The following is a 205,829-nucleotide window of genomic DNA, read 5'->3' as shown; positions in this document are numbered from 1 at the left end:
AAGTATGACATAACAGATGCTTTAAGCAGTCATGGACACTAACGTCGGGTTATGAAAACTAACCTAACAAAACCATAACTTGATATGTACAACCATTCAATTTGCCATCATGACTACTTTGAAATGGTATCTCTTATGTATGTTTTTATTTTTTACATTTTAGTCATTTAGCAGACGCTCTTATCCAGAGCGACTTACAGTTAGTGAGTGCATACATTTTCATACTGGCCCCCCGTAGGAAACGAACCCACAACCCTGGCGTTGCACATCCATGCTCTACCAACTGAGCTACAGGAGACTGTTGTGATCACACCTGCATAAAGTAGCCCAAACTGGCCCGATTCCAAACCAACCCCTACGCCCTTGTTGACAATCAGCCTATCTAAACCTTTCTGATCCGGGAGGTGTAGTCAACAAACAAGGACTTAGTACTCCAATGAATTCTAAGGGACCGGTTTAAATCTTAAATAAGGCCCACAACCTGACTGTGGAAGATTCAAATGTCACAAGAAAAAGAACAGTAAGACCCGTCCATATACAGAACCGGTTCAGTTCAGAAGGCCTTTTTCTCCAGCCGGTCCAGTATGGCCTGGATCCTCTGCACAGCTTCCTTTCGGGCCTGCCTTACCACTTCCTGTCCCTGAGTCTCCACTGAATCCAGCACCAATAGCTCCTTGGTCAGTAGTTCCTCTAGGTACCTGTAACTCTTGTCTGATTTTTTACCCACAAACTCATCCACATCCTCATGGAGCAAAAGCACCCGGGCAATGACCTGCTGGACTTTGGCCAGGCTAGGGTTGTCGCTCAGGCACTGAGGCCCGATCGGTCCCTGGGGTTGGGCTGGAGCTGGGACTGGGGGTGGAGGCTCACCCTGGGAAGGCTTTGGCTCCTGCGCCCCCCCCCGCCCTGGTTTATTGTACATCTGGGGAGGTGAGCTGAAGTCAACAGGCTTGCCATTAGTGGGGTTAGGGGAGTGGGCCGGTCTGGGTTTGGGTCCCACCTGTGGGGCACGCTGGTGCTGATGGGGTCCTGGGTAGTGCTGGTCCTGAGGAGGTATAAAAGATTATCTTAGATCAAGGGTGGGCAAACAAACTTGTTGTCAACAGAGGGCCGCACAGATTTTATTTGGGCCAATTTGTTCCTCAAAATACATTTGAAGGCTAGAAAAAAAAAGATACACTGCATGACCAAAAGTATGTGGACACCTGCTTGTCGAACATCTCATTCCAAAATCATGGGCATTAATATGGAGTTGGTCCCCCCTTTGCTGCTATAACAGCCTCCACTCTTCTGGGAAGTATTTCCACTAGATGTTGGAACATTGCTGCAGGGACTTGCTTCCATTCAGCCACAAGAGCATTAGTGAGGTCGTCACTGGTGTTGGGCGATTAGGCCTGGCTCGCTGTCGGCATTCCAATTCATCCCAAAGGTGTTCGATGGGGTTAAGGTCAGGGCTCTGTGCAGACCAGTCAAGTCCTTCCACAACGATCTTGACAAACCATTTCTGTATGGACCTCACTTTGAGCACGGGGGCATTGTCATGCTGAAAACAGGAAAGGGCCTTCCCCAAACTGTTGCCACAAAGTTGGAAGCACATAACCGTCTAGAATGTCATTGTATGCTGTAGCATTAAGATTTCCCTTCACTGGAGCAAAGGGGCCTAGCCCGAACGATGACAAAACAGCCCCAGACCATTATTCCTCCTCCACCAAACTTTACAATTGGCACTATGCATTGGGGCAGGTAGCGTTCTCCTGGCATCCGCTAAACTCAGATTCCGTCGGACTGCCAGATGGTGAAGCGTGATTCATCACTCCAAAGAATGCGTTTCCACTCCTGCAGAGTCCAATGGCGGCGAGCTTTACACCACTCCAGCCGACACTTGGCATTGCGCATGGTGAGCTTAGGCTTGTGTGCGGCTGCTCAGCCATGGAAACTCATTTAATGTAGCTCCCGACGAACAGTTCTTGTGCTGACGTTGCTTCCAGAGGCAGTTTGGAACTTGGTAGTGTTGCAACCGAGGACAGACGATTTTTACGCGCAACGCACTTCAACACTCTGCGGTCCCGTTCTGTGAGCTTGTGTGGCCTACCACTTTGCAGCTGAGCAGTTGTTGCTCCTAGACGTTTCCACTTTACAATAACAGCACATACAGTTGACCGGGGCAGCTCTTGCAGGGTAGACATTTGACGAACTGACTTGTTGGAAAGGTGGCATTCTATGACGGTGCCATGTTGAAAGTCACTGAGCTCTTCAGTAAGGCCATTCTACTGCCAATGTTTGTCCATGGAGGTTGCATGGCTTTGTGCTCGATTTTATACACCTGTCAGCAATGGGTGTGGCTGAAATAGCCGAATCCACTCATTTGAAGGGGTGTCCACATACTTATGAATATATAGTATATATAGGTCCATTATCATTTCTACATTCTATCTACGCTGAACAAAAATATAAAACAAAACATGTAAAGTGTTGGTCCCATGTTTCATGAGCTGAAATAAAAGATCCCAGAAATTTTCCATTCGCAAAAAAAAACACGTATTCTCCCAAATTGAGCACTAATTTGTTTACATCCCTGTTAGTAAGCATTTCTCCTTTGCAAAAATAATCCATCCACATGACAGATGTGAAATATCAAGAATCAAATTAAACAGCATGATCATGACACAGGTGCACCTTGTGCTGTGGACAATTAAAGGCCACTAAAATGTGCAGTTGTCATACAATGCCACAGATGTCTCAAGTTGAGGGAGTGTGCAATTGGCATGCTGACTGCAGGAAAGTCCACCACAGCTGTTGCCAGAGAATTGAAATTTCATTTCTCTAGCATAAGCGGCTTCCAACGTCGTTTTAGAGAATTTGGCAGTACGTCCAACCGGCCTCACAACCACAGACCACGTGTATGGTGTCTTGTGGGCGAGCGGTTTGCTGATGTCAACGTTGTGAACAGAGTGCCCCATGGTGGCGGTGGGGTTATGGTATTGGCAGGCATAAGCTACGGACAACGAACACAATTGCATTTTATCGACTGCAATTTCAAATGGACAAAAATACTGTTACGAGATCCTGAGGGCCATTGTGAGGCCCATTTTTATTTAATGCATCTGTTTTCACAGTCATGTGCAATCCATAGATTAGGGCCTAATGATTTTATTTCAAATTGGCTGATTTCCTCATATGAACTCAGTAAAATAAATGAAATTGTTACATGTTGCGTTTATATTTTTGTTCAGTATAGTTTTTAGACAATCAAATGTGTCCTGGAGCGTTTTTTTTTACCCAAAATAATAATTGTAAAATCGGCTGGCGGGTCTGATGCGGCCTGCGGGCCGTAGTTTGCCCACCCGTCTTAGACGACTAGTGTATAATGAGTAAGTTATTAAATTCAGACCCAAAACAGCTACGGTACCAGAGGAAGGATTGAGCTTTTATCGGACATATCCCCTTTCTTCCAAGAAGTAAATGAGGTCCACTTGGAGGTTATTTTAGAAACAATATGTGCAAATAAAGGAGATGAGACAAAAAGGCACTTTAGGTCATTGAGATGCATCCCTTGTGTTCCACATGTACCTTGGCTTCATAGGGGGGTGGTGCTCCAGTGCCAGTCCCTGGCCAGGCTGGGGGTTGTTGGGGGCAGACAGGGGTCCCATAGTGGCTGTGTGGAGGTTGGGTGCCTGGCCGCCACTGCGAGCCTGGCTGCCCCCCATACCCACCCGAGTGGGCCCAAGCCTCAGCCTGTGGCCTATGGTGAATGGCTTGTCCAGTGGGGTATGGGGGCAACGCAGGACCACCTTCCCCATAGTGCGGGTAAGACCCAGGAAGATAGCTAGAGGCCTAAAGAAGACGATTAAGGTAGAAAATAGACAAGCTCCATTATACCCAACTGCCTGTACATCAGACACCATTAAACACTGCCCTGCACTGGTTGAATGAACTTACCCCTTGACAGTGTGGTCCAGGATAGTGGTGGTGCGGATGTTGGTGCTGGGCGTGTGGTTGTCCTGACCCCCCTGTGCTCTGCTCTGGTCCTGGGCAGCCCTGGCTAGGGTACTGGCCTGGGGCCTGCCTGGGAGACATCTGGTCTGCACAGTAAAATGGATTGGATGGGTGGAAAGAACTTGCCGGATACTGGCCTGGACCAGGGTTATAGACACCGTGGCCATTTGGATATGCTTGCATTGCCTGGATAGGGAGAGAGAGAGAGCGTGTGCGTACATCAGTAAGTGTGTGAAAGTGCGTGCCAGACTGCCGGTCTGTGAAATTATGTGTGCGTGATTGTGTGAGTGACAAAGTGTCATGGAAGGCTGAGAGCAATTGAGTCTAGAGATAAGGAATTGATTACCATATATAGCCTTGGATTTAGAGGGCCTTTGCTATGATATAACATAAGACAGTACCTGTGGGTTGTAAGGTGGCTGCATGTCAGATCCTGAAGAATAGGCATTTGCATAGTGCCCTGCTGTGGAATGTGACTGGGGGTACCAGTAGTTTGAGGAATAACCAGGGTATTGGGAAGCGTCCTGTAGGAATATGAGGAGAGATTTATTTACCTAGCCTCAAAATCTGCACGGTTTGAACTAGCTATATTGACCTGATATACTCCACTGAGCTAGCCTGCAATGTCACTTCCTTCAGTAGCTCAAACTGCACATGCAATGTTTCCAAAAACTCCTCCATGTAGCAAGATGGCGACATGCTGAAATGAAACTTCCTCATCAAACGCATAGAGCTCGCCAGCTTGTAGTCCTAAAAAACGGAAATGATTTACCTCTGGTTCGGTCACCCATTCCTATAAGCAACATTAATGGGGAAAGAATAGGGTTTTGGAATAAACGCCGGAAATAAGGTCTGAGGTTAACACAGGCTTATGAAAGTGTTGTTCTATGAGATAATATCTGTCAGTTAACATGACCTTTATGAATTATGAAGCCTTTATGTGCTTTGTGGGTATTTTTTATTACATAAATGCTTCAAAATTCACAAAAGTGAGGTTAGCTGATTAAGATTCTCAAAGTACAAAACGTATATGATCTCCTAAGTCTGTGTTTACTACACACCTTATTTTTGGCCTTTATCCCAAAACCCTACAAAAACTCAATTTTCCCATAGGCTTTGTTCAAAACCATGGCAGAGTTAGTGCCTACAAAAAGAAGCCATTACTATTGCTTCCTATTCTCATACGAAACAAATGCGGTGACGTCACGTCATCGATGGTCTATTGCTGTGTTCAAAACAACTGGGAACTAGACAAAAAAACGAGCTCTGACTGGGAAAAATATTTTGAACCGTCATCAATCTCGGAATTCCAAATAGGAATCTCGGGCTTCTTTCACTGACGTCATGATTTTGACCTCGTTTTTTCCCTCTAGTTCCCAGTTGCCTTGAATGCACCATAAAAAGTAACGTTAGGCTCCTTTAGTCCATCATTGGGCTATTAGTTATAGTTACCAGTTAGTTAGCTATGTATTGTAGTCTCAACCGTCTGTCTAGCTAGGCTATTTAACGTCATATAATACAAACGAGATAGCTAGCTAGAAAATCTGCATGTCAAATATAGCAAAGCAAGCTAGCAATATAGGAAATCTTACTGTCAGAAGACGGCTAGCTAGATAACGTTAACTGGCTAGAACGTAGGCTAGCTAACTAGCTTGAGCTAAATGTACACAGTACAAAAAGACAATGCTTGTTTACTGATATTAAATCGTGTGAGTAACATAAGTACGTGTTGATATGAATTAGCTATACAATGTGACTTACCATAGCTTTACTCCAGTTCACGTTATTATTTTCTGAGTTGTAATTTGAAGGCCAGGCGGATTTGGGATTCGACGGCATTTGATGATGCATAATCCAAGCTGCGTCCCCAGCACTTCTGTCGTTTGCCATACAAATAATCGTGATACAATTCCCCGTCAAATAGGATATGGGGGACAAAATTGCTTTATTGAAATTATCCTGTTAATGCATTGATCATGGACAGCAAAGTAGGGAAATGTTTGAATGACAATATTTTATAATTTGCCCCTCCTTCTACCCTTTTCGCCACGTGCGTCAGTAAAATAGGTCGTTATCAATAAAACGTCACGATAAGGTGCAGAGCGTTCGATTTGCCTGCTGGGGGGCAAGTCGACCTTTGCTCCGCTAAAAAAAAACTGCTTGCCCTTTTCAAAGGATTGTTAAATCAATTTTAACTATTTGGTTGTAATATCATCACCCCTTGAAGAGCATAGTCAGAACAAAACATTTCCGATTATTTCATGCAAAGCAATTGTGCATATTTAGCTCTATCAGAGAATACCACAGAGTTTCTAAACACAGAGGCACAACATCGCGACTTTCGGGAACGCTTGCAAAACATACCAAACAGACCATGCGGGGGTTTGATAAGGCAATGAGAGAAGTGAAACGTATTCCTTTAATAGTTGTTAATTTTCTCGAAATCTAAAGACACAACCTAGATTCGAGACCATTTCTTAAGTAGTTGAACATGTTGTTACTCCAACCTCGTGAAAGTGAGAAACTGACAGGTTTTTATTTTCCTCAAAAACAACTTTATATTGAAGGAGTGCCTTTTGATTTTGACGGCCTGCACATGCGCAGTTCGGCGCAAGGCGACCTTTAGACCCGATGAAGTGTTTCTACGCATGAGTTTAGTTAGCCAACGTCGCCTACAAGTGTGATTGGGGATTTCTATTGGAGAAGCAGTTTTAGCCTATCTTAATACTGTACTGTCTTTGGTTATACATCAAGTAGCTTTTCATGATCAGTAAACATACATTGATCATCTCATTTGAGATACGTGAGGGTAACCAGTACCACCATTAATTGGATATTTGAGTGATATAAAATAAAAGTGAACTATACCTCAACTATATAGTATGAGTGGTTTAGGTTAATTTCCCATCCGCCTTTGTGGGCGCTGCCTGTCAAGCATCAGAAGGGTGCATTTGTGTACTGTTAGATGATAGCTAGTGTTTACTTTGTGGTAAGTAGACCTAATGTACTTTTTTCTCCAACCAACGTAAGCCTACCTAGCGAAGTTAGCAAACATTATCTCCTGTTCAACATTGTTTTTAAGTTTAATCACGATTGCTGCTGACAGACATGATAGCTAGGCTACACTGATTGATGGACCACGTCAAATTGGCTAGAAAATAACAGATCACGTCAATATGGCTAGTTAACAAGCTAACTTTCAGGGGATAAACTAGATGGTTATATATCCTAATATTGTTTGATTTGCTTGCCATCTATGGTGGTGATGTCAGAAGTCCGATTGTCAACTTTACCAGGACGAGGATTTGCCGATGTCAAGTCTAATCTGGGATGAAGCATGCTAAATGACACATTTCGTTTGCTTAGCTAGCTAGCTACATGCCGGCTACCATCACGTATCTGAAATTACATGATCGATGTTTACTGTACTGATCATGAAACGCATACAGTTACTTGCTCTATTACTCTGATGATAGTTTCCACCTTTTAATGGGGTGATTGTTGTCTAATCGGGTGGATGATAGAGATAAATGTGGAATATTTGGAAATGTGTAGTTCTGACTGCTCTTCAAGAGGTGATGATATTAAATACAAATAGTTATAACATTTATTTCAAGATCCCTTGAAAACAACACGTAGTAGCGGAGCTGGGGGGTCTCCTTGTCCCTCAGCAGCCAAATCGAATGCTTTGAATCAAATACTGTGACGCTTCTTCTTTTTCTTCTTCATAGGTATCACGGCGTTTGCACATTTTGTTTGTACATGCGCTACCTTTACTGTGCGGTCAATGACGTTAAAATGTGATACAAAAATAAACAAGGACACAATTGCACCACTAACCCTACACCTATATAATACTATTTCATCAAAATAAAATATCACCACCCCATTCCACTACTTCGACCCTAACTGATCCTACACCATGCCAACGGCCTGGGATGACAGGACTCTTTCATTCAACACACATTGTATACCCACATACTTCTGCGCTGCTGCCACCACAACATCTATTTTCTGTGATTTACGTTCCATTTCTGCGGTAGAGTTGTTAACCATGGCAATGAATGCTGAGTAGCGTATGTGTGTGTGTGTCTGTATTATATATATATATATACATACAGTGCCTTCGGAAATTATTCAGTCCCCTTGACTTTTTCCACATTTTATGTTACAGCCTTATTCTAAAATGGATTAAATAAATAATCCTCAGCAATCTACACACAATACCCCATAATGACAAAGCGAAAACAGGTTTCATGCATTTTTGCAAATTTATAAAAAAAATATAAAAAAAACGTATTTACATAAGTATTCAGACCCTTTGCTATGATACTAGAAATTGAGCTCAGGTGCATCCTGTTTCCATTCATCATCCTTGAGATGTTTCTACAATTTGATTGGTGTCCACCTGTGGTAAATTAAATTGATTGGACAAGATTTGGAAAGGCACACACCTTTCTATATAAGGTCCCACAGTTGACAGTGCATGTCAGAGCAAAAACCAAGCCATGAAGTCGAAGGAATTGTCCGTAGAGCTCAGAGAGGCACAGATCTGGGGAAGGGTACCAAAAAATGTCTGCAGCATTGAAGGTCCACAAGAACACAGTGGCCTCCATCATTCTTAAATGGAAGAAGTTTGGAACCAAAGACTCTTCCCAGAGCTGGCCGCCCGGCCAAATTGAGCAATCGGGGGAGAAGGGCCTTGGTCAGAGAGGTGACCAAGAACCCGATGGTCACTCTGACAGAGCTCCAGAGTTCCTCTGTGGAGATGGGAGAACCTTCTAGAAGGACAACCATCTCTGCAGCACTCCACCAATCAGGCCTTTATTGTAGTGTGGCCAGATGGAAGACACTCTTCAGTAAAAGGCACATGACAGCCCACTTGGAGTTTGCCAAACGGCACCGAAAGACTCTCTGGTCTGATGAAACCAAGATTGAACTCTTTGGCCTGAATGCCAATATTCACGCCTGGAGGAAACCTGGCACCGTCCCTACGGTGAAGCATGGTGGTGGCAGCATCATGCTGTGGGGATGTTTTTCAGCGGCAGGGACTGGGAGACTAGTCAGGATCGAGGGAAAGATGAACGGAGTAAAGTACTGCAAGATCCTTGATGAAAACCTGCTCCAGAGCACTCAGGACCTCAGACTGGGGCGAAGGTTCACCTTCCAACAGGACAACGACCCTAAGCATACAGCCAAGACAATGCAGGAGTGGCTTCGGGACAAGTCTCTGAATGTCCTTGAGTGGCCCAGCCAGAGCCCTGACTTGAACCCGATCTAACATCTCTGGAGAGACCTGAAAATAGCTGTGCAGCAACAATCCCCATCCAACCTGACAGAGCTTAAGAGGATCTGCAGAGAAGAATGGGAGAAACTCCACAAATATAGGAGTTCCAAGCTTGTAGCGTCATACCCAAGAATACTTGATGCTGTAATCACTGCCAAAGGTGCTTCAACAAAGTACTGAATAAAGGGTCTGAATACTTATGTAAATGTGATATTTCCGTTTTTAATTTTTAATAAATTAGCAATAATTTCTCAACCTGTTTTTCCTTTGTCATTATGAGCAATTTAGAATAAGGCTGTAACGTAACAACATTTTGTTGGCTGCTTTTCCTTCACTCTGCGGTCCAACTCATCCCAAACCATCTAAATTGGGTTGAGGTCGGGTGATTGTGGAGGCCAGGTCATCTGATGCAGCACTCCATCACTCTCCTTGGTCAAATAGCCCTTACACAGCCTGGAGGTGTGTTTTGGGTCATTGTCCTGTTGAAAAACAAATGATAGTCCCACTAAGCGCAAACCAGATGGGATGGCAATCGCTGCATAATGCTGTTGTAGCCATGCTGGTTAAGTGTGCCTTGATTTCTAAATAAATCACTGACAGTGTCACCAGCAAAGCACCATCACACCTCCTCCTCCATGCTTCACGGTGGGAACCACACATGCGGATATAGTCCCCTGTAGCTCAGTTGGTAGAGCATGGCGCTTGCAACGCCAGGGTTGTGGGTTCGTTTCCCACGGGGGGCCAGTATGAAAGTGTATGCACTCACTAACTGTAAGTTGCTCTGGATAAGAGCGTCTGCTCAATTACTAAAATGTAAAATATCATCCGTTCACCTACTCTGCATCTGACAAAGACACGGCGGTTGGACTCATCAGACCAAAGGACAGATTTCCACCGGTCTAATGTCCATTGCTTGTGTTTCTTGGCCCAAGCAAGTCTCTTCTTCTTATTGGTGTCCTTTAGTAGTGGTTTCTTTGCAGCAATTCGACCATGAAGGCCTGATTCACGCAGTCTCCTCTGAACAGTTGATGTTGGATGTGTCTGTTACTTGAACTCTGAAGCATTTATTTGGGCTGCAATCTGAGGTGCAGTTAACTCTAATTATCTTATCCTCTGCAGCAGAGGTAACTCTGGGTCTTCCTTTCCTGTGGCGGTCCTCATGAGAGCCAGTTTCATCATAGCGCTTGATGGTTTTTGCGACTGCACTTGAAGAAACGTTCAAAGTTCTTGAAATGTTCCGTATTGACTGACCTTCATGTCTTAAAGTAATGATGGACTGTCGTTTCTCTTTGCTTATTTGAGCTGTTCTTGCCATAATAATGACTTGGTCTTTTACCAAATAGGGCTATCTTCTGTATACCACCCCTACCTTGTCACAACACAACTGATTGGCTCAAACGCATTAAGAAGGAAATAAATTCCACAAATTAACTTTTAACAACGCACACCTGTTAAATAAAATGCATTCCAGGTGACTACCTCATGAAGCTGGTTGAGAGAATGCCAAGAGTGTGCAAAGCTGTCATTAAGGCAAAGGGTGTCTACTTTGAAGAAACTCAAATAACATATTTTGATTTGTTTAACACTTTTGGTTACTACGTGATTGCATATGTGTTATATCATAGTTTTGATGTCTTCACTATTATTCTACAATGTAGAAAATCTATTATCCTACAATGTAGAAAATAGTAAAAATAAAGAAAAACCCTGGAATGAGTAAGTGTGTGCAAACTTTTGACTGGTACTGTATATGATATACAGTTGAAGTCGTAAGTTTACATACACCTTAGCCAAATACATTTAAAATCAGTTTTTCACAATTCCTGACATTTAATCCTAGTAAAAATTCCCTATCGTAGGTCAGTTAGGATCACCACTCTATTTTAAGAATGTGAAATGTCAGAATAATAGTAGAGAGTGATTTATTTCAGCTTTTATTTCTTTCATCACATTCTCAGTGGGTCAGAAGTTTACATACACTCAATTAGTATTTGGTAGCATTGCCTTTAAATTGTTTAACTTGGGTCAAACGTTTTGGGTAGCCTTCCACAAGCTTCCCACAATAAGTTGGGTGAATTTTGGCCCATTCCTCCTGACAGAGCTGGTGTAACTGAGTCAGGTTTGTAGGCCTCCTTGCTCGCACACGCTTTTTCAGTTCTGCCCACACATTTGCTATAGGATTGAGGTCAGGGCTTTGTGATGGCCACTCCAATACCTTGACTTTGTTGTCCTTAAGCCAATTTGCCACAACTTTGGAAGTATGCTTGGGGTCATTGTCCAATTGAAAGACCCATTTGCGACCAAGCTTTAACTTCCTGACAATATGTCTTGAGATATTGCTTCAATATATCCACATAATTTTCCTTCCTCATGATGCCATCTATTTTGTGAAGTGCACCAGTCCCTCCTGCAACAAAGCACCCCCACAGCATGATGCTGCCACCCCCGTGCTTCACGGTTGGGATGGTGTTCTTCGGCTTACAAGCCTTCCCCTCTTTCCTCCAAACATAACGATGGTCATTATGGCCAAACAGTTCTATTTTTGTTTCATCAGACCAGAGGACATTTCTCCAAAAAGTACGATCTTTGTCCCCATGTGCAGTTGCAAAATGTAGTCTGGCTTTTTTATGGCGGTTTTGGAGCAGTGGCTTCTTCCTTGCTGAGCAGCCTTTCAGGTTATGTCGATATAGGACTCGTTTTACAGTGGATATAGATACTTTTGTACCTGTTTCCTCCAGCATCTTCACAAGGTCCTTTGCTGTTGTTCTGGGATTGATTTGCACTTTCCGCACCAAAGTATGTTAATCTCTAGGAGACAGAACATGTCTCCTTCCTGAGCGGTATGACGGCTGCGTGGTCCCATGGTGTTTATACTTGTGTACTATTGATTGTACAGATGAACGTGGTACCTTCAGCCGTTTTGAAATTGCTCCCAAGGATGAACCAGACTTGTGGAGGTCTACAAATTATTTTCTAAAGTCTTGGCTGATTTCTTTTGATTTTCCCATGATGTCAAGCAAAGAGGCACTGAGTTTGAAGGGAGGCATTGAAATACATCCACAGGTACACCTCCAATTGACTCAAATGATGTCAATTAGCCTATCAGAAGCTTCTAAAGCCATGACATCATTTTCTGGAATTTTCCAAGCTGTTTAAAGGCACAGTCAACTTAGTGTATGTAAACTTCTGACCCACTAGAATTGTGATACAGTGAATTATAAGTGAAATAATCTGTCTGTAAACAATTGTTGGAAAATTTACTTGTGTCATGCACAAAGTAGATGTCCTAACCAACTTGCCAAAACTATAGTTTGTTAACAAGAAATGTGTGGAGTGGTTGAAAAACGAGTTTTAATGACTCCAACCTAAGTGTATGTAAACTTCCGACTTCAACTGTATGTGTGTTTATATTTCTCTCTCTCTCATATATATATATATATATATATGTACACACACACGTACAGTGGGGAAAAAAAGTATTTAGTCAGCCACCAATTGTGCAAGTTCTCCCACTTAAAAAGATGAGAGAGGCCTGTCATTTATCATAGGTACACGTCAACTATGACAGACAAAATGAGAAAAAAAATTCCAGCAAATCACATTGTAGGATTTTTAATGAATTTATTTGCAAATTATGGTGGAAAATAAGTATTTGGTCAATAACAAAAGTTTCTCAATACTTTGTTATATACCCTTTATTGGCAATGACACAGGTCAAACGTTTTCTGTAAGTCTTCACAAGGTTTTCACACACTGTTGCTGGTATTTTGGCCCATTCCTCCATGCAGATCTCCTCTAGAGCAGTGATGTTTTGGGGCTTTCGCTGGGCAACACGGACTTTCAACTCCCTCCAAAGATTTTCTATGGGGTTGAGATCTGGAGACTGGCTAGGCCACTCCAGGACCTTGAAATTATTCTTACGAAGCCACTCCTTCATTGCCCGGGTGGTGTGTTTGGGATCATTGTCATGCTGAAAGACCCAGCCACGTTTCATCTTCAATGCCCTTGCTGATGGAAGGAGGTTTTCACTCAAAATCTCACGATACATGGCCCCATTCATTCTTTCCTTTACACAGATCAGTCGTCCTGGTCACTTTGCAGAAAAACAGCCCCAAAGCATGATGTTTCCACCTCCATGCTTCACAGTAGGTATGGTGTTCTTTGGATGCAACTCAGCATTCTTTGTCCTCCAAACACGACGAGTTGAGTTTTTACCAAAAAGTTCTATTTTGGTTTCATCTGACATTCTCCCAATCCTCTTCTGGATCATCCAAATGCACTCTAGCAAACTTCAGACGGGCCTGGACATGTACTGGCTTAAGCAGGGGGACACGTCTGGCACTGCAGGATTTGAGTCCCTGGCGGCGTAGTGTGTTACTGATGGTAGGCTTTGTTACTTTGGTCCCAGCTCTCTGCAGGTCATTCACTAGGTCCCCCCGTGTGGTTCTGGGATTTTTGCTCACTGTTCTTGTGATAATTTTGACCCCACGGGGGTGAGATCTTGCGTGGAGCCCCAGATCGAGGGAGATTATCAGTGGTCTTGTATGTCTTCCATTTCCTAATAATTGCTCCCACAGTTGATTTCTTCAAACCAAGCTGCTTACCTATTGCAGATTCAGTCTTCCCAGCCTGGTGCAGGTCTACAATTGTGTTTCTGGTGTCCTTTGACAGCTCTTTGGTCTTGGCCATAGTGGAGTTTGGAGTGTGACTGTTTGAGGTTGTGGACAGGTGTCTTTTATACTGATAACAAGTTCAAACAGGTGCCATTAATACAGGTAACGAGTGGAGGACAGAGGAGCCTCTTAAAGAAGAAGTTACAGGTCTGTGAGAGCCAGAAATCTTGCTTGTTTGTAGGTGACCAAATACTTATTTTCCACCATAATTTGCAAATAAATTCATAAAAAATCCTACAATGTGATTTTCTGGATTTTTTTCTTCTCATTTTGTCTGTCATAGTTGACGTGTACCTATGATGAAAATTACAGGCCTCTCTCATCTTTTTAAGTGGGAGAACTTGCACAATTGGTGGCTGACTAAATACTTTTTTCCCCCACTGTATGTGTGTGATGGGACGTATAGAAATTGACAGTATGTGGAAAGAATATATAGTACATCTGAAGAATACATGGATAGAATTGTATATGTACAGCAATGTATATGTACAGCAATAGTTGAATAGGATGGACTTGACTAGAATACAGTATATACAGTGGCTTGCGAAAGTATTCACCCCCCTTGGCATTTTTCCTATTTTGTTGCCTTACAACCTGGAATTAAAATGGATTTTTTCGGGTTTTGTATCATTTGATGTACACAACATGCCTACAACTTTGAAGATGCAAAATATTTGTTATTGTGAAACAAAGAAATAAGACAAAAAAACAGAACTTGAGTGTGCATAACTATTCACCCCCCAAAGTCAATACTTTTTAGAGACACCTTTTGCAGCAATTACAGCTGCAAGTATCTTGGGGTATGTCTCTATAAGCTTGGCACATCTAGCCACTTGGATTTTTCCCCATTCTTCAAGGCAAAACGGCTCCAGCTCCATCAAGTTGGATGGGTTCCGCTGGTGTACAGCAATCTTTAAGTCATACCACAGATTCTCAATTGGATTGGTCCCGGGTAGCTCAGTTGGTAGAGCATGTTGGTAGAGCATGGCGTTTGCAACGCCAGGGTTGTGGGTTCGATTCCCACGGGGGGCCAGTATGAAAATGTATGCACTCACTAACTGTAAGTCACTCTGGATAAGAGCGTCTGCTAAATGACTTAAATGTAAATGTAAAAATTGAGGTCTGGGCTTTGACAAGGCCATTTCAAGACATTTAAATGTTTCCCCTTAAACCACTCAAGTGTTGCTTTAGCAGTATGCTTAGGGTCATTGTCCTGCTGGAAGGTGAACCACCATCCCAGTCTCAAATCTCTGGAAGACAAACAGGTTTCCCTCAAGAACTTCCCTGTATTTAGCGCCATCCATCATTCCATCAATTCTGACCAGTTTCCCAGTCCCTGCCGATGGAAAAACATCCCCACAGCATAATGCTGCCACCACCATGCTTCACTGTGGGGATGGTGTTCTCGGGGTGATGAGAGGTGTTGGGTTTGCGCCAGACATAGCGTTTTCCTTGATGGCCAAAAAGCTCAATTTTAATCTCATCTGACCTTCTTCCATATGTTTGGAGTCTCTCACGTGTTTGCTTATTTTTTTGCTTAGTTGTGTTGCAGACTCTGGGGCCTTTCAGAACAGGCGTATATATACTGAGATCATGTGATAGATCATGTGACACTTAGATTGCACACAGGTGGACTTTATTTAACTAATTATGTGACTTCTGAAGGTAATTGGTTGCACCAGTGTTAGATTAATTTGGATTTTAAGAATAATGACTAAAGGATTTTACCCCAAATACAGTATAAATGTTAGAATTATCATGTAGTGTCAACCCACTAACAGAGGGGGTACTAAACATTCAAGGGTAAAGGAGGAGGCGGGAACTGTTTAAGAAAGCCACCTAAAGGTGGGAGGAGCATAGTGCCTTTGTTTGTCAAGAAGTATAAAAACAGTATGTATGTGTTTTTAGCGCCAGAGCGCTCTCCATGAATAAATATACCGATAACTGTAGGTCGCTCTTTACAACCTCTGGTAATGATTCGAGCTTAGGTTGAATTAGAGATAGAAATTCACGTGACAGATTGGTCCTCCTGAGCGGAGCTTAAATACATCTTTATCGTTCTGAAGACACTGAAAACTGTGCACGGGCGGGTGATAGCATCCGTGAATGAGTCCTGGCCTTCGACGTTAAGGTTATAAACAGGCCGGTGATTACTCTTTATGAACGATAAAGACGTTAACGAGTTTGAAAAATTATTTGAATCCAAACTACAAGGAAAAGGTCAGTAGTTTTATTCATGGATTTTGGTGAAATGATTTGAACTTGTATAAGAATAGGAATTCTTGTGAAGGGCAGACAGGTTACCAAAATCTCAAAGAAGGTAATAATTATTACGACAGGGAGGGTCCGCAATTGATCCTAGGTAAATAGCTATTACAAAAATAAACTAGTCCGAAATGACATGGAGTGAATTGCAATCACAAATGTAAACTAGTTAATATTGTCATTGTACGAATTGCAATGTTCAGTATAAACAGGGAAATAATTATCATCGTGTGAGATGGATGTGTCGGGAGTAGCATGTGCGACTGGGCATTTGCTAGAACTTTGCAAACAAGTTTGGCAAATGATAAGGTCGTATATGTGTGAGACTTAATCCATCGGGAGACGTGATCATTATTTCAAGGAAGGAGAAAAAAAATAAGTCGCGTGAGAAAAAATTGGGTAACTTACTCTTTTCATGAAACCGGAGTTTTAAATAGAAACTCTGGGTTAGCGGTTAAATAATTTTAAATGGTTAATTACAAAAGCAAGAGGCGCACTAAGATATTAGCTCCTACGAAAATAATTCGGGAGTGAATTATTTAAAAAACAAAAAGGGGGGGGGGATTTCTTATTGTTCCACCATGGGAAAGACATCTTCTAAACAAGTCCGAGAATTAACGGGAGATGAAAGATATATATTAGGAAGAGATCGAAGAAATATGTTTTATGGATCCATTTGGGAGAAGAGGTATGGATTTATTGGGCATCTCGATGTTGCAAAGTTAGAAAATATGATTACGCAAATGCATATCAACTGTGGAGTAAATTTTTAAAAAAAAACAGCGAGCGGAGGGGCTAGAGACAGCGAGTGTTTTTTTTAAGCGCGAAAATGCTTTAACGGGAACAAAGGAATATTTAACCATCGTGACTGCATGGGTAAAGAAAAGGAGGAGGACAGTCAATTTTTTTGGTTCAACGGGTAAAATGATTGAAAAAAATGATTCGTGTCAATTAAGAATTGGCTAAAAACACCACAAAGCGATTATTTGAGAGGTACCTATAAAGTCCAACGATGTGGTCCTCTGTAGCTCAGCTGGTAAAGCACGGCGCTTGTAACGCCAAGGTAGTGGGTTCGATCCCCGGGACCACCCATACACAAAAAAAATAAAAAATAAAAATGTATGCACGCATGACTGTAAGTCGCTTTGGATAAAAGCGTCTGCTAAATGGCATATTATTATTATTATTATGCATATGTATGAACTTTCGCACTCAAACGTAGACGTACGTAATGAGTGAGAAAGTAGAGAAATTTACATTTGCATTTTTGGTCATTTGGCAGACGCTCTGGTCCGGAGCGACTTGTAAGAACCAATAGAGGGAACTATTCTGTTGTGTTGGGCATTTGAATGGCATAAGGTGAAATATGTGTGTATGAGGGAATTCAACGGCGGGTATAAATGATAACCGGATACTACTTAGTATTTGGTTGGTTAAATGCTGAATAAAAGATTTGAGGCGTGGTTATGGGGTAACTAGGAAGACGCACTTATTCAATAAGGAATGGGTGGAGAGAGAGAGAGTTTTTTTACGTGTATTAAAAGTTGCATTAGATAGCTTTAGTAATATTCTAGATATGTCTATGAAAATATGTTATAAGTACGAATGACAATATTTCCTAAGAAGGAAGATTGTAGGGAAGTTTCCCGCGCCTCCCCCATAATGTAGGAAGGAGCAGGAGAGGGGGGAGGTGAGAGACAGTAAATAAGTTCAGATGGTAGGAATGTCATGTATGCTGATCAACGATATCAAGCATTTGTTTTATTGATTGGGGCCGAATCAGAGAGAACTGTTAAAGATATTGAATAGCGAACTGAAATGGGTTAGCGGGAAAATACAAATAGTTGGAAAATTTTTAAACGATAATTTATTTTCGTTACAGGGAAGCGAGTGGCATTGGCTGTTGTGCTGGGGGAATAGCGCCAGCCTGTGGTGGGTTCTGGATTTGTTATAAATAACTTTATATTTTAAACTAAAGTGATGGAATAGACTACAATTATAACATCAGAAAAAGGACAATATAATTCGTAATAGTTATTATAATTATTATTGATAGTTATTGCAGTTATTATTATCCTGAGTGGCGCAGTGGTCTAAGGCACTGCATCGCAGGCCTAACTGTGCCACTAGAGATCCTGGTTCGGATCCAGGCTCTGTCGCAGCCGGCAGCGACCGGGAGACTCATGGGCGGCGCACAATTGGCCCAGCGTCGTCCAGGGTAGGGGGGAAAATGGCCGGCAGGGATGTAGCTCAGTTGATAGAGCATGGTGTTTGCAACGCCAGGGTTATGGGTTCGATTCCCATGGGGGGAGGCCAGTAGAAAAAAAAAGAATAATATGTATTCACTAACTGTAGGTCGCTCTGGATAGGAGCGTCTGCTGGGTGACTAGAATGTAAATGTATTATCATTGATTCAGTAATGATAGAAGGGTAGAGAGGGAAGAGGCAGGAAAAGCTAGAGAGAGTAAACACAGAGAGTTTAAAAACAGGGAGTTAAAAAGATTAGAAAACTACAATAAGCCAGGTAGGCAGGTTAAGGGTAGAGTTAGATAGAGAGAAAGAGGTAGTAAGAGCTATAGAGGGTGTAGTGCACCCTAAGACAGGAACAGAGGGGTTCAGGAGGAATTTGGAGAGTTTAGCAGCAAGCTTTAAGCTAAACACAGGGGAAATTGAGAGGACAGTCAGAACCCTAGTTGGGAAAGATTGGGCAGCTGTTCGGGGGCAGTGGGTTTCAGGGGATGCCAATGGAGCAGTCCTACCATGGGCAAATGATGGGCAATATGTTGGGAAAATAACTGAGTTGTGTAATAATTTAAGGGAACCTTACCATCGACATGCTGACTTCTCCAAAGTACATGAATGTAAACAGGAAGACAGTGAGACCATCAGCCAAGTGGCATACCTGAGCCTCCCCAGGGACAGAGAAATGATACTCCGTACCATCAGCAGCTAAAAAATAGCATTCCTTAGTGGAATGAGACCAGAAATAAGCTGGAATATTAAGAGGACTTTAGTGGGATGGGGAACTACTTCGTTAGCCGAGGTCAAGAGATATGCAATCCATCATGAGCGGAATAGTAGACAGGATAGAGTAAGAAAAATAACATACGGGAGCTGAGTATTTAATGGCCAATAGGGGAAATAGCTGGTAGAGGTAGAACTCCAGAATAGAAGGGGAGAGAGATTTTACTAGGGGGTGGATCAAATAATTGATAATGGATCATTTGAATGAGATCACATGTAGCAGATTTAGAGTAATCAATTAAATAATCATTGTATACTCAAGGAATTTTGAGGGATTTTATGAAGTTAGGCAGTATTTAGGTCATAAGAGGGAGCTACCAAATTAAATTGAGCCTAACTATCTTTGATTGTTATTTTTCAATTGGGTTTTTCAAATAAATAAAAAAAACACACCCAGCATGATGTTTATAAAGGGTTGTTATGTTGAATTTAGGGGATTTTCAACAGTTCATAGGTGGTGTTTACTATGCTGTGGGATGGAACGGTTTATTGGGTGATATTTGAAACTAAATTAATGGAATAAGCTGCAGTAATCAGAGGAATGTACAATCTAAGGCGAGACAACTATTGCCTAGATCATTGATTTAGCAATAGGATCAGGTAGATAAGGACTAGGGAAAAAAAAAAAAAAAAAAATTAGATGAAGATTGATGAGCTTTTTGGTAAGGATAGACTGCTGTAAAGCTTGGGTACTCCATTATGTAATGCATACGGGTAAATTAAGTGATCTTATCTATGGGAAGGCAATGGCAGCCCATGATAAAATCATTTGGAACTCTGAGGAGGAAGAACAGTTTATGTTGTTGCTCTCTTCCCAAACAGTCTTAGCTTTTCATACATATATCAGGGATGTTACCCAAATGGTAGATGGAGGGATATGACATTGGTCGTGATTTAAAGATGAGGGTTTTTTTTGGTGGGCTATTAGAGATAACTGGGTTAATCACGAACATAGAGGTTTTTATTCTTTGTTGCTAGGCAGAATACTTAGGTGACCTAAAAATGGACTTATCATGTCCAACAATCAGTCTTCAGGTCAAGCCCGGGAGAGCCGGGGTAGAACAGAGGTTGAACTAAACATAAGTGTTTTTCAAGATAAGAGATTGTTTGTTGGATTACTAATTGATTCTGAACTGAATGAAAGTCGAATTTAGCCGCCATAAAGACAAAGGAAGTGGGAGGAGCAATAAAGAAGCAAAAGACAATCTCAAAAATGAAAGGCATGGCAATTGGTTGATAAATAACCTAAGGGAATGTTTAGGAAGGTGGAAAAAATTTACACATAAGCAGAACTATGTGTCAAGAGGGGGGAAGAGGCTAATTGTATTAAATAATATACGAAGGGGAGGACAAAATAGTTTTAAAAAAAAAACATTTTTTTAGATACAGTCTAAAATGAGAATGCAGTCAGAAATTGTTAGATTAATCTGAACATGTGTGAAGATAGTTTATTAACCACAACCGTATGTCAGAGGTTTTGTGCCCCACAGGTGAACTAAAGGAGAAGGTGACCCACTACCTAACCAGGTGACTGGTGAGCATCCAGTCACTAGAAGGAAAACTGGAAGCAGGCCTGTTGGGAAGGGCCCTATCAGGTTATGTTGGTCACCACCTTGGCCATTAGAATAGCAGAGAGAGGAACCTGGGTCCATGTTACCCACTGCAAGAAGGTAAGACCACATACAAGCACCGCTTAGCACACGCAGAGTTGACGAGCAGAACCGGACCGGGGGTCACCTCTGTCAACGAAGATCTCCTACCCAGACCTATCATCACTGTAGTGTGTTCCTAGGGTGTGAGTATGGGGTGGTACCGAGCAGAAGGACTCAAGACAGGAGAGGGTTGGCGGTTTTTGGGAATATGAGTGACCCTGAGCTGCATCATAGTCTCGGCAATAGTCGTGGTAGGTCAAAATCCACCACCACCTCGCACCAATTACGCTATGGCCTTACCATTATTAAGAAATAAAGGGAAAGCGACCCGACATACTGACCGTCAAGGGCGAGTGATCTACAAAATAGGAGTCAGAGAGGGGTGGGGAGTAAGATTCAAAATTAGGATTAGGGATTTTATCCGAGCGGATAAGCAAGCAACATGGGATTATAAGATCCCGTTGTATTTATGTTCAGCTCCCTCGGCAGATTGTTCCTGGGCTCAGGTATTTAGACATACTGGGGGACGGAGATATGAGACGGGGGGGCTGGACGTCCAGATGGAGGATAAGAAGGTATAACGACATCCCCACGGAAATGGTAGTAACAATAGTAAAAGTCACTAAAGAGGACATGAAAAGAACTTACTGGGCTTGCGCGGACGTATACGGACGGGATACTTGTCTAAGATTATATTTGATGGAGTCAAAAGATATAGAGGGAGCAGGTACTGTCATTAATCCACTAACAGCAATAGACCAAGTAAATCAGTCAAGGGATGACGGAGTCAATTCAACTAACCCGTCCACTATGAAAGATTTTCTCCTCCAAGAATGGAACAATGGGGAAGTGGAGGGGGTCCCTGATGAGAATCTCTGGTTAAAGTGGATGAAATACACCGCTAGGGCCTTGGGGGAGACCAATTGTTATGCATGCTCCATTGGGCGACCAACAATGTTGACCGCCCCAATGCCAAAGGCAATGTTTCCCTGTGTATTGGACCTGGGGTCCAATCAAAAAGAGCCAAATTGCACAGGGATTGGGCTGGCAAAATTGACATACTGGGCCAGCCCACCTAGATTCACTTTAACTCCTGGCGAATACCAGTGTTACAGACATAGAAATGGCACCCGTAACTTGGGTGATTTTGATGGCTGTAAGGAGATAATTAATGTGACTGATTTAGATAAGGAAGAATAATTAGGAGAAAAAGAAATAAGTCAGGAAGGAAATAGCCCAATTTGGATAGATGGTATAGGCATCCCCAGGGGTGTTCCAGACAAATACAAAGCTATAAATCAAATATGGGAGAGTTTTACTACAACATTTTTCTGGTGGGTGACAAACAAAAATATGGATTGGATAAATTATATCTATTACAACCAACAACGATTTATTGACCAGACTAGAGATGCAGTAAAGGGGATCTCTGAGTGATTATCTGCCATCCCGCTCATAACTTAGTAGAGGTTGGTTCTAGATCAGGCAGAAAGGGCCGGTGTCTATAGAAAGATAAGCCATTGTTGCACATTTATCCCTAACAACACCACACTGGATGGGACAGTCACCAGAGCTCTTACAGAATTAACTGCACTAAGTGATGGATGAACTGAACTCAGAAGTTAGTACATTGTGGATAGGGTGGTTTGATGAAATATTTGGTAAATGGAAAACCCTAGCAGCCACCATCTTAGGAGCGATCAGTGTTTGTATGGGTATTCTTGTATTATGTGGTTGTTGTCTTGTTCCCTGTGTCCGAGGATTGGTGAGTCAGGCGTTGGTGAAATGCAGTATCTAAACAATGATGAGAGATGGACTGACTCCGGACTCTGACCAGGGGAATGTGAAAAACGATCCTCCAGGCTTGGTGGATGACGAGGATTTGGACCCTGAAAGACCGCAATTGGATTAAATGTTTATTAGTTCTGATGTGATCTCTGAGATTAATCATGCTTGTAAAATACATTTATCCTGAATGTGGGAATATTTAGTCAAAGGGGTGGATTGTTAGATTAATTTGGATTTTAAGAATAATGACTAAAGGATTTTACCCCAAATACAGTATAAATGTTAGAATTATCATGTAGTGTCAACCCACTAACAGAGGGGGTACTAAACATTCAAGGGTAAAGGAGGAGGCGGGAACTGTTTAAGAAAGCCACCTAAAGGTGGGAGGAGCATAGTGCCTTTGTTTGTCAAGAAGTATAAAAACAGTATGTATGTGTTTTTAGCGCCAGAGCGCTCTCCATTAATAAATATACCGATAATTACTTGTGGATTGTGGACCTTGAATCATTGATGATTAAAACCAGAGCTTTACAACCTCTGGTAATGATTCGAGCTTAGGTTGAATTAGAGATAGAAATTCACGTGACAACCAGATCTTATTTAGTGGCTTCATAGCAAAGGTGATGGATACATATGCACGCACCACTTTTCCCTTATTTATTTGTTAGAATTTTTTGAAACAAGTTATTTTTTTCATTTCACTTCACAAATTTGGACTGTTTTGTGCATGTCCATTACATGAAATCCAAATAAAATTCTATTTAAATTATAGGTTGTAATTCAACAAAATAGGAAAAACACCAAGGGGGATGAATTTCTGGGTTTTTGTTTGTCCACCCGCCTCTTGAGGATCGACCACAAGTTTTCAATGGGATTAAGATCTGGGGAGTTTCCTGGCCATGGACCCAACATTTCTAAGTTTTGTTCCCCGAGCCACTTAGTTATCACTTTTGACTTATGGCAAGGTGCTCCATCATGCTGGAAAAGGCATTGGTCGTCACCAAACTGTTCTTGGATGGTTGGGAGAAGTAGCCTCGGAGGATGTGTTGGTACCTTTCTTTATTCATGGCTGTGTTCTTAGGCAAAATTGTGAGTGAGCCCACTCCCTTGGCTGAGAAGCAACCCCACACATGAATGGTCTCAGGATGCTTTACTGTTGGCATGACACAGGACTGATGGTAGCGCTCACCTTGTCTTCTCCGGACAAGGTGTTTTCCGGATGCCCCAAACAATCGGAAAGGGGATTCATCAGAGAAAATGACTTTACCCTAGTCCTCAGCAGTCCAATCCCTGTACCTTTTGCAGAATATCAGTCTGTCCTTGATGTTTTTCCTGGAGAGAAGTGGCTTCTTTGCTGCCCTTCTTGACACCAGGCCATCCTCAAAAGATGCACACACACCTGCCTGCTGCCATTCCTGAGCAAGCTCTGCACTGGTGGTGCCCCGATCCCGCAGCTGAATCAACTTTAGGAGACGGTCCTGGCGCTTGCTGGACTTTCTTGGGCGCCCTGATGCCTTCTTCACAACAATTGAACCTCTCTCCTTGAAGTTCTTGATGAGCCGATAAATGGTTGATTTAGGTGCAATCTTACTAGCAGCAATATCCTTGCCTGTGAAGCCCTTTTTGTGCAAAGCAATGATGACGGCACGTGTTTCCTTGCAGGTAACCATGGTTAACAGAGGAAGAACAATGATTTCAAGCACCACCCTCCTTTTTAAAGCTTCCAGTCTGTTATTCTACCTAAATCAGCATGACAGAGTGATCTCCAGCCTTGTCCTCGTCAACACTCTCACCTGTGTTAACGAGAGAATCACTGACATGATGGCAGCTGGTCCTTTTGTGGCAGGCCTGAAATGCAGTGGAAATGTTTTTGGGGGGTTAAGTTCATTTTCATGGCAAAGAGGGACGTTGCAATTTAATTGCAATTCATCTGATCACTCTTTATGACATTCTGGATTATATGCAAATTGCCATCATCAAAACTGAGGCAGCAGACTTTGTGAAAATTAGTATTTGTGTCATTCTCAAAACTTTTGACCACAACTGTACACATGAAATCAATAAGACAGTATGCAAAAATTATTAAAATGACCAGTGTTCCATGTCTATGTAGATATGGCAGCAGCCTCTAAGGTGCAGGTATGAGTAACTGGGTGGTAGCCGACAAGTGACAGTAGCAAAAAATATTCCACCGATACTACACATTGCTTTGACCCATGTCCTCCTGCACACTTTTCACATCTCGGAATCTCCCTCCTATACACTGCTGCAACATGACCATAAGCTTAGCATCTGAAACACTATAGTGGGTTCGGCACAAAAGCTCTCACTGGATAACTGGATAACTGACATATCCTAACAGGTAAAGACTCTGCTTCAAAAGGACAGATAATGTCTTTTCAGTTTCACCACGCTCGCCACCGGGTCTGCGTTTCACCAAGCGGCGTTATAAATCTATACAATTCGTGGTAGTTGTTTGCAGGGTCTAATCTTTTTTGTCTTGAAAATTAAAGGCCTGCTCATTTAAAAGTATTACATTATTAGAAACATGCAATGTCCTAAATCTAAATCTGTAACTTAAACTTAGATTTGCCTTAATTGTCACTCAATCAAAATTCAAAGAACATGGTCTGATGGAATAAATATTATACACTATATATACAAAAGTATGTGGACACCCCTTCAAATTAGTGGATTCGGCTATTTCCGCCACAACCGTTGCTGACAGGTGTATAAAATCGAGCAAACAGCCATGCAATCTCCATAGACAAACATTGGCAGTAGAATGGCCTTACTGAAGAGCTCAGTGACTTTCAACATGGCACAGTCATAGGATGCCACCTTTCCAACAAGTCAGTTCGTCACATTTCTGTCCTGCTAGAGCTTCCCCGGTCAACTGTCAGTGTTGTTATTTTTAAGTGGAAACGTCTAGGAGCAACAACGGCTCAGCCGTGACGTGGTAGGCCACACAAGCTCACAGAATGGGACCGCAGAGTGCTAATGCGCGTAGAAACATCTGTCCTTCCAGAGGAGTTCCAATAACTGTTAGTCGGGAGCTTCATGAATCGTCGGGAGCTTCACCTATCTGGCAGTCCGACGGATGAATCTGGGTTTGACAGATGCCAGGAGAATGCTACCTGCCCCAATGCATAGTGCCAATTGTAAAGTTTGGTGGAGTAGAAATAATGGTCTGGGGCTGTTTTTCATGGTTCGGGCTAGGCCCCTTAGTTTCAGTGAAGGAAATCTTAATGCTACAGCATACAATGACATTCTAGACGATTCTGTGCTTCCAACTTTGTGGCAACAGTTTGGGGAAGGCCGTTTTCTGTTTCAGCATGACAATGCCCCCGTGCACAAAGCGAGGTCCGTAAAGAAATGGTTTGTTGAGATTGGTGTGGAAGAATTTGACTGGCCTGCACAGAGCCCTGACCTCAACCCCATCGAACACCTTTGGGATGAATTGGAACGCTGACTGCGAGCCAGGCCTAATCGCCCAACATCTGTGCCCGACCTCACGAATGCAAGTCCTCGCAGCAATGTTCCAACATCTAGTGGAAAGCCTTCCCAGAAGAGTGGAGGCTATTATAGCAGCAAAGGGGGGACCAACTCCATATTAGTGCCCATTAGTGAGATGTTCGACGAGCAGGTGTCCACATACTTTTGGCCATGTAGTGTATCTTTCTTAGATCATTGGAATAAATAGAAAAATAACAATTCTAATGTTCCTTGCCATCAGCGCTTAAAGGGTTAACATTTTACAGGAAGTCTTTCTCTGGGCGTGCATTACTGCAATTGCGCTTCCTGTAGAGAGAATAACGGTTGTTGACACTTTTCTACTACTAAGTGGTGGACTTTTATTTTGAACATGTCCGGAATTCTGTGACCCGGAAGTGCTTTTTTAGTGTTGCTGAAGAGACGCGTATGACGCTGATCTTATTTTGAACGATTCATGGCTTAATACATTTTATACACAGCGATTAGCTACAATTAAACCACAGAGATACTTATACACGATCACAATGAACTACATGCCAGGGACCGCGAGTCTCATCGACGATATAGACAGTAAGTAGGGATAGAGAATGTTAGGATGAGTTGAGGCAGCAGTGTGTGTGAGCAAGTCCGCACTGTTTCCAACGTTCGGAAAACATTGATGATGATCATGATTAGCAGATACAGTTACCGTTATTATAAATCCCTTCTTGTAACTATTTATTATTCAGTCGTCAATCGTCACGGGGCGACCTTGCAACATTGTATCCTGAACTCAGTGTTGGGGACAACGATTGGCTACTTTGTATCCGTTTGCTGTGGCTGAACTATAAACATTCATTTTTCTCTTGCAGAAAAACATCTTGTACTTCTTCGTGATGGAAGAACGCTAATTGGGTTTCTTAGAAGCATTGACCAGTTTGGTATGGCAAATAAACCACCTAATAATCATATAGTAGTTTAAACACACTAGCCCACTTGGCATACTAAGTTAGCTCAAGTTTAGATCCCTGTACTATGGATATCTTCCATACATTGAGATGGAGTTGAGTTTACTAAGCTACCTACTATGTAAGCCTTGAAATAATGTAACATATTCAAAAGTAGCTACATTCAGGCAATCAAAGGGGAAATTATATCAACTTCACTATCTCTTAACCTCTCTTTCAGCCAACCTAGTTTTCCATCAAACAGTCGAGCGCATCCATGTGGGCAAGAAGTTTGGGGACATCCCCAGAGGAATCTTCATTGTGAGAGGAGAGAATGTTGTTTTGCTTGGTGAAATAGTAAGTGTTCATCCATGCCACCCTCTTGTTCTTTATCAGTAATTGTTTAGCCTTCCTCGTAGAGTAGGTCTACACATAGTAATGTGTTTGTGTTCAAGTAGCCTGTTGATTAGACACGTTACTTGAGTGTATAGCAGTTTTCCAATATGCTCACATGATTAATTTTGCCTGAAACTTTAGTTGTCACCTACTTAGCGTGGTTCACACACAGTTGATGATAATCAGTTGCTGGGGTTTACAAGTGTGTGCCACTGCGATTGTTCTCCAGCAGGATATGCGTGACATGTAGGTTTACAGTATGTTTAATATGGTGTTCCCCTCTTTAGGACATGGATAAGCCATGTGACACAGTCTTGCAGCAGGTTTCTATAGAGGAGATCCTAGAGGAGCAGCGATTGCAACAGCAAGCCAAGCAGGAGACAGAGAAAGCCAAGGTGACCGCACTGAAGGACAGAGGCCTATCCATCCCCAAGGCAGATAATCTTGATGAATACTGAAGGCACTTCTGTTCTATTTTCCTCTGTTATACTAGACTCCCCAGTTATTTTGGAGATGGGGAGAAGAATGTGTGTTTTGTAGATGACGCAGCGTCACACTAAATACTGTACTGATTTCATTTTGATAATGGCTCATTGGTTAGAAAGCAAGCAATGATTTAAGTGATGCATTTTTGTTATCTTTGATGGCTGGCGTAATGCAGGAATTGAGGGTAGACCACACACACTAGATTGTCTGCAAGACTACATTTGATGCGATAAATCAATTGAATACGATTTTCATACCACAGCACTTAAAACTTTGTCAATAGTACATAATGATGGACTCTTTATGTTTGTGTAAACGGACCATAACTGTAATGGTAAGATTTGTTTTCCAATAAAGTGTGTTTTATTTTAATACTGAAGTCCACTTTGTAGAAATTAAATTGGTTCTGGAAGTGTCATAGTTCAGGTGCAAGCTGTGCCACAGTAAACCTCTTCAGGTGAGTCTGTGGTAAAACAGTGTACAAACAGTAAGGGTTGCTTTTGTACTTGGGGGTGATATGAAAGTAGACTGTTTAAGGTTTCCACAATCAAGGTTCAACTGACATTGTGTGGACATATTGTTGTGGGTCAACCAAAAACACCCTAATTAATTGACAAAGAGCCGCCCACAATGCAGGCCATGGCTACATGGTGCAGTTGATATGTAAAGGGTACGGGCAAACTGAGACACGAACACGGATGAAATCATATGACATACATCATTGTCCATTTTTGTCCATCAAAAGTACAACTCATCTCCACTTTTTTTCGGACGTGTTAAGACTAGTTGCGTACATAACAATATGGACAATTTGTTATTTTTGTCAGGAACTCTGTCATTCATCCAGCAACAGAAGACTCCTATTGAAAAATAATTGCTTCCTCCTGGAATTTTCAGACACAAAATCGCAATGTGGCCATGGCCTAATGCAATAAACATTCAAAGTTGGTGATAGATGGCCACCGACTGCAGAGAACTTTCAAGCATGTGGCACATTGACTGAATTTGGATCATATTTGTCTCCTTTCTGTGTTAATAGGCCAACTGATGTTTTAGTTTTTTATACCATATTGCTCAATAGTTTCTCCAGTAATGAATGGAAGGGGAAAAGGTGTGGAAGTAATACAAACACTCCCCCCAGTGTCCCATGTGATGGAGCCAAATTCCCAACATAACTAATAACTACACTGAACAAAAATATAAACGCAACATGTAAAGTGTTGGTCCCATGTTTCATGAGCTGAAATAAAAGATCCAAGAAATGTTCCATACTCACAAAAAGCTTATTTCTCTGAAATGTTGTGCACAAATTTGTTTACATCCCTGTTAGTGAGAATTTCTTCATTGCCAAGATAGTCCATCCACCTGACAGGTGTGGCATATCAAGAAGCTGATTAAACAGCATGCTCATTACACAGGTGCACCTTGTGCTGTGAACAATAAAAGGTCACTCTAAAATGTGCAATTTTGTCACAACACAATGCCACAGATGTCTCAAGTTTTGAGGGAGCGTGCAATTGGCATGCTGACTGCAGGAATGTCCACCAGAGCTGTTGGCAGATAATTTAATGTTCATTTCTCTACCATAAGACACCTCCAATGTCGTTTTATAGAATTTGGCAGTACGTCCAACCAGCCTCACAACCGCAGACCACGTGTAACCATGCCAGCCCAGGACCTCAACATCCGGCTTCTTCATCTGCGGGATCGCCTGAAACCAGCCACCGGGACAGCTGATGAAACTGTGTGTTTGTGCAACCCAAGAATTTCTGCACAAACTGTTAGAAACCGTCTCAGGGAAGCTCATCTGCGTGCACGTCGTCCTCACCAGGGTCTTGACCTGACTGCAGTTCGGCTTTGTAACTGACTTCAGTGGGCAAATGCTCACCTTCAATGGCCACTGGCACACTGGAGAAGTGTGCTCTTCATGGATGAATCCCGGTTTCAACTGTACTGGGCAGATGGCAAACAGCGTGTATGGCGTCGTGTGGGAGAGCGGTTTGCTGATGTCAACGTTGTGAACAGACTGCCCCATGGTGGGGTTATGGTATGGGCAGGCATAAGCTATGGACAACAAACACAATTGCATTTTATGGATGGCAATTTGAATGCACCGTGACGAGATCCTGAGGCCCATTGTTGTGCCATTCATCTGCCGCCAGCACCTCATGTTTCAGCATGATAATGCACGGCCCCATGTCGCAAGGGGCCGTACACAATTCCTGGAAGCTGAAAATGTCCCAGTTCTTCCATGGTCTGCATACTCACCATAAATGTCACCCATTGAGCATGTTTTGGATGCTCTGGATCGAAGTGTACAACAGCTTGTTCCAGTTCCTGCCAATATCCAGCAACTTCGCACAGCCATTGAAGAGGAGTGGGACAACATTCCACAAGCCACAATCAACAGCCTGATCAACTCTATGTTGCGTTGTATGAGGCAAATGGTGGTCACACCAGATATTGACTGGTTTTCTGATCCATGCCCTTACTTTTTTGTAAAGGTATCTGTGACCAACAGATGCAGATCTGTATTCCCAGTCATGTGAAATCCATAGATTTGGGGCCTAATTCATGTATTTCAATTGACTGATTTCCATATATGAACTGTAATTCAGTAAAATCTTAGAAATTGTTGCATGTTGCATTTATATTTTTGTTCAGTGTATATTAACCTATTGTAGACAGGCAGAGCATCACCAATGGTATACATATAGTCTACTGGTAGGCCTATGAGATATTGAGAGCATACGATTTTGTATTTCATCAGTTTTTCATAATTATGTCAATGAAATAAATGCACCGCAGTTCTTAGGCTATCCAAACCATGTCAGATGAAAAACAGCATTTGAACGAAGGTCTTTCATCTTCAGTGATACCGCTTGGCATTGCATTGAGAGGGGATGGCAAGAATGTTCTGTTATCAGATGTCTATGACAGCCAGACACGCATACTCTATGGTAGTACCGTCTATACCAGAGAGGAATAGGCGAAGAGAGAGGGAAAACAGGGCCCAAAATCTGTCTTCTCCAGCAGGTGGCGTTTTTTCCCTTTCCTAATCAAGCGAGGAGTTTTTGTATGGAGGTCAATGAGAGAATATTGAATTTGGTCAACAAAAAATGTAATTGCTTATATGCTACGTGTGGCTTAATTGATCGAATAGAAGTTTCGTAATGCGTAGGTTGTTATGAGTGTCCTGATATACGTAGAACGTGACATCCGGGCAACTTTTAAAATAAAAACGCTATATATCGGAGTTATTCCTGTTGTTCAGCCGGTATCTGCCCTCTCATTGGCTAGAATGGTCCCACCTGATCTTGACTCCTCCCGACTGCCTTCCATTTTTAAAGAAATGTATTTCCATTGTTACATTTTAGTCATTTAGCAGACGCTCTTATCCAGAGCGATTTACAGTTAGTGCATACATTTTTTCATACTGGCCCCCTGTGGGAATAGAACCCACAACCCTGGCGTTGCAAGCGCCATGCTCTACCAACTGAGCTACACGGGGCCACGTTGTTAGAGCAGCCACTTGAGTATCTGGTCAATATAATGGATAATCAGTGTCTATAACCACAAAGTAATAAACCCTGCGCATTTCTACAATTTCTCTTCTTAAAATGTGATTTTGAATCAGCATTATCCACACTGCTAACCTTATGCCTAACCCTAACCTTAAATGAAGACCAAAAAGCATTTTTTTAAAGCAAATTTGACTTTGTGGCTGTGGAATCTGACTTTGTGGATATAGAAGTTAGTGGAAACCAATCCTCTATCAACATACATACGTCATTGGCCAGATCCCAATACGCCCCTTCCGACTGGATGTGTGTGCCACGGGCGGTGGAACTGAATATTGGAACCAATTTGGTGGATGAAGATTAGCGAACCCCTACTACAAATCACTCAACTTCCATTGGCTGTGCGTTTAGCCCCCTGCACGATATCCAAATGTAACCGAAATCTTGACCAGACACACGGGGGAAACAGCTTGGAGCTTCGCCAAACGTGGGGGATATTGATGGCCAAACCAAGAGAAAAAAACCAAGCCCATTTTTTGATTAGGCCTATGCACCGAGAGGGGGAGCACGTTGATGTTCTAGTACACTTCACCAACTCCCCCCAGTGCTACTGTGCTGTGCTTCAGCCGCTGTTAGGAATGCGTTACTAAATGATGTAGGTCTTGCGGTGGTCTCTGGCTGTATTGATAGCTCAACCGTGATCTATCCTTTGATGGGATTCCGCGCCAAATTACGCACGAAACACAACGGTCTTCGGAATTGGAATGGAAATGCCCTCCCAACGCTGGATTCGGAGCCCACGATATGAACCATGCCTAGTTAATTTTACAAGGATTTCTCCTATAGCCTGTGTATAGACCGTGAACGAGTTTGAAATTTATACATTTTATTCGGATTTGGAATAAAACGAACGGCAATTCATCCGTGAAGAGCGAGGTGTTGCTGTCGACTTGTTTTTAAATTTTTTATCTATTCAGCTAATATCAAAGGATTTTAGATGGAACTGGAGAATATTGTGGCCAATACGGTACTGCTAAAAGCAAGAGAAGGTAGGTCTTCAAACAGCCTAATACAATTACTGGACAATTTCTACGCATAGAAGTGATTTCGAATTCCATTTTGTGGTGAATGCTACAGTGATGTAATCTAAACTGGCTCAGAACATGATATTTATACAGATGCTATGCTCTTCAATCAAGCCTATACCATACATCATCAATATCAAACAACATGTTTTATTGGTTATACTAGGCTTTTAAAACCGTCCATTATCTCTCCTTATCTCCATTGATTTCCACAGCCTATGTATGTTCAGGCCTAATATCAGTTTGACAGCTCTTACGTTACGGTGTGGGCAAAGGTCCTCCAAATGTAACAAAAAATCTAAATCAAATTGGTGACTGCGTGATTTATGATTAGACTATTGAGCAGCGATGAAACTAACAATTCAGCATTGCTAGAACTGGGGTCAAACTGATCTGATGATCATTTGCTTCAGTTGGCATATTTATAATGAAAAATGACGTGATCTGAATCGAAGTGGCCATGGTCTCCGTGCTGCAAAATGCAGCCAGTTCAACTTCGAGACCCCAAATAACCCTGCGATTGGACACTTAGGTTCTGTCAATTTCATCTTTACCGACTGTTTGCACGTGTTCAGCAGGTGGACAGATTCAGAGACGGGCTGCTTTGTTGTTGACATTCTTTGATATTTTAGTAATTCTCCTTGCACAAACACATACGCCTATACCTTCACTTTAAACTCAAACACTGATCCGAACTGCTGAAATTAATGACACTGCCTTAGGTTACTAATGAGAATGTTTTGGCTCCTATGTCGTGTTAATGCTGCAAGCTTCCGTCTATCTGAATAAATATTACAGAAACTGAGAAGGCTGTGTTGCTCTTACTCAGAGAAACACACACTGTTGTGCGTGGTGTAATGTGGCTATGGGTTCTTTGGGCTGCATTGGGTCACAGACAGAGACTAATGTTTGCAGTCAGTGTACCACTTCTGTACAAGGGTCCTTTGTTGTTTTGAAATGCTGCTTGAAACCATCTTATTACTGTGTAAAGAAACACTAGATCACAGATGATTCCAAAGAAAATCACACCATCAAACAATCTCTATAGCATAGGTAGAGTATTTGGCAACCAGTCCTCAGGTGATCCAAGAAGATTCAAACCCAGTGGGGAACCGTGAGGGCCTTCAGTGAAGGCCTAAGGATTTATAAAAATTTATATAAATACAGTGCCTTTTGGAAAGTATTCAGACCACCTGACTTTTTCCACATTTTGTTACGTTACATACAGCCTTATTCTAAAATTGATTCAATAATTTTTTACCCCTAATCAATCTACACACAATACCCTATAATGACAAAGCAAAAACAGGTTTTTAGAAATGTTTGCTAATTTATTAAAAATGAAAAACTAAAATATCACATTTACATAAGTATTCAGACCCTTTACTCAGTACTTTATTGAAGCACCTTTGGCAGTGATTACAGCATCGAGTCTTCTTGGGTATGATGCTACAAGCTTGGGACACCTGAATTTGGGAAGTTTCTCCCATTCGTCTCTGCAGATCCTCTCAAGCTCTGTCAGGTTGGATGGGGAGCGTTGCTGCAGTTATTTTCAGGTCTCTCCAGAGATGTTCGATCGGGTTCAAGTCCGAGCTCTGGCTGGGCCACTCATGGACATTCAGAGACTTGTCCCAAAGCCACTGTGTTGTCTTGGCTGTGTGCTTAGGGTCGTTGTCCTGTTGGAAGGTGAACCTTCACCCCAGTCTGAGGTCCTGAGCACTCTGGAGCAGGTTTTCATCAAGGAGCTCTCTGTACTTTGCTCCGTTCATCTTTCCCTGGATCCTGACTAGTCTCCCAGTCCCTGCCACTGAGAAACATCCCCACAGCATGATGCTGCCACCACCATGCTTCACCATAGGGATGGTGCCAGGTTTCCTCCAGACGTGACACTTGGCATTCAGGCCAAAGAGTTCAATCTTTATTTAATCAGTTTCTCATGGTCTGAGAATCTTTAGGTGCCTTTTGGCAAACTCCAAGTGGGCTGTCATGTGCCTTTTACAGAGGAGTGTTTTCTGTCTGGCCACTCTACCATAAAGGCCTGATTGGTGGAGTGCTGAAAGTTCTCCCATCTACACAGAGGAACTCTAGAGCTCTGTCAGAGTCAGGTTCTTGGTCACCTCCCTGACCAAGGCCCTTCTCCCCCGATTGCTCAGTTTGGCCGGGCGGCCAGCTATAGGAAGAGTCTTGGTGGTTCCAAACATTTTCCATTTAAGAATGATGGAGTTCTTGGGGACCTTCAATGCTGCAGAAATGTTTTGGTACCCTTTCCCAGATCTGTGCCTCGACACAATCCTATCTCAGAGCTCTACAGACAATTCCTTCAACCTTTTCTCTGTCAACTGTGGGGCCTTATATAGACAGGTGTGTGCCTTTCCAAGTCATGTCCAATCAACATAATTAGCGACTTACATTATATATTTTTTCATACCTGTGGGAATCGAACCCACAACCCTGGCGTTGCAAACACCATGCTCTATCAACTGAGCTACATCCCTGCCGGTCATTCCCTCCCCTACCCTGGACGACGCTGGGCCAATTGCGTGCCGCCCCATGGGTCTCCCGGTCGCGACAGAGCCTGGATTCGAACCAGGATCTCTAGTGGCACAGCTAGCACTGCGATGCAGTGCCTTAGACCACTGCGCCACTCGGGAGACACTAAATGAGTAGGTGTTGTAGATGTTGTAGAAATATCTCAAGGATGATCAATGGAAACAGGATGCACCTGAGCTCAATTTCGAGTCTCATAGCAAAAGGGCTGAATACTGTAAATAATACTGTTTTTAATTTGTAATAAATTTGCAAACATTTCTAAAAACCTGTTTTCGATTGGTGATTATGGGGTATTGTGTGTAGATTGCTGAGGAAAATGTGTTATTTAATCCATTTTAGAATTAGGCTGGAACGTAACAAAGTGGAAAAAGTATATGTACAGTACCAGTCAAAAGTTTGGACACACCTACTCATTCAAGGTTTTTCTTTATTTTTACTATTTTCTACATTGTAGAATAATAGTGAAGACATCAAAACAATGAAATAACACACATGGAATCATGTAGTAACCAAAAAAAAGTGTTAAACAAATCAAAATAAATTTTCGATTTTCGATTCTACCCTTTGCCTTGATGACAGCTTTGCACACTCTTGGCATTCTCTCAACCAGCTTCACCTGGAATGCTTTTCCAACAGTCTTGAAGGAGTTCCCACATATGCTGAGCACTTGTTGGCTGCTTTTCCTTCACTCTGCGGTCCAACTCATCCCAAACCATCTCAATCGGAATGCTTCTTTGCACACTCTTGGCATTCTTTCAACTAGCTTCATGAGGTAGTCACCTGGAATGCATTTCAATTAAATTAAGGAATTTCTTTCCTTCTTAATGCGTTTGAGCCAATCAGTTGTGTTGTGACAAGGTAGGGGTGGTATACAGAAGATAGCCCTATTTGGTAAAAGACCAAGTCCATATTATGGCAAGAACAGCTCAAATAAGTAAAGAGAAACGACAGTCCATCATTACTTTAAGACATGAATGTCAGTCCATTTGTAAAATTTCAAGAACTTTGAAAATGTCTTCAAGTGCAGTCGCAAAAACCATCAAGCGCTATGATGAAACTGGCTCTCATGAGGACCGCCATGAGAGCGGTCCTCATGGCATGCCACAGGAGAGGAAGACCCAGAGTTACCTCTGCTGCAGAGGATAAGATAATTAGAGTTACCAGCCTCAGAAATTGCAGCCCAAATAAATGCTTCACAGAGTTCAAGTAACAGACACATCTCAACATCAACTGTTCAGAGGAGACTGTGTAAATCAGGCCTTCATGGTCGAATTGCTGCAAAGAAATCACTACTAAAGGACACTAATAATAAGAAGAGACTTGCTTGCGACAAGAAACACGAACAATGGAAATCTGTCCTTTGGTCTGAGTCCAAATTTGAGACTTTTGGTTCCAACCGCCGTGTCTTTGTGAGACGCAGAGTAGGTGAACGGATGATCTTTGCATGTGTGGTTCGCACCGTGAAGCATGGAGGAGGAGGTGTGGGGGTGCTTTGCCGGTGACACTGTCTGTGATTGATTTAGAATTCAAGGCACAATTAACCAGCATGGCTACCACAGCATTCTGCAGCGATACGCTACCCCATCCAGTTTGGGCTTAGTGGGACTATCATTTGTTTTTCAACAGGACAATGACCCAACACATCTCCAGGGTGTGTAAGGGCTATTTGACCAATAAGGAGAGTGATGGAGTGCTGCATCAGATGACCTGGTCTCCACAATCACCCGACTTCAACCCAATTGAGATGCTTTGGGATGAGTTGGACCGCAAAGTGAAGGAAAAGCAGCCAACAAGTGCTCAGCATATGTGGGAACTCGTTCAAGACTGTTCGAAAAGCATTCCAGGTGAAGCTGGTTGAGAGAATGCCAATAGTGTGCAAAGCTGTCATCAAGGCAAAGGGTAGCTACTTTGAAGAATTTAAAATCAAAAATATATTTTTATTTGTTTAACACTTTTTTGGTTACTACATGATTCCATGTGTGTTATTTCATAGTTTTGATGTCTTCACTATTATTCTACAATGTAGAAAATATTCAAAATAAAGAAAAACCCTTGAATGAGTAGGTGTGTCCAAACTTTTGACTAGTACTGTCTATTCTTTAATTAAATGTATATTTCATCTTTACAAGAATTGTAATGATGTTCTGATTTCATCTCTTCAGTTTTTGTTGGAAAGAGAAGGGTTAATACTGAAGAGAAAAAAAATATCCAATCAGGATTTTCTTTGTTGGTCCCTGGGTAGAAAAAAATATCTCAGCTAACCATTGGCTAGGCTTTCAGAAGCTGGATAGAAGGCCTCTGCCATTCAACTGTATTAGAGCAGAATTTGGAATGACAGTGGAATAAACCAATCACATTTTGATTTACAATAGGTGTGACCGTAAAATAAAATAAATAGTGATGTGTCTAGGCCAGGGCTCTCCAACCATGTTCCTAGAGAGCTACCTTCCTGTAGGTTTTCACTCCAACCCCAGTTGTAATTTACCTGATTCACTTTATCAACAAGCTAATGATTAGAATCAGGTGCGCTAGATTAGGGTTGGAGTGAAAACCTACAGGACGGTAGCTATCCAGGAACAGGGTCGGAGAGCCACGTTATGACTGAGAGCACAAGAGAAAATAATCAGTGGCGCAAGCAGTACAGTCGTGGTCAAAAGTTTTGAGAATGACACAAGTATTGGTCTTCACAAAGTTCGCTGCTTCGGTGTTATGAGATATTTTTTGTCAGATGTTACTATGGTATACTGAAGTATAATTACAAGCATTCCATGTCAAAGGCTTTTATTGACAATTACATTAAGTTTATGCAAAGCGTCTGCAATCCGCCCTGGCATGCTGTCAATTAACTTCTGGGCCACATCCTGACTGATGGCAGCCCATTCTTGCATAATCAATGCTTGGAGTTTGTCAGAATTTGTGGGTTTTTGTTTGTCCACCCGCCTCTTGATGATCGACCACAAGTTCTCAATGGGATTAAGGTCTGGGGAGTTTCCTGGCCATGGACCCAAAATGTTGATGTTTTGTTCCCCGAGCCACTTAGTTATCACTTTTGCCTTATGGCAAGGTGCTCCATCATGCTGGAAAAGGCATTGGTCGTCACCAAACTGTTCTTGGATGGTTGGGAGAAGTTGCTCTCGGAGGATGTGTTGGTACCATTCTTTATTCATGGCTGTGTTCTTAGGCAAAAATGTGAGTGAGCCAACTCCCTTGGCTGAGAAGCAACCCCACACATGAATGGTCTCAGGATGCTTTACTGTTGGCATGACACAGGACTGATGGTAGCGCTCACCTTGTCTTCTCTGGACAAGGTGTTTTCCGGATGGCCCAAACAATCGGAAAGGGGATTCATCAGAGAAAATGACTTTACCCTAGTCCTCAGCAGTCCAATCCCTGTACCTTTTGCAGAATATCAGTCTGTTTTTCCTGGAGAGAAGTGGCTTCTTTGCTGCCCTTCTTGACACCAGGCCATCCTCAAAAGTCTTCGCCTCACTGTGCGTGCAGATGCACTCACACCTGCCTGCTGCCATTCCTGAGCAAGCTCTGCACTGGTGGTGCCCCGATCCCGCAGCTGAATCAACTTTAGGAGACGGTCCTGGCGCTTGCTGGACTTTCTTGGGCGCCCTGACGCCTTCTTCACAACAATTGATCCTCTCTTCTTGAAGTTCTTGATGATTCGATAAATGGTTGATTTAGGTGCAATCTTACTAGCAACAATATCCTTGCCTGTGAAGCCCTTTTTGTGCAAAGCAATGATGACAGCACGTGTTTCCTTGCAGGTAACCATGGTTAACAGAGGAAGAACAATGATTTCAAGCACCACCCTCCTTTTTAAAGCTTCCAGTCTGTTATTCTAACTCAATCAGCATGACAGAGTGATCTCCAGCCTTGTCCTCGTCAACACTCTCACCTGTGTTAACGAGAGAATCACTGACATGATGGCAGCTGGTCCTTTAGTGGCAGGGCTGAAATGCAGTGGAAATGTTTTTTGGGGATTAAGTTCATTTTCATGGCAAAGAGGGACTTTGCAATTAATTGCAATTCATCTGATCACTCTTCATGACTTTCTGGAGTATATGCAAATTGCCATCATAAAAACTGAGGCAGCAGACTTTGTGAAAATTAGTATTTGTGTCATTCTCAAAACTTTTGACCACGACTGTAGTTTTCCCATGCTAACGCTAGTAAAGTTAGCTAGCTTGTGTTGTAGTAGAGTGACAATGAAAATGCAAGCGTGTTGTAGTAGTGTGACAATGGCCACGGCGCCTGCAGCAGCTGTTATCAACTTCAAGGTGGAATTAGCAACACCCTTTTCAAGATTAACTTTCAAACTTAATTTGTAAACTATCATCTGGTGTGTGGATCTGTTTTTTGTTGCAGCTCACTTGCTGTTAGATATCTCTTTGAAAAGAATGACTGTGAAACATTGTTGCATTTCAACTTTAGGTCACTGGTTAATGTGATGAACGTGATAAAATATATTTGCAATGGGAAGTAATAGCTGGTTTGTTAATTTCATTTTCGAAATGAAATGGTTGTGCTTTTGTATTGTTTTTATTTCATGGGGCCTACTGGAGTGAATGGGCTGCTTATTCGTTATAATTATTTCATGCTGTGTGAGACTGCTGTCGCCTGTATGTCAGCCGTGTCTCTGTGTTTGACCAAAACTGGCTCTCTTTCAGCGCCATGGAGTGCACAGGTATTACGGTCGCTGTCATTTCAGCACCATGAGCCTGTCACCGTCGGTGTGACGCTGTTGTTGTCACTATTGGTGATAGTGTGATAGTGGTGTTAGGCTACCATAGGTTGTGTAAACAGTGTGTTTTTGGTTTTGCTGGTCGCATTATTTTATGCTGTGTGTCCATGCCGGTTCTGTCTCTGTGTGTGCGGCAGCCTGAAGCACGGCCAGGCCTGTTTAATTCATAATGTCATCAAAAAGCATTGCTCCTCTTTCACTAGAATGGTTCCGACTACAGAATATATAACGTTGGGCGCATTAAGTGATGCTATGTTTACTGTTCTTTTCTATATTTTCTTTAGTGATACAACGTATTGGTAGATTTTTGGTCCCTCTGAAAGCCTAGGTCCAATAGTCAAGGTTTGCCACTGTTCAAACCCATGGTATGACAACCCATGACATTCTTGTTGTCCCAGCTGCTCTATACCCGAGCCAGCATACGGGTTTGCAAGTTGGCACAGTGTAAACCATGCTCTGATACACCCCAGGCAGACATGATCAACATAGATTTGCCCTGTGAAGAGCTGTTGTATAAGATATTGGTGAAGATGGCTCCATAACAAGTGATCAACTGTCAAGCTTTCTTTCACGATTCATTGCTGATTGGAGTGTGTTGTGTATTGAGTCCATTGAGTGCTTAGTTGCTTAGATTCTGCCTGGTAATGTTAGAATTACTAGGGACGTTATCTGACAGCGCCCATAGTGTCAAGGGTTGTGTGAATGCCTGTGAGAGTCTTTTGGAGTCTGGGATGTACAGGGACGCTCCTATCTTTGTGCGTACGCACGCTGTATGCCGAGGCTGGTTGAGAGGTCACAGACCAAGGACATAGCGAGAATGGGGAAGGGAGAACCATGTTTATTCCTGTTTGTTTATGCAAGTGTGTCTCAGCCAGAGCTGAGCGGAGAGACCCGCATTCCCTGTCCACATTTTTCCAGAGTAACAGAGACAACAGGAAGGCCCAGTTTACACTCCACTCCCAGTGTTTACACCAGTGTCCTCACACTTCCGAAATCACTGGAATAAAGTGAACCTAGCCAAGCAGAGAAATAAAAAGCCATCAATATCCCCTTCCTTCTGCAAAGCTGACTAGAGAGAAGGAGAGGCCCTCTTCCAGTACTTGGTAAATGCATATCTCTGTTCTGCCTTCTTCCTTTTGAAGTAAGTAATCATCACTAATCTGACATGACTGGTTTGGGCTAAGCGTAATATTTAGCCAATTCAGTTATGTTAGGTAAGTGATCACTCCAAAGGAGGATTTGTAAAAGAGGTCAGAGGATGGATTTGAACATATTCAGGCCTGCTGAAGAGGACATTTGATGACGTTACAGTTGAGATTCCAGTAAGTCTATCTCACCTGCTCTCTCTCAAATACTATGGAACAACGGAGTAGCTAGTAAGACCTGAGTATAATTCAGAATCAGAAAAGGCTAAACGCGCACACAAAACAGTCACATCGTTATTATACAGAGTATACCAAACATTAGGAATACCTTCCTAATATTGAGTTGCCCCTCCCCTTTCCCTGGAGTCACCTGGTCAGTCTGTCATGGAAAGAGCAGTTGTTCTTAATGTTTTGTATACTCAGTGTATATCATGAATATAGCCTACAGTGTTAGCTGAAGTGAAGGGTTGCATGCAGTTTTGATTACAGATTGACTGCGTTGTGGTCATCCAATCGCCATCCTTTTCTCCCTGGTGTCCAGTAATCGTGTCTTTGTGGAGGATGTTGAGGGGATGATGCAGTGAAATCCAAATGTCCATTCAGCCATTTCACCTCTGCTGTGGATCACCTAACAGGTCCTATTACCAGTCACAGCCCACAGCATTTCAGAGATGCTGACATGTTGAACATAGAAACATTAAAGGTACAATCCATAAGTTCTCTGTCTCTTGTGGCAATGAGGCAAAGCACAAACATTTACATTACATTTTAGTCATTTAGCAGACGCTCTTATCCAGAGCGACTTACAGAAGCAATTAGGGTTAAGTGCCTTGCTCAAGGGCACATCGACAGATTTTTCACCTAGTCGGCTCGGGGATTAGAACCAGCGACCTTCCGGTTACTGGCACAACGCTCTTAACCACTAAGCTATCTGCCGCCCATCAAACAGTTGATTTGAATGAAAACACACAATGAATTCGCTTGTTGTCCTGTTCCGCTGCGCTTTTGCTTTTGAACTCACAAAGACCTTTCCCGTCAGTCCTCCAAAACGTGTTGAGACAAATATTTTTTTTTTTACGTTGATCTTTAATGGTAGTTTGAACATTAGGAAAGCCTAAGTGTGTGAACCCAGTCAGTGTTTTACCTATCAGACTACCCTGAAAGGGTCATACACTGAGTGTAGAAAACATTAGGAACACCTTCCTAAAATTGAGGTGCACCTCCTTTTGCCCTCCGAACAGCCTCAATTCATCGAGGCATGGACTCTACAAGGTGTTGAAAGCTTTCCATAGGGATGCTGGCCCATGATGACTCCAAAGCTTCCCACAGTTGTGTCAAGTTGGCTGGATGTCATTTGGGTGGTGGACCATTTTTGATACACACAGGAAACAGTTGAGCGTGGAAAACCCAGCAGCGTTGCAGTTCTTGACACAAACCGGTGTGCTTAGCACCTACTACCATACACCGTTCAAAGCCACTTCAATCTTTTGTCTTGCTCATTCATGCTCTGAATGATACACATTCCATGTCTCAATTGTCTCAAGCCTTAAAAATCCTTATTAAACCTGTCGCTTCCCCCTCATCTACACTGATTGAAGTGGATTTAACAAGTGACATCAATTAGGGATCATAGCTTTCACCTGGATTCACCTGGTCAGTCTGTCATGGAAAGAGCAGGTGTCCTTAATGTTTTGTACACTCAATGTATAACAGCGAGAGCAGCAGTGTTTCTTCCTGTTAAAATACTAGGTGTCACGTTTACTTGATTTTTAGGAAGCATTTCCTCAGAAATGGCGTAGTGTGTTACCAATAGTTTTCTTGGTGACTATGGTCCCAGCTGCCTTGAGATCATTGACAAGATCCTCCCGTGTAGTTCTGGGCTGATTCCTCACCGTTCTGCTAAAACATGGAAATATCTAAAAGACAGCATATTAGTACGTAGTTTAATATGCAAAAATATTTATTTATTTAAATGAGCAATGAGCATCTGTGACCTTTGCTTGTACCTCCGTTACTGTTAACAGTTACAAATGTTCTCAACATACACTACCGGCCAAAAGTTTTAGAACACCTACTCATTCAAGGGTTTATTTTTATTTTTACTATTTTCTACAAAGTTCTTGAAATTTTCCGGATTGACTGACCTTCATGTCTTAAAGTAATGATGGACTGTCGTTTCTCTTTGCTTATTTGAGCTGTTCTTGCCATAATATGGACTTGGTCTTTTACCAAATAGGGCTATCTTCTGTATACCACCCCTACCTTGTCACAACACAACTGATTGGCTCAAACGCATTAAGAAGGAAAGGAATTCCACAAATTAACTTTTTAAGACGGCACACGTGTTAATTGAAATGCATTCATGAAGCTGGTTGAGAGAATGCCAAGAGTGTGCAAAGCTGTCATCAAGGCAAAGGGTGTTTAACACTTTTTTGGTTACTGTAGCTCAGTTGGTAGAGCATGGCGTTTACAACGCCAGGGTTGTGGGTTCGATTCCCACGGGGGGCCAAAGAAAAAAAATGTATGTATGGATAAGAGCGTCTGCTAAATGACTAAAATGTAAATGTAAAATGTACATGATTCCATATGTGTTAAGTCATAGTTTTGATGTCTTCACTATTATTCTACAATGGAGAAAATAGTAAAAATAAAGAAAAAACCTTGAATGAGTAGGTGTTCTAAAACTTTTGACCGGTAGTGTAAGAATCTGAGCAGTTTTAATATTTGAGATTTCTGCAAATGCTTTAAAATCAGGTAGGTCTACACAAGGTGAACTCAACACAAGATAATTAACATCAATCAATTACTAGCAGTTTAAAAGTTACATCAGATTCCATTTACTCGTTTGGATAGTTTGCAATTGTTGTTCAGTAGGGATCTGAGTACTGCTGAAAAAACGCGTCGGTATAGGGAAAGGAAGAAAGCTCCGATTTTATATAAAAGGCCTGGAAGATAAAAGATGCAGAGGGTCAAGGTCACGCTGTAACGGAGTCACACTCCCACTAAATAAAAACAGACATATCTTTTTATAAATTAGGGCCAAATCTTAATACTATATTTATTTGTTAGTGCTTGAATGCAATACTAACAAGGAATTGTTCAAATATATATTTCATGCAAAAAATGGATTAGTGCTTGGTGATGGCGTCACAGCTGCCCAGAAACCATACATCTTGCTTTACATAATTTTGATGCATTTTATGGTTCCATGAACCATATTAAATCTTGCAATCAGGAAATTGCCCTAGAAATATAGATCCAGAGTTCATTTTATTGCATTATGCTATTTTGCATGTTTGTACCGGACATCTCTTTTGGATTTCATGAAGTAATATTGCATCAAATTATACCACAATTGGTGTTGATATAGTCAACTAAGAACTTTATCAAATGATATGTTACATTAAGTGATTATCACTAAAGAACCACATGTTATGCAGGATGTTAAAGGTCCCATATTTTAAAATGGATGTTTAAGGTCCAATGCAGCCATTTTTATCTCAATATCAAGTCATTTCTTGGTTGTGTCAAATTAGTGGATGTCTTTTGGGTGGTGGACCATTCTAGATACACACGGGAAACTGTTGAGCGTGAAAAATCCAGCAGCGTTGCAGTTCTTGACACAAACTAGTGCGCCTGGCACCTACTACCATACCCCGTTCAAAGGCACTTAAATATTTTGTCTTGCCCATTCACCCTCTGAATGGCACACATAAACAATCCATGTCTCAATTGTCTCAAGGCTTAAAAATCCTTCTTTAACCTGTCTCAACCCCTGGATTTATTTTGCTTAACTTTTTTTATTTGTTTTACTTTGCATTGTTGGTTAAGGGGTTGTAAGTAAGCATTTCACTGTAATGTCTACACCTGTTGTATTCGGCGCATGTGGCAAATAGAATTTGATTTGATTTCATCTACACTGATTTGAAGTAGATTTAACAAGTGACATCAATAAGGGATCATAGCTTTCACCTGGATTCACCTGGTCAGTCTGTCATGGAAACAGCATGTTCTTATTGTTTTGTATACTCAGTGTATGTGGGGCCAGTATGAAAAAAATTAATAAAAAATTGTATGCACTAACTGTAAGTCGCTCTGGATAAGAGCATCTGCTAAATGACTAAAATGTAAAATGTAAATGTGGGTGTGTGGAATGGTGCATATCTGTTTGGGTGTGTGCGTGAGTGAGTGCATGTGTGCTAAGGTGCGGAAAGTCAGTGCAGGTGGTCAGTCCAGTTCAAATGTTCAGCAGGCTGATGGCTTGTAGATAGAAACGGTCTGTGAGCCTGTTGGTATCCGACTTCATGCTCCGATATCGTCTGCCTGACTGTAAGGGAGTGAACAGCTCGTGGCTGGTGTGTGTGGGGTCCTTGATGATGCTGCAGAACTTCCTCTGGCACAGTTTCGAGTAGATGTATTGGATGGGTGGCAGCACGGTCCCAGTCATATACTTGGCCATCTTCACCATACGCTGAAGGGCCTTGCGGTCGTGGACAGAGCAATCAGGATGCTTGGTCAGGATGCTCTCGATGGTGCAGCGGTAGGATTTGGAGAGAATTTCTTCAGCTGCCTTAGGGTCACTGTAGGGTCACTGTTGCGCCCTCTTGACAAGTGTGGTGGTGGTGTTGGTCCATGTCACGTCCTCAGTGATGTGGACGCCAAGGAACTTAACTGCTGATTCGCTCTACTGCAGTCCCGTTGATGTGGATCGGGGCATGTTCCTTCCTCTGCTTCCTGAAGTCAACAATCAACTTCTTTGTTCTGCTGACGTTGAGGAAGAGGTTGTTGTCCTGGCACCACAATTCCAGTTCACGTACCTCCTCCCTATAGGCTGACTCGTCGTTGTTGGTTATCAGGCCTACAACCGTGGTGTCGTCAGCAAACTTGATGATGGAGTTGGTGTCGTGCAAAGCCATGCAGTCGTGGGTGAACAGGGAGTACAGCACAGAGCTGAGGACACCCCCCTGGGGGGCCCCTGTGTTAAGAGTCAGTGTGGAGGAGGTGTTGTTGCCAATCCTCACAGCCAGTGGTCTGCCTGTCAGGAAGTCCAGGATCCAGTTGCAGAGGGTGGTGTCTAGACCCAGGGCTCTGAGCTTGGTGTCGAGCTTGGAGGGAACAATTAGTGTTGAACGCTGAATTGAAGTCAATTAACAGCATTCTCACATAGGTGTTGCTCTTGTCCAGATGTGTTACGGCCGTGTGAATACCGATGGAAATTGCATCTTCAGTGGATCTGTTGGAGAGGTAGGCAAATTGGAGTGGGTCCAGTGTGCCTGTGATACAGCTCATAGCGAGACTCAAACTCAGGACCTCTGCCTTACAAACACATGTGACTGCTCTCCTGAAGTGGTCCAACCCACCGCACTATTGAAAAAGGCCTTTTTCAATTGTGCAAGGAGCGACACTTCAGGCTGATGAGTGAGTTTCACAGATCCCCTTCTGCTACAGTCACCCCCTAAACTCACTCCACAGTGACCCCAGTGGTTGAACCAGCGCAACTGTAGATCTAAGTCCAGTTGCACCATTGTAAAGGATGTCATGCTGCCTGCTTAGCGGGTACCGCTTTCCCCTGATTCAGCTCATGTGGAGACACGAACTCAGGACTTCTGCCTCAAACACACGTGACCGCCCTTCTGAAACATTCCAACCTGTCGTGCTATTAAAAAAGTCCTTCTTTAAATTGTGCAAGGGGTGACACTTCAGGCTGAGGAGTGAGTTTCACAGATCCCTGCTACACTAATAGAAATCTTCAAGATCCAGCAAGGTTACTAATCAAAAGAGCATGGTTTTGGTGATCCATGCTTATGTGATGAGAACCTTGCCTGAGACCTGAATAACGTGTTAGTTTGACATGTGTTAGACGTGTTCAAGTCTCCGGCAAGGGTAGTCATTATAAGGTTAACATGTGACTGACTGGGTTAAGACTGTGTTAGCCTGTTGAGCTAAAGCCTAGGTATTTTTCCTGTTACTTGGATGGAGGTCAAAGGGGGGTGAAGTGTAACACAGGTGGTTCGGTGACCACGCTTGTGATGATTAACTTGTCTGAGACCTGAAAAGTTGTCTGACACACAGGATACCTGGGTTAGAACCCCATCAGTCAAACTAACACGTCTTCAGGTCTCAGGCAAGGTTGCTCATCACATGGATCACCAAACCACCTCTGTTGCAATCTCATTAAATGGGGTGGACAGATCATTCTGCTTCTGTTTGTCACAGAAAGTTTTGTTGTGGTGCATTAGGCCTGAATTCGAACCCAGTCATTTATATTGGTGCTGTGATCACTGAGTATGAGGTCAAAGGGGGGTGAAATGTAACTGAGGTGGTTCGATGAACCATGCTCTTTTGATGAGTAACCTTGCTGGAGACGAAGACTTGTGTTAGCTTCCTGAACTAATCCCTTTGGGCTTTAGATAAGTGGGCTAACACAGTCTTGTCACTTGCAGGAGACCTGGTTCGAACCCAGTCAGTCACAAGAGCAAGATTTAAATAGGGAGTGGAAAGGTTTTCCTTAGAAGGGCAATGCAAGGGTTATTGAAATGTATTCTTATGGGGGCCATTTTTTTGTTTGGGTGTGACACTCCCTTCTAACGTGGCATGTGATTATCATAGAGGGGAACAGAAGGCACATCCATGTTCCAGAGAGTCTTAGCTTTCAGGAATGGGGTCATTATAGCTTATAGCCAAAATGGCTAAAATGCTAAAGCCAAATTCATTGGAAGATAATAAATTCTACATGAAACATTGGCTTCAGAAACCGCCAGAAGCTTCTGTTTACCGGAGTGAGCATTTGATTCTATCTGTTCTCCTCTACCTTTCCTGTCTGGCAAAGTACCAGGATGTTGTCTCTGGTTTTGAATCTGAATATAGAGAACTGAATTGGAATGCACCTGAGACGTTGACTATATGAAACTTTGATCAACTTGAAATTATAGTTTGTAAACTTGATACACAGACAATTAATGCAATATCTACCATATTGAAGCTGAATATATAAATATTGAATTTGACTATTCAGTTAAATTGAAATTGAATTTTAAAACAATGCAATATTCACTCAATTCAATTTCAAATCATGAAAGAAGTTATATTTTTTTATTCAATTATTCAATTTGTGCATTACAAGTTCAAAAATATTCAATTCAAATTCAGTATCCTAATTCAAATGTAAAATTATAGAATTAAAATACAATTTCTGTAAGGCACTGAAATCGCTCCATAATAGCTAGCTGTAAAATAACCTAAACAAACTGCACTATCAATTTAGGAGTCTATCTCATGAATTCAACTTGCAGTTCTCTGCCCTGAACGAGTGTAGGTTATGTTGCTATGGCAACAACGGGCCTTTCCCACAGACACACAGGGTGCATTGCAAGATGGTAGGCCTACTTGAAGGAGAAACTGAATTGAATAATTTGGTACACTGTTTAGATTGAGCACATCTAAGCGCAATATATAGATTTTTCATGACGATATAAACAGATGGATGTGTTCTAGACAAGTATGCCCATACCATGTATTGGCTGATTTGGTGATCTGGAGTGCAGGTAATTGTTTTAAAAGTGGTATGAAATGTGACAGTGTGTTATCCTCTATCTCCAGTGTCGAGAACCATGTAGCCATGGTTCCTACATGATTTCCTGATTTCACAGACGGTCCACTTAGAAGTGAAATCATAGACATTTTAGATGTTACCCACTGATAGAACACAGGCTTTCAGTAAATGTTTCTGGGGGCGGATTATCCCTATAAGTACCTTACTGTGATTGTTTTCAATTATAATGGTATAATTTTTTTGTTTAGCAAAGAGCAATTTCTCAAGCAAGAATTTTGCTAGGACTGTCTGGGAGTGGTGTGAGTGGTCAGGGAGAAACGGAAAACTAGCTTTTATTTGCACAGAGGTTTGGAACTCTCTTTCTTATTGGTCTATTAACTAATTTAACGCCAAAACTCCAGCCCACCAAAACGGGCTGAAATTTCAGGCGGTCTTTTCAAACTAAAATGGCATTTTCATTTTCACAGTATTATTCCAACTTCATAGTGTGGAAATATATACAGTTGAAGTTGGAAGTTTACATACACTTAGGTTGGAGTCATTAAAACTCGTTTTTCAACCACTCCACAAATTTCTTGTTAACAAACTATAGTTTTGGCAAGTCGATTAGGACATCTAATTTGTGCATGACACAAGTAATTTTTCCAACAATTGTTTACAGACAGATTATTTCACTTATAATTCACTGTATCACAATTCCAGTGGGTCAGAAGTTTACATACACTAAGTTGACTGTGCCTTTAAACAGCTTGGAAAATGATGTCATGGCTTTAGAAGCTTCTGATAGGCTAATTGATATCATTTGAGTCAATTGGAGGTGTACCTGTGGATGTATTTCAAGGCCTACCTTCAAACTCTGTGCCTCTTTGCTTGACATCATGGGAAAATGAAAAGAAATCAGCCAAGATTGTAGACTTTCACAAGTTTGGTTCTTCCTTGGGAGCAATTTCCAAACGCCTGAAGGCACCACGTTCATCTGTACAAACAATAGTATGCAAGTATAAACACCATGGGACCACGCAGCAATCATACCGCTCAGGAAGGAGACACGTTCTGTCTCCTAGAGATGAACGTACTTTGGTGCGAAAAGTGCAAATCATTCCCAGAACAACAACAAAGGACCTTGTGAAGATGCTGGAGGAAACTGGTACGAAAGTATTTATATCCACAGTAAAACGAGTCCTATATCGACATAACCTGAAAGGCCGCTCAGCAAGGAAGAAGCCACTGCTCCAAAACCGCCATAAAAAAGCCAGACTACGGTTTGCAACTGCACATGGGGACAAAGATCGTACTTTTTGGAGAAATGTCCTCTGGTCTGATGAAACAAAAATAGAACTGTTTGTCCATAATGACCATTGTTGTGTTTGGAGTAAAAAGGGGGTGCTTGCAAGCTGAAGAACACCATCCCAACCGTGAAGCACGGGGGTGGCAGCATCATGCTGTGGGGGTGCTTTGCTGCAGGAGGGACTGGTGCACTTCACAAAATAGATGGCATCATGAGGTAGGAAAATTATGTGGATATATTGAAGCAACATCTCAAGACATCCAGTCAGGAAGTTAAAGCTTGGTCGCAAATGGGTCTGCCAAATAGACAATGACCCCAAGCATACTTCCAAAGTTGTGGCAAAATGGCTTAAGGACAACAAAGTCAAGGTATTAGAGTGGACATCACAAAGCACTGACCTCAATCCTATAGAAAATGTGTGGGCAGAACTGAAAAAGCGTGTGCGAGCAAGGAGGCCTACAAACCTGACTCAGTTACACCAGCTCTGTCAGGAGGAATGGGCCAAAATTCACCCAACTTATTGTGGGAAGCTTGTGGAAGGCTACCCGAAACATTTGACCCAAGTTAAGCAATTTAAAGGCAATGCTACCAAATACTAATTGATTGTATGTAAACTTCTGACCCACTGGGAATGTGATGAAAGAAATAAAAGCTGAAAGAAATCATTCTCTCTGCTATTATTCTGACATTTCACATTCTTAAAATAAAGTGGTGATCCTAACTGACCTAAGACAGGGAATTTTACTAGGATTAAATGTCAGGAATTGTGAAAAACTGAGTTTAAATGTATTTGGCTAAGGTGTATGTAAACTTCCGACTTCAACTGTGTGTATTTGATACACTGCCGATTTTGCAGGCTTTCCTACTTACAAAGCATGTAGAGGTCTGTAATTTTTATCATAAGTACACTTAAACTGTGAGAGACGGAATCTAAAACAAAAATCCAGAAAATCACATTGTATGATTTTTAAGTAATTAATTTGCATTTTATTGCATGACATAAGTATTTGATCACCTAACAACCAGTAAGAATTCCGGCTCTCACAGACCTGTTAGTTTTTCTTTAAGAAGCCCTCCTTTTCTCCACTCATTACCTGTATTAACTGCACCTGTTTGAACTCGTTACCTGTATAAAAGACACCTGTCCACACACTCAATCAAACAGACTCCAACCTCTCCACAATGGCCAATACCAGAGAGCTGTGTAAGGACATCAGGGATAAAATTGTAGACCTGCACAAGGCTGGGATGGGCTACAGGACAATAGGCAAGCAGCTTGGTGAGAAGGCAACAACTGTTGGCGCAATTATTAGAAAATGGAAGAAGTTCAAGATGACGGTCAATCACCCTCGGTCTGGGGCTCCATGCAAGATCTCACCTCGTGGTGCATCAATGATCATGAGGAAGGTGAGGGATCAGCCCAGAACTACATGGCAGGACCTGGTCAATGACCTGAAGAGAGCTGGGACCACAGTCTCAAAGAAAACCATTAGTAACACACTACGCCGTCATGGATTAAAATCCTGCAGCGCACGCAAGGTCCCCCTGCTCAAGCCAGCGCATGTCCAGGCCCGTCTGAAGTTTGCCAATGACTATCTGGATGATCCAGAGGAGGAATGGGAGAAGGTCATTTGGTCTGATGAGACAAAAATTGAGCTTTTTGGTCTAAACTCCACTTGCCGTGTTTGGAGGAAGAAGAAGGATGAGTACAACCCCAAGAACACCATCCCAACCGTGAAGCATGGAGGTGGAAACATCATTCTTTGGGGATGCTTTTCTGCAAAGGGGACAGGACGACTGCACCGTATTGAGGGGAGGATGGATGGGGCCATGTATCGCGAGATCTTGGCCAACAACCTCCTTCCCTCAGTAAGAGCATTGAAGATGGGTCGTGGCTGGGTCTTCCAGCATGACAACGACCCGAAACACACAGCCAGGGCAACTAAGGAGTGGCTCCGTAAGAAGCATCTCAAGGTCCTGGAGTGGCCTAGCCAGTCTCCAGACCTGAACCCAATAGAACATCTTTGGAGGGAGCTGAAAGTCTGTATTGCCCAGCGACCTGAAGGATCTGTAGAAGGTCTGTATGGAGGCGTGGGCCAAAATCCCTGCTGCAGTGTGTGCAAACCTGGTCAAGACCTACAGGAAACATATGATCTCTGTAATTGCAAACAAAGGTTTCTGTACCAAATATTAAGTTCTGCTTTTCTGATGTATCAAATACTTATGTCATGCAATAAAATGCAAATGAATTACTTAAAAATCATACAATGGGATTTTCTGGATTTTTGTTTTAGATTCCGTCTCTCACAGTTGAAGTGTACCTATGATAAAAATTACAGACCTCTACATGCTTTGTAAGTAGGAAAACCTGCAAAATCGGCAGTGTATCAAATACTTGTTCTCCCCACTGTATATATATAACACAGAAAAAACTAGTTTTTGACTGCACTGGGCCTTTAACTGGCTGTGATTCCTTTACCAAGCACTAATCAATTTTTTGAATGAAAGATTTATTTGAACAATTACTTGTTAGTATTGAATTAGAGCACTAACAAATACCTACAAAAACATACATAGCATTAAGACTTGGCCCTGATTGTAAAAAAAGATTGTGACTCCGTTACCACGTGACCTTGACAAAATGTAAATCCAGTATCTGTCTCATGCAGGAAACACAACTGTAGTGCTGCAAGCACCAACCATGCTCCAGGTAACAGCGGTTAGGTTGTGAACAATGCACTATCAAGCTACAGTTCATTTTCTCTACAGAGTATGTAGATGCATCTCACCTCAGGCCTAGTTTGTGAGGAGCCTTTGTGGTAAGGTGAGAAAAAAATGCTGCTTGATCCTATTACAGTCTCAGCAAACCAGAAGGGCAACAATATACGCTTTATGCTCCCTAAAGATTGAGTCAGGGGTCGGCCATAGGCTCTTGTGTGCTTATATCAAAGTACAGTTGAAGCTTGGCAACTTTCTCGGTTCTCCTTTTTGTGACATTGTATTTGGCAGTCCTCTCAGATCTTTAGAGGGTGAGTCAATGAGGGTGAAGTGAAGTGAGCAGGTTATTGAATTGAAATCCACCTCTGTGTCAGACATCATTGACTACTTTTTCAGTCGTTTTTTACTAACAAGCTTATTCGCTTCTAGTGTCCTGTCTTCCACGATCACTGATCTGGCAGGACATGTCAGGGAAAAGCGTGATGAACACATATCCACTATCCAGTGCATTTATGAGGGAAAGGAGATGAGGAGAGGATGCTATTAGACAGAATTTTGACACCGCTATCAAGTAGTGAGTCAATGGTGCTGTTCTCTCTCACTCACACACACACACACACACACACATACACACACAGAGCCTGGAGTGTGTTCCCTCAGGGCGTCTCTCAGAGGGCTGAGCCATGACATAATGCTGAGGAGTTTTATTGAGGAGACAACTGAGGAACATTAATGGGAGGAGAATCAAATCCATAAGAGGAGAGTTGAGGCCCATGCAGGCCAGCCAGTTTCCTCTTTGTGTGGTTATGTTTGTTTGCATGGGAATAAAAAGAAGACAAAGGGAAGAGTGTTTCACATACTTGCTGTCTCTCACGCATAGCTATAGAGCAATGACTCTCCGACTCTTGCTGTACAGCCCCCACCCTCCTAAAGTTGAAAGGTAGATAGAGTTTTCTACTTTGCTGTCATGTGTCGCCTTGTAGAATTGTCTCTTATGTGAGTGCCTGTCCATGCATCTCTGTTTAATTTCTTTAGACCTAATGAATATTTGATGTTTGTAAATTGTTAGACGATCAATATCTAGGACTGCTCAACTCTGACAAGAGTTTGGCTTGTGTACTTTCGCTGCACACACACACATCAGAAAAGGGAATTTATTAGTTATGGGGTAGATGTTGACCCACACTGGCCTTTTGGTGTTGTGAAATTTGGGCTATTTTCCCAGTTCACAGACCTTATCAGAGTTCTCTATTTAAAGGCTGTTTTTGGTATTCCTGAGTCCCTTGGTATGCCCCAGATCCATTGCTCATTTTAGAGCTTCCAGCACAACACAAGACATGGTAGAATAAGGGAGAAGAGAGAAGAGGAGGGTTGCAGGTCGGATACTTATGAGGGGAGGGTAGGAGAGTGAGTGAACAAAAGAGGATAAGAGGATGAGCTGATAGAAGAAAGAGGATGGATTAGATGAGCATTCAGAGGGAGGAAAGATGTGTGTGTGTTTTACAGAGGAAAGGAAATGGGGAACAGCTGGAAAGGAAGCAGAGAGCCTAGAGAAGGCCATCATAATCACTTTAACCCTGTTTCCGGGATTGCTGTGTGGCGAGCTGCTTTGATTTTGTCTTGTGTTGGTCTGTCTTTTTGTGTCTGAGTCCACGTTTGTGTGCTGTGCATTTGTTTGTGTGTTGTGCTTGTGTGGTTGTGTCTGTCTGTGTGTGTTGGAGACAGAGAAATAGAGTAGGCCTATCTGCTCAACAAAAACCTGTTGGACAGAATCAGTGCTAGCCTAAGATTGGATCAGGTCAAAGGTTTAGTCTGTACCATTGTTCCTATTGGAGGATTCAGAGCAGTAGGCCTAGTGCTGGATGACCCTTTGCACTGTTCTGTTCTGTTCTGTTCTGTTCCTCTCCTGTAGATGTATAGCATGTGTCACCTAGTGTGCCGTCAGCTGTGTGCTGTCACACGGTTGTTTAATATGTAACTTCAGCCCAGAGAGTGAAGCTCGGGTGATGAGCATGTTTTCTCACATTCCATGTGTGGTATATTTATAGAACAGGAAGCTTGTGGCACCTGACTCTTCCCATACAGGAAGTGTAATCCCCCCCATCTCCCCCCTCTTTGTTACTCTCACTCTGTCTTTCTCTCGCAAACACTCACCTCTCTCTCTCTCTCTCTCTCTCTTACTCACTCACATTCTCTCTCTCTCTCACTCACTCACACTCTCTCTCTCTCACTCACTCACTCACTCACTCACTCACTCACTCACTCACTCAATCACTCACTCACTCACTCACTCACTCACTCACTCACTCACTCACTCACTCACTCACTCACTCACTCACTCACTCACTCACTCACTCACTCACTCACTCTCACACTCACTCACTCACTCTCACACTCTATCTATCTCCCTCTCTCAAACACAAACACACCCACACACGCACGCACGCACACACAGAGAGAGTGTCTGAGACAAGCATCAGAACACAGTGTTTGTGAGGTCAGGGACCGGTCTGACCACCTCTGTCAGGGATCTCACTAGGAAGGCCTATTTATGCCGTTTTCTTTACAAGACTCCACGATACGCATGAAGAGAGAACCTGTTACACTCAGGCCATTGTGTACATAATCAATTCCTGGAGTTGGTAAATGTTTTCTTTTTGGTACATTGTACTTATAGTGCTCATGATTTGTATTCAGTATATTCTCACTACATGTCATGCTACAGAGTGTAAAGCCTGTTTTGTCTTTATTATTCCCCAGTATGTTTATGTATTATTCCACTGTATGATCTCAATTTGAAAAATGTTCACACAACTCAAAACAGAGGTCATTGTCAGTGTACCAAGCTCTGCTTTAAGTTTTAGCAGCATATACATTGCATTCGGAAAAGTATTCAGACTCCTTGACTTTTTCAACATTGTGTTACGTTACAGCCTAATTCTAAAATTGATTAAATTGTTTTTTTCTTCTCCTCATCAATCTACACAAAATACCCCATAATGACAAAGCAAAAACAGGTTTTAGAGATTTTTGCAAATGTATTACAAATAAAAACCTGAAATATCACATTTACATAAGTATTCAGACCCTTTACTTTGTTGAAGCACCTTTGGCAGCGATTACAGCCTCAAGGCTTCTTCGGTATGACGCTAGAAGCTTGGCACACCTGTATTTGGGGAATTTCTCCCATTCTTTCTGCATATCCTCTCAAGCTCTGTCAGGTTTGATGGGGAGTGTCGCTGCACAGCTATTTTCAGGTCTCTCCAGAGATGTTAGATCGGGTTCAAGTCCGGGCTCTGGCTGAGGACATTCAGATACTTGTCCCAAAGCCTCTCCTGCGTTGTCTTTGCTGTGTGCTTAGGGTTGTTGCCCTGTTGGAAGGTGAACGTTCATCTTTCCCTCGTTCCTGACTAGTCTCCCAGTCCCTGACGCGAAAAACATCCCCACAGCATGATGCTGCCACCACCACCTCCAGACGTGCTGCTTGGCAGTCAGGCCAAAGAGTTCAATCTTGGTTTCATCAGACCAGAGAATCTTGTTTCTCATGGTCTCAGTCCTTTAGGTGCCTTTTGGCAAACTCCAAGCGGGCTGTTGTGTCTATTACTGAAGAGTGGCTTCCGTCTGGCCACTCTACCATAAAGGCCTGATTGGTGGAGTGCTGCAGAGATGGTTGTCCTTCTGGAAGGTTCTCCCATCTCCACAGAGGAACTCCGGAGCTCTGTCAGAGTGACCATCGGGTTCTTGGTCACCTCCCTGACCAAGGCCCTTCTCCCCCGATTGCTCAGTTTGGCCGGGCGGCCAGCTCTAGGAGGAGTCTTGGTGGTTCCAAACTTCTTCCATTTAAGAATGATGGAGGCCACTGTGTTCTTGGGGACCTTCAATACTGCAAAAAAAAAAATGGGTACCCTTCCTCAGATCTGTGCCTCGAAACAAACCTGTCTCGGCGTGCTACGGACAAACCCTCGACCTCATGGCTTGGTTTTTGCTCTGACAACTGTGGGACCTTATATAGACAGGTGTGTCCCTTTCCAAATCATGTCCAATCAATTTAATTTACAACAGGTGGACTCCAATCAAGTTGTAGAAACATCTCAAGGATGATCAATGGAAACAGGATGCACCTGAGCTCAATTTCGAGTCTCATAGCAAAGGGTCTGAATACTTATTTAAATAAGGTATTTCTGTTTTTTATTTTTAATACATTTGCAAAAATCTCTAAAAACCTGTTTTTGCTTTGTTGTTATGGGGTAGTGTGTGTAGATTGATGCTTTTCTATTTATTTAATCCATTTTAGAATAAGGCTGTAATGTAACAAAATGTGGGAAAGGGGAAGGGGTCTGAATACTTTCCGAATGCACTGTATGTATTGCATTGAACATAAAAATGTCCTTTCTGTGTTCTTTATTCATCTATGAGCAGAGACGGGAGTTTTTCTTAGTCAGGTGAGGTCACATTCTCAGGCTATAACTTGATGGGACTAGTAAGCCCAGAGTTCTCATGAACAGAAAACTCCTGGCCCTATCTATGAAATATTTAGTTTGACCCCCACTAAGTAGTTTAGCATGTGCCACTGAGAAGAATAGTCCTGTGTGAATGCTACAGCCATACGTACGTCATTGATGTTTGCTTAAAGCACACTAATAGATGTTACAGCTGCTTGGAACATCCCATTATTATTGTGATGATATAAGACATTTAAACACCAGGTCCGTTTATACACCATAAAAGGACAAACAATGACATCACCATGGTGGAACTGGGTAGCAAAGAGCTCTTCCTCCCATAGTCCCCTTTCACTCCGATGGTTAGGCAGAGCATTTCTCAGTATCACACACACACACACACACACAGACCTGTTGAACACACAGCCTAAAAAGTATGTGTGCTGGAAACAGTCTGACATATTTCCAAGAACGCCTGTGTTAGCCCGAGGCACACTCAGTGTTCTCTTTGTTTGACTGGAAGGATAGAGATCTCTTATCACCGCCTAATGTCCTTCTGTGGATAAATATTTGTTTTGGCTAACCACTGGATCCCTCAGAGTCAACAACACTCTCTTGTTATCACGTTAATCCAATTTACTAACCTGGTAATTCACCCTGTTAGTTTTACATTGGCAGTGTGGGTAGATGAGACCTGAAAGAACACCTCTATATGCTCTGACCTCAATGCAAATGCTTTTTCAGGATCAGACAGGATGACATTGTTGAGAGCACTAGACTTTGTATTCCAACTGTATTGACATCCTGGTTGTAAGAAAGACTCGGGTCACACACGACTTCCTCACAGTGCTGAGGAAGGTGGTGGCTTCACCTAGCTCTGCTTATGGCCCTGCTGCCGGGCCTTAGGTTCAAATCAAAATCAAATCAAATTGTATTTGTTACATGTGAAATGCTTGCTTACAATACGAGCTCTTCCCAACGTTGCAGAGGTAATAAGTAAAAAATGAAATTGTCTCATCCGGCTCCGGTGGCATGCATTGAAATGCATAGTTTTATTTTTTGCCAAATTACTATGAATTAACGGACTTCTAAAATTAAGGTGTGGGATGAAGGTGTGGGACGTTCACTGTATGACAAGAAAAAACGAGCAGGTCTATTTCACTCCAGCAGATAGCATAATCAGTCCGTTCACAATTCACCTGTGGTAACATGGCGTCTCTCAACACAAGACAACAGAAAGAGCTAGCCGCTACCAACCGAGAGATTGTTCGTGAGGAGATTACCTCTGCTCTCGACTTGTAAATTAATCACTCGAGTGGCTCACTTCTAAAGTGGATGCCTATTCAACGGAGAAGACAGCCAATGTGAGAGAGGTGTGACTCCATGACCTGGAAACAGCGCAGGCTAAGTTCGAGGGGGAAATAAATGTCATAAAAGACTAAACGGAATCACTTGAAAATCATTCCCGTAAATTCAATGTGTGGGTCATAGGACTTGAAACTGGCATGGAAGCGGGCAACCCAACTTCTTTCATGAACAATCTTGTCTATGAACTGTTCGGGCAGGAGGAGCTTGGTCCCATGCCACTAATTAATATTGCGCACGCACGGGTCCTCACCGGAATCACTGTATGATTGTATGAATCCATAGTTTTAATGTCAAATGGCTAATTGTTCGCCTTGCAGCGGAATCGGGGGTTCTGACCTATGCGGATAAGAGTATCAGCCTCTACACAGACCTGAGTGCCAAACTGCTAAAACAGAGGGTGATTTACAATGAGGTGAAATCCCAGCTACTCAAGCTAAATCTCAGATGTGGCTTTATCCACCCGGAGCACAACACACGTTCTCCACTGCCACGTTCTCCACTGCCACGCTCTCCACTGCCACGCTCTCCACTGCCACGCTCTCCACTGCCACGTTCTCCACTGCCACGTTCTCCACTGCCAAGGAAGCTCAAGACTTCTTCAAGAATGACATCACACATACAAGGGGACGAGTCGACAGATGGAACCCCATTATGACTGGCTCAATATTCAGGTATGCTATCTATGCACAATCACGCAGCCTAGCCTATGGCTATGATACTGCCCTCAGCATAAGACAATGAGGACACCCCCTCAAGTGAGTACAAGGAACAGTATTACTATTATTACTGAGTATTGGATTTTGTTATTATACTGAACAAAAATATAAATGCAACATGCAACAATTTCAAAGATTTTACTTAGTTACAGTTCATGTAAGGAAATTAGTCAATTGAAATAAATTCATTAGGCCCTAATCTATGGATTTCACATGACTGGGAATGCATACCCCCCCCCCAAAAAAAAATTAAAATAAAATAAGGTCGTGGATCAGAAAACCAGTCAGTATCTGGTGTGACCACCATTTGCCTCATGCAGCGGCAAATTATGTCCCACTCCTCTTCAATGGCTGTGCGAAGTTGCTGGATATTGGCGGGAACTGGAACACGCTGTCGTACACGTTGTTCCAGAGCACTGTTTGCGAGGAGAGCGTTATTGTGAGTAGGCATTACATTGTATTGTGTAGCTTACATGCTGTGTAATAAATACACTTTGATTTGATTAGCTTGAACACATGGTTACAATATACCCTATTACAGAATAAAAGAGGTGATCTATCAATTCATAGTTTATTTCCATAGATTAAACATGCTATCAAATCAATTGACCAAGTAATAAACATAAATCATTACTACATAGAATTACAGGGAATTCATTTTAAAGCAGCCATAAAATCAAGCTTTTGGTATGGTGTATTCATGCATCTCAATAAACTACACTGCTCAAAAAAATAAAGGGAACACTAAAATAACACATCCTCGATTTGAATGAATGAAATAATCTTATTAAATACTTTTTTCTTTACATAGTTGAATGTGCTGACAACAAAATCACACAAAAATTATCAATGGAAATCAAATGTATCAACCCATGGAGGTCTGGATTTGGAGTCACCCTTAAAATTAAAGTGGAAAACCACACTACAGGCTGATCCAACTTTGATGTAATGTCCTTAAAACAAGTCAAAATTAGGCTCAGTAGTGTGTGTGGCCTCCACGTGCATGTATGACCTCCCTACAACGCCTGGGCATACTCCTGATGAGGTGGCGGATGGTCTCCTGTGGGATCTCCTCCCAGACCTGGACTAAAGCATCCGCCAACTCCTGGACAGTCTGTGGTGCAACGTGGCGTTGGTGGATGGAGCGAGACATGATGTCCCAGATGTGCTCAATTTGATTCAGGTCTGGGGAATGGGCGGGCCAGTCCATAGCATCAATGCCTTCCTCTTGCATGAACTGCTGACACACTCCAGCCACATGAGGTCTAGCATTGTCTTGCATTAGGAGGAACCCAGGGCCAACCGCACCAGCATATGGTCTCACAAGTGGTCTGAGGATCTCATCTCGGCAGTCAGGCTACCTCTGGCGAGCACATGGAGGGCTGTGCGGCCCCCCAAAGAAATACCACCCCACACATGACTGACCCACCGCCAAACCGGTCATGCTGGAGGATGTTGCAGGCAGCAGAACGTTCTCCACGGCGTCTCCAGACTCTGTCACGTGCTCAGTGTGAACCTGCTTTCATCTGTGAAGAGCACAGGGTGCCAGTGGCGAATTTGCCAATCTTGGTGTTCTCTGGCAAATGCCAAACGTCCTGCACGGTGTTGGGCTGTAAGCACAACCCCCACCTGTGGACGTCGGGCCCTCATACCACCCTCATGGAGTCTGTTTCTGACCGTTTGAGCAGACACATGCACATTTGTGGCCTGCTGGAGGTCATTTTGCAGGGCTCTGGCAGTGCTCCTCCTGCTCCTCCTTGCACAAAGGCGGAGGTAAAAGTCCTGCTGCTGGGTTGTTGCCCTCCTACGGTCTCCTGATGTACTGGCATATCTCCTGGTAGCGCCTCCATGCTCTGGACACTACGCTGACAGACACAGCAAACCTTCTTGCCACAGCTCGCATTGATGTGCCATCCTGGATGAGCTGCACTACCTGAGCCACTTGTGTGGGTTGTAGACTCCGTCTCATGCTACCACTAGAGTGAAAGCACCGCCAGCATTCAAAAGTGACCAAAACATCAGCCAGGAAGCATAGGAACTGAGAAGTGGTCTGTGGTCACCACCTGCAAAACCAGTCCTTTATTGGGGGTGTCTTGCTAATTGCCTATAATTTCCACCTGTTGTCTATTCCATTTGCACAACAGCATGTGACATTTATTGTCAATCAGTGTTGCTTCCTAAGTGGACAGTTTGATTTCACAGAAGTGTGATTGACTTGGAGTTACATTGTGTTGTTTAAGTGTTCCCTTTATTTTTTTGAGCAGTGTATAACCTAAATGCATTATTGCCTCCAATTCACATTTCCAATTGCCCACCTTGACATACCAAGCTAGAAAGTCTCAACCAATAGCCAATGTTGGCTAAATATCCCAAGCAGGGCTACAGAAACTTCCAGAGAGGGTCAGGCTCCTTGGGCTTTGCAGTGGCCACTGGTTTGGGTGTCCTCGGCAGAACGGTGTCACCATAACCAAGTGGTCACATATATCGTTCTGGGTTCCACTGCGCAAGACGGGGCTCGTGGAGTTTTATGAACATCAAGACAGACACACAGTGAATTTAGATTTTTTTTTTCCAATGCTCTAATTGGCCCAAGTGGTCAAGCCTCCGACAGGCCTCCAAAATGCGTAGCCTATAGTTCTTCATCATTCTCTCCACCGCCAGCGAGAAGAGGGCGAAGAAACCACAATTTACTGTACCTACCTCTAGGCTGCTATACATATTTATTTGGTTTGACATTCTATCATTTTTCATGGAATTTTAGTGGTAATTAAATATAATTTATTTAGAATTTATCAGAATACATTTTCCAGAAATATTTTTTGCCAGCTCTGTGCGTTCTCAAATTGAAAAAAGTATGGGAGCGCTGCTCTTCCGCGCTCCGGCACCACTACACTCCTGGGAAGGACCAAGGGAAGTGAAACAGAAATGGAACTGGACAATGAATGAACATTGGAGGAAGGTATTATTAGCCCACTGTCTTTCAACTCTCTTTTTGTATTAGACCAATGTCAACACACTGAGGAAAATAGGTGGGCCTTGGGTTCTGTCAGTCAGGACCTTACACATGGTTAGATGAGGATTCTCACACTATGTACTAACAAGTTTCATGCACAAATACATTAAAATGCCTTTCTTGCAAACTCAATTCTCTGACTATCAAGTTAACCTGCATTCATACAGTTTGCAGATGTGAGTTTTTACTTTTATTTTGTGTGCCATACAGTCTAGAATTCAGGATGTGGTTTTCTAGCTCTCACGTCCTCATTGTAAGATTGTGAGGTGTGTATTGTGATGACTGTGTGTGTTTCACAGAGGACAGAACTTTGAATCTACAGTGCCTTCGGAAAGGATTCACACCCCTTGACTTTTTCACATTTTGTTGTTACAGCCTGAATTTAAAATGGATTAAATTTAGCTTTTGTGTCACTGGCCTACACGCAATTCCCCATAATGTCAAAGTGGAACTATGTTCTTAGACATTTTTACAAATTAATTTTAAATGAAAAGCTGAAATGTTTTGAGTCAATAAGTATTCAACCCCTTTGTTACGGCAAGCCTAAATAAGTTCAGAAGTAAACATATGCTTAACAACATGATAAGTTGCATGGACTCTGTGTGCGACAATAGTGTTTTAACATGATTTTTTAACAACTACCTCATCTATGTACCTCACACATACAATTATCTGTAAGGTCCCTCAGTCGAGCAGTGAATTTCAAACAGATTCAACCACAAAGACCAGGGGGGTTTTCCAGTGCCTCGCAATGAAGTGCACCTATTGGTATTTGGGTAAAAAAGAAAAAAAAAGCAGACATTGAATATCCCTTTGAGCATGATGAAGTCATTAATTACACTGGATGGTGTATCAATACACCCAGTCACTACAAAGATACAGGGGTCCTACCTAACTCAGTTGCCGGAAAGGAATGAAACCGCTCAGGGATTTCACCATGAGGCCAATGGTGACTTTAAACAGTTAGAGTTTAATGGCTGTGAAAGGAGAAAACTGAGGATGGCACAACAACATTGTAGTTACTCCACAATACTAACCTAAATGACAGAGTGAAGAGAAGGAAGCCTGTACAGAATATATACAGTATATTTCAAAACATGCATCCTGTTTGCAATAAGGCACTAAAGAAAAATTGCAAAAAATGTGGCAAAGAAATGAACTTTATGTCCTGAATACAAAGCATTATGTTTGGGGCAAATTCAACACAACACGTCACTGAGTGCCACTCTTCATATTTTCAAGCACCAGGCTGCATCACGTTCTGGGTATGCTTTTCATCGGCAAGGACAAGGGAGTTTTTTTAGGATAAAAATAAACTGAATATAGCTAAGAACAGGCAAAATCCTAGAGGAAAACCTGGTTCAGTCTGCTTTCCAACAGACACTGGGAGACAAATTCACCTTTCAGCAGGACAATAACATAAAACACAAGGCCAAATCTACACTGGAGTTGCTTACCAAGACGACATTGAATGTTCCTGAGTGGCCTATTTACAGTTTTGACTTAAATCAACGTAAAAATCTTTGGCAAGACTTGAAAATGGCTGTCTAGCAATGAACAACAACCAACTTGACAGAGCTTGAAGATTTTTTAAAGAATCATGTGCAGATATTGTACAATCCAGGTGTGCAAAGCTCTTAAGAGATTTACCCAGAAAGACTCACAGCTGTGATCGCTGCCAAAGGTGATTCTAACATGTATAGACTTAGGGGTGTGAATACTTATGTAAATTAGATATTTCTGTATTTCATTTTCAATTCATTTTCAAAAAATATTCTAAAACCATGTTTTCACATTGTCATTATGGGGTATTGTGTGTAGATGGGTGAGAAAAGTAATCAATTTAATACATTTTACATTTTAGTCATTTAGCAGACGCTCTTATCCAGAGCGACTTACAGGAGCAATTAGGGTTAAGTGCCTTGCTTAAGGGCACATCGACAGATTTTTCACCTAGTCGGCTCGGGGATTAGAACCAGCGACCTTTCGGTTACTGGCACAACGCTCTTACCCACTAAGCTACCTGCCGCCCCCATCCATTTTGAATTCAGGTTGCAACACAACATTTGGAATAAGTCAAGGGGTATGAATATTTTCTGAAGGCACTATATGTTGTTTTTGGTAACATACACCATGCTCTCTCAAGTTACGCCACTGATGCTTGTGTTCCTTTGTTTAATCCTATTGCCAGTGAGTTCACACATTATTTCACCCAATGAAGTCTTTTTGCATAAGAATTGTGAGTAATGGACTTTCTTGGCAAGATCTCTGGATGTTTGCGCTGTTGAAGTGGTTCCCACATAGTCCCAAACAAGGACTGTCTGGTTGCATTGTGTGTGTGTGTGTGTGTGTGTGTGTGTGTGTGTGTGTGTGTGTGTGTGTGTGTGTGACATACAGTACTACTGTGCCATAGGCCTCTCCTGGCCTCTGTCTTAGCCTCAACTGAAGTTGTAGTCAGGATGACCTCATCGCCAGAGAAAGGCCACAGTGGTGCGCTCCGCACTCTTGATACTCCTCAAACTTTACTTTCTCTCTAACGCGCGCACACACTCTACAAAGTTCCCTTTCACTCAGGAGCAGTAAGAGGATGGTACACACGCCTCTTGAATACTGCACACACACACAGATGTTTAGGATGACGGTAACTCAAGGTCATTTTCGTAACCCCGGTTCTCTGATAATATGAGTGAGATTCCTCACTATGAGATTCAGTCGAATCACTAAGACTCTCAGAAGAAAACCAATGGCAAGCGTCTCTTGGAGACCGCCATGTCGAGTGGCGAATGAGGTGAGTCCCTCACCTAAAGAGACACTCGCCCGCCTTTTGGTCATTCTCAAGCATGCTTCTCTTGCAAGCAGGGAAATGCGGTGAGATATCTCACTCATATTATCAGAGAACCAGGGTTATGAAAGTAACCTTGTTCTCTTTCAAATATTCACTCTATCTCACTATGGGATATGGCCAACTCACGTATTGCAAACCTGCTCTCCGAAGCCAGGGTATCCCCAATATCAGCAACCATCAGAGGCTCTGAAACTGAGGAAGTACGCACCACGTAGGTGCAGAGACAACCCGCCTAGAAAAACCTCATAACAGAGTGAAGGGAGGCCCAATACATGTTGTCTCAAATCTCTAAGCAGAGATACCCCAAAACAGTGCCCAAGAGGAAGCCACTCCTCTATAGGCGAGGGCCCTCAGGCCCCTCCGAAGGCTGCCACCCTTGCTATTAGATGTATAATAGCCTCACTTATCCAACAGGATAGCCGTAGAAGAGAGAAGGGCCCATCCTCACAGATGGGTGTCCAGGGAGCAAAGAGCATTGCGCTCTTGCCTAAAGCTCTCTTTCTATCCAAGTAGATGTGCAATGCGCGTACTGGACGTAAACGTGTAGACACTTTTTCTGTAGAAGTGAAGGAGATAGGTGGAAAGCCATAAGCTCTACGGTGCTGCTACGGAGATAATTGCTGATCTTAGGCATAACATGCAGACTACACCGAGCATGCGCGTCATCTGCCATCGTGCGCATGTTGATTTTGTCCATCCACACCAGACGCGATCAGGACACGCAGGTTGAAATATCAAAACAAACTCAGAACTAACTAATATTAATTTGGGGACAGGTCGAAAGACTTGAAACATTCATGGACATTTAGCTAGCTAGCTTGCTGTTGCTAGCTAATTTGTCCTTGGATATAAACATTTGGTTGTTATTTTACCTGAAATACACAAGGTCCTTTTTTTCCTGGATCTTGGTAGAATTTTGACCCATTCTGAGTCACACAAAATCGTGTGTTCTCTACTTCGACAATTAATCCACAGATAAAAGGGTAAACCTAGTTAGTTTCTAGTAATCTCATTGTCCATTTGGAAGACCCATTTGCGAACAAGCTTTAACTTCCTGACTAAATCAAATCAAATCAAATTTTATTGGCCACATGCGCCGAATACAACAGGTGTAGACATTACAGTGAAATGCTTACTTACAGCCCTTAACCAACAATGCATTTATTTTTTAATAAAAAAGTAAAATAAAACAACAACAAAAAAGTGTTGAGAAAAAAAGAGCAGAAGTAAAGTAAAATAAAATAACAGTATATATACAGGGGGGTACCGGTGCAGAGTCAATGTGCGGGGGCACCAGCTAGTTGAGGTAGTTGAGGTAATATGTACATGTGGGTAGAATTAAAGTGACTATGCATAAATAATTAACAGAGTAGCAGCAGCATAAAGACATGGGGTGGGGGTGGGGGGCAGTGCAAATAGTCCGGGTAGCCATGTTTAGCTGTTCAGGAGTCTTATGGCTTGGGGGTAGAAGCTGTTGAGAAGTCTTTTGGACCTAGACTTGGCACTCCGGTACCGCTTGCCGTGCGGTAGCAGAGAGAACAGTCTATGACTAGGGTGGCTGGAGTCTTTGACAATTTTGAGGGCCTTCCTCTGACACCGCCTGGTATAGAGGTCCTGGATGGCAGGAAGCTTGGCCCAAGTGATGTACTGGGTCGTACGCACTACCCTCAGTAGTGCCTTGCGGTCGGAGGCCGAGCAGTTGCCATACCAGGCGGTGATGCAACCAGTCAGGATGCTCTCGATGGTGCAGCTGTAGAATATTTTGAGGATCTGAGGACCTATGCCAAATCTTTTCAGTCTCCTGAGGGGGAATAGGCTTTGTCGTGCCCTCTTCACGACTGTCTTGGTGTGTTTGGACCATGATAGTTTGTTGGTGATGTGGACACCAAGGAACTTGAAGCTCTCAACCTGTTCCACTACAGCCCCGTCGATGAGAATGGGGGCGTGCTCAGTCCTCTTTTTTTTCCTGTAGTCCACAATCATCTCCTTTGTCTTGGTCACGTTGAGGGAGAGGTTGTTATCCTGGCACCACACGGCCAGGTCTCTGACCTCCTCCCTATAGGCTGTCTCATCGTTGTCGGTGATCAGGCCTACCACTGTTGTGTCGTTGGCAAACGTAATGATGGTGTTGGAGTCGTGCCTGGCCATGCAGTCATGGGTGAACAGGGAGTACAGGAGGGGACTGAGCATGCACCCCTGAGGGGCCCCCGTGTTGAGGATCAGTGTGGCAGATGTGTTGTTACCTACCCTTACCACCTGGGGGCGGCCTGTCAGGATGTCTTGAGATGTTGCTTCAATATATCTACATAATTTTCCTTCCTCATGATGCCATCTATTTTGTGAAGTGCACCAGTCCCTGCTGCAGCAAAGCACCCCCACAGCATGATGCTGCCACCCCTGTGCTTCACGGTTGGGATGGTGTTCATTGGGTTGCAAGCCAACCCCTTTTTCCTCCAAACATAATGATGGTTAATATGGCCAAACCGTTCTATTTTTTGTTTCATCAGACCAGAGGACATTTCTCCAAAAAGTACCATCTTTGTCCCCATGTGCAGTTGCAAACCGTAGTCTGGTTTTTTATGGCGGTTTTGGAGCAGTGGCTTCTTCCTTGCTGAGCGGCCTTTCAGGTTATGTCAATATAGGACTCGATTTACTGTGGATATACATACTTTTGTACCTGTTTCCTCCAGCATCTTCACAAGGTCCTTTGCTGCTGTTCTGGGATTGATTTGCACTTTTCGCACCAAAGTACGTTCATCTCTAGGAGACAACACGTCTCCTTCCTGAGCGGTATGATGGCTGCGTGGTCCCATGGTGTTTATACTTGCGTACTATTGTTTGTACAGATGAATGTGGTACCTTCAGGCATTTGGAAATTGCTCCCAAGGATGAACCAGACTTGTGGAGGTCTACACATTTATTTTTGAGGTCTTGGCTGATTTCTTTTGATTTTCCCATGATGTCAAGCAAAGAGGCACTGAGTTATTCCACAGGAATACCTCCAATTGACTCAAAAAATGTCAATTAGCCTATCAGAAGCTTCTAAAGCCATGACATCATTTTCTGGAATTTTCCAAGCTGTTTAAAGGCACAGTCAACTTAGTATATGTAAACTTCTGACCCACTGGAATTGTGATACAGTGAATTATAAGTGAAATAATCTGTCTGTAAACAATTGTTGGAAAAATGACTTGTGTCATGCACAAAGTAGATGTCCTAACCGACTTGCCAAAACTATAGTTTTGTTAACAAGAAATTTGTGGAGTGGTTGAAAAACGAGTTTTAATGACTCCAACCTAAGTGTATGTAAACTTCCGACTTCAACTGTATGTCACTACTTCACAGGAGGCATTTGAACGTAAATATTTATTTTTGATCAAAAATAAGTTTTTTGGCAAATGGAGAGAGAGAGAGGGACACTGTCAACCGTTTACTGCTTTTCCCTCCTGAACTGCGCCCCAACCCGTGAGTGATGTGTCTGTTGTCGTTACCACCCTCCTTATTGACACTACTCCTAGGGGTGTGCCAGAAACAAAGATCGAGGGGCTCTTCCAGTAACGGAGAGAGACAAGTTGAGGTCACCCTTATCTTTCGATTGACTGTGGACAAGACCTAGGGCTGGATTGTGCGTGCGGGCCAGTTCCCTGCACTCGCGGGTAAGTGGGCTCCCTCCGTCTTCCTTGTGAGCAAACGCATAGAAATTAGTCGCTGCACAAAGTGAAGGGTTCTAGGAGCACACGAGAGGTGGCAGGCCAGGACAGAGAGTGAACTGTTGGCTGCTCCTCTCTGCCGATGGGGCGTACTTGCATGAAGCCTTTCGCTGCTCCTCGCTACATACGAGGGGCGTGGTGACGAGCATTGTTGTACAAAACAAAGTCAGAGATTGGATCGTCTAACCAATCAGAGTATCAAAGCCAATGCTGAATTTTGCCCAATCCATCGGTTTCTGGGACCAATCAGACAGTCTGAATGTGTCCGATTGTGTTTGCATTCTAGAAGGGTCGGGGAAGGAGTCAAATCCAGACTCATTGCTGAGAAGAAACAAGCGTTTGTGGGCGTGGCGTTTGGCCGGAGCAGTCTGCGTAGCCAGGCAATGGGCGTACCCCTAGGTCGGGACCTCGATGCGACTTGGACTGTGGATTTGCAGCCTGCTGCTTCGCTGGTCACTCTGTTAGTACTGGCACTAGCAAACTGCCCCTCTCCCTGATGCGGAGCCTTGGCTCGTACAGGGGGAGCGTGGAGACCAGGTTGCCACGATTTCCGGGTCTACCGGGCAGGTGGGGGCAAGGCTAGCCTTGACGCGTAGCTGACCTGTTTTTTTAGTCTCTTGGACCGGAGAACGTAGTAGGTGGGGCCGATAGAGTCGGTAAGTACAAAAAGGACAGAGCCTTATGTAAGCCATGCAAGATTCAAAAGAGCTTAGCTAGCGGTGGGCTATCTGAGGTAGGCCTCATTAGCGTTTTGCCCAGCATAGGTTAGTGATGGTACAGCCAGCCTTGCCGCGTTAGCTAGCCTGTTTCAGGCAGTCTCGTGGACCGGATCACCACGTGGTGGGACTGTTTCAGTTAGTAGGCACAAAGCAACTTAATGCTAGGCATACTAGATAGCATGGGCCGGTACAAAACTCGCAGGACTCATTAGAGAGCTGCCTGAACATGTTTGTTTCCCATGGGGTACGGGTCCCATTATAACTCCAGGAGAAAAGTATTGCTAATCGGGTTATGATGCTCATGGTTTGATGCTTAGCCATGAGGTGTTTTTGTTAGCTAGCTAGTGTTCACCCAGTGGGCTAACAGCCTAGCTAATGCTAACTATCACAGGGGGCAAAGCATGTAGCAATGCTAGTGTGGTTAGCACGCTTTCCAGAAAGCTAGCCAAGTTACCTTGTGCCTTGCGCCGTGGGCTAACCAAGTCTCAGTAGCTAGCTGTGTGACGCTAGATACCACAGGAGACTAAGCAAAATCTTTCCTTTTGGTAAGTTACTCCACACAAAAGACGAGCTAAAATACTGTCCTTGCGGCACACCTGTGAACAGTTAAGCTGAAAAACAGGGATCAAGTTGTACTGAGGAGAGCTTCCAGAGAGAGTGCTTTTCGTAAGGAAGAGAAGCAAGAATTTCCAGAGGGTGGGAAAGTGGTGCCTTATAATGTGAGGGGCTCCCCTCATTCGCCATTCGACCTGTCTGTCTCCATCAGACACTTGTCATTGGTTTCTTCCGAGAGTCTTACTGATTCAATTGAATCCCGTAGTGTGATATCGAGTGAATATTTGAAAGAGAACCCCCTGGTGTCTCGCCAGATGGATGTACAGGTAACTGCCAAAATAAAGGAAACACCAACATAGTGTTTTAATAGGGTGTTGGGCCACCACGAGCCAGAACAGCTTCAATGCACTTTGGCATAGATTCTACAAGTGTCTGGAACTCTATGATGCGACTCCATTCTTACACAAGAAATGCCATAAATTGTCAGACTCCAGGCCAAGCCACAGACTGTTCTCTCTGCTGCCGCACGGCAAGCGGTACCAAAGCACCACGTCTGGAACCAACAGGACCCTGAACAGCTTCTATCCCCAATACTTCTAAACAATACTGCTAAATAGTTAATCAAATGGCTACCCGGACTACCTGAATTGACCCTTTTTTGCACTAATTCTCTCTGTGCTCACACACTGGACTCTACCCACACACTCACACGTACAGCTGTGGAAAAAATTAAGAGACCACTGCACATTTTTCTTAAATCAGCATCTATACATGTATAACAGCCATTCTACATTCCATTCCAGTGTCTGTTGAATTCCAACACAGGCACACCTCATTCTACTGAATTAGGTACTGATTAGGTGATCACCTGAACCAAATCTTATTTAATGAGGAAAAGTATAAAAACCACTGCTGTGGTCATCACTATCCTCTTGCAATAGGACCAGCTAGATGGCAAAAACAGTGCTAATAGTACCTCAAAAGTAATATGAATCAAAAATAGCTATTGACCATGCCAAAAGTGTTGAAAAGGAAAGTTTTGAGTGAGGAAAAGAAGGGTTCAATTCTGGCTTTACTGGCAGAGGGATACAGTGAGCGTCAGGTTGCTTCCATCCTTAAAATTTCAAAGATAGCGGTTCATAAGAACAAGTTCAAGCAGCAGACATTGGGGACAACAAAGCTACAGACCGGCAGAGGGCGAAAACGACTCTCTACTGACCAGGATGACCGCCAACTCATTCGAATGTCACTCAACAACCGTAGGATGACATCAAGTGACCTACAAAAATAATGGCAAACGGCAGTTGGGGTGAAGTGCACGGCGAGGACGGTTCGAAACAGGCTCCTAGGGGCAGGGCTGAAGTCGTGCAAAGCTAGAAAAAAGCCCTTCATCAATGAGAAGCAAAGAAGAGCCAGGCTGAGGTTTGCAAAAGACCATAAGGATTGGACCGTAGAGGACTGGAGTAAGGTCATCTTCTCTGATGAGTCCAATTTTCAGCTTTGCCCAACACCTGGTCGTCTAATGGTTAGACGGAGACCTGGAGAGACCTACAAGCCACAGTGTCTCGCACCCACTGTGAAATTTGGTGGAGGATCAGTGATGATCTGGGGGTGCTTCAGCAAGGCTGGAATCGGGCAGATTTGTCTTTGTGAAGGACGCATGAATCAAGCCACGTACAAGGTTGTCCTGGAAGAACTTGCTTCCTTTTGCTCTGACATTGTTCCCCAACTCGGAGGATTGGTTTTTCCAGCAGGACAATGCGCCATGCCACACAGCCAGGTCAATCAAGGTGTGGATGGAGGACCACCAGATCAAGACCCTGTCATGGCCAGCCCAATCTCCAGACCTGAACCCCATTGAAAACTTCTGGAATGTGATCAAGAGGAAGATGGATGGTCACAAGCCATCAAACAAAGCCGAGCTGCTTGAATTTTTGCGCCAGGAGTGGCATAAAGTCACCCAACATCAATGTGAAAGACCGGTGGAGAGCATGCCAAGAAGCATGAAAGCTGTGATTGAAAATCAGGGTTATTCCACCAAATATTGATTTCTGAACTCTTCCTAAGTTAAAACATTAGTATTGTGTTGTTTAAAAACAATCATGAACTTATTTTCTTAGCATTATTCGAGGTCTGAAAACACTGCGTCTTTTTTGTTATTTTGACCAGTTGTCATTTTCTGCAAATAAATGCTTTAAATGTTTTTTGAATTTTGGGGGGGATTTTGGGGGGGAATTTGGGAGAAATGTTGTCAGTAGTTTATAGAATAAAACTAAAATGTTATATTTACCCAAACACATACCTAAAAATAGTGAAACCAGAGAAACTGATAACTTTGCAGTGGTCTCTTACTTTTTTCCAGAGCTGTATTTACACTGACACCCCAAAACACACATACACACACACTGACGCCACACACACACCATATACGCTGCTGCTATTGTCTATTATCTATCGTGTTGCCTAGTCACTTTAGCCCTACCTATATGTACAGTACATATCTACCTCAATTACCTTGTAACCCTTCACACCAAGTCAGTACTGGTACTCCCTGTATATAGCCATGTTATTTTCTACTCCCTATATATAGCTATGTTATTTTAACTTTTTATTTGTATTCGTTATTCACTGTGTATTTATTCCTCGTGTCACTATTTATATTTTTTATTTTAGTCGTTTTAGCAGACGCTCTTATCCAGAGCGACTTACAGTTAGTGAGTGCATACATTTTTCATACTGGCCCCCGTGGGAATCGAACCCACAACCCTGGCGTTGCAAGCGCCATGCTCTACCAACTGAGCTACAGGAGGCTCACCATTTTATTTATTATCTTTAACTCTGCATTGTTGGAAATGGACCTGCCTTTCACTTTTAGTCTACACCTGTGGTCTACGAATCATGTGACAAATAACATTTGATTTGATTTGTTCATGGTGGTGGAAAACACTGTCTCAGGCACCACTCCAGAATCTCCCATAAGTGTTCAGTTGGGTTGAGATCTGGTGACTGAGACAGCCATGGCATATGGGTTCATTGTTTTCATGCTCATCAAACCATTCAGTGATCACTCGTGCTCTGTGGATGGGGGCATTGTCATCGTATGGGGGCATATCCATGGTAGCCAAAATAATGGCCTGCCCAGCATTGTTATACATGACCCTAAGCATGATGGGATGTTAATTTCTTAATTAACTCAGGAACCACACCTGTGTGGAAACACCTACTTTAAATATACTTTATATCCCTCATTTACTCAATTGTTTCCATTATTTAGTTAGTTACCTGTAGTTCTCTCTGACATTTTTACTTTGCTTGGCTCACGTTGATGATGTCAGAGCTGTAAACCAGAAACATGAAACAAAGGGAGTAGTCCGCATGGAACAAATTAGACTGACGGGTTTCTGTACGCAATGAACTCTCACCGGAATGTTTGTGTGTGTGTGAGTGAGAGAGGGAGTGATACACTGTGATAGAAGGAGAGACAGAATGGGTTGACAGAGGAGGAAAGAGAGAAAGGGGAGAGGATAAAGAAAGTTTACACAATACTTTTATGACTTTATTCATACTTTTACAAGCCAACTTTGTCAAACAGAAAGCTACAGTAACAAACCCAGACACTGTGCTCGCCAAGGGTTCCTACTTCACTCCAGTCTCCTTCTCACCTCATTTAACACCTGATTTACTTAACAAAAGGCAGTAGGTGGTCCAGGTATGTCATGACATAGCACAAGTGGGGGGGGGCTTTCCTCTTTTGTTCTCTATTGCTTGTCTATTGTACCTCATGCAAGAAGGGAGGCCGATGACATCACGGATTCCCATCAGACTCACCTTGAATGCACTACTCCTTGAAGTTTGCAGTTGTCTAAAAAACACTATTTTGCTCAAAACTTATTTTATTACCGTTTAGTGTGTGTACTTTACTGTATTTATACTTGGGATATCGCTTTTCAACAAAAATCACTGGAGGAAGTCTTTAAACATTATACTAAGATTATAAATCTGAACATATTCATTTATTATAGTTTCACATATTTCCACAAAGGCTTAGCAGTATCACACAGTGCCAGATGCATTCCATTCCAGGCAGTCTTGGAATGTTCATGTCAATGTTTCCCCTTCATTAAGCAGCAATGGACGCCCGCCATGGAAGTAACATAGAATTATAAATAATGTGGAAGTAATGGCGTCATCTTTTATGCTCCTACTATGGCCCAGACAGCAGGAGAGGTTCAAACACACTCACAGACAGACAGGAAGTGATTTATCAGCAGGATTACGAATCCACTCTGCAGAGTTGATGGAATATTTCATAATGGGTACGGGTAAGCAGTCTTCCTGTCTACGGTAGGTAGCATTGACTGCTACATACCCCTGGCTAGGTTGTTATTGTAAAAGATCATATGTTCCCAGAAAGAGACCATTCTTTGGTTACACAGCTACCATGTAGTTACATATAGTTTAATTTCATGCTGTAATTGCATATACAGTACCTTCAGAAAGTGTCCAAACCCCTTGACTAATTCCACATTTTGTGTTACAACCTGAATTCAAAATGGATGAAATATGTTTTTCTTCACCCATCTACACACAATACCCCTTAATGACAAAGTGAATACGTTTTTTTGAAATTGTAGCTAATTTTTTGGAAATGAAATACAGAAATATCTAATTTACATAATTATTCACCACCCTTTGCTATGACACTCCAAATTGAGCTCAGGTGCATCCAATTTCCTTTGATAATCCTTGAGATGTCACAACAACTTGATTGGAGTCCACCTGTGGCCAATTCAATTGTTTGGACATGATTTAGAAAGAAACACACCTGTCTATATAAGGTCCCACAGTTGACAGTGCATGTCAGAGTAGAAACTATACCATGAAGTCCAAGGAACTGTCTGTAGATCTCCGAGATAGAATTGTGATGAGGCATACAGTATATCTGGGGAAGGGTATAAAACTGTTTCTAGAATGTTGAAAGTTTCCAAGAGCACAGTGGTCTCCATCATTGGGAGAGAAAAAAAAATTGCGTGACTACTTATGTAAATGAGATATTTCTGTATTTAATTTTCAATACATTTACAAACATTTCTAAAAACATATTTGTACTTTGTCATTATGGGGTTTTGTGTGTAGATGGGTGAGAAAAATATATGTAATCCATTTTGAATTCAGGCTGTAACACAACAAAATGTGGAATAAGTCAAGGGGTGTAAATACTTTTTGAAGGTGCTGTAACTACACTGTAATTATACTGGTAATGTCTTTAATGTGTCTTTGTCACACTTTAGTGTGTAATTTACAGTGGGACCCCCTAATATATTCCTGTCTGTGATAGTGCTGAGCGATTTCTTTTTTTAAACAACTAATTGACCAACGTCGGTTCAGTTGTTTGAATTCCATTTCGTTCTGGTTTTTTTCTGTGAGCTCAATGCGCAGTTTCGCTAGAGATAAATAAGATCAAGCCCGAACTGTTTGATGTAGTAAGGTGTTGTAGGTTCCAACAGGCCAATATTTGCAGAAAACATGGTCATTAAACTACAATGACCATAATCCATACCTTCTACTTGTCTGGTCTGTGTGGGGCAGACACGGAGAGGAAGAGAAGAGACAGAAGAACAAACGATATCGCTACCTGAAAATATATGATCTAAGTGATTTGATAGTTGGTATTCAGTCATAAAAGTATGCCTTATTTACTTTGAAGAACTACTAAAATAGTGATTTTGTCAGACAGCATAGGCAGCAGCTCTATAGAGATTAGATGATGACTTAGAATGAAATAATAGTCATCAAATAAAACAAATGTAAAATACACAACTGAAATATTTTATTAAAGTAATGTGAATAAATTACGGTTAATAAGTGATAAGCAGTAATGGGCAGTCACTACCATACAGCATTCAAAGCACGTAATGCATAGTGTATCTAATGTTTAAAAAAATTATTGAAATCAAAAAATGTTTTTTTATTTTTTATCGAACTGAAACCGAACCGACCTCAGAAAAGCACGTATCGCTCAGCACTAGTCTGTGAGGCTCTGTGTCTGACTTGTTTATTGTTTTAATGTTGTTTTTAATCTGTGAATTGAGTTCATGGAGCCCGCCCCTCAACCCAATATTTAGTTTGGGCTCTTTTCGCTGGCAGTACTTGCTTGCTTGTAATGTTCTAAAATTTTTGTCCCTGGTTCTGCTGTTTCTTAAGTCCTGTCAGCAAGTCTTATAGCACGACTGTATTCTTGGACGAGATTCTAAGACTGTCCGTTACTGCTAACAATTAACTGCACTGACATAGGTACTACTAGAGTTTGCCAAGCAGTTAAAATGCTTTAAAAACACACACACACACACACACATACACACACACACACACACACCTCTGTGGGAGCAGTCCTGAGCCTGTTTCTTCCTGTAGACTTTGTCCCTGTTTGTTTCAGTGGTGTGCAGCGCTGAACACCAAAGTAAAAGTCAATCAGATACATTTCAGGTTTAATGTGCCCACAGACACACTCTTGTTCATTGTGCTTTGATCAGTGTAGTAGTTTTCTCAAAGGGTACGTTTCTGGTTCTTTTGTATTGTCCTAACCATAGAATTAGACATCTATTTATATGGTCCCTAGACATGTTTTGCTAAAACAATGTGGCAGATATGGCGCTGCATTTGATACACTTGCGTAAACATGTATTCCAATTCTCTACAGGGGGAACAACTCATATGCAAAATAAAAACATAATTCATTTGACTCCTGACAAGTGCAGTTCAACAGCCCCAAATGCACCATCCTTTACTGCGTCCCAGATATGTGAATGCTGACCCAGAATGTATTTTCTCTACTAGGAAACAACATGAAGGTTGTTAGTCTTGTTAACAAAAGGTTATAAACCTGTGACCTTAAATGATCCTAGAAGGAGGTAATTGATTGGTCAGTAGCAGGGAAAGAGGTCACTGATTGGCCATGAAAGCAGAAGTGCAGTTCAGTCACTGACCTGAAGTCAGCATGTAATAGTGATGATTCCGTAGGGTCGAATCAGACGAGAGTGAGACTGAGAAAGAGGGAGAGATTAAGACAAAGAGAGGACAAGAGCGAAAGGTAGGGTAAGAGAGAGGCGATTGAAGAAAAGACAGACAGACTGAGAGCTAGAAAGAGTTGGAGGAAGGGAGAGAGAGATTGAGAGAGGAAGAGAGTAGGGTAGATTCAGAGGGAGGAAGAAGTAGTATTGTGGTCAAGTACATATTGTGTTGAATTGAAAGACAGGGTGGAGGGCCACTATTTAGACATAACATAGGCCTGAGATTGACCCTTCACAAGAAATAACCTCGCCTCTCCTCTCAATGTCTACATGTCTACTTGTTCATTGTTTTACCCATTGAATCATAAAGGGGTGTATTTCTGTTCTCTGAGAAGTTGTCTGAATGTAACTAGGGAAGTGCTCTGGGTTAAAATGTCACAGTTACTGTTGCTAATGCCCAATAGTTATTTTAATGTTTAAGGTCAGGGTTAATAATTCACTAATAGGTTTGACTTGTTGACTTGTTGGAGTTACATCTCCATTATATCCCATGGTTGGGGACCATGTGACCCAAGCAGGAAAATCTCTGGGCCCTAGTTATGCCTCTCAGAGTTGTTCCTGAAAGGCTTCCCTCCGCAAGTGTTCCACTACATAGCTTTCACCTATCCAGTCAATGTCAGATCAGTGAGATGGGAGGGGAGGAGGCATGGCCATTGTGTAACCCAGGCCAGACTGAGGACTGAGGAGAAGGTCTGTGGCAGCAGTCGGTGTGTGAGAAAGAGTTGGGGGTTAGTGAAGGGGAAAGGGATGTGAAAGCTGCTAAAGCATTCACACACACAGTGAGAGGCAAACACATGACGTACTTGTTGGAGCATTCCTGGATTATTGCTTAAAGATGTCTGTCTGTCTGTCTTTCACTGCCTCTCCCTCACTCTCTCCATCTCTCTCCATCTCCCTCATGTTAGACAACCTGAGTGTGAGAATGGGAAGGGGAAACCTATCGAACATTAGCAACGTTTCAGTATCAAACAAGGCTAATCATCTGATATTGATGAGTGTGTGTGTGCTGGAAACATATGCATGGTTATTCAGTATGATAGAATCTGCTTTGGCCAAGCTCTGTGTTCCGATGGGAATCTGATTGGTTGGGATGTATTCTCTGTTACACACACACTGTTCTGGTTCGGGATGGCCACATTCCCTGGAGCATTACACAGAGGAAGAAAAGAAAAGAGAAGGTGAGACGTAATGTAAAAATTATACATACACACATTCAGAGCTATGAGCTGAACTCATTTGTTAGTTGCAGAGCTCTCGCTCTCTTTCTCACATACTGAAACTAATAGTATGTGTTTGGGCCTCTCTGAAATGGCTTGTTCCTCTCATCCACTCATCCCTTCTTTTCTCTCTCTCTGTAGGTGGAGGAGGGAAGCGGAAAGGGAGGAGTAAGAAATGGAAGGAGATCCTTCGCTTCCCCCACATCAGCCAGTGCACTGAGCTGGGCAACAGCATCGGTACATCATTGTGTGTGTGTGTGTGTGTGTGTGTGTGTGTTTTTGGTTTTACTATCCTTGTCGGGATCAGAAGTCCTCACACAAGGATGGTAAAACAAGGAAAATTCTGACAAGTGGGGACATTTCGCCAGTCCCCACAAGGCAAAAGCAATTTTAGGTTTAGGGTTAGGTTAGGGGTTAGGGAAAATGGGATTTTGAATGTGACTCAATTGTTTGGTCCCCACAAGGATAGTAAAACAAACTTGTGGGTGCAAGTATTACATATGTGTCACGCTGCTGCAGTGCTGTTAATGTAAGTGATTGTAAACGTGCCTGGGTCTTTCCAAATGTGTGTTATTTCTACAGACCAGATACTAGTGTTTGTGTGTGTGTGTTTGTTTCTGGCAGATCGGGACTACATGAGCCTGTGTGAGAAACAGCCCATCGGCAGACTGCTTTTTCGCCTCTACTGTGAGACCAGACCTGAACTGCTGCGATGCATCCACCTACTGGACGCCATGGTAACACACACACAGACACACACACTTTTAAATGCATTCACTTGGATTAAACAGTCATCCAAAAAGCACTAGTCATGCTCAGTTGACTGAGAGAAGACAATCAAATTGAGTAGTGATTATAATAGCAGCCTCCTCCCCTTTACTCAGTGTCTAGACACAGTGTCCCAGATTACAGGTTTTAGATGTGAAAATGCCTCTAATCGTCAGAGAAGAAACAATCCGAATCAAATACCAATAGTAACCAGAAGCTAATAGTAACCAGAAGCCAATAGTAACCAGAAGCCAATGGTAACCAGAAGCCAATAGTAATCCCCTAACCTTCTCCCCTTGTTTTCTTGTGTCTAGACGGAATGCCTCGCACATGACACATTTCAGTTTTCGAGTAAAGCCCAAAATATCACTGTAGGCATGTGACTGGACAGAATGAGAGGATTGTTTCTGGTCAGACCCCCGTCCTGTTCTCACCCCTTCCCACCAACCTAAAAATGACCATCACACTCTGAGGGAAACTACCCTCGCCACACATGCACACACAAAAAATGCGCACATACGAGAATGGGTCAGCGGCAGATGCATTTTTGGAGAAAGAGAGAGAACCGGGAACCGGGAAAATAATGAAATAAGATATTGAGATTCCATCACCCAAATACTCTTGTTGGGTCATTTGAAAAGTTCCTAATTGATGGACAGGTACAGTGAGGGATAAAAGTATTTGATCCCCTGCTGATTTTGTACGTTTGCCCACTGACAAAGAAATGATCAGTCTATAATTTTAATGGTAGGTTTATTTGAACAGTGAGAGACAGAATAACAACAACAAAATCCAGAAAAACGCATGTCAAAAATGTTATAAATTGATTTCCATTTTAATGAGGGAAATAAGTATTTGACCCCCTCTCAATCAGATAGATTTCTGGCTCCCAGGTGTCTTTTATACAGGTAACGAGCTGAGATTAGGAGCACACTCTGAAAGGGAGTGCTCCTAATCTCAGCTTGTTACCTGTATAACAGACACCTGTCCACAGAAGCAATCAATCAATCAGATTCCAAACTCTCCACCATGGCCAAGACCAAAGAGCTCTCCAAGGATGTCAGGGACAAGATTGTAGACCTACACAAGGCTAGAATGGGCTACAAGACCATCGCCAAGCAGCTTGGTGAGAAGGTGACAACAGTTGGTGTGATTATTCGCAAATGGAAGAAACACAAAAGAACTGTCAATCTCCCTCGGCCCGGGGCTCCCTGCAAGAGTTGCAATGATCATGAGAACGGTGAGGAATCAGCCCAGAACTACACGGGAGGATCTTGTCAATAATCTCAAGGCAGCTGGGACCATAATCACCAAGAAAACAATTGGTAACACACTACGCCGTGAAGGACTGAAATCCTGCAGCGCCCGCAAGGTCCCCCTGCTCAAGAAAGCACATATACAGGCCCGTCTGAAGTTTGCCAATGAACATCTGAATGATTCAGAGGAGAACTGGGTGAAAATGTTGTGGTCAGATGAGACCAAAATCGAGCTCTTTGGCATCAACTCAACTCGCCGTGTTTGGAGGAGGAGGAATGCTGCCTATGACCCCAAGAACACCATCCCCACCGTCAAACATGGAGGTGGAAACATTATGCTTTGGGGTTGTTTTTCTGCTAAGGGGTCAGGACAACTTTACCGCATCAAAGGGACGATGGACGGGGCCATGTACCGTCAAATCTTGGGTGAGAACCTCCTTCCCTCAGCCAGGGCATTGAAAATGGGTCGTGGATGGGTATTCCAGCATGACAATGACCCAAAACACACAGCCAAGGCAACAAAGGAGTGGCTCAAGAAGAAGCACATTAAGGTCCTGGAGTGGCCTAGCCAGTCTCCAGACCTTAATCCCATAGAAAATCTGTGGAGGGAGATGAAGGTTAGAGTTGCCAAACGTCAGCCTCGAAACCTTCATGACTTAGAGAAGATCTGCAAAGAGGAGTGGGACAAAATCCCTCCTGAGATGTGTGCAACCTGGTGGCCAACTACAAGAAACGTCTGACCTCTGTGATTGCCAACAAGGGTTTTGCCACCAAGTACTAAGTCATGTTTTGCAGAGGAGTCAAATACTTATTTCCCTCATTAAAATGCAAATCAATTTATAACATTTTTGACATGCGTTTTTCTGGATTTTTTTGTTGTTATTCTGTCTCTCACTGTTCAAATAAACCTACCATTAAAATTATAGACTGATCATGTCTTTGTCAGTGGGCAAACGTACAAAATCAGCAGGGGATCAAATACTTTTTTCCCTCACTGTATGAACAATGTCCAAAGGAATGTTTGTGTGTTGTATTTTTTGTGTGTGTCCATGTGCTTCTAATGTATAAGCTAGGGTGTTAGTGAGGGAAAATAGCACAGTAGCTAGCGATAGAGAGAGAGAGATGTGTAACAGCAGAAGGAATGCGCCTGGGGGTCCCTGTGTTTCCTCTGACGTCAGTGCAGGAGGGAGGGGTGTATGTGTGAATGCTGCCGAATTATGATGGGCTATTGTTGGCAAGAGACTGCATTGTAAGACACAACACACACACACTCACACAGAATGAGCCACCCAATTGTTAGCCGAAGGGGTTAGCCGAAGAGAAATGGAAACGCCCCCTTGGCCTTTTGGCAGACTTACACACTCACACAGGACAGAGTAACAGCTCTAATGGCAGAAGTCTGTCCTTTTCACTCTATGCCTTTCTTTCTCTGTCTGTGTCTCAGAGCAGAGTAGACCAATATAGTGGGCCACAGCCAGGGTCAGGAGAGAAGCTCTAGGTGTGTGTGTGTTGGGGGGGACACACTGACACTAAAGGACCTCGCGGAATCCTGCCGTGTTGACTATGTGGTTGCCAGGCAACACAGGGTCACATATGGGGTCCCAGGCAGCGTGTGTGTCAGAGAGGGAGTGTGTCTGTTAATAACAGATTGTGGGTTAAAGAGGTGTTTGTGTGTGTTTCAGGGCAGGTGGGCTAGTGGAGAGTCTTGCATAAAGGCGCCTCGTAATAGGTTCGGTTTGCTTCTAGCAGAACTCAGTTAGGCGACACAGACGTCTGTATGCAAGGCATGCGACTGACAGACGTTCGCATCGCCTTCCTCAAAATAGTCAGAATGAATCTAAGATAAATCAAGAAATCTGTAATTAATTTAGACATTTTTAGTCGCACAATTTTACATTTAACTAAGATGTTTGGAGCAGTATTTCTCAAGTAAAAAAATAATCATGAAAACTAGTCGTCTCATTGAATGACAACAAACACTTCATCCACTAGTTACCCCAGCCACAAAGTCAAAATTGTCTATATCGTAAAAATCTGTTATGTCGAACAGCCTAAAAAAACCTGACGAACACCAAAACGAACAAAGACGTCACAAGATTTCATAATAATATATGCGCAAACTGTTTTGACTGGGAAGCATGCGACAGGCTTAATCAAATAAAATAAAATGTTATTGGTCACATACACATATTTAGCAGATGTTATTGCGGGTGTAGCGAAATGCTAATAGAATAGAGAGGCGAGAGAATGATCAGGGAGTGAAGGATTAACACCTACTCACCACGAGACTATGCCCCGGCCCCTAGCAATGCTGTACCACTCAGTGCTCTCGCACTCCTGGCTGATAAATACTGGAGGTGCTAAGGATATAGATCATGGCTGATCATTTCAACTCAAGGCAGTCCACACTGTTCTGGTCTAGTCGCATGCTGCATGTTTGCACAACACTGAAAGCCACACAATAATGTCATTCAAAACATGATCTCGTCCATACATTGCCCATGATTATGGAATATTATTGTATGTCCAGTCACACCTGGCTCGAAATAGTATGTTTTTTTCTTTCAAATACTATAGTTGCATACCCAGGATGCCAGTTGGATGCGGTTTGCAGTTTTGGGACTATTCCATTGGTTGAATTATGCTGGGCAAGATAAAACGATAGTGCATTAAGTTTTTCAAAGAAAACAAATACTATTTGGAGCTATTATTATATTATGAACTGTAAGTGTATAATGATGTTGTGTTCTTTCAGGACGACTATGAGCTGGCGCCTGATGAGAAACGGAAAAGCAGAGGAGGTGAAATCATTGGGAAGTTCCTCACTAAACAGGTGAGTGAGTCTTTGTAGGGGGATTGATGAATGTAGATAGGTGAACAACTGTTAGAGCTATATAACATGTTTGTTTGTCAAATCCAAATCAAATTGTATTTGTCACATGCTTCGTAAGCAACAGGTGTAGACTAACAGGGAAATGCTTACTTACGGGCCTTTCCCAACAATGCAGAGAGAACAATAGAAAAGTAATAGAAAAATAATAACACAAGGAATAAATACACAATGAGTAACGATAACTTGGCTATATACACAGGGTACCAGTACCGAATCGATGTGAAGGGGTCCGAAGTAATTGAGGTAGATATGTACATATAGGTAGGGATAAAGTGACTAGGCAACAGGATAGATAATAAACAGTAGCAGCAGCGTATGTGATGAGTCAAAAGAGTTAGTGAATAGGGGGGGTTAACTATTTAGCAGTCTTATGGCTTGGGGGTAGAAGCTGTTCAGGGTCCTGTTGGTTCCAGACTTGGTGCATTGGTACCGCTTGCATGCGGTAGCAGAGAGAACAGTGTATGACTTGGGTGGCTGGAGTCTTTGACACCGCCTGGTATAGAGGTCCTGGATGGCAGGAAGCTTGGCCCCAGGGATGTACTGGCACTACCCTCTGTAGCGCCTTGCGGTCGGATGCCAAGCAGTTGCCATACCAAGCGGTGATACAGCCAGTCAAGATGCTTTCAGTGGTGCAGCTGTAGAACCTTTTGAGGATCTGAGGGCCCATGCCAAATCTTTTCAGCCTCCTGAGGGGGAAGAGGCGTTGTCGTGCCCTCTTCACGACTGTGTTGGTGTGTGTGTGTACCATGTTAATTCCTTAGTGATGTGGATACAGAGGAACATGAAGCTCTCGACCCACTCCACTACAGTCCCATCGATATGGACGGGGGCGTGCTCGGCCTTCCGTTTCTTGTACTCCACGATCAGCTCCTTTGTCTTGCTGACGTTGAGGGAAAGGTTGTTGTCCTGGCACCACACTGCCAGGTCTCTGACCTCCTCCCTATAGGCTGTCTCATCGTCTTCGGTGATTAGGCCTACAACACTAATTCCCATTTGTGTGTGTGTGTGCGCGTGCGTGTGTCTGTGTAGTCGTCAGAGTGTGTGGAAGCAGCAGAGAGCCTTGCTGAGCAGTGTAGAGAGAACCTGGAGCTTCACCCCTGCAAGGAGATCTTCAGTGACTGTCGCAAGTAAGGGAATCTTTCTTTGGTCTCACTCCTTTTTGTCAACTATGATATTCTTATTAAGAAACAGCTTGTCCTTAGCTTATCCCTAGCCTCGTCCCATACTCTATATGCTGTAGCCAACTCTTATATCATTTCTATCAAGTTGCTGACATAACGAAGCTTCAAAGGTGACTTTGATTAACACACTAGTAACAGTGGGAGAAATTAAGTGGTTGTTGTACCAGGTGTATATGCAATGTGTGCAAGGGCCTGGGGATGAGGTTGCGTTTGACAATGAAGGAACACCGAGAGGAGTTGGCTAAAGCACAAACACACTGGACCACCAGCTGGCTTACCTCCTACTGTAACTGAAGCTGTTGTCTGTTGTCTCAGGGCTTTAACCTTTAACCTTTTGTTTGTTGTCTGTTCTTTAGGGCTCTCCATGACTACCTGAGAGGAGCTCCCTTCTCTGACTACCAGAACAGCATGTACTTTGACCGTTTCCTACAGTGGAAGATGCTGGAGAGGTGAGTGCTGCTTAAACTCCTACAAAATCTAATAGAAACTGATGTTTTCAGTGATTATTGAATAGCACGGAGCTAGCTTGGGGGCCATGGGTGCGACCGCCCTAGGGCCCAAGCACCTAATTTTTCAATGATGATGTAACCTACCAAAAACCAAAGTAAAAGCATTCTTTAAAGTTGAGATCCACAATAGGCACAACGGCGTCACTGGCCGCCAAAGCGCATTTGTTATTGTTTTTGTTATGAGGAAATGAGCATCCAGCATGGTGGTAAAAAAAAATCGTAGTACATACTCTGCTGTTCTATCGCGCATGCAATGATTTCTGAGGGGAAAAAAACTGTGAAGGTTGTTTAAAGTAACGTCTTTGTTGTTGTAATACCGCAATGGATTCCAGCTTTAACACCATAAAACATGGAAAAATGGACAGTACCAGTCAAAAGTTTGGACACACCTATTCATTCAAGGGTTTTTCTTAATTTTTACGATTTTCTACATTGTAATAGTAAAGACATCAAAACTATGAAATAACACATATGGAATCATGTAGTAACCAAAAAAGTGTTAAACAAATCAAAATATATTTATATTTGAGATTCTTCAAAGTAGCCACCCTTTGCCTTGATGACAGCTTTGCACACTCTTGGCATTCTCTCAACCAGCTTCATGAGGTAGTCACCTGGAATATTTTTTAATTAACAGGTGTGCCTTGTTAAAAGTTAATTTATGGAATTGCTTTTCTTCTTAATGTGTTTGACCCAATCAGTTGGGTTGTGACAAGGTAGGGTTGGTATACAGAAGATAGCCCTATTTGGTAAAAGACCAAGTCCATATTATGGCAAGAACAGCTCAAATAAGCAAAGAGAAACGACAGTCCATCATTACTTTAAGACATGAAGGTCAGTCAATCCGGAAAATGTCAAGAACTTCGAAAGTTTCTTCAAGTGCAGTCGAAAAACCATCAAGCGCTATGATGAAACTGGCTCTCATGAGGACCGCCACAGGAAAGGAAGACCCAGAGTTACCTCTGCTGCAGAGGATAAGTTAATTAGAGTTACCAGCCTCAGAAATTGCACCCCAAATAAATGCTTCATATAGTTCAATTAACAGACACATCTCAACATCAACTGTTCAGAGGAGACTGCGTGAATCAGGCCTTCATGGTTGAATTGCTGCAAAGAAACCACTGCTAAAGGACACCAATAAGAAGAAGAGACTTGCTTGGGCCAAGAAACATGAGCAATGGACATTAGACCAGTGGAAATCTGTCCTTTGGTCTGATGAGTCCAAATGTGAGATTTTTGGTTCCAACTGCCGTGTCTTTGTGAGACACAGTGTAGGTGAACAGATGAGCTCTGCATGTGAGGGTCCCACCGTGAAGCATGGAGGAGGAAGTGTGATGTTGTGGGGGTGCTTTGCTGGTGACACTGTCTGTGATTTATTTAGAATTCAAGGCACAATTAACCAGCATGGCTACCACAGCATTCTACAGCAATACGCCATCCCATCTGGTTTGCGCTTAGTGGGACTATCATTTGTTTTTCAACAGGACAATGACCCAAAACACACCTCCAGGCTGTATAAGGGCAATTTGACCAAGAAGGAGAGTGATGGAGTGCTACATCAGATGACCTGGCCTCCACAATCCCCCGACCCAATTGAGATGGTTTGGGATGAGTTAGACTGCAGAGTGAAGGAAAAGCAGCCAACAAGTGCTCAGCATATGTTGGAACTCCTTCAAGACTGTTGGAAAAGCATTCCTCATGAAGCTGGTTAAGAGAATGCCAAAAGTGTGCAAAGCTGTCATCAAGGTAAAGGGTGGCTACTTTGAAGCATCTCAAATATAACATATTTTGATTTGTTTAACACTGTTTTGGTTACTACATGATTCCATATGTGTTATTTCATAGTTTTGATGTCTTCACTATTATTCTACATTGTAGAAAATAGTAAAAATTAAGAAAAACCCTTGAATGAGTAGGTGTGTCCAAACTTTTGACTGGTACTCTATATATAATATGATATATTATATGATTTCATTAAACCCTGGAATTTGTCTGAGCTGGTGTTGCTTATTTTATAAAGCAATGTACAGCTTTCTGTCGCTATACCCCCTTGAGGGGCCCGCTGGCCTGGGACTGGCAACAATTCGAGGGAAAAACACATTCTAAAGTGCATCTGCTGCGAGCGGTTGCATGTGACAGAGGCAAAATCTAAAGATGCAACAACTAGGATGGTTGCTAATATGACTAGGATTGTGCATCTGGCTTCTGGACAACGAAAGAAAGTTGATGTGGAAACAAATAGAACAGGACATAAATGCTGGTTTCAATGGCATATGAGGAAGTCTTTATTAAATAATTCACATTTCTAAGTTTGGATTTTGGCAAGGCCACTTTGAATCAGTAGGCTATGAAGTAAAACTTCCAGATTACAAACAATTAAGTATATATTTTCAACATGCAGACTGCCTACAGCTCAGATTGCAAACCATGCCAGATAGGCTACTCTGGTTGTAGGCCTAATAAGTTGCAATTTGCTTAATATTAAGATGAGTTGAGAAATAAATATAGTAGCAATAGAAAGCTGGGATCCTCTTTTAGTGGACATCAAAACTCTATCACACTCGATTGCATGTAGAAATGTTGTGCATTGACTGGGCTTATAAGAACACGTTTGAGGAGCTGTCGCTGCACGCTCAAACTAGGCTCTGTTACCCGACCCGAGCCCGACGGCCCCGACATTATACATCGGGTTAGGGCCGGGTACGGTATCACTAAATTGATCACTAACATTTCATAGCTGAGCTATTTGCTCGTGCTCTGCTGCGCAGTTGAGTCATATCTGACTAAGATCATAACATGGTGTCAGAAGTGCTTCAACCTCATCAAATATAAAACAGGAGAGATTATTTCACAGAAAATAATAATGTTCCTTGAGTTTTGTCGGAGTTTAGTGATGAAAAGTAGCCAACAGCTAACTGCTGTCTGATGTCTCTTCTTTGAGCAGAGCAGCCCAACTGGAGCCATTGCCATGGATACTCACAGACTTAGAGCCGCCATGAGCAGAACGCATGCAGAGCGAGCAGGGAGCGAGTGATGGACAGAGAGAAGCAGCTAATGGATTTACTAATGGAGGAAGTTATTTCTCATTTCGGGCAGGGCCTTAAATTTAGCAGAAGCAGGGTAGGGCCTGGGTAGAGTAGGGCCTGAACGTTGTGGGCATGGGTAGGGTTCGGGCTTAAAATTGATGCCCATGCAGGGCTTTAGTATGCGGTGCGCATGTGATAAAATAAGATACATGACGAACTAATGAAAATACACGCGCAAATTTATTTGCACTCATTTATGCAAATCAACCTATAGCTAGACCGGTAACCACGACAGGTTAAAAAAAATCTGCGACTAACAGCTACGCCTTACTGTTAACATCCCTAGTGATGATGCCTGTTTGCATTTGCGTTTATGATAGGACATACCAGCTATTCATTTAATTGATTTGGTCAGAAGGGCCCCTCTAGAGCACCCCTCCCCTTCTGTGGTGAGACGCTCTAGCTCTGCGCCTGGTACTATGTTATCCAGCTGTACATTAATGACTGATGTGTTTTCAGGCAGCCAATAACTAAAGACACGTTTCGACAGTACCGAGTACTGGGGAAGGGAGGATTCGGAGAGGTGAGGCACAATTTTCCATTTAGAGAATTATTAGAGAATTGTGTGTGAGATGAACTGGCCTATGATATAATACTGTGTGTTCTCTCAGGTGTGTGCGTGCCAGGTGCGAGCCACAGGGAAGATGTATGCCTGCAAGAAGCTGGAGAAGAAGAGGATTAAGAAGAGGAAAGGAGAGTCCATGGCCCTTAACGAGAAACAAATACTAGAGAAGGTCAACAGCAGATTTGTTGTGAGTCTCTTCCTATTATTTGGACACATGACTATACAATACACGTAGACACTCTTTCACTTTATTCTCTCTCTCTCTCTCCATCTAGGTGAGTTTAGCATATGCCTATGAGACCAAAGATGCTCTGTGTCTGGTGTTGACCTTAATGAATGGAGGAGATCTGAAGTTCCACATCTATAGCATGGGGACTCCAGGCTTTGAGAAGGACAGGGTCCAGTTCTATGCTGCCCAGATCTGCTGCGGCCTGGACCACCTACACCAGGAATCCATTGTCTACAGGTGACAGCTTTTTATCATAGCACCTACACTCACCAGATTCCTCACAAGTTTCCCTTAACACAGATTTAGGTTCACATTGCAACAAATCTAGGATCAGATGGGGGCAACTAACTTCTACCTACTCCTACCTTTAGCAAAATTAGCAGTTGATTCTTCTGATTGTCATTCACTATACCAATGTCTCATGAGATCACGTGATGTCAACACATTGGTTTTAGTCCCAATGTCAAATGCCCCAAATAAACGTTGGTTTTTATTTTTTTTCAGGGATTTAAAACCAGAGAATATTCTATTAGATGATAACGGTGAGTTTCTCTTACTACTGTACAGTAGCCTAACTACTGGGATTATGTATTTGAACTCAGAGAGGCTCTCTGTTAAATAGGACTGTTCTTTGACCCCTGACCTCTCTGCCCCTGTGCTGTAGGACACATCCGGATCTCAGATCTGGGCCTGGCCATCAAAGTGCCTGAAGGGGACCCCATACGAGGCAGAGTGGGAACAGTGGGCTACATGGGTAAGACAGCTCACCTTCATATGTTATTACCACACATTATAATTCATTTATAATGCATCAGAATACAATACACATAGGATATACACATCGGACAAAAACCGGACACATTTTTTACCATACAAAGAAGATATTATCATCAAATCTGTTGTACTCTGCTGTGTGTGTAGCTCCGGAGGTGATCAACAATGAGCGCTATGGGATGAGTCCAGACTGGTGGGGGCTGGGATGTCTCATCTACGAGATGACCGCCGGACGCTCACCCTTCCGCGCACGCAAAGAACGAGTGAAGAGGGAAGAGGTAGAGAAGAGGGTGCAGGAGGAAGAGGAGGAGTACAGCGACAAGTTTACAGAGGACACCAAGGCCATCTGTAGGGTGGTGAGAGCCCATTGATTGATTGACAAGACGTAGGCCTAGTTAGTGTCATCAGAAACCTCACACTGTATTGGGTAGTTACCCTGAGTACCTGATCTCATGATATTTGAAAATGACCGACTGTACATTGCATAATCTCTCCCCTGTCTCGCTCTCTCTCCCCCGTCTTGCTCTCTCCCCCGGTCTCTCTCTCACTCTCCCCCGTCTCTCTCTCTCCCCCGTCTCGCTCTCTCTCCCCCCGTCTCGCTCTCTCTCTCCCCCCGTCTCGCTCTCTCTCCCCGTCTCGCTCTCTCTCCCCGTCTCGCTCTCTCTCCCCCGTCTCGCTCTCTCTCTCCCCCGTCTCGCTCTCTCTCTCCCCCCGTCTCGCTCTCTCCCCCCCGTCTCTCTCTCTCCCCCCGTCTCTCTCTCTCTCCCCCGTCTCTCTCTCTCTCCCCCCGTCTCGCTCTCTCTCTCTCTCCCCGTCTCGCTCTCTCTCCCCGTCTCGCTCTCTCTCCCCGTCTCGCTCTCTCTCCCCGTCTCGCTCTCTCTCTCCCCCCCGTCTCGCTCTCTCTCCCCGTCTCGCTCTCTCCCCCGTCTCGCTCTCTCTCCCCCCGTCTCGCTCTCTCTCCCCCCGTCTCGCTCTCTCTCCCCCCGTCTCGCTCTCTCTCTACCCCCCGTCTCGCTCTCTCTCTCTCCCCCGTCTCGCTCTCTCTCCCCCGTCTCGCTCTCTCCCCCCGGTTTTCTCTCTCTCTCTTTCCCCTGTTTTTCTCTCTCTCTCCCCCGTTTCGTTCTCCCCGTCCCGCTCTTCGCTCTCTCTCCCCCTCTCTCTCTCTCTCTCTCTCTCTCTCTCTCTCTCTCTCTCTCTCTCTCTCTCTCTCTCTCTCTCTCTCCAGCTGTTGACCAAAGATCCTAATCACAGGCTGGGCTGTACAGCAGAGGGGTCAGCGGGGGTGAAGGCTCACTGCTTCTTCAGGAACATCAACTTTAAGAGACTAGAGGCAGGCATCCAGGAGCCCTCCTTTGTACCTGATGTAAGTAGAGGAGGAGGAGGAGGAGGAGGAGGAGGATGGCAACTCTGGTCCCTCTTCAGCTCTGGAAACAACACCAGGAAGTGTTTAATATGGGAACCAACCAACTGTTCCAATTGTTTCAATCAGTTACATTCAGGACTGGGGGAATATGTTATTTACACCAGGGATGATTACCTCTACTCCAAATGAAGACTCTCAAACGTTTTACTCCTCCCTCCCTCTGTATCTTCTCCCTCTTTTCCTCTGTGCGTTTCTTCTCTCTCTCAGCCCCGGGCGGTGTACTGTAAGGACGTGTTGGACATTGAGCAGTTCTCTACAGTCAAGGGAGTAAATCTGGACCAAACTGACAACGACTTCTACTTCAAATTCTCTACAGGCTGCGTGTCCATCCCATGGCAGCACGAGGTGGGTGAACTAACTGGGACGTCTTTCCCTCTCCTCTGGCCTCTTCTGAGAGGTAGTCTGCAAGGTAACCTGAAAGACTGAATAATTGGTGGTCTTGTCTGTCAGTGGCAGTCATATACTGTCCTTACACCATCTCTCTCTGTCTCTGTCTCTGTCTGTCTCTCTGTGTGTGTGTGTGTGTGTGTGTGTGTGTGTGTGTGTGTGTGTGTGTGTGTGTGTGTGTATAGATGATAGACACAGAGTGTTTCAGTGATCTGAATGTGTTCGGGCCCCAGGGGACCAGACCCCCAGATCTGGACTGGAACACACTCCCCGAGCCTCCCCGACGCAGCCTGCTGGACAGGATCTTCAGAAGACATGTGAGGACACACACACACACCAACATACTCAGTCTCACACAGAGTTCACACTACACAGTTACATCCACACACTGATACTGAGACGACACAAACTCTCTTTCCCTCTCTCTCAACCCTCCAGCACCCCGAGGTGTCCATCACCAACAGTCGCGTGTCTTCCTGCAGTGTGAACTCAGTGGACTCCATGTCAAACTCTGCCCCCTAGTGGCCATGGCTCTGTGTGGCGCCACACACAGACAGAGGAGGAGGCTCTCCTCACTGCTGATTGGTTTACACCCGGCCTGACCAGCTGTCAGTCTTCCGGAGGCACCCAACCCAAGACCATGGTCAGTCTAGGGGAAATGCTGACCATGACCCGGGCCTGAGACCCATGGGGAATTATTGGAGGGACGTTCAATGACGCAAATACGTTTTGAGAACAATGCTCAGACACTTCACTTACCCTCAGGATCGCTGGAGTAGAGAAGAGCCACTAACTGTGTTGATGAATAAGAAAAAACTAGCTAATTCAGGGGATCCACTGTCTAAGAAAGACTACCACAGAAAATACAAGATGGGATCTTTGTTGTTGCTGTTTTTCTTTTCTTTTTTATTGAATCCTTGCATAAATTCACATTCACACTCAAATGCACTCTGTATCTGTTCATTTTCTTCCTCTCTCTTTACCCCCTCTCTCTTTTTGTCTCTTTCGCCTTTCTTTTCCCCTCCCACTCTTCTAATCACTTATAAACATACATGCAACCAACAACATCACCAACCTCAAGACACAATGTGCATATTGCCTTGTATACCCTCAGGCCAAAGATCTAGTTCAGTTGTGTATTTGTGTTATTGTTGCCATATTAGATTTGGAGGAGGAAGGGGGATTTGCCTGGTCTTTATTCAATCACATATTAAACTTGAGTCTGCAGCTATGCTACACCTAAGTCACAATCAAACAAATGTGTTTGCATACAACAGGCTCCCCCCCTACCCCCCCCACCACACACACACACACACACACACACACACACACACACACAACTGTGGAGTTAGAATTGTAACTACAATACTTATCTTGTTTTCTGCACTTTTCCCAAAGAGTGCACCACCGGCACCCTGTTGACCTTGAGCAAAAGGAGATTTGTCAAACCAGTAATGCACCATTTATATACCAATTAAGATGTTTTAACAGTAAATATGTTATTGTTTTACGTCAGACATTAAAGTAATATTACTGTGATGTAATATCCAATCAGCCGGTGCTGTTTTGTGTTTGTGTTGCCATCATGACCATGGGTGCATCTCGATAGTCTCAATGGGGAATTTTCTCTCCTCCTTTTCTTCATCTTCACTGATCCTAAAGGAAAGCTTAGGAATCCTGGCAGATATATGCCCTTTTTCTACAGGAAATAAGCTTTAACCAATCCAGTGCAGATGAAGGAAAGGAGACGAGGAGAGGAAGCCATGTTAGACTATTGAGGTGCATGGGCTCTGGTAGAGTAATTGGTAAAGGGACCACACATCACCACACAATGGGAAGCCTTCCTACACGCCCGAACAAAAGGGAAGAACAGCTTTGGCTTTGGAATTTGATATGTCTTATTTTAAGGAAGAATAAATCATTCATTACAGTAAACAATTGTCCTTACACATTTCGTCTTGGCCTGTTATTATTTTATTCGGAAATAATTGTACAAATTGAAAATCTGAAGTGCCTGATCCCCCAGACGACACGCACACAAATGTTTGCACTTTGTTCCTCTCATGATTGGTTTGTTTCTTTATGACATAGTGTGTGTATTTGGCTGGTGGTGGAGGGTGGGAAGTGAAGAGAGAGAGGATAAGAAGGAGATGAAAGGAGGATGGAAAGCGGAGAAGAGAAGGAGAGAACGAGGGATGATATCTTCCTGCTATTGTTGTACATTACAGTGCTGAGTGTACAGAATGTAAAGCCAAACCCACTGTGTCCTGCAGCTCCAAATAAATAAACCCTGTGCTTCCTTAGCACCTCTGTACCATCTGTGTCTGTCTGTCTGTCTGTCTCTGTAGCAAATACAAGAGTCAGGGCATTCTCAAACGGATGGATCGATACAAGAGTAATCAGTTTCGTAATAACATTTCCACAAGATTATTGATACCATTTTCACTTTCTGGGCCAGTTTCATAGACCCATATAATATGAATCCAAAAGCAGGCCAAATTCTGCCTCTGTTGATCAACAACTACAAAGTGATTTCATGAACATTTATTAACATTGGTCCCAGTCAATAGCAATAGCAATATTTTACACATGTCTATGAGACCAAATCAAAGTAATTGTATTCTCTGAGAAGACAATATTGGTCAGTGGAACAAGCCTGATGTGTTTGCCTGGTGAACACAGACCAAAGATTACAGGAATTGATAGGTTTCCAACCTACCTATTTCTTATTGGGTGAATGAGAAAAGGAAACAGCATATCATATGTTAATTCTATCATTGTTTAATCAAGCAGTAAGGCATGAGAAGCCATGATATATAACTAGTGATAATATTGGTCAGGTGTTTTGTTGTTGTATGTGCATGCATAGCCTACTTGGCTGCTGAGAAGGTCAGTGGGAAAAGGCCCCTAAAGCTGTTTGATGAAGACTTTTTGGTCTAAACGCTTTGCAGTATGAAACCTTCTGTAATGTTGTCGTACAAATGTTTTAACAATGTGGAGGACTCCGTATAGCTCCGCATTGACATGATTGGTTGACGGAAGGTGAGGGCGGGAGGTCCTGTATAATCACAAACTCACTTCCTTGACAACTTCCTTCACAACAGCTCTGCGCTGCTCCACGAAGCGCAAAAAGTATGTTTGCTCTGACTTCTGCAGAGGCAGCATAGCAGTAAATGCTGTTTGGCCAAGGCAGACGTCAGATTGACCATGCAACGCCTTTAAGGTTAATGTTGCCGAACGTAGAACCTCAACTCCTGTCGATAGTGTTGAGTACTGACCCTCTCTCTCTCTCTCCCTCTCTACCACACCTGCTGTCTCGACATCTGAATGCTCGGCTATGAAAAGCCAACTGACATTTACTCCTGAGGTGCTGACCTGTTGCACCCTCTACAACCACTGTGATTATTATTTGATCATGCTGGTCATCTATGAAAGTTTGAACATCTTGAAGAACAATCTGGCCTCAATGGCTATGTACTCCGATAATCTCCACCCGGCACAGAGAGAAGAGGACTGGCCACCCCTCAGAGCCTGGTTCCTCCCTTGCTTCTACATCTGCATTGCTTGCTCTTTGGGGTTTTAGGCTGGGTTTCTGAAAAAAGGGCTTTAAACACTGAACAAAAATATAAACTCAACATGTAAAGTGTTGGTCCCATGTTTCATGAACTGAAATAAAAGATAATAAATAAAATGTTCCATACGCACAAAAAGCTTACTTCTCTCAAATTCTGTGCACAAATGTGTTTACATCCCTGTTAGTGAGCATTTCTCCTTTGCCAAGATAATCCATCCACCTGACAGGTGTGGCATATCAAGAAGCTGATTGAACAGCATGATCATTACAAAGGTTCACCTTGTGCTGGGGACAATAAAAGGCCAATGTAAAATGTGCAGTTTTGTCACACACACAATGCCACAGATGTCTCAAGTTTTGAGGGAGCATTTGGCAGTACATCCAACCGGCCTCACAACCGCAGACCACGTGTATGACGTTGTTTGGGCGAGAGGTTTGCTGATGTCAACGTTGTGAACAGAGAGCCCCATGGTGGCAGTGGGGTTATAGTATGGGCAGACATAAGTTACGGACACAATTGCATTTTATCGATGCAATTTGAATGCACAGAGATACCGTGACGAGATCCTGAGGCCCATTGTAGTGCCATTCATCCGCCGCCATCAACTCATGTTTCAGCATGATAATGCATGGCCTCATGTCGCAAGGATCTGTACACAATTCCTGGAAGCTGAAAATGTCCCAGTTCTTCCATGGCCTGCATACTCACCAGACATGTCACCCATTGAGCATGTTTGGGATGCTCTGGATCGATGTGTACGACAGCGTGTTCCAGTTCCCGCCAATATCCAGCCATTTCTCACAGCCATTGAAGAGGAGTAGGACAACATTCCACAAGGCCACAATAAACAGCCTAATCAACTCAATGCAAAGGAGGTGTCACGCTGCATGAGGGAAATCTGTGACCAACAGATGCATACAGTGGGGGAAAAAAGTATTTAGTCAGCCACCAATTCTGCAAGTTCTCCCACTTAAAAAGATGAGAGAGGCCTGTAATTTTCATCATAGGTAAACGTCAACAACTTTTTTTTCCAGAAAATCACGTATGATTTTTTATGAATTCATTTGCAAATTATGGTGGAAAATAAGTATTTGGTCACCTACAAACAAGCAAGATTTCTGGCTCTCACAGACCTGTAACTTCTTCTTTAAGAGGCTCCTCTGTCCTCCACTTGTTACCTGTATTAATGGCACCTGTTTGAACTTGTTATCAGTATAAAAGACACCTGTCCACAACCTCAAACAGTCACACTCCAAACTCCACTATGGCCAAGACCAAAGAGCTGTCAAAGGACACCAGAAACAAAATTGTAGACCTGCACCAGGCTGGGAAGACTGAATCTGCAATAGGTAAGCAGCTTGGTTTGAAGAAATCAACTGTGGGAGCAATTATTAGGAAATGGAAGACATACAAGACCACTGATAATCTCCCCTCGATCTGGGGCTCCACGCAAGATCTCACCCCGTGAGGTCAAAATGATCACAAGAACGGTGAGCAAAAATCCCAGAACCACATGGGGGACCTAGTGAATGACCTGCAGAGAGCTGGGACCAAAGTAACAAAGCCTACCATCAGTAACACACTACGCCGCCAGGGACTCAAATCCTGCAGTGCCAGACGTGTCCCCCTGCTTAAGCCAGTACATGTCCAGGCCCGTCTGAAGTTTGCTAGAGTGCATTTGGATGATCCAGAAGAGGATTGGGAGAATGTCATATGGTCAGATGAAACCAAAATAGAACTTTTTGGTAAAAACTCAACTTGTCGTGTTTGGAGGACAAAGAATGCTGAGTTGCATCCAAAGAACACCATACCTACTGTGAAGCATGGGGGTGGAAACATCACGCTTTGGGGCTGTTTTTCTGCAAAGGGACCAGGACGACTGATCCGTGTAAAGGAAAGAATGAATGGGGCAATGTATCGTGAGATTTTGAGTGAAAACCTCCTTCCATCAGCAAGGGCATTGAAGATTAAACGTGGCTGGGTCTTTCAGCATGACAATGATCCCAAACACACCGCCCGGGCAACGAAGGAGTGGCTTCGTAAGAAGCATTTCAAGGTCCTGGAGTGGCCTAGCCAGTCTCCAGATCTCAACCCCATAGAAAATCTTTGTAGGGAGTTGAAAGTCTGTGTTGCCCAGCGACAGCCCCAAAACATCACTGCTCTAGAGGAGATCTGCATGGAGGAATGGGCCAAAATACCAGCAACAGTGTGTGAAAACCTTGTGAAGACTTACAGAAAATATTTCACCTGTGTCATTGCCAACAAAGGGTATATAACAAAATATTGAGAAACTTTTGTTATTGACCAAATACTTATTTTCCACCATAATTTGCAAATAAATTCATTACAAATCCTACAATGTGATTTTCTGGATTTTTTTTCTCTCATTTTGTCTGTCATAGTTGACGTGTACCTATGATGAAAATTACAGGCCTCTCTCATCTTTTTATGTGAGAGAACTTGCACAATTGGTGGCTGACTAAATACTTTTTCCCCCCACTGTATCTGTATTCCCAGTCATGTGAAATCCATAGATTAAAGCCTAATGAATTTATTTCAATTAACTGATTTCCGTATATAAATTGTAACAAATCTTTGAAATTGTTGCATGTTGTATTTTTTTTTTTTAGTTCAGTATAAATACATTTGATTGATTGATTGAAAGAAACGTTTTTGCTATGAGTTGAATTTGTCTAAAATTCTATCTTTTCAGTCTCCAGTGGTAGCTAGTGTCACAAGGCTAGCTATCGAGACCTAGTTAGCCCACGCTGCAAAGCTTAAGCTAACTTGGTTAGCTTGTTGGAAAGCAAGCTAACCATGATAGCTAGCAGTTCTACCTGCACATACGGTAGCATTGCTAGCTCTCTCCTCTCGTTTAGTTTAACCTACATTCACTCATTCGTATTAACTAAACCGACCAAGTTTAGGCTGACGGCGTTAAGGTCGTGGGAGGATAAGAGCCCGAAGTCTAACTAACCCAAGATAGACCACAGCCTGTCGTTTCCAATGGGAGCAAATTAATCATAGTGGGCAGAACAAGCAAGGGCGTAGGCAGAGCCAAGCATGAGCTAGCGAGAGCCTATTGGCGTGTTCTAGCATGTATTTGCATATTTCCGTTAGGGAACGCCTACTCTGTGAAGTGCATGTGTGCAATAACTCAATTCGCCCTTACACTCCTTCTAAACAACGCAACGCTAAAGTCTACAAAACTTACTCCACTCTGTTCGTAACAGATTTTAGTTTTGGAAATAGAAAACTGTATTGAGATCAAGTGTTTCATCGATGAGAAAATTAGCAGAATGTAGGCAAAAATCCATCTCGTTCCATCTTCTCGCACTGCCGTCCACTGAGCTTCCTCTCACCACCATATTTGGTAGTGAGTGGAAACGCCAACCGGATGCTTCACATTTATACATCCAGTGAAATATCTGTCTCATTGATCTGTGCCGTGCTCACTCTAGGTAGGTACCTGTTTTTTTTACAATGACCACTGCTGCCCCGTCACAGCAAACCTCACGTTCTTGCACTTGCGGCTCCATGATTGCGGGGAAGGATTCGGGCAAGTTTAAGGAGGCTCAAACATACCTCCGTCTCTGCCCCCCCTCTCGCCCCTGAGCCACCAGCCAAGGCTGAGGTTCAGTTCCCCACAACCGAGTCCAGCTGGGGAAAGATTCCTTTCCCTCACTATCTGACGAATTGATGACGGGATTAATCTCATGGGTCTCCTCGACTTCAAGCATGAGATCGAAGGTGGGACCACAGTCTCCCTCCCTCTCAAGTCCTGAGGGGGAGGGGGGTGATTCCTCAGTGTCACCCATGGAGTTGTTCGGGCCCACTGTCGCCACCACGCGGAAGAAGTGTGACATGCGCAAGAAAAACGGTGAATCCTTCAACTTCTGCCTGCCCCACAGACCTAGACCCTGTTGCAGCCTGTTGGTTCCTGCAGCTTCACAGCTGGAAAGGGGCAGCATGCTGGCTTTGGGGGTCTTAGATCCCCAGCGATGCAGCAGACTGCTGATACCCTGGCAAACACGGAAGCAAACAGTCCTTTGCTGCAGCCGCCCTCTACGAAACCCCTTCAGCCCACGGGGCCCCACCCTCTCAGGAACCCTATGAAAAAGGCCATTGAGGATGTGGAACGGCCAAGTGTGGGCCTGAGTGCCCACCACTATGGCCTTGTCTCTTACCCGAGATGTTTTTGAAATCCATCTCGTGGCTCCATCCTCTCTCTATCCTTGACTCTTAGTATATACGCCAGGTGGAGAAAAAGAGAGGAGAAATAGGTTTTTCTTCGTTACCACAAGGGTGGGGCACAGTCCGAGAAGTTCGAGCTTGTCTTGTTAAAGAAGGGCTCTGCTCAACATTTTTACTAGGTACCACAGTTACTGTGATACACTCTCTGCCCCTCTGCAGTGTCATTGGGTGCACTTGACGCACGTGCACTAGCGCATTCCGCCTGTTAGAAGCGACAACCCAGTGGGGTTCGGAGATTCCATCACCAAGTAGTGAAAACAAACCACTAGGGGTGAAAACACTGCCACATCCTTGGCAAGGGTGATGTTTTGTCCTCCTCTGTGCGTCTTTTCTACTCCCCACTTTAGTTGGAGTGAAGGAGCAAGGCCTCCTTGCTCGCAACACGCTTTTCAGTTCTGCCCACACATTTTCTATAGGATTGAGGTCAGGGCTTTGTGATGGCCACTCCAATACCTTGACTTTGTTGTCCTTAAGCCATTTTGCCACAACTTTGGAAGTATGCTTGGGGTCATTGTCCATTTGGAAGACCCATTTCCTGACTGATGTCTTGAGATGTTGCTTCAGTATATCCACCTAATTTTCCTTCCTCATGATGCCATCTAATTTGTGAAGTGCACCAGTCCCTCCTCCAGCAAAGCACCCCCACAGCATGATGCTGCCACCCCCGTGCTTCACGGTTGGGATGGTTATCTTCGGCTTGCAAGCCTTCCCCTTTTTCCTCCAAACATAATTATGGTCAGTATGGCCAAACAGTTCTAATTTTGTTTCATCAGACCAGATTACATTTCTCCAAAAAGTACGAATCTTTGTCCCCATGTGCAGTTGCAAACCGTAGTCTGGCTTTTTTATGGCGGTTTTGGAGCAGTGGCTTCTTCCTTGCTGAGAGGCCTTTCAGGTTATGTCGATATAGGACTTGTTTTACTGTGGATATAGATACTTTTGTACCTGTTTCCTCCAGCATCTTCACAAGGTCCTTTGCTGTTGTTCTGGGATTGATTTGCACTTTTCGCACCAAAGTACATTCATCTCTAGGAGACAGAACGCGTCTCCTTCCTGAGCAGTATGATGGCTGCGTGGTCCCATGGTGTTTATACTTGCGTACTATTGTTTGTACAGATAAATGTGGTACCTTCAGGCGTTTGGAAATTGCTCCCAAGGATGAACCAGACTTGTGGAGATCTACAAATAAAATTCTGAGGTCTTGGCTGATTTCTTTTTATTTTCCCATGATGTCAAGCAAAGAGGCACTGAGTTTGAAGGTATGCCTTGAAATACATCCACAGGTACACCTCCAATTGACTCAAATGATGTCAATTAGCCTATCAGAAGCTTCTAAAGCCATGACATCATTTTCTGGAATTTTCCAAGCTGTTTAAAGGCACAGTCAATTTAGTGTATGTAAACTTCTGACCCACTAGAATTGTGATACAGTGAATTATAAGTGAAATAATCTGTCTGTAAACAATTGTTGGAAAAATTACTTGTGTCATGCACAAAGTAGATGTCCTAACCGACTTGCCCAAACTATAGTTTGTTAACAAGAAATACGTGGAGTGGTTGAAAAACGAGTTTTAATGACTCCAACCTAAGTGTATGTAAACTTCCGACTTCAACTGTAGCTACCAAGAAGCCATTTCAGGCTATCAATCAAGTTAGAGTAACTAGCATGTCTAACTATCTTAGCTGGCATGCTTGCTGTCAAGGTTGGTAGACTTTAGAAAAGGAAGCAATAACAATTCCTTTCAATCTTTTACCCAGATTTTAGTAGAGATATGCAGTACAATACAATTAAGCATAATGATTATGGTTCTAGATTGTAGCAAAAAGCTGTTTCAGGTATTTGAAAAATACAAAATTCTCCAACCTCAGATTTTTGGGGTACATGACACTCCTGCCTCTATGGCCAGGGAAACTCTGAGTAGCCGAGATCCCTCTCTGGCTTTACGGCTAGTCCTTGTAGCTACACAGGGATCTGTATGACCCAAGCGAGCTAAGAGACTTCCCACTCTCACCCAGCAACCATAGCCCTCTAGGTCTGACCAGTAAGAGGATGGTTTTTTCTCCACTGCAAAGGTCTATTTAGATTTTTTGGCCTATCATATAGGCCTCGACAACCACACAGTAGGGTAGCACCCTTTGTCATATCGCTTTACGAAGTGTGAGTGTCGCTTACGTCCAGTCTCGAAGCCTTTAGTTCATCTTGGGACCTGTCTATTGTGCTTGAGGCTTTTTCACAGCAGCCGCTGGAAAGTGTGGAGATGAAATATCTCTCCTTTTTTCTAACCGCTTTACTAATTGCCCTTATGCTGCAAAGCGAGTGAGTGAGCTGCACACACTGTCAGTTCACCATTCGTGCCTACAGTTTGACCGGGGGTTATCAAGATATGTTATTATCTAACCCTGCCTTTATGCCTAAGGTCAGCGATCATTTTCTAATTGTCCCGCCTTAGAGCATATGGTTTTCCATCCGCCGCCCTTCACCGCTACGGTAGAAGTGCATCTCCACCGTTTGTATCCAGTACGCTTGTTGAGCTTTTACTTGGATAGAACGGGAGCTTTATGCAAGAGCGTCCAACTCTTCATTTCTCGGGCGTCCCCCTGCAATTACTATCCCATAGGATAGTGGAGGCTATTATATTGACCTATAATAGCAAGGGTTGAAGCCCTCGAGGGCCTGATGGCTCATATATTATATGAGATTTTTACCGACTGGATGTCACTGCACTTTTGTTGATGCATTCTGTCCTCAATGTCAGAGCCTCTGAGGGGTGGTACTGTCAGAAGACTACCTTGGCTTGGGAGAGCATGTCTGCGATACGGTAGTTGACCATATCCCATATGTGATACATCAAAACAAGTATTTGCAAGAGAACTCAAGGTTACTTTCATAACCCCTGTTCTCTGATAATATGAGTGAGATATCTCACCACTTTTCCCTCCTCACAGTACGCAAGGAAGAGAGACATGCTTGAGAATGACCAGTGGGCAGGCGAGTGGCACCTTATAGGGAGGGGCCCACCTCTTTCGCCACTCGACCTGTCTGTTTTCGGCAGACGCTGTGTGATTGGTTACTTCCTGTAGTGAAATGCGATTTCCCATATGTGATACATCTCACTCATATTATTACAGAACCGGGGTTACAAAAGTAACCTTGAGTTCTGTGTGTTCCCATTTTCTATGTCAGAACTCAGCCATGATAAGGCCCAAGATATAAATCAATGCAGCCAGAGGGACAAGGGGCTTCAGGTTAAGGCCACTCTCCCTTCATGATTTATGACCTGTTCTTTTTTTTCCCATGGCACTTTTTATTGACTTTTCAGTTCAGATGGCTTGTTATCTTATGCTCTAGTGATATGAATGCTGTTGCAATGGTATTGAACAATGTTGACTTTCTCTGCCTAGTTTGACACGCAAGTCATTGGAGCAATATTTTCGTAAGATAATTTGGGTTTTGGTTGGACTCAGAAAGCAAGGCTAAAAAAGTGTGTAAGACTCCTTGAGTAATAGTTTGTTACCACAGCATGGTGATTACAGTGACAGTCAGTGGTTTAGCAACCCACAGTCACATCTACAGTAAAAGGATGGACACCTTCCAGAGGGTGACACAACCCCACAGACATGGACATTAGACTGGTCCATTTTGTACCATGATACTGGAATTATTTGTACATTTGCATTGTGAGAAATGCTACACTGCAGCATATCTGGTAGGCTATAGGGCACATTTTCAGGATCAGGTCAGTTTGACACTTTACATGAGGTTGCCTGTGGGACATGTGCTTAGGTACCATAATTCAGCATTTTGACACGTCCCTCTGTGCATTTAACCCACTCAACCCCAACATTCATCATTGTAAAGTTATTTGGTTTTTAAATATATTTTCTTTTATTACGTTCCAACCCCACCACCCCTCCCCTAATTGGAGTAAACTAGTGAACAACAACGCTTATGCCTCTACTTCCAGCTTATAGATACTATATACATTTTATGGACACAGTCAATTTTACAATAGTTCTATTTTGTTTGTTTTTACTCCTGAACTTCCTCTATCCTCAACCTCTCAGATCATTTTCATGATGTCCATCCGGTTTGCTTCTGTATGCAATATCTTTCAAACTGTGCTCTTTCACAAAAGTTCTTAATATACAACCTATATACTTATCATGGACACAGTATGTTTTACATTAGTTATCTTGTTGTTATTAGTTGTTATTAGTCCCAACCTTCAGCTCCATTCAACCCCTCCCATCTATCTCTTAACACCATCCATATTGGATTTCTATTTGCCATATATTTTTCAACTGTACTGTGATGTTTCACAAAAGTTCTGAACGCTTCAATTCTCATTGTTTCTACAGATTGTAAATTGAAAATAAACATTTATGCTAAAATTATTATTATATTATTGATCGATTGACTATGTCTTTTCAGATCACCCAGTAGTGCTATCTCCAGGTAAATATTGCAATCCTGTGACCAAAAACAAGCTACAAATGGACAGTACCAAAACAAATGATCTAATGATTCTGTCTCTTCGCAGCAAAATATGCAGAGCTGGGAAGATTGTATCCCCCATATAAAAAACATTATATTGGTAGCAAGAATTTTGTATAATAACTGAGTTTTCAATCCGGCATCGTTTTGCGAATCAGTTCATAAACCATTTGCCATGGAATTGGTACGTCAAAAATCTCTTCCCAACTATTTTGCAATCTATATGGGACGGCTGTCAATCCTTTGGTCCTTAAATGAAACTGGTATACTTTTTTATTTATCACAATTTTCTTTAACCAATTATGGTCTTTAATGCAGGGCCGACAGACAAGTTCCATTTTTGCGGTAATGCTGCAATTATTTGGTTGTAATCTTGGGTAGAGCAGACATTTCCATATGTTTTTGTTAGCTGCATGTGCAACATGATGATATCATTTACGAAGATTATACCTTTTTTAAAATTTTTATTCAAAAATAATGTTTTCTTATCAATTTGTATATTTGAGTTTAACCACAATATTTGTTGCATTATTTGTTCTATCGTTTCTGGAGGATTAAATTGAAATTGCAACCAACTTTCTATGGCTTGTTTTAGAAATAGTGATATTTGGGAGATTATTTCCTTTTCAAATAGCTGTAAATTAGAGGTTGTAATCTGAATAAAGGGAAATAGGCCATTCTTGAACATGGGGTGAGACAATCTTACTACTTTGCTAGAGAACCAGTTTGGATTTAAGTATAACTTTTGTATGACTGAAGCTTTTAGGGATAGGTCTAATGCTTTAATATTTAATCATTTCTGTCCTCCGAATTGATATTCATTATAAAAATAGGCCCATTTAATTTTGTCTGGCTTGCCGTTCCAAATAAAATTGAATATTTTTTTCTCATATAATTTAAAAAACTGTTCGCTAGGCGTAGACAAGACCATAAGCAAATATGTAAACTGGGATAATACTAAAGAGTTAATCAGGGTGATTTTTCCACAAATAGACAGGTATTTACCTTTCCATGGTAGCAAGATCTTATCTATTTTTGCTAACTTTCTATTAAAAGGTATTGAAGTGAGATCATTTATTTCATTTGGGATATGTATACTGAGTATATCCACATCACCATCAGACCATTTCATTGGTAAACTACACTCTAATGTAAAAATTGTATTTTTTAGTGATCCAATACGTAATATAGTACATTAATCATAATATGGTTGTAATCCAGAGAGGTTAGAAAATGTATCTAGATGCTCTATGAGGCTGTGGAGGGATTCAAGGGATCAGCATTCAATGACACCTTTGTTTTTAAGCCCTGGATTTCTAATCCCTTGATATTATTGTTGGATCTGATTTTAACAGCTAACATTTCGATGGCCATAATAATTAGATATGCCGATAGTGGACAACCTTGTTTTACTCCTCTTGACAGTTTAAAACTTTCTGAGAAATAGCCATTATTTATTATTTTAAACCTAGGGTTACTATACATGATTTTAACCCATTTTATAAGAAATTCTCCAAAATTGAAATGCTCCAGGCATTTATATATAAACTCCAGTCGTACTTTATCAAAAGCCTTTTCAAAGTCAGCTATGAATAGGAGGCCTGGTTTCCCAGATTTTTCATAGTGTTCTATTGTTTCCAGTACTTGCCTTATATTATCTCCAATGTACCGTCCATGTAAAAAACCTGTCTGATTAGAATGAATAATGTCTGACAATACCTTTTTAATTCTATGCGCTATCCATTTTGCTAGAATCTTTGCATCACAACACTGAAGTGTAAGGGGCCTCCAATTTTTTTAATGGACTGTATCTTTATATTTACCACTTGTATCCTGTTTCAGTAATAATGAAATCAGACCTTCTTATTGAGCATCTGATAATCTACCATTTACATAGGAGTGGTTTAAACATGCTAATAACGGTCCTCTGAGTATATCAAAAAAGGTTTGGTATATCTCAACTAGTATGCCATCCAACCCTGGAGTTTTCCCAGACTTAAAGTCTTTAACTGCATCCAGAAGTTCCTCCTCTGTAATTTCACCTTCTTTCTGTATGGCTGTTTTTGACATTATCAATAGAAGAAAAAAATCCAGTTAGAGGAGATCGAGGCGACTGAAACTAAAACATATGCTTAAAGTACTTTGCTTCCTCCTTCTAAATATAATTTGGTGAATCATGGGTGACTCCATCATTTGTAACCAATTTCAGTAAATTATTTTTGGTAGCATTTCTATGTTGAAGATTAACAAATAATTTGGTGCATTTTTCCCCATATTCAAATAAAATAAAATAAAATAAAATTTTATTGGCCACATGCGCCGAATACAACAGGTGTAGACATTACAGTGAAATGCTTACTTACAGCCCTTAACCAACAGTGCATTTATTTTTAATAAAAAAGTAAAATAAAACAACAACAAAAAAAGTGTTGAGAAAAAAAGAGCAGAAGTAAAATAAAATAACAGTAGGGAGGCTATATATACAGGGGGGTACCGGTGCAGAGTCAATGTGCGGGGGCACCGGCTAGTTGAGGTAGTTGAAGTAATATGTACATGTGGGTAGAGTTTGCTTTATTTTTATAATATATTACACTTGATCTTTCTTGAATAAGTTCCTCCATTTCTTTTTGTTTCCCCTCTAACTTATTCTGAGCCTCTATGTTACAGTTTTTATTGCTATCTATCTGTTCTGTTAGACCTTCTATTTCCTTTGTTGGTATGGACTCTTTTGACCTAAATTGCTTTTGTTTTCGAGATGAGTACTGAATTGCATGGCCTCTAAAGGCACATTTAAAAGTGTCCCATACAATAAGGGGATTTGCTGTACCTATGTTATGTCGGAAAAATTCAGTTATGAATTCCTCTGTCCTAGTTAGAAACAAGTTATCATCCAATAGGATTTGATTACATTTCCAATATCCTCGCCCACGTGGAAATTCAGTAAGAGTAATGTATATGCCAATTATATGATGGTCATGTGATTAATTTTAAGAAATAAAAAAACTTTCCCTCACGTAACAGGTCAACCCTGTTACGTGAATTGAACTCTCGTTTTAATATGGTGAAACTTCCTTTTTTTTTTATTCAATGAACATCTAATCGTCAAATCATATTGTAAAAGCAGGTGAACTGGTTCTACTCTTTTTGGCAATCTTTTTGTGTTTGTGGTGGAAAACTGAGCAGGTCAAGCAAGTCAAACCTGCTACTCATAGCTAGACAGGCTAGGAATTATTTAACATTCAATTGCCCCTCCCTGTTGCACACAACAAGCTTCCATTCCAAGATTTATGGATGATTTAAGATGAAGTAGTCAACCCTATTACGGTCAACCCTGTTACTTTATTTGGTAGCTAATAGGTACTTACTATAGTCTTTCTATTTATTTAACCTCTTGAAATGGGAAAACATGGATTTTATTACAGTTTTTCTCAATTGCGTAAAGCATTTTTTGGAACTGTGGATAAATGTTCCTATAGCAGAACAACAATGATCAAATGCTTAAATACATCAGCAGAATGTTCTTGCCTTTGTACCTGGATTGCATATCTTAGACCCACTTTTGCAAAACTTTAAATACAATCGTCATCAATGAATACAACATTTATTGTAAAGTGTTTTGTTCACAGAATATCAACACGTGAAGAGAAAAGGTTGCAAACGTGTTCACTGTTTCTGGCAATCAGTAAATACTACTGCACATTGTAATTGTTTTTATCAGTAGTAAGGTACAATATAGGTACAGATCTAGGTAACGAGACTGTCTCATTTTTATGATCTTACACCATTGTGGACATGCAGAGATGCAGAGAATGAAATGAAATTAATTATGTAACCTTAGTTTACTTCTAAGTCATCATCTCCAACATTGTGACCTTCCATTACATAGCTTTGCTTTGGTGTGGATTGAGGCCTATAAATTCATATCAGTTGTGTTCCTCCACTGTATTCACCTTTGCTTATTTCTATTCGGGATTGTGTTTCTACTTGCCGATGGAAAACTACAAACCTGTAAGCAGACCAGCCTATGGACTGAATACATAGAATTGGATTGTGATGATACCAGTGAATGAATTCTGCACACAATGTGCTTATTTTCCATTTTCTTTTTGAACAGGAATAATATTTGATTTGATGTGTATGACATTGTTTAAGGAAAATATGCATAAAAGGAGAGTAATAGCCCAAAATTCTGCACCTTTTGATAGTGATTTGGTGACTGCAAAGAAAATGTATTGATCTACTGGGATTTTTTTAAAGACAGACGGTCTTTTTGTCAGCTTAGACTCAAAAGATATGTATGTTTGTGTTAGTATTTTTGCAGACAGTCGTGTTCTTTTGATGAATGTATTCGCAATTTTGACAGTATAATATTTAGTTTTGATGAATGTATATATACAACGTTTTTTACCACCAGGTTAAACTACTCAAAAGGCACATAATTGGTGGAATGACCACTGTATGAGGATAGAGTCAACTTCCACCAAGTTGAAGATGTCCAATATCTCTTAGTGTCAGAGCACCATGCGCTGCTTAGATCATATCATATTGTTAAAGATGGGATCATACTCACCATAAAGGTGGTTTCAACACATACTGTTGGCAGAATATTCTGTCCAGCAAACATCCAGTAAACACTGTTTATTTCATACATTCCTGTGATTTGGCTGTGAGGGACCTTGGGAGTGTGAGCGGATGTGACTGTTACTGGTCCTACTACACTGACTGGCATGTGTCTGTCTGTCTGTCAGTCTGTCTGTATGTCTGAGGGACTGTGTGTGTGTGTGTGTGTGTGTGTGTGTGTGTGTGTGTGTATGTGTGTGTGGTATAGTGGGCCTGAGCACTGGACGTTATCTGACACAATGTTTATAAGAGCTTGGAGACATTCTCAGCTTGTCCAAGAGGTATCCTTGGCCACAGGGTCGTTAGATCGGCGGGATGATGTGTGTGTTTATCTCCGAGGTGACAGCATCACGGCCTTGCTCCACGCTTATATAGACACACATACGGCAACTCCCACAGACAGAATCTCAAATCCTCTTGACAACACAACGATACTGGTGCTCTCTGTTTTACAGTTCTATGATTCTCTATTTCTCTCTTTGAAATACCAAGAACAAGATTGACAATCTAAACGGGTCCTCTGATTTATATCTTTTATATTTTAGCATTATCTATTTCACTCAGAAGCTAAACTTAACACTAAATTGATACAAAATGTTGCCTGCAACTTTCAAACTGTGCGCTGGCATCTCCTACAGACATATGAGGAACATGACAGGTTAGTGAGAGAGAGTTTGTGAATGATTCTCTAGTGTTTCATAGCCCTGTGGCCCTGTGGCCATGGTGTGTTCTGAAACTCTAATTTTCAGTTGTAAATCGTTAGCTCACAAAAACTGTATGTAATGGTTTGGTATAACAATAATATACAAATTGTTTTGATGGTACTAAAGATGTTTTAATTGTACTGACTTTTGTACTAACAATTTAATGTATTGTAGATTCCTCTACTGCTTTTTACAAACTGTTCTTATCTACTTTTTCTCCCATTCTTCTTGTCCCAGGTTTGAGGAAGAATGCGATGGTGGCCATTCACCATGAGTTGAACATGCTAGCAGGCCCCAACCCTAGCAGCTGGATCAGCCATGTCCGCCGCAGGAGCTCACTGCTCAGTAAGTCCACACCCTCCACTCAGAACACACTTCTTACTTGTTTTTCTTTCTTTCATTCACAAATACCCAAAAGGAAAGTCCTTTCTTCTAATTCTACTGATAATGTTGTTTTCTATCTGTGCTGTGCTCCAGGCTCGCGGATCGAGGAGGAGCAGGGCTACAATGAGGCGGAGGTGTCATATGTGAAGCAGGGAGAGGAGGCGCTGCAGAAGTCTATCATCATCCTCGGCGATCAGGATGGATGGACCACTGAGATCACTGCTGTGAGTATAGAGATAGAGTACCAAAGACAGGAGGGCTGGCACACTGAAATTCCCTTCATCACCTATTCAATGTAGTAATTACAGACCTTTATCTGTTTTGAATTGCAATATAACGGTTGTTGTTTAAGGTTGTTGTTTATTCTTGCAGAACTATGAGTTTTAATTATCTGGACCTATGATCTCAGGCGAATGGCGACAAGGTGCTGAGTAAGGTGTTACCTGACGTGGGGAAGGTGTTTAAGCTGGAGGTGCTGTTGGACCAGCGCTCTGATAACCTCTTTGTGGAGCTGGTGGGCAACATGGAGCAAATGGGAGACTGGAACCCTAACGTCAAAGAGGTCAAGGTGGGACAATCAACGTTTTCCAATCAACTTTATAAACAAGGCACGCACTACACTGTAAGTCGCTTTGGATAAAAGGGTCTGCTAAATGGCATGTAGAACGCAACAACAATACAAAACATTAAGAGGAATTGGCTCATGTGTACACTGATTGCATGGATTGACTAGAAGTCGCATACTGTGGGTTGTTTTGTTCCCATGTGCATTCTCGCATTGAAGAATATACAGAGGTTTCTGACTCTCTCCTCTCCTTTTCTCCTTCCTTTTCTCTCTATCTTTCCCTCTCTCTTCCTCCCTTTTTCTTCCTCTCCTCCCCCCTTTAGATCCTTCAGAAGATAGGTCAGGAGACCATGGTGACCCACGAGGTGTCGGGACCCACGCCTGGTAACGTGGTGGGGCCGCGGGACTTCGTTAGTGTTCGCTGTGCCAAGCGCCGGGGGTCCACGTGCTTCCTGGCTGGCATGTCCACTCAGCACCCCACCATGCCCGAACAGAGGGGAGTTGTTAGGTGGGCTAGTTTATACTCAAGGGATGGATGGAAAGATGGATGGAGATTATAAATCACTAACAATACATAATATAAAAAATAACATTTTGAATATTGTGTTGGACTCCAACATATGCTAACATGAATGTTCTACACCGTATTGTTGACTTTTTCAGGGCGGAGAACGGACCCACATGTATAGTAATGCGGCCCAGTGCTGATGACCCCAACAAGACCAAGTTCACCTGGTTGTTAAGCATAGATTTAAAGGTAAGGAGGCCATTAACCTGCCGTTTATCACTAGGGTCAGACAGATACAACTGTTGCTATCTGGTTTCATCATTTTACATTTTAGTAATTTAGCAGATGCTCTTATCCAGAGCGACTTACAGTTAGTGCATTAATCTTAAGATAGCTAGGTGGGACAACCACATATCACAGGCATAGAAAGTGTTTTTCCTCAATAAAGTAGCTATCAGTAGAGTGTGAGTGCTGGGGGTGGGGGTCGAGGTGAGGAGGAGGATTATTTAAGATACTGTTTGAAGAGGTAGGGTTTCAGATGTTTTCAGAAGATGGGCAGGGACTCTGCTGTCCTAGCTTCAGGGGGGAAGCTGGTTCCACCATTGGGGTGCCAGGACAGAGAAGAGCTTGGACTGGGCTGAGCGGGAGCTGCCCTCCCGTAGGGGTGGGAGGGCCAAGAGACCTGAGGTGGCAGAACAGAGTCCTCTGGTTGGGGTGTAGGGTTTGAGCATAGCCTGAAGGTAGGGAGGGGCAATTCCTTTTGCTGTTCCGTAGGTAAGCACCATGGTCTTGTATTGGAAGCGAGCTTCGACTGGAAGCTAGTAGAGTGTGCGGAGGAGCGGAGTGACATGAGAGAACTTGGGAAGGTTGAACACCAGGTGGGCTGCAGTGTTCTGGATAAGTTGCAGGGGTTTGATGGCACAAGTGGGGAGCCCAGCCAACAGCGAGTTGCAGTAGTCCAGAAGGGAGAAGACAAGTGCCTGGATTAGGACCTGCGCCACTTCCTGTGTGAGATAGGGTTGTACTCTACGGTTGTTGTAGAGCGTGTACCTGCAGGAGCAGGTCACTGCTTTGATGTTTGCAGAGAACAACAGGGTATTGTCCAGGGTCACGCCAAGGTTCTTTGCACTCTGGGAGGGCGACACTGTGGAGTGGTCAACCGTGATAGAGGGGTTGTTGAGCGGGCAGGACTTCCCCGGGAGGAAGAGCAGTTCCGTCTTGTCGAGGTAGAGCTTGAGGTGGTGGGCTAACATCCAAGTTGAGATATCTGCCAGGCACGCAGAGATGCGTGTTGCCACCTGGGTTTCAGAAGGGGGGAAGGAGAAAGGTAGTTGAGTGTCATCCGCAAAGCAATGATAGGAGAGACCATGTGAGGATATGACGTAGCCTAGTGACTTGGTGTATAGAGAGAAGAGGTGAGGGCCTAGAACCGAGCCCTGTGGGACACCAGTAGTGACCCAGACACAGATCCTCTCCACGTCACCTGGTAGGAGCGGCCTGCCAGGTAGGATGCAATACGAAAATGTGCAGAGTCTGAGATGCCCAGCCCTGAGAGGGTGGAGAGGAGGATCTGATGGTTCACGGTGTTGAATGCAACGGATAGATCTAGGAGGATGAGAACAGAGGAGAGAGAGACAGCTTTGGCAGTGCAGAGAGCCTCCATGACATAGAGAAGTGCAGTCTCGGTTGAGTGACCCGTCTTGAAGCCTAACTGGTTAGTGTCAAGAAGATCAGAAGATCCTTTCTGGAACTAATGGTCCCATAGATATTGTTTGGCCTTTAATCATAGTGAGGGATTTCTGTTCAATGTGACACACCTGTGTTGTTGTAATCAGATGCTATTGATCACTGCCTAAGGTTATGGTTGATGATGGTTGTATTGAGGACACTTAATTGTTGTTTCTCATCATGTTCTCTCTTCCTGTTTTACCCTGTCTCGCTCCCTCACAGGGTTGGATCCCAAAGACCATCATAAACAAAGTGCTCTCTCAGACGCAGGTGGACTTTGCCAACCACCTGAGGCAGAGGATGGCTGACAACAGTGTTTCCATGGAGATGGCACCAGCCTGCTGATACCATGCCCTTTGACCTTTCGATTAGTGAGTACACCAATGACAGGCCACCAAATGGACAGCTCCGCCCAGTCATCGTTGCCACTTCCTCCACCAAAGGCACTCCAAGAGAATCAGGACAAATGGGCCAAATTCTAACTACTCTTTTGAGTTATTAGGACAGAATTTCAGTACAATTGAGTGAAACCTTGGATGCAACTCTGGATGCATTAATAGTCTAAAGTGGCTTACTCTCCTCATGTCCTTTCCTTCTCTCATATACACCTAATCTGTTCACACACCAGTCCAGATGAAGTGGAGAGACTAGGGCTGCGTTTACACAGGCAGCCCAATTTTGATATTTTCCGCTCTAATTGGTCTTTGACCAATCACATCAGATCTTTTCACATCAGCTATTTTTTAGAGCTGATCTGATTGGTCGAAAGACCAATTTGTGAAAAGAAAGTTCAGAATTTGTCTGCCTGTGTAAACACAGCCCTAGGAGAGGATGCTTAAGACTAGATGCACCCGGTGAGCCCCCTTCACACAGCACACACCATCTTCTCAAAACATACAAACATTCCCACAAGTCTGTATAGTGTCTCTATGGCACAGTATCCACCCAAGTCACTTTTTATCCAGCCATAGCACTGGTAATTACATTGTCATTGCACCCTCAATGTGAAATTTGCACTTTTATTTCAATATTATATTTATTGTAAAACAATATCATTGCATTACACTTGGTTAGGATGACTGCCAAGTGAATAAATGATTTCAACATCATTAAAATGTACAAGGATCATTCTTCTATTACTATTATTTAAATACATCTTGAGAATTGTAAAATGTCTCACTTGACAAAATGTGGCAAAGCACTTACAAATCAAACATTTTTGGCATACCAATCAAACTTTATCAAGATTTATATATCGTCAGTCATAAAATCATTTAATATGCCTCAATTGGAAAATACCAAATTATTACACATCTGAACACATCTAACATAAAACTAATACAACCAAATATGACAATAACATCACAGAAAAACTCAAGCCAACTAAGCGAACCATCTCAAGTCCTCACAATCATTACGTAAATATTCCATTTCAACTGGGGGGAGGAATTCAAAAGGTATTTTTTAACCACAAAGTTTAGCTCATAAAAATGTTTTCCTGTCTAAGATGGATTTGGCTGTTGTGTTTGCCAAGGCAAGCAGGTGTTTGACCATTCACATGTGTGTGAAGGACTCTGCAGCACTGTGAGCCTTGGCCTGGGCCTGCAGTACATTCCCTGGGATGAAGTCAACAGCACAACTCACGCCAAAGGGGAAGTCTGCCCTCTGTTATTGTCCTTGTAACATTTTCCTATGATTTATAGTTGTAATTGTTCCAGAAGGTTTTGTACTTTTCTAGGATATGGTGTACGCTGTAAGGGAAAATGGGTTTCAGGGGGGAAAAGGGGGTGTCATATTTGTCAGAGAGACAGGTTTTTTCGTTAATACAAGTCAGCGTCTTCTAGGATTACAGATGCAGTCTTTTTAATTGCACACGTCACAGCACAGCATGCCGCACTTGCCTAAATCAAAATCTGTGAGAGTAAGGTAGACAAAATAATTTCATTTGGCTGAAGATATACATTTTATTGGTAAAATAAATTTTCTGAATTTGAGTAACAGCTAACATTGAAGTAATGAGCTAAATCGAACATGTGAATTACAGAGCAGTGACTGTCAGTGGAGGCTGCTGAGGGGAGGACGGCTCATAATAATTGCTGGAACTGAGTAAATGGAATGGCATCAAACACATGGAAACCATGTATTTGATACCATTCCACTAATTCCACTCCAGCCATTACCACTTGCCTGTCCTCCCCAATTAAGGTACCACCAACCTCCTGTGGTGACTGTCATACCTAACATTGGTATATTCTTGGCAGCTGTTTAAACTATAAATTGTAAACATTTTACCCTGCGCTTCTTAGGCAATTAAGCTCATAGCAACAATGTTGGCTGTTGCATACACAGATTTTCTGAGGATTGTGAATAGTTAAGAGGGTGGGTTTCTGTTATGCAGAAATAAATGTATTGGAACCGTGTTCTGAGGCATAATAATTGACGTTTGCATTAAATCCTTTACAGTAGAATAAGTGTTCAAGCCACTCCATGGCCTTGGTCTATACAGTTCACTTAATACATGGGAAGTGGATAAGAGACACGATCACAAACATATGTTAAGGGGGAAGGGAATTTATAACATTTACATTTTAGTCATTTAGCAGGCGCTCTTATCCAGAGCGACTTACAGTTAGTGAGTGCATACATTTTCTTACTGGCCCCCTGTGGGAATCGAACCCACAACCCTGGCGTTGCAAACGCCATGCTCTACCAACTTAGCTACACGGGGCCTCAAAACACAGCCATAAAGTGAAGATAAGTGAAGTAACCAAACAAAATAGACAAAACAAACAATCTGAATATCAAATACAATACTTGACTAAGATGACAACCATGGTTCAATTCCCTCTTTTGAAAATGCATACACCATGTCCTCGACTGTAATGTAGTCCCCATGCCCCAGTCTGTTTCTCTGTGGCCGCCAGGCCGGCTAACCCTGATGCTGGCTGGGATGGAGAGTCCCAGTCTAACTACCAACTGTACGTCACCCCAGCCCACCCATGTTCTACCACAATGATGTCAAAGGTTTACATAGGTGGTGTGCCCGGGGAGATCTGGTCAGAGAACTGTTATTTCTCAGAGTACATGTCCATGTCGAGCTCTCCGAGCTGACCACACAGCCAGGGACAGCCAGTCACCAGGAATAACTGCTTTCCTACCAGTGTTTCCCCTTCACCATTGGATAACTGTAAACACATTGGTGAACTAACCGCATGTAGAGCTAATCGTAATGTTTTGGCAAAATGTTTAACTTCTCATTTTAGGTATTTTTTCCCCCTCAAAATTTAAAAGCGGAAGAGCATGTGAATATGCAGTCAGCCAACGAATAAAATGTGCCCTGGTCCAGGTGCTGGACAGTTTTGTGATTGGGTGTGGTTAACCTGACTCTAGATCTGTGCCAATAGGAAACCAATGCAGAGTGGTGAAATATGTCAGTTTGTGTTAAATGCCAGATGTCTTTGGGGGTTTGAGGGATGGACCATGAAGATATGAAATTAGAGTCGTAAACATATTATTTTTCTACTTCACGTCAACAGAAGTATAGAGTACAGTGAGTAAGGTCACATCATTCTGACCTCCTCTGACCTGTACAGCATCCTATCACAACCATGGCCTCAGCGCACACGCACACACACACACCATTATATCAGGCCACTTTACAGGATAGGTGCATTATGGTTATATACGTTTTTATATTACCATAAACAGTTTACTATACCACCGATTTGCAGTGTCCAGTACAATCAAGATCCATTCTGGGAAATGTATCCCTGGTTTTGCTTTAGCCATGACGTAATCGAAAACGAACCGTCCAGCGCAGGCAAGTTAGGCAGGGCAGGAAACCACAATTCCCAGAATGCACTTGACGTTAACTGTGGAAAGGGGGAAGGGAAACTGAGATTGGAGGGAGAGAAACTGAGGTAAAATAAACTGCATTAAACGATTTTTAAATATTATATAGATAATTGCTGCTGTGAGATGAATATTTAAGAAACAGAGCGAAGTCAAAAAAATCCGAAAATGTTTTGATAGTCTCCAGTAGGCCAGTAGTTAACCTAGTGGTTGGCTTGTGAAAAAATATTTAGCTTGCTAGCTGGGCTAATTTAGCTAACATTTAGAGTTAGCTAGCTAATGTTAGCTTGCTGGATGACAGTTCTTCTGAGCCACTGGTGTTTACTGTCTTCTTCGCACAAATGTTATGCAAATAAAAAAATGCATTCATGATGTAGATAGCTAGCCACTAGCGAGCTAGAGGTGCTGCAGGGCTGGGTATGGACTAAATTGACCTGACGATAAAATCAATGTTAGCTGAATGTACAGTAAGTTAGACTAGCTAGCTAGCGGTAGCCTATCAGCTCACGTAGCTAGCTTGCTAACGTACCGGTAGTTAGCTAATGTTGTCAGTACCGGTAACATTAACCACGTTTCAGATTATACCTTGAAGTTTTTGTGTAGGCTGTGAGTGGGTCTTCGGCATCACGTTAGCGAACAGCTCATATGTTGGCCATTTGGTGAGCCTAGTAGTTTGACAGCTTGATAACGGTTCTAGCTATGTACTGTAGCTAGCTAACGTTAGTTAATAATTCAATGAGTTTGGTTTGGATACTTTTTCCAAAAATAATTGGAAATAGACCATTGATCAGTTTGGGTTCATGAATAATTATTATGCTTTTGACATTTTATTTGTGAGCAAGCTAGCTAGTTACCCACCTTATTTTTCTGCCCCAAATTGCAGATATCCATGACAACCAGTTTGACATAGCATGGCATGAGTGCCCCCTATTGGTTGGATCCTGTCAAGGAGAAGGCCCACTCCAACTCTGCAAGACTTCGACTCGCCCCACCTGGGCTTGAACATTGTTACATCGTGGATGTGAGGTGCCAACATTGAGTGTCAAAGCAATGAAGCGGCTGGGAAAGAGAGAGGCCATCCCAGACCAGCAGTGTCCTTACCCAGCCCTGCAGCCCCTCTAATGGGGCAGGATGCACAACAACTGAATTCAGTGAGATCAACCTGTTGACTCTAGTCTGGACCGAGAGAGAGAGGAAGGAAGGAAGGAAGGAAGGAAGGGGAAGTTTGACAAGCAGTAGTTGTGGAAAGGGACACAACAGACAACATGGGGGTCTTCCCAAAAGCACTTCTGACCGCCTCAGTCTGAGAAATTAAGCTTTAAAGAACAGGGATTACACACTCACACATACATAGACACACACACTCATGCCATGGAAGAGGACAGCGGTGTCACATCACACACAGAGGTAGGTGTTTTAACATTGAATAGCCTAACCTTTTAAAGTAGTTTAAACTGTGTGGAAACTATGTGATTGACAGTCGCATCAGCATGTAGCATTTCGCTACACCCGCTATAACATCTACAATGAAATGGAACAGTATCAGTCAACAGACATCAGTCAAGTTCCAAATCAACATTTTGACCTTATGGTCTGTTCTGTACACATTACCTGTATACTGTCTGTGTGATACCATCACAGGTGTAGACAATGTGGGTGTGGTGGTATTCAATCAGATTGCACAATGAAACTTGCTGCACTAACATATATATCTGCTTCAAGGTACAACCTTATGGTACTGTACACACATCCATTAGATTGTTTTTCTGACTATTGACCCTAAAATGTGTGGTTCTTAGCTGAATTTCCATCTCTCCCTTCTTTTTTTAATCCCCATTGTGTTAGTGAGTGGAGGAGGAAGTAATGAAGCATCTTCCCCTCTAAAGTGTTCACATGGGGAAATAAAAGGTTTTCACCACCATGTAGCCTAACAGTTCTCTTTCCCTGCAGTGTCTGCCTGTGTCTTCCCTGGCACTGTACCATCCTGCCAGGGGTGTATTCATTAGTTGGATTCCGTTGCAAAACGTTTGGTCTGTGGCAAAATGTTTTGCAACTGAAACCATTTACAGTTTACTATAGGAACCAAATGGACACAAACGGAACGAAACTGTGAGGGACCTACCTGAATTTGTCCAATAGAAACAATTTTCAGTCGCAAAACATTTTGCAACAGACCAAACATTTTGCAAGGAATCAGACTAATGAATACATTCCAGGTCAGGTGAGAGGACAACCACTTGATCCTCAGCTGCGTCTCATTCCACAGAGACGTTCCTGCCCTTCCATGCCACTCTGGCTGTGTTTGTGTGTGTCTGATGATGCCTCGTTCTGTCCCCCTCCTCCTCTCAGGGTCTGAATGGTGTGTTCCATGAATGTAAAGAGACAGAGGAGCTAACCAATGGCCACTCCAACCACAAACCTGTGAGTACAACAACCAACCAGAGTTCCCGTTCATAGATTTTATTAGCAGGAATTTCTGTATACCTCTCGTGTTATCATCGGTATGGACTGGTAGCTTGTTGGTCCTGCTGTTCTATGTTGCATTGTGTAACCTGTTGTGTTTCTGTATTCCCAGGTGATGAATGGACTGACACCAGGTCATAGTGTCAAAGAGCACGCCAACGGAAGTTCACTGCTCAAGTCTCTGCCAGTGAGTTGCTCTATACTGGCCCTCATGTCAAAGGCATTACAGGAAAGGGCACCGACCCGACTGTTGTTCTCTTTTCTTTTTTTATGTGTTTGGTGTGTTTACAGATACGCTGAGTATACCAAACATTAGGAACACCTTCCTAATATTGAGTTGCACCCCCCCCCCCCTTTTGCCCTCAGAACAGACTCAATTTGTCGGGGCATGGACTCTAAGGTGTCTAAAGCATTCCACAGGGATGCTGGCCCATGTTGACTCCAATGCTTCCCACAGTTGTGTCAAGTTGGCTGGATGTCCTTTGGGTGGTGGACCATTCTTGATACACACGGGAAACTGTTCAGAGTGAAAAACCCAGCAGCGTTGCAGTTCTTGACACAAACTGGTGCGCCTGGCACCTACTACCATATCCTGTTCAAAGGAACTTAAATATTTTGTCTTACCCATTCACCCTCCATGTCTCAAGGCTTAAAAATTCTTCTTTAACCTGTCTCCTCCCCTTCATCTACACTGATTTAAGTGGATTTAACAAGTCAATAAGGGATCATAGGGGATCAATAAGGGATCGTAGCTTTCACCAGGATTCACCTGCATTCACCTGGTGAGTCAATGTCATGGAAAGAGCAGGTGTCATTAATGTTTTGTACACTCAGTGTATTTTATTGTGATTTGTCTAGATTTCAGCTCTGAAGCAGAATGGCCTTCTGCGGTCCCTGGCTGCAGGAGGAGAGCAACCCAAGACTGAAGGTAAGACACACTACACACAGTGGCCCCTCTTCCCAAAGGAACAACCATGTATCCTAGCTACCAGGTAACCTTAGCAGGTCCCCCCCTCAGGGACTGAGGTAGCCGGCTGTGGGAGGGTGGGGAGATGAGGAGGGGCAGGGTATGAAATTATGGTGTCATGGCAAAGAAGGGGAGAAGGTGTGGTTCAGATTGAAAATGAACTGGAGAGGTGGTGGCACCATGGCTGAACGATTACTCCTCACCTGTGTATGTTGTTGCAGGTTAGCTGTGTGTGTGTGTTGATGGGTTTGTTTCTCAACTGTGTGTATGTCTGTGTTTGCAGAAGAGAGTGCGGAGGTGGAGCAGGCACGAGAGGAGTGGGAGGCTCTAGAGAGTATCCAACCAGGTGAGTTGTTGTTAGGGGTTGTTAGGGGCAACATCTACCTACTCCCTGGCTGCCTGAAAGCTGTGACGTATTACTCCTCCATTCTAGGTTGTATACGAGTCTGTTAAAGTGTGTTATTGTCCTGTGTGTCTCCAGTGGTCAGTGAGGAGTCCAGTCCCACTCCTCTCATCTCCTTTAATGAGGCGCTACAGCACTTCCAGACCACAGACCTTGGCGAGGTGCTGGTAAGAATGTGGGTCTCTCTGTGTCTGGGGGTTTTAGGACTGCATTGTAGAGTCTCATTGAGAAAAACAATTCAGTTTGCGTTTTGTCCCTTATCTCTCTCTCTGTAGAAGAACATCCAGCCCACCATCCGTAGGACGGGTCTGGCCGCTATCACACACTTCCTGTTCGGCCCGCCGCGACTTCACCGAGAACTACTGGAGGAGAGGGACCTGGTCTTCGCCATCGCACAGTGTAAGTGTGTGTGTGTTTGAATGAGAGAGCGGGAGAGCCGTTTTGCAGACGATAAGAGGCAGATTGTTTGTGTGTTCCTCTCTGTAGGTTCTCTGGATAACAGTCAGGCTGTACACATGCGTGTTCTACAGACCATCTATAAGAGGCTGACAGGCAGCAAGCAGGACTGTCCTCGGTTCGGCACACACTGGGAGAACGTGGGCTTTCAGGGTGAGAGACATCTTCTGCATCAATGCTTCATTAGATGCCACTCTCACACTGAGATGAAAAGTGTGATAAAATTATATTGCTATAAAGAAATTAACAAAACACTGAAATTATGAGTGTGTCTGTGTGTAGGTATGGACCCAGCCACAGACCTGCGTGGTACAGGTTTCCTTGGGCTGATGCACACCCTGTACCTGGTGATGGACCCTGAGACTCTGCCTCTAGCCAGAGACATCTACAAGCTGTCCCAACACCCCACACAGGTACATACACACACACACACACACACACTGGCCACAAACTGTTCAGGTGAAGGCAAGTGGGGAAATCTATTAAATGTGTGCTTGGCTACTTGAATAGTCTTTCTATTTACAAACCACATTTGGTTTCTACTCTTTCTGCCCAATCTTTCTCCAGAACTTCCCGTTCTGTGTGATGTCCATCAACATGACCCGTATCGCCCTGCATGCACTCAGAGAAGAGTCCCTCTCCAAGTAAGTGTCCGGCCCTACTCCTCTACGACAGACAGACAGAGAGACAGACCGACACATTGGCTTGACAGTTACTTACAAGAGCCTAGTCACTTGCTTACAAGATGTCCTCACTTTTGTGTGTGTGGTCCTCCAGGGAATGTAACCGTCGGCAGCAGGTAGTGGGGGTGTTGAATGAGTTCTATGTTGCCACGTTCCTGCACCTCTACCAGCTTTGGAAGAGCCAGCAGAAGACTATCTCTGACTCTGGCTTTGTCCTCAAAGGTAACTCTCTTGGTTTTTACCCCAGGCTTAACCAAGCCCAGTTGTTTCAGCAGAGTATCATGTCATTATTAACAACATCCCTTTGTAACACAATCACATCCTTGACATCCACTGTGTCTCTGCTCCCCTCTAGAAGTGGAACTGTTTGCCAAAAAGAACCCCAAGCAGATGCTGCGTCGGCTTGACGTCTTCCTGAGGGAGAGGAGGTCGGGTGGCGCCCCCCGGGCCTCCCCAGACCCCACGGCCCAGCAACCCTCACCCTACCTGGGGGAGAGAGGGGCCAGGTCTGAGGGAACCAGGGGCAAGGAGATGCACTTCACTGGAGTGTGTGAGCTGACACCAGACATGGAGGGAGAGGCCAGGCTCATCTGACACTCTGGGACAGAGGGAGAGCTAGAGAGAGACTGAGAGTGAGAGACTGTATGTGAGTACGGCTAGACTAGTCTGAGCTGGAAAGAGAGTGTGTGTGTGTTAGTGTGTGTGTGAGAGACAGAAAGAGAATGAGAACCCCACCAAGCCCTGACCCCACTACTTGTGGTACATACCCATTGATGCTGTAAAGCTGCTCTCAGATCAGTTTGTATGGGATCACTTTTCTCCCAACAGAAGTACATGACGGTGTGGCGGTCAGTTAACACTAAATCACAGACATGGGACTGATGGATGAATAGAAGATGTCATTAAAGAGAAAGTATTAGCGTTTTCTCTGGGTCTAGTGCAGGGACAGGCAATTTTACCCAACAAGGACTGTCAGTGCAGGCTTTTGCTCCAGCCAAGCAGTAACGCACCTGATTCTTCTACTAATCATCCAATCATAGTCTTTAATCAAGGCTTCGAAAAGTCGAATCAGGTGTGTTATAGCTTGGCCGGAGCCAAAGCCTGCAGAGTAAGACTGCCCACCCTTGGTTTATTGAGGCCAAATCAGTAGCTGCCAAACCCCAGGGCACTGATCTGTCTATACGGCCCCAGGAGAGTTCTGGAAAGCCATAGTGTGTATGTCTGTTTTCTACTGTCAGCAAAACCAAGCCTGGGTGTGTTTTTGTGTGTGTGTGTGTGCTGGGTATGAAGGTAAAGGTGTGTGTTGGCTTATAGGGAGTTGGAACAGTGAGCAATGTGTTTGTGTGTGTAGTCAGGCTATTGTGTGTGGTGGGTCTGTGGGCTCGGATGGTTATTGTCTCCATCTCCCAGTGCAGGTTGAATAGGCCCAGAGCCCCCCTATTGTATGGGGGATATATTTTTTAATAATTTAAAAACTATTTTAGTCCTTTCCAAAGGGATATCTGTCATGAAAATAGATGAAATTATACTGTATATGAAAATGATATTATATGGATATAGCAATTGATGATATTTATAAAAGTGAAAGGAACTTCTTCTGCTAAGAAACTCAGGATGAGGGTTAGAATTGTTAAGCCCAGTTCAGATACATAATATGAGACGCGACGCAACGCAACTGTCTTTAAGGTAAATTCTGCGAAATGACATTGCCACGAGCAGCAACGCAGATATTGAGATGCAAGACTAAGCTCTCTCACAGCCGCACACAGTATCTGCGCATGCGCACGGGTTTGCTTCAGGCTCTTGGCGCGTGGTAGCCACAGGACCAAAACAGCGGAGAAGTTGACCCTCATGCTTCAAGTTGTTGCGGAAATTTACCCACTATACTGTTTACTTTCTGCATCATAATGCTGAGCCTACCTTTAAGGGGTTTTATAACTAAGTTTGTTTGATATGAACGGAGTAGTTTTAGAACGTCTCATGTCGTTGGCTGGAGTTTCCAAGATTCAACATGTCAAATCTTTAGCTAAACTCTTTCGACGAGACTGATCCATTATAGCCAATCAGAGAAACGTGTGCTAACGTTCTGTGTTCAGCCAAGCAGCTAGCTAGCCAAGCAGACAATTAGCTAGCTATTTTGCTGCACATAGCTAGCCTTGCTTGCTGATACAGTATTTATCTGACAAGTCACAAAATGTACACTGTTTCTGGTGCTTGTATTTCATGACACTCGTTTGCTACAACAAGTGGCAACTTCGTTTCAAAGTTTCATCCCGTAATTGTAAAGAGGCACCGTTACTGTGGAAACGGTCTCAACTGCACTTCTCGTCTTGATCTGATTGCCCCTTCTTTAGTCAGCTGTTGTACAACATTCTAAAATTAGCTCGTTTTTATCTCGTCTCATGTCGGCTGTTGTATCTGAACTGGGCTTTAGCCTTTGTCTCAAATGATACCCTAGTAGTCCCTATATAAAGTTATACTTTCGATCATATGTCCTGTGTTGCTCTGGTCAAAAGTAGTGAATTATATAATAAAAAGGGTTTCATTTGAGATGAGCATTTAGACAGGTCAGTCAAGCCACCAGCTGACTAGCCATGGAGTAGCAGAGTATGTTGGTGGGGTGGTTTAGTCTGACTAGTGAAAGAAGTCTGCTGGAAGCTTTCTACATACATTCCGTTATAGAGCATCCAACTGGAGTTGTTTGACCAGTGCAAGATAAAAGCCAATTGTGTGTGGGTTATCTGACTAAATGGATAGTGCACACAAATTACACATTTAACTCATCTCATGGATATCTAGAATGAGCTAAAGCTTAGGGTGTCCATAGACAACGTGGTATTGTTATGATGAGGAACATTTGTGATTTGGGTGAATTTATTTCTTTTAAATGATAAGCTTATAGTGATGATAACAGTGAAGGGTGTCTCTCTAAGAAGGTGTACCGTATGCAATCCCAACTCTGTCATGGATAATCAGTAATAATAGTGTTGTATGATGAGGGAAATCCTTCCTCATTTCAGGGTGGGTGTGCGCGTGTCTGTGGGGAATGGTACAGTATGGCAGGGGAGCGTAGCTCTGCAGTCTCAATCAGTAGCATGTTCAGGTAGCACTAGTACTGTAGCATCTGATAGCATCCTTGTTGTTTTACCTTCCTTGTAGAACTTGTTGCTCTTGGTCATGTCTCATTTACAGTCTTTAGTGTCGGTGAGTGTGCAAGCTGTTACTATAGTACATTCACCCCCCCCCGCCCAGAGGATGTCATGTTGCCCTCTAAGGGCAGCCCATAAGGTTGGATGTATCATTGTGTCAGGGGTTATCTCTTTTGAGGCAACACAAACCCATTCAACTCATTCTAAAGTATACACATCTATACACATGATATAAACATCTATAAACGTGGACATTATCAGCTCCTATACATAGCCTACCTTGTTTTATTGGGTTATTTCCAAGCACATTACTCTCCACATATACCCCCTATTTAAAAAACAAAAAGGAATTTGTGCTCTTTATTTTGCCAAGCGTATGTGTTTTTGTTGATCAGCAAAATTTGCACTCTTATAGAATGTTGGAGGTGTGTACAGTGTGAGTGTTGCTAGGTGACTGAATATTATGCTTTGTCTGTGTTGTGTTTTCAACCCACCTTAAAGGAACAGGGCTCTACTCAATATCTCTTTGTAGCCATAATCTCACCACCCCTCTTTAATCTGAAATAATGGCCTAAAGTCAGTCATATAACTGAACCTGCATTTCAGATCGTGAAGATACACATAAAGTTGTTGTTTTTTGTTCTATTTTAGCAGAGGGGCTTGTTCCAGTTCAGTGTGTGAATCAGGAAGTTTGTACAAAAGATGATTGTAACTATATGATTGTCAGTAGGGCATTCTATTGAAACACATTGCTTACCTCAAGACTTGAGACACATCTTCTCTTTCTCTACTTTGAATGTCTGTTAAGAAGGACAATGGCTTCTCACTTCATATAATGGCAGGTTGTATCTTTTCTCTTTTCATTTGTTATACACATACTCCCTCATACACAGCTTGGACGTCAAATGTCATGTATATTCCACACCTGAAACACTAGTGAACTAACACTGAAGCTGGTAGGTCTATGTAATTTATTTCAAATGACACAGGCCCACTATTGGCCCACACACACACGCTTAGATCCACATAGCTTTATGTCAGCTTGACTGCAGATCCACTCTAATGGTATTTTGAACAATCATTACTGATGTTGACTGTGTTAATGATAAGCTAATTTACTTGTGGCTTCGACGGTATCCACTTTCGTGTGTGTATTGGTGATTGTTCCCACCTTCGACCATGTCCAGAAAAAAAACACGTAATAACACAATGATATTATGATATTAGTTTCTGATTGTACAGAACATTTGTGCTGCTTCTCCAAATTTGATTTGCAGTCCTAAATCAAGGTTTTGGGTTGAATTTTGCACAAGTTGGGTCATATTTTGTTTTCAACAGTTAGACCTCCTCAGTTCAGAACCAAGAGAAAACGGGTCTTAGGCAGGATGCAAGGTACTCTGAAATGAGTGGTCTGAATCTCTGCTTTGTGGACAACAAATCACTTCCTGAATCTCCTGCGCTTTATATGAAGGTGTTCTACTGTTGCTGTTGTCGTCTTTTGTCCCTGAAAGCATTTTATGACTGTACCTTGATTGTAGAAGCCCTATTTTATAATGAGAGTTATTTCAGAAATATGTGCCGTTGTACAGTAATGTATTGTATGGAGAAACCTAAATAAATGCAATTTAAAACAGTTATTTGCTTGTTCTTTTTCTTTGTGCTGTGGTTATTATTCTTGTATTTGTATTTATGAAGGATCCCCATTAGCTGCTGCCAAGGCAGCAGATACTCTTCCTGGGGTCCAGCAATATTAAGGCTGTTATATACAATTATAATATGACATTACATTTATAACACTTTTCACAACACATTAAGTGTGCTCCCTCAGGCCACTACTTTACTGTCACATATCTACAATATAAAATCCATGTGTACGTGTGTGTAAAGTGTGTGTCTTATCATGTGTATGTGTGCCTGTGTGTGTCTCTTCACAGTCCCCGCTGTTCCATAAGGTGTATTTCTATCTGTTTTCTAAATCTGATTCTACTGCTTGTATCAGTACCTGATGTGGAAAAGAGTTCCATGTAGCTATGGTTCTGTGCAGTACAGTGCGCCTCCCATAGTCTGTTCTTAATTTGGGGATCGTGAAGAGACCTTTGGTGGCATGTCTTCAGGAGTATGCATGGGTGTCCGAGCTGTGTGCTAGTAGTTTAAACAGACACCTCAGTGAATTCCACTTGTCAACACTTCTTACAAAAACAAGTAGTGATGAAGTCAATCTCTCCTCCACTTTGAGCCATGAGAGATTTACATGCATATTATTCATGTTAGCTCTCCGTGTACATTTAAGGGCCAGCCGTGCTGCCCTGTTCTGGGCCAATTGTAATTCCCTCTTTGTGGCACCTGACCACACTACTGAACAGTAGTCCAGGTGGGACAAAACTAGAGCCTATAGGACCTGCCTTCTTGATAGTGTTGTTAAAAAGGCAGAGCAGTGCTTTATTATGGACAGACTTTTCCCCATCTTAGCTACTGTTGTAGCAACATGTTTTGACCATGACAGTTTACAATCCAGGATTACTCCAAGCAGTTTAGTCACCTCAACTTGCTCAATTTCCACATTATTTATTACAAGATTTAGTTGAGGTTTAGGGTTTAGTGAAGGATTTGTCCCAAATACAATGCTTTTAGTTTTAGAAATATTTAGGACTAATCTATTCCTTGCCACCCATTCTGAAACTAACTGCAGCTCTTTCTTAAGTGTTGCAGTGATTTCACTCGCTGTTGTAGCTGACGTGTATAGTGTTGAGTCATCCACATACATAGACACACTGGCTTTACTCAAAGCCAGTGGCATGTCGTTAGTAAAGATGGAAAAAAGTAAGGTGCCTAGACAGCTGCCCTGGGGAATTCCTGATTCTACCTTGATTATGTTGGAGAGGCTTCCATTAAAGAACACCCTCTGTGTTCTGTTAGACAGGTAATTCTTTATCCACAATATAGCAGGGGGTGTAAAGCCATAACAAGTTTTTCCATCAGCAGACTATGATCGATAATGTCAAAAGCCGCACTGAAGTCTAACAAAACAGCTCCCACAATCTTTTTATCAACAATTAATCTCAGCCAATCATCAGTCATTTGTGTAAGTGCCGTGCTTGTTGAATGTCCTTCTCAATAAGGGTGCTGAAAGTCTGTTGTCAATTTGTTTACAGTAAAATAGCATTGTATCTGGTCAAACACAATTTTTTTCAAAAGTTTACTAAGGGTTGGTCGGCTATTTGAGCCAGTAAAGGGGGCTTTACTATTCTTGGGTAGCGGAATTACTTTTGCTTCCCTCCAGGCCTGAGGGCACACACTTTCTATTCCTTGCCACCCATTCTGAAACTACCATCCAATTTGTCAGACCCCGGTGGCTTGTCATTGTTGATAGACAACAATCATTTTTTCCCCTCTTCCACACTCACTTTACAGAATTCAAAGTTACAATGCTTGTCTTTCATAATTTGATCAGTTATACTTGGATGTGTAGTGTCAGCGTTTGTTGCTGCCATGTCATACCTACATTTTCTAATCTTGCCAATGAAAAAATCATTAAAGTAATTGGCAATATCAGTGGGTGTTGTGATGAATGAGTGAGTTTGACTTTTTGCCCAAAATTTAATTTAAGGTGCTCCAAAGCTTTTTACTATCATTCTTTATATAATTTATCTTTGTTTCATAGTATAGTTTCTTCTTCTTTTTATTCAGTTGAGTCACATGATTTCTCAATTTGCAGTACATTTGCCAATCGGTTGTGCAGCCAGACTTATTTGCCATTCCTTTTGCCTCATCCCTCTCAACCATATAATTTTTACATTCCTCATCAATCCACAGAGATTTAACAGCTGTTACAGTCATTTTCTTAATGGGGTGCATGCTTATTAGTAACTGGAATAAGCAATTTCATAAATGTGTCAAGTGCAGCGTCTGGTTGCTCCTCATTACACACCACAGACCAACAAATATTATTTACATCAACAACATAGGTATCACTACGAAACTTATTGTATGGCCTCCTATACTACTAGGGTTGCTGGAGTCTTTGACAATTTTTAGGGCCTTCCTCTGACACCGCCTGGTATAGAGGTCCTGGATGGCAGGAAGCTTGGCCCCAGTGATGTACTGGGCCGTACGCACTACCCTCTGTAGTGCCTTGTGGTCAGAGGCCGAGCAGTTGCCATACCAGGCATTGATGCAACCAGTCAGGATGCTCTCAATGTATAACTTTTTGAGGATCTGAGGACCCATGCCAAATCTTTTCAGTCTCCTAAGGGGGAATAGGCTTTGCCGTGTCCTCTTTTTTATTTTTATTTCACCTTTATTTAACCAGGTAAGCCAGTTGAGAACAAGTTCTCATTTACAACTGCGACCTGGCCAAGATAAAGCAAAGCAGTGCGATAAAAACAACAACAACACAGAGTTACATATGGAATAAACAAAACGTACATTCAATAACACAATAGAAAATCTATATACAGTGTGTGCAAATGTAGTAAGTTATGGAGGTAAGGCAATAAATAGGCCATAGTGGAAAATAATTACAATTTAGTATTAATATAACAATATAGGGATGAGGTAGTTGGGTGGGCTAATTACAGATGGGCTGTGTACAGGTGCAGTGATCGGTAAGCTGCTCTGACAACTGATGCTTAAAGTTAGTGAGGGAGATAAGTGTCTCCAGCGTCAGAGATTTTTGCAGTTCGTTCCAGTCATTTGCAGCAGAGAACTGGAAGGAATGGCGGCCAAAGGAGGTGTTGGCTTTGGGGATGACCAGTGAGATATACCTGCTGGAACGCATACTACGGGTGGGTGTTGCTATGGTGACCAATGAGCTAGTAGCAACACCCAATGGGCAAGTTGCAGCGGAGGGTGCAGAGCTGGTGGCTGGAGTAGGGGTAGCCAGGTGGAAAGCATGGCCAGCCATAGCAAAATGATTATTGATTTATTGGCGGTGACAGTGTTTCCTAGCCTCAGTGCAGTGGGTAGCTGAGAGGAGGTGCTCTTATTCTCCATGGACTTTACAGTGTCCCAAAACTTTTTGGAGTTAGTGCTACAGGATGCAAATTTCTGTTTGAAAAAGCTAGCCTTTGCTTTCCTAACTGCTTGTGTATATTGGTTCCTGACTTCCCTGAAAAGTTGCATATCGCGGGGGCTATTCGATGCTAATGCAGTACACCACAGGATGTTTTTGTGCTGGTCAAGGGCAGTAAAGTCTGGGGTGAACCAGGGGCTATATCTGTTCTTAGTTCTGAATTTTTTGAATGGGGCATGCTTATTTAAGATGGAGAGGAAAGCACTTTTGAAGAACATCCAGGCATCCTCTACTGACGGAATGAGGTCTGCTCGCTGAAGTGTTTTAGGGAGCGTTTGACAGTGATGAGGGGTGGTCGTTTGACCGTGGACCCATTACGGACGCAGGCAATGAGGCAGTGATCGCTGAGATCCTGGTTGAAGACAGCGGAGGTGTATTTAGAGGGTCAATTAGTCAGGATGATATCTATGAGGGTGCCCATGTTTACGGATTTAGGGTTGTACCTGGTAGGTTCCTTGATGATTTGTGTGAGATTGAGGGCATCTAGTTTAGATTGTAGGATGGCCGGGGTGTTAAGCATATCCCAGTTTAGGTCACCAAGCAGTACGAACTCTGAGGATAGATGGGGGGGCAAGCAATTCACATATGGTGTCCAGGGCACAACTTGGGGCTGAAGGGGGTCTGTAGCAAGCGGCAAGCGGCAGTGAGAGACTTATTTCTGGAAAGGTGGATTTTTAGAAGTAGAAGCTCAAACTGTTTGGGCACAGACCTGGATAGTATGATAGAGCTCTGCAGGCTATCTCTACAGTAGATTGCAACTCCGCCCCCTTTGGCAGTTCTATCTAGACGGAAAATGTTGTAGTTCGGAATGGACATTTCTGAATTTTTGGTGGCCTTCCTAAGCCAAGATTCAGACACTGCTAGATCATCAGGGTTGGCAGAGTGTGCTAACGCAGTGAATAACTCAAACTTGGGGAGGAGACTTCTGATGTTAACATGCAAGAAACCAAGGCTTTTACGGTTACAGAAGTCAACAAATGATAGCGCCTGGGGGGTAGGAGTGATACTGGAGGCTACAGGGCCTTGGTTAACCTCTACATCACCAGAGGAACAGAGGAGGAATAGAATAAGGATACGGCTAAAGGCTTTAAGAACTGGTCTTCTAGTGCGTTGGGTACAGAGAAGAGGGGCAGATTTCCGGGCGTTGTAGAACTGATTCAGGGCATTATGTACAGACAAGGATATGGAAGGATATGAGGACAGTGGAGGTACACCTAAGCATTGGGTAACTATGAAAGAGATAGCATCACTGGAGGTACCGATTGAGCCGGTCTCCACGTGTATGGGGGGTGGGACAAAGGAGCTCTCTGAGGCTGGTTGAGCTGAACTTAGGGCTCTACAGTGAAATTGTATAATAAGAACTAACCCAAACAGCAAATGGCTAGGCATATTGACATGGGAGAGAGCCATAACGCAATCACAGGTGTTATTCGAGAGGGCTAAGACAACAACTGGTAATGGCGACGAAAGTTTGGGCTGAGGCTAAACAGATAAACAGGATGGGGTACCGTGTAAAGGAACAGTCCAGCAGGCATTAGCTGTGTAGCTGAGTGATCAAAAGGTCCAGTGAACAGCACTAAGTAAGTCCGGGAGCAGATCGTAGGCTGCTAAATCACAGGCGAGCAGGAGGCACGGCTGTTGATTGCGCGTGCTAGCGGTCCGGGGCTAGCAGATGGATCTTCATGGTCGTTGCAACGGGAAGCCTGTTGAAACCACATCAGACGATTACGTTGGCAGACCAGTCGTGATGGATCGGTGGGGCTCCGTGTCAACACTAGGAGGTCCCGTCCGGTTGACAGAGAGGTAGATAGCCGGGAGATGGGCCTGGCTCGAGGCTAGCTCAAGGCTAACTGGGGCTAGCTTCGGACAGTGGTGATTAGCCAACAACAACAACAACAGCCACTCGGTTGCAGCTAGCTAGTTGCGATGATCCGGTGATAAGGTCCAGTGATTCCGGCAGAAAATCCGATATGCTCTGGCTCGATAGCGCGATGTGCAGACTGTGCAGACTGGCCGATAATTGTCCAGGCTAGAGCTGGCTGGTAGGTAGTGCAGGCCACGCACAATGGTGAAGACCGCTAACGGTGGCTAATAGCAAGTAGCTAGTTAGCTGGCTAGTTTCAGCCAGAGGTTCTGGATAAAAATAAATAATAGAATCCATTCCACATTGGGTGAGGCGGGTTGCAGGAAAGTATATTTAGTTAATGGATGGAAAGTGAGATTGAGAAATATATACGAAAATATATACGAAAAAGACACACACAAAAAAACAGGCTATTTACATGAGGACACTATAGAAAACACGAACGCACTGCTACGCCATCTTGGTGTTTTTGGACCACGATAGTTTGTTGGTGATGTGGACACCAAGGAACTTGAAGCTCTCAACCTGCACCACTACAGCCCCGTCGTTGAGAATGGGGGTGTGCTCGGTCCTCTTCTTTTTCCTGTAGTCCACAATAATCTCCTTTGTCTTGATCACGTTGAGGGAGAGGTTGTTATCCTGGCACCACACGGCCAGGTCTCTGACCTCCTCCCTATAGGCTTTCTCATTGTTGTCGGTGATCAGGTCTACCACTGTTGTGTTGTCGGCAAACTTAATGATGGTGTTGGAGTCGTGCCTGGCCATGCAGTCATGGGTGAACAGGGAGTACAGGAGGGGACTGAGCACGCACCCCTGAGGGGCCCCCGTGTTGAGGATCAGCGTGGCAGATGTGTTGTTACCTACCCTTACCACCTGGGGGCTGCCCGTCAGGAAGTCCAGGATCCAGTTGCAGAGGGAGGTCTTTAGTCCCAGGGTCCTTAGCTTAGTGATGAGCTTTGAGGGCACAATGGTGTTGAACGCTGAGCTGTAGTCAATGAATAGCATTCTCACGTAGGTGTTCCTTTTGTCCAGGTGGGCAAAGGGCAGTGTGGAGAGCAATAGAGATTGCATCATCTGTGGATCTGTTGGGGTGGTATGCAAATTGGAGTGGGTCTAGGCTTTCTGGGATAATGGTGTTGATGTGAGCCATGACCAGCCTTTCAAAGCACTTCATGGCTACAGACGTCAGTGCTACGGGTCGGTAGTCATTTAGGCAGGTTACCTTAGTGTTCTTGGGCACAGGGACTATGGTGGTCTGCTTGAAACATGTTGGTATTACAGACTCAGTCAGGGACAGGTTGAAAATGTCAGTGAAGACACTTGCCAGTTGGTCAGTGCATGCTCAGAGTACACGTCCTGTTAATTCGTCTGGCCCTGCGGCCTTGTGAATGTTGACCTGTTTAAAGGTCTTACTCACATCGGCTATGGAGAGTGTGATCACACAGTCGTCCGGAACAGCTGATGCTCTCATGCATGCTTCAGTGTTGCTTGCCTCGAAGCGAAGCTCGTCTGGTAGGCTCGTGTCACTGGGCAGCTCGCGGCTGTTCTTCCCTTTGTAGTCTGTAATAGTTTGCAAGCCCTGCCACGTGACGAGCGTCAGAGCCGGTGTGGTACGATTCAATCTTAGTCCTGTACAGTGCCTGGCAAAAGTATTCACCCCCCTTGGCGTTTTTTCCTATTTTGTTGCATTACAACCTGTAATTTAAATTTATTTTTATTTGGATTTCATGTCATGGACATACACAAAATAGTCCAAATTGGTGAAGTGAAATGAAAAAATAACTTGTTTCAAAAAATTCTAACAAATAAATAACGGAAAAGTGGTGGGTGCATATGTATTCACCCCCTTTGCTATGAAGCCCCTAAATAAGATCTAGTGCAGCCAATTACCTTCAGAAGTCACAGAATTAGTTAAATAAAGTCCACCTGTGTGCAATCTAAGTGTCACATGATCTGTCACATGATCTCAGTATATATACACCTGTTCTGAAAGGCCCCAGAGTCTGCAACACCACTAAGCAAGGGGCACCACCAAGCAAGCACCCACCAAATCTCACGGACCAAGCAAGGAGGGCATTAATCAGAGGCAACAAAGAGACCAAGGATAACCCTGAAGGAGCTGCAAAGCTCCACAGCAGAAATGGGAGTATCTGTCCATAGGACCACTTAAAGCCGTACACTCCACAGAGTTGGGCTTTACGGAAGAGTGGCCAGAAAAAAGCCATTGCTTAAAGAAAAAATTAAGCAAACACGTTTGGTGTTCGCCAAAAGGCATGTGGGAGACTCCCCAAACATATGGAAGCAGGTACACTGGTCAGATGAGACTAAAATTGAGCTTTTTGGCCATCAAGGAAAACGCTATGTCTGGCGCAAACCCAACACCTCTCATCACCCCGAGAACACCATCCCCACAGTGAAGCATGGTGTTGGCAGCATCATGCTGTGGGGATGTTTTTCATCGGCAGGGACTGGGAAACTGGTCAGAATTGAAGGAATGATGGATGGCGCTAAATACAGGGAAATTCTTGAGGGAAACCTGTTTCAGTCTTCCAGAGATTTGAGACTGGGATGGAGGTTCACCTTCCAGCAGGACAATGACCCTAAGCATACTGCTAAAGCAACACTTGAGTGGTTTAAGGGGAAACATTTAAATGTCTTGGAATGGCCTAGTCAAAGCCCAGACCTCAATCCAATTGAGAATCTGTGGTATGACTTAAAGATTGCTGTACACCAGCGGAACCCATCTAACTTGAAGGAGCTGGAGCAGTTTTGCCTTGAAGAATGGGCAAAAATCCCAGTGGCTAGATGTGCCAAGCTTGTATAAATATACCCCAAGAGACGTGCAGCTGTAATTGCTGCAAAAGGTGGCTCAACAAAGTATTGACTTTGGGGGGGTTAATAGTTATGCAAGCTCAAGTTTTCTGTTTTTTTGTCTTATTTCTTGTTTGTTTCAAAATAAAAAATATTTTATATCTTCAAAGTGGTAGGCATGTTGTGTAAATCAAATGATACAAATCCTCAAAAAAATTATTTTAATTCCAGGTTGTAAGGCAACAAAATAGGAAAAATGCCAAGGTGGTGAATACTTTCGCAAGCCACTGTATTGACGCTTTGCCTGTTCGTCGGAGGGCATAGCGGGATTTCTTATACGTATCCGGTTTAGAGTCCCGCTGCTTGAAAGCGGCAGCTCTACCCTTTAGCTCAGTGCGGATGTTGCCTGTAATCCATGGCTTCTGGTTGGGGTATGTACGTACGGTCACAGTTGGGACGACGTTATCGATGCACTTATTGATGAAGCAAGTGACTGATGTGGTGTACTCCTCAATGCCATCGGAAGAATCCCGGAACATATCCATGTTATTTATGTTAGTGCAGGGTGAGCTGCACACAGTTGACTTCCTACTAGGGCACACCGCCTCAGTGCTAACAGTATAACTCTGGTTCATAGGCACATAATTACTGCATACAATAGCTGTAGGATCAGCAGAGGCATTCAGGGCAGTTAGAGGGATATAAATTAGGTTACTTACATTGTGTCTTCCAACGCCCCTGGGATATTGTACATTTGCTGAAGCATTATGACAACTCAGCGAGACAATGGTAGGGATTAACTGAGCTGGGCTTGGGTCATTGATAAGTCAGTCTCAACGCAGCCTTATAATGCTGTGAAAGGATCCAGGAACCCAAATGATTTGGGTGGAGCAGCTTATTGATGTCTTGTACTCGTGCTCCTGGATAGCACAACGTTTTTGCTCCAGAGACTGAGGCATTTCTCACCGTTGAATTGCCCAATACAACGGATGGAGAAATCCGCCCATTCCTACCTCTCACAATTTGTGGAACCTTTCACAGGCCCACGAGAAGCAGGATGGTATACGCCCGCAGCTCCCGGCGATAGGTCCAGACCTACCACAGTAGGCAGTGCCCCGTCAGATCCAGAGAGAGGGAAAGGAGCCGAACTCGATGACGAAGCCGCTGCTGGAGTCAGCGTAGTTGGAGTCAGCACAGCCGTCGCAGACACAAGCAGTCCCAGCGATTGAAGGCGCAAGTAGATCAGGCACCAGGGCAGCGAAGCTATTCCTCATGTCAATCTGCTCCGGACATCTCGCAGACACTCCAGTCTGCTTAGCAGCATACCGCTGCCTTCGGTTTCCACGACTTGTGACATGGGACCAGCGCAAATTCGAACAATCCTCCTGCTGTTCTCCGTCTACTCCACTACAAGATGGAGGAGGAGAAGCAGATGGAGACGACTTCCTTGGTAGCCAAGTTCCAGGTAGCACAGGCCATTCGGATAGGGACAGCTGACAAGGCGGGGATACATCCATCAAGCCCGAGCGGTGTTCAGCCACAGGAGTTGAGAACGTTTTTCCCATAAGTTCGTGCATAATTAAAATGTGCTTGCTAAGGATAGCCACGTCATTCCTGTAATCCTCTGCAAGCAAACAATTGCCGCATTGGAACTCCGGATTATCAATATTGTCCTGGACAAGAGCATATTAAACACAGCTTCTACAGCGCTGGAAACGTTTGTTAGCTATTCCAGGCGAAGCGGGCACCATTGCAATCTAGCTAGCTGGCTAGTTGGTAGCAGGTTTTGACACAAACACAATGATGTATAGTAGGTGACAAGCATCTCAGTCCTTGAGGGGAAGCACACTGTCATTGACTGTGCACAGTATGACCTTTTCCAGGGATATTTTTTAGAAACACTCTAAACTGTCCCCCAGTTGTGTCGAGATTCTGATTGCCTATTCAGGCAAAAAGGTGATTGTTAGAGGTGATGGGGTTTCTTTCTTGTAATTTTGTAGCTTCACCACTTAAGGGCGCCCTTTGACAGGGAATTGTAGGCTTGTTCCAGGCTCAACTCAACTCTGTTAAATTGAAACATCTTCTCCACACTGGAACAGTGTAGTTCCTAAATTGACCCCAACCCTGCACTTTTTGTACAGTGGTTGTTGACATTTGAGACAGTTGAGACATTTAGTAATGGCCGATGGCATGTATATTTCCACCCCACATCCGTAACTCATGCATAGCTGATCTGTCCTGTCTCTCTGGCTGTCACACTTACTGTAGATACTCAACTTGTCTCCTAAACTGACTGCATTTAAATGGTTTGACCCTGATCCTGATTACTACACATAGCACTGTTGTCATATGTGACCGACCGCCTCGATTCGGTCTTATGTAGCAAAATTTGAAATTGTGTTTTTTACATTGGATAAAAGTAGAGACTCAGAGCTAGAAAATGGTATATCATACACTGCAGTTAAGGAACAATGGGAAAGTAATTCTGCTTTGAAAGTTGATAAACTTGTAACCCCACTTTTGAGAAAATGGCCCTTGAATGTTTTGGTACACCTACTGGAGTACTCTTCTTTGTCGACACCCATTCAGCATCATTCACACCCTCTTAAGCCTTAGCCCCACCCATCTCTTTAAGGATTCACATGTGAGGCCATGTGGTAAACACATGCTATATCAAATAAAATCTAAGTTTATTTGTCACATGCACAGGATACAGATGGTGTAAACGGTACAGTGAAGTGGTTACTTGCATAGTAGCAATATCAAAAACAGAAAGTGTCCAGATAAAAATATTTTATAAATATTTTATCATTATTAGATGATGCTTACCCGACACACTTGTCTAAATGGATGGGTCATGTGAAAGAAATGCTATAACCACCCCCCCCCAGCCACATCTAGCTAAGTGGATGGGTCACTATTGTCTAGACATGTACACATGTTCATGAAATACATTAGATGGCCGTAATCACCCCCAGACACATCTGGCTAATTTGATGGGTCATGTAATAATCCGGCCGAAGTGGAGTCTTTTGTTTAGACATGTAGCTAGCTAGGTTGCTAGCTAAACAATGAACCGGCATAATCCCAACTCATACTACTACCAATACAAACATTGTCATAGCTGTAGTATGAATCTGCAGGTAGCTAAAGCTAACAAACTAGGTTCAATGTTAGCTTGCTAACATTAGGCTATAACTAGCAATGCAAATTGATTTCTGATTCAAATAATATTACTACACAGATCATACCCATAACTTTAGCTAGCCAGCAAGCTAACGTTTGCTAGCTCACTGACAGTACACTTTAACTTGCAATAAAAACGACTTTCTGACAAAATTAGAAACTTCTATCTGAAAATGTAGCTAGACTCTTACCCATATACATGGATGAATACTTCACGGCAGACTGGAACCATTTAACTCAGTTTTGTTTGTAGCTACATCTTGTTTGGCCAGCGTTGTGTCAAGTCACTCCGGTTCACACTGACTGTGGCGTGTGCAGAAAGTAGCCTATCACTTTTTCCAACTGATCTGTTGATAGCGCCTGCTAAATTCAGGGCATCAATGTTGTTGAGAACATTGGCTAATGTTATATCTTTCAAAAACGGTGCGGTAGAAAGGACTGTCAACACATACTGAACAGCTCACATTATAGACAGAAGCATGCTACATGGCAGACCAATCCAAACTCATCTCCCGGCATTTCCAGCCCCATCGATTATCTCAGCCAATCATGGTTAGCGGGAAGGTTCCTGTCTTTTTCTGTGGCTAAACCAACTAGGCTCGTAATTTAAATGTTTTATTCATATTTATGGATGGAATACAAGTTTGTTATTAAGGCACATGAAAGTTCACATGTTCCAGAAGGCATTTCTGCCAAAAAACGCATTTTGATCAAAAAATTATGTTTACGTTCAAATGAAGTAGTGACGTGCGACATACGCCTAGTTTCCTGAAACGGTTCACATATTACTTTCCCCCCCATTATCCCTTCATGTGATTGATGGCTTCTATGTTTGCTGCCTGTGGGTTATCCAAAGTGTGATGATGAAATGGGTCGATGTCTCCTCCAGGTCTGTATATTTTAGCCAAATCAACAAAAGTGTCTGGAGCGTTTGAGTTTCACCCTCTGGAAGGGAGGCCGGGTTCTCTCATTCACTTCAGACTCACAACTGCAAATGAGCTCCTGCATGGCTAAATATGGACAGTGTATTAATACCAGGGCCCAGTTTTTCAAAAGTCATATATCCAGATTTCGCCTATCGGATAGGATTAAATGCAAAGAAATATAATGGATAGAATGGACTAATTATTGACTTGAATGGGAACTCTTGTTCTATTCATTCTATTTCTATGCATTTAATCCCGTCCGATAAGCCGAATCCGGATTGATAACTTTTGAAAAACGGGGCCCTGAGGATTGCTAGTTCTCTACTATTACCCGTTTGGCTCAGTTGGTAGAGCATGGCGCTTGCAATGCCAGGGTTGTGGGTTCCATTCCCATGGGGGACCAGTACAAAAATATATGCACTTACTACTGCTGTAAATCGCTCTGGATAAGAGAGTCTGCGATATCAGGGGTTCCTAAATGTTTTCATTCAGGCCCCCCTTCCAGCATTGGGGAACATCTCTGCACATGCTAGAGCTGACCCCAATTAGTCGATTGTTTGGTCTTTAGGCTGTTGGTCGACCGAGATTGTTTTAGTCGAGTAGTAACAAATACATATATATTTGCGCCCTTCTCAGTGAACTAATCCATTGTGGAGGCCTAGACTAAAAGCCAATTTTTGCTTGATCCGAAAATGTGATTGGAGGCTCCATATGGAGGGTGTGATGCAATTGCGGAGCCTCCAGAGGCATTTAGAGGCCAAATCGAGCTCTGTATTGCATCGCCATGCGCCTCCCAAATGTTGTAATGATGCGAAGGGCTCTGTATAGCTCCGCATTGACATGATTGGTTGAAGGTAGGTAGAGGCGGTAGAGACGGTAAATCCTGTATAAACACAAACTCACTTCCTTGACAACAGCTCTGCACTGCTCAGTGAAGTGCAAGAAGTATGAATGCCCTGACTTCTGCTGAGGCCATATCACCGTAAATGCTGCATGGCCAATGCAGACGTCAGATTGACCATGCACCTAGATGCAGAATGCACTTCTCTCTGCAGAATGCGCTCTCTCCTGCCAATTTGTGCACATTCATTGTTTTATAACTTCATTGTGTGAATTGTTTGCATTTGATTGTTAGTGTATATCAATTCCCCATTACATATTTCACCAGTAGTACATTTACCATTAATTCCTATAATTTCTAATCTACAATGTTTGTTACTTTGGTCACTGTAATTATTTTAATGCATTCAATATTATTCCAGTCTTCCCCTTTTCATTGTCTGAGTGGACACATTGTTTGCAGAGTGCACAACCTATGCTACACTTGTGAGAAACAAGTTTTGGTTTATTTCATTCCATTTATGAGTTTTGTCAATTTAGTCGTTGTCTTTTGTTTGGAGTGCTCCTGTCAATGTTGAGTAAGGACGTGCACGCATAGAAGTAGGCCTATAGGCTACCTAAAGTTTTTTATCCAGCTCTCTCCCTTTCGATAACCACTCAGCATGAAAGCGAAAAATGTCATGCTCTGATCCAGTAGAAACGTCATAAAATAAGCCTACCTGATTACTTATCAGTGCTTGACTTGGACTGAAATAGGTTCCGGTACTCATTTTGGGTGCTGGTACTGTATATATTTACAGTTGATGTCGGAAGTTTACATACACTTAGGTTGGAGTCATTAAAACTAGTTATTCAACCACTCTATACATTTCTTGTTAACAAACTATCGTTTTGGCAAGTTGTACTTTGTGCATGACACAAGTAATTTTTCCAACAATTGTTTACAGACAGATTATTTCACTCATAATTCAATGTATCACAATTCCAGTGGGTCAGAAGTTTACATACACTAAGTTGACTGTGCCTTTAAACAGCTTGGAAAATTCCAGAAAATGATGTCATGGCTTTAGAAGCTTCTGATAGGCTAATTGACATCATTTGAGTCAATTGGAGGTGTACCTGTGGATGTATTTCAAGGCCTACCTTCAAACTCAGTGCATCTTTGCTTGACATCATGGGAAAATCAAAAGAAATCAGCCAAGTCCTCAGAAAAAAAATTGTAGACCTCCACAAGTCTGGTTCATCCTTGGGAGCAATTTCAAAATGCCTGAAGGTACCACGTTCATCTGTACAAACAATAGTACGCAAGTATAAACACCATGGGACCACGCAGCCGTCATACCGCTCAGGAAGGAGACGCGTTCTGTCTCCTAGAGATTAACGTACTTTGGTGCGAAAAGTGCAAATCAATCCCAGAACAACAGCAAAGGACCTTGTGAAGATGCTGGAGGAAACAGGAACAAAGTATCTATAGCCACAGTAAAACAAGTCCTATATCGACATAACCTGAAAGGCCGCTCAGCAAGGAAGAAGCCACTGCTCCAAAACCACCATAAAAAAGCCAGACTACGGTTTGCAACTGCACATGGGGACAAAGATCTTACTTTTTGGAGAAATGTCCTCTGGTCTGATGAAACAAAAATATAACTGTTTGGCCATAATGACCATCATTATGTTTGGAGGAAAAAGGGGGCAGCTTGCAAGCCGAAGAACACCATCCCAACCGTGAAGCACGGGGGTGGCAGCATCTTGCTGTGGGGGTACTTTGCTGCAGGAGGGACTGGTGCACTTCACAAAATAGATGGCATCATGAGGAAGGAAAATGATGTAGATATATTGAAGCAACATCTCAAGACATCAGTCAGGAAGTTAAAGCTTGGTTGCAAATTGGTCTTCCAAATGGACAATGACCCCAAGCATACTTCCAAAGGGTTGGCAAAATGGCTTAAGGACAACAAAGTCAAGATATTGGAGTGGCCATCACAAAGCCCTGACCTCAATCCTATAGAAAATGTGTGGGCAGAACTGAAAAAGCGTGTGCGAGCAAGGAGGCCTACAGACTTGACTCAGTTACACCAGCTCTGTCAGGAGGAATGGGCCAAAATTCACCCAACTTATTGTGGGAAGCTTGTGGAAGGCTACCCAAAACATTTGACCCAAGTTAAACAATTTAAAGGCAATGCTACCAAATACTAATTGAGTGTATGTAAACTTCTGACTCACTGGGAATGTCATGAAATAAATGAATCATTCTCTTTACTATTATTCTGACATTTCACATTCTTAAAATAAAGTGGTGATCCTAACTGACCTAAGACGGAATCTTTACTAGGATTAAATGTCAGGAATTGTGAAAAACTTAGTTTAAATGTATTTGGCTAAGGTGTATGTAAACTTCCGACTTCAACTGTAGGTGCAGGAGCTCCACAATACCTTTGAGCTAAAATTCTATAAGAGAAACAGGAGCTCAAGCAGTAGAACATTTGAGGTGCCGGTACTCAGCTCCGGTGAGCTCCTGCCCAAGTCAAGCACTGCTTCTTATCCCTTGCGCAAATAGCCTACAGCTGTGTCTGTCCCGAGCTCATTGGCAGGGAAACTCTGTGGGACTCAACTTAATAGTTGAAACAATGTTTCTAGTTCGTTGCAGCCAGGCCATGTGTAGCCAATGTGATTTATAGGATATTTATTTTTATCAGGATATTTTCTACCTGCAGGCTGCAATGTTTTTATTTGTTGGCTTTATGTAGGCTATTTTTACATAGATGGCAATAGAAGTTACTTTTTAGGTTTGTATCATTTTCATTTAGATTTAGATAGAATTTTGATTAACCACATGACAATCATTTTGAGATATGAAGACGTTATTATAAAATGTGCATATGAAAACCATAACTGGCATGCAGATCGGTAGAAATGGTAAGATAAATTGGCATTCAACATGAGAAATGTTGCCGACTCCTCGTGCAGCCTATTTCCGGCAACTTCAGAAAAATAATGGCAGAATCTGCGAAATCCAGCAGGAGCGGGAGGAGAATAGTTGGGTCAGGTTAAGTTTTTTTCCTTCTGGTTATCTAGATCTCTGGCGCCCTCGAGGCATTTGTCTTATTTCATATAACCGTAAGCTTTAAGCATCAGACAAGCTCAGTGCATATAGTTGATTTTATTAAAACACATAGGGTGTGTCTATATATGGAAAAATACTAGTTACAATTTTTCGACCAATCGAAAGAACAGACGACTTTCGGTCAACCAAGATTTGTTTTTGTCTGGTGACAGCCCTAGCACATGCGCTATATCTAAACAGGACCCTGTCTTTCAAAGATAATTCGTAAAAATCCAAATAACTTCACAGATCTTCATTGTAAAGGGTTAAACACTGTTTCCCATGCTTGTTCAATTAACCATAAACAATTAATGAACATGCACTTGTGGAACGGTCGTTAAGACACTAACAGCTTACAGACGGTAGGCAATTAAGGTCACAGTTATGAAAACTTAGGACACTAAAGAGGCCTTTCTGCGGACTCTGGAAAAAAAACACAGGTAAGCCAGTTGAAAACAAGTTCTCATTTACAACTGTGACCTGGCCAAGATAAAGCAAAGCAGTGCAATAAAAACAACAACACAGAGTTACTTATGGGGTAAAACAAAACATAAAGTCAAAAATACAACAGAAAATATATATACAGTGTGTGCAAATGTAGCATGTTATGGAGGTAAGGCAATAAATAGGCCATAGTGCAAAATAATGACAATTAGTATTAACACTGGAATGATTGATGTGCAAATAGAGATACTGGGGTGCAAATGAGCAAAATAAATAACAATATGGGGATGAGGTAGTGGGGTGGGCTAATTTCAGATGGGCTGTGTACAGGTGCAGTGATCGGTAAGGTGCTCTGACAACTGATGCTTAAAGTTAGTGAGGGAGATAAGAGTCTCCAGCTTCAGAGATTTTTGCAATTCGTTCCAGTCATTGGCAGCAGAGAACTGGAAGGAATGGCGGCCAAAGGAGGTGTTGGCTTTGGGGATGACCAGTGAGATATACCTGCTGGAGCGCATACTATGGGTGGGTGTTGCTATGGTGACCAATGAGCTAAGATAAGGCGGGAATTTGCCTAGCAGTGATTTATAGATGGCCTGGAGCCAGTGGGTTTGGCGACGAATATGTAATGAGGACCAGCCAACAAGAGCGTACAGGTCACAGTGGTGGGTAGTATATGGGGCTTAGGTGACAAAACGGATGGCACTGTGATAGACTACATCCAATTTGCTGAGTAGAGTGTTGGAGGCTATTTTGTGAGGGTGAGGGCTAGGGTCCCTGCTCATCTGCGTGAACATGCCTTAGGCATGCTGCAAGGAGTCATGAGGACTGCAGATGTGGCCAGGGCAATAAATTGCAATGTCCGTGCTGTGAGACACCTAAGACAGCACTACAGGGAGACAGGACGGACAGCTGATCGTCCTCGCAGTGGCAGACCACGTGTAACAACACCTGCACAGGATCGGTACATTCGAACATCACACCTGCGGGACAGGTACAGGATGGCAACAACAACTGCCCGAGTTACACCAGGAACGCACAATCCCTCCATCAGTGCTCAGACTGTCCGCAATAGGCTGATAGAGGCTGGACTGAGGGCTTGTAGGCCTGTTGTAAGGCAGGTCCTCACCAGACATCACTGGCAACAACGTCGCCAATGGGCACAAACCCACCGTCGCTGGACCAGACAGGACTGGCAAAAAGTGCTCTTCACTGACGAGTTGCGGTTTTGTCTCACCAGGGGTGATAGTCGGATTCGCGTTTATGGTCGAAGGAATGAGCGTTACACCGAAGCTTGTACTCTGGAGCGGGATCGATTTGGAGGTGGAGGGTCCGTCATGGTCTGGGGCCGTGTGTCACAGCATCATCGGACTGAGCTTGTTGTCATTGCATGCAATCTCAACGCTGTGCGTTACAGGGAAGACATCCTCCTCCCTCATGTGGTACCCTTCCTGCAGGCTCATCCTGACATGACCCTCCAACATGACAATGCCACCAGCCATACTGCTTGTTCTGTGCGTGATTTCCTGCAAGACAGGAATGTCAGTGTTCTGCCATGGCCAGCGAAGAGCCCGGATCTCAATCCCATTGAGCATGTCTGGGACCTGTTGGATCGAAAGGGTGAGGGCTAGGGCCATTCCCCCCAGAAATGTCTGGGAACTTGCAGGTGCCTTGGTGGAAGAGTGGGGTAACATCTCACAGCAAGAACTGGCAAATCTGGTGCAGTCCATGAGGAGGAGATGCACTGCAATACTTAATGCAGCTGGTGGCCACACCAGATACTGACTGTTACTTTTGATTTTGACCCCCCCTTTGTTCAGGGACACATTATTCAATTTCTGTTAGTCACATGTATGTGGAACTTGTTCAGTTTATGTCTCAGTTGTTGAATCTTGTTATGTTCATACAAATATTTACACGTTAAGTTTGCTGAAAATAAACACATTTGACATTGAGAGGACATTTCTTTTTTTTGCTGAGTTTATTGCTATGGGCACAAGCACTGTTCATGACACCAACTGTTCACACCCCTCTTGTTGGCTGAGAGAAAATGTTGCAGGTTTAAAGCTTATTTCCTGCAATTTTACAAATTTTGTCATGGGGTGCAGAGAAAATGTTGCAGTTTTAAAGCTAATTTTCTTGCAAATCTATACATTTTGCCATGTGTATTCATGTGATATTTGAGTGTCTCGAAAATTACAAAAAAACCTATGGGCTCAAAAACCTAGCTAAAAAACGTTCGCTGACATGGGCTAGTTGATCTGGACATTTCTGACAAGTTATAAATAGCTCTCTAAGGTATGCAATGACTGACATGACAAGAGGAAAACTGATGATGCACTACCCAGTTTCGAAATTGCACCTTGTGCATTCTACTATTACAATTTACAAGAGTAAGTTGAAAGCCGGACTGAGTTCCAAACTGAGTTCCAGTTTGGGAACCACTCTGCTAAATTACTAAATTGTATTTACATCCCTTAGTACAACTCCAGTGTATGCCAAATATACCACCGCCGCTCTAGTTTATTGGCCAGTGCTAGGGTGTCTATCCCTCTGTCTAGGAATATGTGAATCAGTGATACACATGGGTAGACCAGACATGGGAAACTGTAACATGTGGCTCAAACCTCTCCTCTGCCAGAGAGGGAGAGCAAGAGAAGGAGGAATTGAGAGGAGAGCAGAGTCAGGTTAGAGACACTATAAAGTAGTTTAACAGACTGCTTAGGAGCCCCTTTACAACCATGACATCAGACCTGTTCACCTCCATTTAATTGAAGATGATCTGTGACACTGGTGCTGTATCAAATATAATAAACGACTTTGTCCTCCAGGAGGAAACATGCTTTGTGTTAGGCTACATAGACTGCTGTTTTCCTCATATTCTCCAGGTGTACAATGTCTCTCTCTCTAGGTAAAACCAGATCTGGCTGGAGTGTTTTGACGGAAAGTAAAGATGGCATGCTGAGATATAACCAACCCAACACAGTTCCATTCGTCATGGTCACTTGTGTTTTTCTAATAAAGAGGCTTTGGCGTCCTCTAAAAAAGCCAGAGTGGAGGACAGGACAGGACAGCCAGATCTGAGACCCATCCATCCAGCACCTGTTGCTCTCATATACAGAAGAGCCAGGCACAATTGTTTCTCATCTATATTTTTTACAGTGTTTTCTGCATATTCAAGCAATAAAACAGTATATTTTATGAATTTTACCGTATATGGTTTGATATGCCTTAATTTAATTCCACTGGTACTGTAACTAATTTAAATTCATTTCTGGGGAAAGAATTGGGCCTCCACCGGTTCTGTTTGGCTGTAGCCCTGAAATGAGACCTCATGTAGTGGGATATAAGTGGAGCAGACAGACACAGACACACAGGCACTATTAAAACCCTGAGGCCTCTGAGTGCATTACAGTTTGCCTTTCAAAGGGGTAGACAAATGACACTTAACAAGCAATTGAAGGTGCTTTTGCATCATAATAACATTTTTAACTTATCCTACTCCTTGTAAACTGTACAGCATAGCATACACCCTAAAGCTGTGCAGTTTTTGGATTGGGTTAGAGGGTGGTTCCAGTAGTCATTGGCCAACCAAAGCCAGATGGGTAACTCCATAGTTGCCAAATTCTATAATAGTCATTCTTCTATATTTCACAGGTTTGCTACCTTTAGATCAAACACTATTTCTTTAAAGCCCAAAGTCTATCACAGCCTATTGGCAGTCGGTGGTAGTGATATAATTCCCCAACCACGCACCACAGAGAGGTTAGCCTGCCCTGACAGAGTAAAGGCAGGAACCTGCCAAAGGAGCTTTAGCTCTGTTCAGCTCTACATCTGTGTGTAATCAGGCTGGGAGTCTTGGCTTGTGGTGGCCAGCAGCAGATGACTGGGCTTTGGAGTCGCTGCATCAGGGCATGATGTGGCATAAAGCGCTGCTATATTCTCAGTTGATCTTAAGACATGAACGCTACAGGTAACATCTCACAGGTAAACATCACAGAAGGATCACTGTTAGATCATCCAACAAAATTGAGATGATAAAAGTATGTTAAAGCATGCTAAAGTGATTTATTTTCCAGCAGCCAGACTGTAGTTTGTATGTTAGACATCTGAGAGGGTTTAGGAGGGTTTCAGAATGTTACAAGTCTAAAGGAAGATAAGGAGAATGAAGGCATAAGGCTGGGAGTAGTTTAAATAAATATCTGTTTCCATTTGTACCTAGAGAGCCTTCTGGAATACAGCAGCTCTCTCTCTCTCTCTCTCTCTCTCTCTCTGGGTTGCTTGCTGAGGGACTGTGGCAGCAAAAGGCCTGACATAGAAATAGACGTAGAGAATAGACATCAACAAAGCCATAGATATACAGTACATACCATAGAATTATAAGTGATATGTTCAAGGAGCAGGCCAGCTGGAAGGACGCCATTCCAACTCATATTATCCTGTGATAGACAACATGCATGAGCAATGATCAGACATGAGCAATGATCAACATAGTGTCATGAGAGGATAAGAGAATAAAGATGAATATGCTTTTCTAACTTGAGTTGGAATGTGACCATCTGCGTCCCATTCTCCGATTAGGTTTCAGAAAACTTGGAAGTTGAATAAAGAAGTGTATTACATTTGTGTGTGTGTCTGTGTTTCATTGAGTCATGAGACATCTGTATGGCATCTGTATGTGTGTGTACGGGCTAGTGTTCATGTGTGTGCATGTGCGTGTCAAAAATATATTGAAAACACACTCATCAGTCATCACACATCAGGGACTGGCTGTTCTACTCAATGTTGTCCCTTATTCCTTGTCATAGGGGTGAAAATGTACAACTGCAATCCAGCCCACAAACACTATTTCCTCATGTGCATGAACTATTCTCAGTACAAAATACATAGTGCCAACTATCTAATTTATATTTAATCACAAACTATGGAAAGTTTACTTAATACACTGCTTTTACAGGTTTAGCTCATGAGAATGAGTTTAATAATGGTGGAGTAGTTGTCTTTGGCTGGTGTCCTTTAAGCATCATGCCATGCAGTCCCACAATACTCCCACTAGGAGATAAATTCAAGAGAAACATGGAAACTACACTGAATCAGATACAGTAATGATCACATTTGCGAAGTTGGAAGAAATGTTTTGAGGGAAAATAAAATTCTGTGTGTAATGGTACTGTAGTCTAAGAACAGCTATTTTTAATGTGTTGAGAAACTTTTTAGCAATCCCACTTTGATTTACGTTTTTCCTTTCACTTTTCTTTTTAATCTCTGCATTGGGTCTCTAAAATCCTCCAGTGATGGGGTAGGGTCTCTAAAATCCTCCAGTGATGGGGTAGGATAGGAGAGCATGGGAAAACCACAGAAACGTACAAGGCTTTTGTCTCTTCTCTCTTGTGAAAATAGTAAAACGCCAGTCACTCCCCTCTGTGCCTGTAGCATTGCCAAATACGCTGGCCTCTCAGTTTGACCTTACTGTAGTCTGAATAGGAACCGTAATCTGCAGCATTCTTTGGCTGGAACGTCATCCCTGGACACAGTCTGAATCCCCATAGAGACAAACACAGTTAACAGAGCTCTTTCTGAAGTCTAACTCTGCATGACATCTTTATCTATTGTCTACCATATTTTCAGTATTTACATATTGGCCTATTTCTCTGCTCTTCTGTCCAGTGGCATACAAAGTGAATTACTTCACCACTCAGGGAGGTGTGTCTGTGGGCAATTGTGTGTGCGTGCGTCTGTGTGTTTGTCAATAAATGACAGAGATTATATGGTTTATTCAGACATGCTACAGTAGTGTCTGCAGAAGCAGGTTTCACAACTCATCGCCTACTCATCTATCAGGCATGGTGAAAAAACATAGTCATCTCCACACACACACACACACACGCACACACACACACACACACACACACACACACACACACACACACACACACACGGACGCGTAAAAACAGACCAGCTATGACCTCCGTAAGGCGTTTAAAGTGGCGTAACGACAGTACAGGGACAAAGTGGAAACGCAAATCAACGGCTCGGACACAAGATGTATTTGGCAGTGACTTCAGACAGTCACGGATTATAAAGGGAAAAGCAGCCACGTTGCTGACACGACGCCTCACTTCTAGATAAGCTGAACACCTTCTTCGGCCACTTTGAGGATAATAACACTGAGCCGCCGATGGGGCCCCCCGCTGCTCATGAGGACTGTGAGATCTCCGTGGCCGAAGTGAGTAAGACTTTCAAGCGTGTTAAAACTCCCTAGAAAGTCAGGAACCTAGGAAGAAACCTAGAGAGGAACAAGGCTCTGAGGGGTGGCCAGGCCTCTTCTGGCTGTGCTGGGTGGAGATTCTAAGAGTAAATGGCAATTAAGGCCAGATTGTTCTTCAAGATGTTCAAACGTTCATAGATGACCAGCAGAGGCAAATAATAATCAAAGTGGTTGTAGAGGGTGCAACAGGTCAGTACATCAGGAGTAAATGTCAGTTGGCTTTTCATAGCCGAGCATTCAGAGGTCGAGACAGCAGGTGAGAGAGAGAGAGAAAACTGCAGGTCTGGGACAAGGTAGCACGTCCGGTGAACAGGTCAGGGTTCCATAGCTGCAGGCAGAACAGTTGAAACTGGAGCAGCAGCACGACCAGGTGGACTGGGGACAGCCAGGAGTCATCAAGCCAGGTAGTCCTGAGGCATGATCCTAGGGCTCAGATCCTCCGGGAAGGGAGGGAGAGAGAGAGAATTAGAGGGAGCATACTTAAATTCACACAGGACACCAGATAAGACAGGATAATTACACAAGATATAACAGACTGACCCTAGCCCCCCGGCACATAGACTATTGCAGCATGGATACTGGAGGCTGAGACAGGGGTGGGTCGGGGGACACTGTGGCCCTGTCCGACGATACCCCTGGACAGGGCCAACCAGGCAGGATATAACCCCACCCACTTTGCCAAAGCACAGCCCCCACACCTCAGCCCTCGTAATAGGGTCAGAGGCAGAGAATCCCAGTGGAGAGAGGGGAGCTGGCCAGGCAGAGACAACAAGGGCGTTTCGTCGCTCCAGTGCTTTGCCGTTCACCTTCGCACCCCTGGGCCAGACTACGCTCAATAACAGGACCTACTGAAGAGATGAGTCTTCAGTAAAGACTTAATGGTCGAGACTGAGTCTGTGTCTCTCACATGGATCGGCAGACCATTCCATAAAAATGGAGCTCTATAGGAGAAAGCCCTGCCTCGAGCTGTTTGCTTCAAAATTTTAGGGACAATAAGGAGACCTGCATCTTGTGACCGTAGCATACGTGTAGGTATGTACGGCAGGACCAAATCGCAAAAATAGGTAGGAGCAAGCCCATGTAATGCTTTGTAGGTTAGCAGTAAAACCTTGAAATCAGCCCTAGCCTTAACAGGAAGCCAGGGTAGAGAGGCTAGCACTTGAGTAATATGATCAAATTTTTTGGTTCTAGTCAGGATTCTAGCAGCCATGTTTAGCACTAACTGAAGTTTATTTAGTGCTTTATCCGGGTAGCCGGAGAGTAGAGCATTGCGTACCATTGTTCCGGTACCCAAGCAAGCGAAAGGGAACTGAACTAAATGACTATCGCCCCGTAGCACTCACTTCTGTCATCATGAAGTGCTTTGAGAGGCTAATCAAGGACTATATTACCTCCACCGTACCCAACACCCTCGACCAACTACAATTTGCATACCGCCCCAACAGATCCACAGATGACGCAATAGCCACACATCACCCTATCACACCTGGACAAGAGGAATATCTATGTGAAAATGCTGTTCCATCGACTACATTTCGGCTTTCAACACCATAGTGCCCCCCAAACTCATCACTAAGCTCATGGCCCTGGGAATGAACCCCTCCCTGTGCAACTGGGTCCTAGACTTCTTGACGGGTCGCCCCCAGGTGGTGAGGGTAGGCAAAAACACCTCCGCCACGCTGATCCTCAACATGTGGGCCCCCCAGGGGTGTGTGCTCAGCCCCCTCCTGTACTCATGGCTGCGTGGCAATGCACGACTCCAACTCTATCATCAAGTTTGCTGACAACACAAAAGTGGGAGGCCTGATCACCCACAATGACGAGACAGCCTGCAGGGAGGAGGATAGTGCCCTGGGGATAGTGGTGCCAGGGAAATAACCTCTCCCTCAACGTCAACAAAACAGAGGAGAGCTGAACGTGGACAACAGGAGAAAGCAGAGAGAGCACCTGGCTCTCATGAGGACCACCACAGGAAAGGAAGACCCAGAGTTACCTCTGCTGCAGAGGATAAGTTCATTAGTGTTAACTGCACGTCAGATTGCAGCACAAATAAATGCTTCACAGAGTTCAAGTAACAGACACATCTTAACATCAATTGTTCATAGGAGACTGTGTGAATCAGGACTTCATGGTCGAATTGCTGCAAAGAAACCACTACTAAAGGAAACCAATAATAAGAAGAGACTTGCTTGGGCCAAGAAACACGAGCAATGGACATTAGACTGGTGGAAATCTGTCCTTTGGTCTGATGAGTCCAAATTAGAGATTTTTGGTTCCAACCGCTGTGTGTCTTTGTGAGACGCAGAGTAGGTGAACGGATGATCTCTGCATGTGTGCTTCCCACCGTGAAGCATGGAGGAGGAGGTGTGATGGTGTGGCGGTGCTTTGCTGATGACACTGTCTGTGATTTATTTAGAATTCAAGGCACACTGAACCATCATGGCTACCACAGCATTCTGCAGCGATACGCTATCCCATCTGGTTTGCGCTTAGTGGGACTATCATTTGTTTTTCAACAGGACAATGACCCAAAACACACCTCCAGGCTGTGTAAGGGCTATTTGACCAAGAAGGAGAGTGATGGAGTGCTGCATCAGATGACCTGGCATTCACAATCCCCCGACCTCAATCCAATTGAGATGGTTTGGGATGAGTTGGACCGCAGAGTGTAGGAAAAGCAGTTCTCAGTATATGTGGGAACTCCTTCAAGACTGTTGGAAAAGCATTCCTCATGAAGCTGGTTGAGAGAATGCCAAGAGTGTGCAAAGCTGTCATCAAGGCAAAGGGTGGTTATTTGAAGAATCTCACATATATCATATATTTTGATTTGTTTAACACTTTTTTGGTTATTACATGATTCCATATGTGTTATTTAATAGTTTTGATGTCTTCACTATTATTCTACAATGTAGAAAATAGTAAAAAATAAAGAAAAACCCTTGAATGAGTAGGTGTGTCCAAACTTTTGATATATATATATATATATACAGTACCAGTCAAAAGTTTGGACACACCTGCTCATTCTTATATATTTTTTTTACTGTTTGGATTATGTGTGTATTGTTATTGTATTGTTACATTTTACTGCACTGTTGGAGCTAGAAACATAAGCATTTCGCTGCACCTGCGTAACATCTGCATATCTGTGTACATTACCAATAAACTTTGATTTGATTTGACATGTGTTTATTGGGGTTGTGAAAAGAGTTTCGCATGAAGGTCACTGACATTTGGGATAATGTCTGATTTAGTTTTGTAATATGACACAATTTTTAAATGGTGTCATATGGTACCATTGCCTCTCTCGCTCTCTCTCCATGGGCCCAATTCCGACCTAGTTAATCTCACGTAAATGGAACGTAATATAATTTGTATGCACTTTTCTCTCTATGCGTATTCTGACCTTGAATTTAAGCATGCTATTCACCTGCTATTCGTTTGGGGTGGAGATCGAATAAATGAATGTGTGGTGGAGGTGTGTCTACATATACACTGTATTCTGACCATGACTTCCCTAATAATTCCACAATTTCTACTGGCGCAGAAACTATAAATAAGGTCTAGCGAATCTACCAGTTCCAAGTGGAAAAAGCATCTGCTTTATTTAATTCGATAGAAATAACACCATTCTCCATGCACTGTACTTTACAGCTTGATAAGAGCTATTGATAAGAGCTAGGTAAATTAGTAATCTGTTTGGAGAAGGGAATTGTAAATATAATGACACTTGTTTTAGATCTATTTTACCTTATAATTGCTGGAGGCAAATGTGAAACCAGTCATATGGCAGCAAACTGAAGCATATCAACATATCAACTTTCCCACAGTAAAGATCATGAAATGCTGTGCCATTATGCAGAATTTAAATTGTACAGCCTTTTAATTTGCAGAGATGGGCGCTCTCGAATGTCTTAATTATAGACTACCCCGACTTTCTCTTTTTCCTATTTCTATCATGTTAAATATGATCCACTATCAGTATCGATCTGTTTCCTATTTCTATCATGTTAAATATGATCCACTATCAGTATCGATATGTTTCCTATTTCTATCATGTTAAATATGATCCACTATCAGTATCGATCTGTTTCCTATTTCTATTATATTAAATATGATCCACTATCAGTATCGACTGTCAGTAGGCCTAATAACCACTCATATTTAACAGCCAATTTACTGTCAGTTCCCTTCAGCTGGTATAGCCTACATTATCATTTCATTGAATTACATTGTTTTGTTTACCTTCATTTGCTTCCACTGTAAACGTCATCATGGCTGTGTGGTTGTTGCTGAGGATCATTAGTAACAGTTGATAATATATAGTGAACAAAAATAAACGCAACATGTAAAGTGGTGGTCCCATGTTTCATGAGCTGAAATAAAAGATCCCAGAAATGTTCGATTTTCTCTCAACTTTTATGCACAAAGGTGTTTACATCCCTGTTAGTGAGCATTTCTCTACTTTGCCAAGATAATCCATCACCTTACAGGTGTGGCATATCAAGAAGATGATTAAACAGCATGATCATTACACAGGTGCAGCTTGTGCTGGGGACAATAAAAGGCCACTCTAAAATGTGCAGTTTTGTCACACAACACAATGCCACAGATGTCTCAAGTTTTGAGGGAGCATGCAATTGGCATGCTGACTGCAGGAATGCCCACCAGAGCTGTTGCCAGAGAATTGAATGTTCATTTCTCTACCATAAGCCACCTCCAACGTCGTTTTAGAGAATTTGGCAGTACGTCCAACCGGCCTCACAACCGCAGGCCATGTGTAACCACGTCAGCCCAGGACCCCCACATCTTCTTCACCTGCGGGATCATCTGAGACCAACCACCCAGACAGCTGATGAAACTGTGGGTTTGCACAACCGAATAATTTCTGCACAAACTGTCAGAAACAGTCTCAGGGAAGCTCATCTGCGTGCTCCTCGTCCTCACCAGTGTCTTGACCTGACTGCAGTTCGGCATCGTAACCGACTTCAGTGGGCAAATGCTTACCTTCAATGGCCACTGGCACGCTGGAGAAGTGTGCTCTTCACGGATGAATCCCAGTTTCAACTGTACCGGGCAGATGGCAGACAGCGTGTATGGCGTTGTGTGGGCTAATGGTTTGCTGATGTCAATGTTGTGAACAGAGTGCCTCATGATGGCGGTAGGGTTATGGTATGGACAGGCATAAGCTACGGACAATGAACACAATTGCATTTTATCGATGGCAATTTGAATGCACAGAGATACCGTGACGAGATCCTGAGGCCCATTGTCGTGCCATTCATCTGCCACCATCACCTCGTTTTACAGCATGATAATGCACAGCCCCATGTCGCAAGGATCTGTACACAATTCCTGGAAGCTGAAAATGTCCCAGTTCTTCCATGGCCTGCATACTCACCAGAAAGGTCACCACCCATTGAGCATGTTTGGGATGCTCTGGATCAACGTGTATGACAGCGTGTTCCAGTTCCCGCCAATATCCAGCAACTTTGCACAGCCATTGAAGAGGAGTGTGACAACATTCCACAGGCCACAATCAACAGCCTGATCAACTCTATGCGAAGGAGATGTGTCGCGCTGCATGAGGGAAATGATGGACACCAGATACTGACTGGTTTTCTGATCCACACCCTACTTTTAAAAAAAGTGTATGTGACAAACAGATGCACATCTCTATTCCCAGTCATGTGAAATCCATAGATTAGGGCCTATTGAATTTGTTTCAATTGACTGATTTCCTTATATGAACTGTAACTCCGTAAATCCTTTGAAATTGTTGCATGTTGCATTTATATTTTTGTTCAGTTTAGGGGAAAAAAACACATAGGCTAGTTCAATCGTTATGGGGCGGTACGCAGACCAAGCCAAGCCGTAACAGTTTGAACCCGACATATGGTGCAATACTTGGCCGTGTCATCACACAGTTCCATGGTTTGTGCAGGCAATAGACGAGGGTATAGCCTACTATTGTACACTATTCACCCTATTATAATTATATATACACTAATCTTCCAACATTACCATGGGTTGAAGAACTGAATGTGGCAATTTTCAGAATGAATCAAACCACCGTTTAGTTTCTTTCGTGTGTAAAGGCTATCCAAACCTGTTTTTTATGATTCATAAATACTTTCCTAAACCTAAATAATCCACAAGATAAGAGGATTTTTAAATCTGCCAATTGGTTCTGAAACGGAGATGAATATGCATATATTTAGATGGCTCGATATATTCTAGTGAGTCTGTTGACAAAATTCTAACTAAAAGGTACACCGTATTTAATGGGATGGCTTAAGATAAATGTCCTGAAAACTCTATTGAATGAAAACTCCACGAGAAAATCTGTTGGCCAGGAAGTGGGAGGGTGCGCGCAAGTGAGCCACACCTGCAGAGCGCGTTACGCGACTAAATAAGGTAAGTCTGAATACTAAATACTGAGAAGTGCATAGGAAAGGCGTGCGTAGGAAAGGTGTATTTCGGAATTCGGAATCGAGCCCTATGTGCATTTGTGGAAACTTATTGGGAATATGAAGAAGGGAATACCGGCCAAAATACTATAAATCCAGCTTGCTTTCATCAAGCAAACAGAGACAAAAACAAGATTGGTCAAAAACAACCCTGCTTACTCACTTTAAGTCATTTTCATCCAGATGCTTTTAACTTGATTTGTGGGCTATAACTTTAAACACATTTCATCAATAAGTCCTTTTGGCCAAATCTCAAGAGACACAGTACTACTCATCATCTAAACAATCCTGCTTAGAATCTGTTCGTTTTTTTGTTACTGTTTTTTTTCTTATGTAGCAGGTTGGTCCAGTCTGTGAGTCAGACGAATTGTAAACATATCAGTTTCTTTTTGCAGCACTACAATTTAGTGCTGAAAAACATGTTGTTTGTTTTACGATGAAGAACTTTCCATTCAGATTTCCTCCAGTGGCTGCATATCTTTTGCACATTTAGTTTGCTCTCCAATTCATCCATCTTGGTTAAATGGTGAAGGTACTGTAATAGGGGACTACTCCTCCCTCACACTGCTGACACACACAGGAGGATGGGGAGGCCATAGACAGGGCAGAGCAAAGAAAACACAAAGCCCGAAAAGAGCAAACTTCTGTCATCTTCTCAAATAGTTCTCCTCTGTGTGTGTGTATGTGTGTATGTGTGTGTGTGTATGCAACTGTGTGCATATATGTGTGTGTGTGTGTGTGTGTGCGTGTGTGTGTGCGTGTGCGTGCGTGCGTGCGTTCAGGCTTGGCTGTGAATGAGTTTTCCTTCAAACTAATAAGAAGGTTTGCTAAGCTACATTCTAAGGAAAGAATGCTGCAGTTCCACTGAAATCTGGATAGAAAGATGAGCAGGACATTGTTAATCAAAACAAACGTATCCAGTTTGAGCTGGAATATTAAAATCAAATCAAAGTTTATTGGTCGCGTACAAAGTCACATAATCCAAAAAGTAAAAAAAAAGAAATGAAGAAATGTCAGAACGAATCCAATTAACAACCCAAATAGCACTGTAACATTAATCCAAATGCAATCTATACGTATCTATCTACACCGGGTGAATTTACACAAGATATACTAGGAATGATACAGTGCCTTCAGAAAGTATTCACACACCTTGACTTTTTCCCAACCTTTCTCGTATTACAGCCTGAATTTAAAATTGATTACATTTGGATTTTTTGAGTCAGTGGCCTACACACAATACCCCATAATGTCGAAGTGGAATTTGTTTTTTGATGTTGAAACTTTTACAAATTAATTAAAAATGAAAAGCTCAAATGTCTTGAGTCAATAAGTATTCAACCACTTTGTTATGGCAAGCCTAAATACATTCTGGAGTAAACATTTGCCTAACAAGTCACATCATAAGTTGCATGGACTCTGTGTGCAATAATAGTGTTTAACATGATTTTTGAATGACTACCTCATCTCTGTACCCCACACATACAATTCTCTGTAAGGTCTCTCAGTCGAGCAGTGAATTACAAACACAGATTCAACCACAAAGACCAGGGAGGTTTTCCAATGGATAAAAAAACAAAAACAACAACAGACAGACAGACATTGAATATCACTTTGAGCATGGTGAAGTTATTAATTACACTTTTGATGGTGTATCAATATACCCAGTCACTTAAAAGATACAGGTGTCCTTCCTGACTCAGTTGCAGAAGAGGAAGGAAACCGCTCGGGGATTTCACCATGAGGCCAATGGTGACTTTAAAACAGTTACTGAGTTTAATGGCTGTGATAGGAGAAAACTGTGGATGGATCAATAACATTGTAGTTACTCCACAATACTAACCTAATTGACAGAGTGAAAAGAAGGAAGCCTGCAACAAGGCACTAAAGTAATACTGAAAAAGAATTGGCCAAGAAATTAACTTTTTGTCCTGAATACAAAGTGTTATATTTGTGGGAAATCCAATACAACACATTACTGAGTACCACTCTCCATATTTTCAAGCATAGTGGTGGATGCATCATTTTATGTGTATGCTTGTGATCATTAAGGGCTGTGGAGTTTTTCCGGCTAAAAAAGAAACGGAATGGGGCTAAGCACAGTCAAAATCCTAGAGGAAAACCTGGTTCAGTCTGCTTTCCACCAGACACTGGGAGATGAATTCACATTTCAGCAAGACAATAACCTAAAACACAAGGCCAAATCTACACTGAATTTGCTTACCAAGAAGACAGTGAATGTTCCTGAGTGGCTGAGTTACAGTTTTGACTTAAATCTACTTGAAAATCTATGGCAAGACCTGAAAATGGTTGTCTAGCTACAGTTGAAGTCGGAAGTTTACATACACCTTAGCCAAATACATTTAAACTCAGTTTTTCACAATTCCTGACATTTAATCCTAGTAAAAATTCACTGTCTTAGGTCAGTTAGGATCACCACTTTATTTTAAGAATGTGAAATGTCAGAATAATAGTAGAGAGAATTATTTATTTCAGCTTTTATTTCTTTCATCACATTCCCAGTGGGTCAGAAGTTTACATACACTCAATTAGTATTTGGTAGCATTGCCTTTAAATTGTTTCACTTGGGTCAAACGTTTCGGGTAGCCTTCCACAAGCTTCCCACAATAGGTTGGATGAATTTTGGCCCATTCCTCCTGACAGAGCTGGTGTAACTGAGTCAGGTTTGTAGGCCTCCTTGCTCGCACACGCTTTTTCAGTTCTGCCCACAAATTTTCTATAGGATTGAGGTCAGGGCTTTGTGATGGCCACTCCAATACCTGGATTTGTTGTCCTTAAGCCCTTTTGCCACAACGTTGGAAGTATGCTTGGGGTCATTGTCCATTTGGAAGATCCATTTATGACCAAGCTTTAACTTCCTGACTGATGTCTTGTGATGTTGCTTCAATATATCCACATAATTTTCCTTCCTCATGATGCCATCTATTTTGTGAAGTGCACTAGTCCCTCCTGCAGCAAAGCACCCCCACAGCATGATGCTGCCACCCCCGTGCTTCACGGTTGGGATGGTGTTCTTCGGCTTGCAAGCAACCCCCTTTTTCCTCCAAACATGACTTTGGTCATTATGGCCAAACAGTTATATTTTTGTTTCATCAGACCAGAGGACATTTCTCCAAAAAGTACGATCTTTGGAGATGTGCAGTTGCAAACCGTAGTCTGGCTTTTTTATGGCGGTTTTGGAGCAGTGGCTTCTTCCTTGCTGAGAGGCCTTTCAGATTATGTCGATATAGGACTCGTTTTACTGTGGATATAGATAGTTTTGTACCGGTTTCCTCCAGCATCTTCACAAGGTCCTTTGCTGTTGTTCTGGGATTGATTTGCACTATTCGCACCAAAGTACGTTCATCTCTAGGAGACAGAATGCGTCTCCTTCCTGAACGGTATGACGGCTGCGTGGTCCCATGGTGTTTATACTTGCGTACTATTGTTTGTACAGATGAACGTGGTAACTTCAGGCGTTTGGAAATTGCTCCCAAGGATGAACCAGACTTGTGGACGTCTACAATTTATTTTCTGAGGTCTTGGCTGATTTCTTTTGATTTTCCCATTATGTCAAGCAAAGAGGCACTGAGTTTGAAGGTAGGCCTTGAAATCCATTCACAGGTACACCTCCAATTGACTCAAATGATGTCAATTAGCCTCTCAGAAGCTTCTAAAGCCATGACATCATTTTCTGGAATTTTCCAAGCTGTTTAAAGGCACAGTCAACTTAGTGTATGTAAACTTCTGAACCACTGGAATTGTGATACAGTGAATTATAAGTGAAATAATCTGTCTGTAAACAATTGTTGGAAAAATGACTTGTGTCATGCACAAAGTAGATGTCCTAACCAACTTTCCAAAACTATAGTTTGTTAACAAGAAATTAGTGGAGTGGTTGAAAAACAAGTTTTTATGACTCCAACCTAAGTGTATGTAAACTTCCGACTTCAACTGTATGATCCACAACCAATCTGACAGAGCTTGAATAATTTTTAAAAGAATAATGGGCAAATGTTCCACAATCCAGGTGTGGAAAGGTCTTAGGTCATGTCTACACTTGACACTTACATGCGACATCTGCTATCAGAATACAAATCTCGCATTGAAAATACGGGTCTGTTTGACCACATGTTTGACCACATCCCTGACCACAGGAGGTGGTCAAGGAAGCATTGTGTGCGGAGTTCTCCTCAGTCTGGATGCAATCAGGCTACTGAAAGCGCATACAGTGGGCGACGTCATCAGCACTCCCCCCACAAGTCTCCAAGAAACGTATGTTTTCGGGACCGAGAGGTACCTTTTCATTATAACGCTGGAGGAAATACGGTTCTACCGTGTGAGGAACGTGTTTGCTGGCCTCATAAATGCTAGCCAGCTATCTAATATTTTGCAAAACGAGAGTTATGCTAACCCGTTTGCAATCCCTTTAGCGTTGCTTGCTATCTTGCTTTCTAGCTACAGAGGTTAGCTGGCTAGTTAGCTACAGTAGTTAGCTAGTGCCATCAGTTGTTGTGTTATTATGATATTTGGCCTATTCCACCATTTGAAGAATGCATAATGGCATTTGATTATAGCGTGGGAACGGACACAATATGGACATGGTGGACACATTTAAATGTAAATGTAGATGCATGATGTGTTCGGAATTCCATGATCAGAACTCCATTATCAGAATACAAAAGCTGCATGAACTGTCAAGTCTAGACACGGCCTTCAAGACTTAACCAGAAAGACTCATAGCTGTAATCGCTGCCAAAGGTGCTTCTACAAAGTATTGACTCAGGGTTGTGAATACTTGCGTAAATGAGATATTTCTGTATTTAATTTTCAATACATTTGCTAACTTTTAAAAACATTTCACTTTGTCATTATGGGGTATTGTGTGTAGATGGGTGAGGAAAAAATATATTGAATCCATTTTGAATTCAGGCTGTAACACAACAAAATGTGGAATAAGTCAAAGGGTATGAATACTTCCTGAAGGCACTGTATGTACAGCAGTAGGTATATTAGAGTGAGATATGTCAAGAATCCAGTATATAAAATAAAATAAATATTTGGTGTGTATAAACAGTGTAACTAAAATACAATGTATAGTAGTAGAAATATTAGAATAAGCTACACTACCGGTCAAATGTTTTAGAACACCTATTCATTCAAGGGTTTTTCTTTATTTTTACTATTTTCTACATTGTAGAATAATAGTGAAGACATCAAAACTATGAAATAACACATATGGAATCATGTAGTAACCAAAAAAGTGTTAAACAAATTAAAATATATTTTATATTAGAGATTCTTCAAATAGCCACCCTTTGCCTTGATGACAGATTTGCACACTCTTGGCATTCTCTCAACCAGCTTCATGAGGTAGTCACCTGGAATGCATTTCAATTAACGTTAATTTGTGGAATTTCTTTCCTTCTTAATGCGTTTGAGCCAATCAGTTGTGTTGTGACAAGGTAGGGGGGTATACAGAAGATAGCCCTATTTGGTAAAAGACCAAGTCCATATTATGGCAAGAACAGCTAAAATAAGCAAAGAGAAACGACAGTCCATCATTACTTTATGACATTAAGGTCAGTCAATACGGAACATTTCAAGAACTTTGAAAGTTTCTTCAAGTGCAGTCGCAAAAACCATCAAGCGCTATGATGAAACTGGCTCTCATGAGGACCGTCACAGGAATGGAAGAGCCAGAGTTACCTCTGCTGCAGAGGATAAGTTCATTAGAGTTACCAGCCTCAAAAATTGAAGCCCAAATAAATGCTTCACAGAGTTCAAGTAACAGATGCATCTCAACATCAACTGTTCAGAGGAGACTGTGTGAATCAGGCCTTCATGGTCGAATTGCTGCAAAGAAACCACTACTAAAGGACACCAATAATAATAAGAGACTTGCTTGAGCCAAAAAACACGAACAGTGGACATTAGACCGGTGGAAATGTGTCCTTTGGTCTGGAGTCCAAATTGGAGATTTTTGGTTCCAACCGCCGTGTCTTTGTGAGACACGGTGTGGGTGAACGGATGATCTCCGCATGTGTATTTCCCACCGTAAAGCATGGAGGAGGAGATGTTATGGTGTGGGGGTGCTTTGCTGGTGACACTGTCTGTGATTTATTTACAATTCAAGGCACACTTATTCATCATGGCTACCACAGCATTCTGCAGCGATACGCCATCCCATCTGGTTTGGGCTTAGTGTGACTATCATTTGTTTTTCAACAGGACAATGACCCAAAACACACCTCCAGCCTGTGTAAGGGCTATTTTACCATGAAGGACAGTGATGTAGTGCTGCATCAGATGACCTGGCCTCCACAATCCCCTGACCTCAACCAAATTGAGATAGTTTGGGATGAATCGGACCGCAGAGTGAAGGAAAAGCAGTCAACAAGTGCTCAGCATATGTGGGAACTCCTTCAACACTGTTTGAAAAGCATTCCAGGTGAAGCTGGTTGAGAGAATGCCAAGTGTGCAAAGCTGTCATCAAGGCAAAGGGTGGTTAGTTGAAGAATCTCAAATATAAAATATATTTTGATTTGTTTAACACTTTTTTGGTTACTACATGATTCCATATGTGTTATTTCATAGTTTTGATGTCTTCACAATTATTCTACAATGTAGAAAATAGTAAAAATAAAGAAAAACCCTTGAATGAGTAAGTGTTCTAAAACTTTTGACCGGTAGTGTATGTCGATAATACCGTATATAAAAACACAGTACAAAACCCTATAGAAAAATGGATAGGATTGCAGTAAATTTGCTTCTAGACCTGAGTCAGGAATATCAATTATATATATGTATGGACAGTATGTGAATAGATAAAGGTGTGTATAGCAGTAGTATTATGTTCTTCTGTTCCTTAAATATCTGTGGGGTTCAATATTGTTAGCACAAACACACTCTGTCCTCGACTCCTCCCCCACCTTCTCTCCCCCCCTTTCCATTCCTGTGGCAGTCTGCAAAGGGGAAAGCAGGCAGTGTGGAGGAAGAAGTGGAAGAAGTGCTTTGCTGCAGGACTAAGCTCTTTTCACCTCTCCAACCAGGAGTTACAGCCTCTATAGAGCCAACCTGGATTCTTCCTTCCATCTCCTGGCTTCTCCAGTGAGCTGCTCTGCTCAATCTATGCTGAGATCTCCTTTTGCTCTCTGCACCTGTTGCAACTCATCAGTTTAGTGAAGGGGATTATATCTCTCTCAATAATAATTTTTTCAGCTGTCGATCCAGGAGAAATGTGGATCTCGTTTTTCCTTTAGTTCAATTGCAGGACAATTGGACTGATCTCCCTCCCTCTTCCTTCCTCCCTCCCTCCCTCCCTCACTCTTTCCTTCTCTCTGTGTCCAGCCCTGCCTCATGCTCTGAGTGAGTCTGGTTCTGGCTGTGACTTGGAGCTCCAGAATCTTCCTCACCGGAGAGAAGGCATGGAACACTAGAGTAGAAAACTGAGACAAACTGAGGTGTTTTGGTGAGGTAGAATTCTGTGGTAGAATACAGATATAGAACACTTCGGTAGAATTTCTGAGTAGCGTTCTGAGCTGGAACTTTTAGCAAGAATTTGGGAAATCTGAACTAGAGTACTGAGGTGGGATACTTAATTGGAACACTGAGCTGGAACTCTTCAGTGGAACATTGAGGTAGAATCCTGAGGCAGGTAGAGTAGGGAGGATGGGAGGTCATACTGCAGTGGTGTGTTTGGTTCTGCTGGCCTTATGCTGTGTGCTACTGCCCAGAGCAGGCGAGAGTGCAGGAGGCATTGTCTCTTTAGGCCAGGCTGTGGAGGAGGGAGGGATGCAGGCCCTACATGGAGAGGAGTCCCAGGCTGAACCAGCTAAAGAAGAGGAACTCACAGAGACACAAAGCCAGACTAGCAAGGCAAAGAGAGCCACAGAGGAGGATGCCCTACCAGGTAAGAACAAAACCAACCCACTGGGCACAGACATCAGTTCAACATCTAGTTTTTATTTACATTTGGTCGAGTTGTCAACTAGCGTGAATTCAACTCAACCAAAAATGTCACCCTGTCATTGGAATTAGATTAAACAAAATTTAAAAAACAAAATTCCCTTACGTTGAAGACTTTTTGCAAATTCAGTTTTCCACGTTGATTCAAAGTCATCACATTGAATTTTTTGGTTGAAATGACGTGGAAACAAAGTTGATTCAACCAGTTTTTGCCTAGTGGGTACCTTCCTATTATAATGCTATATATGTTATTAAGTGGATAATTGGGTCCCAACTGAGTTGTGGCTAGAAACATGGATGGTTTTATCAGCAAACTGTTTTGGAACCCCTGGCTTATGTTGCATCAGTGTTCTTGGATCCTAGTCCTAGGACTCACCGGGTGTACAGGCCTTTGTTCCAGCCCAGCAGTAACACATCTTATCATCGTATGAACTAATTATCAAACCCTTAGTAGTAGAATAATCAACAGTGTCTGGTTGTTGGGCTGGAACAGATGCCTCCTTCCAGGATGAGGATTGGAGAACATTATATTACATCATCAGGCAGGCACAGGGGACAGGGCACAGGGCAGGTGGAGGAGGAGGATGAATGGAGAGTGTTGGTCTTGAAAGAAGCCAGCGGTTTCCTGAATTACCCACACACTGTTCAGTCAACAGTGTCCGCGCCCCACAAACACACACCACACCATACAGTACTCTTACCTTTCTGTCTCCAGCTCACACATATCTGGACTGTGTCTTTTGGCCCAAAGCAGAGTAGACCTGGGACTGGGGAAGATTCAGTCTGCTGCAGTAGCAGAACTGGCTGGGCTCTGAACTGAGCATCTTGCAGACAGATTCGTACAGTTAACTTTTATTTTCCAAGGTACTGTGCTGTACCACAGAACCCAGCTCCACAGTGGAAGGATTCACCCTCTGAGACGGACTGATGATATAGTGTTAGTTATAAAACATTTTGTTTCTGAGATTCACAGCTTAACATCGAGGAAACTTCAGCACACACATCTGTTAGTTTAATCAGTCCCATTTCCCAATTAAATTGCACTAAAACCTTGTATTTACATGGTAATTACATTAGCTAATAGGTACTGTATAACTATGTTGTGGGTACACATTGTTACATAATTTGTAGTGCACTATGTAAAACTTACTACTACTGTTATAGGCTACCTATTTGTGGCTTGCACAATTGAAAATATATTAGAAACACCAACTACACAGAATCAGATTTCTTAAGGACAGGGACAGGACAATGTTGATGATGCTCTGACAGCGTGCCATTACAGTTTGACTGGGTTTACAAAACGGAGAGGAATATTTTCCTTGAATACACAGCCTCTTTTCCACAGATGTCACTGGCACAGGTACTCAGAAAGCCACTAATAGAGAGAGGGAAATACCAATGAGACACTCCACTGACTTCTGTAGTTACACAACTTCTTGTTTCCCAATACAATACAATATAATACAATACAATACAATACAATACAATACAATACAATACAATACCCTCCGTGGCAATTTAGGCAGCACCATCAGTAAGTAGCACAAGAGCACAATTACATCCACATCCTATACAGAGCATGCAGAAAGAAGAAGATCTTTATATTTTATCCATTACACATCAGATAGAAACTGATTATGTGATTATGGAATGTTTTAATGTCATGTGACGTAATGTGGAAACATTTATAAAAACCCAGATGAGATCTCCTTGACCTTCGGTGTGATGATGCCTCTCCTTGATGTGTTTGTGTGTGTGTGTGTGTGTGTGTGTGTGTGTGTGTGTGTGTGTGTGTGTAGAGGACCCTGTTGTTTCACCATGCGAACAGAGGAGCCTTTCTTCTGCACAGGACACCGTCATCTCCTCTCCGTCACGCACACACACACACACACACACACACACACACACACACACACACACACACACACACACACACACACACACACACACACACACACACACACACACACACACACACACAGCCTGTCTGCCAGACGTTAGCTCAGCTGTGCCCCCTGCTAGAGTGATTCTGTCTAAGCAGATTCTCCTTCTCCGTTAGACCTGTCTGGACCGGGATTTCTGTCAGTCTGTCTGTATGTCTGTCTCTCTGTTTCGCACTCTCTGTCTCCATTTCTCTCCATCTCTCTCGGTCCCCTCTCACTCTATCACTCTATTTCTATTTGTTTATCTGTCTCTCTATCTCTCATCAGTCTGTTTCAGTAGCAGAGAGTTGGTTTTTGATTTATAACCTTTGTTTGAATGCCATCTTGTCATATCCTGGCATATCCGACTGCTATAGGAGTGTTATATGCTGTTAAACTTGACGTTGGACCCTCAGGGATCAACACGTCAAAATTACCAAGTTTATTCACTTTCCTTTCCTCTGCTCCGTTGTCCATCTCCAAGCCAGGGTCAGGAGAGCCTCAGAGGAAGAGGAGGGCAAAGGGAAGAAAAAGAAGGACAAGAAGGACAAGAAGGACAAGAAAGACAAGAAAAACAAGGAGCCCAAAGAGCCCAAGGCCACCAAGAAGCCTAAAGCAGACAAAAAGCCAAAAGAGAAGGGAGGCCGCCGGGGCAAAGACAAGGAGCCACAGAGAGAAGCACCTACAACTCCACCACCCACTACTACCACACCACCACCCACAACTACCACACCACCACCCACAACTACCACACCACCACCCACAACTACCACAGAGGTGTACAGAGAAGCAGGTAATGCAGTAGCACACCACTTTACTACTGTAATCAACGTTTTCAATAAAAACAGACTAGAATTGGTTGATTAGATTTTAAAGGCTTTGTATTGTGTGAGGAACTAAGTTGTTTGTAAGACTTTGATCTCTGTCCCATCTGAAGCTCCCACAGAACCTGACCCATACCCAGACTACCCCTACCCAGACAACGGTGAGATCATGTGTACAGATGACAAAGCATTATATAATTTATCTGAAGCCGGTGCCTCAGTGTTCTAATACCACTCAAAACTTTATAGCATAGCCACTTTGTTTATGGTTTTATTTGTACCTTGAAAAACCATGTGGATTTTGTTTAAAAAAAAATCTCCACACTAATAATTTTACCTCTACTGTCCATGTGTCCCTCTGATAGAGGATGACTACTGGAAGCCGGATGAGGAGGAGCCTGCAGGCCCAGTGGTCGACCCAGAAGATGACTATTGGAAGGGAGAGGACCCAACGGCCACGCCCCCCACTTCTGTGGTGGATGGAGAGGGGGACAAGGGAGACGAGGACTACTGGGACGCCAGATGTATGTTTCATCTCCCTCTGTGTTCTAAAATGACTGACTCATTGACCGAATGAATGAATGAATCAGGGGAGAACGACTTCCCCCTTTCATTGAAGCCATGAAGTTCAAGGTCGACCGGGGTACAAAAGGCTGTTATGGCCAGGAAGCAGGATCCCCCAATATAGGCAATGGCAAAATGGCAATCTTAATATTCATGTAAATAAAATAAAAATTAGAAGACAATCATGGTACCAATACTTGCTTCTATTACATCAGATGTAAGTCCTTGAATCGATTATTTCGAAATCACACACAGTATGCCTTTCTAGACAATCAGAAACGAGTATTCAACAGTGCTGTGGAATAAATAAGGAAAATAGAGGAATATAAGGATAATTTATTTGCTGCAGCCTGCAGTACTTGAAATACTCAATGAGAGGGGGCAGCACTGAGCTAGCTTGAAACGTCACTTCCTGGAGTAACTCAAACTGCGCATGTTATGTCTAGCAAGCTAAAACCGACTTCCTGAGCTTCAAATGTGCCATTGAGTCTTCACATTTAATTGAATGGTGTGACGTCATTGATGGTTGTCCATTTACACTGAGTGTACAAAACATTAAGAACACCTTTCCATGACATAGACTGACCAGGTGAATCCAGGTGAAAGCTATGATCCCTTATTGATCCACTTCAAATCAGTCTAGATGAACGGGAGGAGACAGGTTAAAGAAGGATTGAGACAATTGAGACATGGATTGTGTTTTTGTGCCATTCAGATGGTGAGTAGGCAAGACAAAATATTTAAGTGCCTTTGAATGGGGCATGGTAGTAGGTGCCAGGCGCACCAGTTTGTGTCAAGAACTGCAACGCTGCTGGGTTTTTCACGCTCAACTGTTTCCCGTGTGTATCAAGAATGGACAAAGGCACCAACTACAAAAAAATACCAGATTGAAATAACTTTGATTATACATTTCAAGTATTTAGTCAAGTATTTTTTTAAATACTAGCTATTAGTTTAAACGTGTATAGGGTTATAACCTACCAGCTCTCACAGTATCACGTCAGAATTAGATGTTCATCCATGTTTCTCAAACGTCAAATTGCGAAGTTGTTCCAAATGTCGAATTTCAAAGTCTTTAAGGTTAAGTTTAGCTATTAACTCAGAATTTTTAAGGTTAGGGTTAAGTTCAGGCATTAACTCCAAATTCTTAAGGTTAGGCATTAACTCCGAATGGTTAAGCTAAGGGTTAAGGTTTGGGATAGGGTTAAAACAAAAACATCAAAAATTACTTTCTATTGCTGGATTTGAACTTGCAGCTTCTGGAATCAGAGGTAGATGCTTACACCCATCAACCATCCCCGTTCACAATGCCCTAGTAAAACCGAAACCTACTTGAAGGTAACAGCGCTCACTGTTGCCCCTAGTAGCCAGTTTACACGTCATCTCCCGACGTCCTCAGACATGGATGGACGTCGAATACTGACTTGTATCACAGGTGACCTGGATGTTATAACAGCACATGTTGAACAGATTGGCCTTGTGCATTTCTCCTCCAGATCCTCTCTAAATCGAACCCTTTATGATATTTGCCAACTGGACTCTTTAACCAATGAGTCAGATTTTCCACCTTATATGATGGAAATCTCATCTCATGTGAAGGTTTGTCAGTGACATTCATTGCAAAGCTCAGCTCATCTGTACTTTATATGATGGCTGCAACAGGTTTACATTACGTTTACTGTGTCCATAATTCCACTACTGTTTCACTCTACCATTCCTCCAGATTTCCACTCCTACAGTAACTCACTCTCCTGTACCTCTCCATTTCTCTCTGTTCTCACTCCATCATCTCTCTCCGTTCTCATCCTCTCCTTTCTCTTCTTTCTCTACTCGTACTTCTCCATCTGTCTCCTTCCTTACTCTCATGTGCCTCTTTTATCACGCGCTCTTCCATCTTGCTCTCTCTTTTCTATTTTCTGCTCTCTTTATTCTCTGAGATCTCTCACTTTCTCATTTTCTCCATTCTCCAATAACAGACGAGGTGCCCGAGAATCTTCCTTTCCCTGACGGTAAAGAGGTCGTCCCCACAGAGAAAGATGACTGGAGCTACGCTGTCACAGGTGACTTACATCTCAATTAACCAATCAGACAGTCAGTCAGTCGGTCAATCAGTCAGTCGGTCAGTCAGTCAGTCAGTCACTGTTTAGAGGGCCATAGTGTATGCTGCTATTCCTCCTTTCTAAGAATGAAAAACAACCCCTGTTTTAGGGTTTATAGTGTGGGAGTAGATCCTATAAACCATACGCTTAGACCTAGATTTAATCAGATCAGCTGATGTTTTGCCGGTGTCATTGGAGCTGTCAAATCGGTGAGCAGCTGCTCTTGATCATTGTCACAAAGCCATACCCGTCCCACTGGCATTAGAATTTCAGAACAAGAAAGTGTAGGCTATATAGAAATAATGGCGCTCAAATAGAAAATCATTAAACTAAATAATGAGGATTTCTATCAGCCTAGTCGAGGTATAGATTACACTTCTCACATTCCTGTGTTTGAACTAAGCTGCACAGGATTTCTCTTAATGCAACTCAGTGCAGCCAATGCCAAAAACAACCGCTATGCGGATGTCAGCTAAAGCGGATCAGATTGAATAGAGCTCTTAGTCCAGGGAATGACATCAGAGTAGGAGGCTAGATCATCACTCTGCTTTTTAGATGAGAGTGTAGTGCTAAACAATCAAAGGCTTTTCATGGTTTTGTTTTTGAGCGAGAAGCCTTTCACAAGATGGCTGCTCTGTTATATTCCTTGTAAATTTAAATTAAACATTTAACTAGGCAAATAACAGGCAGCGTGTTACGCTAGCTTTATGTGGGTCCAAACAGAGAGTGTCTGTTGTGGCTGCAGAAATAAAGGCACTGTTCCACCATCACTGTATTGGAAGATTACTGTATTCATGTTTTGAAACTATATACTACATTTTAGCTTCAGAGAGCTTTGGAAAGCACACATTAAACCAAAGAGACTCTCTCTGTGATGTTGTTTAGTAAAAAGCTAATAGTCCTACTAGACAGGCTGCCAGTCTGCTCCTGCTTGAGCCAAGTTGTCGTGGTTTTGCCTGTTGAATCAATGCAGAAACAGTGTGCTAATCAGTCTAGGCTACTGTAATGATGTGTTTGTGTTTTCTCCCTCCAATACAGAGGAGCCTGTTACACCACCAGCCACCTATGAAAGCCCATGGTACGAGGAGTATGACTACGGGCATAGTGGTGGACAGAGTATGTACACACACACGCACACACACACACGCACACACACACACACGTTTGTTTTACTGTCCTTGTGGGAACCAAACAATTGATTCCCATTCAAAATCCTATTTTCCCTAACCCCTAAACCCAACCCTAACCCTTAACCTAACCCTAACCTTAACCCCTAACCCTAATTCTAACCTTAACCATAATTGTAACCCTAAACCTAACCCTTAAGCCTAAAATAGCCTTGTGGGGACCGACGAAATGTCTCCACTTGTCTGTATTTTTCTTGTTTTACTATCCTTGTGAAGTAAAACCAAAAACACACAGACATACACACACACACACACACACATACACACACATGCACTCTGACCTGTAACATTAACCCATGGCCATATCTTCAATAGAAATATGTTTTTCATTTCAATTGGACCCTGCGGTAAAATGAAGATTAGATAGACACAATAAAGAACTGGACCTTTACCACAGAGTCAAACGTAATGGGTTTACACTTCTCATTCCCCACAAGAATGAAGAAGAGTGTATACTGTCAGACTGTTTCAATTACATGGTCTGGGTTTAGCAAGACTTTGGCAGCTGATGTTACAAACAGCCAAATAAGCAAATACCAAGTAACTGGAACAAACAACAGTCAGTTCAATGACTAAGATTATTACCCCCTTCAAACGCTTTGTCATGTTTATCATTTGGATATGTGGCAAACCTTAAGAAACACCTGGGCCTGTTCAGGAGGGGGAAACTGTAAATGTATTGTGTATATTATGATTGATTGTCTGTCAGGTACAATAGGAAATCATGACAGCTATTTGTTATTCTATCTCCAACGTTGTAAATGTTTCACTCCACTGAAAACACCCCACCTACACAGTATACTGTTACATGGAATGGGGAGGTGGGGGAAATGAATTCACCCTCTAATTCATCCATGATTGTTTTTCACTCCTTTGTTTACCACAGCGAAAAAACAGGAGGAGGGGGAGGAGAAGGAGAGAAAGACACAAAGGAAAGAAAAGGAGAGAGAGGATAGAGGTATTGTGCACAGCCTATTTTCCATTATGATCTGAAGGACTGTGATCCATCTATCTTCAGTTGTAGATACTTCACATTATACAGTAACATTTGCATTTATCCAGAGCAACTTACAGTCAACGCACTCACAAAAAAATGCTGGGTTAAAATCAACCAATTGTTGGGTTTTTGGTAACCCAGCGCTGGGTAAATATTGGATAGAACACACACTGGGTTATTTTGACCCAGCCAACCAATTGGGTTGCGTGAATAACCCAACATGTTGGGTTGTTGGGATTACCCAAACATTAATTTAACAATCAGTTGGGTTTTAATTAACTTTTATTCTGGGTTGACAAGCATTCTTTGGAATCATGTTGTTGATTTTCAAAACAGAGTCCATAAGACACAGAACTCCCTTTTGCAAAACAGTAAATGTGTTTTCAAAATGTAGTTGCCTTCTCAAAACATAAATACAATCATCAAAACTATATTATACAGTCGAAATTGCAAATACATTCATCAAAAGAACATGACTGCCCTGCAAAAAGATTAACGCAACCATACTTTTGTCCAAGCAGACAAATCAGAAAGTTAGTCTGTCTTTTAAAAATCCCAGTAGATCAAAACATTTTCTTTGCATTCACTAAATCATGATAATTAAAATTGGAAGTATAACTATACAAACATGCAAAATTATGGGCAATTACTCGCCTTTAATGCATATTTCACCAAACACTTTCATACACATCAAATCAAATATTATCCCTGATATAAAATGATATAAAAAATAAGCACATTGTGCAGGATTCATTCATGGGTATCATCAAAATCCATTTCCATGTACAGTATTCAATTACATAGGCTAGGTTGCTCATAGTTTTGTAGAGTTTCCAATTGGGCACAGAAACACAATCCCACAATAGAAATAGGAAAGGTGAATACAATGGAGGAACACAACTGATATGAATGTATAGGCCTCAATCCACACCAAAGCAAAGCTCCATAATGGAAGGTCACAATGTTGGAGATGATGATTTAGGAGTAACCCAAAGTTAGAAGTAACCCAACTTCATTCTCTGCATAGCTGCATGTCCGCAATATTGTAAAACAATCCTAACAATTAGACAGTCCCCATTGCCTAGATCTTTCTATATATTGTACATGGCGCTGATGGGATGATTTAGAATTTCGTGCAGTAGTATTTACTGATTACCAGTAACAGTGAACACAATTGGACACATTTCTCTTCTGATGAAAACAATGTGTTAATATTCTGTGTGAACAAAACACTTAACAGTGAATTTTGTATTCACCGAATCATTTGCATTTAATGTTTTGCAAAAGGTGGTCTAAGATATGCAAGTCAGGTACTAAGGCAAGAAAATTATCAGAAGTTTTGTAAATTTATTTGAGCATTTGATGATTGCTTTTCTGCTATAGATACGTTTCAACACAGATCCAAAATGTTGTTGTACGCGATTGAGAAAAACTTTAATGTAATCCTTAGGTTATTTTCAGGAGGCGTGGCTTATTAGAGGTGTGGCTTTCAGATAGTTATTTCTGGCCACCCATGAGAGTAAATGTCATTCTTGTTCATCATGTTAAGTTTGAACACTGCAAGTTTATATTTATAACATTATTATTTACTAATTGAAAATTCCAACATTGTGATTTTCATAGGCTCTTAAGGAACTCATACAGTTGTATAAGCCTAATTAAAGCTACAAAACTGTCAGTGTTCAACCTTAACATGTGATAACAATACAACATTTGCTCTCACTATCTGAAAGCCACTCCCCTATTAAGCCATGCCTTCAGTCTTCTGATCTGATCCACTGGATTACAGTGGCTTGCGAAAGTATTCACCCCCCTTGGCATTTTTCCTATTTTGTTGCCTTACTATCTGGAATTAAAATGGATTTTTTGGGGGTTTGTATCATTTGATTTACACAACATGCCTACCACTTTGAAGATGCAAAATATTTTTTATTTTGAAACAAACAAGAAACAAGACAAAAAAAAAGAAAATTTGAGCGTACATAACTATTCACCCCCCCAAAGTCAATACTTTGTAAAGCCACTTTTTGCAGCAATTACAGCTGCAAGTCTCTTGAGGTATGTCTCTATAAGCTTTGCACATCTAGCCACTGGGATTTATGCCCATTCTTCAAGGCAAAACTGATCCAGCTCCTTCAAATTGGATGGGTTCCGCTGGTGTACAGCAATCTTTAAGTCATACCACAGATTCTCAATTGGATTGAGGTCTGGGCTTTGACTAGGCCATTCCAAGACATTTAAATGCTTCCCCTTAAACCACTCGAGTGTTGCTTTATAATAATAGGTCATTTAGCAGACGCTCTTATCCAGAGCGACTTACAGGAGCAATTAGGGTTAAGTGCCTTGCTCAAGGGCACATCAACAGATTTTTCAACTAGTCGGCTCGGGGATTAGAACCAGCGACCTTTCGGTTACTGGTACAACGCTCTTAACCACTAAGCTACCTGCCGCCCCCAGTATGCTTTAGCAGTATGCTTAGGGTCATTGTCCTGCTGGAAGGTGAACCTCCGTCCCAGTCTCAAATCTCTGGAAGACTGAAACAGTTTTCCCTCAAGAATTTCCCTGTATTTAGCGCCATCCATCATTCCTTCAATTCTGACCAGTTTCCCAGTCCCTGCCGATGAAAAGCATCCCCACAGCATGATGCTGCCACCACCATGCTTCACTGTGGGGATGGTGTTTTCGGGGTGATGAGAGGTGTTGGGTTTGCGCCAGACATAGCGTTTTCCTTGATGGCCTAAAAGCTCAATTTTAGTCTCATCTGACCAGAGTACCTTCTTCCATATGTTTGGGGTGTCTCCCACATGGCTTTTGGCGAACACCAAACGTGTTTGCTTATTTTTTTCTTTAAGCAATGGCTTTTTTCTGGCCACTCTTCCGTAAAGCACAGCTCTGTGGAGTGTATGGCTTAAAGGGGTCCTATGGACAGATACTCCAATTACCGCTGTGGAGCTTTGCAGTTCCTTCAGGGTTATCTTTGGTCTCTTTGTTGCCTTTCTGATTAAAGCCCTGCCTGGTCCGTGAGTTTGGTGGGCGGCCCTCTCTTGGCAGGTTTGTTGTGGTGCCATATTCTTTCAATTTTTTAATAATGGATTTAATGGTGCTCCGTGGGATGTTCAAAGTTTTGGATATTTTTTTATAACCCAACCCTGATCTGTACTTCTCTGCAAAATTGTCCCTGACCTGTTTGGAGAGCTCCTTGATCTTCATGGTGCCGCTTGCTTGGTGGTGCCCCTTGCTAAGTGGTGTTGCAGACTCTGGGGCCTTTCAGAACAGGTGTATATATACTGAGATCATGTGACAGATCATGTGACACTTAGATTGCACACAGGTAGACTTTATTTAACACATTATTTGACTTCTGAAGGTAATTGGTTGCACCAGATCTTATTTAGGGGATTCATAGCAAAGGGGGTGAATACATATGCACGCACCACTTTTCCGTTATTTATTTTTTAGAATGTTTTGAATTTGACTTCACCAATTTGGACTATTTTGTGTATGTCCATTACATGAAAATCAAATAAAAATCCATTTAAATTACAGGTTGTTATGCAACAAAATAGGAAAAGGGCCAAGGGGTATGAATACTTTTGCAAGGCACTGTATATTTCAATAACCCAGCATCAACAACCCAAACTTGCTCTTTTTAAAGAAAAACAACCCAACTAAGTGACCCAATGTCTGCAACCCAGCAGTTGGGTCAGCCAAACAACCCAGCATTTTTTTGTGTCCATTCAACTAAGGTAGGTAAAACAACCAAGGCAGGTAAATCAACCACATATCACAGTCATTGCAAGTAAAACTTAGTAACACTGCAATGTCATACTTTGCACTGTCAAAGCTCCCAGTCAAGCAGATGAACATTAGACAATGTCACTCACAGATTCATAATGTAGTGAAGTCCCTATTGGTTCATGTTTCCGCTTAAAGCGAATGCGGGGAAAAAACACAGATGTCAGTCTCTACCTGGGAATTGCAAACATGTGGCTGTGAAGCTTCAGTATGGCTTCACTTGCTAAGACGAGGGACAAAAGTTCATTCTCTATAGAACAGGTCAAATCTCCACCATAGAAATGTGTTGTGAGGGAAGGTAGGGAAGGAAAGCCTGGGGTAGAGTGAGAGCGTTAGGTCAGTAACCGAAAGGTCACTGATTCGAATCCCTGAGTCGATTAGGTGAAAGATCTGTCAATGTGCCCTTGAGCAAGGCACTTAACCCTAATTGCTTCTGTAAGTCCCTCTGGATAACAGAGTCTGCTAAATGACTAAAACGTAAATCTCTTTAATGTGTATTGGTGCATGGAAGAAGTTTTGGAGCTTTGAGCTGGAGCAGAAAGAAAGGGAGAGACGGGGCAGCCAAGAGAGGTTACAGAACATGCTGGAAGGAAAGATAGAGGGAAAGAGAGAAAACAACATAAAGGATAGAAACAGAGGAGTAGAGAGTCTAACAGTAAGGGGAGAGATGTTGAAATCACGAGCTTAGAATTAAGATCTAAACACTTGGGATGAGAACCAACAGCTGTTGCCACATGTTCTATTCTGTACTGCACCTCCTGCACAGCGAGGAGGGTAGAACCAGATAAATGTATAATCAGAATGGAACCAGGGACATTTGTCTATGGGAAATTACACTGAGTGTACAAAACATTAAGGACATCTGCTCTTTCCATGACATAGACTGACCAGGTGAATCCAGGTGAAAGGTATGATCCCTTATTGATGTCACTTGTTAAATCCACTTCAAATCAGTGTAGATGAAGGGGAGGAGACAGGTTAAAGAAGGATTTTTAAGCCTTGAAACATTTGAGACATGGATTGTGTATGTGTGCCATTTAGAGGGTGAATTGGCAAGACAAAAGATTGAAGTGCCTTTGAACGGGGTATGGTAGTAGGTTCCAGGTGCACTGGTTTGTGTCAAGAACTGCAACGCTGCTGGGTTTTTCCACGCTCAACAGATTCCCCTGTGTACCAAGAATGGTCTGCCACCCAAAGGACATCCAGCCAACTTGACAGAACTGTGAGAAGCATTGGAGTCAAAATGGAACTCAATATTAGGAAGGTGTCCTTAATGTTTTGTACATTCAGTGTAGATATATATTGTGTGGGGTTAACCAGTGAAAGTATGACAGATATACAGCATTTTCAGCTTGGGATAATCTTTATAAGGTTATAAACCAAAACCACTCAACTGAAGTCACTGAGTTATTAAACAGGTGTGTGCTTGCTTGTGTGTGTGCAAGTGTGTATGTGTGACAGTGTGTGTGTGTACATACTCTGTCCACCACTGTCTGTGACTGAACATGTGTATGTAGAACAAAACCACACTGAATAAAAAATGTGGCAGCTTTCACATCCAGTTATAGATGTTGACACTTTTAGCAGGGTTACCCATAATATGTGACTGGTGGTTATGAAAGCTTGGATACAACAGTGTGCAACCAACGTAGGGAGTATGCTGCGGCCTGTCATTGATTTACTGAATAAAAAAAAGAACAATCTGAATTTAATCAGCACATTCCTGAATTTTGAGAAATAGAATACATCTGGTTTCCTTCCTATCTGCAATGTGAAGGCATGTGGGTCCTCTGAGGCATTACTGCATTTGCCCATACACACACACACACACACACACGCACACGCACACGCACGCACGCACACACGCGCACGCACGCACGCACGCACACAGACAATCCATTACTGGAATTGTACTTAGTGATTGACTATGGTGCTGTTTGACAGAGAGAGCTCAGCAGAGGAGGGAGGAGGAAGAAAGGGCCAAAGCCAAGAAGAGACCACAAGTATTCAAGGAGCCCAAAAGTAAGTAACTTGCTACCATCCAATGATACAATACTTACATTTATTTGAGATAATCGGTTGGCAAGAGTTTTAGCAAACGCGTAAGAGGTTTTTCATTGTGGTTAGAAGTTTTTGAGATGTGTGTGTGACTGAGATGTTTTCCCCTGGTGGCAGAGTGTCCTCCCCTGGGTATGGAGTCTCACAGGATAGAATCAGACCAGCTGCTGGCCTCCTCCATGTCTCACTATCGCTACAGCCAGGGCAGGGCACGACTCAACATGCAGGTAACACTAACCCTCACACACTGACCCTAATCCTCACACACTGACACTAACCCTCACACACTGACCCTAACCCTCACACACTGACCCTAACCCTCACACACTGACCCTAACCCTCACACATAACCCTCACACACTGATCCTAACCCTCACACACTGACCCTAACCCTCACATACTGACCCTAACCCTCACACACTGACCTTACCCTCACACACTGATCCTAACCCTCACACACTGACCCTAACCCTCACTCACTGACCCTAACCCTCACACACTGACCTTAACCCTCACACATATCCCTCACACACTGACCCTAACCCTCACACACTAACACTAACCCTCACACACTGACCCTAACCCTCACACACTGACCCTCACACACTAACCCTCACACACTAACACTAACCCTCACACACTAACACTAACCCTCACACACTGACCCTAACCCTCACACACTGACCCTAACCCTCACACACTGACCCTCACACACTGACCCTAACCTTCATACACTAACCCTCACACACTGACCCTAACCCTCACACACTGACCTTAACCCTCACACATAACCCTCACACACTGATCCTAACCCTCACACACTGACCCTAACCCTCACACACTGACACTAACCCTCACACACTGACCCTAACCCTCACATACTGACCCTAACCCTCACACACTGACCCTAACACACTGACCTTACCCTCACACATAACCCTCACACACTGATCCTAACCCTCACACACTGACCCTAACCCTCACACACTGACCCTAACCCTCACACACTGACCTTAACCCTCACACACATCCCTCACACACTGACCCTAACCCTCACACACTAACACTAACCCTCACACACTGACCCTAACCCTCACACACTGACCCTCACACACTAACCCTCACACACTAATACTAACCCTCACACACTAACACTAACCCTCACACATTGACCCTAACCCTCACACACTAACACCAACCCTCACACACTAACCCTCACACACTGACCCTAACCTTCATACACTAACCCTCACACACTAACACTAACACACTGACCCTAACCCTCACACACTGACCCTCACACACTAACACTAACCCTCACACACTAACACTAACCCTCACACACTGACCCTAACCCTCACACACTAACACTAACACACTGACCCTAACCCTCACACACTAACCTTCACACACTAACACTAACCCTCACACACTAACCTTAACCTTCATACACTAACCTTCACACACTAACACTAACCCTCACACACTGATCCTAACCCTCACACACTGATCCTAACCCTCACACACTGATCCTAACCCTCACACACTAACATTAACCCTCACACACTGACCCTAACCCTCACAAACTAACTCTAACCCTCTCACACTAACCCATAACCCTTATACACTAACCCTCACACACTAACCCTAACACATTGACTAACCCTAACCCTATGTCTCAGTACTGCTCCAGCCAACACAGAGCATGACTCAACATGCAGGTACACTCCTCACACTAATTCGAACCGTACCTGTAAGCCCCCTTACCCTCATCTCCAACACTGTATGGTTTCCATGGTTTCCAGGCTTCGGATGATGAGGAGGACATGCGTGGTGGAGCGTGGTGTCCTAACCCAGAGGACAATATTCACTGGTTTGAGATGGACACTCGCAGAGCAACAGAATTTACTGGGATCATAACACAGGGACGAGACTCACGCAACGAGTAAGACACACACACACACACACACACACACTTATTTTACTATCCTTGAATCCTCCAAAATCCTATTTTCCCTAACTCATTTACGTCATTTAGCAGACGCTCTTATCCAGAGCGACTTACAGTTTGTGAGTGCATACATTATTTTTACATACTGGCCCCCCGTGGGAATCAAACCCACAACCCTGGCGTTGCAAACACCATGCTCTACCAACTGAGCTACATCCCTGCCGGCCATTCCCCCATTCCCTGTGCGCCGCCCCATGGCTCTCCCGGTCGCGGCCGGCTACGACAGAGCCTGGAATCGAACCAGGATCTCTAGTGGCACAGCTAGCACTGCGATGCAGTGCCTTAGACCACTGCGCCACTCGGGAGACAAATAACCCTAAACCTAACCCCTAATCTTAATTCTAACCCATAAACCTAAAATAGCCTTTTTCCTTGTTTTACTATCCTTGTGGGGACTTTGGTCCCCACAAGGATAGTAAAACCACACCACACACACACACACACAAACACACATACAAGCGCACAGACAATTTCAGAAATATCAAAGACAAAATGGTGACAAAATTTGTGTGCATCTTTTCAGGAGTGACTTTGTGACGTCCTACTACGTGCAATTCAGTAATGACAGCAGAGAATGGAAAACCATCCATGACGGTTACTCTGACTGGGTGAGTCTGTCAGCCTCACTTCTTCAAATGTGCTTTGGACCCAGGGTTCACTCTCATGCTCTTTTTGTGGGGCACAAAAGTTTACCATGTCAATATATTTGTCTCTCCCTCTCTCTTTACCTCTCCCCCCCACCACCTCTCTCTCTCTAGTTGTTTTTTGGTAACTCCGATAAGGATACCCCAGTGCTGAATCAGTTAGCTGAGCCCATACTAGCACGTTACATCAGAGTTATCCCTCAGAGCTGGAATGGCAGTTGCTGTATGAGGCTTGAGGTACTAGGCTGCCCTCTGCCTGGTGAGTGACACATGTACCCACCCTACCAGACTTCTGGTCCCCACACGGATAGTAAAACATAAAACACACACAAACACTCACACTGTGTGTTTTTATCTCCTCAGACCCCACCAGTGCCTACCAGAGGCTGCAGAATGAAGTGACTCCAGTCCAGTACCTGGACTTCAGACATCACAACTACTCAGACATGGTCACGGTGAGATGGAACACTCCTATTTCAGGGGACTTCAATCCTTAAGGTCATCAGTACCACCTGTATGAACCTAATGTTTTGTGTGCCAGCTTGTGACAACTGACTTCAACACTGTCTTGACACTTAATTGAATAAGATGTGTTGCACATACTCACTGTAGGTGTCTAGGACCAGGGTTGGTGACTGCTGCTTTCCCCTGTATGTCTCTTCTGTTAGCTGATGAAGTCTGTGTCTGAGGAGTGTCCCAACATCACCAGTATGTACAGCCTGGGCCGCAGCTCCAATGGACTGGACATCCTGGCCATGGTGATATCAGGCAACCCCACAGAACACGAGATAGGTGGGATGAAACAAATATTGTGTCTGTGTCCACACTTTTCAGAACATGCACCCATTAGTTATTCCAGGCTAACTTTCATAGAAAGCTCTGTACTTGTGTCCTCTCAAGCATGGAAAGACAATGACAATCTGTGTTTTTCTCCTTAGGTGAGCCGGAGTTCCGCTACACGGCCGGTCTCCATGGAAATGAGGCGACGGGACGGGAGATGGTTCTTCTTCTGTTGCAGTACCTGTGTAAGGAGTACAGGGATGGCAACCCCAGAGTGCGCCGCCTGGTGGAGGGAATACGTATCCACCTGGTGCCCTCACTCAACCCTGACGGGCAGGAGAAGGCCCTCACAGCGGTCAGTACTGGGTATAATACGGTTAATTCTTGAATTACGGTGGTAAATTCTGTCCCTTGACTTTGGCACCATGTAAAAACAATAAAAAATGACAAAAACATGAAAAATAATACATTCTAATTTTATTTCACTGTTATTTAATAAGAAAACATATGTAAGTCCTTTATACTGCAAAACATATATTTGTATGCATTTTTTAAACTACTGGGGGCTAGCAAATTGGCTTGTCCCACTGGTGATGTGTAGGGGTGTAGTGACATGTTTTGGGGTTTAGAGATACTGTATCTATCTATTATTTTGAATGCTAGACAGTGAACAAAAGTATTTAATATTGTATACTTTAGATACCTCAAACTCAACTCTGGACCGCGAAGCCAGTTCCACTGTATTTTTTCATTGTTCCCCTCTAATCAGGGACTGATTTAAACCTGAGACACAAGGTGGGTGCAATTAATGATTGGGTAGAACAGAAAAGCTGCAGGCTGCGGACCAAGTAGTGTAAGAGTTGAATACCCCTGCTGTAGATCAATAAAAACACCTATTTTTTTACTAGTATAATGTGTGTCCCTCTGTTTTATGTCATTGGTGTTACCGCCTTGAAAATCACTGATTACAAAGATATACAAGGACCTTGAGCATTCTCTCCAGTGGCAAACTGTTATTGAGGGAGGGTTCTATATTAAATTAAAGTATAAGCTATTCACAACCTTTAAGTATGTCATAGATTTGAGAATTCTATTAATACTTTTGTGTCACTTGCTGTCAGCCAATTTAAATGAATGGAAATAATTAATCTTATCACTTTAGTAAATTATTTTTTAAAGGTTTGATGACCTTTGATTTGAGCATTTGTGACCTCCATTTCAGAAAATCCTCATTGGTGTTACTACTCCACTGGTGGCACAATGTTATCATAATGGTAAAAAGATATTTCAAGTCATTACGCTACCATATTACTTGATTTAGAATGGGAAGATGTACCCAACTACATTTAAATTAAAAAATTAAGTAATTATTTTCCAAAATGCCATGCCCAAATGCCTGTATTTATACTTTACTCTTCCAAATCTGTTTTCTTCTATTAAGGAAAAGGGGTGCCAGACAGTTTCTGTTTTAGCCAACTTCTTGTCCTGTAGGAAAGTATTGTTGTATGCAGGAACAGTCTGGCACGCAACTTTATTTTCCTCAAGAGAAGAAAACATATTTGATATGTTAAGTCAAGACTAGATACATTCAAGCAAATCCTAAGACGTTTGGTTTGAACACGTTGATATTACTGTAGTAAATATGCAGTCCTGCTCGGTTCTGTAAGGTTCTCTCCATAACATCCTGTCCCATTGCCACCACAGGGTTCCGAGCTGAGTGGTTGGACCACAGGCCACTGGACGGAGGACGGCCATGACATCTTCCAGAACTTCCCTGACCTGAACAGTGTTTTGTGGGAGGCCGAGGACAAGGGCATGGTGCCCAAACTGATCCCCAATCACCATGTCAAGATCCCTGCAGACCAAGAGGGGGATGACAGGGTGTGTGGAGGAAGGAATTGAAGGAAGGGAGAGGGCAGGGAGGGAGGGGAAGGTAGGCGAGAAAGAGAGGGGATAAAGACAGGAGGGGAGAAACAGGAGGGAAGGAAATGTAGATGGTGTGAAGAGCAGAGACAGTACAAGCAAGTTCATTTCTCTGTCTATCAACTCAACAAGACGGCTGCTGTTTGTTCTTCTTGTCCTGCAGATTGCTGTGGAGACTCGAGCCATCATCTCGTGGATGGAGAGCCACCCATTCGTACTGGGGGCCAACTTCCAGGGGGGGGAGAGGCTGGTGGCGTACCCCTACGACAATCACCGCCTAACCAAGACCACCGGCACCAGCACCAGAGAGGGCGACAGAGAGAGGGCACAGAGCCGCAAGAAGAGACAGTACGAGGCGCTTCCTCTCTCTTTCTCTGTTTGTCTTCCCGTCTCTCTCTCGCTCTCTTTCTCTTCCTGCACTCTCTCTCTCTCTTCCTGCACTCTCTCTCTTTCTCTCTTCCTGCACTCTTGCGCTCTCTCTCTCTCTTCCTGCACTCTTGCTCTCTCTCTTTCTCTCTTCATGCACTCTTGCTCTCTCTCTCTCCCTCCCTCTCTCTTCCTGCACTCTTGCTATTTTTGGCAGATTAATAATGACATGAAACCAAATAAACAATAAACTAAATCTAAATCATTCTTCTAGGTACGAGGAGGAGTTTGACCTGACGGCGTGGGGGAGGGGCTATGACCGTGAGGAGCCGGAGGAAGATTATAACATCAGGGGATACCAGCAGCCAGAAGAAGACCAGTGGAACAGGGGATACCAGCAGCCAGAAGCAGACCAGTGGAACAGGGGATACCAGCAGCCGGAAGAAAACCAGTGGAACAGGGGAGACCAGCAGCCGGAGGAGGAGTGGAGAGGACATGGCTATGGCCACAGGGAAGAGGAAGAGGAGGATGACAGAGGGAGAGGGGGAGGGGGGTACACAGAGCCTGAGGATGAACCCAGGGCCGCAGCAGACGCCTCCTTTTTCAGGTGTGTAGCATGAAGTTAACCACAGATCTAGGACCAGATTACCCTATCTGACTGTATGTGTGTGTTTGTGTGTTATAGGTGGTTGGCCATCTCTTACGCCTCTACTCACCTGTCGATGACATACACTTCCCACGGCTCCTGTCACGGCAATGACGTCACTGGAGGCGTTGGAATCGTCAATCGCGCCAAGTGGCAGCCCGTCACAGGAAGTAAGGACACAGTCTGACCGACAACATCCCATTTTTATTCCATTGTTGTCTGCTGTTCATTAAGCCATTTTAGTCAACATTACATACAGTAGTTCAAAAAGGTTGAAAGCTGTAATGTAACATTGATCAGAGTAAAGTACCCAGTTTTGAGGATAATGGCGCTCTCTGGTGACTCATCATGTGCATTGCAGATTCTCATTGCCACCTATCTTCCCCTCCCATCCCCTCCTCTCATCCTCAGGTATGAATGACTTCAGCTACCTGCACACTAACTGTCTGGAGCTGTCAGTGTTCCTGGGCTGTGATAAGTTCCCCCATCAGAGTGAGCTGGTCATTGAGTGGGAGAAGAACAGAGAGGCCATGCTCACCTTCATGGAGCAGGTACACACACAGACAGACACACACACACACACACACATACACACACACACACACACACACACACAGACAGACACACATACACACACACACACACACACAGACACATGTATGCAGACACACAGAGACACACACACAGAGAAACAATTTACAAAGTTGGAGAATATACCAAACACACACACAGTCCTGGAGTGTGGCTATAGAGCAGTGGTATTCAAAGTCTGGGTCGCGCCAAAATGTCATACAGTATTCAGACCCCTTGACATTCCCCACATTTTGTTACGTTACAGCTTTATTCTAAAATTGATTAAATTATTTATTTCCCTCATCAATCTACACACAATACCACATCATGACAAAGTGAAAACAGGTTTTTCTAAAAAATTTCTAAATGTATTTTAAAAAACGGAAATATCTTACTTACATACAGTTGAAGTCGGAGGTTTACATACACCTTAGCCAAATACATTTAAACTCAGTTTTTCACAATTCCTGACATCTAATCCTAGTAAAAAACCCTGTCTTAGGTTAGTTAGGATCATCACTTTATTTTAAGAATGTGAAATGTCAGAATAATAGTAAAGAGAATGATTTATTTCAGCTTTTATTTCTTTCATCACATCCCCAGTGGGTCAGAAGTTTACATACACTCAATTAGTATTTAGTAGCATTGCCTTTAAATTGTTTAACTTGGGTCAAACATTTCGAGTAGCCTTCCACAAGCTTCCCACAATAAGTTGGGTGAATTTTGGCCCATTCCTTCTGACAGAGCTGGTGTAACTGAGTCAGGTTTGTAGGCCTCCTTGCTCGCACACGCTTTTTCAGTTCTGCCCACACATTTTCTATAGGATTGAGGTCAGGGCTTTGTGATGGCCACTCCAATACCTTGACTTTGATGTCCTTAAGCCAGCAAAGCACCCCCACAGCATGATGCTGCCACCCCAGTGCTTCACGTTTGGGATGGTGTTCCAAGCTGTTTAAAGGCACAGTCAACTTAGTGTATGTAAAGTTGCCTTACCTCCATAACTTACTACATTTGCACACACTGTATATTGATTTTCTATTGTGTTATTGATTGTACGATTTGTTTATTCCATATGTAACTCTGTGTTGTTGTTGTTTTTACCGCACTGCTTTGCTTTATCTTCGCCAGGTCGCAGTTGTAAATGAGAACTTGTTCTCAACTGGCTTACCTGGTTAAATAAAGGTGAAATAAATACAATAAATAAAAAAGTTCTGACCCACTGGAATTGTGATACATTTTTAAATTTTTTAAATTTTAGTCATTTAGCAGACGCTCTTATCCAGAGCGATTTACAGTTAGTGAGTGCATACATTTTGAAACAGTGAATTAAGTGAAATAATCTGTCTGTAAACAATTACTTGTGTCATGCACAAAGTGTAGCTCAGTTGGTAGAGCATGGCGCTTGCAACGCCAGGGTTGTGGGTTCGATTCCCACGGGGGGCCAGTATGAAAAAATGTATGCACTCACTAACTGTAAGTCGCTCTGGATAAGAGTGTCTGCTAAATGACTAAAATGTAAAAATGTCCTAACGGACTTGCCAAAACTGTAGTTTGTTAACAAGAAATGTGTGGAGTGGTTGAAAAACGAGTTTTAATGACTCCAACCTAAGTGTATGTAAACTTCTGACTTCAACTGTAAGTATTCAGATCCGCTGCTATGACACTCGAAATTGAGCTCAGGTGCATCCTGTTTCCATTGATCATCCTTGAGATGTTTCTACAACTTGATTGGGGTCCACCTGTGGTAAATTCAATTGATTGCACGTGATTTGGAAAGGCCCACACCATTCTATATAAGGTCCCACAGTTGACAGTGCACGTCAGAGCAAAAACCAAACCATGAGGCCGAAGGAATTGTCCGTAGAGTGCCGAGACAGGATTGTGTCGAGGCACAGACCTGGGGAAGGGTACCGAAAAATGTCTGCAGCATGGAAGGTCCCCAAGAACACAGTGGCCTCTATCATTCTTAAATGGAAGAACTTTGGAACCACCAAGACTCTTCCTAGAGCTGGTCGCCCAGCCAAACTGAGCAATCGGCGACGAAGGTCCTTTGTCAGGAAGGTGACCAAGTACCCGATGGTCACTCTGACAGAGCTCCAGAGTTCCTCTGTGGAGATAGGAGAACCTTCCAGAACGACAACCATCTCTGCAGCACTCCACCAATCAGGCCTTTATGGTAGAGTGGCCAGACGGAAGCCACTCCTCAGTAAAAGGTAAATGACAGCCTGCTTGGAGTTTGCCATAAGGCACCTAAAGGACCATGAGAAACAAGATTCTCTAGTCTGATGAAACCAAGATTGAATTCTTTATCCTGAATGCCAAGCGTCATGTCTGGAGGAAACCTGGCACCATCCCTACGGTGGTGGCAGCATCATGCTGTGGGGATGTTTTTCAGCGGCAGGGACTGGGAGACTAGTCAGGATAGAGGGAAAGATGAATGGAGCAAAGTACAGAGAGATCCTTGATGAAAACCTGCTCCAGAGTGCTCAGGGCCTCAGACTGGGGCAAAGGTTCACCTTCCAACAGGACAACGACCCTAAGCACACAGCCAAGACAATGCAGGTGTGGCTTCAGGACAAGTCTCTGAATGCCCTTGAGAGGCCGGACTTGAACCCGATCGAACATCTCTGGAGAGACCTGAAAATAGCTATACAGCGACGCTCCCCATCCAACCTGACAGAGTTTGAGAGGATCTGCAGAGAATAATGGGAGAAACTCCCCAAATACAGGTGTGCAAAGCTTGTAGCATCATACACAAAAAGACTAGAGGCTGTAATCGCTGCCAAAGGTGCATCAACTATCATCAAGGCAAAGGGTGGCTACTTTGAAGAATCTAAAATATAAAATATATTTTGATTTCTTTAACACTTCTCTGGTTACTACATGATTCCATATGTGTTATTTCATGTAGAAAACAGTAGAAATAAAGAAAAACCCTTGATTGAGTAGGTGTGTCCACCTTTTTTGACTGGTACTGTATATATTGATTTTTTTGATTTAGGAAATTCTCCTGTGACCCCATTTTCATATCAGGTGACCCCACATAGGATCGCGACCCCTAGTTTGGGAACAGCTGGTACAGATTATTGTATGGGACAATATACAAATGTATTTTAGGAAGATAGCATTTTCATCTCTTATCAAAATGAAAATAAACCTATGAATTGACTGATTTCAAGGTTCTGTCATTAGATTTAGGGTGCGGTGGGATCGCAAAATAAATTATTGAGGAAAAAAATGGGGTCCCCAGAAATTCTTTGGGGGAAAAATGCAGTCCCTGCTGAAAAAGTTTGTATGCCACTGCTGTAGAGTTACTGACCTTTTGATCCTTGGTTTTCACCCCACCCAGGTGCATCGTGGGATCAGGGGCGTGGTAAAAGACAATGAGGGAAACCCCATCGCTAATGCCACAGTTTCTGTAGAGGGTGTCAACCATGATGTCTCTACAGGTGGGTGCAGTGTCTGGCTTTATGTCAGCCATAACCCATAGCCTACTGCCCTTGGCATTCTGACTGCTGTGAACACATCAGTGTAGCAATGCACCGTCATATTGGTAGATTCATTCAACTACAGGTGAGATAGATAGAGCACTATTGGTAACAGCCTGCTGTCCCTTACCTCTGAACAAACCTATATGCAGTGGATGTCCAGGAGAATGCTGGTGCTATCCTTACTGAGTGTGCAGTCTAAGCCCTCTCCTCTCTCCTCCCTCCACAGCTGTAACAGGGGACTACTGGCGCTTGTTGAACCCAGGTGAGTACCGTGTGACGGTGCGGGCAGAAGGCTTCACCTCCCTGACCAAGCTGTGTGTGGTGGGCTACGAGCCAGGGGCAACTACCTGCAGCTTTAACCTGGCCAAGTCCAACTGGGACCGCATCAAACAAGTGGGTTCTGTTTAGCAAAAATGTTTATTTTCAATTCACAAACTGTAGAAACAATGAGAATAGAAAGGTTCAGAACTTTTGTAAAACATCACAGTACAGTTGAAAAATATATGGCAAATAGAAATCCAATATGGATGGTGTTAAGAGATAGATGGGAGGTGTTGAATGGAGCTGAAGGATGGGACTAACAACAAAAACTAATAACAACAAGATAACTAGTGTAAGGCATGCTGTGTCCATAATAAGTATATAGGTTATATATTGTGAGCTTTTGTGAAAGAGCACAGTTAGAAATATATGGCATATAGAAGCATACCAGCCAGATGGACATCATGAAAATGATCGGAGGAAGTTCAGGAGTAAAAACAAACAAAATATAGTTATTGACTGTGTCCATAAAATGTATATAGTATGTATCAGCATGAAGTAGAGGCCTAAGCATTGTTGTTCACTAGTTTACTCCAATTAGGGAAGGGATGGTGGGGTTGGAAATTAATAAAGGGAAATATATATATATGCGCGTGTATGTATGTATGTATGTACAGTGGGGGAAAAAAGTATTTAGTCAGCCACCAATTGTGCAAGTTCTCACACTTAAAAAGATGAGAGAGGCCTGTAATTTTCATCATAGGTACACGTCAACTATGACAGACAAATTGAGAAAAAAAATCCAGAAAATCACATTGTAGGATTTTTAATGAATTTATTTGCAAATTATGGTGGAAAATAAGTATTTGGTCACCTACAAACAAGCAAAATTTCTGGCTCTCACAGACCTGTAACTTCTTCTTTAAGAGGCTCCTCTGTCCTCCACTCGTTACCTGTATTAATGGCACCTGTTTGAACTTGTTATCAGTATAAAAGACACCTGTCCACAACCTCAAACAGTCACACTCCAAACTCCACTATGGCCAAGACCAAAGAGCTGTCAAAGGACACCAGAAACAAAAGTGTAGACCTGCACCAGGCTGGGAAGACTGAATCTGCAATAGGTAAGCAGCTTGGTTTGAAGAAATCAACTGTGGGAGCAATTATTAGGAAATGGAAGACATACAAGACCACTGATAATCTCCCTCGGTCTGGGGCTCCACGCAAGATCTCACCCCGTGGGGTCAAAATTATCACAAGAACGGTGAGCAAAAATCCCAGAACCACACGGGGGGACCTAGTGAATGACCTGCAGAGAGCTGGGACCAAAGTAACAAAGCCTACCATCAGTAACACACTACGCCGCCAGGGACTCAAATCCTGCAGTGCATGTCCAGGCCCGTCTGAAGATTGCTAGAGTGCATTTGGATGATCCAGAAGAGGATTGGGAGAATGTCATATGGTCAGATGAAACCAAAATATAACTTTTTGTTAAAAACTCAACTCGTCGTGTTTGGAGGACAAAGAATGCTGAGTTGCATCCAAAGAACACCATACCTACTGTGAAGCATGGGGGTGGAAACATCATGCTTTGGGGCTGTTTTTCTGCAAAGGGACCAGGACGACTGATCCGTGTAAAGGAAAGAATGAATGGGGCCATGTATCGTGAGATTTTGAGTGAAAACCTCCTTCCATCAGCAAGGGCATTGAAGATGAAACGTGTCTGGGTCTTTCAGCATGACAGTGATCCCAAACACACCGCCCGGGCAACGAAGGAGTGGCTTCGTAAGAAGCATTTCAAGGTCCTGGAGTGGCCTAGCCAGTCTCCATATCTCAATCCCATAGAAAATCTTTGGAGGGAGTTGAAAGTCCGTGTTGCCCAGCGACAGCCCCAAAACATCACTGCTCTAGAGGAGATCTGCATGGAGGAATGGGCCAAAATACCAGCAACAGTGTGTGAAAACCTTGTGAAGACTTACAGAAAACGTTTGACCTGTGTCATTGCCAACAAAGGGTATATAACAAAGTATTGAGAAACTTTTGTTATTGACCAAATACTTATTTTCCACCATCATTTGCAAATAAATTCATTAAAAATCCTACAATGTGATTTTCTGGATTTTTTTTTCCTCATTTTGTCTGTCATAGTTGACGTGTACCTATGATGAAAATTACAGGCCTCTCTCATCTTTTTAAGTGGGAGAACTTGCACAATTGTTGGCTGACTAAATACTTTTTTCCCCCACTGTATATATATATATGCGAGAGAAAAAAAAGAAAAAAAACATATGGGGGATTGGAAGTGATGCAGACAATTACATTGATGGAAGTTACAATCTATCTGCAATATTAAAGCTGATATACCCCCTTAAAAAATATATAAAAAAATACTAGTGGGTACTGTTACACCTACAATTATAATTAGATTGCCTATTAGCCACTTTAGAGCCAATGAAGCACTATATAAATGCTATCTATTCATCCACAGATCATGGCCCTGCACGGCAACAAGCCCATTCGCCTGCTCAGCCACGGCAACGGGGGAACACGACTGAACACAGTCTCCAATGGTAACAGGCGTGTGGTGCATAACAACGGTGGTACCGCCATGGATCCTGAGATGCGTCGCATGCAACAGCGAAAGCTAAGGCTCGCCCGCCTCCATCGTCTACGACAACAGAAACTGATGAGATCGACAACAACGTTGCCCCCGACGACCACACCGGTTCCCACAACAACAGAGGCGGAGCCCACCACTGCCTGGTACGACTCGTGGTTCATAGGAGAGGGGCAAACGTCAGCGCCGGAAGGTTTCACGGACTCCATCTTGGATTACAACTACGAGTACAAGATCAACGATTACTAAACTAAACACTAAGGCCTTGTTCCAATTCATTTACAATACATCCTTCCTCCCCACTTCCTTGAAGTAATCAAGGTAGGCAGGAAGGAAGTATGCATTCTAAGGTATTTGAACAGGATCGATGTCATAGGCCTAAGCCCAGGCTGTTAACTCAATTCTTAGAGTAGACAACTAAGTGACCCCTTAAAATGATATTTCAGGATTTTGGCAATGATGCCCTATATCTACTTCCCCAGAGTCAGTTAGGTCTCTGTGTCCAGAATGAAGGAAGTTAGAGTTAGTTTCGCAAGCCAATGCTAACTAGCATTAACACGATGACTGGAAGCATGCTAGCAGATACCCATAGACTTCCAGTCATTGCGCTTAAGCTAGTTAGCAATTGCACTAGCGCTAGTTAAGAACTTCCTTCAAACTCCACACATATACATAAAAATGGTATCCACGAGTTCATCTGATTCTGGGGAAGTAGATAACAATCCCTTTAAAGAACTGACAAGTAGGGATAGGTTTAAGCAATATGCCTGAAACTCCAATAACTCTGGTAGCCCCCCACCCATCCATTCCTTCAGATCAACAAAGGAGCCGCAAGAAGTGTTTAGGTATATTTGCAAAAACTGATCAAAGGAACAATGCAATGTTGTTGAATGCAAAAACAGTCAGACACACAAGCTAATGTCAGTGGTCTGTATAATTGCTTGATTAGGTCTTTTGATACAACGTTTTTAACACACGAAAATGTCACTTTAGAGTAGAAAAATAGAACCACTGATATCTGGAAAATAAATTTTATACCAATTCAATTTGAAGAGTTGTTGTAAAGCTTTCCTAGAGAATGTACTTCAGAGATAATGTAGATGGGCTCGTTGCAGATTACAAACTTTTTATTACTATCGCCTACACCCCTGAAGAGTCAAAACAAAGAATCAAAGTTTATATTTTTCTTATAAAGGTGTCGATTCATTTACATTATTTTCACACATTGACAGCAAAGCCATAATATCAACAGACAGTAACTTGACAAAATGTTTGTTGAAGGTTAAGAGAGAAATCAAGAGAGATTTCCTGAAATGTTCCTCATAATTTAGTGGAGGTAGAGGATAGTTATTTTTTCAATTAATAAAGGCTTGTTTACGTACAGCATTTGTGTTTTGTTCTTCATGCGCACCATACTACACTGAACAAAAATGTGACCGACCGCCTCGATTCGGTCTTATGTAGCAAAATTTTAAATTGTGTTTTTTTACATTGGATAAAAGTAGAGACTCAGAGCTAGAAAATTGTATATCATACACTGCAGTTGAGGAACAAATGGGAAAGTAATTCTGCTTTGAAAGTTAATAAACTTGTAACCACACTTTTGAGAAAATGGCCCTTGAATGTTTTGTTACACCTACTGGAGAGCTCTTCTTTGTCTACACCCATTCAGCATCGTTCACACCCTCTTAAGCCTTAGCCCCACCCATCTCTTTAAGGATTCACATGTGAGGCCATGTGCTAAACAGAGTGAGTAGTTTAGTAAACAACCAAAGATTAAGAGTAAAAGTGGTAAAAGTAGTAGCCTACAATAAGGAAAAAATACAGGTAAAAATACACTTTATCTAGTCCTTGGCCTATATCCTAATCTGACTTTGGTGCAGGTGATGTTCTTCTACACATTACCGTCTCTGTTAAACACACACTATATCAAATCAAACCTAAGTTTACTTGTCACATGCACAGGATACAGAAGGTGTAAAATGTACAGTGAAATGGTTACTAGCATAGTAGCAATAGCAAAAAGAGAAAGTGCCCAGATAATTTTTTAAAATAATTATTAGATGACGCTTACCCGACACACTTGTCTAAATTAATGGGTTGTGTGAAGAAAATGCTATAACCACCCCCAGCCACATCTAGCGGATGTGGATGGGTCACTATTGTCTAGACATGTACACATGTTCATGAAATACAATAGATGGCCATAATCACCCCCAGACACACCTGGCTAACTTGATGGGTCATGTAATCATCTGGTGAAGTGGAGTGTTTTGTTTAGACATGTAGCTAGCTAGGTTGCTACCTAAACAATGAACCGGCATAATCCCAACTCATACTACTACCAATGCAAACATTGTCATAGCGGTAATATTAATGTGCAGGTAGCTAAATCTAACAACTAGGTTCAATGTTAGCTAGCTAACATTAGGCTATAACTAGCAATGCAAATGTCTTTCTGATTTGAATAATATTACTACACAGATCATACACGTAACGTTAGCTAGCGAGCCAGCAAGCTAACGTTCACTAGCTAGCGAACAGTACGCTTTAACTTGCAATGAAAACGACTTTCTGACAAAATTAGAAACTTATAATATCTGAAAATGTAGCTAGACTTACCCATATACATGGATGAACGCTTAACGGCAGACTGGAACCATTTAACTCAGTTTTGTTTGTAGCTACATCTTGGTTGGCCAGTGTTGTGTCAAATCACTTCAGTTCACACTGACTGTGGCGTGTGCAGAAAGTAGCTCATCACTTTTTCCAACTGATCTGTCTATAGCGCGTGCTAAATTCAGGGCATCAATGTCGTTGAGAAAAGTAGCAATACTTTTGTAGTTCTTGAGGACTAACGTTATATCTTTCAAAAACGACGCGGTAGAAAGGACTATCAACACACACTGTGCAGCTCATGTTATAGACAGACACATGCTACATGGCAGACCAATCCAAACCCATCTACCGGCATGTCCAGCCCATCCGTAATCTCAGCCAATCATGGCTAGCAGGACGGTTTCTGTCTTTTTCCGTGGCTAAACCAACTAGGCTCGTAATTTAACAATTGTATTGTATTTATGGATGGAATACATGTTTGAATTTAAGGCACATGAAAGTGCACATGTTCCCGAGGCATTACACCAAAGTAACGCATTTTGATAAAAAATAAATGTTTACATTCAAATGCCTGTCCTGTGAAGTAGTGACGTGCGACATATGCCTAGTTTCCTGAAACCAGTCACAAATATAAACACAACACGTAAAGTGTTGGTCCCATGTTTCATGAGCTGAAATAAAATATCCCAGAAATTCTCTATACACACAAAAAGCTTATTTCTTACAAATGTTGTGCACAAATTTGTTTACATCCCTGTTAGTGAGCATTTCTTCTTTGCCAAGATAATCCATCCACCTGACAGCTGTGGCATATCAAGAAGCTGATTAAACGTCATGATCATTACACCTTGTGCTGGGGACAGTAAAATGCCACTCTAAAATGTGCAGTTGTGTCACACAACACAATGCCACAATGCAATTGGCATGCTGACTGCAGGAAAGTCCAAAGTATCTGTGACCAACAGATGCATATCTGTATTCCCGGTCATGTGAAATTCATAAATTAGCGCCTAATTAATTTATTTCAATTGACTGATTTCCTTATATGAACTGTAACTCAGTAAAATCGTTAAAACTGTTGCATGTTGCGTTTATATTTTTGTTCATTATAAATTGGGAACCATGTGTTGACAAATACAGGAGTGTGGGCACTGGCACAGATACGAAACGCTTCATTAGAAATTAAGTTCCATCACAATCCTTTTCACACCACACACACCTTTCATTCGTAAGAGCTTTCAACTCAAACAGTACTGGGATACTGGGATGACTGCACAGCATTGTTGAACCAACATATTCACTAAATACACTGCTCAAAAAAATAAAGGGAACACTTAAACAACACAATGTAACACCAAGTCAATCACACTTCTGTGAAATCAAACTGTCCACTTAGGAAGCAACACTGATTGACAATAAATGTCACATGCTGTTGTGCAAATGGAATAGACAACAGGTGGAAATTATAGGCAATTAGCAAGACACCCCCAATAAAGGACTGGTTTTGCAGGTGGTGACCACAGACCACTTCTCAGTTCCTATGCTTCCTGGCTGATGTTTTGGTCACTTTTGAATGCTGGCGGTGCTTTCACTCTAGTGGTAGCATGAGACGGAGTCTACAACCCACACAAGTGGCTCAGGTAGTGCAGCTCATCCAGGATGGCACATCAATGCGAGCTGTGGCAAGAAGGTTTGCTGTGTCTGTCAGCGTAGTGTCCAGAGCATGGAGGCGCTACCAGGAGACAGGCCAGTACATCAGGAGACGTGGAGGAGGCCGTAGGAGGGCAACAACCCAGCAGCAGGACTGCTACCTCTGCCTTTGTGCAAGGAGGAGCAGGAGGAGCACTGCCAGAGCCCTGCAAAATGACCTCCAGCAGGCCACAAATGTGCATGTGTCTGTTCAAACGGTCAGAAACAGACTCCATGAGGGTGGTATGAGGGCCCGACGTCCACAGGTGGGGGGTTGTGCTTACAGCCCAACACCGTGCAGGACGTTTGGCATTTGCCAGAGAACACCAAGATTGGCAAATTCGCCACTGGCGCCCTGTGCTCTTCACAGATGAAAGCAGGTTCACACTGAGCACATGTGACAGACGTGACAGAGTCTGGAGACGCCATGGAGAACGTTCTGCTGCCTGCAACATCCTCCAGCATGACCGGTTTGGCAGTGGGTCAGTCATGGTGTGGGGTGGCATTTCTTTGGGGGGCCGCACAGCCCTCCATGTGCTCGCCAGAGGTAGCCTGACTGCCATTAGGTACCGAGATGAGATCCTCAGACCCCTTGTGAGACCATATGCTGGTGCGGGCCAACCATGGCCCTGGGTTCCTCTTAATGCAAGACAATGCTAGACCTCATGTGGCTGGAGTGTGTCAGCAGTTCCTGCAAAAGGAAGGCATTGATGCTATAGACTGGCCCGCCCGTTCCCCAGACCTGAATCCAATTGAGCACATCTGGGACATCATGTCTCGCTCCATCCACCAACCCCACGTTGCACCACAGACTGTCCAGGAGTTGGCGGATGCTTTAGTCCAGGTCTGGGAGGAGATCCCTCAGGAGACCATCCGCCACCTCATCAGGAGCATGCCCAGGCATTGTAGGGAGGTCATACAGGCACGTGGAGGCCACACACACTACTGAGCCTCATTTTGACTTGTTATAAGGACATTACATCAAAGTTGGATCAGCCTGTAGTGTGGTTTTCCACTTTAATTTTGAGGGTGACTCCAAAGCCAGACCTCCATGGGTTGATAAATTTGATTTCCTTTGATCATTTTTGTGTGATTTTGTTGTCAGCACATTCAACTATGTAAAGAAAAAATTATTTAATAAGATTATTTCATTCTTTCAGATCAAGGATGTGTTATTTTAGTGTTTCCTTTATTTTTTTGAGCAGTGTACTTGTGTCATTGCTTGTCTTTGCTGATCAAGAGAAACCAACGAGAGACTTCAGACACTATGTCCCAGTCTATGAAGTCAAATTCATTTAGAAACGCATTGTGAACACTGCATGAAACATGTTCCAATGTCAATTAGCTCTCTGTCTGTGGCTTCTGCAAGGACATTAGATGTGAATTCTCTGTAAAACTTGTGGTTAACATTTGCTCCATCCATCGAAATTTGTAGGAGGAGAGACATCTTAAGTTTATCTGTCAACTCTGTGAAGGACAGTCCTTAGCTGTGCCATGTCCCATGAAAGATGAGTCCAGGTTGTGTGTGGTAACCTTGTTGGTTGTGGGGTCTAAAAACCTTACGTGGACATCCATTTGCTTGAGCTGAAGTGGTTTGTTGTGCGATTCGTCAACAAGCAGCACATTACAGTCCCGTGTGGCTCATTTGGTAGAGCATGGCGCTTGCAATGTCAGGGTTGTGGGTTTGATTCCCACGGGGGACAAATACGAAAAATTTATCCACCCACTACTTTAAGTCACTCTGGATAAGAGTGTCCACTAAATGACTAAAATGTTATTTTGCAACTTGTCCAGGAGGTGGTGCCGAAAGTAAGGTGCAAGACCATGATTGATCTTGTAGGCTCTCTTCTCCCCACAGGAATATGACTTGGCTATAGCACTGTCTGGAAACATCGAGGGAGAAATTGTGGCATTGTCCTCAGTACTTTTGCAGGAGTAGTGGGAGACAACACTTCACTGTCCTTAGGATCTCTGCGTGCCATGAAATCATTGTTTCAGACTTATGAAGAGAGGTTTGAAGAGGACACAATTTGAGGATTCTGCAAGAAAGAAAACAAATAACAATGATGAACTTTTCTCAGTATTACCGTGGTGTCTCATTCTTTCTGAAAATATGTCCACAATACTCTAAAAACAATCCAATTCAGCTCATGTTAGGTTGTATTTGTAATGGACTATCCCTTTACTTGACATTTATATCCAACTACCTCTTACGTTTAATCTTTAACCATTAAACCTATAGCCTATACTACATATTGCATGTATTTTAATTTCCCCTTGAGTAGGTGGCGCCGACGAAGATGGCGGCCTCTCGACCAGCTCTTAGGAAACTTTGCAGTATTTTGTTTTTTTTATGTATTATTTTTTACATTATTAGCTCAGAAAGTGTTTTGTATCATTACATACAGCCGGGGAAAACGATTGGATATCAGAGTGGCGGTAACTCACTAGCATTACGACCAGGAATACGACTTTCCCGAAAGCAGATCCTTTGTTTGCTCTCCCCAAGGCAACTGAACTGATTCCAGCGGCTGACCCAAAACATCGCCGGCGGAGGAAAGGCACTCGGAGCAGCCTGCTGGTTCGACTTACCACCCACCGTTTCCAAGTATACTACTCGCTAATGTTCAGTCTTTGGTTAACAAGATCGACGAACTCCGGGCAAGGAATTCTTTCCAGAGAGACATCAAGGCCTCTAACATACTTTGTTTCATAGAAACATGGCTCTCTTGGGATATTCTATCAAAATTGGTTCAGCCAGAGGGGTTCTCAATTCATCGCGCAGACAGGAAAAAAAATCGAGTCCTTTTTTTCACCCGACCTAGAATAACTCACAATCAAATGCCGACCGTATTATCTCCCAAGAGAATTTTCTTCGGTTATAGTCACGGCCGTGTATATTCCCCCTCAAGCCGATACCACGACGGCCCTCAAAGAACTTCACTGGACTTTATGCAAACTGGAAACCACATATTATTGTAGCCGGGGATTTTAACAAAGCAATTTTGAAGACTAGGCTGCCGAAGTTCTATCAACACATCGACTGTTGTACTCGCGCTGCCAAAATCCTCGACCATTGCTATTTGAACTTCCGGGATGGTTATAAGGCCCTCCCCCGCCCTCCTTTCGGCAAATCTGACCATGACTCCATTTTGCTCCTCCCTTCCTATAGGCAGAAACTCAAACAGGAAATACCAGTGCTAAGGACTATTCAACGCTGGTCTGACCATCGGAATCCACGCTTCAAGATTGTTTTGATCACGCGGACTGGGATGTGTTCCGGGTAGCTTCCGAAAATAATTTAGACGAATACACTGAAACGGTGACTGAGTTTATCAGGAAGTGTATAGGTGATGTTGTGCCCACTGTGACTATTAAAACCTACCCTAACCAGAAACCGTGGATAGATGGCAGCATTCGCGCCAATCTGAAAGCTTGAACCACCACATTCAACCATGGCAAGGTGACTGGGAATATGGCAGAATACAAACAGTGTAGCTACTCACTCCGCAAGGCAATTAAACTGGCAAAACATCAGTATAGAGACAAAGTGGAGTCGCAATTCAACGGCTCAGACACGAGACGTATGTGACAGGGTCTACAGACAATCATGGACTGCAAAAGGAAAACCAGCCACGTCGCCGACACCGACGTCTCGCTTCCAGACAAGCTAAACACCTTCTTCGCCCGCTTTGAGGATAACACAGTGCCACTGACGAGGCCCACTACCAAGGACTGTGGCCTCTCCTTCTCCGTGGCCGACATGATTAAGACATTTAAGCATGTTAACCCCCGCAAGGCTGCCAGCCCAGACGGCATCCCTAGCCGCGTCCTCAGAGCATGCGCAGACCAGCTGGCTGGTGTGTTTATGGACATATTCAATCTCTCCCTTTCCCAGTCTGCTGTTCCCACATGCTTCAAGATGGCCACCATTGTTCCTGTACCCAAGAAAGCAAAGGTAACTGAACTAATGAAGTGTTTTGAGAGACTAGTCAAGGATGATATCACCTCTACATTACCTGTCACCCTAGACCCACTTCAATTTGCTTACCGCCCCAATAGATCCACAGACGATGCAATCATCATCACACTGCCCTATCCCATCTGGACAAGAGGAATACCTATGTAAGAATGCTGTTCATTGACTATAGCTCAGCATTCAACACCATAGTACCCTCCAAGCTCATCATCAAGCTTGAGGCCCTGGGTCTGAACCCCGCCCTGTGCAACTGGGTCCTGGACTTCCTGATGGGCCGCCCCCAGGTGGTGAAGGTAGGAAACAACATCTCCACTTCGCTGATCCTCAACACTGGGGCCCCACAAGGGTACGTGCTCAGCCCCCTCCTGTACTCCCTGTTCACCCATGACTGCGTGGCCAAGCACGCCTCCAACTCAATCATCAAGTTTGCAGATGACACAACAGTAGTAGGCTTGATTACCAACAATGACGAGACAGCCTACAGGGAGGAAGTGAGGGCTCTGGGAGTGTGGTGCCAGGAAAATAACCTCTCACTCAACGTCAACAAAACAAAGGAGATGATCGTGGACTTCAGGAAACAGCAGAGGGTGCACCGCCCTATCCACATCAACGTGACCGCAGTGGAGAAGGTGGAAAGCTTCAAGTTCCTTGGCGTACACATCACCGACAAACTGAAATGGTCCACCCACGCAGACAGTGTGGTGAAGAAGGCGCAACAGAGCCTCTTCAACCTCAGGAGACTGAATAAATTCGGCTTGGCACCTAAAACCCTCACAAACTTTTACAGATGCACAGTTGAGAGCATCCTGTTGGGCTGTATCACCACCTGGTACGGCAACTGCACCGCCTGCAACCGCAGGGCTCTCCAGAGGGTGGTGCGGTCTGCCAAATGCATTATCGGGGGCAAACTACCCGCCCTCCAAGACACATACAGCACCCGATGTCACAGGAAGGCCAAAAAGATCATCAAGGACATCAACCACCCGAGCCACTGTCTGTTCACCCCGCTATCATCCAGAAGGCGAGGTCAGTACAGGTGCATCAAAGCTGGGACCGAGAGAATGAAAAACAGCTTCTATCTCAAGGCCATCAGACTGTTAAATAGCCATCACTAGCACATTAGAGGCTTCTGCTGCCTATTGAAATCACTGGCCACTCTAAGAAATGGAACACTAGTCACTTTAATAATGTTTACAGTCACTTTAATAATGTTTACATATCTTGCACTACTCATCTCATATGTATATACTGCATTCTATTCTATAATATTCTACTGTATTTTAGTCCATGCCGCTCTGTCATTGCTTGTCCATATATGTATATTTTCTTAAATTCCATTCCTTGATAGTTTTGTGTGTATTAGGTATATGTTGTGAAATTGTTAGATATTACTTGTTAGATATTACTGCACTGTCTGAGCTAAAAGCACAAGCATTTCACTACACCCGCTATAACATCTGCTAAACACATGTATGTGACAAATAAAATTTGATTTGATTTGAAACCAATGCCTGTAATCATTGAACAGACATAGAAAACAGACATTAAACAAACATAAATAGAACAATGATGGTATTTAAAACCATGGTTTCAAGAGAAATGTATGAAATGTCTATCATTATAGTTTTCCATAAGTAAGGTGCAGCTGTAGAAACTACTTTCTTCAACAATCGTTCATAACGCAGCAGATCTTGACTGGCTTTGTTGGAAAAATGTACTGTTCTGTATCCAGAAATGAACAGTGGTCGAATTTGCAAGCTAGCTAGCCAAATGTTACCAAGCTGATTACTCAATATTAGTTAACTTGGCTAACGTTTGATGGCTAGCATCATTTCGCCCAAATCATTCATCACACTCACTATCCCAGATCACCTGACTTAAAGGAAGCATAGATAAAGTGCTATAGTTATCTAGAAATCGTTTAATAATTTAGCTTGCGTTCCATTGGCTAAGAGAACTAGTTAGCTAGCTAGTAAACTATTTTCATCATTTACACGTAGCTAGCTATACAGAGAACTAATTGATGTTTGAAACATTTCTTTACCTGATGGACTGGTTGTGCTGCTGGTTGTGATGTTGCTGCCGATGCTCTGGAGGTTGTTGTCGATAAAATGTCACGTAATGTAGAACTAGTGCCAGCCCGGGCTGCAGCTTTGTATCTCTCCCCCTTCACGTGGCTCTTCAGGGCCGATTCACCCATGCTCGCAATGTCAAAGCCTTGGACGCATTTTGTGCACCTTGCACGGTGTGTACTGTACTGCTAGCCCAGAGTGGTGGCATGATCCACTAAAGCAGGGGTGTCAAACTCATTTTAGCTCAGGGGCCACATGGAGGAAAATCTATTCCCAAGTGGGCCGGACCGGAAAAATCATGGTATATATAACTTAAAAACAACAACTTCAGATTGTTTTCTTTGTTTTAATACGATCAACATACAACATAAAGCTGGAGCCTGAGGACAGTGTGTCCAAAATAGTACAAGCACAACATCACTATTAATCATAAAACACGTCAAGTTTATTTGAAAATTCTAAAGAAAAAGAACACACAATGCCTCAGTGATTAACAGAACTGTTTCACAGATCACAGAACTATATCAGGGTGTCATTTCTCAGGCAGAAATGTAGATAAAAATAATGAAATACTGTTCCCCAAACAAGTGCAAGAACCACAGAGTCAAGAAAAGGTTAAATATACAAATAAAATTAAATAAATTAAAAACAATAGTACATCAACATAACAACATATAAACATAAAGCTGGAGCCTGAGGACAGTGTCCAAAAGCACAACATCACTATTAATCATAAAACACCTCAAGTTATTTGAACGTTCTGAGGACAAAGAACACACAAACACACAATGCCTCAGTGATTCACAGAAGTATATCACAGATCACAGAACTATATCAGGATGTCATTTCTCAGGCAGAAATGTAGATAAAAATAATGAAATCCTGTTCCCCAAACAAGTGCAAGAACCACAGAGTCAAGAATAGGTTAAATATACAAATAAAATAAAATCAATTAAAAACAATAGTACATCAACATAAAAACATATAAACATACATCTGAAAGCGTTGCTCAAACTCCCGTAACAGTCCCGTTATTTTATCTTTGAACCGCTTCATGTCTGCCACATGTTGGGTCGCGCACACATTTTTCAGACAGGGGAAGTGAGCTGCATCACCACCGGCAAGTTGCGTCTCCCACAATGACAGCTTCAACTTGAAAGAACGTATGCTGTCATAATACTGCGTGACAACTTTGTTGCGCCCTTGCAGCTGTTTGTTCAAGTTATTCAGGTGCTCTGTAACATCCACCATAAATGCAAGGTCCTGCATCCATTCACGGAATGAAATTCTAACACTGGTTTGCCCTTTTCTTCCATGAACTGTTCAATTTCTTCTCGTAAATCAAAGAAACGCCTCAGCACAGCACCTCGGCTCAACCATCTTACCTCAGTGTGGTATGGCAGGCCATAGATGTGGTCTTTCTCTCTGAGAAGGCTGTCAAACTGACGGTGATTCAGGCTTCTGGATCGGATGAAATTAACAGTGTGGGTGACCACCTTCATGACGTTATCCATCTTTAATGACTTGCAACACAAAGCCTCCTGGTGCAAAATACAGTGAAAAGTCAAAAAATCACGTCCTCCATTTGCAGATTGCACTTTCTCTCTGAACTTTGTCACAACGCCTGCTTTTTTCCCGATCATTGAGGGCGCACCATCTGTAGCCAGGCTGACAGCGCGGGACCAGTCCACTCCGACCCTGTCCAGCGCGCCGACGAGTGCGGTAAAAATATCAGCTGCTGTCGTTGTATCTGTCATCGGCACCAACTCCACGAACTCCTCGGTGACGGTCAATGTGTCATCAACTCCGCGGATGAAAATGGCCAGTTGTGCAACATCTGTAATGTCCGTGCTTTCATCAATTGCAACCGAAAACACAATAAATGACTTTACTTTTGCTTCAACTGGCTGTCCAAATCCACTGAAAGATCGGAAATCCTGTCTGCAACTGTGTTTCTTGTCAGGCTGATATTTGCAAAAGCCTGCCGCTTTTCAGGGCACACAATCTCCGCTGCCTTCATCATGCATGTTTTTACAAATTCACCCTCACTAAATGGTTTTGAAGCCACTGCGATTTCATTAGCAATGAGGTAGCTAGCTTTCACTGCAGCGTCACTGATGTCTCGGCTGTGAGTAAACACAGACTGCTGTTTCTTCAGACCCGCCAACAGTTCATTCACCTTCTCTCATCTCCGCTGTCCTTGAAAGTTGTCATATTTGTCGGCATGAAGACTCACATAGTGGCGACAAAGGTTATATTCTTTCAGCACTGCAACATGCTCTGAACACACCAAACATACAGCTTTCCCATTAAATTCCGTGAATAAATAGGATGACCATTTTTCTTGGAACACTCTGCACTCTGCGTCCACTTTTCTCTTTTTTGACAGAGACATATTGGGGCAATGAGGGTGCCAAAGCACATAATGTTAAAAGTAGAAGCTGTAATAAATATCGCGGGCAAAACAAAGTAGCTCATTGGCTGCACGTGCTTGACCTACTTGCTCTGCCCCGGTATAAACAGTTTGCTTGCTTAACACAATTGCTATTGCGCCATCCAGTGGACGCAATTGGAACAGCAGTTTATTTTATTGAAAAATTGCAGCGCATTTTTATACTTTACAAAAAAAAATACAAAAAAAATTGTTTAATATTTTTATTTATTTTTTATTTTATTATTATTTTTATTTTTTTGAAATCATCTCGCGGGCCGGATTAAACCCGTTTGCGGGCCTGATCCGGCCCGCGGGCCGGACGTTTGACACCCCTGCACTAAAGGGATCTACTCCACGGCATCAGCATATGGTGGCTGCGAGGTCGAATCCCATTCGGGGTTATTCATGGATGCCAAAGGAAGCCAGGCTTCCCCAAAAAATTAACAAAGTAATTTATCTTTCATCTCTCTGTGTTTCATACATTTTCTTCAATTCGCAAAGGGCTGAATGTATCTCACCGGAGATAGCATTAGAGCAAACAAAACAGCGCCCCTCTGTTTCAGTATGTGTAGTGTATCTATCTCATGCTGTCTGGTCAAAAGGATTATGACATTGTTGCCGCCCATAGCATTGATGCAAGTAAGTTAATCTTTTTTATTTGACGGATTCTTTCTCGCTGATGAAAGATAAGGGCCATATGTTTCGAAAGCCATATCGCAAGCGATGATTATTGATGTTTCTAAATGTTAAAACACAGCGTTGGAATTGTAGTTCACATGAGGTAGTTGTAATCAATGACGTACAACGCTTTGTTTGATCACGTGCTTTTTCAAACTGTGTGCTGCAAAATGCGAGATCCCACAGATTTCGCCGTGGTTCTGGTGCTTTCTTCGATTCCAAGCTGCTTTCAAACACCGACCTCTACTGGACACTGTACTTACAAATATAGTTCGGATTTTGTACAGAAAGTTTCACCTGACCTTAGCACGTAGAGCAGGGTACTATGGAACATTCAAGGACGTGAGGGTATGAGGTCGAATCCATTTGAATGCACACCATTTTGATTTGTTAATGTGACACCAAACTTTCTGCACTGTTGTTCAAATAATTTGTATTATTTAGTAAAGTATAAGCTTCTGTCTTAAGCATCCTAAATAATGCCATACAGTGAGGGAAAAAAGTATTTGATCCCCTGCTGATTTTGTACGTTTGCCCACTGACAAATAAATGATCAGTCTATAATTTTAATGGTAGGTTTATTTGAACAGTGAGAGACAGAATAACAACACAAAAATCCAGAAAAACGCATATAAAAAATGTTATAAATTGATTTGCATTTTAATGAGGGAAATAAGTATTTGACCCCCTCTCAATCAGAAAGATTTCTGGCTCCCAGGTGTCTTTTATACAGGTAACGAGCTGAGATTAGGAGCACACTCTTAAAGGGAGTGCTCCTAATCTCAGCTTGTTACCTGTATAAAAGACACCTGTCCACAGAAGCAATCCATCAATCAGATTCCAAACTCTCTACCATGGCCAAGACCAAAGAGCTCTCCAAGGATGTCAGGGACAAGATTGTAGACCTACACAAGGCTGGAATGGGCTACAAGACCATCGCCAAGCAGCTTGGTGAGAAGGTGACAACAGTTGGTGCGATTATTCGCAAATGGAAGAAACACAAAATAACTGTCAATCTCCCTCGGCCTGGGGCTCCATGCAAGATCTCACCTCGTGGAGTTGCAATGATCATGAGAACGGTGAGGAATCAGCCCAGAACTACACGGGAGGATCTTGTCAATGATCTCAAGGCAGCTGGGACCATAGTCACCAAGAAAACAATTGGTAACACACTACGCCGTGAAGGACTGAAATCCTGCAGCGCCCGCAAGGTCCCCCTGCTCAAGAAAGCACATATACATGCCCGTCGGAAGTTTGCCAATTAACATCTGAATGATTCAGAGGAGAACTGGGTGAAAGTGTTGTGGTCAGATGAGACCAAAATGGAGCTCTTTGGCATCAACTCAACTCGCCGTGTTTGGAGGAGGAGGAATGCTGCCTATGACCCCAAGAACACCATCCCCACCGTCAAACATGGAGGTGGAAACATTATGCTTTGGGGGTGTTTTTCTGCTAAGGGGACAGGACAACTTCACCGCATCAAAGGGACGATGGACAGGGCCATGTACCGTCAAATCTTGGGTGAGAACCTCCTTCCCTCAGCCAGGGCATTGAAAATGGGTCGTGGATGGGTATTCCAGCATGACAATGACCCAAAACACACGGCCAAGGCAACAAAGGAGTGGCTCAAGAAGAAGCACATTAAGGTCCTGGAGGGAGCTGAAGGTTCGAGTTGCCAAATGTCAACCTCGAAACCCTAATGACTTGGAGAAGATCTGCAAAGAGGAGTGGGACAAAATCCCTCCTGAGATGTGTGCAAACCTGGTGGCCAACTACAAGAAACGTCTGACCTCTGTGATTGCCAACAAGGGTTTTGCCACCAAGTACTAAGTCATGTTTTGCAGAGGGGTCAAATACTTATTTCCCTCATTAAAATGCAAATCAATTTATAACATGCGTTTTCTGGATTTTGTTGTTGTTATTCTGTCTCTCACTGTTCAAATAAACCTACCATTAAAATTATAGACTGATCATTTCTTTGTCAGTGGGCAAATGTACAAAATCAGCAGGGGATCAAATACGTTTTTCCCTCACTGTAGATTCAGTTTTTGAAAAATAGTATACTTGAAGGTAAAAAATGGAAACATGATGTAAGATGCGAACCTAGTATTCCAACTGATTATAGGCTACTAAAGCCAACAACATCCCACTGTCTCAAATCCTTTTATGAAAACAGTGGGGGGAAAAAATGTATTTAATAATCACACGCTGCTATTTATTGCTGACCAGCAGATGCCACTGATGTTCATTGTGAACAGATAATGAAGCGCTGAGAAATTAACCGTTTTTCAACACAATTTGGTGAAAGCGCCGAAGCCTTCAGAAAGCCTTGGTTTCCCATCATTACTATTAACTAGCTTGGCTAGTGTGCGCATTAGTATCTAGCTAGCTAGTATCCTGCGAAAACAGAAAAACGTCAAATGAAGTTAACGTTACCTTTGGTCTTTTCTAGGTGACAAAATACAGAATTTATTGAAATACACATTTACTTGTTGAGAAAAGAGTTAGGGCTTTCTTCTT

At 42.9% G+C, this 205,829-nt stretch overlaps 6 protein-coding genes across 8 annotated transcripts; 5 read left to right on the top strand and 1 right to left on the bottom strand.

Moving 5' to 3' along the window:
• Positions 1–222: 222 nt before the first annotated feature.
• On the bottom strand, positions 223–6,244 carry LOC121585096 (BAG family molecular chaperone regulator 4-like). Its single transcript, XM_045225942.1, has 5 exons — positions 5,758–6,244; positions 4,398–4,520; positions 3,940–4,182; positions 3,571–3,834; positions 223–1,045 (listed from the first exon to the last, which is right to left on the bottom strand). Exons 1-5 carry the CDS (start codon positions 5,884–5,886, stop codon positions 554–556), a joined length of 1,251 nt encoding a protein of 416 aa, XP_045081877.1. The 5' UTR covers positions 5,887–6,244; the 3' UTR covers positions 223–553.
• Positions 6,245–26,567: 20,323 nt separating this feature from the next.
• On the top strand, positions 26,568–28,360 carry LOC121584224 (U6 snRNA-associated Sm-like protein LSm1). The gene is made up of 4 exons (XM_041900053.2): positions 26,568–26,750; positions 27,032–27,100; positions 27,348–27,463; positions 27,790–28,360. The coding sequence occupies exons 1-4, from the start codon at positions 26,705–26,707 to the stop codon at positions 27,958–27,960; spliced, it is 402 nt and encodes a 133-aa protein (XP_041755987.1). The 5' UTR covers positions 26,568–26,704; the 3' UTR covers positions 27,961–28,360.
• A 3,455-nt stretch (positions 28,361–31,815) lies between these two features.
• Positions 31,816–93,640, top strand: LOC121585095 (G protein-coupled receptor kinase 5). 2 transcript variants are annotated; one of them, XM_041901452.2, is made up of 16 exons: positions 31,816–32,558; positions 78,397–78,492; positions 78,880–78,992; positions 83,035–83,112; positions 84,202–84,299; positions 84,710–84,802; positions 88,408–88,471; positions 88,560–88,700; positions 88,789–88,979; positions 89,247–89,284; positions 89,407–89,496; positions 89,664–89,872; positions 90,742–90,879; positions 91,147–91,284; positions 91,512–91,643; positions 91,765–93,640. In XM_041901452.2, the coding sequence occupies exons 1-16, from the start codon at positions 32,507–32,509 to the stop codon at positions 91,846–91,848; spliced, it is 1,755 nt and encodes a 584-aa protein (XP_041757386.1). In that variant the 5' UTR covers positions 31,816–32,506; the 3' UTR covers positions 91,849–93,640. The 2 variants fall into 2 exon arrangements, with proteins under 2 accessions (XP_041757386.1, XP_041757387.1); XM_041901453.2 differs by lacking the exon at positions 91,765–93,640 and having other exon boundaries at positions 91,147–91,348; positions 91,512–91,624.
• A 15,045-nt stretch (positions 93,641–108,685) lies between these two features.
• Positions 108,686–113,262, top strand: LOC121584223 (steroidogenic acute regulatory protein, mitochondrial). Its single transcript, XM_041900051.1, has 7 exons — positions 108,686–108,928; positions 109,212–109,319; positions 109,452–109,582; positions 109,768–109,926; positions 110,247–110,431; positions 110,587–110,680; positions 112,382–113,262. The coding sequence occupies exons 1-7, from the start codon at positions 108,865–108,867 to the stop codon at positions 112,502–112,504; spliced, it is 864 nt and encodes a 287-aa protein (XP_041755985.1). The 5' UTR covers positions 108,686–108,864; the 3' UTR covers positions 112,505–113,262.
• A 2,758-nt stretch (positions 113,263–116,020) lies between these two features.
• Positions 116,021–125,765, top strand: LOC121585094 (ELMO domain-containing protein 3). Of its 2 annotated transcripts, XM_041901450.2 has the most exons (13): positions 116,021–116,079; positions 116,895–117,418; positions 118,361–118,432; positions 118,587–118,661; positions 119,333–119,402; positions 119,725–119,787; positions 119,923–120,011; positions 120,120–120,243; positions 120,331–120,453; positions 120,583–120,713; positions 120,868–120,944; positions 121,078–121,205; positions 121,339–125,765. In XM_041901450.2, the coding sequence occupies exons 2-13, from the start codon at positions 117,383–117,385 to the stop codon at positions 121,575–121,577; spliced, it is 1,227 nt and encodes a 408-aa protein (XP_041757384.1). In that variant the 5' UTR covers positions 116,021–116,079; positions 116,895–117,382; the 3' UTR covers positions 121,578–125,765. The 2 variants fall into 2 exon arrangements, with proteins under 2 accessions (XP_041757384.1, XP_041757385.1); XM_041901451.2 differs by lacking the exon at positions 116,895–117,418 and having other exon boundaries at positions 116,042–116,079.
• A 44,844-nt stretch (positions 125,766–170,609) lies between these two features.
• Positions 170,610–190,352, top strand: LOC121585093 (adipocyte enhancer-binding protein 1; the record flags this gene model as incomplete). The annotated part of the gene is made up of 17 exons (XM_041901449.1): positions 170,610–170,634; positions 176,413–176,490; positions 176,644–176,753; positions 178,332–178,471; positions 179,061–179,145; positions 179,296–179,440; positions 179,545–179,636; positions 179,850–179,973; positions 180,120–180,316; positions 181,666–181,842; positions 182,048–182,232; positions 182,525–182,857; positions 182,936–183,066; positions 183,308–183,447; positions 186,819–186,918; positions 187,187–187,353; positions 189,710–190,352. Coding segments are annotated over 17 exons (2,607 nt in total), but the record flags the coding sequence as incomplete, so codon positions are not given.
• Positions 190,353–205,829: the final 15,477 nt, after the last annotated feature.

The sequence above is a fragment of the Coregonus clupeaformis genome, chromosome 16 (assembly GCF_020615455.1).
Source record: "Coregonus clupeaformis isolate EN_2021a chromosome 16, ASM2061545v1, whole genome shotgun sequence".
In the NCBI taxonomy this organism is placed as follows: Eukaryota; Metazoa; Chordata; class Actinopteri; order Salmoniformes; family Salmonidae; genus Coregonus; species Coregonus clupeaformis.
The sequence above is the reverse complement of the archived record's forward strand: the minus strand, read 5'-3'. Positions and strand labels throughout refer to the sequence as shown.

What these genes read in the sequence shown, in the direction of transcription:
- LOC121585096 (XM_045225942.1), bottom strand. Translation starts at nt 5,886, where the DNA reads ATGGCAAACGACAGAAGTGCTGGGGACGCAGCTTGGATTATGCATCAT. An exon ending in TGAACTGGAGTAAAGCTATG is followed by an intron (nt 4,521 to 5,757) that starts GTAAGTCACATT and finishes ATATTCCTACAG; the next exon opens with GACGCTTCCCAATACCCTGG. An exon ending in CTGGACCACACTGTCAAGGG is followed by an intron (nt 3,835 to 3,939) that starts GTAAGTTCATTC and finishes CGTCTTCTTTAG; the next exon opens with GCCTCTAGCTATCTTCCTGG.
- LOC121584224 (XM_041900053.2), top strand. Translation starts at nt 26,705, where the DNA reads ATGAACTACATGCCAGGGACCGCGAGTCTCATCGACGATATAGACA. An exon ending in TCTCATCGACGATATAGACA is followed by an intron (nt 26,751 to 27,031) that starts GTAAGTAGGGAT and finishes TTTCTCTTGCAG; the next exon opens with AAAAACATCTTGTACTTCTT. An exon ending in TTGTTTTGCTTGGTGAAATA is followed by an intron (nt 27,464 to 27,789) that starts GTAAGTGTTCAT and finishes TCCCCTCTTTAG; the next exon opens with GACATGGATAAGCCATGTGA.
- LOC121585095 (XM_041901452.2), top strand. Translation starts at nt 32,507, where the DNA reads ATGGAACTGGAGAATATTGTGGCCAATACGGTACTGCTAAAAGCAAGA. An exon ending in ACTGCTAAAAGCAAGAGAAG is followed by an intron (nt 32,559 to 78,396) that starts GTAGGTCTTCAA and finishes CTCTCTCTGTAG; the next exon opens with GTGGAGGAGGGAAGCGGAAA. An exon ending in TCCACCTACTGGACGCCATG is followed by an intron (nt 78,993 to 83,034) that starts GTAACACACACA and finishes GTGTTCTTTCAG; the next exon opens with GACGACTATGAGCTGGCGCC.
- LOC121584223 (XM_041900051.1), top strand. Translation starts at nt 108,865, where the DNA reads ATGTTGCCTGCAACTTTCAAACTGTGCGCTGGCATCTCCTACAGACAT. An exon ending in ACATATGAGGAACATGACAG is followed by an intron (nt 108,929 to 109,211) that starts GTTAGTGAGAGA and finishes TTCTTGTCCCAG; the next exon opens with GTTTGAGGAAGAATGCGATG. An exon ending in GAACAGAGGGGAGTTGTTAG is followed by an intron (nt 110,432 to 110,586) that starts GTGGGCTAGTTT and finishes TGACTTTTTCAG; the next exon opens with GGCGGAGAACGGACCCACAT.
- LOC121585094 (XM_041901450.2), top strand. Translation starts at nt 117,383, where the DNA reads ATGGAAGAGGACAGCGGTGTCACATCACACACAGAG. An exon ending in GGAGAACGTGGGCTTTCAGG is followed by an intron (nt 120,454 to 120,582) that starts GTGAGAGACATC and finishes GTCTGTGTGTAG; the next exon opens with GTATGGACCCAGCCACAGAC. An exon ending in AGAGAAGAGTCCCTCTCCAA is followed by an intron (nt 120,945 to 121,077) that starts GTAAGTGTCCGG and finishes GTGGTCCTCCAG; the next exon opens with GGAATGTAACCGTCGGCAGC.